At 40.6% G+C, this 243,793-nt stretch overlaps 3 protein-coding genes and 1 pseudogene across 3 annotated transcripts in view; all 4 read left to right on the plus strand.

The window, feature by feature from the left end:
• Pla2r1 (phospholipase A2 receptor 1) overlaps positions 1–51,505 on the plus strand; it is a 137,062-nt gene extending 85,557 nt beyond the window's left edge. Inside the window, 20 exon segments of the mRNA XM_045146940.1 lie at positions 9,675–9,877; positions 13,278–13,423; positions 15,640–15,724; positions 17,663–17,795; positions 18,362–18,397; positions 18,921–19,078; positions 22,378–22,442; positions 22,851–22,954; positions 25,101–25,240; positions 33,088–33,205; positions 33,954–34,087; positions 34,524–34,671; positions 41,465–41,703; positions 42,590–42,758; positions 45,523–45,663; positions 46,268–46,384; positions 47,523–47,699; positions 50,901–50,933; positions 51,028–51,233; positions 51,235–51,505. Of these exon segments, the coding sequence (XP_045002875.1) occupies positions 9,675–9,877; positions 13,278–13,423; positions 15,640–15,724; positions 17,663–17,795; positions 18,362–18,397; positions 18,921–19,078; positions 22,378–22,442; positions 22,851–22,954; positions 25,101–25,240; positions 33,088–33,205; positions 33,954–34,087; positions 34,524–34,671; positions 41,465–41,703; positions 42,590–42,758; positions 45,523–45,663; positions 46,268–46,384; positions 47,523–47,699; positions 50,901–50,933; positions 51,028–51,233; positions 51,235–51,342 (2,660 nt within the window). The 3' untranslated portion in view covers positions 51,343–51,505.
• A 47,712-nt stretch (positions 51,506–99,217) lies between these two features.
• Ly75 (lymphocyte antigen 75) lies at positions 99,218–191,622 on the plus strand. Its single transcript, XM_012952500.2, has 35 exons — positions 99,218–99,344; positions 104,909–105,280; positions 110,906–111,076; positions 112,911–113,075; positions 117,923–118,033; positions 120,523–120,663; positions 123,993–124,184; positions 125,234–125,391; positions 125,848–125,958; positions 127,355–127,443; positions 127,580–127,749; positions 130,625–130,824; positions 132,572–132,714; positions 136,263–136,344; positions 138,535–138,603; positions 139,755–139,869; positions 140,355–140,390; positions 141,058–141,233; positions 142,346–142,410; positions 142,686–142,765; positions 143,659–143,798; positions 145,597–145,702; positions 146,010–146,170; positions 155,564–155,693; positions 157,463–157,689; positions 159,664–159,829; positions 161,696–161,863; positions 164,565–164,681; positions 170,990–171,184; positions 175,531–175,757; positions 178,087–178,255; positions 181,995–182,144; positions 185,963–186,085; positions 188,289–188,456; positions 191,161–191,622. The coding sequence occupies exons 1-35, from the start codon at positions 99,263–99,265 to the stop codon at positions 191,337–191,339; spliced, it is 5,154 nt and encodes a 1,717-aa protein (XP_012807954.2). The 5' UTR covers positions 99,218–99,262; the 3' UTR covers positions 191,340–191,622.
• LOC123460321 lies at positions 154,728–154,925 on the plus strand (annotated as a pseudogene).
• An 8,138-nt stretch (positions 191,623–199,760) lies between the features above and the next one.
• On the plus strand, positions 199,761–243,398 carry Cd302 (CD302 molecule). The gene is made up of 6 exons (XM_045148290.1): positions 199,761–199,843; positions 222,535–222,645; positions 229,392–229,508; positions 230,813–230,983; positions 238,293–238,319; positions 243,111–243,398. Exons 1-6 carry the CDS (start codon positions 199,777–199,779, stop codon positions 243,311–243,313), a joined length of 696 nt encoding a protein of 231 aa, XP_045004225.1. The 5' UTR covers positions 199,761–199,776; the 3' UTR covers positions 243,314–243,398.
• The last annotated feature ends 395 nt before the right edge of the window (positions 243,399–243,793 follow it).

The raw sequence follows: 243,793 nt of genomic DNA on the forward strand, positions 1-243,793 counted from the left end.
CAGACGAAGTTTTTGGTTTTTAATGTTAACTTCCTTGGGGCATATTTAGATGTCTGAAATGTGGAAATGGAGCAGAGCTCCCTGTCATTCATAAGTTTCTGCTGTAATTTATTTGAGTGGCACTGCTCTTGCTCTTTTCCCTGAAGCAAGAATAATGCCGTGACGCTCAGTTTGGCTGCTCATGCTGATTGACATTGAGTAAATTGTCTCTGAATAAGATGAAAATGTAAATCGTTTCTGAAGAAAATAGCAATATAAAAGCCCCTGTGTTTCTTTTTTTCTGTTAAATTGCAGCTTGTAGAAACACCACCCTAAATCACATTTTCTTTCCTGCCTGTCACAAAAGAATCCATTAGCTTGGGCCCCATGTCAGAGTCTTAATCCAGCATAAACTAACTATTTGAATTGGCCACTGAACGGGAAGCCTGCAGCTTTTTTTATAAAGTCAGCCAAGACCATCCTTCTAGCACACCCACAAAATATGCAACCCATGGTGAAATCACAGTTCTCTCATTTTTTCCCAACTCTGTATTATGTTTATGAAATAGTATAATGAGCCACCAAGTACCAGCAATTATCAAATCATGGCCAATTTTGTTTCAGCTATACCCCCAGCCCCGTCACATTTTATCTCAAACAAATCCCAGACATCATAGTTTCATCTACAAATATTGTAGTGTTAGTTCTAAAAAAAAAAAAAAAAAAAATGACTGCTTTGTTAACAACATAATGCAATGATCACATTTCAAAGTAATTAACTACTATTGTATAACACCACAAATTTTCCATTAATCATCTATGAAAATTATAACTACTACATAGTATATATTTTTTAATTTTTTGTTTATTTTTATTGATTTATTTGTGAGTGACAGAGAGGAGGCAGAGAGAAAGAGCGAGAGAGCGAGAGAGAGAATGGTCACGCCAGGGCTTCCAGCCGCTGAAAACGAACTCCAGACACGTGTGCCCCCCACTTCTACATCTGGCTAATGTGGGTCCTGGGGAATTGAACCTCAAACCAGATATCTTAGGCTTCACAGGCAACCACTTAACCACCAAGCCATCTCTCCAGCCCTACATAGTAGATTTAAAATTTATTTAAATAAGGATCCAAACAACATTTTTATATTTTAACTGGTTAATAGGTCTCCTAGAGTCTATTTGAATGCCTAGGATTCCTACTTCCTCACCCCTATCTTTTATTTTTCTCAAAATTTATTCATTGATGCAAATGAATGGTTCATCTTGTAACTGGTTCTTTTTCTGAAGATTAGACTTTGTTGATTGCCTCCCCACAACATTGTTTAATGTGTTAATCTATCTTCTTTACTTTAGATAAAAATCAACATTTCTACCCTTAAAAAGTTAGAGTTAGAGCCCTGATAAAAATTGAGTTTTATTTCATTTTTTTAGAGAAACTCATTCTTAGATAGTTGTATTTTCTGTCTAAAATGACAGAATGTCTAATTTTCTCTCTTTCTTGTGATATAAGCAGTTTTTCATGATCAATGTGTGCAGGCCCATTGATTCATAGACTGCCTCCCGCCCCCACCCAGTAATGAGTGAACTCAGAGCTTTGTCATGCTAGACAAGAGCTCTACCACCAAACTACATCCTCAGGCCTATTAGGGGTTCCTTAATTTATGGCTGGAATAATTCTGTAAACAAGTAACTCCCTAAAATTGATACTTTTGTTACTTTTATGATACTGTTTTATAGGAAAGCCAGAAAAGATAATACCTTCTCTTTCCTTATTTCCAAAATGATTATTTCTTCATTAGTATCCCCCAACAGTGAATAATTAGAGGTTTGGGGTTCCTTCGGCATTACTGTGAAGCAACTTTAAAAAAAATATTTTATTTTATTTTATTTTATATGAGAGAGATAGAGAAAGAGGCAGAAAGGAGCATGCCAGGGCCTCTAACCACTGCAAATCAACTGCAGATGTATGCATAACCTTGTGCATCTGGCTTACATGGGTACTGGGGAATCGAACCTGGGTTAGGCTCCACAGGCAAGCACCTTAACTGCTAAGCCTTTTCTCCAGCCCATTAAATAACCTTTTAAACCAATTTGGTATATTTCCATCCATTGCAATTCTCCTTTAGAATGCTCAAGTTGCCCCCTGTGTGACTGGCATACCTTCAAGGACTATCTCCCAAGCACCACTGCCGTGACATCAGCACTCTTTCTCATGGTCCTTGTCCTGTCTACTATGGCAGGATGGCAACTTCTGCTCCAGACATACAATCTTCCATTTCATTAAGGAATCCTGGCATTTTGTGGTAGTTTTTTGTTTGTTTGTTTTTTTGTTTTTTTCATATAATCTGGGCCTAATGGGTTCCCAGCCTTTGGTTCTTGTTTCTGCACAGTGCCTGTGCACATATCCAAGAAGTGGATGTGTGTGTGTATAAAGATGAAATACTTTTTGAGTTCAGACTGATGCTTTCCATTTGAATTCAAGACTACCAAGTTTTTACTTAATCTGCTTTTTTTTTTCAATAAGTAGAACCTTTGTATGGACATATCATGTGTTGGTACCATCGTTTCTCGCCTCCCTGACCCCATTTCACTGAGGGCCCTCCTCTGTGGAATTGCTGGGATTCACCATGGGATTATAGGTTATGAGTTGTGAGAGCAGCAGTCAGTCATTGTTGGGGGTAGATATTGCCTCTGGATATTCCCTCCCACCCTGTGGCTTTTACAATCTTTTTACCTCCTCAGCAAAATTCCCTGAGCCACTGTGGGTGTGTCTTAAGACTAGTTTAATGTTGAGCTCTTCATAGCTTCTGGATTTCTGCTTTGGTACATTCTGAGCATCCTCGGTATTTGTCTCCATCACCCTGGTGCAGGTTGCCAGGCTCACTGTGGAAGCAGGACTCTCGCTCATCTCACCAGTTCCTCTGTGGTTTCACCTGGGCCCTAATTGATGTGTGAGGGGTGGTTCATCTCCTGCCAGAGAGTTAGCTGTCTTTTCTTATCTTGTTGGTAGAATTTGGTTGCCTTCAGTTCTCGCTGTCTTCTAAAAGGAAAAACATATTCTCCAACAGAGAGTGAAATCAGCTTAGGTTACAGGGGATAGGCACTGTTAATTTAGAGAGATTTTGATGGTTCTAGCCTCTCTTTAGGCAAAAGACTACTGGGAGCTTCTCACTGGAGTCCATAATCTTGGTTTCCATAGGATTCTGCCTTAGTTCCCAGTTCCAGTTACGGATTATTTTCCACTGTGTAGATCTCTTTGTCACTCAACCAGTGGCATCTTACAAAGCTAAAAAGCTTTTGTACAGACAAACATACCAAAAACAGAGCCAACAGACTACACACAGAATGGGAGGAAATCATCACCAGCTATACTACTGACATAAGCCTAATATTTACAAACAACTCAAAAACATTAAGCAATAAAAATAATCAAATAATCTATTCAAAAAATAGGGCAGAGAACTATATAAAGACTTCTCAATGGAATAAATATAACTGACTAATACTCACCTAAGAAAATGTTCAACACCCTTAATTATCAGGGAAATGCAAATTAAAACAATGATGAGATCCCTTCTTATTGCAGTCAGGATGGCAATCATTAAAAAATCAAATGACAATAAATGTTGGCAAGGATGTGGGAAAAGAGGAACCCTCATTCACTGCTGGTGAGAGTGCAAACTTGCACAACCACTATGGAAATCAATAAGGAGACTCCTGAAAAAGATGAAAATGACTCCGCTATCCCTCTAGTAGGGATCTACCCTAAAGGTTCCTCTCTTCAATGCAGAGAAATTTGCTGAAACATGTTCATAGCTGCTCAATTCATAACAGCTAAGAACTGGAATCAACCCAGATGCCCATCATTTGAAGAATGGACAGTTGGCCTTTTTTAAAAAACCTAATCATTATTTTCTTTCTCTCATGCCAAAATTCTCTATTCTCAGAACATCAGGACATTATGTCTTTTTTATGAGAGAGACAGGGAAAGAATTGGCATGCCCAGGCCTCTAGCCATTGCAATCAAACTCCAAAGGCATGTGCCACCTTGAGCATCTGGCTTACGTGGGTTCTGGGGAGTCAAACCTGGGCCCCTAGGCTTCTCCGGCAAATACCTTAACCACTAAGCCATCTCTCCAGCCTAATGTTTTATTTATTTTTTTAAGAATTATTTTATTTATTTATTTATTAGAGACTGAGAGGGAGGAGAGAGAGAGAGAGGTAGTGTTTTATTTTTAAAATAACAGCAAAAGAACTCCATAGTCCTTGGTATTTTGAGAGACATAAATATTAAAGTAAAATAAGAAACGTGGTTTTAATTCACATCAACCATGGCTACAGATTAAAGAAATACATGATAACTTAGCTTCTCATGCAGAGAGACACTAATGCATAGAAAGTTAAATGTTCTTTCTACTCAAATGTTGCATGAGTGGGGACTGCTGTTTGGGAAAACAAATGGAGAGTCTACCCTTATTAAGTTTGCACAAAAGTTTTTCTACTGTATGTCAAACATCATAGGTGTCCCACCAGGGAAAAGAACACTTGCATCACTGTTTTGCAGCTGTCCATAATTTTAGTTCAGTACCAAATTCTTTCCTGAACTATGTATGGAAGAGGCATGTTTCTCTCATAGGACAACTGCAGAACACATGCACCACAATTTTCCCAAGTCAATAGAAATCCACCATGTGAAGACAACTGGGTCCCAGCAGAGGAAGTCAGTTTTGTTTTTGTTTTTGTTTTTGTTTTATTCCTTAAAAGTGAGGACAAAGAAGTCTATCAGGTCAACACACACAGCTAGTCCAGTTTAAGGCTCCTCCATGTTCTGAAATGAACCTACATAAGGAGGACATCCTAAGCCTTGTTTCTGAGCACCCCCTGAACATGTCCATATCACTTCATCATATTAGTAACTCCCTTACAAGGTAAAACTGACAGTAGCTGTTCAAGGAAATTCTGTGTTCTTGTAAGGAAGAGAGACATGACTAGAAGAGTGGGAAAGAGCTCTGTGGAAGAGGAGCTTAATTTCAGAATCCATTGCCTCAGAAACTGTTGGTTGAATGCCACACATTCTGTCTTGACATTGTCTCAAAGTCAGACTTAGACTAATCTAAGTCTCCATGAAGCTCACTTTCCCTGTCCCACAAGTTTCCCTCCTTTCTGAGGAAAAGAAGGACAAGGAAGAGGGAAGATGAGAACAACAGAGAACTTGTGAGGTGAGGATGTGAAACAGTTGCTGTGGAAACGAAGGAAATAACAGGCAGACTCAAGTAGAATAACTGTTAGAGACACTGAGGCCCAGCACATTTTTCTCCTTCTCTGAGTATACAAATAGGTTTGATCAGTTGGTGTACATAAAAGGATCTGACCAAACAGGTCAAAAGTTGTGGCTTTCCCAGCTTATTTTTTTTAATATTTTTATTTATTTATTTGAGAGAGATAGAGAGAGATACAGAGAAAGAGGCTGATATAGAGAGTAAATGGCTTCACCAAGGTCTCTAGCCACTGCAAATTAACTCTGGATGCATGCGCCACCTTGGGCATCTGGATTACATGGGTCCTGGGGAATCAAACCTGATCCTTTGGCTTCACAGACAAGCACCTTAACCACTAAGCCATCTTTCAGCCCCCGGCTGATTTTACTTACAGTAATTAGTTTCATTTAACAAAAGCATCTAGAATAGTTAATTCAAATTTCTTAATTACAGAAAGTTTTCCCTCTATGTTTGAGAAGATAGTAAAGAGGAAGGGGGCTAGAGAGATGGCTTAGTGGTTAAGGCGCTTGCCTGCAAATCCTAAGGACCCATGTTTGACTCTCCAGGTCCCATGTAAGCCAGATGCACAAAGTGATACAAATGCAAGGTCACACATGCACACAAGGGGTCACATGTGTCTGGAGTTCAATTTCAGTGGCTGGAGGCCCTGGCACACCAATTTTCTCTCTCTTTCTCTTTCTCTCATTCACTGTCTCTCTCTCAATAGAAAAAAAAAGGCCAGTCTGTTGGGCTTGCCTCAATAAAAAGGAAGATGGGGGTGCAGGCAGGACAGTAAGGAGAATCCACTGAAATATGCAGTTCAGCACTGAGGAGAAAGGATGGCAGTGTCTCTTCTCTAGTGGGAACTGAGTTATTCAATGGAAGAATAATTTCTCTGGGAGAACGCCTATGCCTGCTCTTTCCCCTACCTCTCCTTCACTCTTTGACTTGGCATGTCTCCCCATGGATGCGCTTATAAATTCAGTTTATCTCTCCCTTAGCCTGGCATCCCTTTATTACACCACTTTACTGCTTCTTTGAGGCTGAGACTCTAAAATTTGGGTCAAATGATACATTAAGTTAACCGCTTTAAAATACCAATAACGTCCCTGCAGCGCCTTTCACGTTCATGGTGGGTCACAAGCAGCTCCTTTCTCACTAATGAAGATGAGGTGAATATCCTGGGCATCTAAAACTGTGGCTAGTTAATCACTGTCTGCTGTGGGAAGCAAGACAAAATGCAAGACCCACAGAAAAGTATATTACATTTTAAACTTGCTGATTCAAACCTTTATCAAATTCTTGAACATGCAGGCAGAAGTTCTGTCATGGAATCCCAGCATAGGTAATGAAAATGACCAGGAGAAGCGTAGGGGTATGTGTAGCTCTATTATTTTGTAGATTGCTGTTTGAGACATTATTTTATTCGATCTTTGCGAAAACTCCTGAAATGAAAGAAATATTATTTATATATTTTCAATAAGATACTATGATTCATTAACCTGTTCAAGTGTCAATTAGTAAATGCTTATGCTGGGACTGAGCACCTCAGACTTCAGGCTCCTAATTAGAAGTTCTTTCTAGGTTTCTCACCTATGCCCTGAAGTAAATAGTAGTTTGGTTGAGGGGGGCTCAAAGAAAGGACAAGGGGGTCAGGCAAGATGTGCATGCTTTCCTTCCTCTTTCAACCAGCGTAGCTCTCCAGGTTTAGTTGAGGCACCTGTGTGGATCTCCAGAGACCAGATCCATGGCAGAAAGTAAGCAGCCTCTCCTCTACTCTTCACAATCCAGCCAGGTGGTGAACTGCCTTCAAAACAATGCTTAGCAAACCTGCAACATTTCAGTGAAGAGAGTCACATACTAAGAAATCTGACTGCTGTTGTATATTGCCCACCTCAGTCTGCTATCGTTACCATTCTGGGCCATGGAGAGATCTGATGGCCTTTGTATGAACCAACACTCTTCTTGTTCTACTTAAGACACAATCAGCATGTTGCCTTTTTTACAGCCGTTTAGTTTCCCCTTTGTGGCTCTCCATGATGCATCAGCTTACGAATATACACAGGGATGGCACCAGCTACCCAGTAGGATTTTTGAAAATGAAGCCAGGCTGGAGAGATGGCTTAGCAGTTAAAGCACTTGCCTGCAATGCCTAAGGACCCATGTTGGATTCTCGAGATCCCATGTAAGCCAGATGCACAAAGGTGAGACAAGTGCAAGGTTGCACATGCCCACTAGATGGCACAAGCAACTGGAGTTAGATTGCAGTGGCTGAGGTTCTGGGGCACTAATTCATCATCTCTCTCTCTCTCTCTCTCTCTCTCTCTCTCTCTCTCTCTCTTGCTTTCTCTAAAAAAAGAAGCTTTTTTTTTTCTGAATGAAAATTAAGCAAGAAAAATTCCTAATAGAAAATGACTACATTTTTTGTTTATTATTTAGTTATTTGAGAGTGACAGAGAAAGAGGGAGAGAATGGGCACACAAGGGCTTCCAGCCATGGCAAACAAATTTAAGACTCTTGCACCCCCTTGTGCATCTGGCTAACGTGGGTCCTGGGGAATCAAGCCTCAAACCGGGGTCCTTAGGCTTCACAGACAAGCACTTAACCACTAAGCCATCTCTCCAGCATGAAAGTGACTACATTTTTTAAATATTTATGTATTTATTTGAAAGAGAATATGAATGGTCATACCAGGGCTTCTTGCCACTGCAAACAAACTTCAGACACATGTACCACTTTATGCCTCTGGATTTATATGGGCACTGAAGCATCGAACCCACACCATCTGACTTTGCAAGCAACCACTTTTAACTGCTGAGCCATCTCTCCAGCCCTACCCATGCTTTGAAGCACTTTTAGATCCAAAATTATCTCTCACATTTTCAGGTGTTGCCTCCACTACCCTGTTTTTCTTACAAGCCCCCCCTTGCAGACTCTGTTCTCCTTTTTCATCTTTCAAAATTCATGTCAAACGCCACTTCCCACAATTCTTTACTGATATATACCACCAGGCACCCTCTATCATTCTTCTGAAGTCTCCCCCCAAGCTTTTGAGTCACTCTTTTCTGTCGCATTACACATATTAGGTCTATTGCAATTAATTGTTTCCTCATTTTTGACTCACACTAATCTAAGGGCAGCATACTGTTTGTTTTTTGTCCTTTCTCTCTACAACTTAATATATACTACAGCCAGGCATGTTGTAGATGCATACTTTTTATAATTGTTGAACATAAATTTAGTTCATTGAGTGGCTAGCCTAGACTCAAAGGTGTGTATGTGGGAGGGCTCATTCTTAGTCAATTTTTAAAATAGAATTGTTTTCTACTTTTTCATTGAAAATTGAAGTATATATTTTCAACCATCTAATGAGTTGTATGGATTTTTCACAAACTTAACATCTTAACTTGCAAATTGTGGCTATAGATCAGGTATGGTGGTACACACCTGTAATCTTAGCATGTAAGAGGCAAAATAAGATCCCAAATTTGGAACCATTCTGGGCTAAGGAAAAACACCTCATCTCCAATAAAAATTAAAAATCTACTTGTTTCTATGGAAAATGTATTTCATTTCCAATATACAAAAAAAAAAAAATTGAGCTGGGCATGGTGACACATTCCTTTAATCCCAGCACTTGGGAGGCAAAGGTAGGAGGTTGGCCATGAGTCTGAGCCCACCCTGAGACTACATAGTGAATGCCAGGTCAGCCTGGGCTACAGTGAGACCCTCCCTCAAAAAACCAAAGAGAGAAAGATAGAGAGAGAAAAGCTTTGTCCACAACTGAAGAGTTGTCATCTTTCTCAATGTTTCACATAAAACTATGACATCTCCGTATTTTGCTTCTCATGTAAAAGCTGGTTCATTAACCCAGTATCTGCCCCTGCATCTGCCTGCCCCTTGAGCATTTTTCCCATACCAATTTTCTCATTCTCTCCATTCTCTCATCGATGGCTTACTTACAGTTTGAGTCTGCATTGCATTTCTTTTCATCTACCTTGAACCCATTACTTATGTGACTATTTCCCCAAGTGTCTCTGGGACTCAGGGGTTGAGCAATGTGCATGTTCTATTACTGATTGTTCACAGTGGGATTTCCAAGCACAACATTGAGCTCGGGGTGGGGGGTGCATTCCAGCTCCATGAAGGGGCAGCACCTAGCTTCTCATCATGTGCCATCTGAGCTCAAAGCAGACAATGTCGAAATTTCAGGCTTCGCTGCCTCTTTTCTCTCCTGTTCCCGTCTTCTCTGCTATTCTCTAGAGATGAAGAGAAGTGAGATAATCATGGCAATAGAGCATCCTTTTCTGTCCTTATTGTTCTCCTCTGGTACTTCATTATGATTTGCCAGTCACTCAACGCCCTGACGGGCTGTCTTCAGAGCCCAGGATGTTTTAATCGGTGAAGGCTGAAGGGCTTGTATTCTGCTTTCAGGCTTCGGTGGTGGCTGCGTTGCCATGCGAGGAAGAAGTCCACTTGGCCGCTGGGAAGTGAAGGACTGCCAAAGCTTTAAGGCCATGTCTGTGTGCAAGCAGCCAGTGGAACAGTGGGAGAAGACAGAGCATGCAGAGAGGTGGCCATTTCACCCCTGTTATTTGGACTGGGAGTCAGAGCCCGGCCTGGCCAGTTGCTTCAAGGTGATGCTGAGGCTCCCCAGGGCAATCTCAACAATGCTAACATCACTTCCATTTGATCCACTTATCCCAAATTACCTCATTTTCTACAACAGAGTCTTGCATACAATGTATATGTATCCATTTGTATTTCCTATCTCTTTCCTTATATGTATAGGTCTTTTTAGGTCAAAATTGGCATATAAACCCACTGACATTGAAGGCTTCCTCCTGAAGTCTGATGTCTATTAGGCAGAATTGTCATGTACTAGCATTAATCCCAAGGAGAGGAGCTCTGTGCCCTGGTTATCAATCCCTACAGAAGCAGTCTACACACCTCACCAGTCTCCCGTGATCTTCACAGCTCTGGCAGGAGATTTTGCACAAACTCAGCTGCCAGAGTTTGAGTCCAGCCTGGCAGTACATACCCACAAGCCAGGCATAGCAACTTCTGCATTCAGAAGTGGGCCCCAAGAAGCAGTAGAAGCCTAGCATCCTGGTGAACCTGTCCCCCAAATCCCAGGAAAGCTGCCCAGATGGCACACATCCCATTTCCCACCACGGCTCAGAGACTCCAAAAGCACTCCTCTCTAGCATTGCAGAACTTCTTGTTCTAGGAGGGGCAAGGACAGTTTCTCTTCACCTCCTAATGGTACATTATTAGTACATTCTGATCAGAATTGCAATCAGAAGAGTAATAAGTAGGGCTCTCCTGTAATACTGAAGCATCAGTCTTTGATGTTTTTTTGTTTTGTTTAGTTTTTTTGTGTTTTTTTTTTTGGGGGGGTGGGGTTTGAGGTAGGATCTCACTCTAGCTCAGGCTGACCTGGAATTCACTATATAATCTCAGGGTATCCTGGAACTCATGGTGATCCTCCTACCTCTGCTTCCCAAGTGCTGGGATTAAAGGCATTTGCCACCACACCCAGCAGTTTTTATTGCCAAGCATTTACCAAATACAAGAGGACAATATATTGTTTGTAAGCCCTTGAATAAAATTCTTATTATTAAATAATAACAATTATTCCACTAAAGGTAGATTTTGAAACCTGCCAGAACCCAAAAAGCAAAGAAATTAATACATCTGGCTAACATGCTTTTATTTGATATATGTAAATATGAATATATGTCTACATATATATGTATGTATGTTCTTGGAGAAAGAAGTGTTTTGGATTTAGGATTTTACAATATTTACATCTACAGAATGAGGTACTTTGGGTTGGGACTTAAGTATAAATACAAAATCATTCGTGGTTCAGGTACATCATACATAAAAAGAAAGCCTTAAGGTAATTTTATACAGCTGTTTTGTTGTTTTTTATGGCAGGTGCTGAGATAAAAGGTGTGAATCACAATATCCATGTATTTTAATGTTATATTTTTATTTATTTATTTGTGAGACAAAGAGGGAGAGAGAGAGAATGGGCATGCCAGGGCCTCCAACCACTGCATACGAATTGCAGACACATGCGCCACCTTGTACATCTCACTTATGTGGGTCCTAGGAAATTGAACCTGGGTACTTTGGCTTTGCAGGCAAGTGCCTTAACCACTAAGCATCTCTCCAGCCCTATTATACTGTATTTTAAATAATTTTGTGCATGAGAGAGTCTGTATATTTAGAACTTTCAGGAAAAAAAGATGTTACTATCACAAAAAATTCAAATTTTGAAGTATTTCATAATTTTAATTTTCGGGTTAAAAATTGCAATATACATGTGAAATATATATATACACACACATACATATATATGAAATCCTTGAAGAAATATCTCTTTGCCAATCAGCACTAGCTACTAGAATTAAAACAATTTCTACAATATACTTATCAGAAACATATGTTTTAAAATATGGCTGTTTATGTTTGGTAGTTTTGTCTTGGATTATTTTACAGAGAGAGATTCTCCAAATCGAAAGAGAAAGTTCTTCTCCATCAGCTGAGTGCAGGGAGAGCTGGTTGGTGACAAAATGCATTCTACAGGTCCTGCAGTTCATAGATAGCAGAAAATACCAATGAGTACATTCCACTGAAACATGCACAAGTCAAATCCTACATGAAACTCATAGAAGAAAAGGTCCAGACATGACCTCACACAGCAATCAGTTAAACTTTAGAAATGAGTAAACTGAGGCCAGTGTGATAAAGTGATTTGCCCAAGACCACATTTTTTTTATTGACAGTTGGAAGACATCCCGGGTTTGGGAACTTCAGTGCTTTTTCTACTATATATCATCCTGATGTGTCAACAAATGGATTGTATGCTTGGTGTGTGTGGTGGTAGGATTTATGAATTTAGAGTGATTCAGGAAGATGTTCCCAAAGGAGGCAAGTTCTGACATATAATTTAGAAGATGGAAAGGCTGTGCTGTGGTCCACAGGACTTGGAAAGACATTCATTCCGTTCTCAGCAAATCAGAACCTAGTGGAAGCTGGCCGCAAAGTGTACCTGCAGCATCAGCTGGTCAGGCATAGAGCAAGGCTGTTCCAAAAGATATTCAGAGGCTTAGGAGCAGGAGCTCTGGGTCCTCCATGACCCACCTTGGTCTCAAGACAAAGCATTTAACCCATTTTTTTCCTGTCTCCATGAAGACAGTTAGCAAACAGCAGAGAAATTAGGTACACACCACAGCAGCTACCACTTCAGCTACGATCTAAGATGCAAAGGCCCTAGAAATGTACCCTCCCTAGGCCTTGTTTATCATTGTTGCGATGGGTCCACCAAACTCATGATCAGTTCACTAATTCAGAAGTGTCAAGGGCTGGAGAGATGGCTTAGCAGTTAAGGCACTTGCCTGCAAAGCCAAATGACCCTGGCGTGCCCATTCTCTCTCTCTCTCTCTCTCTCTCTCTCTCTCTCTCTCTCTCTCTCTCTCTCATCTGTCTCTCCCTCTTACTCTCTCTCAAATAAATAAATAAATTAAATAAAGTATTAAAATGTTAAAAAGCAAGCTTCTGGGATAGACATTCATGGATTCTGGAAGCAACAAATCCTAGGTCTAATCCTAGCTTTGCCAGTTTGTAGGTGTGTGACCTGACAGTCTCAACCACTCTTAACTAACTCTCCACATCTCTTGATAAACAATTATTAAGAGAAAATATATGCCAGTCATTCAGTGACAAATGTCTTCAAGACTTTGGTAGATTCTTCACATGATTTCTTGTGAGGGTAAAATGAGGTAATTGTTTTATAATAATTATGCACATCCTGGTTCTCTAGACCAAACTTGCAATGAAGAACAAGGAAGGGCTGGGGGATGACTCACCGGGAGCATGTGTTTCACATGCAGGGAGCTCCAGGTGCAGTCCCTGACACACACAAGAAAAAGACAATGAAAATGATATTACTATTGGTTTTGTAAGCAGAATTGAGTAGTCGAACCTTATCCATAATAGTGTTAACTGTTCTCTCTTCCTGTGCAGGTATTTCATAGTGAAAAAGTCCTGAAGAAAAGAGCGTGGAGAGAAGCTGAAGCATTTTGTGAAGAATTTGGAGCTCATCTTGCAAGCTTTGCTCACATTGAGGAAGAAAATTTTGTGAATAAGCTTCTACATTCAAAATTTAATTGGTAAATTTAATTAATTTTGAAAATTTACAGTTGGATATTGGCTCACAGTAGAAGCTTCTTTTTTGTGGTTTTTCAAAGTAGGGTCTCACTCTGGTCCAGGCTGACCTGGAATTAACTCTATTCTCGGTGTGGCCTCAAACTCACAGCGATCCTCCTACCTCTACCTCCCAAGTGCTGGGATTAAAGGCGTGCACCACCACACCCAGCTAGAAGCTTCTTATGGTTATCCCAAATACTTGCTTAAAATGCCAGGATTTGTATTTGACATATCAGCTAGTCATAAGTTGTGAGAGTAACTAACATACATATAGTTTTATGTTTGTGACCCATGTGTGTCCCAAACAACAAAAAACAAAGGAATGGTTGCTTTGATATTTGAAAGTTTTTCTATGTACTTGAAGTTTTTAGAGCTTTGCCTCCCCCCGCCCTCCAGGAAAAGAAAAAAACTAGTCTGGTGGCTTTCAAAGTGTTGTCTGGGGATCCTGAGGGTTCTGGAACCCTAGGAGCAGAAGGTCACATGTGGGCAGAACTCCAACTCTACTTGCTCAATCTCCCCAAAACAATTCCATACAGTTCTGCTGTTGAGGGTTTTCTATATGCAAGGAGTCATTTCCCCATTTGCTTGAAGGTCAAATACACTGATGCTATTTCTGTTTACATAAGTGCTCACATGTGGAGTTGCTAGTACAATTTTGTGCCAGGCATCTATCAAATTATTAATCTTTAGCATCTCATCATAAAAGTTGTATAATGTATGGTTTATATATTACCCAGGCTACCCAGGGAATACAGCCAAACCTACATACATATGAATTCATTTAAAAGGGCTGGGAGATTGCTCAGCAATTAAAGGTGTTTGCTTGCAAAGCATGCCCAGCCCAGGGTTCAATTCTTCAGTATACAGGTATACAAAGTAGCACATGTGTCTAGAGTTTGTTTGCAAAAGCAAGAAGTCCTGGTGTAGCTATAGTCAGTCTCTGTCTCTCTGTCTTTTTGTCTCCATCTCATACACGCACAAGCAAATAAATATATATTTAAAAATTAGATGTTTAAGAAACTGTTGCAGAGAAAATAAGTATTAGTTTGTCTCCCTTGAGGCAGTAGAGCAAGAAAAAGAAAGTACTGGAAGCACTGAGCCAAGAAATGAAACATTCTTAGCACAGAGAATGAGGTGGACTTCTAGCATCTGCCATGGCTTGACCTTGTGGGGGTCACCTTTGATGTCATAAACTCTTAAATGGTTAAATGTAAAGTGTCATCGCGACAGGGGGCAGCAGGTGCCACAGATGTCTCAGAGTCTCTACCTTTCACATGACTTTGATTGGTGTCATTCAGAGCAGCTCAAATATCCGAGAAGTAATATTGCCAGTATGGCACAGCTCCCTCGCTTCTCCGCACTAAGCAAAACAAAGCATCTGTCATGACTTCTGAATCTTTTAAATCTTTAATTCTTCAAAATTATTCTCAGAAAATTCTCTGAGTGAGAGGGTTCATTGTACAATTAGGCTCTAGTGCTTGATTTATTGAGTACTCTGCTGGTTGACATATTTGTGCTCTGCCTAATAGGAGGGATGATGATTCTCTGTGGAGCTTCTTGCCAAGTTGAAACCAGTGGTGACTGCTCAAGTTAATCTACCATGGCCCAGGCTGATTTACTGCAGAATTATTTATGTTAGGAACTGGAAAAAAAAATCCCTGAGCCTTCTGTGTACTTTTTATTAAATGGGATGACTAACTTTCAGAAGCTGCATGAACATTTGATAAAAAAAAGGCAACAGGTCCAGGCGTAAGAAAGCAGCTCAGAAAGTGTAGGAAAGTAGTAAGTCGGTAGTAAGGCAGCCAAAGTCCTCTAGGAAAATGATGTTCCAGAATTTCTTACCAATGAGTTTTCATACATTCTTAACCTGATGAGAAGGCATCCCCATTCCTGATTTTAAAGCCCTACATTTTCAAAATGGGTCAATGTACCCCCACTGCACAAGACCCATGAACAAACCACACAATAGGATGTGAATCGAAACCATATGGTTTAGTTGATTTGGGAGTGTGATTTTTACATGCAAAATAATGTTTGGTCTATTTCTGTTGTCTTGATCAATCCTGACAGTAGCACCAGCTGTTTCCTGCACACATAAATAATTTACAATGTTGTGGAACCTTTTATTTAATGTTGAGTTTGACAGGAAAGGCAAAGTCTTTGTTTCTTCTCTGCCTAGGACAGAAGGAAGGCGGTTCTGGGTTGGATTTAATAAGAGGAACCCGCTGAATGCTGGCTCTTGGGAGTGGTCTGATGGAACTCCTGTAAGTCTTTCCAAAGTCAAGACAAGTGACCCTGGACCAACTTGGTAAACCAAAGAGAAGTACTGACCTCAGCTCCCTTAGTAAAGGTGTTCTAGGCCTTGGCCAAGGGAGTGACTGGACATCCTGGGACGATCAGAGTTTTCTAAAGCCCTATAGTAGCTCATCCTGAAAAAAAAAAAAAATTCCAAAAATCCCCCCAAACCATCTCCCATGTGAAAAGTCATCTTGCAGAGCAGCAGCTGTTCTTTGAAGCAGTACCAGGCTTCCCACCCTGCCGCTCCTTTCCTGCTCAGTGTGAGCGCGGGACCCTTTGCCACAGCACAGTGGAAAGGACACTGTTTTGGAGAATAATTTTTACTTAACCTTCCTGTAACAGGACAAAGATGGCACAGCCTTAGAAATAAATTTATCATGGCCAAAGTAATGAGCTCCAGAAAGAAAAGGAAAATCTTGCTGTTCATCCCATTCCACACTTGAAAACCTCTGTGAAGGAAAGAGCTCATACATTGTTTCCCCAGATGCATTGAGGAATTCTCACATTGTAATCAAGGCAGCAGGGGAAAACCTGAAGCAATAGCCAGACTGAATTAGGCACATACGAAACCAAATGATTTAATTTCACCAATGATAAGAGGCTTGTAAGAGCCTGTAGTATTTAAGGCAACTGCTATCTTCATAATGAGTCTTCATAATGTCCCATGCACTGGGATGAATGAGCTTCTATATGACCTCATTTCATCCTTCCAGTATCTCACAGCAGTGGGCAATAGAATGATTAATAACAGTCTGCCTAATATATTACAAAGGACAGCCAGGATTTGCATACAGGTTATCTGACGCCAAATCCACAATGCTATGACATCTCCCAGTTTGTAAAATGCTACCAGCCAAATTTGAAATTATAAAGAACTGAGAAAAACATATTCAAAAGATAGGGTTCAAATTTGTAGCCAAAAACAAAAAGTTTAGTTCTTCAAATGGGAATAAAAACAAGAGTAATGAAATGGTAGTTTGTAAATAATACTGATAACATTTTCCATTCCAACACTGCTTCTTTAAAAAGGGCGTCAGGAGCAAAGAGTAGAAAGAGAACTCAACAATCACTCAGCTGTTCCCACTGAGTTTACTATGAAGAAACTAAGGCCCAAGAATGGAAGAGACATGAAAGACTTATACATATCACTTGCAAAGCAAAACGTGATACATAGAAGTTGTAATACTTCATTTCGTTTTACTAAATCAGATTCATTAATAAGAGAAAAGGAATAGACAATTCAATTCTCTAAGGTTTTTGAACTCCATTAGACAAAATGAATCTTAATTCTCTAAAACTAAGGATGTGCATATTTGATGTATTGTTGCATAGATGTATCCATATTTGTGCAATTCAAGTGGTTTCAAAGTACCATCTTATTTTCCACATTTTTACACCCTATTCTCTTAGGTAATCACTAAATAGTGAAAAGGTTAAATTTTATTGAAAACACCTGTTAAGAGGAATAATGCGAGCTCATAAGGAGTATTGGTTAGTTTCTGGTTAAAAAAGCTAGCTGTGTCTTAGAATTTAGTCATTAAAGGTTAAAAGCTTGGCATCTATGCCAAAAAATTGTCATCAAAAGTATTAAGCAGATTGGCACACCTAGGGCTACAATAATTTAGCCTGTAAGAAAATGGTGCAAGTTCAGCACAAAGCTTGCACCTGAGTTCTTCTGAGAAAAAAAGTATGACATCTTTTTAAGAAAAAGAATATTTAAGAAAAAAGCATGAATAACGAAAAAGGCTAAACCTGTTCTTGACAAGTATGGACCCACCTTTAGCTGAATGACGTCCAGATGTTTCTGAAGCTTCCTGTCATGGTTGTGTTCATGGATAACTTGTGGGTTTCTGAATTTCTGGGGCATATAATCCTTGAGGAATAATGAATTTCATCTACTGCAGGTTGTCTCTTCGTTTTTAGACAACACTTATTTTGGAGAAGATGCAAGAAACTGTGCTATTTATAAGGCAAACAAGACATTGCTCCCTTCACACTGTGGGGCCAAACATGAATGGATATGCAAAATTCCAAGAGGTATAAGATCTTTACTATTTGTTTAAGTTTTTACTAATATGCAGTACTTTCCCAAAGTATTGGAGAGATTCCAAATCTAAGCATCAGCACCTGAACCACAATGCCAACAACCTGCCTGATGGACCGAACTGCACTAGTTTAGTCAAGAGTGTACCCCAGGTGTACCCCAGGGAAATGAAGACAGACAGCACAGGGCGGGATGCCAAGTCACTCATGAGGAATGGAGGTAACCCGCTGACATTGGGGAATAAGTACAAGGCGACAGAAATGTCACCCTGACATAACAAGCACACAGAATTACTTGCACATGACTTTGCACATGACAGTGTGCAACACACAGCAGCCCACCCTCCAGCCAGTGTTCATGTCCTTTCTTTAATCAGAAACCTCTTGAGTCTCTTCATATATAAGAACTTACCACAGAGTCTGAGCAGCACAAAGTTCCTATTGATAGATGATTTTCTTTTTTAAGGTAAAGTACTTTGTAGTGTGGCTTGAGCCGAAGTAGTTCAAACACTATACCTGTGATGAAGGATCAGTCAAGGTGGTTTGCTTTCATTTTGCAGATGTGAGGCCCAAGATTCCCCCTTGGTACCAGTATGGTAAGAACTAACCCAGCAATTCTCAAACTTCGAGCTGTATGCAATGTGGGGATTTATATATCATTACCGTATTTTCATATGCCTCCCATTTTGTTCTTATATATCAATCTAGAGCTTTTGGTTCAAATTGATAAGTTACTAACTAATGATCAAATTAATACATGTAGCTGTTAAATACAATTGAAGTTAACATCATAACTATATTTTCATGACACATTATTGTGAAATACATATATATTGCTGACCTTTGAAAGCTAGTAAGGAATTCTTACAAGAAAATAAGCAAATTGCATATTTGTTTTTGTTTATGCTCATGTATGGCTATGTATGTGTTCAGATATATTTATGCCCATTTCTTTTAAAATGTCAATTGACCAAATTACAATTGGTGAGTCATATCATATACTGTTTCCCTATTTATGTCTCATTGTGTATCTCATTACTTTTGGCATGGTGAGCACCATTGGATTTTTTTGTTTGGTTGGTTGGTTTGGTTTTTCTTTCTTTTATTTTTTTATTTCAGATGCACCCTGGCTCTTTTATCAGAATGCGGAGTACCTCTTCCATACCCATGCCTCGGAATGGCCCACCTTTGAGTTTGTCTGTGGCTGGCTGCGCAGTGATTTTCTCACAGTTCATTCTCCACAGGAGCAAGAATTCATTCACAGCAAAATCAGAGTGGTACTTGAATACAATTTGCCTCACAAAACTCAAACTTCAGCACCTTCTTCTCTCCTGGGGTGGGGGTATGGAATTTGACAGCATGCGTTCATTTTACTTATAGTAAGTCAAAGATTGTTTTTCTTCCTGTTCCAGAGCTTAATAGAGCACAAAGGAAAAACAGGCTTACTATGTTCTCAGTCATTTTACTTCTCACCATTCTCTTCTGGCAACAATGTTAAGTAAACCCATTACTGTTCTGTGAGATTTATTCAGTCACTCTCTGGGATCCTTTTCATAAGGGTGTTAATACCATTCGTAAGGACTCCATCTTGATCAAACCACTTTCCAGAGGCTCCCACCTCCTAATATGTCACCTGGTAGGTTAGGATTTCTTGTCAATTTGAAGAAGACATAAATATTCAGTCTATAGTGAGGTCCAAGAAGAAAAGGTATCAACTTAAAAGAACATTGTAGAATGCTAAGCAATTCATCTTTCTACCTATGATGGACATGTTTTGTTGTTGATAGTGATAGTGGTATTTACCATCAACATTTCACAAGTATGAAATCTCATACCTAAGAATGTCCTAGTAAAGTAGGTCAATCTACGAGAAATTTTTCTGGGATGAGGTGCTGAATTTGTAAAGGCACACCCATACTAAAAAGGAAGAACTGGATTGAGTAATTACTTTTTCAATGGTATATTTTCTGTTTGTCTTATTTTTATGTATTTATTTGAGAGCAACAGATAGAGAGAGAAAGAAGCAGATAGATAGAGAGAGAATGGGCACTCCAGGGCCTCCAGCCACTGCAAACAATCTCCAGATGCATGTACCACCTTGTGCATCAGGCTTACTTAGGTCCTGGAGAATCAAGCCTCAAACCGGGGTCTTCAGGCTTCACAGGCAAGTGCTTAACCACTAAGCCATCTCTCCAGCCCTCAGTGGTATATTTTTACATAGCTCCTATATGAACATTAATAACTACATGTGTGAAAACAAATTTATTTATTTATAATATAGAACTTATTATGGACCAGAAGGATAGAAAGTTTTAAAACTCTAAAGCAAAAATGAAAGAAAGAAAAAGAAAGAGAACAAAAAGGAAGGAAGGAAGAAAAAAAGAAAGGAAGAAGAAAAACATATAAATGTCAGTCTTTTCCTTTTCTTAATAGAAGACCACATGGCATGTTTAGAATATTTTGAATATGTCATTTTTTACCACTGTTGATAAACAAATAATTATGGAAAAGTTAAAGCTATAAGCATATGGGAGTCATTTGATGTGTCTAGCCAATCTGACCTCTTGGCTACAATTTTTATCTTGTGGTACACAATATTTGCATACCCAGATGGAAAATTTGCCATTATTTTTAAGTTTTAAGTTTTGCATATATATATACACACATATACATATACATATACATATATATGCACGTACACATTAGTTCTCCAAAATCTGGCTTTTTAAACCATTAAAATAAATTATTTGGGCCACTTTTTGGTGGAAATATTTTAAAAGATGTTAAATTGTTCTTTATTATATAATTGTGTATATTTATATTGATTTGGATGTTTTAAATATCTTTGGAAAGTATTCTTCCCATACAATGTTAATTGAAATGGCTATTTGAATATAGCAAAACTAATGTTGTAAGAGACATGGTCATATCACGTTTCTTTTGACAAATAACTATTTTTTTGAGGAAGTGTCTCACTGTAGCCTAGGCTGACCTAGAACTCACCCTGTAGCCCAGGCTGACCTTGAACTCATGATGGTCCTCCTACCTCCTGGGTACTAGGATTAAAGGCATGAGCCACCATGCCCAGCACATTTCTTTTTAAAAATCCTATTAATTAGTTTTATATCATTGGCACCTTGTTTCTAAGCTAAAATTTGAAACTTCATTTTCCATATTGGGCTTTTTAGGCTGGATATATTCCAGTGGTCCTGTGAGGTTCTGTGCCATATCACAGTAAGTTGTGATGTGTTATGAGGGAGATTACCACACCATAATAGACATGATAGCAAACCTGCCACTTACGATGCAGTAGTTAAAGTTTCTCTCCAGAGGTCCTTAATTGGGAAAGTGAATAATCAAGTCATGATTTACACTATTGCTGTGCATGAGACCTTTCTAGATGGAATTGTGGTTCTCCCACTGTGTTCACCTCCAGTCTCAAAAGAGCCATTCCACAGTCTGCCAATGGGCATCTAAATTCAGGATGTGAGAACGTGTTCATGAAATAACACCTCAGGGATCCAAAGTTAGGGTTGCTCCATCTTTCATTATTCTCAAATGGCTGGCATGGCAGACAGCCATGCTGTGTAAAGCGTTAAAAAAATGCTTTGTTTATAAGTTAGAATTCTAGCAAGTTATGAGGTTCTGTTGTATGATGACCTCCAAATTCAAATGGAAAAAGAAAACATTTCTTAAAATTTATTCCCAAGTCTTCACTAAAAGAAATGAGAGTGCAAACTTAAATACATAATGCCTTCATATTAACAGGTCATTAGCATATGAAAATTAATTTTCATTTTAACACACACACATCATAAAGTATATACTACATGAGAATCTCAGAGAAACCCTTGCTGCCTCTTTCTCTTTTCCAGTGAAAGAAGGAACTCCAGTTTCCTGGGTCATAAGTCCAATATTCCATATGCCAACATTTGTATTGTGTGCACCTGCACACCTGTGGTATTTCAGTATTACACTCTATTATGCTTAGACTGAATGATTAATATTGCTATTGAATTAATAAAATATATTTTAAGGATAAGTTTCTAGTTGTCAGATATTAGAATTCTATAGTATTCTTTTGTCCTATGTTGGGTCTCTCTATTTGAGTGGTAACCCTAAAGCTTAACAGACTAATACCTAAATTCAAAATCTTCATTCTCCTAATGCCTTTCTACCTTGTTTGTCAAATAGATGTGACATCTGCAGTGAGCTTCCATAAATCACTGAGAGAAAAAGCAATTAATTATAGTCAGAAAAATGCTCTGTCTTCTCTTTTACTTTAGACTATGTCAAATCACTTTTACAGAATGAAAAATTTTACTTTTTAACTTATGCAAAAATGAAAATTACTTTTAATATTTCATTTTTCTTTCAAAATGAGTAAAGAATATTTTAGAATAACGAAGTTTAGGCTTTTCCTTAATGTTAGGCTTTAGTTACTCTTCCTTAGATAATTGGGTTAAATCCCAAAGAATCAAAAGCTATTAGCAGCATCTCCATTGGTCTTAATAGTGGGGAAAAAAACCAAAAGATAATAAATGCTGACATTTTCTTTCTTCCTTCCTTTTAACAGCTATCAAAGTATGGTGTGAAATGGTGGATAGGACTTCAAGAAAGAAATGCCGATGGTGAAATTCAGTATGAATCTTAATTAATTTGCATTTAATTTTGTTTGACAACCTTTATGTGAAAAATGATAGGCTAGATCTTAGTCATCAGTTTGTTGGAGAACCTTTGAATTTTATCTTTCACTTATGTATCTTCCTTTCTCTGGCCAAAGAAGAAGAGTTTTTTTAAGTATATGTCCACAGAACTTCCACCTGTCTATTCCATAAATCTATTCATCACCTCCAAAAGCTTCCTCCTACCCTATTTATTTTTGCGATTAGCACAGAACCTAAAACTTACTCTTTTAGAAAATATACATGAGTGCTTTCCTAAATTTAGTAAGCTATGATACCTTCAATCCATACCCTAGTTTTCCAAGAGTGGTTTTGGATCCTAAGCCTGCAAAATGAGAACTTTACCTTTGAAATTTCCCTACAGCTGGAGTGATGGATCACCAGTGATATATCAGAACTGGGACAAAGAAAGAGAAAGATCTATGAATAATCAGAGCCAGAGATGCAGTTTTATTTCTTCCATAACAGGTGATTTTATTGATTCATGTTTGGTTGATAACACAACATTCCTGGAGACTGAGATCTCCCATGAAGCTTAAGCCATCATCAGTTCGGTGGTTGTTTCTGCTTTCAAGTGACAGTTTGTATCTCTGCCAGCCTTAGGGCTGATGGATGGCCACTCCTGTTGAGTCCATGCTTGCATGCTCCTGAAATCAGTTACATCTAGATTAGTCCTTTCTCATGAGCTAACAGCACCAAAATGAGGCCCACTGACACTTAAAAATATGCCTTGAGAAACGTTGCACATTAATCTTTTGTTTGTTTGTTTGTTTTTTGTTTTTCAAGGTAAGGTCTCGCTCTGGCCCAGGCTGACCTAGAATTCACTATGTAGTTTCAGAGTGGCCTCAAACTCACTGAGATCCTCCTACCTCTGTCTCCTAAGGGCTAGGACTAATGGTATGCACCAACATACCTGGCTAATCTAAATCTTGATAGGTACTTATATATCCAAATGTAAACAAAATAAAGGTTCCTTGTCCCTATCAAACAATTAAGACTTATACAAGAAAATATGCCAATACTGGGAATGAAGTGGGAATAGAATATTTCAAATATACACAAATTATCAATGTCAATGATGAAAAAGAAAATGTACACAACTGTATTGATAATTCAAATAAATTACAAAAGAAAATGTGAATCATTAGATAATTATATGCAAGGCAAATATATATCTTTATTGTGCATATCATCATTTTAATAATATGTATATTTTCTGTGCATATGTATTCAGCAAATACTATTCTCTATGAGATTTCAGTGTGAAAGCATTTTTCATCTTTCCTTTTTCCAATTATAAGTTTGCTGCGTAGATCTTTATCTAACCTGTAGCCCAGGTGAGAAGGGAAATAAACATGAAAGTGGGGGATAAACATGAAAAGCAATGCTGGGTTAGCAGTGCCTCTGCAGAGTTAGGGAGGATACTGTGTGCTTAATCAGCTGGCTTTTGCCAGCAGGTGTCACAAGAGCCTACAGAAAGGGCTGCTTTGTGAGGCTGGAAGAATAGCAACTGATCTGCATTGAAAACAGCAGCCTATCCCCTCCTTCCAAGGCAATGTTTTTTGACTCACATTTCTGATAGGAGAAATTGAACTTGCCCTTGCAATTTGCATGTATTCTGCTCTGTCTGAAATGTATGACTTGAATGCTAATGAAATGCATCCTATAACCCTTGCTCTGAAAATATAGCTCTTCTGAATTAAAATTTAAAAAATCAGTTGGCAGGAGGCTAAGGAACTCAGGACATATCTTACTGAGGGCATGTTTGTATGTCTTATTCAAGGCTCAAAACTAAGAAATACTCTTTACTTAAAAGTTCCAGATTTAATTATTTTTTAAATTATTTATATAGGCTGATTGATTACCTGTTATCCAAAAGGCTGAGGATTAGAAGTATTTAAAATGTTGGCCATTTGGGGGATTTTGGGAAATGTGCATAAGCTTTACAAGTATAGCATCCTTAATTTAAAAATGCCTGAAACCTGCAATGCTTTAAAATATGGCACTTTCTAAGTATCATGTCAACACTCAAGTTTTGGACTCCAGATGTCAGGAATAGAGAAATCCAAGCTGTATTTTCTAAAGAACTACACAGAAAAATAATCACCTATCACTCTAGGACCTTTTCTTCTCTGTATATTGAAGTAGACTTTGATTTTGTGTGCCACTTTGTGCATCTGGCTTTACATGGTTACTGGGGAATTGAACCCAAGCTGTCGGGCATTGCAAGCAAGTGCCTTAACCACTGAGCTATCTCCCAGTCTAAAGTAGACTGTTTTAAAACAAAAATATTACTCTGTAAAGTACCATTTTGCTACCCAAGTCAAGTATTCTCAGGGTTTTTTTGTCAGTTCTGTGTTTCAAAGACAGATTTATTTAGCTACTTTTTTGTGTGCAAAGTTTTTACACTCTTACATTGGAATTGCTCAGTTGGCACCTTGCCCAGTTAGCTGCTGTCACTAGGGAACTCTATAATTAGTAGTTAAGTTTAGTTCCGTTACTAGATTTAAAAAATAAATTATGAGATGGCATAGCAGTCATAAAAAGCAATCCATAGAGAATGCCTGTGGAAAGCCGCCATTGCTCGGCCGGCGCTGACCCACTTTCTCCCCAGGACTGTGGGGAAGTGAAGAGTGCTCGGCGCCCATGCCTGCCATCTGTAAGCGAAGAAACATCTGGGTTGTTGAAAAGGAAGCAGATATACCAAAACAGCACGGAACATGCCCGAAAGGATGGCTCTATTTTAACTATAAGGTAAATTTGTTCTCATAAAGTTGCTTTTGTTTCTTTTTGTTATAGATATTCATCTAGGAAATAATTTTTTTAAAAAAGATAGTCTTCAGGAAACATAACTTATCCTAGGACTGGGAATATCTTTGTCACAACTTTCAAAAGACTGGAGTTTTTCATTTAGGAACAAACCTTTAACACTCCTCATTTGTATACATCCACTGTGCTGTATGGTCCTCTAGGAGTCTGTGTGTGTGTGTGTGTGTGTGTGTGTGTGTGTGTGTGTCTGTCTGTCTGTCTGTCTGTCTGTGTGTCTGTGTGTCTAAGCCCTGTTTCTCAGAGGGCCCACAGCTGTTTCCTCCTTCTGTGTCCTCCTGCCCAGAATCAGCAAAGAGCTCTGCCCACTGTGAACTGTCAAACTAATAACGGTTTAGTCAATGTCATCTTGAGCCTCATAAAGTTGACGCTTCTTTACAGAATTGAATCCAAGAGAAAAAGATTGCCAGTGGGGATATTGTAAACCAGATTTATTATTTCTGATGCTGCCTTCAATTAAGGCCTAGTCTTACTCTGCACTCCTTATGTTTTGTAATAAAACAACTTTATAGGCCTGAGGTGGAAGTAATTAAAATGCATCCCAAATTATAATTGTTTAACTCTGAGAGAATTAAAAAGCTGAAAGTGTCATAATTCCATATGCTAATATGAAACTGCTCTTCCATGGGGGATGGCCAGTCTTGAGTCTGTGCTTGGTTCCACTGGAAGGCCTGCTCTCCTTTACAATCTCGCTCTCATTGTTTACTTTTCCGTGATGCTTCTTGGGTTCTGTATGAGTAGCCTGTATATGTGCTAAAAAATTTTTAATTAATTATGGCAAAATGCCCACACTCTAGAATTTACTATCTTAGCCACTTTTAGTATCTGGTTCACTCATGTTAAGTACCTCCCCATCGTCACATACCGCATGTGCAGATCCTTTTCTTCTGGCACAGATGAAATTCTACACTCATGTAATACAATGTTCCTATTCGCCCCCTCCCCCCCACCCCACCCCACCCCGCACCCTGACTCCTGGGAACCACCATTGTAATTCATGTCTCTCTGAACTTGAATACGTTAGGAGCCTCGTGTATATAGAACCATGAAGTATTTACCCTCTTATGACTGGTTCACCTCTCGGAAGGGAAGTCCTTAAAGAGTGGCCATGTTGTCCTGTGAAGCACAGATAGGGGTTAGGAGCAAGGTGGCTTTCTCCTGATAGATAGTTAGCCAGGGACTGGTCCACAGAAACATGGAAGCTAACATGCCTGCCCTGGCAGGACTAAAACTTGCATGGGAGCCAGGCTTACCCAGACCACCAAGCCAGAACTCCCAGGCCAAGAAGAAGGGGGAGGAAAGGGGTCATTCCTTCACCATCTTGGGATTATCTACAGGGGCCCCTTTTCCCTTTCTGCTTGCCTAGCCAAGGAAACCATCTAACTTAAGCAGTGTTTCTACTTTTCTGTCCTTGAATCTGGTGGTTTGCCCCTTTCTCATCATCACAATGGAAGTACTGTAACAGTTAGGTTCCCATCCCCCCCCCCCCCACCTTTCTGCAGCCCCTGGTAACCCTTATTCTAACTCTATGAATGTGCTTAATATTTCACATAGGTGACTTGTGCAATATGTGTCCTTGTGTCTGACTTATGTCATTTAGCCTGATGTTTTAGTGACCCAAAATCATTCCACTGCATGTCACATAAATAAACCACATTTTCTTTTTCTTCATTTATCTGTGGATAGAGAATTTGTTATTTACACCTTTTGTGGATTGTGAATAATGCTACAGTGTTCATTGATGTGTAAATTTCAGAGTCCCCGTCTTCACTTCTTTTAGAGATATGCCCAGGAGTAGAATTGCTAGATCACATGATAATTCTTATTTAGCTTTTGGAGGAACAAATGGTTTTCTACAGCGTAAACCATCTTGCAGTCTTGCCAGGAGTATACAGCTTTCAATTTCTTCACATTCTTGCCAACATTCATTTCTATCTGTCTTTCTTTTTTTATAACCATCTTAGTACATATGAAGGGAACAAACAAGGGGCTTTATCTTGAACCAGGAGCAGAGAAACAGAGGGAGAGATGGGGGTCCCACAGTCCTTTTGGAGAGCACACCTCCAATTACCTAAGGGTCTCTCTCTTGGCCCTCACTCTTTTTTTTTTTAATCTAATTTTATATTATTTTTTGTCAATATTTTAAAACATGATCCATGATTATAAAAACATATCCCATGGTAATACCCTCCCTCCCCCCATTTTCCCCTTTGAAATTCCATTCTCCATCATACCCCCTCCCCATCTCAATCAGTCTCTCTTTTATTTTGATGTCATGGTCTTTTCCTCCTCTTATGATGGTCTTGTATAGGTAGTGTCAGGCACTATGAGGTCATGGATATCCAGGCCATTTTATGTCTGGAGGGAGCACATTGTAAGGAGTCCTACCCTTCCTTTGGCTCTTACATTCTTTCCACCACCTCTTCTGCATTAGATCCTGAGCCGTGGAGGGTGTGATCGAGATGTTTCTCGGTACTTTAGTCACTTGTTTCCAGCACCATGATACCTTCTGAGTCATCCCAAAGTCACTGCCATCTGAAAAGATAAGATTCTCTACCCAAAGTGAGAGTAGCATTAATATAAGGGTATGAAATTAAGAGAAGTGCTTCCTATCTGGGCCCTCATTCTCAAAGGTCTGTAGCTCCTCCCAGTACAGCCACCCCTGGAGAGCAAGCCTGCACATAAGACCTCTGGGGACCACACACCGATGTTCAAGCTTCACTTATAAATTACCTACATTAAGAGACAGAAAAAACAATACAGTAGATGATAACAGTGTGTAATATATACGAGCTCTCTCTCCCTCCATCCCTCCTACTTCTTCTCCATAGTTTTTACTGTCTTTGCCTGTGATTTAATTGACTGTCGGTAAAAGTGAAACCATGGTTAGTGTAAATGGGTTTAGCAGACTTTTCTGCAAGCTGACCGTGGAGATTGACAGGCAGGAGGAACGGCAAGCCAAGATGGACAGTTTCCCCAACTATCAAAGCAAGTTAAGAAAGAAAAACTGGGAGATAAAAATGATGGGCCTGCATTTCTCAGTTCTGAATGAATTTCAGTGTTTGTCATTTTAAAACATTCAATTGGCAAGGCAATCATCTTTTAAAGTTTTAAAAAGTAAGATGGCCAGAAATTAAGCATACTTTCCAAAGTCTCATGAGTTTTTTTTTTTCTTCTCCATGTTTGATAATGTAGTCTAATGATATAAAACAAGTTTAACAGCCAGGCATGGTGGTGCACGCCTTTAATCCCAGCATTCGGGAGGCAGATGTGGGTAGATCGCCATGAGTTCGAGGCCATCCTGAGACTCCATAGTGAATTCCAGGTCAGCCTGTGCTAGGGCAAGACCCTATCTCAAGAAAATGAGAGAGAGAGAGAGAGAGAGAGAGAGAGAGAGAGAGAGGAAGAGGAGGAGGAGGAGGAGGCGGTGGCAGCAGCAGCTTAACAAGGAATTACTTGAGGAAAAACAAGTCAGGAGAGCTCAATCAGACAGACAGACAGAAGACAGACAGATAGTGTATCTCTTGGGATTTTTCTCCCACTTTGTATTCCAGAGCTGGACAGTGAAGAATGGGTCCTTCATAACATTTAGATTGGGATTAGCCAGTGTTTGATTTTATAGAGTATAGTTTTTCCTCAAAAAATACTCTCTCCTGGCCAGGCATCATGGACAGACCCTGTCAACATGAAAACTAAAATGGATTTTTTTTTTCAAGTTTGTAGCCCTTTACTCGTTCATTTAACTATACTGGATACTGGGGATTTAAAAATAGACTCTTTTGGAACATACAGACTAGGGAGAGAAAATATTAGTAAATAAACTTGAAAAATAATTGTATAATCTGAAACCATAATCTATATAATAAAGAAAGGTATACAGACTTATAAGAGTGGATAACAGAAGGACCTGACTTAGTGTCTGTCAGAAGATAAGACTTCACTGAAAGTACTAGGAGTTATGAGGGAGGCTGAGGCAGGAGGGTTATGAGCTCAAGACTAGCCAGTGCTACATAGCCAGTTTGAGACCAGCCTATGCAGCATGAAACATTATCTCAAAAAAAAAAAAAGTACAGGGAACAAAATGTGCTAGTTTTTTGGTGAGGGAAAACATAGCATTTAAAAAACTAAGGTAAGCATAGAGAAGTACAATAGTGAACGGTAGGATCAAAGCAGGCAAGGGTGAAAGGATGTGAATGTTTCTGCACTTAACCTAAAACTGATAGGAAATCCCTGAATGGTTTTTACTTAAAAAGAGACATGAGCAAAGACAAATTTATAAAGCATCACTTTATTTGCAGTGCAAAGGATCCACTGGAGGAGGGAAGGGTGAGGAAGGTGAGAGAAGTCAGATAGACCACGCAGAAGCCAAAGCAATAGGTTGGTAGCATGGGTAAAGACGGCACAGTCATAGAGATGGGCAAGGGGTGTTTTGGTAAAATGGGATGTCCAAATGGAGATGCTAAAGCAGGGATGGATGGGAGGGTGAGGAAGCCTCCCAAGTTTCAGGCATAAATACCTGTACCACTTCATATCAGTAGAAACACAGGAAAGATACAAAATACCACGGACTCCATTGCCAAATGTTGAGCTAGGAATGATTTTGAGGGGGTGGGGGAAGGACTTGTATATTTAAAACTCACTTAGAAATAGGACTTTGCTAATTCTCAATTATGATCAGAGATGTCCATCACATTTGGCAAGTAGTTAGTAGGAAAACAATTTAAAATTAAGGATGCCATATCTTGCCTCTTTGCTTCAGTCGTTAATGACAACATTTCAGAGAGCATTAGTAAATGCGTTGTATTTTTAGAACAATGAGCGTGTGGTAATAGGAGGCCACACTTCCCCTGTTGCACTAGTGAATCATGGCTGGGGGGCAGGGGGTGCGGGGGGGGGGGGGGAGGAATGTGTAGGGCAGTGAGAGGAGTGTTTCTTCAGAGAGGCATTGAGCAACCTGAACCAGGAGGTTCATTAGTGTGACTATCTGAACACAAGGTAAATTCACATTAAATGATAAGACTTCTTAATAATTAGTATGTGCCGCTCTTTGGAATTTGCAATTAAAAAAGAAAAAGGAGGCAGAATGAAAAGAAAGATAAAAGGTTTCTATAAAATTAAACTCCTTTAACGTCCACTCCATTTCTTTGTGAAGCAAACAAGGAACAGGGGACCAGAAGAATTGGAAATGCACTTCCTCTCTTGATTGGTAACCCATCCTTTGGCTACATCAAGGCTTCTGGTTTGCATCCTAAAAGCAGTAGAAAATCCCTGAAGGGCTTAAACAGTATGACGAGATCAGGACTGGGTTTGAGAAGAATGACCCTGGCACTGAGAACATATGGATTGGATGATTCCGTGTTGTGGGGACATGCACTGCAGTGGTTACCAGCATCTTTGGTCTCTACTGCTAATGCCAGTAGTGATCTTCCCTGTTTTAGTTCTGACTAAAAATGTCTCCATAATGTCAAAATATCCCAAGGGACAAAATTGTTTTCTATAAGAACTGTTAGCCTAAATCTAGAGTTCCTGAGAATGTCATTTTGTAATTGAACACAATGAGTTCACTTCTTGGTAAAGGCTAACCCAAAAAAATAAAAAATAAAAAAATAAAAAACCCACAGCTGAGAAAGTTCTGTTGCCTGCATCAAGTGAAAGAGTCCTGAGGTTATCGCCAAAGCAATGCTCTCTCCGAGGAATGAAAACATACGACTTTTATTGGAGAGTCTATATATACTCATTTAGGAAAGCACTTTTAGGAGTGGGAAGAGACTCAGTGTGAGCATGTTCAGGTTAAAGTCAATGCTGAAAAAGGAGAGAGCATGGGCTCATTCCTGAGCATGCTCAGTTAAGAATCATAATGATGGAGAACACAAACATTTTTGGTTCAGTATTATAATGAGTCATATTTATTCTGAATGTAGAAAAGAATGAGGTAGAGTGCCTCCATAATCTTGGTAATTTTGACCAGTTTTCTTTTTTTTTCCTAGTTTCTCCAAAAAGTTTCAGACAAAGAACAATGGAAAAAATACTTTTAGGGTATTTAGAGGTTTGCCTTATAGATACCTGCCTTGCTTGATAGTTCAAAAGCTAACTGTTTTAGGGCCTATGGCATTTTTTTTTATTCTTATTTATTAGGGACCTGCTCTGGTATGATGCTCAAAGAGGACTTGATGTTCAGACTTAGTCTCTGCTTTTATGGAGGTTGTGATGGTGGGAGGAAGTGTGAACTGATAAATTAGAAAATGAAGAATGATGGGGCTAGAGAGATGGCTTAGCGGTTAAGCGCTTGCCTGTGAAGCCTGAGGACCCCGGTTCGAGGCTCAGTTCCCCAGGTCCCACGTTAGCCAGATGCACAAGGGGGCACACACGTCTGGAGTTCATTTGCAGAGGCTGGAAGCCCTGGCGCGCCCATTCTCTCTCTCTCCCTCAATCTGTCCTTCTCTCTGTGTCTGTTGCTCTCAAATAAATAAATTTAAAAAAGAAAAGAATTATGGATAATGCCATTCCAAAATAAGATAGGGAAGGAGGTCATCTTTAATGTTTATTTCTACCATAACCTGGAATTGCTCTGTAACTGTAATTTTCTCTGAGCACAATTTTAAGATCTGACCTACAATGACTGGGATTGGCTGTGTTCACCAAAAACAGAACAGATGGAACATCCCTTGCATAAAATCTCTTCTGACCTCTCTGGAACCAGGGTGAACAGTTACAGCCCTTCTAGCTAGTCTCTCTCCCTCCTAAATCCACTTGGTCCTGCTATGTTTATATCTTGTTAAGCTTTGGGGGTTAGACTAGATCAATCCTTTCTAGTATTTATCCCTGCTTATCTCATCTTAAAGCAAGGAAGCCTGGGTAATGACTTGGCATGGTCTTCTTTATATTAACAATCAGCTTCCATTGCCAAAGTGTATGGCCTTTCTTTTGGAGTTCTATTTAAACATTGATGTCCCACCTTCTCCTTTGGCTTCAATTTCCCCGGATTCCTCAGTTCTGCTCTCAATTCTCCTCCCAGTAGACTCCCACTTTTCTTTTCGGGCTTTTCCTGTTGTACTTACTGATTAAACGGCTGACTCAACATCTAGTGAATTAAATTTTGATTTTTAAAATTTTTTTTATTTATTTTAGAGAGAGAGAGAAAGAAGCAGATAGAGAGAAAAAGAGAATGGGCATGCCAGGGCCTCCTGCCATTGCAAACGAACTCCAGATGCATGTGCCCCCGTATGCATCTGGCTTACGTGGGTCCTGGGGTGTCAAACCTGGCTCTTTAGGCTTTGTAGGCAAATGCCTTAACCACTAAGCCATTTTCCCAGCCCTTAAATTCGGATTTAATGGAAATTGTCTGATTTCCCAGTGTCCCTTTCTCAGTTCAATTGAGCAAGAGTACTTACAGACAAATTCAAGCTAAGCTTCTTACTGCCACACCCAGATTTGTTTTTGAGATTAAATCCACCTATAAACTTTGTAAGCAGCCTGACTCCTTTGTAGAAAAAGTACCATTTCCCATGAGCAGAACTCTGCTCTGACATCCCACATGACAAAACATGCCCTTACTAATGTTCTGTCTGATGTGAAGTGCAGACAAGTAATTCATTCTCCCCCAGAGCTGCTCCTCTGCTGGCTATAGTAACGCCATTGGAGCAGTTGAAAAATATGAGTTCTTTTTGCTCAGGAAAACCATAGTTTTCAAAGCTGACTTTCAGTGCCTTTGGGAAATTTTTAGTTCACTTAGAAAAATGTAGAAATGAACCCTTTGTTCTGATGTTCTTCCACAGTGCTTTCTGGTGAGGATCCCCAAAGACCCAGGCAACATGAAGAACTGGACAAGTGCCCGAGATTTCTGCTCTGAAAGAGGGGGGACACTGGTCACCATCGAAAGTGAAGTAGAGCAAGGTAGAGTCCCAGTGCTCAACCAGGACAGCATAGTCATTTTCATTCAAGTTTCAATTGAAGTATACAAAAAACAAGCTACCATTTTTTTTCCAATCAGCATTTAAAATATTATATTGTTTTAAAATATTTCTATTTCTATTTCTAAAATATTTCTATTTCTAGAATATTTAAAAGACTCTAAAATATTATGTGATGACACATAAAATTACAGTTGAGCTCTCAGGTTTTATGTCATAACATCTATAAACGTCAGTATGCTGCATGGTCCATAGTTGCTGTTCTGGAGGCTTTAGTTTTCATAGTAGCAGTGGAAAGAATAATGAGTCATTGACCTGTTCTTCAAATGATTAAAATATTCTCAAATAGCCAACTGTCATTTCATGGTATGATCTTTTAGGATATAGTTAGATTCATCTGTACATTTATTTTTATTTGATACCTAGACAACTATATACTTCAGTTTAAATATAGTGTCTTAAATCCCATTTTGTTTAAAAAGATATTAAGTGAGCACTGAAAGTTGTTTTGTTAATGATCTGATGAAATCTCAGAATACCCAGTTAACTTCTGTCAATTTAAACTGACGGGAATGGACGAAGCTGCATTATCCAAATGAGAACACAGTAACAACGTGCTGCAATCAATTCACAGAGAAGCTCGTGTCATCTAAGTGTGATCATGTCGTAAACAGAAATCAATGATCTAAATGGTGTTAAATTAGCTAATGTATTCCTGTTTTTTTTTTCAGCTTTCATTACTATGAATCTTTTTGGCCATTCCATTAATGTGTGGATAGGGTTACAAAGTGATGATTATGAAAAATGGCTAAGTGGAAAGCCTGTGGTGTATTCTAACTGGTCTCCATCTGATATAACAATGAATGTAAGTTTTAAGATGTTTGTGCCACCACAAATTGAAGATTAAATGCAGAGTATTGTGCTTATCAGTAAGCTCTCTAACCACTGAGCTAAGAGATTTAAGCTTCGGAAGTCATTTGAGGAAGAAGTTTCATTTGGGACTTATTAACTAAAGCTTTTTTTCTATGTTTTGTAGTGATAAAGTTATATTAGTTTAGTAGTGGTATATTAATTTTTAATAATATAATGTCACATAATTTTCATGAGTACCATAAACATAATTACTTTACTCATCACCATGTTTATCTTGGAGGCCATAAAGAGATTTCTGAACGGGTTTATTACATGTAAATAAGAGAATACTGGTGTTTTAATTTTAAAATACTATGTCCTGAATTAGAAGTACAATGTTGCAATAACATTAAGTCACTATATTTTATAATATACATGTTCCTTTAAAGATTCCAAGTTATAACATCACTAAAGTTCAACAACACATTCCTCTCTGTGCTCTGCTGTCAAGTAATCCTAATTTTCATTTTACTGGAAAATGGTACTTTGACGACTGTGGAAAAGAAGGCTATGGGTTTGTTTGTGAAAAAATGCAGGGTAAGAAATATCTTGGATTTTATTCCTTTCATTTCCTTTCTTTCCATCATCTTCCATATTTGTTTTGCAAAGCTATATACCCAACAGTTTTGCCGCCAGCAATGTGAGGCTCAGGCTTTTTGTCTTTTAGCATATTTAGTCACTTAATCTCTGATTCCCTAAGATTATGCCCTTCTCCTGGGTTCTGAACACCACAGAAGTCCTGGCTGATGACCAAGTTTATGCATCTACTCTAGTACCATTCAATAGCTGTCCTCCTTTGTTCTGGGATTATGTGTCTGTATTAGTCCATTTGCCAATACTGCGATGAAATTATCAGGTTAACTGACAAACATTATCTTTTGGCCACAGTTCTGATCAGAAGTCAAAGGTCCACATCTAGGGATGTCTGTCTCCTGCCAGACTTCAAAGGTGGCATAGGGAGGGAAAAGTCAGGGAAGGCACATGTATTCTCTCTCTTTCCCCCACCCCTTTTCTTTTTTCTTTTAAAGGTACCAGGAGAGCCGGGTGTGGTGGTGCATGCCTTTAATCCCAGCACTAGGGAGGCAGAGGTAGGAGGATCACCAAGAGTTCAAGGCCACCCTAAGACTACATAGCTAATTCCAGGCCAGCCTGGACCAGAGTGAGACCCTACCTTGAAAAAAAACAAACAAACAAACAAACAAACACAAAAAAGGTACCAGGAGTAGTCACAGGCTCTCCACCCTCATAACCTTGTCTTTTCATTCTCACCTCCCAAAGGCCCCACTTCTAAGCCTCATAATAAGATTGTTTCAGCCTTCTTACTACTTCATAATGGAGATTAAATTTCAACACATTACCTTTTAGGGACACATTCAAATAGATCAAACCATAGAAGAGTCCATTGAGGCAGTTCTTTAAGTCACCCAAACAATGATGGAGAAGAATCAGGAGCCAGTCTTGGTGGCTCATACCTATAATGCCTGTACTTAGGAGCATGAGGCAGGAGAATCTTTAAAAAGTTTGGGGCCAGCCTGGACTATGTGGTGAAATGCTGTCTTAAAAACAAAACAAATAAATCATGGTAGTAAACTAATTCATATTGATTCCTTTGTTGGAGCCCCCAAAATGGTGGGTGTCTTTGGCTAAATATGACATGTAACATGTTTCTAAATATGGTCAGTAAAACACCCCAATGATTTCTGGTGCTAGTCAGCTTCCCATCACTATAGCAAAATACCTGCAATGATCAACTTATGAAGAGAGAAGGTTTATCGTGGCTTACAACTGCATAGGTTCCAGTCCATGATTGATTAGATCCATGTGGCAAAGCAGAACATCACAAGGGGGACACATAGCACAACAAAGCCACTCCCACAGTTCCCTTCAGGTACCTGTGCTCAGTGACCTAGAGACCTCCCACGAGGCCTTGCCTCTTCAAGATTCCTCCGGATCCCAAGGGCACCAATCTAGAGAACAAGATTTTTAATACATGGACAAAGGGGACACTTAAGATCCTAACTAGAGTCTAGGGAGATGTCTCAGTTGATAAAGCATTTGCCATGTGGAATGGAGTTCAAATCTTCAAAACCCAAGGAATATGGGCATGGTAGCTCATGTGTTATCCCAGAAACAAGGAATTCTCCTGGGCAAGCAGACTAGCTAAACCAGCCCAATCAGCAAGCCCTGGATTCAGTGAAAGACTAACCTCATTAAAGAAAAGACAGTAATTGAGAAAGGCATCCAATGTCAACCTCTGACCTACACACACACACACACACACACACACACAAACAAATGCACCTGCATACACGTGTACACATGCATATACACAACACCATCACAGCCAGGCAGTGGGGTCAATAATCAGTATGAATATCCTGTGAAGGACCTGAGTCATAAAATTTTTTTCAAAAAGAAGCACTCTTGTTTGCCCTGAATTTAGTGTAGCTCTGCATCATACTCTGGGTGGGCCACAGTTAGCGTCTGGGGCCATGTGTCATTCCAGGTCGCCTGGAATGTGTGTGCTTACTAGGAAGATGAACCCTGCTGAGTGTTGTATACCTGTGAGCTCTTTGATGGTGCACTCTGTAAGGTTCAGGAGCGACCAAGACCATGGAGACCACTCTGAGGCAAAGATGGAAGCTTTTATTGGGGGGTGGGGAGGACATGAGCAACTGACTCTCAAGAGCGGAGCAGTCAACTCTGAGATGACGTACAGTGGGCTATATAGAGTCCTTCAGTTGGGGAAGGTGAGGAAGGGAAAAGAGCTCCTTTGTTCTCTACATTTCAAATAACTAAAGTGTGAGACCAGAACAGTAACCAGGTGTCCTGAGAGATGAGGGGGGCAGGATACCTAGACCTGGGGTATTGTTAGGCAAGGAAGGGATGATGGCTAGGTGGTTTCTTGAGGACTGTGGATGACCCACTTCCTTATGTCTCTGTCACCCTCCTGCTGTAACTCCAGTGTGTCCTTACCTGACACTCTCATCCCTTCCTCAGCAGTGCAGTGCTGGAGTAGCTCCACCTGAGCTTCTGGATGATCACTTAAGCATAATAATCCAGAGCTGAAAAGAAGATACTAGATCTGTAATAGGAATAGAAATGTGGGATGGGAAGAGTCTTGGAAGAGAAACCATGCCAGCATGCTATGCCCTGGGACATGCATGACATACCTTGTGTTTCTGAGCATTGGCCATCAAATCCTCAGGATGTCTCTACAAAATAGGTCAAGGTCTCCATATTTATGATAAGGAACTTGAAGCTTAGGAAAGCAGCTGTCTCAGTTACTTAGTACTTCTAATACGGTGATGTTAACTCCTTCTGGAATTTCACATACTGGTCGCTGTCCTTGGCATTTGGGGACTAGCAACATACATGGTCTTTCGGGGGCACTGCAGAGCAGTGATAAACACGGGCCTGGAGTGTCTGCCCCCATGGGCTCCCGTCCCACCCCTATCAGTAAACTTCAGTCCAGGGGCTTATCTTCTGTGAACCTTGACTTCAACATCTATAAAATGAGCTAATAACTATTTTGCGTGCTGTATGCATAGATAATGCTTAGCATATTCCCAACAGATGTTTAAAAGCTGATACTTTAAAAATTATTTCTACTGAGAAATATTATGAAATCTGGGAATTGAACCTAGGATCTCATGCATACTAGACAAGTGCTCTACCACTAAACTATATTCCCTACCCCTCTTGTAGTCAGATTTTTTTAATGAAGAATTTTTTCCCTCTGAAAAATATTTATCTTTACAAATTCTTTTATCTAATGTATGTACATATGTTTGGGCACATGTATATGTACAGGCCAGAAGACAACCTCAGTACCACCCTCAGGTGCAGCCTGCTTCTTTGGAGACAGGGTCTCTCACTGACCTAAAGGTCACAATTAGGCTAGACTAACTGGCCATAGAGCTCCAGGGTACTCTTGTGTCTGCTTTCCCAGTGCTGGAGTTATAGGCAAACACCGCCATGTCTGGTATTTTACATGGGTTCTCAGGATTGAACCAAAGTCCTCACACTTGCAAGCTGTCTTCAGCCCGCTCAACAAATTCTCGTAGTTATAACAAATTCCCACACCCCATTCCTCTTCCATATTTGCTATGCTTGGTACTGGGCTTGAAACAGAAGTTGTCTGAAAGAAGAGTGATGTATGGATAGAAGGAAAAACAAGGGCAAAGTCAAGTCCCCAGAGTTGGTTTCTGTTACATCTTTCTTGGTCAGGATAATGAGTGATGGAATCATGCAGCTCAAAATCACGGATGTTTTATTTTGAAACTTGATAGAATTAATTGCACAGGCAGAAATTTCTATATGAAAAATAATGGTATAACTTGTGAGGGAGGGGCATTTGGGTGATATAAACAAAGAATTCTGGTTACTCTAATTATACTATTATTTTGAAAGAGTATTTTGGTATTTATACTGATTTTGTACAGCACCTGGACACATAGGCTGGCAAACAGACTTTGAGCAAAGAATAATCTGGTAACAGATGTGCAACCCACCACAAGTTAAGTAATCAATTTCACCCGTTTTTTTTTTTGTTTTGTTTTGTTTTTTTTGCAATATTTGCTTGCTTGCTATATTGAGGTAACAGTTTCAGACAAAAGTCAACTTCCCACTTTGCCATTTTTACTGAGGGGACTATGAGGAAAAGGGAAGAGAGCAGCAACAAACACCAATTATTGAGTGCTTGATGTGTCCCAGATGCAACAGTATGTGTCCTGTGTGGGGATCTCAGTGAAGTCTTCCCATGTGCTTCTGAGGAAGGCCTTATCAGTTTCTCATAGACCAGAATTCTGACCTTCAGAGAGATTAATATGCCCAAGGTCTCTTAGTCACTTAACAAGAATGGGACAAAGTCTTCTGGCATATTCACACAACTTCAGGCTCCTTTCTAAAGTCAAACTACTTACTAACTTGGGTTTTTAAGCCTAACACACAGAGAAGGATTTGTCTTCATGTTTTGGTTTTTCTAAACTCACTTATCTTAACCAGATACTATTATATGGTATAAAAATGCATGTAGAGATAACATCTATTTAAATCAACACTGGTCTGCCTTTCATGTCTAGCAGCTATTCACGAACAGCTAAATGTCAATGATCATGTGTCAGAAACCCTTGTCTTTTAACTTATAAAACAACTCTGACAGTGGACATAGTACTAATAACTGTTTATAGGACCTGTGTGTCATTGTAGCACTTAATTAACTTGAGGTGTTTTTTGTTTTTGTTTTCTGAGGTAGGATCTCACTCTAGCTCAGGCTGACCTGGAATTCACTATGTAGCCTCAGAGTGGCCTTGAACTCATAGCAATCCTCCTACCTCTGCCTCCCAAGTGCTAGGATTAAAGGTGTGCAACACCATGCCTGGCTTTTAACTTGAGTTCTAAGTCTTTTTCAGAACTTATACACTAAATATGGCTATCATCCAATCTCAAAAGTGTGATCAAGTATCTCAAGTAACAATATGGACTTGTCCCAATAAGTTTGCACTGCAGTCCATCACTACATAATATGAGCTAATATTCTCTTCCTCACTATGAAGTTCTGCCAGGGCAGTGGACTCAGCAGAGTGTGGCTACTGGAGGGAAACCTATGTAAGAAGATTACTAGCAACTTAACACAAAGGCAGTCAGTTTGACTCAGGATGATCACAATTAAAAACCCTTCTAGAAATCATTTAACTTGTATTTGTATCTTTGAAAAAACCCATTCATTAAATTTCCCAAGTGTTCTTCAGTGTTTTGCACACTTTCAAGTAGTATCTTCATTTTGTTTTTGTTTTTTTCTCAATTTTTATTAACATTTTCCATGATTATAAAAATTATCCCATGGTAATATCCTCCCTCCCACCCCCACTTTCCCCTCTAAAATTCCATTCTCCATCATATCCCCTCCCCATCTCAATCAGTCTCTCTTTTACTTTGATGTCATGATCTTTTCCTCCTCTTATGATGGTCTTGTGTAGGTAGTGTCAGGCACTGTGAGGTCATGGATATCCAGGCCATTTTATGTCTGGAGGGAGCACATTGTAAGGAGTCCTACCCTTCCTTTGGCTCTTACATTCTTTCCACCACCTCTTCTGCATTAGACCCTGAGCCTTGGAGGGTGTGATTGAGATGTTACTCAGTACTCCAGTCACTTCTTTCCAGCACTATGATGCCTTCTGAGTCATCCCAAGGTCACTGCCATCTGAAAAGATAAGATTCTCTACCCAAAGTGAGAGTAGCATTAATATAAGGGTATAAATATTAAGAGAAGTGCTTACTGGGCAATTTGATAAGCATAGTATATACATTTTTCCAGACATCAGCAGATGTTACACCCCTAGGGCTCATGACTACCCCTGTTTTAAGTTTTCAGTATCAGGGATGTGTTTGCCCCCGCCCCCCCATTGGAGCGGGCCTCCAGTCCAATTGGAGAACAGTTGGTTTCCACCATGACAGACATGCCACTATTGCACCCGTTGACTCATTTGGCCTGGCTGGCCAATTATAAGGCTTGCAGTGCCCACTGTTGAGTATCTTTACTGGTGGTATCTCTTTCTCCCATTGAACTACATGTAGAATGGCTTCTTCCAGCTTTCTGTCCGCTGGTTTACATGGAGGAGGTTATCAGCTCAGTTCCAGCAGGATTTCTCAGTGGCCTTGCAGCCCAAGTATGTGGAGTCTTCAGCAATAGGGTCTTACCATCTGTTCCTGGTGGGAAACCAAGGGCCTTGGCAATGGCCTATAATGTTCTGAGGGCATCAGGGACCTCCCTGGCCAACAATTCAATGGAGGTATCCCATCCCTGTCACTGAAAATTTTCTAACAACAATCTATGGCTCCTGAGTGTTCCATTGTCTGAAACCAGAGGATTCCATATGATTTATTTGCATCCTCTTAGATTTTGATTAGCCCTCCCTCCACCTTTCCTTTACTCAATCTCTTCATTTTGTATCTTCATTTTGAAATAGACAATTCCCAGATTGGAGAGATGGCTTAGCAATTAAGCACTTGCCTGTGAAGGCTGAGCACCCATGTTCAATTCTCCAGAACCCATGTAAGCCAGACGCACAAAAGTGAGTCAAGCACAAGGTCACAAATGCCTTCTAGGTGGCACAAGCATCTAGGAGTTCGATTGAGGTGGCTGAGGCCCTAGTGTGTCAATTCTCTCTCTCTCTCTGTCTCTCTCTCTCTTTCTAAAATAAGAATTAAAAAATTATAAAAAATAGACAATTATGAAAGAAAAGCTGTGGTTACCATGGACTTGGTGATGAGGATACAGACTAAGTTTTGCCTCTCCTTTTTCATGGTTTTGTTGTTCTTGTTCTAGATACTTATGGACACCATGTGAATTCATCTGAAATGTATCCAGTCCCCAATATCTTAGAATATGGAAACAGAACATACAAAATAATTCATGCTAATATGACTTGGTATGCGGCAGTAAAAACCTGTCTCCTACATGGAGCAGAGCTGGTCAGCATCACAGACCAATATCAGCAGTCTTTCCTCACTGTCATCCTCAGCCAGCTGGGACATGCCCACTGGATTGGACTGGTCACCTCAGATGTATGTATTTACGTCTGGTGGAGCTTCTTTGCATAATTAAATCTACCTCCTTACTGGTGCTGCCTATGAATATAGCACAGGAAAAGAAGCAATTTCCTAGAAACAACAGTCAACGGAATATTCAAATAATTGGGTTATACCAAAACTACTGACTAGCTTTGGGAGTAGCCTGTGACCTCCCTCCAGAAGTATACATCTTTTGAGCAAAAACACTCACTTGCCTGGTTTATGGACATGATGACTCACAGGTTCATTGAAATTTTCCAAGCACCCCATCCCCCAGCCCAGTTCTTCCTCAACTGTGCACTGGAACACACACCCAAGTAGTGCACCTGAGTACTTCCTTGGTTTTCAAGAATCCTCATGAAAAGTGATTCATGCCTCCTGCCTAGAAACTTGATTATTAATGAATCACTACCTCTTCAAATGTAACTATGAGGTTTTTTTTCTTGTTGTTGTCCACTAGAAATGTCACTTTCAGAAAAAGATATTTGGAGATTTTTTTTTTGTTTATTTTTTGGATTTTTAAATAAAAGTATTAGCTGGGCATGGAGGTGCATGCCTTTAATCCCAGCACTCCGGAGGCAGAGGTAGGAGGATTGCCATGAGTTCAAGGCCACCCTGAGACTCCATAGTGAATTCCAGGTCAGCCTGGGCTAGAGTGAAACCCTACCTTGAAAAGACAAAACAAACAAACAAAAAAATTATAAAAGTATTAAACACTGAAAGTAGTGAAAGAGAAGATCTATTTTTAGGACCAACTTCTAGTTCTTCTGAAAAAATAAAATTATAGGAATCCAAGCAGGAAGGACAGTGTGCTCAGGTAGCATTGGGTGGTACCACCAGCAGCCTCAGCAGGGAATTGATGGTTCCATTTCCCACACAGGATGGACCTAATTTTGACTGGTCAGATGGCACCAAATCCACTTTCACTTATTGGAAAGATGAGGAGTCACCCTTCCTTGGTGACTGTGTTTTTGCTGACACTGATGGGCGCTGGCATGGCACAGCCTGTGAATCATTTCTGCAAGGTGCCGTGTGTCGTGTTCCCACTGGTAGGTCCAATTCTGTCCAACTCAAAACATGTATGCTATGCTCCTACTCTATGCATGTCTGTGCTCAGCATGGACTGTGAGCATGAATAGTAAAATGTCTCTGGCCTCAGAAAGCCTCTAGCCTCCTGGTATTTGACATAAAGACAAATAAATTTTGCCAAGCATAGCTACCAGATGGGATGAGAGTGGGAGCACATATTGGGGGGTTGTTAAGAAAAGAATGCATATATATATATATATATATATATATATATATATATATATATATATATATATATATATATGCAGGACTGGAGAGATGCCTTAGTGGTTCAGCACTTGCTTGTGAAGCCTAAGGACCCCGGATCGAGGCTTGATTCCCCAGGACCCACGTTAGCCAGGTGCACAAGGGGGCGCATGCATCTGGAGTTCGTTTGTAGTGGCTGGAAGCCCTGGCATGTCCATTCTCTCTCTCTTTCTTCCTGCCTCTTTCTCCGTCTGTCTGTTGTTCTCAAATAAATAAATAAAAATAAACAAATAAAAAAGAATGCATCACATCTGTATTAGTCAGGGTTCTCTAGAGGAACAGAACCAATAGAATAAATTGTATTAAACAGGAATTTACTGGATTAGTTTACAACAGTCCAACAATAGCAGTTTGCAGGCCTGAGCGGGAAGGAACCCAGCAGCTGCTCAGTCCACGAGGCTGGATGCCTCAGCAGTCCCAATCTATCACTGAAGGCCTCAGGCGTCCTGGAGAGCAGCAGGTCTTCAGTCTGCTGGAAGGCAGCAAGTAGCACAGGCAGCCAGGTGGGAGGAAGGGATTCCAATCTCCCAGAGCGTCCTTAGATAAAGCCTCCCCTCCCCCTCCCTCCAAGAGGGGCCACCCACTTGGCAGGAAGGACTTCCTCCTTCAGTTAATCCTTCCTAGAAGCCACCTCAGAGACCCACCAAAGAGGAATGTTTGTGGATTCCTAATCAGACCAAGTTGACAACAAAACATAGCCATTACAATAAATTTAGAGAAGGGCATAAAGGTTTCTTGAAGGACACAGCAGTGCAGATGGAATCTGCAGAACAGATAGGATTAGTAGCAGTTAATAGGACATGCAGTCGCAGTCTAAGGAGAAAAGCTTAGGTCAGACACACAGTGATGGCGTGATTGGACATGTGTAAGGCAAAACTGTTTGTCAAAACTTGACAGCCTCATGGGTTTAGATAAGGAGGCATAGGTGAGAAAGCAGACTGGAGGTGGCCAGGAGCTTGTGTAGAGAATATGAACTGGAGATTCATGCTTAAAACAAAGGCAAGTAGTATTCTTAAGTGATGATGATGGTGGTGGCGATGCTATTGGTAGCTGACCCTACACTTTTCATAATATCCTATTCATACCAAGTTCAGCTGGCCTAATCCCTTTATTGAAGATGAAACTTGACTGAAATCATTAAATGGATTCTTGAGGATCTCAGCTGTCCATCAGCAGTGCTTCAAGAAGAAACAGGGTGACCTTCTGGTGTGACATTTATCCCATTGTACCAGGTTTCTTTTCCCTTATTGCTATAGTCTGCACAAAGAATTCACTACATGATCTCCTTTTAAATCGCTCATTTCAGGGGTTGGGAAGATAGCTAGCCCAGTGGTTAAAAGTGCTTGCTTACAAAGTCCACTGGCCTGGGTTCAATTCCCAAGCCATCCCTAGAAGCCAGATGCAAAAAGTGGTGCAAGTGCCTGGTGTTTCCTCACTCACAGACACCCCACTCCCAATCCGTGTGAGCACGCGCATTTGCCCCCCCACACATAAATAAATCAATAAACATCTCTTTGTGTACAAATTTATTATTTATGTCTGGGTACTGTAACAAATAGCACACACACTGTGTAAGTATTGGCCAAAACAATTCATTAGATATAAATATATATATATATATATATATATATATATATATATATATATATATATATATATACACACACATATGTAAACATAAGAAATGTATACATACACGCAGGAAAAGCAAAACCCCATAAACACCTCTAAAACACCATAAAAGTTTCATTCTCCATTAGAGAACAATGTATTTATTAAGTACTTAAGAAATGCCAGGCACTAACATATTTAGACTGCTCAAGTTGTAAAAAGATATCGCTGTTAAGTCCCTGTTACAAATGAGGAAATTGAAGTATCTAGTGACGTACTTAAGACCACGCAGGGCCAGGCCGTCAGCATGAATGTGTCTGACTCCTAAGCTTGCAGCAAAGAACCTTCACACCTTCCTCACTGGTCTTATGTTGGGTACCTTATGGGTTTTTTTAAGTGCTATTTTGTCTCATAAGCTTATTAACAATAGGACTTTATAAATCTGTTACCCTCAGCACTCCAAGAACACATTGTGTATATGTTTGGATACTTCCCCCCCCCCCAGCATCATTAAGCCTCTACTTTATCACAGCCTCCAGATGTCCAAGCTTTAGTTGTAGATTGCCACGGGCACTCAAAGTAAACCTACAAAGCTATGCTGTCATATATCCTGCTATGTCTAGGTAAAGATTATTTCTGCCCCAAATGTTAGAATTTAACACTAGTTTGTAGTCATTTACATCAAATTCACTCTTTCAGGGTATTACCCTGAAAATCTTATTACATGTATTAATTTTAGTCTGTCATGGAATGTGATAAAATGTTCCTCTCAATATACGAGCCCAATCACCCACCTGAAATCATAGCTGGGTTTTTTTTGTTGTTTTTTTTTTTTTGTTGTTGTTGTTTGTTTGTTTGTTTTTCTAGAAACCAAGCCATTTGAGCGCCCAGTGCTGTGCTCTGAAACATCTATTCCCTGGATAAAATTTGAAAGCAATTGCTACAGTTTTTCTACAGTTCTAGACAGTAGGACTTTTGAGGCTGCTCATGAATTTTGCAAAAAGGAAGGTAATTCTCTTGTGATGGTAAAATGCTTCCCGTACTCCTCCTAGACATTTCCCTAAACAATGTGCTTTCTGGCCTCGCTAGCTTATTAGTAACTTTAGGAGCAACAATAACTACTGAAAAAGTAAATACTATTAAATTTGCTTATGTGGAGGTGGCTATTATAGGCAATTCAATGTCCAGGGCAAACTGTGAAAACCCAAGATGATGTCTCAGCAAACAGTACTTTCCCAAGATAATGTTCGCTTTGAAGCCATGTGCATCATGAATTTATAATGGTCTGTAAAATTAATCATCTACATTTTAAAATTCTGAAAGCAAGCTTGTACCTTTTAATAAATTGTGGCTTGCTTTCAAAGTTTTATTCAAAAATCACTTCTTAGTAGTAGAAATTTGGGGCTGGAGCTTAGTGATAAGAGCACTTTTCTAGCATATGTAAGCCTTTTAGGGTTCTAGCTTTAGCACCAGAAAGAAAGGAAAAACGTATTGCATAATGGAAATTTTTACTTTTGGAAGCCTGGGCTGCACAAGCAGTGATGTAGAATCTCTAAGCTGTAGCAATGTGTCAACATGGATACTTGTCCCCTTGCTGCTTTCTCTTTTACAGGATCTGATCTGTTAACAATCCAGGACGAGGCTGAGAATGCATTTCTCCTGGACGAGCTTTCTGCTTTTGGTTCTTCTGTCCAGATGGTTTGGTTGAATGCTCAGTTCGATAGTAGCAGTAAGTGACTTGGGTGGAGAGGAGGCGAGGCCGTAAATAAACACACAGTTGTTAAGACTAATGACAATGGCATCTGTGAGCCAGAAAACACTTCTCTGAAACGTTTGCTGTGAAAAATAACATGAATCCTAAAACCATCTTTTTTCTCCAAAAACAACATAATTGCCCCTTTCTATGTCTTGCATCTTTTTAAATAAGTTCAAAATATCAGAAAATAAAAACAAAAAGTTTACCTTTTATACTTGCTATGAAGACACTTGGCTCCACCTCAGTGTGCAAATTTAGTTGTAGAAAAGCCATATTGACTTGAAAAAAACATCCCATGTTCTTAAATGTTGTAAAAGCACAACAGAGTTATGGAAATGTTTCAATGATAAATTGTGCTATTAGAATTCTTACTTGCTACTCATAAACACCAGAGTTTGTAATAAAATGGAAGCCTAGTGTTCTTTCTTCGTGTAATTGATGTTTATTGAATGGTACTTGTAAGGAAAATCATTTTAATTGGCATGGAGCGCTTGCTTCAGTGGTATACCAAAGTGGGTGGTGAGCCCACCCTTGCCAGGAGTGTTTTAATCACTGACATTGTTTAGAATCTCTAGCAGATGGTGATAATAAAAGGCAGACTGACTTTTAGTTAGTTTTATTGTTAGTTTTAAATTCTTTTCTGTCAGTGCACCGCACCACACACCTTATTGACTATACATGGGTTGAACTTTCCCACTGACCCTACTGCCTTATAATAATGGCTTGCTATTTAAAGCTCACTGTGCAATTCCCTTAGCAACTGAGCCACTTTGTCATAATGTAGATGTAAGGCTTTCAAAGGATTCCTTTTACATTATTAATTTTGTTTACTAACAATTTCTTTAAGTCAGTTAGAAATGTATGGACTATTTCAAACAGGATATCCTACTAGACTAGAACATTAGAACTAAAATAAACAGAGGGCTGCCTGCAAGACAACTCTAGTTAACACCTGCCTTTTGATGTTTTGTTCACGGATGTACTTATGGAAGCAAATGCCTCACAGGCCTGAGTCTCATCAAGTGGAGGAGTTTCTTTGATGGTTTATCCCAGGCTTCCTAAGTTTGATAAATATTTGCATAATTCATAATGTCAGCATTTTTGTCCACAGATGAAACCATAAGGTGGTTTGATGGAACACCCACTGATCAGGCAAACTGGGGCCTTCGGAAGCCAGACCTGGACCACCTCAAGTCCCACCCATGCGTGGTTCTGAGAATCCCCATAGGAGTGTGGCAGTTATCCCCATGTCAAGACAAAAAGGGATTCATATGTAAAATGGAGGCAGGTGGGTGAAAGGAGAGAAAAGTTCTTCATCTGACTCTTCCCTAGCTAATGATAAGCCAGCACTTTAATATTTGGAGTTTGAATCCAGGTATTCTAGAAGGTACTCTGGCATTACATCTTGTGCTACAAATAAGTCAGAACTCTTCAGCTCCTCTTTCTTCTCTAGTGAGGAAAAATTATCATTACAGGCAAAGTCAAATACCCATATGACTTTCCTGTGTTTTCCTGGCTATTACTCTCATAGCAAAAAAACAAACAAACAAAAAAAAAAACCCTGTTTATCCCAAGCAAATAGATGCAGAAAGAAAAGCAGAAACATCCATCCCAGAAGTGCTGAGCATAATGGTCAGGTTGGTCCATGGCCTCAGAACATATGATCTATTAACTTGGTATTATTTTTATGTGGATAAGCATGTGATTATCTCGTGTAAGTGCAGTGCTCACAAAATCACTTGTAACTTTAGTTTAACTTCCACTTGAGCAACCTATTTAGTTAATAGTGATGATAAACAATTTCAAAAATCTAAGCCAGGGCAAACAGCAGAGGTTCCTAACATAGTATATTAGGGTCATGAACAGTGGGAAACTATTTGTAATCCCAAATTTCTAGATGCAGCCTTATCGAGAAGGAAGAGCTACTCTGGCTCTGGAGTGCTATGAAAGCTTCAGGGAGAGAAGGTTCTGGGATCTAAATGAGGAAGAGAATTTTAGGAGCTGGAACAAAGAAGGAAATGCACTTTACACCAAAGATCAGGGTGGCTAACCAAAGGCAGGCATGTAGAATATGTATAGCTTGAGTAGAGGGCTCAGCTTAGAAATAAAACTTGCTGGTGAAGCAGAATCCACTCAGAGATGTGGAGCTGAGCTTCCTGCGCAGCCTGATGCCCTGGGTGTTCTGTGGACCCCTGCAGTGGAGCGGTACTCACTCAACACAAGAACAGCATTTGCAATTTTAGAGATGGGACCAATAAGAGGAGAAATGGGGAGAATCATTGGGCCCCAGTGACTGATCAGACACAGGCAGTGGAGGGAACTGTAGGTGTGGATACCAGTGTGTAAGCTCCAACAATGTGCAGTGCATCACCTCTGCAGGAAATTGGCTGAGAAATAAAACAAATAGTGTTCCCCTGATATGACTGTCATTAAAACACCAGAGAGGGGGAACCTCCTTTTGTCTATATGGGACTTTAAAGCATCTTGTAATAATACATGTCACCCCTTCCATTGTTCACAGCCACTTTCCAAGGTAGGGGAACAGTTCCATCATACCCAGCTTAAGTGCTTATCCAAACTCATTGAGCACCACACTTTTCTTTTTTTTTTTTTTTTTTTTTTTTGGTTTTGTGAGGTAGGGTCTCACTCTGGTCCAGGCTGACCTGGAATTAACTCTGTCATCTCAGGGTGGCCTTGAACTCATGGCAATCCTCCTACCTCTGCCTCCCGAGTGCTGGGATTAAAGGTGTGCGCCACCACGCCCGGCTTTTCTTTCTTTTTCATTTTCCTCCTCCACCTCTCCTTTTCCTTGTTTTTTTGAGATAAGGTCTCATAGCAATCCTCCTGCTTCAGCCTCACAAGTGCCAGGATTACAAGTATGCTCTACCATGCCCTGGAATACTCTAGACTTTCGAAGTTTTTCTTCTATGCCTCCCACTGCTATTTATCCTAATAATAAATCTTTTCACAATCTTCCATTCAAAATTGTCTACACACACACACACACACACACACACACACACACACACACGTTTTCAATAACAATGCAAAATCACATGACTTATTTTGAGATTACCAAATGAAGGATCTCCAGTGTGGTTTTGCTCTGTGGGGCCAGTCAGTGTAAATGGAGCACAAAGGTGTTTCCCACACTCACAGCTCCATTCGCTCATTTTCTCTAGGTCATTTTCTCTACAGCTTTCTCTGGATGTCTACTTAAGTCAAAAATTGCAGAATTTAGGGCCGGAGAGATGGCTTAGCGGTTAAGCGCTTGCCTTTGAAGCCTAAGGACCCTGGTTCAAGGCTTGATCCTCCAGGACCCTCGTTAGCCAGATGCACAAGGGGGTGGGTGCACGCGTCTGGAGTTCGTTTGCAGTGGCTGGAGGCCCTGGCGTGCCCGTTCTCTCTCTCTATCTGCCTCTTTCTCTCTCTGTCTGTCGCTCTCAAATAAATAAGTAAAATTTTTAAAAATATTTGTAGAATTTAAACCTTGAGATAGTCTTCTCCAAAGAAATGTTTTTACAGAAAAAAAGTCCTAACATAGTAACCATGTCACTTTTTTAAAAAAAAATCACTTGTTTGTTTATTTAGTTCCTTAAAGGGAGAGAAAGAGTATGGGTGGGCACTCCAGGGTCTCCCTTATGCAGTCAGGAAGTCTGTGGGTACTGAGGAATCAAACCTGGGCTGTCAGGCTCTGCAAGCAAGTGCCTTTAGCCACTGGACTATCTCCCCAGCCCCCACTCCATGTTACTTTTGAGTGGAGGTGCTGTTTATTCATTTCCTAAGACTCTTGGGATTAACACAAGTGAAAAAAAGCTGACAACAAAATCCTTGCATATAGACAGACAGCTGCTCATTGCTGGGTGCCCTCCCCATCAGATCCCAACAAAATAGTGACTTCCTGACAGCAGGGACCATATTTTACATGTATTTCTAACTTCCTTTTTTTCAGGGGTAGGGTCTCACTCTAGCCCAGGCTGACCTGAAATTCGCTATGTAGTCTCAGGGTGGCCTCGAACTCACAGCGATCCTCCCACTTCTGCCTCTCAAGTGCTGGAAGTAAAGGTGTGTGCCACGACACCCGGCTGTACATGTATTTCTTTTGGGATTCGATGCAGAAACTAGATAGGAATTTTTTGACTTACATTAACACATAAACAAGAGAAGTAGTGATGTGGCTGTGGTCACCCAATACTGCTCACTATAAATCAAGGACCACCAGGCTTCTCTTGCAAAGGGCCAGATAGCAAATATGTTGGTCCTTGGTCCTGGGGGTTATATGTTTCCTGTCACACTGGTGCTGCTTCAGTAAAATAGCTACAGCCAACCCAGAAGTGAATGAATATACTGAGTTCCAATAATACTGTATTAAGAACAGGTGGCCAAATTTGATCTATGGACCATAGTTTGCTGATGCTTTTGATAGGTAATGATATAACTTTGCTGAATTAAAAGAAATATTTCATTTCCTTTTTTAATTTGAATTTAGATGTTCCCATTGAAAAGGAGCACGAAGGGAAAGGTAGGTTTGGAACATTCTGATTCTTAGAAATCATAACATAGAAAGTGACACTGTGACAGGACCTACATTCTCCTTTCTTTCACCTTTTTTTCAGGACCAAGTCACAGCATTGTTCCTCTCGCAGTGGCACTGACATTGATAATAATCCTGGCCATCTTCATACTTTCTTTCTGGATATATAAGCAGAATAATGGCTTCTTCCATAGACTCACAGGATTTGAGAATCCTTACTATCCTACAACTAACTTCAGCACCGTACATTTAGAAGAAAACATTCTCATTTCAGATCTTGAGAAGAATAAATAATGAAAGTGAAGTCAGAAAATGTGCAGCTATGAAGAGAATCACAGGATACTGTAAAGGGAGTCTTGTCTGTACGTCCCATCACCAAGATGCCTTTATAATGTGAACTGTGCACAGCTTTAATTATTCCTAAGCGATTTTGAATTGTAGCCAAATCGTGAGGTTTGATTTATTTATTTCCCTAAACTGTGACCAATTCTTAAAAGGGACCATGTTATTATTCTGAAAGATAGAACCTATTAAAAGAAATCTCCTATTGAAAATTCAAACCAATGTGAATAACAGCATTGCCATTAATAAGTTCTTAGTAACATGTGGGGGAGGCAGATTTTAAATCTACTCTGTTGTGTATACAAACATTCACATGCAATTCATTTAAGAGAAAGATGAAACCAAAAAACGTAACTGAGAAGAAAATACTTTTAAGTAGTTTCCTCTTTGTTTCTATTTAATCATTTTTTAGTGCCAGTGTGGGCAAGAACTAATTTCTAAATTTGAAACTCACAGGTTCTGGGCTCTCAGCTAACACTTAGGATGATATGAATTTTTAGCAGGCCTGACTTCCCAAGCTAAAAGAAAAGAAGCACTAACTACCCTTTTGAAATATGAAGGTCTTGGGGAGCAGTACACTTCCATGAGCAACCACACCATTAAAATGGAGCCCAAGCCTTCAGTTGCTAAGTGATTACCATGTTTCATATTTTTAAATATCTTCTAGGCAAGTTTAAGGGAATACATAGAGATTTGAATACTCATGGACGTTATTAAAAGCTAAAGATATAAAATAACATTTAACATTCTAACAATCAGAAGATATAAAATACATGTAATTTGGATTTAAGGAGAAAAAACTTACAACTTGAATTACAGTCTCATTAGAACCAGACCAGAGGATATGTTGAGAAAACCTAAAGAAAATTGCTCTGCAGTAGTAAGTTATTATTTCAGTGACTTAGGTGTTCTTTCTCTTGTTTATGCATGTGTATGATGTGCATGTACATATGCATATTTGCATGAATGTCAGCACAGGATGTGGCTGTGCATGCATGCGTGTGTGTGTGTGTGCATGTGTGCATGTGCTTGTGAGTGCGTGTGTAGGTCAGAGGCTGACATCAGGTGTCTTTGCCCATTACTTTCCCCCTTAGTTTCAAGCCAGGGTCTTTCACTGAATCCAGAGTTCACCACTTCACCTGGACTGTCCACTCAGCTTGCCCATGGGATCCTTTTCTCTCTGCTTCTTGAGTACTGGGTTTACAGTCCCAGACCACCATGCCAGGCTTTTTGTGTGGGTGTTAGAGATGCAAACTCAGATCCTCATTCATGCACAGCGAACACTTTACTAACTAAGCCATCTCCCCTGCCCTAAGGTGTTCTTTTGAATAAACTATCAAATCTGAGATCCCATTTCTTATCGATAGGACTAGTTGGTTAATGAGGACTGAAATTACGCTATAGTCTGTCAATTGTTAAACAAAAATCACAGGTTTACTATTTCTTCATTAATATCTTATAAAGAAAATGATGACTCCATAGTCAATATTTAAATGTTTGCCTGTTACATAAATGTTTACTCAGTTCCTGTTAAAAAAAGATATGCTCTAGAACTGGGGTACTGGGGTGAGCATGTCAGGTATTTCTCACAGGTATTTCTCACTGTCTAATAAGGGAAGCTGACAGTAACCCAGTAAAGAAGCTCATCCGCAGAAAATAGCCAGTTCCTATGACAATTAAGTAAGACCCTATAATGCAAATGAGGACTCACAGGCCAGCCCAAGAGTGCACATTTAAATCTTTACAACCAGCTGCTTCCGTGCTGGAGACCACTAGTCACAAGGGGGAGCTCCGGGAGAAAGCTTGAATGAATTTCTCCAAGGCAAATTGGGCTCATTAGCAGTACAATATGAAGAACACAGAGTCCTTGTAGCCTGAAACAGTGAATACAGCTTGCAGTGAGTTCAGCTTCCAACCAGAGCTCCTTGCTCCTGCTGTGTAGTTTACACACTGGGACAATCTACTTTCATCATTTTTCTGTCTTTGGACTTCATTGTTAAAATACATTGTTTTGTGGCAGTGTATTTATGACTCAAAAGAATAATTGGCTTGAACTAAATAGATGATATAAAAGCTGAGTTTAATAATCTGTCAAGTGAAATTAAAATTTGATTCTTTTCAGTGGATTTAGTAAAACTGTAATTGATTAGCCTGCTGTCAAAATATATAGTCACACAAGACAATTAGACAAAGTATGTCATTGGGAAAGTGGTTTTCTGAAAGTGCTTGTATTACTTGTCAATGTCTTTTTTAATATTTAGTATCAGACCATATATCCATATAATCTGTTCCCATCATGCACTCTCTTTATTGCTTAAATTTCAGGTACAGAATATACTAAGATATTCTGCTTTATTCTTGTATGTGTACTTTTAAAAACTTTTCCCACTCCTATTTACAATTTGAACTAAATTTTATAGCTATATGAAGAAAAAAGTATCAAGGTCATAAACTTAGTCATAATTAATATGTTCCCTTACAAATCAATCGCTGTACTCAAAAAATTTAATAATATAGATATTTGTATAAAAATAATGTATAATATGATAAATAAATAATATGCAAAAAATATAAATTTCTCCTTGACTAACCTGAGCATCTTTATAGACTCTCACTATTGGAACAGCCTGGATTTTCTAATTAATGATGTCTTGAGTTCTTCAGTTCTCAGTCTTATTCCAAGCTTATTGAACATTCCACCCCTATCAAGCAAGGGTGGATTAGGGGATCTCTTTAGACAAACAATTAGTCTTAGAGTTCTTTTTCCTCCTTGAAATGGCAGTTGGATATTTAATAATTTGTGTGCCCTTCTGATATTGAGAAGAGACAGCCATAGCTATCTGACATCCACTGAGAGCAGGTGTCTGGTCCTATTCCTGGGCATGCTGCTCTGAAGTCTGTGGGTGGCGTGGCTTGTAGGCTCTCTTTGTGAGTTGGCCCTGTCCTAGCTGTCTCTGGCATTATTTTGTTTCCTGACAACTGGTTGACACACCCATTCAGTGCCCTCCCTGGACACTGCCCACCCACCCCACAGCGGTAACACCCTGCCCACCATCATCAGCTACTTCATGAGGCAGGGCAAGGTTGCATGCTAGAGCAAACAATTCCCAAATTTGGGGGTTGGAACAGAGCAAAGGTTTGCGTCTTTCCCACACTGACATGAGCTGGTACTCTGCTTTGTTTACCATTCCTGGGGTGAGACCTCCACCTCTCATGGCTTTCTTAAGACTAAAATGGACATTAACTTGGACTCTCTCATTAACTAAATGTTTTTTTATTGGAAATTTTTATTTTATGTATTTTTGTTTTATTTTCATGCTTGGGATTGAACCTATAGTCTTGCTCATGCTAAGCATGTGCTCTACCACTGAGCTACACCCTTATAACCCACACCCCCCTTGCACCTCTGATGTTTATTTTCTAAGTCAACAACTCATACGCTGAAAGTTCGAAAAGCTTCCCAGGGGATATGTGTTGGGGGAGAGGAGTTACTTCTAAGGATCTCAATTTCTGGAATCTTTTAATTAATTTATTTTGTTATTTATTTGTAAGCAGAGAAAGAGAGAGAGAGAGAGAAAATATGGGCATGCCAAGGCCTCTCGCCACTACAAATGCACTCCAGACACATGTACCACTTTCACATAGGTACTGGGGAATCAAACCATCATGCTTTGCAAGTAAGTACCTTTAAACTGCTGAGCCATCTCTCCAACCAATTTCTGGAACCTTAACCTTCGTATAGTACTCTCTCTTAAAACTGAATTATCTAAGAACTCCCCTGGGTTCAAGGAGTCATGGTGGCTCTTCTCTCCCCCTTCTAGTTGCACAGATGCTTTTCTCAAGAACAAGAAAATCAGCAATGAAAAGCACCTGGCTTTCACTCTAAAACTTACTATGCTGGCTTTCCATGGGAAAGGTAACTTCTTCATGGCACCAAAGGAAAAGGCTCAAAATACTGGCCACAGTGAAGCCCTCATGTCTTTCCATGTGTTCATCAATTTTCTGTTAAGGATGAAGAAACGAGCCAGAAATTAATTGTTCATGTTCATGCTTTGAATTAATACAAGTTTGTTCAGCCTGAGTGCTGACTAGCTTCATCTGAGACCTCACCTATCTCCTGACTCTTGTCAAAGCACACACCTCTAGAGAGAAAACATGGGAAACCAAAACAAGAAAGGTGTGCACGTCACATGGTCCAGATGCAAAGTCTCCATGTTATCCACGTGGGTCTCTGTGTGGTGATGATTAGAATTTACGTGCCTGTTTTAATTAAACAATGCCACAAAGCTTTCTCTAAACATTATCTTCTTGGGCTATGAGTTTGACAATGAGACTACTTCTCAAGTAACACAAATAGCAAGTGGATGTCTGGGCATGATGGAACATGCCTAAAATCCCAGCTAATTAGAAGGCTGAGTCGGCACAGAACAAAGCCAGCCTGGACAATGTGGTAGGACCCTGTTTCAAAACAAAAGCAAATAAGCAAAAAACAAAAAAAGAAAAAAGAAAAAAACAGAAGGACCAGAATCAGAAAAAAAAAAAAAAAAATATATATATATATATATATATATATATACACACATTCATATAATAAGACTTAGCAGAATAGGAATGCCTGTTAAACATAGAAATTTAGATAAAACAGCTTTCTTGAATACCTCTTTTGGTCAGAAAGCAAGTTTTGATTTTTGTACCAACAACAAAGAAAGGGTGAATCAAATTGATGCCTTGCAAATATTTACTCACATAAACAATCTCAGTTTAAATATCTGTATGTTCTACCTCACTCACAATTCTTAGCTCACATTCAAAGAAACTAAAGCTAAATGAACATTAAAAATAGCATTTCAGGGCTGGAGAGATGGCTTAGTGGTTAAGTGCTTGCCTGTGAAGCCTAAGGACCCCAGTTCGAGGCTCGGTTCCCCAGGTCCCGCGTTAGCCAGATGCACAAGGGGGCGCACGCATCTGGAGTTCATTTGCATTGGCTGGAAGCCCTGGCGCGCCCATTCTCTCTCTCTCCCTCCATCTGTCTTTCTCTCTATGTCTGTCGCTCTCAAATAAATAAATAAAAAATGAATTAAAAAAATAGCATTTCAAAGTTATATATGTTTTAGAACTGTAGAACTATAAAGTTTGTATTGATGTTTTCTTTATCTTTTTTTGTTATTTGAGGTAGGGTTTTCTAGTCTAAGCTGACCTGAAACTCACTCTTTAGTCTCAAGCTGGCCTTGAACGCTCAAGGATCCTCTTATCTCTGTCTCCCAAGTGCTGGGATTAAAGGGATGTGGTACCACATCCAGCTTCACTATTGATGTTTTCTAAAGCCTGATAAAATTTTTAGTATCTTGGATTTCTTCTTTTTTAACTTTTTTTTATTAATTAGTTTTGTATTCAGCAAGTACAGTCAGTTTGGTACCTTTATTAGGCTCATCTGTGACCTACCCCCTCCCCATTGGCCCCTCCTTGTTGAGGTATATGGGTCATGCATTGTAGAGTTAGACCACAGTTATGGGTAAGATAAATGTCTCTGTATATCATGACCCAACATGTGGCTCTGACATTCTTTCCCCCCCCCTCTTACACAAAATTTCCCTGAGCCATGTTGGGTTCATTTTTGGTCTGCTTCAGTGATGAGGTGTTGGGGGCCTCTGAGCCTCTGGCTCTCTGATTTGGTAGATGTTGATTTTTCTCTGTGTTGGTCTCCTTCCCCCTTTTGCTGGTGTCCAGTTCATCAGGAAAACAGCACCCTTGCTAGTTTCACCAATTTTTCTGAGTTTCAGCAGGAGCTCTTTTGAGGTATGATGGGGTGGCTCTCTCCTTAGGATCTGCATCTATCTGAAAAAGAGAATCAGATTCTCCAACGGAGAGTAGGTTAGCACCAGGACAAATGAGATAACCCTTACTTTTTTAATAGAGAATTTAATAGGTGTAGGCCCTCTTGTAGCCCATGATTGATGGTAGCTTGATATTGGAGAGTGGGCTTATGTTTGGATATGGTTCTGATTTGTTTCCCAGCTCCAGCTATGGGTACCATACCACTGAGGGGATCAGTTATCCAAATCAAGAGCAGTTGGTTCCCCACCATGGCTGTGTGCCACTATTGCACTTGTGTGGACATTACAACAGGTTATTTGGTGCTAAGTAGGTTAGACCACGAGTTGCTTGGACAGATATTTGTCATTCTCCCCCAGTCACCCATGTAGCAGCTTGTGGCACTAGACGCGCTGACTGTCTGGGGACTCTCTTCTAGCCTCCAATCATGCCATTCCATTTTCCATGTCAACTGCATATGGTGTCTTCAGCAGTAGGGTCTTACCACTAACCTTTGGTGAGTCATCAAGTACTCTGACAGAAATCTGTCTGTCTTTTAGGAAATCTTGTAGATCTCTCTGATCAAAAGGTCATTGTGGATGATAGCCCCATGCTGATACTGGGAGTTACAGGTCAGTGCCCACTAAGAAAATGAGGAAAAAGATAACTAATATACAAGGGTTAGAGAGAAGAGAGAGAGAGAGAGAGAGGGAGAGGGAGGGAGGGAGGGAAGATGTAGAAGATTAAGGTTAGCCTTGATCCTACCCTCTCCAGTGTCTTGTGATTCAGGTGTTCCCTGTAAGGACCTGGTGAAGGTTCAGCCATTTGGTCTGCCTTTTAGGAAGTAGAATTTTATGGTACCATTGTCGTTTGGGTCTAGATTTGTGTTTGCCACCCCTTTGGATTTCTTGCAAAAATTTACATTTGTCATTTTGTCTCTGTGCTTACAATTCAATGTAAAATAACTGAAATTCAGATTTATTAATTATTATGTTAAAAATTGAGGTCTTGCTGAGTGTGGTGGTGCACGCCTTTAATCCCAGAATTTGGGAGGCAGAGATAGGAGGGCCCCTGTGAGTTCAAGGCCAGCTTGTGGCTATAGAGTGAGTTCCAAGTCAACCTGGACTACAGTGAGACTCTATCTTGATAAACTCTCCAAAAACAAATAAATAAATTGAAGTTTTAAAAATTTAGCTATAGGGTTGGAGAGATGGCTTAGCTGTTAAGGCAGTTGCCTGCAAAGCCAAAGGATCTCAGTTCAACTCTCTAGGACCCCTGTAAACCAGATGCACAAGGGGGTGCATGAGTCTGGAGTTTGTTTGCAGTGGCTGGAGGCCCTGGCATGCTGATTCTCTCTCTGTCTCTCTTTCTCAAATAAATAAATAAAATATATTTTTAAAATTCAGCTATAAAATTCAGGTTCAGTAGAGATGTTAGTATTTTAGGCATACTTATAAATAAAGATGTTGAACATTTACTTCATTTCATAAGTCAATCTCATTATTGTTGTCATATTTTTAATGTTTTTAAAGAAAAGTCAACAAATGTGTCTAATCGCGAAGTGCTGGATAATGAAGTAAAGATGCTTATAATTCCTGGTGACAAATTCTAATTGCGTAAAAAACACATAAATGAAACCACAAAATGAGCCCTATGTATATACCAGTGACCTTCTTTACTCAGAGTTAATTAACACAAGCACTTGCTTCTTGCAGAGCACTTTGCTATAATTTTGAACAAATTAAGGGAAAAATCATTCAAGTGCTGTTTCTTTCACACCATGAAGTGAGCATGATGGACCTAAGTTAATGTGTGTGCACTATTACCATCCATTTCTTGTCATAACGAGCTGCAATATTGTATTCTTTTAAAAAGACATCCTGATCTATGCTATTTTTAATTTGTTCCCTGTGCTGTTTATTGATGAAAATTAATTTTCAAAATTAATAAATATTCCTTTCCTTTCCATTTGCCCCATTATGTCTCTTAGTTATATCAGATTCAGTGCTTCCCAAATAGTTTAAATATATACATCTTTACTTTCTTTTTGGTTTTTTTTTTTTTTTTTTTGGTTTTTTCGAGGTAGGGTTTCACTCTAGCCCAGGCTGACCTGGAATTCACTCTGGAGTCTCAGGGTGGCCTTGAACTCATGGCGATCCTCCTACCTCTGCCTCCTGAGTGCTGGGATTAAAGGCATGCGCCTCCATGCCCCGCTCTTTACTTTCTTTTATTTTATTATTATTTATTTGAGAGTGACAGAGAGAGAAAGAGGCAGACAGAAAGCGAGAAAGAGAATGGGCATGCCAGGGCTTCCAACCACTGCAAACAAACTCCAGATGCATGCACCCCCTTGTGCATCTGGCTATCATGGGTCCTGGGGAATCGAGCCTCAAACCAGGGTCCTTGGGCTTCACAGGCAAGCACTTAACTGCTACACCATCTCTCCAGCCCCCATCTTTACTTCATATGACAAATTGGTAAAGGATTATTTTGTTCTCTCCACCCTTTCTGTCCTTTGACTCTATTATTGTTTCTCACTGTGGAAGATCAGATGTCTCCCATAAACTCACGTGTTTGGGATTCGTGGTCCCCAGCTGATAGAACTTTGGGAGGTGAAGCCTTGCTGGATGGAGGAGGTGTGTTGTTGGGGGAAGGTGGAGGGGTGTTATAGCCAGCTCCACCTTACCATAGTTCTGTTCACTTTCTTGATGCTATGGTCCATCTGATGTGGCAGAAGTGATGTCCAGCCTCTGCTCATGACATGCTTTCCCCTGCTGTCATGAAGCTTCCCCTCGAGACTGTCAACTAAAATAACTTTCTCCCCAGCAGCTGCCTTTGGTTGGGTACTTTGTCCCAGCAACAGGAAGGTAACCACAACGCTAATGGAGGTCTGTGACTTAACTGGAGCTCCTAGAGTACCGGCTTAAGAGGCCATGTCCTCAAGAGATTATTGGAGCTTTTTAACTTCCTAGAAGATAGAGCTCCCAAAAGCTGGAAACTCAACTCGTATACGCTGGAATAAGCAACACTCTTGCCAAGTAGATCTTAGAACTGTGGGGTAGGAAGTCGTGAAACAGAAGGCAGAACCAAGAAAGACTCAAGGAAAGGAAGGTAGGGATGTACAGGGAGTGCTGCCACCATGAGCTCCTGATTCAAAATGCACTTCCATGGAGGCTGCAGAGAGCTTGCTTATGACTGATCATGACTTAACACAGGCCGTGTTTACTCAAGCCATCAGCTTTCAGAGTGCTTCAGCAAGGTGCCTCTCATCCCACAGGAAACCCTTTATTCCCATTCTATTCTGGATGAAAACCAAAAACCACCGTCTCCACACACTGACCACCAGTGGAAGCAGCAGTGCCTCTGACCGCAGGGAAGCATGAGAGAGCTCAGTGAAAATGAGATTCACAGGAGAAAAAGTCCCTGGAGCTGATGCTGGATTTTGTGCTCAACTTCCCAAGTCAAGACTAGGAAGAAAAGACAGAGTTAGAAGCCCTAATTGTTTATGTCTTGTTTTAGAAGGTAACCTGTAACTGCATTATTAATGAGGGAGTTAATGTTTCACTTGACTTATAACTTGTACCTGCTACCAACTGGAGTGTTGTGGATCACACCCATTGTATTTATCATATTTTGATTACTCATATTACATTTAAGGCACTCATATCTGACTTAGTCAGGACCTCAGAGAATCATCAAGTATAACAAGAGATCATACAAATTGATAGATAGCTTAGCTATCATATTTCTTTTCTTTCTTTTTTTTCATTTTTAAATAAGATTTATTTAATTTTATTTATTTATTTAAGACAGAGGGAGAGAGAGAATGAGCATGCCAGGGCCTCTAGCCTCTGCAAATGAACTCCAGATGCATGTGCCACCATGTGCATCTGGCTTACATGGGACCTGTAGAATTGAACCTGAGTCCTTAGGCTTCACAGGCATGTGCCTTAACTGCTAAGCCATCTCTCCAGAGGTAGGGTGGCCTCAAACTCACAGCGATCCTGATACCTCTGCCTCCTGAGTGCTAGGATTAAAGGTGTGTGTCACCAACCCCGGCTTACATTTATTTTCTATTCAAACACACACATATATATTCATCACCACTCTTGTGGTGTGGGGACAGTACCATTCATTTTAATGTTCCTTCTAGTTGTCCTTACACATAAGGAATATCTATAAGGTTTAGTTCACACTCTTCAGTTTCAAAATCAGCAGGTGAAAATTTAAAGATGCTTGCAGACCAATCTAAGTGCATAGCCTAAATTTACATACTTTTTCCTCCATATTTGAAATTGTCTACTTATTAACAGTAATTTTAGGGGTTCGCATTTGTTGGGAATTTGTAAGGCTTTTAGTTTAGTTTTTATGAAAAAATTCCTACTTCTGTTTTATAGATTAAATTACATGTAGAATTGCAATGCTTGGCCTATCTGGCCTAAGCAGATTGGGGAACAAATGTAGCCACCTGGTGTTAAGCATATGAATTGGTGGGCACACTGGCAGGGCTAACCTTGGTTCTGTAGAAGCCTCGGGAAGTCAAAAGGGATAGTTAAATCAACTTTTTGGGTAGTTTGTGTTTGAGGCTTACTCCAAACACAGAAAGTGAGACTTTTCCTCAGAACCTAACCCTGAAATCTGCACAGAATGGATGTGACTATAAATAAGCCAGGAGGACAGAGATCAGCTTCCCAAGCGAACTGTCAAGATCATAGTCTGATTAAGCACGCCTGGAGAAGTAAGGCAAGAGAGTGCTGAGGGAGGAAGCAGAGAGGAAACCAATCCCAAGGCAGAAGCAAGCTCAGACAAGACATCCTCAGCAGTCTGAAGGAGTAGAATTTGGACCTCTGAAGGCAAGGCTCCACATGGCATCTAGGATTTTAGGGTTCTAAGGACATCCATTTAGCACCTGTGAAATGGTCTCACAGGTGAGCCAATGCTCTATTTTACATGTGGTACCTAGCTGAATTGTTGCAAGATTAGCATCAGAACTTCATCTCATGATTCCCATTCCAAACTCTTACCAGTGGTACATGTGGCCTTCAGGATGACTGACTTGAGAGCACAGAGTGAAAGGGAGGGAAGAGGACTGGGTCATGACGGAACAGGTTCAGCGAAAGACACTTTGCTATTGGATCGAAAATTCAGAAAAGGTCAGACTCCTCCACACCTAACGCAAATCCTCTGGAAGGCAAGGCAGCTCTAATTCCACTATGCAATCTGTGGTGGTTTCAGTGTGAATGTTTGTCCCCAATAGATTCAGGTGCTTTATTAAGCTTGTGACATGAGTCTCCAGCCACCTAGCTGGTGGAGGTGTCACTTGGGACAGATCCTGGGGTCCATCTCAAAGGGGTGTTTGGGGGTGATCTGATTCCAGCAAAAGGTAGGGGAGATCAGCGTGAGCTCTGGGTGCTTGCTTTTGCTTTTCAGGGTTGCTGGCTGGTTTTCCTCTCTCTGCACAGATTTATGAAAGGGAGTCAGTTTCTTCCACCATGGATAGAACGTCCCCTGGATCTGTAAGCTTGAAATCAATTTCTTCCTCCTATAAACTGTCTGGTTGGATATTCATTCCAGCCACATTGAGCTGACTACAACATAATAGCAATAAGTGTGTGCAGCAGGGAAGGAATAGGGTGATCTCTGAGAGAAGGAAGCCTAAAGCAAAGATGTTCAGGAGTGGGAATCAGGAATCTAGAAGAGACAGCCAGAACACATGACAAACCAATAACAGCAAAATTAACTCATTTACTGGTGAACCTTACAAATGGCAAAACTTCCTCCTATTTCAAGCTTGGATAATAGAAGTGATTGCTTATATTTTGTTCTGTGCTTCTAGAAATACATGCATTCTGATTGAAGGCTGGCGATTTGCATTCCAACCTGGCTACAGTTGTAAAACAACCAGCTCTGAAAGTTACATAAACACGGGGGTAGAGAAAGATCTTTAAAGAGTTTTTTTTAATTGGTAGAGACTAAAAAGTGGACAAATGGGAATTAAAAGTCCACTGAGTTTGATTTTAAGTCTCCCTTTCATCACATAGAAATGCTGCATCTTTCATCATCGGGGTTTTTCAATCCCTCTTCCCATCCTTGGATGCTCCCTCAAGTCTACCTACCATGCTTCTGCACTCTGCTCTGCACCATATTCATAGCCCTTGCATCAATATCATTGCCCTCTAGCTTCAGTAAGGCCCAGGCACTGGGAGGCTAGCAAAGAAGGCTTACTGATGGGGAAAGAAAAAGCCATGGGAATGTGGATCCCTGGTTCCCTCCTGGCCTTCTGCAGCATAGAAGAGGCCACGTTCATCCTCTGAGGCATTCAGTGCCTATCACTTGCTATTGCAGTCAGGTTCACATTGGTGGTAGAAATCATCCAATCAAAATCAGCTTGTGGAGAAAAAATGTTTATTTTGACTTGAGGGGAAGCTCCACAATGGCAGGGAAAACAATAGCATGAGCAGAGGGTGAACATCACCTCCTGGCCAACATCAGGTGGACCATAGCAACAGGAGACTGTGTCAAACCCTGGCAAGAGGAAACTGGCTGTAACACTCAAAACCCGCCTCCAACAATACACTCTCCTGGAGGCATTAGTTCCCAAATCTCCATCAGGTGGGAACCTAGCATTCAGAACACCTAAGTTTATCGGGGTCGCCTGAATCAAACCACCACATTCCACCCCTGGCCCCTGTAAACTGATAACTATCAATGATGTAAAAATGCAATGCATTCAGTCCATCTTCAAAAATCCCCACATTTTTATCAATCCTAATGATAATAAAACATCCCTATAACCCAAGGTGTTTTAAGTGAGCCATAATACCAACCCTCCCCCATAAAAAACCCATAATGGCACAGAATAAAAAATCACACTGCAAAAGATGACACTGGACATAGCAAAAAGAATTCAACCAATACAAGATTTAAACAGAGCAAACATCAAACTCTGTAGTTTCAAATCCAACCAGTCTAGTCAGTTACAAGTCTCCTACTCTGATAATTCTAACCAGCAACAAGTCTCTGAAGTTCTAATTCCTCCTCTCCAACTAGGCTACTCACAGTTCTGGAAAACTTCATCTGGGGCCAGCATCTTTCCTTAGCAGCCATCTCATGGTCCTGGCATCTCCACTGGTTCTCCACTGAAATCCATGGTTCATCCTCATGGCTGAGTCTCCATGCAGGCATCCAACAAATTTGCTTCACAGTGCCCATGGCCATTTCCAAAATCCAAGACTGTGTTGCAAATTTGATGACCGTCTCCTGCATTTCTTATACTCCATAATACCAGGTAGGGTGCCAATTTGTTAATTCAGGGGGGAACAAAGCAAACTTTGAAGAACAGGACACTCCTTGAGCACTCAGTTCCCTTCAAAAGAGTCTACATTTTTCCTATTGCCCCAGTGCAGGTCAGCTGGCCCAATCTCAAAGGTTGTAATCTCCCATATAATTACAGCTGAAGAGGCATAAGTTTCAGCCCAAAGATTTCTTTTCTGTGCCATATCCCTCTACTCACACCAGTCCATTTCTATGCAAAGCAACCCTGAACAAATTCTCAGGGCACAGACTTAACAGCAAGCCTCTCACACAAACTGATTCTAGCCCAGTCCAGGCAAAGCTCTTTCTCACCCTCACAAGCCAAACCTGATAGTCCATAGTTCTTATTGCATTCAGGTCTTTCAACTCTGACCAGAATAGTCCATCAAGCTGTACTTACAGCACTGCAAGGCATCTCTTAGGCTAAAGTTTCAAATCCTTCCACATTCCAATCAGCTCCAAAAAGCCAAAGCCACACAGTCTGGTGTCTAGCAGCAATGACCCCACTCTTAATAACAACATTATCATTGCAGTCAGGTTTGCATTGCTGGCAGAAATCACCTGACCAAGAGCAGCTTGTGGGGGGGAAAATAAGGTTTCTTTTGGCTTACAGACTCAAGGGGAAGCTCCATGATGGCTTCACGAGGGAAAGAAGATGATATGAGCAGAGGGTGAACATCACCTGCTGGCTAGCATAAGGTATACAACTACAACAGAAAGTGTGCCAAACACAGGCAAGAGGAAACTGGTTATAACATATAAGCCTGCCCCCATCAATAAACTGCTTCTAGGAGGTGTTATAGTTCCAAAATCTCCATCAGCTGGGGAGACTAGCATTCAGAGGCCCTGGTGTGCACATTCTCTCCCTCTCCCCCTCCCCTCTCTTTCTAATAAATAAATTAAAAATAAATACAAAACCTCTCTTCAATTACTACTTCCAGTGGGCTTTCTTTTGCTGGACAGCCCTATGACAAGCAAGCTTGTGAACACAAACCATGCTTGGAGGCTAGAATGTTTCACTGTTTAGCAGTCTTTATTCTCCAGTTTTCAATTTCATTTTCTGTAGGAAGCTTTTCAACCCAACAGCATAAAATTCCAATTAAACACATGTTCAGCCCTTCTGGATTCTAAAATCAAGCATGGTAAATCATCTTCCAATAAACCATTCTTGAACTGAAATAAGAATGGACACTGTGCGGGGGCGGGGGCACAGCAAAGGTTATTATAAGTCCAAACTGTTAAATTATACTTTCATGACTGAACACAACTGTAATCCATATTATTATTTTAAATTACACTATAAAAAGCAGTCATTTATCGCCTTTCCAAAACAGTGACAATATATTACCAAATTATCAAGGGTCCTCTAATAGAGCTCTTGAAATTGATTTATAATGCATGAGGTAGCTTCTCCTTGAGATAGATCTACTAAAAGGTACACTTAGTCTTAAACCTAGTGAAATAAAATCTCCCTCTAATCAGCTGCCAGAAAGCTTCCGCTTCGGTGCTTTGTTGATACTGGTGTCAGCAGGACATTAAAAGCTTCAAGCTTTTTATGTTTGATCAAATACCAACATTAGGCTGGAGCAGAAATATTAATTCAGAGTGAAGCTTCAAAAACTTTTACAGTTCTCCTTCATCTTTCTTCTCCCCCACCAAAAAGGTCCCATCAGGAGTCCGGGGGCAAAAGAGAGATGGGCATTTTGTGAGTGTTGGATATCCACAAAACTGCTGGAAAACCAAAGGAGAGAGAAGTACCTAAAATAGACTTGTCTAAAAATGCCAGTCATGGCTAAGGAGGGGAAGAGCCAGTGGTGCTGGGAAATAGGAAGGTGGCCTGCATGTTATCCTTGTGTTCTAATGAGAAATGGAGCCACAGAAGGGTCAGCAGTTTGCCCCAAACTTTCAGCTAGCATTTGTAGATGCTGGGATTATTGGAAATCACATCATAATACTGTTGAAAATCATTCAACAATAAAAAGAAGAAGAAGCCAACAAGGTTAAAGAAAAAAAATCATTTCTTTCTTTCTTTCTTTTCCATTGCTTTGATTCTGGGCCTTATAAAAGTTTTTATTATGCTGCCAGATTCAGAAAAACAATTGAGAGAACAGATTGTATTTTGAGTGTCTCAGAAACCCACAGGAATGCCGGCAGTAAAACAATATTCTCAGGAGACTATTTACATTATTATGTATTAGTATAACTATTTGTACTACCATTTATGCAGTTGTTATAAATGCTAATCTCAGTAATCATTTGCCTAGTTCTCTCTCCCTCTTAAATACACACCCTAATGTAGAACTCTTATGCCCACACAGGACTTTGGATGCTACAGAACCTGGAAAATGCCTAGGATACGATAATACTATTAAGACATGCCAGATCCTAGAGTTTATTTTATAGTTTTTCCTTAACAGAATTATTGGGAAAATAAGTTACAGGTTATTTCTAAGTGAGAACACTGGGGAAATTCATAACTGTCATGAAGAAGCACATGTGAATTGAGGGAAAGGGACAGGTACAAGAGTAACCATTTTGGTTTATTTGAAAAATTGCTTGTCGGGGAGCTGAGGAAGCAGAATTTATTCTCTTTTTAGTGCTCAAGTTCTTTCTACCATAAACCTACCCGGCAATATTTGGCACCATAGGAGTCAGATCAGACAGGAAATGAAACTTACTATGACATCATAGTCAAATATTATTCTTAACAAATTTTAGAATCTAATTGGATTAACCATATTAGGATTCTGGAATAGAATTTTTTCCTGTCATCAATGAACATATCCCTACAACAAATCCACATATCATGTTTTTATTTTTTGTTTATTTATTTGAGAGTGACAGACAGAAAGAAGAAGATATATAGAGAGAAGGGGCACACCATGGCCTCCAGCCACTGCAAACAAACTCCAGATGCGTACGCCCCTTGTGCACCTGGCTAATGTGGGTCCTGGGGAACTGAGCCTTGAACCGGGATCCTTAGGCTTCACAGGCAAGTGCCTGACCGCTAAGCCATCTCTCCAGCCCACACACATGAGTTTTTTATTGTGCCAAAGAAATCTCTTAGGCTGGAGAGATACAAGCATGAGAGCCTGAGGGGGGCCTAAAAGTTCCAGAGTTTGAATCTCCAGAACCTATAAGCAGCTGGGTATGGCCATACATTACTATAACCCCAGGGCCTCAAAGGAGAGCAGAGACCAAGGAATCACCCAGGCTAATGAAGAAACAGTGAGCTCCTGTATCAGTTTAAAAAAAAAAAAAAGATGTGGTTCAAAATGAATGGGTGGAAGAGCAATGGAGCTGTGCACCACAGGTGAGCACATGGGCACTGCAGGGGCACACATACCACACACACATTACCACCACCATGTAAAAACAACAGAAAGAAGAAAGAAAGAAGATGGAAAGCTGTGTTCTAGGCTGGCAATTTTTCCTTGTCACCACTTGACATAGCTTGGAATTTGGGCACAAAACATTTAGCCATAAGTACCTTGTCCCAATTTAAAGACTCTAGTTAGTTCATATTATAGAGTTTCATTTTATGAAGTTTTACAAGCTATTGTAGTTGATACATGACATATTTTTGGCACCTATCATCTCCAAGCACTTTTCCTGACAGGAATCACACTTCCCAGGCTCCCTTGTAGCTGGGAAGCACATATGACCTGACCTCACCAATGAACTGTGCACATTTGAGATTTGTGCTGGGCTGAATAATGGGATCTGATCCCAAGAATCCTTGAATATGACTTTATATGACAATTATTTGGCAAATGTGACTAAGTTAAGGATGCTGAGATAGGATATTATGCAGGTGAGCTCTAGGTGTAATCACAAGTATCCTCTTAAGGGTAGGGCAGAGGGACATTGGCATATACACAGGACAAAGCAATGTGAAGGCAGAGCAGGAAGGGTTTGAAGATGTGGGGCTTGAGGATTATAGAAATGCAGCTATAAGCACATTAAAGCCAGTAGCCACCGGAAGCTAGGCAAGAAGGAATTTTCTCTTAGTACCCTTCCAGGGCCTTTTTTTTCCAGTGCAGTGAAATCTGATTTAGGGCTTTAGATCTCCAGAACTATGAGAGCATACGTTTCTGTTGTTTGAACCACCATGTTTGTGATAATTTCTCACACATTAATAATTAGTACAAACCCAAAGAAGTGGGCCTGCACAGAAGCTGTTCTGGTAAGAATGGCATAAGGCACATGTAGCCTTCACCAGCTGAGGGCTGGGCCTAAAGGCTACTTTCTAGGTTGTGCGGAGCAGCAGTCTCTGCCCAGAGGCTGTGACGTTGAGTGCACTAGTACAATGTGTGACACATGCTGTGAAGTCTATGATTCTCCTAGCAATCCTGTAAGCTATTATGAATTGCTCTTTTGGTTCAACTTGAGTCCCTTATTGGAACTCAGAACTCTGGTCATGCTCTCAATTTTGTTAGCATAACCTTGAACACACTGAGCCATCCTCACCTACAGATCCTATGCAGAGCATCCCCTCCTCCCACATGCTTATCTACAGGAAATCCAACTAAACTGAGAAGTACAGACAACAGGAAAGGAGATGATGTCAGAAGTTTATACAATTCAATGAAAATAAAATAATTTCACAACTGTATTCAATCAAAATATTGATGCACCAAATTCAATTCCTGTTTGTGAAGAGGCGAAAGAGAACTTTAAAAACTGAGCAGTATTATAAGTGTGCCTGGTTGCTGGGTGATGACACCTGCCTGTAATCCCAGCACTCAGAGGTCAAGAACAAAAGCAGAGGGATTGCAATAAATTGAGGCCAACCTGGTCTATACAGTATATTCCAGACCCCTGAAGGCTACATGGGAGATATGTCTAAAATTCAAACAAATTAAAACAAAACAAAGCTCTTGTTGGTAGTAGAAGATCATGTTTCTGTCTAGGGCCTCACTATCCAAGTGTGGCATGCAGGGAACCTTCAATTTCTTAGCTAGAATCAGCCCAGAATGGAGAACTACTGAATCAGAACCTAAATTTAAACAAGATACTTATGCATGTAAAAAGGTGAGAAGAGTTTATAAGGGCAAAGAGGAGGACTTTATGATGTTTGTTATTTGGATTGAACTGCAGGGACTCCAGGTAAAGAAAATGTCCTGAGCAAAAGCACAGAGGTGGGAGAGTATGGACGATGACAAGGGCTCATGCAGGATTTTTTCTAAAATATTTTTTAGGGCTGGAGAGATGGTTTAGCAGTTAAGTGCTTGCCTGTGAAGCCAAAGGACCCCGGTTCGAGGCTCAATTCCCCAGGACCCATGTTAGCCAGATGCACAAGGAGGCGCACACACCTAGAGTTCTTTTGCAGTTGCTGGAGGCCCTGGTGTACCCATTCTCTTTCTCCCTCTCCCTCTCTCTCTCTCTCTCTCTTTCTCTCTCTCTCTCTCTCTCTTTCTCTATTTGCCTCTTTCTCTGTCTGTTGCTCTCAAATAAATAAATAAAAATAAATAAAAAGTTTTTTAATGTATTTTTTATTTTATGAGAGAGAAAATGGGCTCAGCAGGGCCTCCAGCTGCTGCAAACGAACTCTAGATGCACATGCCACCTTGAATATCTGACTTACATGGGTCCTAGGGAATCAAACCTGGGTCCTTTGGTTTTGTGGCCAAGTGCCTTAACCTCTAAGCCATTTCTGCAGTCCTCATGCAGTATTCTTTTTAATCCTTCATATAGAGTCAATGAAAGGGAAGTAAATTAGAATTAGGTTGTGATTGATCCAGTTTGAGAGTTTCCACATTAGCCTGAGGCACTGAATGTACAAGAAAGGGCAGAAAGAGGGTCATAAGCCCAAACCTGTGATTTAGGAAATTTATTCTGACCAAATGGGTCAAGTTGATCCAGCAAAATAGAGGTAGAAACTCCGCTGGGAGCATGTGGCAGTTGTTCAGACCAGAAAAAAGTATTAGCAGTAGGAGGAAAAAGAACCCAGGCTACAGGACAAGAAAAAAATAAGCCAAACATGGCACTGTTTGTTTTAGCAAGGATGCAAGGGATGGAGCACACTGGGATTTTTATAGCATGAGTGGCTAGGCAGGAAGTGAGAGATGATGAGCAAGATGAAAGTTGACAAGGCTTACTCTTGATTGTGATGTCAGAATGTCCTACAGGGGATGTGTGTTTGGCAATGGGAGCTTAAACCAGTCCTTAGGAGACAGGTGGAACCTAGAAAGATCTGGGGGAAATAGGCACAAAAGTAGTGACTCATACCTGCAAAATAGATGGAAGTTTCCAAAGGAGAAATGTGGTGGAGACAAAAAGACAACTAGGAAACAAATGGGAAGAAATACCTTCACTTAGGAGGGAGAAAGAAGAGGAAATGAACCAGCCATCTTGGGAACAAGAGAGGATGGGGACTTGTCACAAAGAGTAACAGCTGGAAACCCAAGCTCAGAAAACAAGAGGAAAATGGATGAGACAGGCAACTGTGAACTGAGAAAGCTCCAGAAAGACCACAGGAGTGGTTTGGTGAAATGGTCGCTCTGGGTGCTGCCTGTAGGGGGCGCTCATCACGACTGACACAGCACCACTGACCTAGGTTGCAGACTTTAACGTTCTTACAACTCTTCTCTGTGCGGGACCTTTAATATTTTAGCTGCAAATATCAATGCAAACAAGTGATTAAGACTAAACAAAATGCACATTATTATAGGAGCTCAGAGATGAAAACAAAAGCTTCCAGGTGCAGGGTTTCAAGAAGGAAGCTAAACCCTAAAGGGCAAGGAGACAGTGTGAACAATGAGCATTTAGAATTTATCAGAGCAAGCAAAAGGTGTAATCTCTCTCAATCTCTCTCCCTCCCTCCCCCCCCCTTCTCTCTCTCTCTCCCTCCCTCCCCCCCCCCACACACATACACACATGGGCTGTGGATGTAGATCAGTGGTAGAGGGTTTGTTTAGTGTGCACAAAGTCCTGGGTTCAATTCTCGGTACCACAAAGGGCAAAAGGAAACTTACAGGCATTTATTTGCATGGGGCTAGCTCCCTTTTCTTTTAGGTTCCTCTATTTGTAATACAGAGCTGTCACTCAAAGCCAAGAAGTTCAGCGCTCACTTTGCATTGCTTCAAGCCTAGGGCACAGGGACCTGGCTTAGGTTTATCAGCTAAGCACATTATCTCAGAGCCTAACAATAGCAGTCACTATGCTAGTCCTATGGTATGATTTTGCCTGCGTCGTAATTACTGCCCAAGTTCTGAGTATCTCAGCAATTCTGCAAGCTGTCTGAAATCCTTTCAGGAAATTTCTCTCCTTTTTAAGTTAGCTAGATTCTTTTTCTGACACTTGCACCCAAACATTCTTTTACCAATGTGATCATAGGAAACTCATACCCCAGCATCATGGAAATAGCCAGGAAATGTTAATCAAGTTTATGTTAAGAAAACAGAAATCTCTCTGAATATGTCAAGAAAATGGCAGTTAACATGGGATATGAGAAGATGGTATCATCTTTGGAAGGTTCTGGGAAGCAAAGCTAATGGAAGCCTCTATAAGAATTCAAGAAGTTTAAAGACACATGGGTTGCAAAATTACCATTATCCAACCAACTGGAAGGGGTCCTTTGCTTTACCCAGCTACCAATCACAAGCAGGCTAGGGGAAGCTTTTCTAGGGTTGGCAGTCCAGGCCTTTGAGTATTTTACAGGCATGACTGGAAGACCCAGAGGCTTATGGTCCAGCCCATGAAAGCTAAGGACCCACTGCACAGAGACTCTGGCTTTAGGCCCTCAGGTTATAAGCTTATTGCTCTGGGCTCTAACACCAAAAGGCCTTGCCATTTGCCAGCCATTCTAATCCTCAGCTCCTAGCATCAGTAATCAGCAAGGGCAGGCTGTGCTGGTGCTAGAGCTCCTGAACAGACACTGGGTGTTAGGATCTCCACCTCCTACAGTAGCTAGAGTTATGGCTCTTGAGCCTAGGGTGCTGGGACTGTGGCTCTTAAGGCTGGGCAGTTCCCAGGAGCTCTTACAGTGAACCAGGGACAGTTCAACGTCCTCAGCTTTTCCCAGCTTTTGTTGTCTTTGCTGTCTCCACTTCCTGCCCTTGTTGCTCTGGAATTCTTCAGCCTCTCTCTTTCTTGAAAGTACTTCTACTACTATCTCCTTCACTGCTCCAACCACCCCACTGCTGGTTCCACTGTCTCTTCATCACATCACTAGCTCAACCACTTCTAATAATAGATATCAAAAGTAGGCAAGAGAAGACTACCTGAGGGCTGAAGAGATGGCTTAGCGGTTAAGCGCTTGCCTGTGAAGCCTAAGGACCCCAGATGGAGGCTCGATTCCCCAGGACCCACGTTAACAAGATGTGCAAGAGGGAGCACACATCTGGAGTTCATTTGCAGTGGCTGGAGGCCCTGGCGTGCCCATTCTCCCCCCCCCTCCTCTCTCTCTCTGTCTCTTTCTCACTCTCTCTCTCCCTCATTCTCTCTGTATGTCTCACTCAAATAGATAATTAAAAAAAAGACTACCTGAGCTTTTGATGAGGGCTTCATGGACCAACACCAGGTGGTAGTGAAGGAGAAATAGGAGAAATCTAGCATTTTTTAGGCAGTTTCAGTTAGAAATTGAGACCCAGAGAGAAGTAGGAGATGCCACCCCAGATGCCAACCCTCCTTGGCACAAATGGAACTCTTGGTAGGAATGGAACTTGCGTCTGATCAAGACTCAGCTACAGCAGCCTGCTGTCCACAACCTAACAATGCTGTGGGCTTCACTACCCAGGTGGGCTGGCCTTGGAGTCTACCCCTGCAAATCTACAAACCATCAGAGTCTTCCCTTTTGCATATCTGGATCTAATGAAAGAATGCATTTCAATCAACTGCAAAGGCTATTCCAGCTCCTCCTCTGCTCTTTCTGGATTCTCTCTTTGCCTGCCTCTCCTCGCTCTGTCCACAGGGTTACACGCAATACAGCCAGCCTGGCTGGCGGAGGGGAGAGCACAATACTGTTTCTTTGCCTAGGGGAACTTTTCTGCTTGCCTCTGCTGTATACTTTGAGGTAACTTCTCACTTTAATTACAGGTATGATTTTCCTCAGATCTCTAAATGTACAACTTGTGTATTTCCCTTACACTCCAGATCCACCACGTGGGTGCTTTCTCTAACTCTGAGCCTATTACCTAGGTAACTTCTTTAGACTTAGTATAGGTATAGGTATAACTTAGTATAGGCATAGACTTAGACATAGGTATAACTGTCTTTACTACTCATCTGAATTTCTTGGTCCCTGCTTTGGTATTTTCCCTCTGCTATTCTTTCTTAAGCTCCCACAATTTGCCCTCTTAACTTCCTTCCACATGGGGAAGCACATTTGGATGCTATGAGTGTTTCTTACAAATTTTCCTATGTATGTACCTAACTTCTATCTTCCACATGCTTGTGGCTCTGCTCCAGTGTTGACTTGAAACCCTCAGCTTCTCTTAAATGGATCTCACAGACTATACTGTGTTTTCCACATGAGTGTGTGTTTCTCACTTCCCATGTGCTTAGGACTCTGCTCCAGCCTTCTTCCTAGATCCCAATTTCCCTTAAATCAACCCCACAAATCATGATTTCTCCCTAAATAAACTTAATAGTTCATAATTTATCCTTCTTGAGTTTATTTTTATTATTCTTATGAGGAGTGTAATGGTTTAATTCAGGTGTTCCCCATAAATTTAGGTGTTCTGAATACTAGGTTCCTAGCTGATGGAGATTTGGGAATTAACACCTCCTGGAGGGAGTGTATTGTTGGGAGCAGGCTTTTGGGTGTTATAGCCAGTTTCCCCATGGCAGTGTTTAGCACACTCTTCTGTTGCTATTGTCCACCTTCCATTGGCCAACGGGTGATATGTCCACCCTTTGCTCATGCCATCAATTTCCCTGCCATCATGAAGCTTCCCCCTTGAGCCTGTAAGCCAAAATAAACCTCTTTTTTCCCACAAGCTGCTTTGGTTCGGTGATTTCTACCAACGATGTGAAGCTGACTGCAACAGGGAGAAAATGATGTGTTTCAGGCTTACAGAATCCAGCAGAAGTTCCATCATGATGGAATGCATTCACAGCAGAGCGGAAAACAAGCCATCACAAGCAAAGCACAGGAAGGGGTCAAACTGGCTCCCTACACATCTAGAAGGGCTAGAGTTCAGATCTACCCCACTCCCAGTGGCATGCCTCCCCCAGCAGTTGCTGCACACTTAAAACAGGGAGGTCAAACTTAATAAAACATCCCTGAGGCTATGAAAGACATACCTTTGCATTCAAACCACCTCATTCTGCCCTTGTTCCCCATAGACTAATGACCATCTTTGAGTTCATTTTTATTAAGTCTATGTTAAAAATAGAATCAGACCCAAAATTGGGGTTCATAAACTTGAACCTCAAAATTTTTCATCATTAGCACAGGAGGGTTTTTCCGGCTCATAAAGAAAGTTGAACAGCTTGGTTGTATAACCATAAGGGAACTGGGTAAGAGCATTTGCAGAAATCACAGCATAGCTCTTCATGCAAATGAAGGATTGTGTTTGTACCAATCACAGGCCTTTTGCTGGAAGTGCTCTCCCTCTGGCTCAAGTGAGAATCATTACAGGGTAAGTAGGATCTTGTTCACCAAGGCTTAGAGAACTTCTTTCTAAGTCCTATGCAGGCTGCATGAAGTGGTCATGACTGCAGCATGTCTTCAGCCATGGTTTCATGGTCCTCAGGGGAGGCATGCTGCAGATTATCTGGTGTTGCCAAGAACAGAGATCCTCAGTAACAGTGTAATCTTTTGGAGCACCTACTGTTCCCTGGGGCCCTGGGGCAGGACTTGAGCACTATAAATGATGTTAAATACTATTGAGTACTGTTAATTGCTATTAGAGTTACTAGTTATGTGTTGAGCTTTCATTATCGTTATTGTAAACATCCTTGTTATACGTTCTGGGAAGAATTGAAACTATTGAAAGCAGGCTGTTTACCATGCCCTTCCCCTATGTCTGTCAGCCTTTAATGGGGAATGTCAGTCAAGCAGTGTTTTTATTGGCAACTGGATGGGCTACCCTCATGGTAGCCTGACTGTTTGCCCATAGTAGCATCTGGGGGGCAGGGGAGTGGATTTTCTTCTACTTTGCAAATGGGTGTGCTCATGAGGGGTAGATGGAGGAGAATACTGAGGAAAACCAGGATACATCAATACATCAAGAATAGTGAGCTCACTGTCCACCATGAGATGGGTCACCTCCACCTCATCTGCCCGGGCCCAGAAGTCATTACTGAGGAAGTGGTGACACGAATATTGCTCTCACAGCCAGCCTGAAAACCTGTTACAAGGAGTTACACTGTGGTCACTCAAACCTCATCAAAACAGAGATCCAGAGGCTACAGGCAAAGTGACACTAAATCAGATCTCTATCTGGCCTGATAAGGCTCAGGAACATTTTGGAAGAGGGGACGGACACAACCTCACATTGGGAGGAAATAGTCTGAGGCATCCCACCCCAGTGCCTAGCGACTGACTGAGGCTTCTTGGTCTCCACAATGAATACCAATAACTCTACCAAAGAAGGCTCTCAGCAGAATTGGAGTGGGGGGGTGAGGAGGTCCAAGAGTACAACCTTTAAAAAAAAAATTTTTTTTTATTGACAACTTCCATAATTATAAAAAACAAATGGTGATAATTCCCTCTCTCCCCCACTTAATCCACTCTGCATCTTATGCCTTCCCCCTCTCAATTAGTCTCTCTTTTATTTTGATGTCACCACCTTTTCCTCCTATTATGAGGGTCTTGTGCAAATAGTACAAGGCACTTCAAGGTCATGGATATCCGGGCCATTTTGTGCCTGTAAAAGTGCATTGTAAGGAGTCCTATCTTTCCTTTGGCTCTTACATTCTTTCTGCCACCTCTTCCACAATGCATCCTAAACCTTGGGAGGTATGATAGACATGTTTCAGTGCAGAACACTCCTCTGTCACTTCTTCTCAACACTATGGTGCCCTTTGAATCATCCCAGAGGTCACTGCTGTCTGAAAAGAGAAGCTTCTCTAACCAAAAGTGAGAATATCTTTAATATATGGGTATGAGCATTAAGAAAAGTGCTTACAGGGCAGTTTAGTGAGCATAATATATGCATTTAGCCAGACACCAGCAGGTGTTACACCCTCGGGTTCATGACTTCCCCCATCATAGGCTTTTGACTAGGTTTTCAGTACCAGGTATGTACTCCCTCCTGTGGAGTAGGCCTCCAGTTCAGTTCGAGGGTGGTTGGTTTTTCCCAAAACAGACATGCCACTATTGCACCTGTTGGCTCATTTGGCCTTACTTGTGTTGATTATCTCCACCAATGACTTCCCTCTCCTATAGGGCTGCATACAGCATAGCTTTTTCCAGCTTTCTGTAAGCTGATCTACACAGAGGAGGTTTTCAGCTCAGTTCTAGCTAGATTTCTCAGTGACCCTGCAGCCCAAGCAATAGGGTCTTGCTATCTATTCATGGTGGGAAACCAAGAGCCTTGGCAATGGTCTTTAATAATTCTGGGGCATCAGGGACCTCCCTAGCCAACAACTCACTGGAAGGTATCCCATTCCTGATACAGAAATTTTTCTAATATAAATCTATGGCTTCTGGGTGAGCCATTGTTTAAAAAACTGGGTTTCCATATGGCTTATTCAACCCTCTTAAATTTTGATTACCGGCCTTCCATACACACTTCCTTTACTCAATCTCTTCCTCTGACCTCATTTCAACCTTTTTTAAAAATAAGAAAATCAACAAAACAAAATTTTAATACAGAAAAGTAAAAAAAAAAAAAAATCAATATAAGTGTTCCTTATTGGAGAATCCTAAACTGAATCTATGCTGGCAAGGGAGTCTGAGAAAGAAAATTTCCAATGTTCAGTCTTACAAGAAATGGAGAGACTAGAAAGATGGTGTTGGGAAAATATAGGATAAATGTTCCCCTTTGAAAACTAAAATGCTTGGACTCAACCTGTTTCTGTCATACAACTTCCTTACTCTCCTACTCCTGTTTCCAGACTAGAAACTTCATTGAGACTTCAGAAGTACAGACTTATCTCACTCTTTTTAGTCTTTCCACTCTTCATAGTGGAAGAGGCAGCCTCCTCCTACTGAAGGCAGAACTTCTACCTGTGCTCCTGACCCTAGGCAATTTTCTTATCACTAATCTCTTGCCTAGTTGCTTCACATTCTCTCCTTTCTTGCCTCATTTCCTTCACCTCTTTATTTTTTTTAAGTGGGTCATAGGTATAAGAGGGGAAAGTTCTTCCTAGAAGGTCGATTGTCATTCTCCATCCCACCATCTATCTTCACATTGGGATAAATTGCATATTATTTAGGGGTTTAACTAGCCCAGGGTTAAATTCTACTAGAAACATTTACTTAGCTGTGTGACACAGAAGAGGTCGTTTAACATGTGCAATTCTCTGATTATCTTCTTAAGTTGGAGATATTCTTAACGTCTGAGGGTGGTATGAAGTAAGTGTGCATCAATACAAACTGTTATTATTTAGACCCAAATCTTTAGAATCTGCTGCCTTTTCTCCACTGTTGAACCTGCCCCCACCATGGCTTCTACTGACTATCTAGCTTATGAAAAAATTTTGCATTTATTTATTTTTTTATGAGAGAGAGATACAGAGTGGATGTGCCAGGGCCTGGAGCCTCTGTAAACAAACTCCAGATGCATGCAGCACCTTGTGCATCTGGCTTATATGGGTCCTGGTGAATCCAACCAAGGTCCTTTGGCTTCTCACACAAACACCTTAACCACTAAGCCATTTTTCCAGCCAAATATAATCATTTTTTAAAATATTTTATTTATTTGAGAGAGAAAGAGAGGAAGAGGTAGATAGAGAGAAAGAGAAAATGGGCATGCTAGGGTCTCTAGCCACTGTAAACAAACTCCAAATGCATGTGCCCCCTTGTACATCTGGCTTATGTGGGTCCTAAGGAATCAAACCAGATCCTTAGGATTTGCAGACAAATGCCTTAAAACCGTTAAGCCATTTCCCCAGATCCAATATAATCATTTTGATCAAGTTAATGTGTATGTGGACCCAATGTCATTATTGGACCCTGATGGACAGACATTAAAGTAAGTAAATAAGCACCTTAGTGTAGGTATTGTAGTTATCCTTTCAAGCTGCGGACAAAACACCCAACCAGAAGCAGCTTATGGGGGGAAAGGATTTATATCAGGCTTATAGAGAGAAAGTTCATCATGTTGGAGAAAGCATGGCAGAGCAGAGAACCAGCTCATATCTTCATATGTTAGCAACAGCAAGAGTGAGCTAGCTAGTAAACACTCAATAAGCCTAGACTAATAGACCTCAAAGCTGGCCTCCAGTAACATAGCTCATCCAGCAAGGCTCCACCTCCCAAAGACTCCACTAATTAGAGACTGAATGTGAGACTCAATCACAAACACATGAGGCTATGGGAGACATTTCATCTTCCAATCACCATGGTGGGTAAAATACATTTATGACTAAATTTTCAAGAAATTAATTACTAGTACTTGCTATATGAATTGAAAAATATATGCATATAGTTCATAAGTAAATGTACATATATGTTTTTATCATAAAATTATATTGATTGGGTACACAATTTTAAAAGGTTTGGAACCACTGATTTTAAGCTATGTCTCTACAAGTAACAGTCTCTCAGGGTTTTTGTTCTTCAATCAGACATTTCCCTCTTGGCTGCCCTCATGCTTCCTCTTTACTTTGTCTTTTCTTCACATGTTAGTGTCCCTCAGTTTCTTTATAACTGACACATTCCTGCAACTTTAATACTTGTACACAGATAGTACTTTAATCCCTGTCTCCAAGACAGTTCTCTCCTTAGTGCTAGACTGAAAGGATTAGTGATTTTTTTTTCTTCACATCTATAAGATGATTACCTCAAATTCATCAAATTTAAAAACAAGTTGATTTCCCCTTAAATTTCTCTCTCCTTATCACAGTAAATGGCACCAGCAGTTTCCAGTTGCTCTTTTCAGAGGCCTGGAATTTTCTTTTCAATTCCCACCTTACATTTCCACACACTGTGAGACTTCCCAGTAGTTTTCCAGTGTCGCCTGCACTCCTTCGCCACTGTCACTCTTCTAATTTAGGTGCTGGCTGAAACAGAAAATATGGCTCCATCCACAATGTAAAATTTAAATGAAAAAATAATTTGCATCATTAGTTTATCATGCTAGAGTTACCAAGAGCCTCAAAATGGTCCAAAACAAAGACATCTGCTGTTAGGGAATATGTGCCAGAACTCAATACAATATTGTCTTAAGCCTATAATTACCTGGAATGCTGAATTGATTTTTTTATCCTATAATTTGGTGTCTAGTGACTTAAGTATCTAACTGTTAGAGAAAATCCCATTACTACTTGGCAAATGATTTCAGACTGGATTGATTAGCCATGAAATGAATTCAAGTGGCTTGCACAGTTTAAATATGCACTTAATAGTTTAAATATGAGATAACATTGACAGCTTTCCAAATAGTGCTGATATTCTCATGAGCAACTCACTAGCATACATCAGTATGATTCTTACACATTAGCATTTTGCCATCCTGTTTTTTTTTTTTTCTTTCCACTTGTATCTTGTCTGTATTGTTAAATTCTTCATGTGAGACCTCCCAGCAACAATAGACTATGGAAAATACAAGTGGAACTGCAATCCATGCTTCCAATATTTGCCATTTAAATAGAGACAAGTTTAGCTAGAAGGCACAACAAATCCCAGGAGCACAGCAGACAATTCGAAGAGACATGCAAAGAATTTCACGGATATACTTAGGTAGTTATTAAGATGAAGTTTCTTTAGGATAATGTGGGAGGGTCTAATTGTACCATAAATAACAATTGTGTCCCTAGCTCCTTCTATAGCAGCTAATTATATTCTACATCCTCATATATGATCTTGGTAATCATTTGCCTTCTTTCTGTCCCGTTGTCACTACCATAGTTAACACGATCATCATCTCTTTCCTGACTCCTATTAGGAATCTCCGAATAGCTCTTGTAGTCTTTCAGACTCTAAGCCCCCCCACCACCACCACTACCAAAATCATCTTTTTAAAATGTAAATCTGATTTTCTTTTTGCCAAAGCTCTTTGGTATTCTGTAGTGCACAAAAGTGAAGTTCATGCTTCTTCCTGTTGCACGCAGGCTCTTTCCTGACACGATTCTCCCTCAATTCCCAGCATCACTGCAGCTGCTCCTGCACAGGCAGTGTCCACTATCAGAGGCAAGGCACTCACAGCTCCCAGGTGCACTACCCTGCATGGGGCCTGTGGGATTTGTCCTATGTAATCCTCACTACGCAAAGTCCCTTTACCTTTTACAGCAGCCTCCCTCATACCCAGTGTTAATGTGCCACTCCACGGCCTCTACTTTGGAAGATTTTCCATGCCATACCCGAGCCAAGTTAACCATGTCCCTTTAACCTGTGACCTGGTTTTAACTATCTCTATTGTAATCCTACAAAATCATACTAGACCAAGTCCTACCAAACAATAAATGTTTCCTCTCATGTCCATTTTCCTTAAGCCTGAAGAGAGGGACCATGTCTTGACTATTTCTTGTAACTCTAATACCAAACCTCAGCATCTGGCAATCATATTCACAAAGATCAGACAATGTTATATGGCTGTGTCTCAGGTACTACTTCCTTCATTTAATTCTCACAATAACTTTAAAATAGGTATTATTGCTGGAGAGATTGCTCAGTGGTTAAGGTGTTTGCCTGCAAAGCCAAAGGTTTGATTCCCCAAGACCCATTTAAGCCAGATGCACAGGGTGGCACATGTGTCTGAAGTTCATTTGCAGTGGCTAAAGGCCCTGGCTCACCCATTCTCTCTCTCTATCTGCCTCTTCCCCTTTCTCTCTCTCTCAGTCTCAAAATAAGTAAATAAAATATTAAAAAGAGAAGAGCAAGACACAATAGATGTTTGGTAAAAATGAGTATTATTTTTAAAAAGTAATGTAGTCATATCAATGATTCTCCTGAGAGCTCCCAAATACAATGACAACTAGAAGCTGATGTCTTGGTGTGGGTAAGGTACACAAAATGACATGAAGATGGCTATTTGGTTTGGAGGTGCTACATTATATGCCATTCTAAAGCTCTATTTATACTGGGCTTCAAGACTGATTGCTTTGTTTTTGTTGTTTATAATCATATGCTATACTGGCTTTGTAAATCATGCCCGCAGTTTCATCTATGCCTACCCATTGTATCCATTGGTAGTTGGCGTGTGCCCTACTTGTGTATTTTCTTAAAATCTCAAACACAGAAATAAGGTAACACAGGGTGGTGAGAAATGAGACCATGCTGCTGAATGACACCAGGCATATGGGTGTGCACACATTTTAACATTTTACTGGGCTGGAGAGATGGCTTAGCAGTTAAGGCACTTACTGGCAAAGTCAAAGGACCCAGGTTTGATTCCCTAGTACCCATAGAAAGCCAGATACACAAGAGGACCTGGTGCACCCATTTTTCTCTCTGTGTCTCTCACTCTCCCCCAGTCTCTTTATCTCTCTCTCAAATAAATAAATAAATATTTTTTAAAAAACAAACACAATTTATTGATAATTTTCATATTCATATATGTAGATAACATATTTTGATCATAATTTCCTCTCATTACCTTCTCTTGTCCTCTTCCCCAACTCCCTCTCACTGAACCCCTTCTTTCTAATTCATCCCTCTTCTACTTTGATGTCTTAATTTTTTTGCCCACCTCCACCAACCACGACAGAATATCGATGGGCTCGATATTGTGCAGCTCTTTGCACACACACTTTTACTTCAATTCTTTTTAATTCCCACTGCCTGTTCTGGCTTCTAGATCTTGTGATTTCTTGCTAACTCTCTGGGTATTTCCTACTCAAAATCCCTGAGAGAGGATCCAATTGATTACAATGATCATGATAATTCCTACAGAGCAGCTAGGCTTGTAAAGCCCAGTGGCAGGGCTCACGCAGGTCCCTTCTGTCATTTTGAGGTCTGTGTACTTCACCTCTGTCAAATCACTTTTCCTGGGAAGACACAGAAATGCCTACTCACCACAGAGGGACATCACCAAACCAAACAAGTGGATTCCATCCAAGTTCAGCTCGGTGAACCAAAGAGTTTTGAGGGGTACTTACAGGAACTGTGGGTGACTCCTGAGCAGTTGTGGTGAGAAGCTGCACCCTAGCATGAGTATGACTCAGGAAATCTGCTTCTCTGGAGTCCTAACCCTAGTCAAGTTCGAGTTCTATCTCATCTACACCCTAGTCCTCCCCCTCCTCAAGACCCCATCAGCTGGAGCAGGATTAGATATGCACATTGAGAAGGAGAGCAGGAGGGAGTAAGTGGCTGGAATCTTAGATGAAGTGTGATGATCCTCCCTCCTCCTTCCAAGGAGTGATAATAGGTGTGATAGTTTGAATCTATGTCCCCCAATAGACTCATGTGTTATTGCTATAGGGAAGAGGTGTCACCGAGGGCGGATCTGATTCCTAGCCTAAAGGCATGCAGAGTGCAGGAGCTCTAGCTGGGGTTTCCCTGCTGTTGGCCTGGAGTGGGCTTGCTGATGGTGCTGGTGGTGGTTTTTCTCTCTGTGGATTTGGTAAAAGAGGCCAGCTTCTTCTTCCATTACAGAACTGCCCCTGGATCTGTAAGCCTGAAATAAACCCATCCTCCTATAAACTGTGTCTGGTTTGGAGGTTCACCCAGCAGCATGGAGCTGATGATGACAATAGGCCTGAGCCTGTGAGGGTCTCCTGTGCTGCTTCAATTTCAAGGCAGCAGTGGCCATGTCGTGTCTGAAGGAGAGAGTTCCACAGCTTTATCATGCTTTCAGTCCCAACACTTAGGACCTGTGTCTGTTTGTCAGAGAGCTCCACTTGGGTTGCATGAAGCCAGGCACTCATGCAGAATAAGTCATGTCTGGAAATTAACATCCTCCCAGCTTGCCGTTAGCCAGTAAGGCAAGTATAGAAGTATATATGCACACCAGTCCCCTAATGACATTATCTCTACCCTTCTAGAATTGAGACAAAGTTGCCTTCTATGGAACTTTGCTTGGTACTTAACCCTTGCTTGTATTCTTTCTCGTCTATGCCCCCACTACCTTGCTAGTTTGTTTCTAGGATTACTTCCTACCTCCAGTCCTAGGAAAGAAATATGAACTCCCTAGATTTTGTTTGAGAGAACTTCCACACAAATCTTCATCCCAATATCTGCTTCGGTGGAACATATTTCAGAAGAGACTATTACATGCTATGTAAGCCTGAAATAAATCCCATCCCTCCCATTAACACTGTCTGTTTTGAGGTTCATCCCAGCAATGTAAAAACTGACTTACAACACATGCCTGCCTTAAAACTGGCTGTCTTTGACACAGGTACCAATCTCTGATCTGGTCACCTGTGATCTGAGTCACAGGGTCATGTGGACTAAGACATCATAACCTGTTGCATTAATAACCATTATTATTGTTGTATATACTCTTTTTTTAAAATATTTTTTGTTCATTTTTTATTTATTTATTTGAGAGCAACAGACACAGAGAGAAAGACAGAGAGAGGGAGAGAGAGAGAATGGGCGCGCCAGGGCTTCCAGCCTCTGCAAACGAACTCCAGACGCGTTCGCCCCCTTGTGCATCTGGCTAACGTGGGACCTGGGGAACTGAGCCTCGAACCGGGGTCCTTAGGCTTCACAGGCAAGCGCTTAACTGCTAAGCCATCTCTCCAGCCCATAATCTCTCTTATTACTGACAGCAACTTAATGGAGAAGGATTTACTTTGGCTTACAGTTTAATGGCACAGTATATCACGGTGAGGAAGGCATGAAGCAGTTGTCACATTGTACCTGCAGCCAGAAAGCAGAGTGATAATTGTTCCTGCTTAACCAGCATTCTCCTTTTTATACAGTCCAGAACCCCAAGTCCATGGGGTAATTCTTCCTACATTTAAGGTCAATCTTCCCACTTCAACTAACCTAATTAAAAAAAAAAAATTCCTCACAGACATGCTTAGAAATTTGTTTCCATGGTGATTCTAAATCCTGTCATGTTGGTGACTAAGATTGACCATCACCCCTATGCAAACCCTTTATCAATGGCTTTGGCTGTGGGCCATGGCAGCTTCTTAAAGTATAAGGCACAAGCCAAGAACCAGAGTTCTATCCAGAAAATGAGCCCATATTCATTTAGATAATACCTGCTGGACATAAGTAGCATATGGTGATAGCAAGTGAGAGCAACATGGGAACCATGAAAGCCAAACTGAGGAAGCTAAAGTGTTCTCTGTACCCACTATGGAAGGGACTATGCGTTGTTTGTAACCGTGAAGCTGTACTTTAAAATATAAAAGACATAGACATAAGAAAAAAACCCATGAGTATAGCTCAGGAGGGAAAATACAGATATGTATATGTGCAGATAAATACACTCCCCCAAAGATAGATATGGACTCCGAAAGTCAACTTCTCACGGGAAGCAATATGAGGTCAGATCACATTTAAAACCTTAACAGTGTCTCTCTAGTTTTCCATTAACTCCCAGAGGGAGTCTGACAATCCATGGGCTATTATAAGGTGGCAAAAGTACTCTGATTTTTTTCTTATATTCTGCTTTTAATTTTTAAATTGTTAAGTATCTGCATTCACCCTACAAACTGTATAAAGTAACCTGATGAGTTATTTATGGTTAACTTATTTTCCCACAAGAATAACCAAACACGTTACATTTAATAGCCACGTAACTCCCACACAGATGTTATAATGCGCTAGTGACACGATCAAACAGCCAACCCATAAAAGGAATCACAAAACACACAGGCTTCTTTGAAGGAACTAAGATCAGAAAAATCTTTAACCATTGTATCCAAACTCATTGTGGCAACTTCACATAGCACAGTGCTCCAAACCCTCTGCCCAGAAGGAAAATAAACACCCAATACCTATAAATGGAAAAAGTGAAGGAAGGTTTCACTTTTTTTTGGGGGGGGGCAGGGGCATTTTGAGGTAGGGTCTTACTGTAGCCCAGGCTGACCTGGAATTCACTCTGTAGCTCAGGTTGGCCTTAAACTCACAGCAATCCTCCTACCTCTGCCTCAGAGTGCTGGGGTTACAGGTGTGTGTCACCATGCCCAGCTTCACTTTTTATTCTTAAATTATTATCCTTTGTTGCATGATAGTTTTCTCTTCCTTTTATTAATACAAATTGTGCCAGGCAGCAGAGAATTAAAACCTAAGATTTGGGGTTTGAGAGATGGCTTAGCGATTAAGGCACTTGCAAGCAAAGCTGAGGACTCGGGGTCAATTCCCCAGTACCCATGTAAAGCCAGATGCACAAGGTGACACATACATCTGGAGTTCCTTTGCAGTGGCTGAAGTCCCTGACATGCCTGTTCTCTTTCTCTCACTCTCTCTTTCTCTCTCTCTCTCTCTTTCTCCCTCAAATAATAATTAAATAAATATTTTTTAAAAACTTGAGATGGCTCAGTGGTTATGACACTTGCCTGTAAAGCCAAAGGACCCTGGTTCAATTCTCCAATACTCATGTAAACCAGATATACAAAGTAGCACATGTGTCTGGAGTTCCCACCCAGTGGCTAAAGGCCCTGGTGTGCCCATTCTCTCTCTCTCTAAAAATAATTAAGGAAAGAAAGAAAATTTAAACATTTTTAAGCTACAATTTGATGCCAGCTATCTTTGGAAATGATAAGCGTTGCACATGACTCTATGGCAAAAGAAACTCCATGGGGCATCCTTATTCTAACTGATGAAATCAGGGCTGCTTCATGGAAAAGGTCTGTCTAGTTTAACCTTTAGGGGAACATCCCATTTCCAAAAGATAAAGGCTTACTACAGTGATTACTACTTTTCTCTACCACAAATTAAGGTAGTCCTTGCATATCTGAGCATCTTTCTGTTTTAGAGCTTATCATTTAACTGTCTTAGAAGAAGAAAGCCTGACCGGGACTTTTCTTACAAAAGGGAGTAATTAACTTCTGAAAAGTCTCTCCAAGCAATCTTATCTCCATTATCACTGTTACTATTAAAATTCAGACTTCAGTTATGGTTTCCCTAGATCGTTCCAAGATCAATTTCTCTATCAGTCTTCAATCAAGTCACTACCATTCTGAGGCCAATATTACCCCAACAAGGCTCTCATTAAGCCACTCCTTCCACTCAAAGACAGTTAATGAGACCCACACAACTGCCAAATCAGACACATATCCCTCAGCTGAACATTCAGACAGATGCAAAAGATGAGCAGATTGGAGCAAAAGCAATACCACGTTCACAAAGACACAAAAGCCACCATCATTAAGATGCTATCTCCCTCCAAATTAGTCTTTAAATTAAATGCAGTTCCAGTGAAAAGGAAAACCAGTGTAATTTGTGCAACTTGATGCACTGATTCTAACATTCATAAACAAGAACAAGGGGGCAAGAATAGCCAAGATAATTTCCAAGAGGAAAAAATACAGATGCAATATCTCAACCTACCAGATTTGTTCCAAAGATATAACGTCTACAATAATTTGGCTATTATGGTGAAAAGCTGGGAAGTTTTTTATTGAAGCTACATACAGAGTATAAATATTGTCCCACAAATTAAGGATGAGTACCCATTACCTAGGTGGCACTATCAGATAATATGAAAAGGATGAAGTTGAGATAGTTAACTTAATATGTATAGTGGACACTGTCTTGTTGCTGGGACAAAACACCCAACCAGAAGCAGCTTATGAGAGAAAATGGTTTATTTCAGGCTTACAGCTTTGAGGGGGAGTTTCATCATGGCAGAGAAAAGTATAACAGACCTTACATCTTCATACAGCGGTGAAGAGAGAGCTGGCAGCAACTTTACATGTGTTCCTCCAGGCTTTTGGCCATTCACTGTGGTACATTCTGTTGTCACACCACAATCATGGTGAAGCACATAAAGGCTGGTAAAAATTAAGGTGGCTCCAGGTAAAAGGCTCCTCCCCAAAGGGAAATGGAAGATGATAGTGACAATGAAGAAATGCCAGAAGAGAGCATTTCAAAAGAGATACCCTGTCGGTTTTGACTGGATATTCATATAAGATCTTTACAGAGATGAGTGATAGATAGATCTCCCCCTTATCTGTAAGTTTTGAATTTGTAATTTCATCCCATTCATGCTATGTACAAAACCAATTTTTTCTACAAATAGGTTTTTTTTTTTTTGTATTGGGAGTTGTAAAATAATGGTTTATCATGATTTTTTTACTTCAGTGACTTCAGAACAAATTAGAAGTCCTAAACTCTAGGGCTGGAGAGATGGTATAGTGGTTAAAGGCACTTTCTTGCAAAGCCCAATAGCCTGGTTTTGATTCCCCAGTACCCACATAAAGCCAGATGTACAAAGTGCCTCGTGTGTTTGGAGTTCATTAGCAGTGGCAGGAGGCCCTGGCGTGCCCATTTATTCTCTCTCTCTCTCTCAAATAGAAAAATAAATAAAATGCTTTTTTTTTTAACGTTCTAAACTCTGGAGGAGAAAGAGAAAGATACCAACCAGTCCCTCTAAACCCTATTTGGCTTCTATTCAAACTGTAATAGCTAAACAAAACTTTTCTAAAATAATTGGGATGTGCAAACATTGAGTGGATATTTAACAAGATTGTGGAATTATTGTCAATGTTTTTAGGTGAATCATGTATTATGGTTATATTTTTAGGGGCTGTGTGTGTGTGTTGCTGGAGACTGAACCTGAGACTTCATGCTTGCTAAGTCCTCTAGTACTGAACTATACCTCAAGTCCAGGAGTCCTTATCTTTTAGCCAATACGTACTATATATTTACAGATGAAATCTTTTTTTAAAAAAGTTTAAGTTTATTTTAAATAATTTATCTATTTTGACAGAGAAAGTGGGGGAGAGAGAGAGAGAATGGGTGCACCAGGGCCTCCAGCCACTGAAAATAAACTCCAGACATGCGCCCCCTTGTGCATCTGGCTAACATGGGTCCTGGGGAATCAAACCTCGGTCCTTTGGCTTTGCAGGCAAAGGCCTTAACCACTAAGCAATCCCTTCAGCCCTGAAATCTTTGACATCTGACATTTGATTCAGACTAATCTGTGAGGAGCAAACATGAGTGGAAATAGAGATGAAACAAAATTGGCCTATATTGTAACTGCTGAAAGAGGGTTATAGGAATAGCAAATTCATAAAACTATGATCTCTGCATTTGGTGTAAAACTAAAATTATGTGGTAAAAAAAAATAATTTTAAAACATACTCATGTCATCCTCTGGCTCATGAAGAGTAAGATATTAAAAATACTAGAAAGCAAGTCAGAGAGATGGCTCAGTGTTTACTATATGTCCCAAAGTTGTCTGTCTTACAAGGTTGGTCCTCAATGATAGGGTTTATAAAGTGGAACCTTTAAGAAGTGTGTCTTTTAAAAAAAGAAAAAAAGAACAAGTGTTTCCTACTGAAATGTCATTAAATCATTGAAGCATTGCCATAAATAAGGGATTCAAGTCATTTTTAGGGGACCCCGAATGGTTCTTACAAGACAGTTGTTGAAAAGAACAAGATTTGCCCTTCCCTGGTCTCTTTGGCTTCCTATTTACCCAAGTGATATCATGTTCTAACATATGTTCTTACCATGGTACCACCAACCATGTGACATATGTGACATGGCCAGGGGGGCACATGCCAAAGATGCTGGCCCAATGCCCTTGAACCTCCAAAACTGTGATCTAAATCAATCTCTCTCTCTCTCTCTCTCTCTCTCTCACCTTATTCAGCCCCAGAAACTGATAAATACAGTCATGAAGAGAAAAAGGTTTGGACTTCATGGAGGTGTCAATGACATGACCAAAAAGGAGGGGGGCAGCTAGAGAGATGGCTCAGTGCTTAAGACCCTTACCTCAAAACCTAACCCCCCAGGTTCAATTCCCCAGTACCAACATAAAGCCAGATGCTCAAAGAGGCACTTGCACCTGGAAATTGTTTGCTGTGGCTGGTGACCCTGGCATGCCTATTCTGTCTTCTTTCTACCTCTGTCTGCTTGCAAATAAAAAATAAAGAGTGACATTGTAAATATACTTCTGTGATATCATAATATACTTCTCAGTGCTAAAATTTCTTTGGATTCTCACTTCAAAAAATGTTGTTTTTTTTGTTTAAAAAAAAATCAGGGTTTCAGCATTGGTAAACTTTCCCTGATCTAATAGGTTAGGTGGTCCTGGTCCTTGTCACTTTGTCACTTAGAGGAGCACATCAAACTGTGATTTCCAAATATAAAATTTCAGACTCACTTTTTCTTTTGCTAAAGCTGAGAAAGTATTTGTTTTAAAGTACAAGCCTGATCATTTTCCCTGAGGAAGAAAAACACCTGGGACTTACATTTATCATCCTAATTGTTGTTTTCTTGAGACACATCTTTACAATGAGTTTAGTTAATTCTGAGGGAAATGCTTTCCATTGCATACATAAAAAGCAAACCCATCACCCCACTTCTTAGCTCTTTGCCAAAACATAATGAATATGTGTCCCTGTCAAAGCCAAAAGTTGTCCCTGCAACACAGTTTTTCAATCCAGGAAAACATCTGTGCCACTGAAATTGTTCTTTATTCTCCCTGGCATGCACATATAATGGAAATGTTCCCTAAAGAGTTCCCACCATACATGAGATAATATCCTCTCTCCCAAAACACATTATTCATACTTGCAACACACTTCTACCAATGTAGTACCACCAGCCTCTTGATCTGTGGCCCATCCTCGGATGCCCAGATTTCACTTCGGTTCCCATCAGAAGCCAGTAGCTAGCTTAAGGTACTCTCATACATATTTTGGTCTCTTCCTGTAAGCCCAGGAATCCCATATCTCGCTCCTAATGCTTCTCATCTCCACAATGGTCACTGAACTTGCTGTGTCTCACTTTTCCAGTCTACAAAGGTAAAGATCCACAGACTCCATGATCTTTATGTGCTCTGCAGTCCTAAATCCCCTGGTGTTTCTACACAGGTTAAGCTAATTAGCTAACAGATTTACTGCATCCACTCCTTATGCATTCTCTTAGGTCTGTGTTCTGTAGATATCATAGCAGGTCATTCCTTCATCAGCAAATTCTGCAGCTGAAATCCTATTGGAGGAAGTTTGGTTTAATTTTTGCTATATTTTCAGGTGTTTGAGTTACACTCTTACATTTGAGGTCCACCTACATCTTGATTATAGCCCTCCAGAGTTTAGTTATGAGCAGAAATAAAAGCAAATCTTTATTATCATGGTGTAGTGGGAATTGCTTAAAATTTATTTTTAGTCCAAGCCCTATCTAATCCTCCTGAGTCCTCTTTACCACACCTGGGACTGTCTGTAGGCACCATCATTACTGCAGTTTTGTTGCAGCCCACACTGGCTCTCCCTATGACATGACTCCTTATGCAGTTTTACATGCTTCGTGTGGAGTGTTTCTTGTTTGCATGTCAATTTTGGATGCTATCTCAAGGTACAGTTCTTCCCTACATTGAACCAGTATTATCAGGGTCCAGTAAACCTCAACAACAACAAAAACAAAAATCCATGCTAGATAGCTCAAAGAAATTTAATATAGGGTTATAGAAGTGTAGGAACAGCTTAAAATATGTGTTACTGAAACTCTCCAGAAAGTACCAGCTACAAAAAGCTATTGCCATCCGTGTAGCCTAAGGGACAGAGAAGGTGTGATAGGAGCCAAAGCTACCCTGTGCGAGCTTGTTGCTTGGAGAAAGGGTCATCCAAAGGAACTGGAGGCATGGCAGGGGGGTTTGGATGAGAACTGGACCACAAAAAAATGCAACTCCCAGGCAGGTATTGGACCCACAAAAGAGACATGGTCTCTTTTCAACATGTTCTCAAAGCAGAGGTGTAATAAACACCCTGACTTCTTATCCTTTCCGACTCCTAACTCATGTAACAAAGTCCCATTGGCTGAACCTAACCTTTAAGCAATAGGCAAAGGAGTCTATGAAGCTCAGGGTAGCCCCTAGAGATTCTAACAGGGAGGGGCAGGAAATGGATCTTACAGAAAACAAGCAAACAACTTGTACAAGAATGGGAAAAGGAATTACAAATAACCAATAACATGGAAAATATGTTCAATCTCATTAGTAATCAAAGAAATATAATTTTAAGCTGCAGAAAAGTTTAAATGTCAAATATTGATGATGGTGTTCAAGAATGGGAATGTTTGCCCACATTGGTAGAAATGCAAATTGAAAAGTACAGTGTTTTTATATAAGGTTGATGCTAAACATATCCTGACCTCCAGGAATACAACTCCTAGGAACATAACTCAGGAAACTGTAGCATTGTGCCCCAGAATACAGCCACAAAAGTGTCCACAGAAGTAACCCTGAGGGCAGCAAAAGTGGAACACTATTCAAATGTACATTAGACAATGGGTGACATGTATTTTATTCTTATAAAGTAATTTTTGTTCTTATAAAAGAATGAACACCATCACAGATGAATGTAACAGTTACAATTTTGAGTAAAACAAGACAAATGCAAAAAAAAACCCAACCTTTATAAATTGATTTTATTTACATAAACGTCAAAGACATGCAAAATTACATATACTGTGTGGTAGTTTGAATGTTGTATCCCCTGATAACTCAGATGTTTTTATTAAAACTTGGTTTTCCAGTCTCCTGGCTCAAAGAGGTGTGACTGTAGGTGATCCTGGGGTGCAGCCCTAAGGTGTTACTAGGGACAGATCTTAATTCCAGCCCAAGGTATGCAGAGTGTACTGTGCCTGGGTCCATGTGGTTTGATGTTTGTTTGTTTGTTTGTGCTGCTAGCTGGCTGGTGGTATTTTTTCTCTTTGTGAAAGAGGGCCAGCCTTTTTCACCATCATGGAACTTACCCTGTCTTGCAGTCAGGATCGCATTGCTGGCAGAAATCACCCGACCAAGAGCACCTTGTGGGAGAAAGGGTTTATTTTGGCTTACAGACTCGAGAAGCTCCATAATGGCAGGGGAAAACGATGGCATGAGTAAAGAGTGGACGTTACTTCCTTGACATCAGGTGGGCAATAGCAACAGGAGAGTGTGCCAAAAACCTCCAATGGGAAACTGACTATAAGACCTGTAAGACCATGCCCAACAATACACTGCCTCCAGGAGGCTTTAATTCCCAAATTGCCATCAGCTGGGGACCTAGCATTCAGAACACCTAAGTTTATGGCAGACACTTGAATTAAATCACCACGTTCTGCCCCTGGCCCCCATAAACTGATAACTGTACATGATGTAAAATATAATGTATTCATCCAACTTTAAAAGTCCCCATAGTTTTTAAACAACAATCCCAATGATATTCAAATACTCTAATAGTCCAAAATCTTTCAACTGAGCCATAATACCAAAAAAAGAAATGAACCAGTAATGGCACAGAATAAAATATTCACACTGCAAAAGATGGCATTGGGCATAGCAAAGAAATATTCAACCAATAAAGGATTTAAAATGGGCAAGTATCAAACTCTGTGGCTCCAAGTCCAACAGCTCTAGACAGTGACAAGTTTCCAAGTTTGATAATTCTAACCAGCAACAAGTCTCTGGAGTTCCAATTCCACCCCTCCAGCTAGGCTACTTACAGTCCTGGAAAACTTCATCAGAGCCAGCAGCTTTCCTTAGCAACCATCTTGTGGTCCCGGCATATCCACTGGGTTCCACTGCAACCCATGGTTCATTCTCATGGCTTCAGTGGGTCTCCATGCAGGCATCCAGCAAACCTGCTTCACACTGTCCATGGCCATTTCCAAAACACAAGACTGTGTTGCAAATTCAACGACCCTCTCTTTCCAGCATTTCTTATACTCCATAATACAACTGGGGTTCCAATTTGTTAATCCAGCAGGGAATAAATCAGAATTTGAAGAACAGGACATTCCTTCAGCATTCAGGCTCCTTCAAAAAGACTGCATTCTTTCTGTTGTCTCAATGCAAGCTGGCTAGCCCAATCTCAAAGGTTGTACACTCATACAATTGCAGCTGAACAGACAGTAATTTCAGCCCAAAGATTTCTTTCTGTGCCATATCCCTCTGATCACACCAGTCCTTTTCTACACAATGCAACCCTACACCAATTCTCAGGACACAGGTATAACAGCAAGCCTCTCACACAAACTGCTTCTAGATCAGTCCTGGATAAGTTCTTTCTCACCATCATAAGCCAAACCTCACAGTCCACAGTTCTTACTGCATTCAGGTCTTTCAACTCAGACCAGAATAGTCCATCAAGCTATACTTACAGCATTGCAAGGCATCTCTTGGGCTAAGGTTTCAAATCCATCCACATTCCTCTTGAAAATCAGCTCCAAAAGGCCAAAGCCACACTGTCAAGAGTCTAGCAGCAATCCAACTCCTCTGGTACCAACTTTACTGTTGCAGTCAGGTTTGAATTGCTGGCAGAAATCACCTGACCAAGAGCATCTTGTGGGGAAAAAGGTTTATTTTGGCTTACTCAAGGAGAAGCTCCATAATGGCAGGGGAAAACGGTGGCATGAGCAGAGAGTGGATGTCACCTCTTTACCAACATCACATGGACAACAGCAACAGGAGAGTGTGCCAAGGATAGGGGAAACTGGCTATAATACCCATATACCCACCCCCAACAAGACACTGCCTTCTGCAGGCTTTAATTCCCGAATTGCTACCAGCTGAGGACTTAGCATTCAGAACACCAAAGTTTATGGAGGACACCTGAATCAAACCACCACACTCTGGATCTATAAGCCTGAAATAAATCCATTTCCTCCCATAAACTGCATCTGGTTTGGAGGTTCATCCCAGCAGCATGGAGCTGACCATGACATAATACTGCTTAAGGGATGAATCATCAATGGAAAAACAATAGTCTGGGGTATAGGTCAGGCTTTGAGCCTGAGTGTGTAGCCCCAGCCTCAATTCTCGTCTTGAAAAGAAAATAAAAGTTCTGATTAATAACTCAGAGAAGTGGTTGCTTCTATGTGGAAATAAGGTGGATATGGTGTGGGGAAAAGCTCAAAGAATAGATACTCTGATTATTTTTTTGGAAGGATATATTTTATTATTAAAAGCATGACTTTAGAGGCCCCAAGAGTTCATTTCTACCCCTCCTAATTGTTAATGGGCATATTATTTTATTATACTTAATTAAATATTATGTTACACACCCATGTTAGTTCTTTAGTGAGAAGTCCACCATGGTATCTTCACTTGTGGCTATTAACCGTGGCCCAGTTATTGATCCTCTCTCTCTCTTTCTGTTGCCTTAGTTTGCATAGCTATAAAATGAGGGCAGTGGGAGTGTCTGCTTTATAGGAGGATTACTAAGCAAGAGAGTACATGAGAAACAATTAGCACACTGCCTGAAACCCAGTAATCTGCAGATACCAGTTTCTTTATACCACTGCCTCAGCTTGAAGCATCCTTCCAACTGTCTCTGCCTACTCAATGCTGTCATCCCAGGATATCTACTCCAATGTCTGAAATCTCTCTTTCCACCACAGCCTGTTTCTCGTTTAAATGCCTAGCTATCCACTTGCTCACACCATTTATGAGGCATCTGCCACATGCTCATTCATCCATTCATCCAGCAAACCATACCAAGTGCTCAGAACAGAGAAGCCAATCAAGGAGAAATAGTTATTGCCTTCATGGAGCTTGCATTCTTGAGGGAGGAGGCAAGATGGGATGGGGAGGGAAGGAGAAGGAGAGCAAGAGAACATAATTGTCTAATCCAACTGTGATAGATGCTATCAGGAAAATGAGTGGGAGAACTTGAAGACCTGCCACAGAGAAGATTATATAGTATAGGAAGATAGATTCCTCAGAGAAAATGAGTTTAGGAGTGACCTACTACTGTCAACACTGAAAATATTTATTGAGGTTTTGTAACCTATGTAGAGTATCAGTGCACATATCTCTAAAAAAGCAAATGAAAGCAGGCAGTCATGCATGCTAAATGCCAAGTGAGCTGAATGTACACTGTTACACAGACACTCAGAGAGGTAATGGCTTAGTGGTTAAGGCACTTGCCTGTGAAGCCTAAGGACCTCAGTTTGATTCCCCAGAACCCACACAAGCCAGATGCACATGGTGGTACATGCGCCTGGAGTTTGTTTTCAGTTGCTAGAGGTCTTGGTGCACCCATTCTCTTCCCTCTCCCTCTCCCCTGCTCTCTCTCATAAATAAATTAAGATTTGAATTCTGAGAAGAAACTTAAAGAAAGTATAGAAATAAGACAGGTAATGGGAAAAGAAGTCCTTTAAGCCTGGAGTGGGGCTGCACTGCACACCTGTAGTCCTAGCACTTGGCAACCTGAGGATGAAGATGGGGAGCTCTAGATGAAGCTGGGCTAAACAGTAAGACCCCCATATCCAACAAAATTAGATTAATTTTAAAATTGACATTCTGGATATGAGTCTGGGCAGACACAGGACAAAGCAAAACGGGTTCAGACAGGTAGGTAGAAACTCAGAATGACATAGGAAGAGTAGAAGAAGGAGGAACTTATTTTATCTTAGATGAGGTTTCCTTTCTGGGATCATTGTCTTCTTTGAGACTGCCATGAAAGCCTTGAACTCCTCCTGCTCAAAAACAAAAGTGTCAGGCTGGAGAGATTGCTTAGTGGTTAAGGCACTTGCCTGCAAAGCCAAAGGACCTCGGTTCAATTCCTCAGGACCCAGGTAAGCCAGATGCACAAGAGGGGTGCATGCATCTGGAGTTCATTTACAGGGCTGGAAGCCCTGGTGCACCTATTCTCTCTTTCCCTATTTCTGTATCTATCTGTCTTTCAAATAAGTAAATAAATAAATAATAAAATGTTTTTTAAAGTGTATGGAAGTTTACAATTTCAGTGATCCACAGCCTCCCCAAACTACCAGTAATGAAAGGAACTGAGTACAAAGTGTCATGTTCCTTGTCAGAGAGGATAACTATTGGCAGCGGGGTCTACTGACAAATGAGGCAATGAAACTAAGAACCCAGATGCACCCAGGCTAAAGTGGTGGCTGTAGGAACTCACTCATTAATTAAGGCAAAATGCAGAAAGCACTTACTTTATAAGAGGCCTTGTGCTCAGTATTGGAAATATAAAGATAGCTACTGCTTTCAAGGAGCTCCAAGACAGACAGAATCAGAAAGGGACATAGGCGATCATATCCATGCCAGGTTCTCTTGCTCAGACTTCTTGCTATCTGTTCCTTACAGAAGAAAGTTACCACTCACAAAGCAGCACAACCTGCTGTTCAGCTGTCCCTTCTTTCCACCTCCATTCTGTGGCTCCTTCCTCCATGCTATGCCTGGTCAAATTCCTAGCTATGCTTCAAATCCCAGTTAACATATTGCCTTCCTTGAGGCTTTGTAGGATCTCTCTGTACATTTTGCATTGTTACTGTATGGGATGGGCTTCTGTCTCCCCAACAACTCCCTAAGGAGAAGGACAGGGATGTTGTTTGTGCTGGTTTGAATCAGATGGCCCCCATAAACTCATGGATGCTGAATGCTTGGCACTCACTGGTGACAATTTGGGGGGTGGAGCCTTGCTAGAGGAGGTGTGTTGATCATGTCTGGCTTAAGGGTGTTCTAGCCAGCTCCCCCTTGCCAGAGTTGGTTCACTCTTCTGATGCTGTTTTCACCTGCTGTAGCAAAGGAGATGTCCAACTTTTGCTCATGCCATGCTTTTTCCTGCCATCATGAACCTTCTCCTCTAGACTTTAAGCCGAAATAAAAAACTTTCCTTCCATCAGCTGCTTTTGGTGGGGCACTTTATCCCAGCAATGAGAAGACAACTGTAACATTGTGTGTCTCAGGAAGTGTTCGATTCCTTTGACGTAAGTGCTCATTGTAACTAGTAACTGCAAAGGCCATAGCCTGGGAAGAGGACAGAGCCAAGGTAGATATAAAGCCATCTAAAAAGACTGAACCAAAGTCAACCCAGACTTATCATCATGATAACACCCTCCTTTGGGGAAGAGATGGAAAACATCCCAAGTACACTTTCTTTTTTTTTAGATTTTTATTTTTATTTATTTATTTGAGAACGACAGACAGAGAAAGAGATAGATAGAGAGAGAGAGGGAGAGAATGGGCAAGCCAGGGCCTACAGCCACTGCAAATGAACTCCAGACGCGTGCGCCCCCTTGTGCATCTGGCTAATGTGGGTCCTGGGGAATCGAGCCTCAAACCCGGGTCCTTAGGCTTCACAGGCAAGCGCTTAACTGCTATGCCATCTCTCCAGCCCCCAAATACACTTTCTATGCTCAGTGTATTAATCAGGGTTCTCTAGAGGAATAGAATCAATAGAATAAATATGTATAATAAAGGGAACTTGTTAGGTTGATTTTCAGGATAAGGGCTAGCAGTCCAATTATGGCTATCCACAAGCTGGAGACTCTGAGAACCAGTAGCTGCTCAGTCCATGAGGCTGGACCCCTCAGCAGTCTCAAACTGGCACTGAAGGCCTGGAGGAATCCTGGAGAGCCGCCGGTCTTCAGTCCATGCTGGGAGGCGGATGTAGCTGGGTTCTCAGGTCTGGGAAGGATAGCAGCAACAAGGTAGATGCACACACCAGCATGTAGCCGCATGCATGCAGCCAGGCAAAGGGCATGTAGTCTCAGGAAATAGGGGTACAGACAGATTAGATATAGGTACAGATGATATAGATATATAGCCTTTGACAAGAAAGGCTGCCCACTCTGGAGGAAGGTCTTTCTCTGTAAAACCTTCCTGGAAATGCCCTCACAGATCTTCCCAAAAGGCTTGTCTCTTACTGGATTCCTAATCTGATGGAGTTTACAATAGAAATTAGCCATCATAACCAGTCTGTATGGGTTTAAAGATATAGAACATCACATTCAGGCAACTTGGGTCATTCAGAATTTGGCCTATTTGTGATAGTATTGTCTAAGGGAGAAGGTCATTGGAACTTGAGCTTCAAATTCTGGGTGCAGACTTCAAAGTTCAGCTGGATTACTGAAACTATTAAGAAAAAAAAAAAAAAGCTTATTTGCGGGCTGGAGAGATGGCTTAGCGGTTAAGGCACATGCCTATGTAGCCCAAGGACCCAGGTTTGATTCTCCAGGTCCCACGTAAGCCAGATGCACATGGTGGCGCATGTGTCTGGAGTTCGTTTGCAGTGGCTATAGGCCCTGGCACGCCCATCCTCACTCTCTCTGCCTCCCCCACCCCTCTCTATCTCTAATAAATAAATAATTTTTTAAAAAAGCTTATTTGTAAAGGCCAAATGGTTACAAAGCATTGAAAGTAGTACAGTCACTGAAATAACTTTTGCGTTTAACTGTTTGACAATTGAAGGTCAAACTCAAGCATGTCATTATCACACCTTTGTTCACTACAAAATGCTCAAGATATTGGCACGGACAGTTTAATTCTTTGGCTTGGCTACAGACGCCACACAAGTGTGCGCACTTCCCCAGGCTGGAGCAGGAAGAGATGTGGAGACCTCTCCAGGCCAGCCGAGGACTGAAGTCGAGCCTACTGCCGTGCCCGGGGCAGAGGGCAAGGTCCTGAGCTGATCATCCACACTCACCAGGGGAACGTCAGTTCCTGGTAACTGCAGCATCTCCAAACTTTGAGGATGAAGAGGCGGGCCAGAAGCCCAGTGGTTTCCCCACCTGCCTCTCAGGTGTTGGAAACGCCCTCCCGGGAATCCTGCACCCGAATACCCTGGAGACGCAGGTCTGATTGGCCGAGGGCGGCAGGGGCGGGGCCTGCGCGCCCAGGAGGTCAGGGGCAAGGGCGCTTTGAGGCGGGCCGGGCTCGCCCCGCAGAAGCAGACGCGGAGGGAGCGCAGCCGAGGACCCGGGGCCACCGCCTGGAGGGCTCGGGATGGGGACGTGCTGGGCGACCCCTCGGAGGCTGCTCCTGCTGCTCGGCTGCTTCGGGTTGGCCGAGCCTTCCGACCGGTCAGGTAACCCGCGGGGGCCTCGGCGCTGCGGCTCCGAGGACTGTCCTCCTCCCTGGTCAGGTCTCGGTCGCCTGGCCCACGGGTCTGGTGCGGGTCGTGGGTGCCGAAGGGGAGGTCTGGCGGAAGGCAGAGACGGCGCTCCCCAGCCCTCGGGGTGCGGCGGGCGTGGGCAGCGCCGTCGGGGAGCACCCAGGAACCTGGGTCCGCCCCACAGGAGGTCTTTGCCGAGAGGCTCCTCCGCCTCCTGCTCGTCGACTGTCCTACAAAATGTGGCTTCCCTGGGGTCCTTCTCGACCCGCTATAGCTCCTCGGTCGCCTTGGCCCCTTGCCTCCCACGCCCCAAGGTTTCCCAACGATGCTGATCTCCCTGCGGTCACCGTGCGAGAAAAAAGGAAGTCAGCCAGGTTAAGCCATCGTATCCAAAAGTGCCATTTTGACCAGGAGTCTATCGTGATGCCCTCCCCTTCCACCTTGAGCAGGAACCCCTTCTCATTTGATGACTAGCACCACATTTCCCACTCCTGCCTCTACCCAGGCCCATAGCCCACGCACAAGCGCAGGTCGCTTGTCTGGGGACACACAGTCGGTCCGCGTGGGCCAGAGGCCCTATGCTAATGCTCCTGGTGGTGCCATCCCCATCAGCTCACTTAGCAATAAGCAAATTTTGCTTTTACTTTCTTTTTGCCTCAGCAGAAGGTGTGCCCAGGACTTTGTTACTTGGTCGGGCTGCCTCACGGGCAATGTCTTCGCAAGTCCTACCCACCATTTCCGTTCCTGGCCTATATGAGAAAGGAAAAAGGAAAAGGAAAAGGAAAAGAGGGAGGGTCAAGGCAGTGTTTAAAAGAAAAAGAACAAAACAACTAAATTGAGGCTAAGCTTAGGTACTGTCTGCTAGAGACTGTTCAGAGCAATAGAAGGGGTTTCTGGGAGTATGAGCGCATCTTGCTGTCTGCACCAAGTACCTTTCTTAGAACCTGCGCTGATTCCTGTCCATTCTCCTTTGACCCTGCGCGCTGGGAACCATCAAAAGAGACATCAATGGTAAAATCTTTTCTTGCAGTGAGAATTCAGTCCTGCCTGCCCCACATCCAAGAAGAAACAAATCTCACTGCCACAGCTAACCACAGGGGAATCACAACTGACTTCCCAATCTCTCCTCTTTTGGTTTCCTTCCACTCCTGCTTTAGTCCTGTTTCCTTTCCTCTGCAAATTTCAAGATTTTTCTTAATTCCTGCAGTGTCTGCTCTGTCTTAGTGACCCAAAGCGAAGAGCACCAGGTTTAAGTCTACTCTCCCCGCACTAGGTCCCCACGTGTATTTCCCTGCATCTTTCTTCCCTTCTAGCAGCTGCCCTGGGCGGCTTTCTCCTTCAGACTAGGCCCCTGGCCTTATTAGGGGAAGCACTGGAGTTTTGATCTCCAGCCATTTGGGTAGCTTGTTTGGCAGTGGGTCAGCTTCAGGATGCTGCACCTAGTCACGGCATGCACCTAGTCACAAGGACTCAGGCCTGGGCAGGTGGTCTTGGTCACCCAAGTGCTCTTGGGGAGATAAGGAGTGCCTAGCTTTCTTGCTGCTTTCTTTCCTTGAAGAGCTTGCAGTAATGTGATCCTACCGGGACTTCTGTGATTCTCCGCAACCCACAACAGCCACTCTGAACTTTTTTTTCTGATGCTTTGTATACCCAGATATCACTTCAGAACCTGTTTTTGCGCTAACAAGCCCGGAGTTCTCATTCTTTCCTTCTGCACCTGTACATTCTGCATATTTGGCAGAGATCACGAAGTTCCCTGAAAACTACCAGTGCCGCCACCATCTATTTTCGTCCTTCTTTCTACCTTCCCACACGACTTCCTTTTCCATCACTGTATGATTGTAACACATCCATATTCAGCTTCTCCTGTGGAATGCGTAGAGCTCCTTGGTCTAGGACCTAAAAGGCAAGCCTTCCTTACTGCTCAGAAAATCAGGAAACATCGAAAGAGATGGATTTCCTTTGATGTAAAAATATTAAAAGTCCACTTTCAATTTATGATGATGCTATTTAGCCATTTTCCCTCAAACACTGCTAAAGCAGTTATATTAAATAGAGTCTACAAAAAGTTCTCCAAAGATAAGTCTTCGTCTTCAACCTGTACTTTTTAGATTTGTCCCAAATTTGTATTTTGACATAAATATTAAGACTTCTAAGAAGACTGATATAAAGTTGTAAAGTGAACAAAGTCCAATATAAAACTGCCACACACACACACAAAAAAAGAATTCAGTTTTAGGCTGGAAGGCCCTAGGTTTTATCCCTAATACTGCATTAAAAAAAGACCTACTTAAAACATTTTTAGAGTAGAATGTATTTTTAAAGTATAACACGTTTTTAAAATAGTTTACCTACCCTTCCATAACAAATTTTCTAAATAAGGAATTGCATTTAGTTGTTCAGTTTTTCTTGCCACTCATAAACCTACCATCCCATAATGTTACAAAACCTAGGCAGGTTGAAGAGTTTCTACTAGGGAGAAAGAATGATAGGGAAAAAATATGAGGAGTGAAGCAAACTCTTCCTAGCTAACATATTGTATATTACTGTTTATGCATACATTATAAATGAAAAATGATACATTTCCTTGAATCATATTAATAATGGACACTTGTGCTAAAGAACATATTAGTCTAAGTGTCAGACATTGATATTGATTGCATACTTGGTTCAAGCACAGGTTTAGTCCAAGGCAAGTACCTGCATTCAGAGATGTTGCTATTTCTTATTACTTTACACTTTACTCAGTCTAGTTCCCACCAGGTAGTTGAGTTCACAGATGTCCCAGAAGTAACACAAGTATACAAGATGTGAAAGAATAAAATTTTCTTTCTTCCAAAGAGTGTTCACAAACAGGACTGTTGCTTAACTAACTGCATGTGCCCATTACAAGTGAAATTAGAATGACTTCAAATGTTACTAGCAGTGGTATGTCCTAACAAACTTGTGCGCATCTGTTCGGAGTAATATGCAATGACTTTAGCCAAGGCTAATAAAACCTCCAGGGTTAGACACATTGCTCCTGGTAGAAGCTTAGGATGCTAGCACTGGCAGTGAATGACATATACTCCACTCTGATGTTTAGAGATATGAAGATCTGGGGAGATTAAGTGGCTTCTGCAAGCTCTCCCAAATAACTGGTAACAGGTCTTCAATCTAGGATGCTCAATACATTGTTCACTGCTCTTTCCACAACTGTATGAGCTGTACCCACCCCAGTGAATTCTATAAAGGAAATGAAATATGGAGAAGTCCAAATTGCAAGATAATGCAAAGCTGCTGCTATCACCACCACCTGTTCGGGGTCAAAGGTTACAGTGCAGTGTCCAGGAAAGAGCAGTGTCTGTGGTGGCCATGTCTCCTTCAGAAGCACATTTCATGCTCCTGCTATAATTCCTGATTCCTTGGAATACAAGATTTATTTTGGAGAAGTGAGAGGGAATAGTTTGGAAAAGAGGTGGATCGTAGATTTGAGAGCACATTGGAAAAAGTGGAGGTGGTGGTTGTCTCATCAGACAGTATATCTTCCTTTGTGGCTAGCTGACTGACTATCCCCCTTCCTGTGACCCTGAAAGAAAGACTGGTGGAAGCATGTCAAAGAAGGAAGAGTGAGGGAGATGTAGCTATACCAAGCTACCTAGCTATACCCTATGCAGTGTTTTAAAACGCAAATTTAAAAGCAGAAATAGCTTGCAACTTTAAAGGGTCTTTTTTGTTTATTTGTTTGTTTGTTTGTTTCCTCTCATTTGTCTTGCTGCTGCTGTTATTTAAGATGACGAGAATTCCACCTAAAGTTCACATTAAAATCAGATGTCATTTATTATTATAATTTACATGATGAAATTTCCCTTCAAGTCTTCAGTTCCTGGTATGAGAATTTTTAGCTCTAAATCCTGCAAAAGTTTTCAGTGTCAGAAAACGATATGGCTGTGTGGCTGACATCAACATGAAAATACATTTTGGGAGACAAAATTTTTCAGGCCTTTCTACTGAACTATGGTTCATTGACCATGATTGTTTAAGCGTGCCTAAAATAGTCTAGCTTTGCCTAAAATAGTCTAGTTTTACTCTCAACAACATGGTGATATATGATGTAACTTTTCAGTTTTTCTTTGCAAAAGAACTGACCCATTTGTTAAACTAGAATTTGCTGTAACAGTGAACCCTGCTCCTCAAACTCAGGTGTTCAAGAAACTGCATGATTTTCATAAAGTCAGTTGAAATTTGGTCCTGAGTTTTCATTCCACCAATTAGGCAGAACTTCTATTTCTGCCATTGTTGGGTTCTCTTCTAGCCCTTGAGGAGTGCCAGGAGGTCTCACCTTTAATCTTCAGCTTTTGGTTACTACTTCACAGTTTCCCATTAACCAGGCGTGTTACATCCTGAATGTATGTGGTAGCTCGGTCACTTCTGGAGTTCAGGGTCTGGTCTACCTCACACAGTGAATCCCCAGCTTCTCCCTAGGTCTTCTCAGCCTCCTGGAGGTGCGGCAGCAGAGCTGATCACAGATGTCCTCTCCTCAGATCCCAGATCACTATTTATTTCCTCCATTTCACTATTATTCCACCTTTGTCTTCTCAGAAGTCTTTCCATCTCAGCTGATGCACCTGAATGAGTCAGGTTTCCCACCTCCCAACCCCCACCCCCCCCACTCCCTCACCACCCCCACACCCCCACAAAAATAAAAGGTTCAGAGGACGTGGTCCTTAGACAGAATCTCCTTTTGTATGGCCACAGTAATTTGCTCCAAGGCAAAGGAACACAGTGGACTTATTTCACACTTGGATGGAGTGGGAGCAGAGCATTGACTTCTCACGATGATTCAGCCTATCATGACAGCAGGACAGAATTGGGAACCCAAGTAGGCTCAGGGTATTTTTCATTAACCACAGACCACCTAGGTATGATGAAAACTAAGGAGCTTCTTTATCATTTTAAGCACGTTAGCAAATGATTCAGTGGTTAAAAGCAAACACTAGCATTTTATTTATATACTTATTTATTTGAGAGAGATAGAAAGAGGCAAAGAGAGAGAGAGAATGGGTGAGCAGGGCCTCTTGCCATTGCAATTGTACTCCAGATGCATGCGCTACTTGGTGCATCTAGCTTATGTAGATACTGGGAGATTGAATCCAGGTCATTAGGCTTCACAGGCAAGTGCCTTAACTGTTGAGCCATCTCTCCAACCCCTCTAAGTGCTTTACATGGATTAACTCATTTATCTTCACAACCACCACAGGAAGGAGGTAGTGTTACAAATGAGAAAACTGAATCACAAAGGTAAATAATGAGTGCTGATCTCATGTCCAATATACACAATACAAGCCAAGGCAGACAACTTCCAGAGCCCGCACACTGTGCTATCTCTTCTGGCCATCATTGTCCTCTACCTTTTGTAGGCCATTAGACATCAATGAGCCCTAAGGGTGAGAACGGTACAGTGGTACTCAGACTGCCATCAGCAATAGGGAGCGAGACACATCAGCTGCACAAGCAGAATCTTAAAATGTCTTCCTTCACTGCCTGTCTTGACCCAGGTAACGAGCCATTCACCATCCTCCATGAGAACACAGGCAAGTGCATCAAGCCTCTGTCTGACTGGATCGTAGCCCAGGACTGTGGCGAAACTGGAGACATGCTGTGGAAGTGGGTGTCCCAGCACCGGCTCTTTCATTTGCAATCCCAGAAGTGCCTTGGCCTAGATATCACCAAAGCCACAGATTCCTTGCGGATGTTCCGCTGTGACGCCAACACCATGCTGTGGTGGAAATGTGAGGGTCACTCTCTGTATGGTGCTGCCCAGTACAGGCTGGCTGTGAAGAATGGGTATGCCGTGGCCAGTAGAAATACGACTGATGTCTGGAAGAAGGGAGACTCCAAGGAAAGCCTGTGTGACCAGCCTTACCATGGTAGGTATTGGGCAGGAACTCTGACCTACTGCTATACTGCTTGCTAAATATGGCCTTGGATATGCAGAACTGAATATCAATAAAATTATATAGTGGTAAGGACAATGAGGAAGCACTGGGCAGTTACATCTGTGAGGTAGGTGGTCTTTGCCCCACCCTTTTGTAGGTGGGGCTAGGAGAGGGTAAGTGCCTAATCAGGGTCACAGGGCTGTCTTGTGATAGATCTGTGATTTGATGTGTCCAATGCCTAGCAGATCTATATGCTGTGGTACCATTTTGAATTCTAGAAAAAAGAAAATGTTAGATTAATAGGAAATCCTTCATATAGATTAATAGACAAATGACCCTACAATACTGATCTCATCCTGTTTTGAAAGGAAAAAACAAAGTTTTCTTCTTTGCTTAGGGATTAATGTGAACATTTTTTTTCAAGTCTCATGTGGGGTTTATTTTCATCTTTGGCATGGGTATTCCATGTGGTTGTTTATGATTCAGCATTTTAAAAGTGAACTTTTTCTCAGTTATTTCCAAAAATAAGGTTATGAATATTGTCATGCCTCTTCTGTGTGTGTAAACTTGGCAGTGAATTGCCAAGTTTAAAAAAAGAGTATATGTTTTTTTAAACCACTAAATATAATTAGCTGTAAATGTAATTATATTGCTCTTCATTGCATGAAATGTTGAGCACACGCTCTCTCTCTCCCTCTCTCTCTCTCTCTCTGTGTGTGCGCGTGCGCGCGCATGCATGTATAGAATTAACTATGTCCTTTTAGCTTACTCTTGTCTTTCTCTAAAAACTTACATTAACTTTCCAGATGTTTTTCCTCTTCCCTTTAAAACTCATTTAAGCTAAATCTGGCCATAGACTTGAGAGCACAACTTCATTCCCATTCTTCCCATTATCTGCACAGACTTTTCTGCTCAAAACCTCTTTCTAATTTCTAGGTAAGATCCAGAAAAAAAAATTTGTTAAGGAAAAAATATGAGATATTTACAGATGGGGTTTTTCTTCTTCAATCCTAAATTTTGAGCCAGTGAACAAATTGGTTTCTGCTAGCCACCTTCCTCAGAAACTTGAGCTATTGCTTGGACATAAAGCAGTTGCCTTCTAGATACCACCTAACCACACTTTGTTGGGTTTTGTGCTGTGGAGCCCTCATAACATGGGAACTAATTAAAAACATGGACCCTAACAAAATGGCTTTGAAACTAGCTTTAGCTTGTTTCATGGTGTTTGTTCAGGCATCAGCAAGGATCATTTTCCTGGCAGAGCTTTTTTGCTTCTCCTGCCCCCAATTCTTTTGAAAGTGTAGTAATCTTAAATGCCCTCAGCCCTCAAAGTGTTTTTTTTTCTTTTCAGTATAACTTGTTCTCTCTTTAGCTTGTTTCATTTATGCACTTAAAATATCTGCAGGCTTCTCACAGCTGCCAAAGTCATCAGTGCCACAACAGAAAAGGGGGCGAAGAAGCCACCAGAGCACTGACCCAGAGAGCTGGATGGAGCTGTCAGCATTACAGACAGGCAGGGGTATTTCCTCCCTTTTCCATACAGAATCTTTGAAATGGTGCATTTTTAAGGCACATATAGTTCAAACTAATCGCGATGTGCTCCAGGATTTAATGTGCACAAAAGCTAAGGCTCCAGCTGCCACTCCTGTCTGTTCCCGTCCTGGTGACATGCACCACCCATTTCTACATGTCAGAAGTCTGCAGGTCCCCTTGAGTTTCCCTACTTTCCTCTCATACCACTCAAATTTAACCAAATATTAAATTCTGCCAACTCTTAAGGAAAGGAAGATACCCATCCCGCCCCCCCCCCAACAAGTAAAGTTCAATGTTGCTGAGCCTTGTTATAAAAAATTAGGATTATAGCACTTGCCTGTGAATCCTGAAGACCCTGGTTCGAGGCTCGATTCCCCAGGACCCACGTTAGCCAGATGCACAAGGGGGTGCACATGTCTGGAGTTCGTTTGCAGTGGCTGGAGACCCTGGTGCAGCCATTCTTTCTCTCTATCTGCCTCTTTCTGTCTCTGTTGCTCTCAAATAAATAAATAAAAATAAACAAATAATAAATAATTAGGATTCTTTTCTCACAATATTGTATATTTATCTCTCCTTTGGCTTTCGTAGTCAAAACATTTTACTTCTAATATATGGAAACTTAACCATTGTGTCCTGAGTTGCCTTATCCTCTGACACCCACCCTGAGTCATGTTCATCCCAGAGAACACTTTTTAAAAATATTTTTATTTATTTATGAGCAAGCAGAGAATGATAGCAAGGAGAGAGAATGGGTGTGCCAGGGCTTGCAGCTACTGCAAATAAACTCCAGATGCATGCGTCACTTTGTGTGTCTGGCTTTATGTGGACACCAGAGAATTGAACCCATGTCATTAGGCTTTGCAGGCAAGCACCTTAACTGCTGAGCCATCTCTCCAGCCCTCAGAGAAAACTTTAAAAACTGTATTTATTTACAGGGAAGGGTGACACCAGGGTCACTTGCTGCTGAAAATAAACACCAGACTCATGTACCCCATTTTGCATCAGGCTTTACAGGTGTTATAGTCAGCTCCACGTTGCTAGGATGAATATTCAGGCCTGACCCAGTTTATAGGAGGGTTTATTTCAGCTCACAGATCTAAGATGAGGTTCTATCAGAAGAATCTGCTTCCCATTCATAAATCAACTCAGAGAGACACCATCAAACAGCCAGTATATAGCAAAAGTGGCAAGCAAAAAACAAGCAGCAAGTAGCGGAGACCTCAGCAAAGCTCAGAGGGTTGTCACCTACCGTTGGCCTGTGTAGTAATCAGCCTCAGGTTGCTGGGATGAACCTCCAGACCAGGCACAGTTATGGAGGAAGGGATTTATTGAAGCCCACAGATTCAGGGGAAGCAATATCATGGCAGAAGAAGCTGGCCCCTTTCACAGGTCCAAGCAGAGAGCAATACACCAGAAACACCACAAGCAAGCACACACCGGGAACCCCAGGCAGAGCTCAAGCACCCTGCATATTTTTAGGCTAAATTTCAGATCCGCCCCCAGTAATACCTGAGGGCTGGACCTCAGGATCTGTACCAAGTGAAATCTCCTCCAGCCAGGTAGGTGGTGACAAGCCTTAATAAAACACCTGAGTCCATTGAGAGACATACATGCAAAGTACCACAACATGGATCCTGGGGAATCGATCCTGTGCTGGCAGGCTTTGCAGACAAATATGCTTAACAACTGAGCTATCTTCCCAGCCCTCAAAGAAGGCTTTGATTGTGTAAATTTTATGAATGAACTGCTTGTGAGTAGCACCTACATATATGCATTTATTAGCATGTGATAGCTTCACCTGTCTAGTGCTTTTAAGATTTTGAATGTTTGGTGACATTCAGAGGAATGGATGGTGGGCGGGGTGTGTCTTGTCACATTGTTGAAGAAATTCCTTTTCTCTGTAGGCACTTCATCTCATACATTTATGCCTCAGACATCCTAAACTACAGGATGATAGAAACACCCTAAATTCACACATTCAGAAAAGGTTCTCAGGAGAGCCTGTCTTGCTGAGGAAACCCATTGTATTCAGGAGGTCTGGTAACATAAAGGATGTGTAGAAAGAAAACTCTTAGTGAACAGCTAGCATCAGTTAGCTTCCTGCATCCATTAGAGTTGTTTTCTTAGCCCTCTTCAAAACAGTGTGTGACAGGGAGAGCTTTTAATGGCAGCCAGCTTTGAGCTATGACTTGTAACTTGAAACTTGCAAAGGGACCTAATGGTATAAAGTAGTTCTTGTGTGTCAGGAGCCAATCAGAAGGTTGTTCTCATCCCTGTGGGTAACACTGAGCCACCAAATGTCTCGCTTAACTCCTCAGAAATGGGGATTTCACTCTAATAACTTGCCTACTGTTCTCACAGGTTTATGGTAAAGAGATAGTGAAAGAAATGTATTGGAGGGCTGGAGAGATGGCTTAGCGGTTAAGCGCTTGCCTGTGAAGCCTAAGGACCCCAGTTCGAGGCTCGTTCCCCAGGTCCCACATTGGCCAGATGCACAAGGGGGCGCACGCATCTGGAGTTCGTTTACAGTGGCTGGAAGCCCTGGCGCGCCCATTCTCTCTCTCTCCTTCTCTCTGTCTTTCTCTCTGTGTCTGTCACTCTCAAATAAATAAATAAAAAATGAACAAAAAATATTTTAAAAAAACAGAATAAAAAAAAAGAAATGTATTGGAAAGCACTTTGTATTACAGAAATAACAGATCTTGGGGGGGAAATCGATGATCCCAGCGGTCCCAGTCATTGGGAACAGGGACTGTACACTTAGTGTTAGAACAGGGAAGGGAAGTCAGTCATGCGCTGTTGGAAGTTTTGGGCTTGGTCAAACTCTAAACTCATGTAATGTGCAGGATCCTTACAAAAAGAGGCTAACATATTCTTTAACAGAATTACTCTGTTCAGTGCCATTCATTGGACATAGGAAAACAATGTCGAAAATCCTGGAAAGAATGGGGCAGAGAAGAGCATCCTGATGATTCCTACTTCCCATGTGTGGGTGCATAACACCTCCCACACTGTGAATTCTGTCTCCCACTTCAGTGAGACCAGTGCCTGATGATGTTAAAGGGAGACTCAAATACTGTCTTAAGCACACTTTTAAGCGGGTCTCTGAGGAATTTTATGGACACTAATAGCCTGGTAAAGGTTAATGAGATTTGATGGTTGTGCTTTCCTTGATGACTGTGCTATCATCATCTGATAATAACCAGGGTTCTAAACAAATTGAAGATATGGAAGAAAAACGGTAACAGGGTTCGCTGTTCTATTAAAACACTTTTTCAAGAGAACTATTATTAACATAAGTGTTGAGTACTTCCTCTGTCATTTCAGGCATATGTTTTTTTTTTTTATTACTTCTGTGGGTATCAGGGAAAATGATCAAGATGGAAAGCTAGAGCTGTTACCTTACTGGCCACCAGCTGGTCCCCTGACTGCCCTGCTAAAGCAAGTCTCCTTTCCTAACCTGAATTACCACATCCTTGAACTCTCTAAGAATCTACTCAGGAATCCAGCAGCTCTTCCTCTCACTTCTTCACCTCATTCTCTCAGTTCTTTTGGGCAGTGGGGAAGTTTGTCCATCTTTCTAACTCTACACATAATCCCACAGTCCACATATGCCTTCAGTGAATGCCAAGGTATTTCTCTGGTCCACACTTACTGAAGAAAATGGAAGTGAATTGAATGCCAGTCAAGGTCCTTTCTCTGTGGAAAAATCTCTGCCATGCACAGTGAAGTCAGTCTTTTTGTACTTGACCAACAGGATCTTATAGTGCTTCTTCACATGACTACAAAAGAAAGCTTACATTAGTTATCTCACCAAATACTCATGAATAACCCTTGAGGTGAATACTGTTTTCGATTTGAAAAACACAGAACCTAAGCTTGCCTACAGGCACACAGGGGACCTGAAGTCCTGACGTGAGCAGTCGGCACCCATGCTCCTTCCACACTGTGTAGGCTGCTCAGATATGGTGAGCGAATATATGAAATAAACACTGCTTTGAAAATTATTTTATAAATTAGCTAGACAAAGGTGAATGTTCAGTCTTTAACTCTTTTTTTCTCTACATTCTCCTCAACCCACAGAGGTGTATACCAGAGATGGGAACTCCTATGGGAGACCTTGTGAGTTTCCATTCTTAGTTGATGGGACGTGGCATCATGATTGCATTCTTGATGAAGATCATAGTGAGCCATGGTGTGCTACCACGTTAAATTATGCATATGATCAAAAGTGGGGCATCTGTTTAAAAGCAGGTATGTATGGGGATAACTCAAAAGTGTTTTCAGCTAACACCATCCTAGATGAGGAATGCATGCCTGCAAGAAGGGAGAGGAATAAAGTGTAACGTGTCTTTTCTTCGGGAAGCAGGTCCAGATGACAGCCAGGACAGTTGCATCAGGGAAGACAAAGGAGGTAGCAGCCCAGGTTGATGTGCTGACCTGTCAGGGTCATGACAGTGTTCATGTGAGGCCTGGTGGAGAAGGCAGTCTTCTTAATCCACATTCTACAATGCTTACCCACTCTGCCTTACAGGCGTCTATGTGTCCTGGTGCTTCCTTTGGGTGGGCATTTGTTAATACATTCATGTGCCTACCAGAGTTCTTTTTATTGGGTTTTTGTTTGTTTGCTGGTGAGGCAGGGTCTCACTGTAGCCCAGGCTGACCTGAAACTTGCTCTGTAGCCCCAGGCTAGCTTCAATCTCACAGCGATCCTCCTGCCTCAGCCTCCCAAAGTGCTAGGATTAAAGGTGTGTGCCAGTACACTGGGACAGAGTTACATTTTATGGAAGAAGTAAGGCTGAGCTGTCAAACCTGAACAGAGCTAACCCATAAAGGTGGTGGTATGGAGCAAATACACTGCCAGTCCATTGGAGGCTTCTGGAATTCTAAGCAGAGGCTTTCCCAGGTAATAAAGAGCATGGCTGCTGGCTTGCCCTATTTTTATTTCTCCACGTGTCATGAAATCTGTTGCTATTTAGGCCATAGAAAAGTGGCTCAAAAGGCAAAGTATGCCATTCAGAAGCTGCAGAAAAAGTTATTGCTCTGGTTACAGCTCTGCCACCAATGCTGACAGGTCTTTGTCCCCCTCTGTGGAATATGAATGAATATATTTGTGTGTGTGTATATATATATATATTTCCAAGGTAAGGTCTCACTCTAGCTCAGGCTGACCTGGAATTCACTATGTAGTCTCAGGGTGGCCTAGAACTCACGGCAATTCTCCTACCTCTGCCTACCGATTGCTGTGATTAAAGGCATGCGCCACACCAGGCTTTTTCTTGAGTATATTTTTGTGTTTTGTTCTGTTTTATGAGTCAGAGTCTCAGTCTAGCTCGGGCTGACCTAGAACTCACTCTAGCTCAGGCTGGCCTTGAACTCATGAAGATTCTCCTGCTTATGTGTTGGGAGTGAAGGCATGAACAACACCCCAGTTCTGAGCACATTTTTGAGCTAGTTGTCTTAAGTCCTATATAACTCATTCAGGACACAGTTGGAAGGTTCTTTATCTGAAATTATACATACTCATATCTGTAAAGAATATACTATGTTTATTCTATATTGCACAGTCATGCACATACAAGTAGATATAAACATATACAACATTATGTGTTATACTCAATCACCTACTAAATTGAGGTGCACTATGGACTATAATCTGTATCTTAGCCATTTAAGCAGCATGTCTGTGCACAGACACACATAAAGTAGGGGTTTTGTAGGCAGCAGGCAAACCCTCTTTGCCATGTTCAAGTGGGCTTGTTGTCACTGGCTTTGTGTTCCACATATGTACGCATTGAGACTCCTATCCTCAGACAGAGAACACACAGGGACATGGGTGAACCATGGCTTATAGTTGACAGGGGATGGAGGAGAACTGGAAGTTTCCATCGGTTTGAGTCATCTGGTGTTCTGGGACTTGGGTTTCATTATGTACTCAACAGAACAAAATGTGGTCTAAACAAGCAATGACAGTCCATTTTGGCACATCCTGAGTATGCAGATTGAATTACCATCCTGTAAGCATTCTAAGTAATAGAAAACATTGTGCTCTTACTTTATGATCGCTAATTTATCTCTTTATCAACAGAAAATGGCTGTGAAAGTAATTGGGAAAAGAATGAGCAGATTGGAAGTTGCTACCAATTTAATACTCAGGCAGCTCTTTCTTGGAAAGAAGCTTATGTCTCCTGTCAGAATCAAGGAGCTGACTTACTGAGCATCAACAGTGCTGCTGAATTAGCTTATCTCACAGGTGGGCCTAACTGGTATGTGGCAGAGCAACCTGCCCAAACTGTAAGGGTGCTTTCTTCTACAACTTTGTACATACAGGTTTTCTTTTTATCATCTGCACCGACTTAGTTTCTTGTTTCTTATTTTTTTTATTTATTTATGATTGATTTGAGTGAGAGAGGCAGGTAGAGAGAGAAAATGGGCACACCAGGGCTTCTGGCCACTGTAAATGAACTCCAGACGCATGTGCCACCTTGTGCATGTGGGTTTATGTGGGAACTGAGGAATGGAACCCAGGTCCTTAGGCTTTGCCGGCAGGCATCTTAGCCACTGAATCATCTCTCCAGCCCTGTTTTTATTTTTGTTATGAATCCATGGAGCTTAAGGGTGATAAATAGGCCTGTCTGTGGTAATTAGGTTCCCACATCTCTGGCTTTCCCAAAACCTGTCATCAACCACTTCACTCTAAAGCTAGAAATGAGTACCCCCACAGCCCCAGGGCAGGAAGAGCAAATTGCCCTTGTCCTGAGGGTCATTCACTTAGTCACCTTGATGAGTGTCCCAAAGCTGGGCTACTTCTGAGTTGGAGCCTTTACTTGCCTGTAGACTTTTTATGTAATAAATCTTCTCTGGCTCATTCCAGATGCATAATTGGTGTGGGGCCTGCAGTCTCTCACTGTGACAAGAGGAATAGAGAAAGTATACAGTCAGGCCTTAACGGGTTTCTGAGCCAGTTAGAAATATCTACAGGGGCTGGGGAGATGGCTCAGTGGTTAAAGGTACTTGCTTGCAAAGCCTACTGGCCCAGATTCAATTATGTAGTATTCACATAAAGCCAGATGCACAAAAAGGCATATGTGTCTGAGTTGGATTAAAGTCTTGGCACACCCATAGTCTGTCTATGTCTGTCTCTCTCAAAAAAATAAAGAAAGAAAGTTAAAGGGCCAGAGCGATGGCTCAGCAGTTAAAGGCACTTGCTTGCAAAGCCGAACAGCTCAGATTTGATTCCCTAGTACCCATGTAAAGCCAAACACACAAAGTGGCACATTCATCTGGAATTTGTTTGCAATGGCAAGAGGCCCTGGTATGTCCATTCCCTCTTTCTCCCTCTCTGCTTGCAAATAAATAAATAAGAAGTCTCTGCTTCAAAATCTATTAGATATCTGCATAATAGAAGGGAAAATGATGACATCAAAATAGAAGAGAGAGTAGTTGGAAAGAAGGAATTCAGTGGAGGGGGACTCACGAAGGGAGAAAGGGGATGATGGGAGGGCGATTTTGATTATGATATACTGTCTTTATGTCTGGTAGTCGTCAGTAAAATGTTCAAAAATGTTTATAGAACAGGAGAAAATATCTGTTAGCTACATATCTGACACCAGACTAAATTTGTAATTTGTAAGAAACTAAACTCAAAACAAAAATAAAACCAGAGATGGATAGGTGGCTTAGTGGTTAAGGCACTTGCCTGTGAAGCCTAAAGACCCATGTTCGACTCTCCAGATCCCATCTTAGCCAGATACACAAAGGTAAGGCAAGCACAAGGACACATATACCCATTAGGAGGCACAAGTATCTGGAGTTTGATTGCAATGGCTGAGCCCATGGCATGCCAGTTCTGTCTCTCATCTTTCTCTCTCATTATCTCTCTCATTCTCTCCAAATAAAATAAAATAAAATGAAAATATAACTAAATAATTTGATTAAACAGTGTTTGAAGATATAGGTAGTCCTCAGAACAGAAATATAACTGAATAGCACTTTATTTTTTATTTATATATATATTTTTAAATTTTGTTTGTTTATTTATTTGAGAACAACAGACAGAGCGAGAAAGAGGCAGAGAAAGAAAGAGAGAGAATGGGCGCGCCAGGGCCTCCGGCCACTGCAAACGAACTCCAGACGCGTGCGCCCCCTTGTGCATCCAGCTAACATGGGCCCTGGGGAATCGAGCCTTGAACCGGGGTCCTTAGGCTTCACACAGGCAAGCGCTTAACCGCTAAGCCATCTCTCCAGCCCCTGAACAGCACTTTAAATACTAACCATCAGAGACATAAAACCCAAAACCACAATGAGATATCACTTCTTAGCTGTTTCCTATGTATGCCAGAGGAATAGAGTGGCAACATGTGTCTGGAGTTCGTTTGTGGGGCCTAGAGGCCCGGGTGTGTCCATTCTCTCTCTATCTGCATTCTTCTCTCTCTCTAATAAATAAATAAATAACATAACTCCAGATTGTTTATGCCATTTAAAATATCTCTGCCCTTTCTATTTGCCCATCCAGAATAGTTGGAATTTATTCACTTCTCATTGAGGAAAAAATACATTAGAGCTGGGTGTGGCAGTGCACACCTTTCATCCCAGCCCTCAGGAGACAGAGGTAGGAGGATCGCTGTGAGTTTGAGGCCACCCTGAGACTACATAGTGAATTCCAGGTCAGCCTGGGCTACAGCGAGATCCTACATTGAAAAAAAAAAAAAAAATTAGAAACATATGTGTTCCCCAATATGGTCACAGTTTTTTAATTTGGTGTGTGTGTGTGTGTGTGTTTAATATGTGTGCTATGAGCATTATGTGTGGTACACGCATTTGTGTTTGGTTACAGTTTTTCAATTCTGTAATTCCAATGAAGTCATCAATATAAATCACAAAGAGAACACAGTAGTGAAGCAAATCAGAAACATCAGCTTCAAAAGGTCACATGATATAAATGTGGACTTGAGTATGCAGTTATTCATGAGAGGGAGGGATCACTTCCTGGTGGGGGACACCTGAAAAGCCTTCCTAGAAGAGAGGATATGGCTTGCAGGACAGCAGGACTGGGTCACCAGTGGTGGGGGCACCGGTGCAGGAGGGCAGAAATGAAAACAAACGAATGCCAAATATCAGCGGGTGTGGTTGAGTGAGGATGTGTGATTATGTATATCTGCATGCACACTGTATGTGTATAGACTGGGATTTACATAGAGAAAACCATATTCCCACTAGATAAGGCCTCCTCAAGGAGAGTATGCCTTGGTTTACAGATCTCTTTAGAAATGCTGGGAAATCAGTTGCTTTTATTAATGAGGAAAACTGCATTAGATTCAGGCTCCAAAGTGGTTCCTCAGCAGTGCTCATGCCCTTGCAGGTATGAGGTTAAAGGAAAGAATGTATCCACCCCGTCCCCAGCGTTCTTCTCAAGGCTTCTCCCCAATACCCGTCTTCTCTTTACTTAGTAGAGCATCCTTGCTGTCGACATCCTTGAGAAAGGAAAGGCTTCTCATGGCCATACTTACAAACATATCTGTATCTGGACTGCCATGCCCTCACCCCCGCTTCTCAGAGTTTCTTCTTCACCTAAACTCCTTCTTTGTGTCTGCCCAGGTTGCTCCTTCCTTTATACTCCCATCCCTATCACTGTACTGACTCCGTGCCTTGCTATAAACCTGTGGAAATGTCTACCGTTAAAGATACACTAATTGCTGGGTCCTGAAAGCGTGTCTCCTTACTCGACCGCACTCCGTTACGGATCCTTCCTAACCTCCGTCTTCTAGCAGTGCGGCGGGCCAGTCACTGAGCTTTGGTCCCCAGCATCCTCTCCCCAGGCGCCTGCCACCCTTGCCGTGTAGTCTGCTTGCTGCTCTCCGCCCCTTTCCTCTTCACTGTTGCTCTTTCCCCTCTGCTGGGGAAAGCACTCTGCTTCTGGTTTTGGTTCCAGAAAAGTCCTGTTTTAGGTATTTCAACTCTAAAGTCTGCATGAGGCAAAGATTAGCTGTAGTCAAAATTGTCTTTGAAAGGCCCTTACATGGAAGATACAGTTTTCTCCATGAAAACCCTATAATTTATCTACATAGTGTGTGATAGATGAATGCAATATCATACATATTCCCCTGGGAGTAATTAAGAAACCGTTATTGCCTCTGCAAATATTTCAACAAGTTTATAAAGTTTCCACACTGCTGGTTTTTCCTGTTTGTCAGCATTCTTTGTCTCTTTTTGTTGTGTGTTTGTTTGAGGTAGTGTCTCACTCTAGCTGAGGCTGACCTGGAACTCCTGTGTAGCCCCAGGCTGGCCTACTCAAACTTCCTTCCAAATGCCGGGACTAAAGGTGTGCACCACCACATCAGACACAGTCTTTGTCTTTCATAGACCCTTTTGTAAATTGCTTTGTCTCTTCTACCAGGGTTTCAGTTAATCTTTCAGATTCTTTCTTTATGATGTTCATAATGTCATCCCAGCCTCTTGACCTCCTGGACAGTGGTAAGCATTTAAACTGTCAGTCTGGAATATGATCAGATCTTCAAAATCTAAACATACAATGGAAACTGCTTTTTTTTAAATAAATATTTTCTTTTAAAAATATTTTATTATTTATTTATTAGAGACAGACAGAGGGAGAGAAAGAGAGAGAGAATGGGCACGCCAGGGCCTCTAGGCACTGCAAACAAACTCCAGAAGCATGTGCCACCATGTGCATCTGGTTTATGCGGGACCTGGAGAATTGGACCTAGGTCCTTTGACTTCACAGGCAAGTACCTTAAATGCTAAGCCATCTCTCCAGCCTGGAAACTGCTTTTGATAACTTTTGGAAATCAGTACCAGAGAGTTAAAAATAGATAGTGAAACAGCTGTTCTGAGAAAATTCTTGCCTTAAAAGAAAGGAAACTGGACAAGTTAATGGGACAAGAAAAATTGAATAAACTTAAAAGCCTTTGGTTTTCTCAAAATTATGAGATCTTCTATCAGCATTGTCTGCCTAGACCGCTTTGTACTGAAATTCCTGCTGACAATCAGATTTCCTGGCTTGTTTAGCTGTTAATAGAAACCTAGTCTGATTTAGATAATCACTTAATTTGGACACTTTGAAAATTTAAGTGATTCTTACAGGAAAAGAAGGCATTGCTGCAACTGTCTGGACTGGATTAAATCAACTGTACTCTGCTAGAGGCTGGGAATGGTCAGACCACATGCCATTAAAGTTTCTCAACTGGGATCCAGGTAAATGCCCCTCTCCCAGCCCGTCTGAACAGAGGCGGAGCTTCAGAAAATAGGAGCTATCCAATCTTTGGAAGTCTGTGAAAGCTTCAAATACTGACAAATTTTTGTTACTTCTCAGAATTTTTGCCAAAGCCACTCTTAACTATGATACTTTTAAGTCAAGCCATATCACAGAACTGAGCACCTTTCCTGACCTTTAAGACAATCCTACATTTATAGGTAAGAGCAGAATGAGGCCAGGTGTGATGGCACATGCCTTCAAGCCTAGCACTCCAGAGGTAGTAGGCAGGTGGAAGCTTGCCTCTAATGTAGAAATAACCCTCCTTTACAAATTCTCATACTCTCCCCACTGCAGGGCCCTTTTATCAACCACATAAGGCTGTATTTTATTACTCAAATGAATACCTCCATGAAAATTTTGTAGTGACCAAAACAAATACCATCCTACTTAAGCCAAAAGCTTCTCCACAAAAGAAAGGATGAGGAACCTTGTGAAGAAAAAAATCTGACCAATGCCAAACCTAAATGTTAACATTAATCTTAGTATAAAAGTATCCTGCACACATATGGGGAAAAGGAGTTAAGTGCTATAAAATAAGAGTATCTTTTTGTTGTTGTTGTTACTTTTTATTTACTTATTTGAGAGCGACAGACAGCGAGAGAAAGAGGCAGATAGAGAGAGAGAATGGGCGTGCCAGGGCCTCCGGCCACTGCAAATGCAATGCAAACTCCAGATGCATGCGCTCCCTTGTGCATCTGGCTGACGTGGGTCCTGGGGAATGGAGCCTCAAACCGGGGTCCTTAGGCTTCATAGGCAAGTGCTTAACGGCTAAGCCATCTCTCCAGCCCAAGAGTATCATTTTTGTTAACTAAATGTTTTTATTAGCCAGGCGTGGTGGCGCACGCCTTTAATCCCAGCACTTGGGAGGCAGAGGTAGGAGGATCGCTGTGAGTTCGAGGCCACCCTGAGACTCTATAGTGAATTCCAGGTCAGCCTGGGCTATACAGTAAGACCCTACCTCGAAAAACCAAAAAAAAAAAAAAATGTTTTTATTAATAAACAAATGCTCAGTTATCTCCACAAGTGGAATCTCTAAGGCTAATTTAATTGTTTTCTCCATTGTGGCGCTGGAGACTAAACCCAAGGCCTTGAATATGCTAGGCAAGAGCTCTACCACTGAGCGACAGCCCCAGGCTTTCTTTAATTCAATCTTTTAGCCCTTAAAAGAATCATAAAGTTTCATCATGAATATTTCTGGCTTTTCTTTATTTCTTTTTTTTCTTCAAGGTAGGGTCTCACTGTAGCTCAGACTGACCTGGAATTCACTATGTAGTCTCAGGGTGGCCTTGATCTCACAACAATCCTCCTTCTTCTGCCTCCTGAGTGCTTGGGTTAAAGGTGTGCGCCACCATGCCCAGTCATAAATATTTCTTATAGAGTAGAATATTACAAGCTATTGGCCAAAAAGATATATGCTATGAAAATTATTTGAAACCAGAGGTTTCTTTGTTGTTTCTGTGTTTTAAATTAGTTATAATGGATCAGAATGTTTTTCCTTGTATCTCTCATTTTAGAAGACTTAGATACAAGCACATTCCTATCCATTGAGGCTTACAGCATTTCAATTTTGTTGAAAGCTTTATCTCTACTGTGAGATTGAAATGAGGTGTTAGGGGGTTCAGGAAATGTCCTTGAATGCCAAATCCTGGGTTTGTATTTGCATTTAACTAAAACAGTTGGCAAATCAGCTGAGAAAGATAATTATTAAATTATTTATTGAGGGAAGTGCAAAACCAAGGGAAGGAAAATGAATACACCCACATGACCTGAGAGTCATGAGAGAGGACAGAAAAGAAAGAACAAAGATCTGTTGCAATGTGGAGAGCACCAGAGGTAAAGAGCCTATGTGGGAAGTATGGGTTAGGGGTTTTCCCTCGTTTTGGCCCAGCTGGGCTGAGATGAAGGGAAACTCACCAGAAGCTGGAGGTTCAAAAGGGCAGCCCAGAGAGTCTGCCTCCCCCACCACAAGTGTATTTATAACCTTACGGTGGCGGGCCCTGCCTTCTGGCTTAGGTGAGCCAGAGACACAGCTGATTTGTCTGGGCCAGAAGCTGGCTCAGAAAGAGGCTAGCCAAGTTCTGCAAGCTGAACTTGATCAACTATGTTAGACTAGATTTAAATCCTAGGAAACATCTCCCTCCTAGGAGGGTCCCAGGTCGTTCATGGAAGAACAGATCTCTTTTGGCAAAAGACAAGGAGTTAGATTACCCTTTGCTCACTAGCAAAGCGGAGACTGCAAGGAGAGGCCCAAAGACATTTTTGCTTCTTACTTTCAAGGGCCCAGTTACCCTAACCTGCCTAACAAAGCTAACTGACTCCCTCTCATGTTCCCATAAAGGCAGAAATTATGAGTATGAATTATTTTTTCTAACCACTGCCCTGGCCTTCACCTCTTCTTTCTTAATCTTTGAAAATCTTGCGTTTGAAGACACGCCCAGAGCACCCGTGATAGGTGGATCAAGCTGTGCCAGGATGGACACTGCCTCGGGTCTCTGGCAGAGCACTTCCTGTGAAGCCCAACTACCCTACATCTGCAAGAAACCATTAACACTCTCCTTGGAGTTCACAGGTAGCGTTTTATGACTCAGTAAGTCTGTTTCAGATACCCATCTCTACCTTTCCTTCACCTGACACTTCCAATACAGAAAAGTTTTTGAGTTTTGACCCTTTTGTTATTTGTTATCAACTACCTGTCAATAAGTCTTGGGTTAAGGCAATGAAGAGCATCAAGTACTATATACATATCTATATATATGTCTATATCTATACATATATATATGTTCTTTCCATCTCAGATATATATATATATATATTTTTTTTAATTTTTTATTTATTTATTTGAGAGCGACAGACACAGAGAGAAAGACAGGTAGAGGGAGAGAGAGAGAATGGGCGCGCCAGGGCTTCCAGCCACTGCAAATGAACTCCAGACGCATGCGCCCCCTTGTGCATCTGGCTAACGTGGGACCTGGGGAACCGAGCCTTGAACCGGGGTCCTTAGGCTTCACAGGCAAGCGCTTAACTGCTAAGCCATCTCTCCAGCCCAAGTTTTTTAAATTAATAAATCTTGTCTTTCACTTACTCAAGAATTACATGCATACAAACCAAAATGTTGTATCAGATATATTTTTAATAATATGACTTCTCATATGAGAAGTCTTGAAAAGAATATGCATCTAAATGTTTATAAAATATGCATATCATTTTTGGTAATATTATTTTTGATAGGAAATACATGACTACCTACTCCTTTGGAACAGTGGTTCTCTAAACCTTATGGCTGAGACCACATACATCAACATCACGTTTGCTTGTTAGAAATGCAGATTCCAAGGTCTGCCTCAGATCTACTGAGTCTGACAGTGGAGGGGTGGGGCCCAGTAATCTGTGCTTTAAGAAGCCCTCTGGGGAGGCTGGAGAGGTTGCTTAGTGGTTAAAGTACTTGCCTGTGAAGACTAAGGACTCAGGTTCAATTCCTCAGTACCCATGTAAGCCAGATGTACAAGGCAGCATATGCGTCTGGAGTTCATTTACAGTGGCAAAAGGCCCTGGTGTGCTCGCTCTTGGACTCACTCTCTCCCTCCCTCTCTCTCTCTCTCTCTCTCTCTCTCTCTGTCTCCCTCCCCCCCCCCTTTCTCTTGCTCCAAAAAATAAAGTAATTAATTTTAAAAAAAGAAGCCCTCCATGTGGCCCTGGGATGCATCCCTCAGGTTTAAGAGCCAGTAGAGATGGGTCTTAGGTATTGCACATCTATGACAAATCAAAAACCTGGATACAGAACAAAATATGTTTAAGGGGTAGGTTTTTCAGGAGAATGACTGTTTTTGATTTGAGGAATATTCTGCAAGAATGGAGAAGTGCCCAGATTGTCTGTCTTCATGGAAAGAGAAAAGCAGACAAGCAGGAATCGTGACTTTAAATGTCCTTCTTTAAGGAATTAAGGGGAAAGAGTTAAATTCAACAAAATTTTTTAACATTTAAAAAGGGGCATAGAGCAATTTTAAAAATAGTTATATAGAATAAATCATGTAGGGAAATATTTTAAGATAATAGAGGGAAATGAACATTTATCTTCCAAGTTAATGCAAACCAAATGCCATCCATATAATAGAAAGTATAATAGAAACACTGGTACAAATGAGAAGGAACTATAGCTGGTGATGGATTAAGTAAATATCTTGAAGTAGCAATTATTAAGTAAATCATGATGTTTCCAGAAGACTGGATAATATACACTTAATATAACTGTACCAGCATGAAAATAAAAAGAGCAGAACAAAATTATATGCCTACTTATTGTTTTAATTCTATAAAATATGTATTCATAGAAACAAAGACTAGAGTATGAAAATGATTGTTTTAAGTTCAATTACATGTGATTTTCCCTCTGTTCCTTTATCATAATTGAGCCATCTAATAGTAATAATGAATACTATTGGGAGCCATGAAGATAATTGAGTTATATTGCAAATATGAGAGATTAATTGAACCTGAATTTTGTCTTTTAGTTTTAAAAAAATCTGTCTAGCTGGGCATGGTGGCACATGCCTTTAATCCCAGCACTGGGGAGGCAGAGGTAGGAAGATCGCCATGAGTTCAAGGCCACCCTGAGACAGCATAGTGAATTCCAGGTCAGCCTGAGCTAGAGCAAGACCCTACCTTGGGAAAAAAAAAAAACAAAACTCTGCCTATATTTTAAGATGACTTTATTTGTTTGTAATACATGTTCCCAGAGATCCTGGTTTAGTTAAGTCTGAATAACCAACATCACTTTAGGTTGATTGACAAGAGTAGAAGAATTCTCCCCACAGTCCCTGGAAAGATTAGACCTATCCTTGTGAGCTTCATCATGGTTGAAACTATGACTCATTAGTCCATGAGAATGATAAATCTAGCAGAGGGGATGAAAACAATCTAAAGATGCCCTTTGCTCTTTCCCTCCATTGCTGCCAGCTTTGGAGTATGGAGTGTACGGATATCTTAGCCTAGTCCTTAAATCTCTGCCTGTCCCTTAATCAACAATATGCATTAATGTACATCCCCCTATTAATCTGATCCCAAAAGAAAAAAAAAGGTTTGCTATTCTAATCTTCTCAAATGTAGAGGCTGGAGGGGGGCCTATCAAATTCCAGACCCAAGAAAAGATTTGTCAGTATCTGGTTTACCCCACCTCCATCTTCTGTCCACTAGGACCAAGGGCAGTCCCTTCCTCCATTGTGTCTGTGTCCCTTAAATCGCCTTGTCCAGCTATGCACCATGTATGTATCACATTATGGTCACATCATTATTGGAATCTCTCCAAGAATGCCTAGGAAGCCATGTGTACACTAAGCACAGCATAAATTCATACCACTCTAGTATTAGACATGACATTGCCCAGTTTTCCAGAAGAGATCAAGAAGGAAAAATTTGGGCTGGAGAGATGGCCTAGTGGTTAAGGCACTTTCCTGCAAAGCCTAAGGACCCAGATTCAATTCCTCAGTACCCACGTAACCCACCACAAGGTGGTGCATGCGTCCGGAATTTATTTGGCACACCAATTCTCTCTCTCTCTCTCTCTCTCTCAAATAAATAAAATATTTTTTAAGAAAGAAAAATTTGCAGTGTTGTTGATTCAAACTGGATATAATTGGGCTGGAGAGATGGCTTAGCCGTTAAGTGCTTGCTTGAAGCCTAAGGACCCCGGTTTGAGGCTTGGTTCCCCAGAATTCACATTAGCCAGATGCACAAGGGGGCGCACATGTCTGGAGTTCGTTTGCAGTGGCTAGAAGCCCTGGCATGCCCATTCTCTCCCTCTCTCTCTCTCCTTCTCTCTTTCTCTCTCTCTCAAATAAATAAGAATGAACAAAACAATGGATATAATCTTTATTGAAATATAAATTGCTACCTTCTCCCCAGATGTTTGGACATATTCAGATACCCACTGTGATGCAGGCTGGTTGCCTAATAATAGATTTTGCTATTTGCTGGCAAATGAAAGTGGTTCTTGGGACGAAGCACATTCGAAATGCCAAACCTTCAGTGGTGACCTTATCAGCATCCATTCCTTAGCAGATGTGGAGGTGGTTGTCACGAAGCTCCATGGTGGGGGTAAGTTTTTAAAAATATCCTCTCTTAGAGCTTAAGACATTTCAGAATATCCCTGTCTTTAGACTCTTTATGGGCATATAAAGCATACAGTCTGTTTCTACAGATAGCACTGCCCACAGGGTTTTCAGCTATGATGGAGTTATTCTATAGCCTGCACTGTCCAGTGCAGTAGCCACTGGCTACATATGGCTCTTGTGCTTCTGAAATGCAACTAGGGAAACAAAGGGACTAAATTATTGCTTTTGCATAATTGAAATGTCATTACATTTGAGTTTCAATAGCCACTTATGCCTATTGGCCACTAATATGAACGTGATCTCCTTCCCATAAACATAATAAATTTTATGTAAATTTTTCCAAAAACTTAATGAAAATTAATTCACTTCTGTAATTATTTGTAACCTAAACTGATAAACAACTAGACCTGCTGTGCTCTTCCTAGGATTCTTTAATATAGGAACTAATAGTGGGTACCTGCTCTATGCTGGCACAGGCCAGCAGAGTTATTCCAGGGCAGCAGTGAACATATTTCTATTCTAATTAAAATATTTGTGATTGTGTCTATAGTTTCATTCATACCTATAAAGCAAAACTTATCTACAACATATAGGAACACACAGCCAACAGACCCTGGAGCAGCAGTTTTTCCTGTGTACGCTGCTTCCCTGAGTGACATTAAAAGGCTCAGTGGGCTAGAGAGATGGCTCAGAGCCTAACGACCCAGGTTCGATTCCCAGTACCCACATAAAGCCAGATGTACAAGGTGAAGCATACATCTATAGTTCAGTTGTGGTGTCTGGCCCCACTGTGCCCATTCTCTGTGTCTCTCTTCTCTCCAACTCTCTGTGCTTGAAAATAAGTAAATAAAAATAATTTTTAAAAAGGCTTTGTTACTCAACCTGCTCTGCTTTGTCAACATTTTTAGTAAGCAAACCTAAGAATACCACAAAGGCTCTTGAAACCTTTTATCAGCATGTAAAAATCAGTAACATACATATTGAAGAATGTCATGGAGCCAAAACCAAACAAATAAAACATTTTTCTTTTAGATGTCAAAGAAGAAATATGGACAGGCCTTAAGAACATAAATATTCCAACTTTGTTTCAGTGGTCAGATGGGACGGAAGTTACTCTGACATACTGGAATGACAATGAGCCACATGTTCCCTACAATAAGACTCCCAACTGTGTTTCCTATTTAGGAAAGGTAGGACACCTCCTGTAGTTTATTTATAGTCTTTTTGTTGTACTTAATAATAATATTAATATTACAATAGTTAATATGTTTGTGTGCCAACTGAGAAAGGATAAGCATCTTATAGATTGTCTTTCTGATAGCTACTTGGAGAATAAAAGGTAAATGAAAGAGGCTCTTTAGAACTCAGGTTCTTCTTCCGAACTGGTTCTAGTGACCTGCTACGTCTCGGGATCCTCGTCTCCATCTTTCTGCCATCAGGGTGATATTTGGCAGGTATCCAGCTGAATCTAAAATGTCTCAGCTTTGTATGTGCAGATTGTTTTGAATTACTCATACTTTCTTCAAAAAGCTTTTGAATATTTTAATCTTACATAAAAATTTTAAAATATGCTGATTCAATTTTAAAATATCTGGCCAGTACTTACCTCAGTGAGCAAACATTTTTTTAAATCTCTTTTTAAAAAGCTAGGTCAATGGAAAGTCCAGTCATGTGAAGAGAAACTCAGATATGTATGTAAGAAAAAGGGAGAGAAAATGAATGATACAAGGTCTGATAAGATGTGTCCTTCAGATGAGGTATGTAAAATCTCTTTGTGAATATTCTCAAGCCCAATCATACTTCCTTGAATAGAGATGGTAGTTGAAATTTAAACAATTCAGACTTAGAACATAAAAGAAATTACGTCTATTCATTTACATTAGAACAGGAAGAAGGCAGAGAATCATAGTGTATTGGTGTTCTTACAGAAGGAAAAAGACTTGCCTATTCATGAATTTTTATAAATACATAAATGATTACTATTCTCAATGCTGATACTTTTGTTTTCTCCAATAACATTACTCCTATTCAAAAATAATTCATTCAATAACTGTAATATGTTTATGGTGAGACAGGTGCAAAGAGAATTATGCCACACCTCCCCTCTGACACAGGCTGAGTTGTATAGAGGTTATCTATAAAATGCACCCCTCAATATGTCCTCACTTTCCACAAGTTTTGAGGTATTATTGATATAGGATTTGGGTTCAGGGAGGGATTTAATTCCATAAAGATGCAGATCTCAGGTCTGTGGACCCCAACTTTTGGGTCCTTATCCAAGTTAGCAAAGAATTGAAAATACAGACTCAGATAGGGGTAAATTATGAATTACGAGATTTATTTTAGGAGAGTTAGGGTCCAGAGGGAAGGATAGCAAAAAGGCCCAAGCCAAAAGAAGATTCTCCCCCTTTCCACCAGGCTAAGAATGGGGAGGGGTGACAAAGAAATTCTCCCTCACATAGAAATAGAGAAGAGTCTGGGTGCACGCACGTGTGCACACAGAGAGAGAGAGAGAGAGAGTGTGCAAAGTAAAGTATAAAAGCTCAAACCAAAGTACCCCTCACATAGGAGGTCAGGAAGACTAAGAGATAGTAAAAGACTTGGAGATTGAAGACAGATCATGCATGTAGCAGAGCAGGGAAGTACTCCAAAACAAGGCAGGAAAGTGCTCAAACAAAAAAATATCCTCCCCTTTCCCAGCCCGGGAGGGAAGCTTACCAAAGCAAGGACCAGGAGAGTCAGGACCAGGAGAATGAAGGAGACCAAGAAAATTTTACACACATGGTTAGGCTCTTGTGGGCCGGACATTCAATTAGGATGAGCCCCATCTTCAGACTCAAGTGTGTAAGGGAGAGACCAGATTGGTTGGGGGGCATAAGAGGCTGACTAAGGAGGGATCAGGCCACAGGTGTGCTGAGCTGAGGAAGAAGTTGTTTCTGGGAATTGCTTGCAGATACCTTGGATGAGAGGGGACCTAGTCCTGCCAAGGCAGGCAAGGTGACATCTATGTTCTCCTTGGGCCTCTGTCTTTGGCTGACTACGTACAAAAAGCTGCCTTACTTCTGTCCTCCATTATTACAGTTGCAGAAAATTGCTTTTTGGAAGGGTCATTATCAAGTTTGAAAAATTGATGATAGTTCTCTTCTGACTTAGGGCTGGAAGAGACACGGAGAAACCTGTTACAAGATTTACGAGGAGGAAGTACCTTTCGGAACGAACTGCAATCTGACCATCACTAGCAGGTGTGACCATCAACATATATGTACTTGTAAACTGTTAACTGAATGCTTCTAAACAGTTTCCCTAAGAAAAGCATATATCTTTAAAATAATTCAACAATTGTGAGACATTTGCAATTTGGTTCAATTTTTTTTTAAGATTTGAACAGGAATACCTGAATGATATGATGAAAAAGTATGATAAGTCTCTTCGGAAATACTTCTGGACTGGCCTGAGAGATATAGATTCCCATGGACAGTACAGCTGGGCAACTTCTGGTGGATTCAAGCAGGCTGTGACCTATTCCAATTGGTATTTTCTTGAACCAGGTGAGTGTGTGAGCCTGTAAAATAGTGGAACCTCTGACCTTGCTTTGCAGCATAGCTGACAGGCAGGAGCTAGTGTAGCGCTGAGTCAAATGCTTCCAGGTTATACCAGAGTCTTGCACTTGGGCTTACCCCACTCTGCCAGGCATGTTTCTGCTCTGGGTTTTGTAGGAAGAAGGTGGTAGCTGAAGGGGGTGTGGCATCTCGGCCAGAGGGAGGGAGAAAAGCAGCAGAGAGTTTTTACAAGAGGCTACTGCTGAGCTCTGTGCCATGTCTACCTGTTGTCCCAGGTATCTGGCAGTTACCTCTGGATGAGAATGACAGTTCGTGATCTCTCAAAAAGGTCGTGTTTGTTTTAAGGTAGAAGATGCCTGGGGGCTTTCCCCATGCTTGGGCTATAATAACTGTTCTAAAAGCTGATTCACAGGGTGAAGGGATGGCTTAGCAGTTAAGGTGCTTGCCTGCAAAGTCAAAGCACCCAGGTTTGATTCCCCAGGTCCCACATAAGCCAGATGCACAAGGGGGCACATGCATCTGGCGTGCATTTGCAGTGGCTGGAGGCCCTGGTGTGCCTGTTCTCTTTCTCTCTCAATCTCTCTCTCTCTCTCTCTCTTTCTCAAATAAATAAATACTGATAATTTTTTTAAAGCTGATCAGGAAAGATGTTTACACTGATTCAAGCTGGTTGTGATGACAGAATTGGGTTAGATCAGGAGGAGAAAAGAGGAGAAATAAAAAGGCACAGGGTTATTTTTTTTTCCCTCACAAAAGCCATGTGAAGTCCACAGTTTAAAGTGGCAAGTATGCAGATATTATTGAGTTCTGCATGGATTCCTGTTGAACATAGAAGCATGAGGGGTAACCTACCTCCAAAGATGGCAAAAAAGAAGGGGAATCAAGACTCTTGTTATGCTAGTCCATTTCATGTTATGACTTATTTTAGCTTTAAGGGATTTGAAGGTGCATGGGGGAAGCCAATGGCAGGATACTAATGGTAATGTGAGAAAAGTCCACTTACATATTCTAAGAAATATTGTTCAATGTGTTTGAAGACTAAGTAGTAGAACAGGTAGTGGTCAAACAGGAAGATGACTCAGTGGATAACATACTTACCTCATAAACCTGAGTACCTAAGTCCCCAGAACCTGTGTAAAGCCAGATATACAAAGCAGCATATGTGTCTGGAGTTGGTTTGCAGCAGCAAGAGGCCCTGGTGTGTGCCCATTCATTCTCTCTCTCTCCCCTCCACCTCTCTCTCTTGCAATTAAATAAGAAAATATTTTTTTAGAAAATTGGGCTTATAGTACAATGGCAGAGTGCCTGCTTAATGTGCATGAGGACCTGGATTCAATCTCCAACATCAAAAAATAAAGTTAAAACAATTTCTTTTTTTTTGTTTGTTTTTGTTTTTTTCCAGGTAGGGTCTCACTCTGGTCCAGGCTGACCTGGAATTAACTCTGTCATCTCAGGGTGGCCTTGAACTCATGGCACTCCTCCTACCTCTGCCTCCCAAGTGCTGGGATTAAAGGCATGCGCCACCATGCCCAGCTTAAAACAATTTCTTCAGTAAACAGTACAGACAGCTGTCTTAGATAAAGCACCACATTCTTAGTGAGTGAGTTGGAGAGGTTTTCAGGACGTTATCTCGCAGCCATACCCTCAACTCAGGCATATCCCATACATCCCTGGATAGCTGTGAGTGAGGACCCCAGTGCATTTGTAGTCCACATCATGTCATGTTGTCTCGAGGCTGGACACCCCTGCCTGAGTGTAGTCAGAAAGAGTCTTCAGCCAACTCTAGTTATTGTGGGTAAAGTGTGACTAGGCAGTCAGACAGGAAAGAAACAGCACACACATCCAGGGTGCCATGGCGCCATTCTCCTGGGTTCCTTGTTCTTCTATATAGGTGTTCGTGACATCATACAGCTTCCCCACGGGGCAGGTTAGAGGTCGTCCTCGTGGCTTTGAGTGTGTGTGACTGCGCGCTCTGCCCCGTAGGCAGTGTGATGCCATGCTGGCAGAAGCAGCTCACGGCCTCCGCCACATCGAGCTGAGCTCCAGTCCCAGCTGTACCTGTCACTAGCCTGAGCATCATAGGCAGGCCGCTAAGTCTCTGTTTGAAAATGAATTTGATACTACCAACTAGCTCTTAATGTTATGAACAAGTCAAATCAAGACTGTCATAAGATAAATAGTAAGCAAATATATATGCCCACATATCTCTTTCTACCTTTATTGGCCCAGGCCTTTCTTTGGATCTGATCCTGGGCGGGTTTGGTTTTGAAGGTTACTAAATTGCTTGTGAAGCTACCTTGAACTGCTGTCCTGAGAAGCATAGTGGTTTGGGGCACTGCCCTGGAAGCAGACTGCTTGAGTTTCAGTCCAGGGTCAACTGTGTTATTAACAGTGTGACCTTGAATAAGTCACTTAGTCTTCGTTGTATCTTAGTTCTGACAGTAGAATCCATGTTATAGATTTCTTGTGAGGATCAATTAACGTCTTCATTGAACCTCAGTTCTGACAGTAGAACCCATGTTATAGACTTGTTTAAGGATTGATTAACATAATCCCTGTAGGGACTTTGTTCCCTCCTGCTTCTCATGGGCAGGAACATTCTGTACTTTCCCCTCTTTCTTCCCTAACCTAATAAAATCTCTCTAAACCATAAAAAAAAAAAAAATCCGTTAGAATAGCAGTGGCAGTAATACCCATCATCATGGTTATAAACAAAGTCTTTCTTTCCTCGCTCTCCCCCATTGGTTTTCCTAGTCTGTTTCCCCAGATTGGCCCTAATGAAGAATAGAAACAAACAAGAAATGGTTCCACTTTGAAAGTTTGAGATTTTAATTTTTAATTAAAATTTCCAATTCAACCCCAGCGTCTCCAGGCGGGTGCGTGGCTATGTCTACTGGGAAGTCTCTTGGCAAGTGGGAGGTGAAGGACTGCAGGAGCTTCCGAGCTCTTTCAATTTGCAAGAGAATAAGCACTCCCCAGGAGCCTGAGAAAGCAGCCCCCAGGCCTGAAGACCCCTGTCCTGAAGGCTGGCATACATTCCCCACCAGTCTTTCTTGTTATAAGGTAAGGTAGCATTCTCATTCCGTCCTTCCGTGGAGCTGTTCTTCCAAGCTAGTTCATGTTGTAAGAATTATGTTCCTCCTATGGACATGTGTGGCCCAGCAGAGTCCTTGGGAAAGCATAGTGCAACTCTGGTGTCACACAGCACAGCTGGTATCCTACTCACATCCTACCCAAAAGAGCTAGGCCTTAGAAAATGGGCTCTCGGGCTGGAGAGATGGCTTAGCGGTTAAACGCTTGCCTGTGAAGCCTAAGGACCCCGGTTCAAGGCTCGGTTCCCCAGGTCCCACGTTAGCCAGATGCATAAGGGGTTGCACGCATCTGGAGTTCATTTGCAGTGGCTAGAAGCCCTGGCGCACCCATTCTCTCTCTCTCCCTCTATCTGTCTTTCTCCCTGTGTCTGTCACTCTCAAATAAATAAATAAAAATGAACAAGAAAATGGGCTCTCCCCCAGGCCTCTTTGAGATTTTTTGGGGAAGCTGTGGTATGCCATGCTGACCCCATGCTTAGGAGCCTCATAGTCCTTCAGCTCTCTCTGTCAAATTTAAAAAGCCACTTCTTATGTAAGAAATAATAATTTTGGATCTGTGTACTCAGCTAGACCCACAAAGAAAACTATTCAGTGCCACTCCAAAACTCAGTGATAAATACAATTAGCTTCACTTTCCTATTTCACTGATCTAGTGTGAATGTGTCCAGCTGGGTTTGCTCCAGGCTATGACCTAAGGCTTATTGGCCTTCCTCTAGGGTTCTGGTCAAGAGCTGTAGCTGTCAATAGCTTGCTTTTCTCTTAGCAAATGACTGGAGCCTGACAAGGCAAACCCAACCACACAGTCACACTTCCGGCCTCGGCTCTACCCCTGATGACACCCTGTCAATTACGGCATATTGCACGCCAAGGTACACAGAAGTGGGCTCCACCCAGGAGCCATGGCTAACACAGGGGCTCATATGACAGGGAACTGAAAAGTCAGGACCAACAGTCGGCCTTCTATGGTTTCACCTTCTCTTTCGGCTCCTCTTCTTCAGTGTACCTGTGGCTGGTTCCTTTGGCCTAAAAAGCTAATCATCACAAATTGAAGAAACATTTCAAAATGCCCCAGTTTGCTTTGAAGCCTTCTGTCAATGTTCACACACCAGTACTGACTGCTCTGTTTATTCTTCACTTAAAAATAGCCCTGATCTCCCCGCAAGCTCCATGTCTAATGCTCAGAATTATATTGTTGGCATATTTATTCACAGAAGTCTACTTCCGGAGCACACATCTGCATCCTTTGTGGCCTTGACTCCGAGTTCATTGTATCGGTCAGGGTCTGAGGCATCCATGAGACTGTGGAATCTTGTTGGAACAGTTCTCCAGCCTCGCTGAGGAAGCCAGGCACCTGGCTGGAGAGGGCACCAGTGCAGGCCTTTCACTGGTGCACTGAGCGGGACCTGTCAGTGTGTGTGCATTTAGTATGCTTTTAGCACGCCTGTAAAAATTGGTTTTCAAAAGCCGGGCGTGGTGGCGCACGCCTTTAATCCCAGCACTCAGGAGGCAGAGGTAGGACGATCACCATGAGTTCGAGGCCATCCTGAGACTCCTTCTTGAATTTCAGGTCAGCGTAGGCTAGAGTGAGACCCTACCTCAAAAAAAAAAAAAAAAAAAGTAGGTTTTCAAGTGCCCATATGTTTGACTGTAATTGGTTTTAAAACTATGAATACTCTATAATTATTCCAGAAAAGCAATCAACACTGTATTTTGTTAAGGTTTTCCACATAGAAAGAATTGTGAGAAAGAGGAACTGGGAAGAAGCTGAAAGATTCTGCCAAGCACTTGGAGCACACCTACCGAGCTTCAGTCAGATAAATGAAATTCAGGAATTTCTTCACTTGTTACAGAACCAGTTCAGGTAATCATTTTATTACCTGAATGAGAGCGTATGTGCTGAACTTGATGCCTTCTTGGTCTGCAGGTTGATATGTGTCATCTAAAAGGCCAGGAAGTCCTTAGCAGAGAGACAGGATGGGCGCACCAGGGCAGCTAACCACTGCAACCAAACTCCATACTCTGCTTTGTGCACCTGGCTTTACATGGGGTACTGGAGAATCAAACCAGGGTCAGTATACCTTGCAGGCAAGCACTTTAACCACTGAGTCATCTCTCTAGCCCTAAGATAAATATTTTTAAAAATATATTTGTGGGCTGGAGAGATGGCTCAGCAGTTAAAGGTGCTTGCTTTCAAAGCCTGATTGCCTGGGTTCAAGTCCCCAGTTCCTAGGTAAGGCCATATGTGAGTGGCGCATGAGTCTGAAGTTTGTTTGTCGTGGCAGAGGACCCTGTCACTCATATTTTCTCTCTCTCCCTCTCCCTCTCATAAGTAAAAATATTTAAATATGTATTTGGATTATTTATTTGCGTGTGTATATATTGTGTGCATATGTGAGAGAGAGGGACAGAGAAAACAAGAAAGACAGTTGGCACACCAGGACCACTTGCTGCTGTAAATGAATTCCAGACACATGCCACTTTGTACATCTGGCTTTACTTGGGTACAGAGGAATGGAACCCAGTCTGGTGGACTTTAAAAACAAGTACCTTTAACAACTGGGCCATGTCCCCAGACTATAATAAATGAATATTTTAATTATATTTTAAACTTTGTTTACAAATAGAAACTGGAATGTAGGAAGATAAAGTTATTAAAATATACAAAACTCTAATTAACTTCTCATTTTATCTGGAAATCATATAAAATTTTAATATGTAGATGTAGTAGAATTTTTAAAATATATTTATTAACCAAATGTTTAATGTATTAAACATTTGGTTAATAAATATATTTTTGTATTTATTATAAAATATAATGGGGCAAGACCTATATACAGAATGACAAAAATGTAAAATAAAAGAGCCCGAAACAAGTTAGGACAAGTCCATTTATCAATTTTGACTAAGTTCAATTCTATGTTACTGAAAGAGACTTAAAATAGACCTTGTCAATTAACTGTACAGCCCAAAGAATATGTTCTTTCTTGGGAAGAAGGGAACATGAAGTATTACACATAAGGTCTTTCAACAAAAGTCCTTCCCTTTAAAAATTAAGATAACTGGCAGCAAGGTACCAGGGACATTTCCCACTATGCTTGGCATCAAGTTATCAAAATTTCCTGACCCAGTACCTGGACCAGTTTGGGACCAAGCCATAGTTACTATTTATAAAGATACAGGCTACTGGTTTCACAAGATTCCAATACCTTTCCACAAAGGGTGAGAATCTGAGTATTTTAGCTACTCCCCATGTCTTGAGTAATTTTGGTTTTGCTAATGACACCCTATTTCCATGATCATGCTGATTCACAAGCTTCTGATTTTACTGGTAAACCTGTTGAAAAAAATGGAAATTATCTCATATCCTAATTTTAGTGAAAATTTAGTGGAAATCTTTTCCATTTTCTTCCATTCATATACATAGGTTTTATACAATTTATTGTCTGAAGAGTGTACTATGTTCAATATTTTCTAACCACAAAAATGCATATTGCATTGCATTTTGAAAAGAGAAAAGCTTAGAAAAAAACTTCCCCATAATCCCTTCTCCCAGAGAAGCCATATTTTATTTGGACTTTCATTCCAGCAGCCAGCATGTGGCCATATTAAACAGACTGTGTGTCTGCTTAGTAAGTGCTCCATTAATAAAGCAATTGTTGGCCCTCACTGTGCTTAGAAAGAGAGCATATTTTAAAACCAAAATTACAACCGAGGTTTAAAGGAAAGGAAGGAAGCAGACTCATTTGTTTAGAAAATGATTTCAGAGTTTACTCCTTGAATGTTTTAGCTTTTATTACAGGAATTGACCTTCTCAGCAAGAAGTCCATTGCCCACCCAAAATTCTACATTCCATGCCAAGGAGTTAAGTCAGATGACTGTTCTCTTTGTCACAGTCTAAGTTCTCATCTCTATTCGTATTTCAGTGAAAAAGGATTCTTGGTGCACCAACCAACTCATTAAGGCTCTAAGATCTTTGCAAGTCTTAATGGGCAGCCCAACGGGCAAAACCACTGTACAACAAAAGTAGTCCTAGGATTAGAAAAGAAAGCCTTGTTGCAGTCATTGTCTGCCACTGTGTACACTCCCTCCTGTGAAGGGCCATCAATGAATTTAGACATAAATCCAGGCTTTGCAGACTAACAGCCTTTATCAAATACTATGTATTGGGAGTTATGGCTGAGATACTGTTTTCCTTAGCATGTGCATACAACAGGAAATTGGATTGATAACAGGAATTTAACATACTTCCACGTACTTGCCTTTTATGAAATACCTCCTTAACTTAATAGCTTTAAAACTACATATATATATATGTAGTTTTATATATATATATAAAATAGTGTGTGGAGTGAAAAACATTACAACAAAAAGGTTGATCAATGTGACTTGATTCCCCAGATGTAATCAGGTATGTATTTTCTCTCCAGTTTTCTGAAATCTACATTAGAAGTTTGCAGTGAATTACATGATTTCCAAGTTATTCTTCCCTTTATGTGGTTATAACTAAAGAAAGTTGAACTGGGAACAAGTTATAATTCAGGAATTACTTTCTGACTATATGCAAGTAACTACTGTTTTCTGTATTCAGGATACTAAGGGAATCCTTGAAGTAAAACTGAAAATGAAACTTGGAAGTTCAGCCTCAGAAAGTAGTGGAGATTAGAAATACTTCATATATTTATGCAAACTCTTTTTTTAAGTAACTGTTCTCTGAATGAACAACATAATAGTTATGAGTTAAATACAATCACTGAGGTGACTAATTGTATTTCTCTAGCTTGTTTCTTTGTTACTGGGAATTACTTGAATATTTACTTACTTTAAACTTAATGGGCAGTAGGAATTAATTTTATTTTACTTCTTAAAGTTTGTTTAATAAAAATTTAGCTAAACAGTTTGTCCTGCATTATAAAGAAAATAAATTTGACATTGTTATAGACAAGCACTTTTTGTTTTCAATGCTGGGAATCGAACTCAGGGCTCTGTACATGGCAGGCAAGCGCTCCCCCACTGAGCTGCATCCCCACCACTAGGAAACACTATAAACGCAGTTATTGTTATTGACTTATCTGAAACCATGAAAATATTTTCTAATATGGAGCACTGCAGTAAGCATTTGGAATTGTCCCATGTTTTACTTCTAAAGGCCACAGCAGAATAGTTTTTGCCTTCATACTAAAATAACTTACAATTTAGTTTTAAACGATCCTTTTTCTACAGCTGTTCCACATTAAGAATTCAGTTTCATTTCTTGAATAGCTTGGCGCTGTGATTTGCATTGTGCCAAGTCTCCTGAGTAAGCTTACATGTCACTTTGAACAGGTGAATGCTAAATGTTTTTTACCAGGTGCTATCCTCAAATTCTAATAATGCTACCTGTTTTTGGTTATTTGTTTGCTTTTTACATAGTGGCCAGCGTTGGTTGTGGATAGGTTTAAATAAAAGAAGCCCAGATTTACAAGGGTCCTGGCAATGGAGTGATCAAACACCAGTAAGTTAAAATTCTTGTTGGGGTAAACATGGGAGGAGGTTTGTTTCAACAGCAAGTAAGTTGATTTTTCACCTGTCATGGTGGTGGCAGGCTTTTAATGCCAGCACTAGGGAGGCAGAGGTAGGAGAACTGCCATGAGTTCGAGGCTACCCTGAGACTACATAGTGAATTTTAGGTCTGACCGAGCTATGGCAAGACCCTACCTTAAAAAAACAAACAAACAACAAAAAAGAGAAAGACAGGAAATACATCCACACATTTACAGCCAAATGCTTTTTAACAAAAGATCCAAAAACACACAATGAGGAAAGGAATAATAAATAAATAGTGCTGGGAAAACTGAACACCCACATGCAGAAGGGTGAAAACAGATTCTTTTTTTAAGCACATATGTACATGTGTGTGTGCCAAGATCTCTTGCCACTACAAAGGAACGTCAGATGTTTGTGCCACTTTTTATGTCTGGTGTGAGTGCAGAATTGAACCCAGGCCAGCAGGCTTTGCATGAAGTGCCTTTTAACTGCTGAGCCATCTCCCGAGCCCCTGAAGTTAGATTCTCTTACATTACATATAATACTGTACTCAACAAAGATTAAAGGCATAAATATAAGACCTCACATTGTGAAGCTGCAAGAAGCAAAGAGGAGGGGACTCTCCATGGCTCCATGACTTGGCCTGGGCAGTAAGTATTTGGCTATGACCACAAAAGCACCAACAATGAAAGCAAAAATAGACAAATAGGACCACAACACTCTTAAGAAGTTTCTGCCCATCAATTCGATTCCCTAGTACCTATATAAAGCCAGTTGCACAGAGTGGCACATGCAGCCGGAGTTCATATGCAGTGGTAAGAGGCCCTGGCATGCACATACTATCTATGTGTCTGCCTATATGTCTCTCTTGGTTTGCCTATGTCTATCTCAAATAAATGCATAAAAATATTTTTAAAGTATGTGTAGCTTCTCTGTATAGAGACAAAAAGTATTAACAATGCATATATACAAATATAGCACTAATCTTACATGGTACAAATGATTTTTTTCAAAACTTTTCTTTATACTACTTTTTTCTTATCTTTAAAAGGAAAGTTTTTTATTTTTTATTTTTTGAGGCAAGCCCAACAGACTGACCTTTTTTTTTTAATGTGCATGCATGCATGTGAGAGAGAATTGGTGCAACAGGGCCTCCAGCCACTGCAATTGAACTCCAGATGTATGTGCCCCCTTGTGCGCATGTGTGACCTTGCACGTTTGCATCACTGTTCATTTGGCTTATGTGAGAACTAGAGAGTTGAATGTGAGTCCTTAGCTTTGCAGACAAGTGCCTTAAATGCTAAGCCATCTCTCCAGCCCAAAAGATATTTTTTTATCATTGAAAAACATTAATTATGTAAAGAAAAAAGTTTCTGTATTGGAAGAAATTGTTTGTATTGGGTAACCTAAAAAAGTTCCATAAGTGTTGTTTCAAATATCTACATTATCCCAGAAAGAGGGTTTCTATGGCATAAGTGTAAACTTTTCTGATCTTCTGTATTTGTACCACATTGCTTCTGTGTCAGTTCATTTTGTATTCTTTTTAAATGTAAGGGTTCTGAATTCTTTTTCAGATTGGTGTATATCTGAGATCAGTTTATCAAATAACCAGCATTTTAACACATGCAAAAACAAGTCTTTTGCAAGCTATTTGTTCTGATGCATGCCATTAACCTGCAGTTCTGAAACTGCGGCTCCTTCTGTGTGGAAACATAGGACATTAGGACACTTTCTAAGTTCTCTCATGATTTAGCAATCTAATTTTTAAAAAGAGAGAGAAGTGGGCTAGAGAGATGGCTTAGTGGTTAAGCACTTGCCTGTGAAGCCTAAGGACCCCAGTTCGAGGCTCGATTCCCCAGGACCCACATTAGCCAGATGCACAAGGGGCGCACACGTCTGGAGTTTGTTTGCAGTGGCTGGACACCCTGACGTGCTCATTCTCTCCCTCTCTCACTCCCTCTCTCTCTCTCTCTCTCTCTCTCTCTCTGTCACTCTCAAATAAATAAATAAATAATGAACAAAAGTTTTTTTAAAAAAGAAGTGAGAAAATTTTCTTTCATGGCAGATGAACATGTTTGAGCTATTATCGTTGCTTAAATTACATGTCAATTGCAAACATTTGTGCATCAAAGTTCTCAAGATTCTCTTGTATTTTCAGGTGTCTACTTTTCTTATAGAAAATGAGTTTCAGCAAGATTATGATGTGAGAGACTGTGCTGCTGTCAAGGTCAGTAGAACAGTGGGAGACCACATGCCAGGGCAGAGGGCATTTATTGTGTCTGAGGCCCTGGGTTCTGTCCTCAATATCTCTGTCTCTCTATCTCTCTCCCCCTCCCCCCTCTCCATTGCACTTAGGCAATACATTCATTTTGTTTATGGAGTGTAATGTTGGGTGCAATTGGAAGTTAATACATTCTCAAACAGCTTAACTTATATTTCATTTAAAAAGATACAGTTAGGCTGGAGATAAATGGCTCAGTACTGTTAAAGGCATTTGCTTGCAAAGCATGATTGCTCAGGTTCAATTCCACAGTACCCACAAAAAGCTAGATGCACAAAGTGGTACATGCATCTGGATTTCATTTGCAGGGGCATGAGGTCCTGGTGCACTCATTTTCTCTCTTTCTCTTTCTCTCTCTGTCTTCTTAAAAATAAATAATAAATTTTTGAAAAATAAGATAAAACTAAGATGCAAGAAAGACAGCCTTATTATTATTATGTAGTAAGCGTCATGGGAGTGAGCTGAAGAAGGCTTATAAAACCTAGAGAGGAAGTCATCTGACCTGCTTACAGAAAGAGGAGAGGTAAGACCTGACCTGGGTCTCTTGTGGATAGGTAGAGATTGTGTAGGTGGGAGCAGGTAAGACTTTCTAGTGGGCACAAGAAGTGGGAGTAGGGCTGGAGAGATGGCTTAGCGGTTAAGCACTTGCTTGTGAAGCCTAAGGACCCCGGTTCGAGGCTCGGTTCCCCAGGACCCACGTTAGCCAGATGCACAAGGGGGCACACGCGTCTGGAGTTCGTTTGCAGTAGCTGGAGGCCCTGGCGTGCCCATTCTCTTCCTTCCTCCCTCCCTCCCTCCCTCCCTCCCTCCCTCCTTCCCTCCCTCTTTCTTTCTCTGTCTGTTGCTCTCAAAGTAATATATAAAAAAGTCTTTTTAAGTAGGATGAACAAAACTTTGGACATAAGCATGGCCTTCTGTTTTCTTTATCAATTCCTCAAATACTGTTTTTCACACTACTACTGTTTAAATATTTCGTTTGATCACATGTTTCTCCATCTTATAAAAATCTTGGGTCCTAGAGCTAAAGCGGAGGTAAGAGCGCAATGCATCAGGGCTGCACCAGCTTCAGAATGTTCTTCAGTCTTCTTTCTCCTCAGATAATGTACAAGCCATGGCGAAGAGGCTGGCTTTTGCATGACAATGGAGAATTTATCCATTTGAGGCCCTTTGCTTGTGATGCAGCCCTTGAATGGGTGTGCCAGATTCCAAAGGGTAAGCAATCCTTATTCCTTTTCACAACCTTCTCTGGTTAGCATTGTGAATGGTGGTACAAGTATCTCTGGCAGCCTTTTAGCCTACAACTGAATGCCAATGTTACTTTTTATTTATTTGTATTGTATTGTACATGATTACATAAAGCTGTTTTCATCCGAGTACATAATATACTTTAAGCATATCCTCCATACCCCCTACGCTCCATTTTTCTACCTAGTCCCCTCCTAATTGTCCCCTTTTTTCTCCCTCATAGTTTCAGGGATTTTTGTTTGTTTGTTTGTTTGTTTTGTTTTGTTTTTTTGAGGCAGGGTCTCACTTAGCTTTGGCTGACCTGGAATTCACTATGTAGTCTCAGGGTGCCTTCAAACTCACGGTGATCCTCCCCTCTCTGCCTTCCAAGTAGCATTAAAGGCTCTGCTTGCAGTATGCCATACCTTATCATACAATTCTAAATGTAAACCACCTCTTTCTTCCTTATGCAGGCAGCACCCCCAAAATACCAGACTGGTACAATCCAGGTGAGTACAGCAAACCAACATTTAGTCAAAGCAGCTTTTATCTTTTTGGCTAATATAGATAGCTAATTATGAAGTGCCAATTTCTTCTCTCTTACATCTTCGGTGAGATAAGATGTCTCCGGAAGCATAGGTGGGTGGGTGATAGGGATGAGGCAAGGAGGATGGGGTTTCCCTCTCTGCGAGGACAGAAGAGAGCGTTCGCTGGTTCTGCAGACTTCAGTGTCTTGCCGCCGCCACTATAGTCAGGCTTCTGTTACTGTTACCAAACAACTGAGGACATAAGTCTAAGGTGAGAACAGATTTGTCTCAGTTCAAAATGTTGGTGGTTTTGGACAATGGTCTGGTGTTCCTGAGACTTTTTGACCTTTAGCAAGGTAAGACATGCTGTGGCAGGAAGCAGGTAACAAAGAGCTCACCTTCATGGGGACTGGAAAGTGAAAGAGAGACAAAGAAGACACCAGCGTCTCAGTATCTGCAAGGACCCTCCTTTCCTATATACGAACATGTCTAAGTAGGCCCCCCATCTCCAGATGCCGCCACTTCCCAGTAACCATCAGCCAGGAACCCATGGGCGGTAGCAGTGACTACTTGTGACGAGTTTTGAACAGTAGCCCATGACAGGGTATGGTGCGGGAGTCACAGTTATAACTCTGCTGTTCTTCTTCAGAGCGCGCTGGAATTCATGGGCCTCCAGTTATAATCGAAGGAAGTGAATACTGGTTTGTTGCTGAGCCTCACTTAAACTTCGAAGAAGCCGTCCTGTACTGTGCTAGCAATCACAGCTTTCTTGCCACCATAACATCGTTTACAGGACTAAAAGCCATCAAAAACAAAATAGCAAATGTAATTTAAACACACCCATTTTAAATATTTCTATTTTTACATTTATTCCATTAAAGTGTTTCTAAATGCTAAATCTTAGTCAGACAAATCCCAACATTTTGGAAGTCGGAGTCAGGAGAGTCACAAGTTCAAGGTCAGTCTGAGCTACTTAGCAAGACTGTCTCAAGAAATATACTAGAGAAAGAGAGAGTTAAATCTTAAAGAAAGATTTACCTCACAACAGCCAAGTTCATGTTGAATGGAAGTTCAATACAATTATTTGTTTTGAAATACACACAATTAGGGCTGGAGGGATGGCTTAGCAGTTAAGGCATTTGTCTGCAAAGCCAAAGGACCCAGGTTTGATTCCCCAGGACCCACGTTACCCAGATGAAAAAGGGGTGCATGTGTCTAGAGCTCGTTTGCAGTAGCTGGAGGCCCTGGCGCACCCATTCTCTCCCTCTTTCCCTGTCAAATAAATAAATAAATAAATATAAAATATAAAGTAAAATATACACAATTAATAGTAAATACCAATTTGTGAGATGAACATCAATAAGTAATATAGATACTGCAGGTTCCTTGTCATGTTTTTACTTAAATTTAACTTTATACCTAGGTTTCTGTTTCTACTACTAACAATAAGTAAGTTTGCAAAATAGCTCTGAGGAAGAAAAACAATATATTCAAAACTTTGAAATTAGCCAGGTGTGGTGTGGTGGTGCACGTCTTTAATCCAGCACTTGGGAGGAGGCTGAGCTAGGAAGATCACTGTAAGTTTGAGAGTGTATAGGGTGAGTTCCAGGTCTCAAAAAAAGTGAGAGCCTGCCTCAAACATATTGAAATGAATTTCAATAAGTCATTATACCCAACTAATACTTTATCCCAAAGAATTTATGACTATAATTTTTGCAATCATTTTCTGTACCCAAAACAAGGTTTGTGGATATACAAAGTCAATTGTGTCAAATTACTTTTGGTGAAAAGCCCTGGTTAATGTAATTGTCTGAGACAAAATAATTAAATATCTGGAAATGTTTGTAGCTTATGGTTATAATAAAATTTAGTATTTAAATCAAACTCTCCCGCAAAAATTTTCACGTATAAGGATGTGTATTTGGTTTGTTTTTCAGATATCTGGTGAGGAACAGAAGTGGTGGGTGAGAACTAATGAGGAGCCAATTGATCATTTTATGTAGTACGTAACAGCTTTTATATTGACTTTGTAAATTTTTCATTCAAAAGAAGCAGGTCCCAATTCCCCTTAACTAAGTGAATAACTTTTTCTAAAAGGTTTTAAACATTAATCTATAACATGACTAAGTTAGAGAAACCAAGTTATTTTGCATGTTGATATCAAGAGAAAAGTAGTATAAAACAATGTCATTGAAATTAAATTCAGAATTCAAGTAACTTACAGTAAAAATAGCAGAGAACATACACTGTGAGTTGTCCCATCTTATTTGCTTGCAGTTCCCGACATCCATGGCGCCACTTCCGTGTGAAATTTGGAGAGGAATGCTTCCACATGTCTGCCAAGACGTGGCTTATTGGTAAAACTAATTCCAATTCTTCAATGATGATTATGTAATATATGAACTTGAGCTTCAGTTACAACCTTAATCTTGTTTTTCTTTAAAAACAAAACTTTATTATTTAGTTAGTTATTTATTTGTGTGTGTGTATGTGTGTACACACCAGGGCCTCTTGCCACTGCAAACAAATACCAGACACATGCACCTCTTTTCTCATCAGGTTTCCTTGGTTGACTTGGGAATTGAACCCTGGGCCAACAGGTTTTGCAAGCAAGTGCTTTTAACCACTGAGCCATCTCCCCAGCCCTTGTTTTTTCTTTGGATTAAATGTGTCTGGTATCTCATCCTATGCTGACTTACTATTAATGACAATAGTTCGAATTCCAAATTCAGGCAAAGGCTGTCTTCAATGTGGATATTTTCACTGACTTTCTCCTAAAGCAATGGCTTCAAAATAAGCTTATAACTTTCATAAGTGATAAACATATAAATATATGAAGGTGAATGGAAAGTAGCTTTATGTCCTTATATCATTAAACTTCCCTTTCTGCTCTCTCCCTATTTCTTGTTTTCACTCTTTGGATGTAGTCATTATGCCAAACATTTGCATTTTAAGGCAATACTTGTTACTATAACCTACTGATATGAATAATAATAGAAACCATAAATGACTACTGCACAACTGGAATATATTGTCACTGTTGAGAAACATTGATTCAAAGAGCCTTTCTTAAGGGAAGGGATGGACTTCACTGGAAGAATGTGTGCTTAACATACATAGGGCCCTGGGTTCATTTCCTAGCACCAAAAATAATACAATAAAATAAAGAGCCTTTCTTTGCTAGTAGTATTTTAGAAAATGTGCTGAATGAACCATTGTTATAATTGCAATCTTGACCTTCATCTTTCAGACTTAAGTAAGCGAGCTGACTGCAGTACTAAGCTGCCCTTTATCTGTGAGAAATATAATGTATCTTCATTAGAGAAATATAGTCCAGATCCTGCAGCTAAAGTACAATGCTCTGGAAAGTGGATTTCTTTTCAGAACAAGGTAACAGAATTGCTACACTGTGTGAACAGTGGTTGTGTGGGTGCCTGTTGCATGACCTGAGCCAGACAGGCAGGCAATCAGACACTTGCCTGAGATGTCCTCAGCCTAAGCCAGGATGCTCCTGACCCTTTCTGTGGTCAGAAACATGGGATAAAAGCCAGATCCAGGGCTGGAGAGGAGACTTGGTGGGGAAGTGTGCTTCCTGTGCAAGCATGAGGGCCTGAGGAGGCCTGAGACGGGTTCCACTCTCCTGATCCCATGCAAATAGATGGGCTTGGCCATGTGTGTCTATAGCCCCAGTCCTGTGGGGAGTAAAGACCAGGGAATCACTGGAGCTCACAAATGGCAAGCACCGTAATCAGTAATACACACCATTACAAGGAAAACCAGGCAGGGGGCCACCTAATGTTCTCCACTAGCTGCAGGCAAGCTCATGGGGACACCACAGGCCAAATGCACCATATCAGCACATACATGTCCATAACCACACACACCACACATAGTATGCATATGCAAAAAAAAAAAAAAAAGCCAGGTGTGGTGGCACACATCTTTAAGCCTAGCACTCAGGAGGCAGAGGTAGGAGGATCGCCATGAGTTCAAGGCCACCCTGAGACTACACAGTGAATCTCAGGTCAGTATGGGCTAGAGTGAGACCCTATATCAAATGACCCCCCACCCCCAAAAAAAGCCAGCTCTAAAGTTGGCCACGACTACATGTCCTTCAAAGTGAAATATCTCTATTATGTTATTCCCTATTCCTAAATTGTTCACATTGAACTGTCAGTGACCAGCAATCACTGAATAGTCACCACCAACCCTATGGCATGAGGAACTTGACTCCATTTCTGGCTGCTGTTTTCTACAAGGAGAAAATCCAAATTCATCAGCACCTCCCAAGCTACTCTTGAGAGGCTCCATATACATTACAAAATAGTAGTCATTGATTTTGCTCCAAAGGGGAGTTTTATGATGAAGTCAGTTTTGGAAATGCTGTGTCCTGTGTTCCTCTCTGAGATGCACAGACCATGTTGGAATATGATGTATTGGTTAGGAAAGTGGGCTGCTAAAAAGAAATTGCCACTGACTATCAAAGCCTCTATTCTCAGGGATAGAGAGATGGCTGGGCAGTTAAGGCTCTTGCCTAAAACATCTATTGTCTCACATAAAAGGAGTTCAAAGGTAAGCAAAGTGGACTGGTTGAAAACTCCTTGAAGTCAAAACCTGACTCCTTGATTCCTGCTCTGTAGTCCTCAATGTAACGCTCCTCTCCTCAAACTCAGGGTGGCTTCTCTGGGGCCTTTTCTAGAAACCACCAAATGACTTTGATTATACTTCATTGGCCAATCCAGTCTGCAAAATGACAAAAAACATTGTGGGTGATTCAGGGAATGCTCTTTGAGGCCCTCCACAGTGATCATCATATCAGAAAGGAAAAGGAATAAATACATTTGACAGAGAAGGCATCTGTAGTAAACCTAGGCATGAATTCTGACTTCTGAGTAGGTTTTCTGTGTGTTATTCCGGGACTGACCCTAGGGCTAAGCAGTATATACTTCTAGTCCCATTTTGACTTGAAAAAAAAAAAAAAAAAAAACTTTTCATTCTTCAAGGTACTGTTTGAAAACATTTTTCAGATGTTTATATGGAACATATAGATCTGAAATCTTATGGTACTGCTTTGTAAATGTCCACATCTCAGAGACTAAATTAGCAGCCCTGAATTAGATGAGACATTAACCTACTGTGTGGCTTTCACGTGTCTAGAATCTTATGTTTCATAAATCTTTGTTTACAGTGCTTTTTAAAGATCAAATCCAAGTCTCTTACATTTTCTCAAGCAAGTAGCACCTGTCATTCCTATGGCGGAACCCTTCCTTCAGTGTTGAGCCAGCGTGAGCAAGGTACCAGACTAACTGGGGACATACGTCCTTTGGTTATTTCTTGCAGGATTGGAAGTTGAACTCCTTGCAAGTGCTCTCTCCACTGAGCTACTCACACCCATAGCTGTCAAACATGTTCTGTTCTGATCTGTGAGCCAAGTCATTTTTGGGAGGCTGTGGGGAAATAACATAAAATAGTCTTGTTGAACAATTTTTCCCACCAAGCAAGTGAGAGGCTATTCATGTAAGGTGTTCGTAGAAACTCTAGTACATGACAGCCTCCAATTTCAATAAATCAAATGCTTTTCTAAAATCATCTTTTTTACAGATTTTATTACATCCTTGCTTCCAGAAACGGAAGCTAGTGTGTGGATTGGCCTGCGCTGGACTGCCTATGAAAGGATAAACAAATGGACAGATGGCAGAGAGTTGACATACAGCAACTTTCACCCTTTGCTGCTGGGTCGGAGGCTGAGTATACCAATAAATGTGAGTTGTATTTAAATTGACCATCTACACGGTGATGAGGAATACCCGTGTCTCCCATAAATTACTCGTTTAAGAATTATTGAGTTAAGAACTAGGGCTGGGGGGATGGATCAGTAGGTAAAAGTGATTGCTCAGCGAGTGTGAGGACCTGAGTTAGGATCCTCAGTAACTGTATACCAAAGGCCAGCCACAGCAGTGTGAGACTATAATCCCCATGCTAAGGAAGTGGAGACAGGACAGCTGGCTAGCTAGCCTAGCCCTACCGGTGAGGTCTAGTTTCAGCAAAAGACCTGGTCTCAAAGCATAGAGTGGAGAGCTACTGAGGAAGACTCCTGACATTAAACTCTGGCCTCCATATACATGCACATACGTAGTGAGTTCATTTATATATGCACCCCCACACACATGCACACACACATGCACACTACACACACATACACAAACAATGGCCTAGGGTCTAGGGATGTGCTTCAATAGTAGAGTACTCACCTAGCATGCTTGAAGCCCTGGGTTCAGTGACACACATTGTAATCTCAGCACTGGAGAGGAAGAGGCTAGAGAATCAGAAGTTCATGGTCATCCTCTGTGACATACCAGGTTCAGGGCCAATGTACAATTCTGCACATGCACTAAAACCTGTTGGCTGTACAATGCATAATGGGTGGGTTGTGTCTTTTGTGAGTCACAGCTCTGTAAAGCTACTGCAGGAACAACAGAAGACACTCCATCTCCTCAGCCTTCGGGGGCATAGCCTGGGTGGTCACAGTAGCATCATTCTCTAGCACTAATTTCACAATCTTGTAAGACTGTCCAGAAATGTAAACAGAAACAAAGATAATGCCTTGTTTAATATTTAGGGTATATAGGCTCTCAGCCTCAGTTTCTCAAGACAAAAGGACAAAATTGGTGATTAGTGACCATGTTTCTTCTAGCCAGTACTCATGTTAATGGGAAATAAGGGATGAGAAAAAGGCAATACACACACACACACACACACACACACACACACACACACACACATAACATTTCCAGATGTAGTGGTGCACACCTTTAATCCTAGCACTCAGGAGGCTGAGGTAGGAGAAGCACCGTGAGTTTAAGGCCAGCCTCAGACTACACAGTGAATTCCAGGTCAGCCTGGGCTAGAGAAAGACCCAACCTCCAAAAACCAAATATACATATGTGTGTGTGTGTGTGTGAGAGAGAGAGAGAGAGAGAGAGAGAGAGTGTGTACATACCAGGGTCTATTGCCACTACAAATAAGTTCCAGACACATACTCCACCTTGCATCCAGCTTTATGTGGGTGCTGGGGAATGCAGTACCAGGGAAATCAAACTGTCGTTAGCAAGCTTTAATCACTGAACCATCTCCCCAGTCCCACAAAGGCATTATATTGGCAGTAGTTACACTTACACCATGTTATTGCTACATACTACTTCTGTCTTATCAAAAGGATAAAGATTAGGCTGGAGAGATGGGTTAGCAGTTAAGCACTTGCCTGTGAAGCCTAAGGACCCCGGTTCAAGGCTCGATTCCCCAGGACCCACGTTTACCAGATGCTCAAGGGGGTGCACATGTCTGGAGTTCATTTACGGTGGCTAGAAACCCTGGTGAGTCCATTTGCTCTCTCTCTCTCGATCTCTCTTTCTCTCTCACTCTCTCTCATAAATAAATAGAAACAAGATATTTTTGAAAAGAGAGAGAGATGTTGGCCAGGATGCACTGTATTCATTTCAATACCTACTGAATGAGTTTCAAACCACATTTGAGCCTTGATTAGGGAACAAACAAATATCAGTATTTAGATAAAAACATATATATATCAGTATTTCATCACCTTTTCTTCTACAGCTTCTGTGTATGCTTGTTCCATAATAAAGATGAAATCACAATATAAATGTAATATGCTCTGCTTTCCTCAAGATAGAATTATATCATAAATGGTAGTACTAGTTGCTTTCCCATTGGTGTTAACAAACACCTGAGCAGAAGCAACTTAAGGAAAAGGCTTATTCTAGTTTACAGTTTTTGTTTTTTTTTTTAAATATATTTTTTGTTCATTTTTTATTTATTCATTTGAGAGTGACAGACACAGGGAGAAAGACAGATAGAGGGAGAGAGAGAAGATGGGCGCGCCAGGGCTTCCAGCCTCTGCAAACGAACTCCAGACACGTGCACCCCCTTGTGCATCTGGCTAACGTGGGACCTGGGGAACCGAGCCTCGAACTGGGGTCCTTAGGCTTCATAGGCAAGCGCTTAACCACTAAGCCATCTCTCCAGCCCTAGTTTACAGTTTTGAGGAGACATTTTATGTGGAGAAGGCATGGCGGCTGGGTAATAAAGCAGAGCTGCTTACATGCACAGGTAGGAAGAAAAGGGCAAACAGAAAGTGGGACCGGCCCTGAAACCCCAAGCCCACCCCCAGCGATTCACTTCCTCCAATAAGGCTCCGCCTCCAAACGTTCCACATCCTTCCCAAATATGCTACCTGCTGAGGACCAAGTGATCAAACACATGAGCATGTGGGAGTATTTTACATCTAAACTCAATAGTACTTACATATGCTAGATGCTCTTAAATACTTACTTTAGATTTGGTATTTTTTTTAATTTTTTCTTTATTTATTTGAGAAAGAGAGAGAAATAGGCAGGGAGAAAGAGAGAATGGGCATGCCAGGGCCTCCAGCCACTGCAAACAAACTCCAGATGCATGGGGCTCCCTTGTGCATCTGGCTTACATGGGTCCTGGGGAATCAAATCTGGGTCCTTTGGCAAGCATCTTAGCCACTAAGCCATTTCTCTAGCCCAAATACTTACTTTATAATCATTTTATTTTATTAGTTCTTGAAAGAATTATCAGTTTTCTATGAATGTGTTGAAATGATTGGTTGTTTCCAATTGTTCCAAACACACATAGTACTGCAAAAAAAAAAAAAAAAAACTTTGCTCATAAACTTCTCTTATATTTCAGATTTTCCTTCAGATTGTAGAAAAATTGGGTTACCAAGTTGCTTGCCACAAAAATTTGTGAATGTGTACTCCTGTACTCTATATATTTTTAAAAAATATTTTTAAATATATATATTTTTTTTATTTGACAGAGAAAGAGAGAGAATGGGCATGCCAGGGCCTCCAGCCACTGCAAACAAACTCCAGACACACGTGCTCCCTTGTGCATCTGGCTAACGTGGGTCCTGGGGAATTGAACCAAGGTCTTTTGGCTTTACAGGAAAATGCCTTAACTGCTAAGCCATCCCTCCAGCCCTAAAAAATATTACATTACAGTTTATTTGTAAGGAGAGAGAGAATGGGCACACTGGGGCCTCTTGCCACTGCAAATTAACTCCAGATGCATGTGCCACTTTTTGAATGTAGCTTTACATGGGTACTGAGGAACTGAGCCCAGATCATTAGGCATTGCAAACAAGTGCCTTTAATTGCTAAGACACCTCTCTAAGCCATGTCTTCTATATATTTTGATTGTGCGTATAAGCATTAATAATTTCTGGCATTTAATGTGCACAATGACTGTGAGATAGGTATGTTATTTCTGTCCCATCTTAGAAATGCAGAAACAGGCAGGGCTGGAGAGATGGTTCAGCAGTTAAGGCATTGCCTGCAAAGCCTAATGACCTGAGTCCGATTCCCCAGTGCCCACATAAACCAGATGCACAAAGCATCACACACATCTGGAGTTCACTTGCAGTGGCTACAGGTCCTGGAGTGCCCACTCCCCCCACTTTCTCCCTCTTTCTCTACATATATATGTATATATTTGCAAAGGGAAATAAATACATTTTTAAAAAAGAAATGCAATGGGCTGGAAAAATGGCTTAGCAGTTAAGGTGCTTGCCTGTGAAGCCCAAGGACCCATGTTTGATTCTCCAGGTACCACATAAGCCAGGTGACAAAGTGACACAAGCACGCAAGGCTGCACACGCACACAAGGTGGCACACACGTCTGGAGTTTCATTAGAACGGCTGGAGGCACTGGTGTGCCAGTTCTCTCTCTCTCTCTCTCTCTCTCTCTCTCATTCTCTCTCATAAAAAAAAATACAACAACAAAATAAAAGAAACGCAGAAGCAGACACAGAGAGTCTTATAATTTGGCAGAAATCACACAGCATATGTGAGCACAATCAGGATTTAAATCCAGCTACAAGAATCTAGAAAATTCATATTCATAGCCTCTCTGAGCATTAGCATTTTAAACGTTTTGCTAATTTAATAAACAATATCACCTTTTCATTGATATTTCTCTGATGTCTAATGCAAACAAATTTCCATAAGTTAAATAACTTGTATTTCGAGTGTGAATGTTCTTATTCTTTGTAAATGTATATATCTGCAAGGGATTCATGGACCCTCCTCTTAAAACTCACACTTGCCTCCTCCTCACTGAAAAGGTCAACCTGGACCACGAGCTTCTCTTTGATGCTTGTGGACAGAAGTTGTCTTGTCTTCTGGTAAGGGTGGCCCTGAAGGCATGCACATGGGCATGTGGCTCTGAAGGGTTCTGGAGGCAAAAAAAAAAAAAAAAAAAAAAAAAAAACCTGACCCTGGGGAAGCCTAGTTGCGGTGAGGGGGGGGAGCTGCTCTGAACAGTAAGCAGCTATCTGAGCTGGAACTCCAGCTCTCCTTCTATAATTAAGGAGGGACCAAGTGGAATGACGTTGAGACCCCAGTATAACCTTGGGACGGCTGAAATTCCCATGGGACCCATGGCCTCAGACATGCTAGGCAAATGTTCTATACCTGACTCCCCACCCATCACTGGAGGATTCTAGTCAGGTTCACTACTACTAACATGGATCCTTGCCCTTGGGTCTCACTGTGTATCCCAGGCTGGCCTTGAACTTGTCATCTTCATGTTTCAGCCTCCTGAGTACCTGGGAGGGCAGGCCTGAACAACCAGACCTTGTTCTTGATGCCCTGCCATTTTCAATAACATCTATCCAGCTCTTCCCAGATGACCACATACTATTTGAGGCCTCATGGAAAACCTTGCTCATGATGTGGCTTCTTAGACTTTGGCTCCTCACCAATTTGGGACATGAGTTTTAGGATCTCTTCTAATCAAGAGAGAAACTGAGGCTGGAGAGAGCTAAATCATGTACCTGACGGAAGGAGTAGCAGGATAGGACCTGGCCCCTTAGGGTCCAGGAGAGTATCTGCTTCCAGCTACCAGAGCTGCCAGAAGTAGGAACTACACTGGGGCCAGAATGAAGGGGACTGATGACCCCTGGAACTATGGGGACTTTGTGGAGCTTAAGACGGCTCAGTGACATAAAGATAGGATCAGAGAGCTGAGCCAGGCCTTGTGCACTTGGGGTATCCTCCGTCGCCAGTGGTAGCAGGTCCCACTTAGGACCTACTTGCGTTTTCCATTACTTATGTTACTGCAGGACAGTCAAAATTTCCAGGTCCCCAAGCTGGGAACTTTGCAGAGATTCTGTTTTAACCAGAGCCTTCTTTGTGGCCTCTATGACCAGCAGCCACATTTTCCAGGTCCCACAGCCTTGGGAAGTACCTACTGCTTATGAAATGGATCCCCCATTAAATGGTTATTCTTTCCACTCTTGCTTCATGATACTGAGAGATAAGTTGGTCTAGGCCATTGTCAAGGAGTTGTCCCAGGTGTCCAAGATGCAAGAGGGAACAAAGCTTGGGACACTCTTGGAAGTGCCTCTGTAGGCCCAGAAGTCTGCCTCAAAGCCTCTGATGATGTTACAGAAGAAGTAGGCGCCACCCCCACCAGGCTCTACCTGCCTTCTCCCACACCCCCATAGGTGGAAGCACTGACAGGATGCAGACCCGTCCTCAAAACCTGAACAGAAACATCACTGTCCTTGGTCACCAGCCTGTCTGTGGGTGGGGAGGGAACATCTCCTCACCCAAAGTTATCAATAGCCCAGTGAGGCTTAGAAAGGATGGCTTGAGCATATTTCAGGTGTTGACCCAGCTTCTAGGGTCAAAAGTAGGCTTCCACTGGGCTCTCTGCTCCACTGCAACAGTCCCCCATGTACACTTACTGCAGGCCACTGCCACAGGACACCACCTCCATGGTCAGTCCAAGGGCCTGCAGTATAGCTAGCTGTCACCATGTTCCATTCAGACATCCCAAGCTAATCTGGTCATTCTGGTCCCCAGTCCTGCCTCCATCCATTCTGCAAACAACTAGCTTTGTTCTCGCCTCTCAGCCTGACTCCCATCAGCATCTCTGTCTCTATACTGACCTGTCCGTCCTTCTCCATCTCAGTACCCATGAGGGTCCTGGAGACTGCAGCCCTCCCCTCCTCCACCTTGTCTTCTCAGTTTTCTTCTCATCCTTCAATTCCTGCTTCACTAAAGTGTTTGTCTAGAATCCTCCGGTGAGGGGCTGGGAGTGTGACTGAGTAATAGAGCACTTGCCTAGAATCTCTCAGTGAGACATTGTGGTCATGGCTCAGTATTAGAGAGCTTGCCTAGAATCTATCAGTGAAAGGCTGGGGGTGTGGCTCAGCCTGCTTAGAATCCCCAAGTAAGGGGCTGGGGCATGGTAGATTATTTGTGCAAGGCACTGGGTTCCATGCCCAACACAAGAAAACAAAAAAAGAATGAGAAAAAAGAAAAGATTCTGTTGTCCACTGTGAGCCTTAATACTCAAGACCTTCATTGTACTAATGGGGAAGCTGAGGCCCAGAATTACATGCATGAGCCACCACTCCTGGATAAATGGTTGGATTTTGACCAACATTAGTGGTCAGGACTATGAACCCATTTGAGCGCCAACCTCCAGGCTGGCGGCTTCTCCACCTGGTCCCCTTCAGATCAGATTATTATTATTTTACTATTCACTGACTTAGAGATGTTAACATTTTATTTGGGAAATTTTCTTTTTTCTTTTTACTTTTTTATTTTAGAGAAAGAGAAGAAAGAGAGAATTGGCATGCCAGGGCCTCTGCTACTGCAGTCAAATTCTAGATGCTTGTGCCACCTAGTGGGCATATGCAACCTTGTGCTTGCCTCACCTTTGTGCGGCTGTCTACCTTGAGATCTGGAGAGTAGAACATGTGTCCTTAGGCTATGCAGATGAGTGCCTTAACCACTAAGCTATCTCTCCAGCCCTTGGGAAGTTTCCCATCTCTGATCATAGTATTTATTTTTCTACTGTATTATCAGATTTTCTTCTTATCATGTTAGCATCATAGAATGAAGTGTGTAGGTTTCTGTTTGTTCTGTCTTGACTCCAGCTAGGTATTATCTGTCCCCTAAAGTATGGAGCAATTATGTACAAAATGTTTGAATCCTTTTAAGGGAGTATTTTCCAGTCATAGAAGGATTTGGTTTAGCAGTTAAAGACCCAAAATTCAAAGGGTTGGCAGTCCAAGTCAGCCATTGACCACGTTTCCAGAAATTTGTTTAGCTTGTCCTAAACTTCGGTTTCCCACCTGTGAATTCCAGTGCTGTCATACGTGTGTCATAGGGTCATCATGAGGATTGCATAAGAGTAATTCAAAGTTTTAGCACAGTACGCATACTTTTCTTTCACTAGCCACAATAATTAATTTTCAGATTTCTCCAAAGTTACTGACACATTTGGGAGCTGTGACTCCCCTTATGATTAGAGTAGTCTAAGAAAGTTGTCAGTATCAATTACAAGCTTATTAGCATAAACTTGTTTATGGTATTTTTAAATATCCCTGTCATATTATTATTGTACAAAATAAAACCAGGTATCTCTCGTTTTTGTTTTTTTTTCCTCTCTTCTCCACCCTCTAGTCCTATTGCTTGACATAGACTTCCTCACACTATTTCAGTCTTTCCTCGCTCCAACTTTTCTTGGAGTTATGGTTCTGTACATTTTCCAATCTCTTACACTGAATTTTTCATTTCCTTAAAAAATGAATAATAAAGCTGGGTGTGGTGGCACATACCTTTAATCCCAGCACTCAGGAGGAGAGGTAGGCGGATCGCCAAGAGTTCAAGGCCACTGAGAATACATAGTGAAGTCCAGGTCAGCCTGGAATGAATGAAACCCTACCTCACCCCAGCCCCAAAAAGAATAATAATGTACAGTTTCCTCACATTTTACCCACATCCCCTTTTCGATATCTCTCATTATTTCCTATAATTAATTATTTCAACTTTGGTTTAAGATTTATTGAACAACTTAATATGACATTGTGTTGTTGTTGTTTTTAAACTGTCATTACTGGTATAAGCTTACTTTGCTTAGCTTTTAAGTATGATATATAAACAATATGCTTTGAAAAAATTCATGTTTAGTAATATAAAATTAAATTTTGGTGCTTTTGTTTTAATATAAACATTTGATGGTGAGTAATATAGGAGTAAAATGTCAAGGTGAACTTTGTGTTACATGGTACATTTTGTCATTATAAAAAATAAATTGGCTGTGTGTGTTGGTGTACACCTTTAATCCCAGCACTCAGAAGGCTGAGGTAGGAGGATCACTGTGAGTTTGAGGCCAGCCTGAGAATACATAGTGAATTCCAGGTCATCCTGGGCTAGAGTGAAACCCTACCTCGAAAAACAAAAATAAGAAGGTAAATTGAAGACTTGACTTTTAGGGATCATTTTTATAGTTCATTTCTAGAGAAGTTTCTCTGATTTGGTCAAGTACTGGAAACCACAAGGAGAAGGCATATTGTTCTCTCTTGGTGTTGCTTTTCTGAAACTTTTATTTGCCATTTATGATCATTCTTCCTCTTCCTTGGGGAGAGTTAGAGGGAGAACACGCAGTCGGAAGGGAGGAATAAAGTAAATTTACATTACCTGCACAAGACATGCAAAGTAAGTGGGGAAAAAATGATGACATCAAAATAGAAGAGACTATTGGGAAGAAGTGATTCAGTGGTGGGGGGGGGCATTCAGGAGAGGGAAAAGGAAGAGGATTATGATCATAGTATATTGTCTATGTGCATGAAGGCTGTCAATAAAGAGTTAAAATGTAAATTGACTTAGTCATTTTTTAATTGGCATACAAAGAAATAGGTTTTGTTGTGATATTTTTTAGTCATCATGTTTTGCTTACTTGAATTATTAAGACTGCCATTGCTTAGTAATACTATAGTTCTTTGCTTATTTCTAATAATTTTTCTTTGTTTATAAATATATTTACAAATATTACTACTCTTATTTTTTAATTTGTAAAGCTAATTGCCCAGGAATTTCCTGGTACATTCCTTCATGGACTTATTTATTTATTTATTGCTTTCTCGAGGTAGGGTCTTACTCTAGCCTAGGCGGACCTGGAATTCACTAGGTAATCACAGGGTGGCCTCAAACTTACAGCAATCCTCCTATCAATTTAGGATCTAGAATTTTCTTGCAAGTCCCTTCAGATTATGAGTTTTATGCTTGCATGTAAATATTTGCCTTTTTGTTTAGCTTTTCGAGGAAGAGTCCCACTACCACTGTGCTGTGATACTCAACCTCCAAAAGTCACCTCTTACAGGAACATGGAATTTTACTTCCTGCTCAGAGCGCCACTCTCTGTTTCTCTGTCAGAAATATTCAGGTATCAACTGTCATCTAGATAACTATAGTATTTATTCTATTAAGATGTATGGGAACAAAGATATGTGAGATTTGTTTTGACAAAAATATAAATTTATAATCATAACTTAATATTTTGGCATAAGTAAATTCATATTGACACACTGAGGCAGATTATCTCATGTGTAATGGGTTTTTTTTAAAAAACCATTTTCATACATTAATTTTAAAGTTACATAGATCATGGAATATGTTAATAGTAATTAATAGTTAACAGTAGTTGATTTTGTTCTTTCTGCTCTGATATATTAGAGATTTTAAGGGTTGTTTTGTTTTGTTTTTTGGAGGTAGCATCTCTCTCTAGCCCAGTGTGAAAGGGAACTCACTCTGTAGTTCCAGGCTGGCCTCAAACTCACAGCAATCCTCCTACCTCTGTCTCTCTAGTGCTGGGATTAAAGGCATGTGCCACCATGCCCTGCAATTTTAAGGTTTTAAAAAATATCTTATTTTATTTATTAAAGAGAGATAGAGTGAGCCTGTGAGGGCCTCCTGTCACTGCAAATGAACTCCAGATGCATGTGCCCCCTTGTGCCTCTGGCTAACATGGGTCCTGGGGAATCAAGCCTCGAATCGGGGTCCTTAAGCTTCACAGGCAAGCGCTTAACCACTAAGCCATCTCTCCAGCCCTCAGACTTTAGTTTTTATCTTGAGGAAATAACAAGAGAAAACAAAAATTTTTTGGCCTAGCACCTAACTATATAAGCACTTTATTAAAAAAAATAAAGATATGAAGCTTAAAATATGGAACAGTCCGTCCTTTCCAAAAACCCAGATAAAAATAAAATATGTATTTAACAATAGAATTTACCATATACTTATATGAAAACTTTAAAATTTAATTGAAGATATATGTACAGAGGCTGGGGAGATGGCCCAGCAGTTAGAGGAGCTTGCTCGCAAGCTTGCCTGCCTGAGTTTGAGTCTTCAGCACTCACATAAAGCTGGACACAATGTGGCACGTGTTTGTCATGCCAATATGCCTATGGAGAATCCTGAGGCTGGGGGCCAGGCCCACCTGCAATGGCAAAAACAAGGACAACCATGTCTCAAGCAAGGTAGGAAGAGATAACAAAGTCTCCAAGGTGCTCCTCAGACCCACACGTGTGCCATGACATGCACATGTACACACACGCAATGCCATCTCTATCTGTATCTATATCTGTATGCTGTATTGTTTTAATTTTACTACAGTGAGTTTTGAATACTTATTTTTAAAATTAGCACATGATGAGAATCATAGTAGATATTTCTTGTTCTTTGGTCAAACTTTGCTTGCTAAATCATCTTTACTCATTGGTCCCACACTTTGGTAAATTCCTTATTCTGATAAAGAAATGTAAGGCACATTTTCCCAGGTAGCTCTCCTAAATGAAAGTTTTGTAAGGGGACACTTTTAATACCATTCTTGGCAAAGCAGTTCAGGCACAGAAGGTATTTGGCAGCAACATGAAATAGTAATTTCATTGAAATCAGCTTTTATTTACCATTTTCTCCTTCCCAAATCAGGGTAACTAAACAAAACTGCTCTGACTTTGGGAAGCACATGTTGGAGGTCTTATGTTTTACCACAGGCAAATAGCAAGACATGCCTAAATTTCCCATCCAACGTCAAAATAAATAAGCAAACCTTATTTAAAGGACACTTGTAAGGAGTGAAACTAAAAAAGAAACTTCTTTGACTTGCAGAGTAGGTGTAAGAGGTTGTCATTGTCATTTTCTTTTCTTATCTAGAAATTACAGAGAAGCAGCCCTTGCGGAGCACGGCTGAGACCGTGAAGTACCTGAATAGCCTGTACAGAATAATCTCCAAGAACCTGACTTGGCATGGCGCCCTAAAGGAGTGTCTGGAAGCGAACATGCGGCTGGTGAGCATCTCTGGCCCGTACCAGCAGGCCTTCCTCGCTGTGCAGGCCGCCCTGCACAACTCTTCCTTCTGGATTGGACTCTCCAGTCAAGATGTAAGTTTTCAGTCCCAACTGCCAGGACTGGGCAGCAGAATGGGAGGGGTTTTTGTTTTTGGTTTTGTTTTTGTTTTTGATCACATATCTTGTAAACCCAAACAAGCTGAAGTTCTAAAAAACCTTATCCAGTGAATTTCATGACTATTCTTTTTATGTCAGTTTCTTTCTACAAGTGAAAGATGCAGTGCTTTATTGTTGGGATGAACAAAAGGTTGCAGGGGACATAAATGAGTTAACACTTCTTATTATTCTAATTAGCTGAGCTGGAACCAGAAGCTGTCATGTCTCCTCAACCCCCAAAAGAAGATGAGAAGAAGGGAAGAATTTTAAAACCCAGCGGGGTTGGGTGTGTGGAAGCGCTACAGATCATATTGACTAGAGTTTTAAATCACTTTCAGAGTTAGCAGAGAGAAGTTAAGCCACTCTAAAGAGGAATTAGAATAGTGTTTCACATCCTGAGTCCTGTTCCTGGTTACAGGGCTTAGGTGCCTCTCACTTCATAGCCTTTCAAAGAACACCAGTCTCCCAGTAAGCCTAGGAGTTTGGGGGGGTTTGTCTTAGAATAGATGACTGAACAGATTTCCCTTGTGATGCTAAAAAGAGTTTATTCCTTTGAAAAAGCCAGGTTTAAAATGATATTTAGAATTTACTGAGGAGATGTTTATAGTCTTGATCATGAGATTTCATATTCATTAGAGACAGAGTGGGAGGATTTGTCTGTAGTAGAATGGAAGTTCCAAAGCCCAGGACAGAGGCCAGTGGGGAGCCCAGCACAGCAAAGGGATGCATGACTGTGAATCATAATGGTGCATGTCTCCACCGGCCAAGTGTGAGGTCTCCCAAGGGCTTAGGGGTTGACTGGTAGAGCACTTGCCTAGCACCAATGATGCCCCAGGTTTAATCGGCAACTACCAAATTCTAAAAGTAAAAAGGTAGTTCAGAATGGAGCAGTTGGTAGTGTTGAGGTTTGACCATGTTTCACATTTTGGTTTCACTAAGGAGCCCATTTGTGGCCTCAGAAAACCTTAGCTCCATGGCTCAGTTAGACCAGTGCTGATTTTATTTTTTATTTCTTTGGATTTTAGAGGTAGGGTCTCACTGTAGCCCAGGCTGGCCTGGAATTCACTATGTAGTCTCAGTGTGGCCTCAAAACTCATGGCGATCCTCCTACCTTTGCCTCCCGAGTGCTAGGATTAAAGTCGTGTGCCACCACACCACACCAGCCCAGTGTTGATTTTAGAAGATCTGGTGTTCTGGTAGCATTGTGGGGAAGCTCAGCTAGGCCTAAGTCCACAAGACATCCCCAGGTAGTCAGGCCTTGCCAATACATAGACAGATATTTACAGACTTTACATATGAGGGAATACTGTAAATGGTGAAGCTTCACTCCAGAGACCAGCATGAAAACAGCCATGTGAGATGCACAGGTTTTGAGGGATTAAGAGGAAGGGAACTAATATTTCTATAGCTTTGTGTGCCAGGTCACACACAGGTTATGTTTTACACCTAACATTATTGTGTCATGTCCATTTGATAGATGAGGAGCCAGAAATACGGAGAGATAGGCTCACAAATCAAAAGCCAGTAGGTATCTGAACTGGGATTCAGAGCCAGATGTTTCTTTGCACTCTGTGCTTACAGTGGCCCTCACTCCATTTCAGCATGATGGTGAGGACCATAAACTCTAGGAAAGGATGGCCTGTGTGGTCTGTGTGATTGTCTGCATGTTTCACACCCTCATTTTCCTCATCAGAGAAGTGGAGATAAGGATAGTACCTCTCTCAGAATTAAATCAGTCAATATTCATAAAGCATTTAGAGCAGTGCCTAACACATCAGTAAGTATGCTTATATAAGTGTATATTATATATAAGATATAATTAATATTTATTTGATTAACCTCATGGGTCAAAATAATACCAAAGGGATCAGGTGATTATTGCCACTTGAAATAGATTTCTGCTGCTCATAGGATGAACTCAACTTTGGCTGGTCAGATGGAAAGCGTCTTCATTTTAGTCACTGGGCTGAAAACACTGAGCAGCTGGAAGACTGTGTGATCTTAGATACCGATGGCTTCTGGAAAACAGCTGATTGCAATGACATCCAACCAGGTGCTATTTGCTACTACCCAGGAAGTATGTGAAGTTCCAATCTTTTAATTCTTAAAATATCTGACACATGAATAGTATAATTTGGGCAGAGTAGTTTCACTAAATTTTATTTTGGAATTATGAACTATATATTGTAAAATACATATAAATGTAATTTATATTCTTATACAATGTATTTAAAATTTAAATACAATTTGGAATATATATATGTATAAATATAATTTATAATATATATGTGAATGCAAATAAATTATAAAATATATATTATAAACATGTGCCTTTTTCAACAAAATTTGGTGCCAAAACAATTGTGCACAGGGCTGGTGCTTGTCACTGAAGCACAAGGGCCTGAGTTCATCCAGATCCAATGGTGCATGCCTGTAATCCTAGCACTGAGGGGATAGAGACTGAGAATTCCTGAGACTGACTGGGTAACTATAGCCAAATCAGCGAGCTTCCCTTTCAGTCAGAGACTCTGTCTTGCAAAATAGGGTGGAGAACAGTTGAGGAAGACACTTGACATTGACCTCTGGACTCCATGTGTATGTACACACACACACACATGCCCATATGAACATACATACACAAGCCAAACACACAAAAATTCGGCTAAGGATGGACACACTAGCGCACACCTGCAATCCAAGTGCTCAGGAGACAGCAAAAGCATGCCAAGATCTCAGCCAACCTGGGCTGCATATCAAATCCTCACCTCAATAGCAAAGATTTAGTTGGTTGCAAGTAACAGCAGCAAGCTCAAGCTAGCTTAAGCCAAAAGGGCTTTCTTAAGAAAGCCACTCCCTCTCTCCACCCCCACCAGCAAGCAGAGAGTAGAGCCTCTTGGGAAATGGGCATCCAACACTCCCTGACTTGGGTCATTTCTGTTTCTCTCTGCTCTGTACTCTGCTCCTTAGGTGCATTCTGCTTTCTCCGCACGTAGCGGAACATGGAGGCTATGCAACTTTCACCTATGCCTATAACTGGAGATGAGTTAATGATTTCTGAATTCCCCTTTTCAAATCTGATGGACTCAGCCTAAGTCTGTAGGCAATTTCCAGCCCAGGAGGGAGTTCACATTTGTGAGCTTCTGGTACCAAGAACATGCTATTCTGAGACAACGGCATTCAGTGTGCTGCGAGAGCGATGCTGAATGCTCTCTATTACATAGTATATCATTTTGACTCACTTTGGTTACAACATATCTATATTTGAATTTTCTGTAATACATGGCCTTTTCAAATAAAGTTGATGTCATAGAGGCCATATATTAAATGATATTTCTGTCTGATTTTGTTAAAGTAATAACTTAGAGTATCAACTATTTCTTAAATTGTTCCTCTAAATTTAGAGGTATAAACCAGGCGTGGTGGCACATGCCTTTAATCCCAGCACTTGGGAGGCAGAGGTAGGAAGATGGCCATGAGTTTGAGGCCACCCTGAGACTACAGAGTGAATTCCAGGTCAGCCTGGACCAGAGTAAAACCCTACCTTGAAAAACTAAAAAAAAAAAAAAAATAGAGATATAAGCAGGCAGAAACTTGAAAATGAATCCTCAGAATTACAGTGAGATATCTATTATTAATTAATATGTTTGTATAGTTCCTTAGAGGGGGGCCCTTGTGCTTGACATTTAATAATACAGGAAGAAAGAAACTGCATGTAACCTAAAAACACCTCATTTTTTACATTCTTCTACTCCACAGCAGGGGTAAGAAAATTATGTCAAGTAATTTCCTCCTTAAGAAAGCCAGCTTGCTTTATGCTGTATTTGAGTAAAAACCACGTTTCCGCACTTCCTGAGTATTTCCTACAAATCAAGTCTAATGATTATGAACAGGATTTAACATTTCCATCTGAAATTAGAATGCTCACCGTTAATTCTTTTTCTAGATGACACTGAAAAAGAGGTCAAGCCATTTGACAGTGTCAAATGTCCATCTCCTGTCTTAAACACTCCATGGATACCATTTCAGAACTCTTGCTACAATTTTATGGTAACAAAGAGCAGACATGCGACAACCACACAGGATGAACTTCACTCCAGATGCCAGAGGCTGCGTAAGGATGTGGTACTATTGTTGTATATTATGTCCTGCTTATGCCTATGCTAAATGCATGTTTTAAATATTTCCAATTAGTGCTGGCAACAGAAACACAAAAATAACTCATTTCTACATTATCAGTGACAATGTATTAAAATTGTATTTAGTTCAAATCAAAAATGTAAGAATAACCTCCTTACTTGACACTTTGAGAATGAATCTATCTGTATATTTGCAAACAAAATGGCTTCTTCTGGAAAGTGAATAGAAATGACATTAGAGAGCAGAGAACAGATATGAAGCTAGCTAGCCAGAGAGGACTGAAATAGGTTTGTTTGAGTGGCAAAAGCTTAGACACAATACAAAGCAGTGCCAGGCTTGAAAGCAACTCCTATCTCATGCTTTTCACCTTCAAGACTCAGAGAAATTTCCACTGAAACATACTGAAGGTCTCTGACGTTTGAATGATGGACTTGAAGGAACTGTGAACTTTATAGGAAATTCCTATGGAGAATATCACATCATTGTTTCTCAAAGTGTGTTTTGTCTTAAAAGCACTAGTATTGAGACTGCAAAAAAAAAAAGATTAAGGAACACTAGGCTGCACATCTCCCATTAGTGAGTTGGGCGTGGTGGCACATGCCTTTAATCCCAGCACTCAGGAGACAGAAGTAGGAGGATTGCCAAGAGTTCAAGGCCACCCTGAGACTACAGAGTGAATTCCAGGTCAGCCTGAGCTAGAGTGAGACCCTACCTCAAAAAAGAAAAAAATAAATTATCAAAAGGACAATGATATCATGATATGCATTAATTCCATTTGTTACACTGTGCACAAAAGCCTTCTTTACAAGGGAGTGGTGTAAGTATTTATACCATTTTGCTTACTGTATTTAGTAGACTTAACTGTTTAATAGCTATAAGTTGTGATGTAAAGAAATGTGACAATATTAAGGTAGGTGTTTTCTGAATGTCCAGTTGCAACCTATAAGCACTGTCGACAGACAACACAGGAGAGAATAAACTTAGCTGTGCAAAAGGGTATTTTTGGTTTTTGTAACCTCAGAGTTTACAGTTCAGTGCGAAAGGTGTTACAGCTGACTGTCTATGCTCCTCTCAGGGTTTTGTTACGTGCTGAGGTCTGATCATTTGTGTCTGACTCATGAATGATTTAATTGTGACAAATTTGGGTCAGCACAAATTGGAAGGTTATTTTTCCACATGTGATGCATATTTATATTTGGACACTAGATGTCCAGTTCTCTCAAATAAGAAGTGGGACCAGTTTTGAATAAACCAAAACAAAACTATATAGCATTAAAAGAAAAAGAAATTATCAAAATGAACTAGTTAAACCAGTGTTTCCAAACATTTTACTTACATATTGCTTTTCTGGGAAATCATAGTGTTATTTCCTCAGAAACACACTTTGGAAAATAACAAACTTCCTTTAATCCTAATATAACAGTGATTTCTAAGAAAAAGGAAGATCTGTTAGATAACCCATTAAGAAGCTTTATTTAGCTGGATGTGGTAATACAAACCTTTAGTTCCAGCCCTGGGAAGGCTGAGTAGGAAGACTACAATGAATTTGAGGCTAGCCTGAGGCTACAGAGTGAGTTCCAGGTCTAGGCTAGAGTTAGACCCTTCCTCTGAAAAAAATATATAAAAAATAAAAAGTTTTACTTATCACAGGGTAGTTGGTACCTTCAGTACCTTCTCTTTTTTTTTGGGGGGGGGGTTTGAGGTAGGGTCTCACTCTGGTCCAGGCTGACCTGGAATTAACTCTATAGTGTCATGGTGGCCTCGAACTCTCGGCGATCCTCCTACCTCTGCCTCCCGAGTGCTGGGATTAAAGGCGTGTGCCACCACGCCCGGCTCAACCTTCGTACCTTCTCATTCCTGAAACAAAACATCAGATCAGAAAAAACTGCAGGAAGGAAAATGTTTATTTCCAGTTTACAGTTTTGAAGGGAAGTTTCATCAGAGCAGGGAAAACATGCAAGAGCAGACAGCAGGGCCTCACACATGCTCATCAGCAGGGAGGAAAGAGTGAGAGTAAGCTAAGCGTGGCAAGTCAGGCTGGGCTATTACACCCCAAGGCCCACTCCCAGCAACACATCTTCCCCAGTAAGGCTCCACCTTCCAAATGTTCCACCAATTGGGAATTTAGTATGAAGTCTAATCACAAGTACATGAGACTATGGGGGACATCTTACATTCTAACCATCATAGTAGTCTTTGACTAGTATCTCATTGATAGGTGGCACTGTGCCACATAAATGAGCTTTAAATGAGGGAAAAATGAAATTAATTGATGTCTTAAGTTTACACTTAGCTACTAGATTTTCACTATGCTGTAGGACTAAATTTAACACTAAAATGTTCAAATACTTCTTAACCTATCATTTGTGGTGAGATGGTTTTAATTTTCATATCTTTCTAACATTCCAATACCATTTAAGTTTTTTATTATTATTATTACTATGGACATACTTTGTATGGATACATTATGTGTCAGTACCATCCCTTCCCTTGTCCCTGCCCTCTTTTCACTGGGGGTCCTCCTCAGTGGGGTTTCTGGTATTCCCCATGGGGTTGTGGATTATTTATTTAGGTGTTAAAGAATATTGAACTGGAAAATAAAGCCTTATAAATCTGTCAAGCAAAATAAAGTATGCTGCAGAAAGTTATTTAAATTGCTGTTTTTCATTTAACAGATTCAAAATCACACATTCTGAGTATTCGTGATGAAAAGGAGAATAGCTTTGTTCTTGAGCAGCTTCTATACTTCAATTATATGGCTTCGTGGGTCATGTTAGGGATAACTTATGAAAGTAAGTGGTAACTGCTACTTTTCTCTTGATTAGTGTTCCATTATAATCCATTAAGCCATAAAATATAGTTATTCAAAAATTGACATGCCAAAGTATATTATGTATTCCACATAACATATAGTTCCACTATGATTTTTGTGTCTCCACTCTACCATTAGTACACCCTTGTCACCAAGTTTGAGTTCAATGGTAGAAAATAATATCCTGTCTCCAACTCTTTTTCTTTTTTTTTTAATTAAGTAGGAATTTGTATTGACATATCATGTGTTGATAGCATCATTTCTCCCTTCCCTGCCCCCATCCCACTGAGGGCTCCCTCAGTGAGATGGCTGGTGTTCACCATGCGGTTCTGGGTTATGAGTTGTGAGAGCGGCAGTCAGTCATTGGAGGTGCAATGCCTCTGGATATTTCCTCCCACCCTGTGGCTCTTACAATCTTTCCATCCCTTCTTCTGTAAACTTCCCTGAGCCATGGTGGGTGTGTTTTAAATCTACTTTAGTGTTGAGCTCTCAGCACCTTCTGGATTTCTGTCTTGGTAGGTTTTGAGTAACATCAGTGTCTGTTTCCATCACCCTGGTTCTGGTTGTTAGGCATGGAAGCAGCACTCTTTTTTTTTTTTTTTAATTTTTATTTATTTATTTGAGAGCGACAGACACAGAGAGAAAGACAGATAGAGGGAGAGAGAGAGAATGGGCGCGCCAGGGCTTCCAGCCTCTGCAAACGAACTCCAGACGCGTGTGCCCCCTTGTGCATCTGGCTAACATGGGACCTGGGGAACCGAGCCTCGAACCGGGGTCCTTAGGCTTCACAGGCAAGCGCTTAACCGCTAAGCCATCTCTCCAGCCCGGAAGCAGCACTCTTGCTCATCTCACCAATTCCTCTCTGGTTTCACCTGGGCCCTAGCTGATGTGTGAGGGGTGGTTCATCTCCTGCCAAGGAGTCAGCTATCTTTTCTTGTCTTCTTGATATATTTTGGTTGTCCTTGGTTCTTGCTGCCTTCTGAAAAGGAAAAACAGATTCTCCAACAGAGATCAAGATCAGCATAGGTTTAAGGGGATAAGTATTATTAATTTAGAGATATTTTTATGGACATAACCTCTCTTTTGGCCAAAAATTAGTGGGAGCTTCTCATTGGAGTCCATAAGCTTGGTCTCCATAGGATTCTGACATGGTTTCCAGTTCCAGCTATGAGTTCCTTTCCACTGCAGATCTCTTAGCCAACCAGAAAGCCATTGGCTACCCACCTAAACTGGGTGCCACCATTGCCCAAGTGTGTACATCTTGTCAGGCTAGTTGCTTCCATATACCATTGTCCCCTGCTTGCTCACAATATTGTTGGCCACTTTCCCCTAGAAGTTCATATAGCACTTTCCAGCACTATATGGGCTAACTACCTAAGAACTGGTTTTCTTCAAGATCCCCGCCAGGTCTCTCAATATTCTGTGTCAGTAGTAATTGGTGTCTTTAGCAATAGGGTCTTACCTTTTACCTCAAGGAAGTAACTAAGTGAATTGGCAGAAGCCTGTCTTGTTTTGTGGACTTCTAGCAACTCATTAATAATTTAAAATGACTACAGGGTTGGAGAGATGGCTTAGCGGTTAAGGCACCTGTCTGCTACACCTAAGAACCCAGGTTTGATTCTCCAGGTCCCACTTAAGCCAGATGCACGTAGTGGCACATGTGTCTGGAGTTTGTTTTCAGCGGCTAAAGGTCCTGGTGTGCCCATTCTCTCTCTCTCTCTCTCTTCTTCTCTCTGTCTCTAATAAATAAATAAATAAAAGTAAACATTTTTTAAAAATGACTAAATTCTCATGTAAATCCCCAATTTGTGTATTCACTATCTATGGGGAAAGAAGAAAAACATAATTAGATGTCAATTGATGTTGAACCTTTGAGTTTATAGCATTAGCTATATATATAGCAAATAAAAATGATACTATGACAGTAGAATAGGATCTTTAACTTTTGGACTAAATACCACATCTCCAAAATATAATGGATATGAAAATTTCTAAATACTATGTCTAATATCAGGGAAACAATATCAATTTTAAAACATAACCAGAGGTGTCCTAAAAACCATAGATATCTTGAAATTGAAAAAGGAAACCTGTCTGTGGGCATAGAGACTAAAAACTAATCATTTGTCCTAAAAGCGTGTTACTGAGGGATACAGGAAGATGAACCAGAAGTAGGAAGAAAAGATAAATTATTCAACTCTGTTCATTTTTTAAATGGTCTTGTTTTTTGTTATTTAACCTAATTCTTAGGCTTGTTCATGGTTTTCTTAAATGTTTATTGTCTGCTGATGAGTTAAACTATCAACAAGAGAAATATGTGCTGCCAGTTGAGGACAAGCTCCTCATAGTGGGACTTATCTTTTTGTCAATAGCACTGGGCTGTTCCTAAATTTAAGAACAGGAGGAAATGGAGAGACACTAGGTTGAAAGGTCGTGTCTGATCATTTTGGCTTGTTGGAGGTCAAAATCGGGACATAGAGATTTGTTACACACCTTGGTAATGGAATACATGGGACATGAAAGCAGAAAGGGGACTATAGAGCTGGTAGAAGGAGATCTACAATAGTCAGACTGGGTAATGGGGGACCCATGCAGGAGGTGAATAAAATTGCCATAATGAAATCCATTACTTTTTATACTAACATTAAAATATGGAAAAAGTATAAAATAAATGTAAATGAATTATACTCTGATGTACTTTGTAGTTATCAGAAACAACTTAAAATGTATTCTATATTCTATAAAAATCATTTTTAGATCTGAAGCCTTTTATTAAGTTATCTTAATTTCTTTCATAAAATGTATAAGTAACAAAAATTTTACTAAAATATATAAACATCAAAAGGATGTACAGAAAGAGGTATTAAGCAAATAGCAGTTTAAATCTAGTTCTTGTTGAATACATATATGCCCCTGTTCTTAGTATAAGGATTCAAAAATACTTAAAGAATTTTTAATTATATAAAGCCCTTATGCTAATAGTGTTGGCTTATAAAACCAACTGACTTTGCAATGGTGAGACCATGAATAGAAATCATTAAAACAGTATGGTAACTGAGAGATAATTCAAGCTTAGTGAAAAATGTGGCCTGCTCCTATAGCAACATTAGAAATACACCATTATGTGTTACATTAGCCAGAAAACTGATATTTTGCATAAGGAAAGTGGAATTAGGAAGCAGAAGTTAAAATAAAACACTAAGCAAGAACCAAAATGCACAGATTTCCAATGTGTCCCTTGTATGGCAGCATGTTGAAGTGCGTTGTATTGGGAGGTGGTAATCAGTGAAAAGTAGAAATAACCAGGAAAAGCATGAGTATGTGTAGATAACAATAGCATCACTCTTTAGTCCAAGTTATAACTTTAATAATGACAGCTGTTTCTTCAAACTTGTTATGGATACATTCCTATCCACACTACTGAGCCACTGGAGGTATAATAGCTCTCAGTGTCATAGAGTTATACAACCACCACTACCCCATCAAGAAACATTGCCTTTCCTTCCCTATCTTAGCTACTTTTCCCATTGCTGTGACAGAATACGTGACAAAAGCAACTTAAGGAAGAAAGAGTTTACAGTTTGAGGGCATCATGGGGGGAAGACATGGTGGCAGGAACATGAGGCATCTGGTCATATTACATCCACAATCAGGAAGCAGAGACAGACGAAGGCTGGTACTCAGCATACTTTCTTCCTTTTTAAAAAATTCAGTGCAGGGTCGGGTATGGAGGCATACACTTTTAACCCCAGCACTCAGAAAGCAGAGGTAGGAAGTTCACCATGAGTTTGAGACCAACCTGAGACTACATAGTGAATTCCAGGTCAGCCTGGACTAGAGTTAAATCCTACCTCAAAACAATAACAACAACAACAACAAGAAATTCAGTCCATGCTATAGTGCTGCCTACATTTAGGGTGAGTCTTCTGACCTCAATTAACCAATCTAGAAATTCCTTCACAGATATGCTCAGATATTTGTCTCATGGGTGTTCATAGGTTTCCTGTCAAAACAATATTAACCCTGTCTCCTGTCCCTCAGAAACTATTAATCTGTTTTCTGTCTCTAGATATTCCATATAAATGAGATCATGTAATATGTGATTTTTTTTTATTACTAACTTCTACTTAGCATAAAGGTTTCTAAGTTCTTCAATATTGTAGCATCTTTCCTTTCTATGGCTATTGTTCCATTCCATGGGGTTACTACATTTTATTTATCCATTCAGTATTGGTGGACAAGTTGTTTACACATTTTTGGTTAAGATGAATAATGATTCTCTGAATATTCATGTATAAACATTATTGTGTGAGCACATGTTCCCTTTATTTGACTATATACATGAGTATACAATTGCCAATGGAATTCGAGATCTTTTCTTCAACCCTTTGAAGAATTACAGATGGTTTTCCAAAACATCCACGTAATTTCTATCGCTATCATCCATGTATAAGAGTTCCAGGTCTCTGTATCTATACCAACATTTGTTATCAATACAACCTATGTTGGTTGTTTGTTTTTTGAATTAGGGTTTCACACTAATCCAGGCTGACCTGGAACTCACTTTGTACTCTCAGGATGGCCTCAAACTCATGGCAGTCCTCCTACATCTGCCTCCCAAGTGCTGGGCCACCACGCCTGGCAATACAACCCTTTTTGATGGGCATTCAGGTTGGTTTGAAGTGATATCTCATTGAAGTTTTGTTGTACTTTACTGATGGCTAATGATATTAGACATTTATGGTGTTTATTGGGTATTTATACATCATCTTATCTTCAGAGAAATCTCTATTCTGTTTTTTTGTCTGTGTTCCAACTGAATTATTTATCTTCTTATTGTTATCATAAACACTCATTAGATATACTAAATATCAATTTTTAAAGAATTTTTACTTTATTTATTTATTTGAGAGAGAGAGAGAAAGAGGCAGAGAGAGGGAGAGAGAGGATGGGTGCACCAGGGCCTCCAGCTACTGCAAACGAACTCCAGATGCATGCGCCCTCTTGTGCATCTGGCTTATGTGGATCCTGGGGAATGAAACCAAGGTCATTGGCTTTGCAGGCAAACGCCTTAACCGATAAGCCATCTCTCCCCTAAATATCCATTTTTATCAGATAAATGATTTTTTTAGGTATTTTTCCCAACACTTTTCTAGCAGGACTAAAGTTCTTCACTTTGATGAGGTATGACTTACTTTTTCTTTTGCTATTTGAATATATGTAAGAAGGCTTTGTCTTCTCCACAACGTCATAATGACTTACTATATGTTTTCTTACAAGGGTTCTACATTTTTTGCTCTTATATCTAGGTGTGTGGTCTACTTCGAGCTGATGTGTGTATATGGAAACAGCAAGTGGCTCACATTCATGTCTTTGCATGTGTATATCCAGTTGTTCAATCCTATTTGTTGAGAAAATTATTCTCTACACATTGAACTACTTACAGCTTTCTTAAGATAAATCATAAGTGTACACTATTGTGCATGGCTTATGTAAGAGAAAAGATTTCTATCACTAATATGTAAAATATCTAGGATATACTAAGTTCATTTCCATTGCAATTTAAAAATATATGTAAGGAGCTGGGTGTGGTGGCGCATGCCTTTAATCCCAGCACTTGGGAGGCAAAGGTAAGAGGATCGCCATGAGTTCAAGGCCACCCTAAGACTACATAGTGAATTCCAGGTCAGCCTGAGCTAGAGCGAGACATAACCTCTAAAAAACAAAAAACAAAAATATATATGTATAATATAATATATATGTTAATATATATTAATAAATATACTAATTATTATATATATGTGTGTATGTGTGTGTGTAAGGAACTGGGTAGGGTGGCACATGCCTTTAATCTCAGCACTTAGGAGGCAGAGATAGGAGGATCACTGTGAGTTCAAGGCCAATCTGGGACTACAGATTGAGTTCCAAGTCAGCCTGGGCTAGAGTGAGACCCTACCTTGAAAAACCAAAGAAAAAAGAAGAAAAGAAAAGACAGAAAAAGTATATGTATAGAGAGTGGATATTTAATGAAAAATAACAAAATATTAAGTTATTAAGGTTATATATTTGAGAGAGAAGAATGGGCTCACCAGGGTCTCCTGCCACTGCAAATGAACTCCAGATGCACGTCACACTTTGTGCATCTGGCTCTATACAGGTACTGGGGAATCAAAAACTGGGCCATCAGGCTTTGCAAGCAAGTACCTTTAACCAATAAGTGTCTCTCCAACCCATTAGACATAATTTTGATTCAATCTCTAATCATCAAAACATATGTTTCCCCTCTAGATAATTCTTTGTTGTGGTTTGATAAGACTGCACTATCATATACACACTGGAGAGCTGGCAGACCAACTGTGAAAAATAGCAAATTTTTGGCTGGTTTGAGTACTGATGGCTTCTGGGATATCCAACCCTTTAATGTTATTGAAGAAACACTTTATTTTCATCAGCACAGCATTTTTGCTTGTAAAATTGAGATGGGTAAGTATGTGAAGATATAGTTGCTATTCCAAAGAAAAAGAGTGCGGCCATTAGCTCCACTCGTGAGGACCACAGCGCATAGTGTGCTTGGAGTGCTTCCCGCACAGTCAGCCTGCATGAGCTGCTGCAGAAGTTACAGAAGATGGCAACATCCTGGCTCCTGGTGTCCCGGGCTCTACCTTTGGGAGGAAGATGTAGCTAGAGGGACAGCAGTAATTTCTTTCATACATGTAGGTTAATCTCAGATTACCTGGAACAGAAAAGTGAGTTCAATGAAAACAAGGAATGCCTTTAGGAGGAGAAAACACTTGGTTGGGCCATAAATGGTGATAGAATTTTTATAAAGAAAAAATAGGTTTCCATAGAGTTTTGACGCTTTAGATAAAAAGAGTATCTCTAGGCCGGGCATGGTGGCGCCCACCTGTAGTCCCAGCACTCAGGAGGCAGAGGTAGAAGGATCACTGTGAGTTCAAGGCCACCCTGAGACTACATAGTGAATTCCAGGTCAGCCTGAGCTAGAGTGAGACCCTACCTCGAAAACCAAAAAAAAAAAAAGAGTATCTCTCAACTTCGCCTAGTCCTTAGATAAACCTATTTTGAAATGTAAATTGTGTCTAATTTTTTTCACAGTCTAAAAACTATCATGACTGGTGCTCTGCTTTAAGCTCTCTGTTGATGCCTATCACACTGTCACCCTAGTGGGCCACCTCCCTTCATAGGGCTGCAGAGAAATGTCCCATCAACCTTTTGTGTCAGTGGTGTCCATGGCTTCATGGTTATCATTTACTCAAAACTTTTGAGACTTTAGCTGCCAGTGGTTTTCTAGTTTCTAGGCATCTTCCAGCCCTTGTCTCCCCCACCCCTAGACCGATCTCTTCATTGGCCCCTGGGTGCCCATTTTCATATTTGTATCTTTTTAAATATTTTATTTATTTATTTGCAAGCAGAATGATAGAGAGAGTATGGGTGTGCTAGGGCCTCTGGCCACTACAAACGAATTCCAGAAGCATGTTCCATCTTGTGCATATAGCTTTATGTGGGTACTGAGGAATTGAACTAGGGTCCTTAGGCTTTGCAGGCAAGTGCCTTAACTGCTGAGCCATCTCTTCAGCCCCATATTTGTATCTTTACTTGATTTCCTCTTACCAAAAAATCTTTCCATTTTTAATTTACATTTTAATAAAATGTTCAGTTTAGAATAGCCTTGGATTTGCAGAAAGATATGCAGATAGTACCAAGAGTTCCCGTGTGAGCGCCTTTTCCAATTGTTGACATTTTCCATTAGTGTGATTCAGTTATCACAATTAACAAACCAATACTGATGCATTCTCATTAACCAAAGCCCTTCCCTTAGTTTTTAAAAAAATATTTATTCATTTATATGCAAGCAAAGAGTTAGAATAGAAACAGAGAGAATGAACACACCAGATCCTTCAGCCACTGCAAATGAACTCTAGATAAATGTGCTACTTTGTACAGCTGGCTTTACATAGGAAAGGGGAAATTGGACCCAGGTTGTTAGGCTTTGCAGGTAAGTACCTTAACCACTGAGCAATCTCTCCAGCCCCATCCCTTAATTTTTATCCCATCCAGGATCCTGCATTAGATTCAGCCATGATACTTTTGGCTGTGATGGAGTTTTTAGACTTTTCTTGTTTCTGGTGATTTTGACAGTTTTGAGGAACTCTGGCCATATATTTTCTAGAATAGTCCTCAGTTCAGGTTGTAGGATGTTTTAAACTGTAATTTGGAGTTTGGGAGATTTTCATCAGAGCACAAGATGCGATATGCTATCACATGTCTTATCACTGTTGATTTTAACATTAATCTGTTGGATCGAGGTTGTGTTTGTTAGGTTTTGTAAAGTGACTTTTTGTCTCCCTCTTCATGCTGCACAATTGGTAAAGAACTTACTATGCTCCACTCACACTTATGGGTGGAGTGTACTTTCCTGAGGTGGGAGAATCTGTATAATTATTTGGACTTCTATATAGGAGATTTTCCCATCTCTCTCACTTTAAAATATAGCCAGTCATCTATTTATAGTTATTGTGCTTTTGTTGTTTGATTGCTTCTTATTATTCTGTTTTTATTTTATTTTATTTTTATTGTTTCATTTTTTTGGAGGTAGGGTCTTGCTGTAACCCAGGCTGACCTGGAATTTACTATGTAGTCTCAAGGTGGCTTTGAACTCACAGCAGTCCTCCAATCTCTGCCTCCCAAGTGCTGGGATTAAAGGTGTGCACCACCACGCCTGGCTCCTACTTCTTATGTTCAATGTCACTTAACCTGATCCTACAGTGAACTTATAGCCATTAATTTTATATGTTGGATTTTTATCCAACATATTACTTTACTTAATGTTTTACTTTTTTAGCCCAGTGTCCCTTTGAAGTTCCCTCACCATCATGGTTTTGGTGTTTGCTTATTTTCAACATGTCTTTACTTTGTAGATACCTACCATATTTCTCTTTACTCTCAATTGTCCCAACACTGCAGACTTGGTTTCTCAAGCAGTCTTCCTGACTCTTCTAATGCAGATACATGATCCTCTATTACAATCATTGTCATATACTCCAGTGGTTAACAGTTTCCCCATCTTTTTAGACACCACTGTTTTTGTCCCCAGATACTTGCTTCTTAAATAAAGACCACATGCATGTAAACAGAAGCAAGGTGGATATTAGGGGAAAGAGAAGGGTTGGGGATAGGGGAAAGAGATACGAATCAAGAAAAAGCCAGAATGGTACACAAATTACTGTATGACAACTAAAAAAAAATTAAATAGTTATGAATATAAACTACAACAAAGATACAACTTAAATGCAAATAAAATTTCAAACTTAAAAATAGACCATATTGATGCTTTTTTTAAAAAATCAGCATGAGGGCTGGAGAGATGGCCTAGCTATTAAGGTGCTTGCCTACAAAGCCAAAGGACCCAGGTTGATTCTCCAGTACCCACATAAAGCCAGATGCACAAGGTGACACATGTGTCTGGAGTTTGTTTGCAGCAGTTAGAGGCCCTGGCCTGCCCATTCTCTCCCTCCCTCCCTCTCCCCCCCTTCTCTCTCTCTCTCTCAAATAAAAATAAAAACAAATATTTTAAAAATCAACATGATAGGCCTAGAAAGATGGCTCAGCAGTTAAGGTGTTTGCCTGTAAAGCGTGATAACCCTGGTTTAAGTCCCCAGTACCCACATAAAGCCAGGTGCACAAAGTCGTATGTGTATCTGGAGTTTATTTGCAGCATTTAGAGGCCCTGGCACACCCATTCTCTCTCTCTCTCTCTCTCTCTCTCTCTCCTTGAAAATAAATAAATAAAAATTTTTTTTTAAGGGCTGGAGAGATGGCGTAGCGGTTAGGTGCTTGCCTGTGAAGCCTAAGGACCCCGGTTCGAGGCTCGGTTCCCCAGGTCCCACGTTAGCCAGATGCACAAGGGGGCGCACGCGTCTGGAGTTCGTTTGCAGAGGCTGGAAGCCCTGGCGCGCCCATTCTCTCTCTCTCGCTCTATCTGTCTTTCTCTCTGTGTCTGTCGCTCTCAAATAAATAAATAATTTTAAAAAAATATATTTTTTAAAACATCAACAAGATGGCTGAGCATAGTGACACATGCCTTTAATACCAGAACTTGGGAGGCACAAGTAGGAGGATAGCCCTGAGTTCAAGGCCACTCTGTGACTACATAGTGAATTCCAGGTCAGCCTGGGCTAGAGCAAGACCCTACCTTGAAAAACCAAAAATAATTTTAAAAAAATCAACAAGACCACTATAATATTTAAGAGCCTTATATGTGCTGTGGAAATGAAAAGAAAAGCATTTAGTCTCCTTGCAAATAAGACACTCATTTAACATTTGAAATGACTGCATGACATTTTATATAATATATATATATGTATATATATGTATTTTATATTATATATATATATATGTGTGTGTGTGTGTGTTGTAGTCAGGTTTGCACTGCTGGCAGAAATCACCTGACCAAGAGCAGCTTGTGGGAAAAAAGGTTTATTTTGGCTTATAGACTCGAGGGGAAGCTCTATGATGGCAGGGGAAAACGACATGAGCAGAGGGTGGATATCACCCCCTCACCAACATCAGGTGGACCACAGCAATAGGAAAGTGTGCCAAATATTTGCAAAGGGAAACTGGCCATGACACCCATACACCTGCCCCCCAAAATACACTGCCTCCAGGAGGCATTAATTCCCAAATCTTCATCAGCTGGGAACCTAGCATTCACAACACCTAAGTTTATGGGGGACACCTGAATCAAACCATCACAATATGTATATGAAGTAATTTAGGTTTAATTACTAACATTTTTATTTTAAATATTATAGTTGACTATAAGGAAGACTATAATACCACACTGCCACAGTTTATTCCATTTGAAGATCACATTTATAATGTTATTCAGAAAAAGGTCACATGGTATGAAGCACTAAACATGTGTTCTCAAAGTGGAGGATATTTGGCAAGTGTTCACAACCAAAGTGGGCAGCTCTTTCTGGAAGATATCGCAAAACGTGATGGATTTCCACTGTGGGTTGGGCTCTCAAGCCATGATGTAAGTCTTCCTTTGTTTTCTAGAAATTATCCAAACCTGTCACTTTGATAATTGAAAGTTTAAAGCATAAAAGCTGCTTGTTGGGTGCTGGTGGTGTTGTGTCGTGATCAAAGGATCAGACCTAGGGCCTTATGCATGCTAGGCAAGGGGTCTTCAACTGAGCCACATACCTAGGCTCTGAAGCCTGTATGGAACTAACCAACTGGAAAATGTGTAAAAAGGAAATAGCGTAGAATCAAAAAGAAACTGAATTCCAATACGAGTGACACATCTTCCATTTATTTTTTTTTTAAGTTTTTATTAGCATTTTCCATGATTATAAAAAAATCCCATGGTAATTCCCTCCCTCCCCCCCCCCCACACTTTCCATTGTCCATCATATTACCTCCTCATCACAATCATTGTATTTACATATATACAATATCAACCTATTAAGTACCCTCCTCCCTTCCTTTCTCTTCCCTTTATGTCTCCTTTTTAACTTACTGGCCTCTGCTACTAAGTATTTTCATTCTCACACAGAAGCCCAATCATCTGTAGGTAGGATCCACATATGAGAGAGAACATGTGGCACTTGGCTTTCTGGGCCTGGGTTACCTCACTTAGTATAATCCTTTCCAGGTCCATCCATTTTTCTGCAAATTTCATAACTTCATTTTTCTTTGCCACTGAGTAGAACTCCATTGTATAAATGTGCCACATCTTCATTATCCACTCATCAGTTGAGGGACATTTAGGCTGGTTCCATTTCCCAGCTATTATAAATTGAGCAGCAATAAACATAGTTGAGGACATATTTCTAAGGAAATGAGATGAGTCCTCTGGATATATGCCTAGGAGTGCTATAGCTGGGTCATATGGTAGATCAATCTTTAGCTGTTTTAGGAACCTCCACACTGATTTCCAGAATGGCTGGATCAGATTGCATTCCCACCAGCAGTGTAGAAGGGTTCCTGTTTTTCCACATCCCCGCCAACATTTATGATCATTTGTATTCCTGATGGTGGCCAATTTGACAGGAGTGAGATGGTATCTCAATGTAGTTTTAATCTGCATTTCCCTGATGGCTAGTGACATGGAACATTTTTTTAGACGTCTTCCATTTATGAGCTAGATGATCACAAACAATTGTTTAACCTTTGCAATCCTATTTCTTCATGGATAAAGTCAGATTTTTTTATTTGGTTTTTTGAGGTAGGGTCTTGCTATAGCCCCAGCTGGACCTGGAATTCACTATGTAGTCTTACGTTGGCCTCAAACTCACAGAGATCCTCCTACCTCTGCCTCCCAAGTGCTGGGATTAAAGGTATGCACCACCACTCCTGGCTAAAATCAGATTTTAACTCAAAAATAGATATAATTGCCAACCCAAAATCTAAATACAGTTAGAACTTATAAAATGAATACTTTCATTCTGTTTTTCCTCTAGAAATTAGGACTATTTAAGACTAACCTGCTAATATTTGTCTATATATGCATTTATAATAATGTCTGGTGTACAGAAGTATATCAGGTGAGAACTAGATGCCTCATTTTAATTATTATTTAAATATTTTTAAGAATATTTAGAACAAAGTGAGGAAAATCAAAGAAAGAAAAGATATGAGTAATATTATCAACTCAAGGAAAAACCCAAAAGTAGTCTTTTCATGTCTAGTTTGCTGGGTGGTATTTTCTTTACTTGACCCCTGCTGCTTGATGACCTCTATAATGTAGAAAATGCATCCAGAGGCTGGAGAAATGGCTTAGTGGTTAAGGTGTTTGCCTGTGAAGCCAAAGGACCCAGGTTCAATTTCCCAGGACCCACATAAACCAGGTGTGCAAGGGGCACATGCATCTGGAGTTCTTTGCAGTGGCTAGAGGCCTGGAATGTCCATTATCTCTCTGTCTCTCTCTCTCTTCTCTCTGTCTTTCTCTCTCCTTGCAAATAAATAAATAAAAATTAAAAAAAAAAATAACGTAAGATGCATCCAGGCAGACAAACCACAAAACTAGAGAGTGTAGAAAACAATATTCAGAGCAATATAGGGGATGGGATTATAAATCTGTAATTGTTACATAAATTCATCCTTTAAGCAAATAAATCCAGAAACAGAACATAGTAACTTTGTCTCTAAATTTAAAGTTCTACGTAAATTCAGCCACAGCAAATGTCCCAACTGAATGCATCAGGAATAAACCTCTGATTTTACAGGTAGGTCTAGCCCTACAATGTTTATAAGCGCTTAACTGGCTCTCCATTGCGTGAGTGAGATATGTGTGCTACTATTCATGTCCTGCCTGGACTCCTGCATCTGAGCCTGGGCTATCTGCGTCGTTTTCCAACCAGGGCCATGAATCAAGTTTTGAATGGTCTGATGGCAGTGCGTTTGACTACATTCCGTGGAAAGACCAACACTCTCCAGGAAATTGTGTGATCTTAGACCCAGAAGGAATCTGGAAACATGCAAAGTGCACCTCTATTCAGGATGGTGCCATTTGTTCGAAGCCTACAAAAGGTAAGATAGTTTTCAGTGTCTGTTTACTAAGATAATATGTAACTTATGTAGATGATCAAATACTCAACGGACATTTGTTTTGTTTTGTTTTGTTTGTCAAGGTAGGGTCTCACTCTGGTCCAGGCTGACCTGGAATTAATTCTGTAGTCTCAGGGTGGCCTCGAACTCACAGTGATCCTCCTACCTCTGCCTCCCGAGTGCTGGAATTAAAGGTATACACCACCATGCCTGGCTTCTTCAATGAACATTTTGTACACTTTAAATAAGGCATATCCATGAATTCTTTAGAAATAATTTCAAAATGTAGAGAATATTGATACATCCTCTCTCAGAATTTATTTTCAAAGATCTTCAGTCCTTCTATCTCTATTTATGTTTCACTTTAGAACCTGAGAGTTCTGATTTCACATAGCAATATTTGTCAAAGGCTGAGGGGCTCCTTTAAAGGTATAATAAAATACAGTAAAAGCTGACTTCTCAGTTGTTAGGCATGGCGGAGGGGGCTGCTGTTTTTGGAAAATGGTTGGAATATGTAAGATACTATAAAGCATGAAGAAATGAAAAGAAATGTTCCTCAGAAAAATAGACTTTACAGGATGGAGAACCCAAAAACAATCTAGCAATTTCACTTCTGGGCATATATACTCAAAAGAATTTTAAAAAGGGAACTCAAACTGGCATTTTTACAACCATGTTTATAGCAAAATAATCAATAATAGCCAAAAGATAGAAAGAACCCAAATATCTAACAACAGATGAGTGGTAAGTAGGATGTGGTGCATATGTGCATGTGTGTATGTGTGCATATGGACATTCACACAGCGAAAAACTATTAAGCCTTAAACAGGAAGGAAATAGAAATTCTGATGTGCCACAATGTAGCTGAACCTTGAAATCAACATGAGAGGGAAATAAGCTGGTGACAAAAGGACAACTCCTTTATGATTCTACATGTATGAGGTGCCTAGAGTTCTCAAGTTCATAGAAACAGAAAGTATGATGGTGACTGTCAGGGTCTAGAGGGGTGGGGCTTGGAGTTAATGCTTATGGGTACTGAGTTCCAGTTTTACAAGATGTGGACATTCTGAAGATGGATAGTAGCCATGGTTGTACAGTAACGTGACTGTAGTGAATGCCACCAAACTGCACAAGTAAAAAAGGTGAAAGTGGGCTGGGGAGATGGCTTAGCGGTTAAGCGCTTGCCTGTGAAGCCTAAGGACCCCGTTCGAGGCTCGGTTCCCCAGGTCCCACGTTAGCCAGATGCACAAGGGGGCGCACGCGTCTGGAGTTCGTTTGCAGAGGCTGGAAGCCCTGGCGCGCCCATTCTCTCTCTTCCTCTATCTGCCTTTCTCTCTGTGTTTGTCGCTCTCAAATAAATAAATAAAATAAAAAATTTTTTTAAAAATTTAAAAAAAGGTGAAAGTGATTTTAGGTGTGGTGTTGCACACTTATAATTCTAGCACTTGGAAGAAGGACCATGAGTTCAAGGCCAGTCTGGGCTACAGAGAGAGTTCTAGGGTAGCTTTAAGCTACCTTGTCTCAAAAATGAAACAGAGCCAGAAACAAAGACAAAAAAAATCATTGATATGATTAATTGTATGGGATGTGTATTCTACCGCTAACAGATTTGGATCTTCCTAAACAGGAATGTAGCAGGGTCTGGAATGCTGCCCTTTGTTAGAGTGCTTGCCTAGCATTTGTGGGCTCGGGGTTCAATTTCCAGCATCATACTATGACAAAAACAGCATAACAAACTTACTACTGTGCAAGCCCTTAAAGAAAAAGCCCAAAAGTGGAAGCAGGACTTCTTGAAGGACAGGAAGGAAGAAGAATGTGTGCAACAGAAGGCAGCCCATTACAGGCAGTTTTAGAAACAGACTGTGAAGATAAGGTACCGCCATATGTTCCAAGTGTGAGGCAGTTTTAAGGAGAGTCCTGCAAAGCCATGGTGACCAGTGGGTGAGCGTGCTTTGCATCGAATGAAGCAACATAGTTAAGCCCAGAACAACAGTGGAGTAGACTGCAATATTCCTTTGGCTTACAGCTATTTTCGCAAGGTGGTAGAAGCAACAACTTGCTGGCAACACCTCCTTCCACTAGTAGCATTAGTGAGGCGATATCAGATTTTCATTAATTTAATAGATGGATTTGGAAAGTGAGTTTTGATCTACAGCAGGGGAAACTTACCCAAGACTCCCAACTGTTGACCTGAAGGGAGACCCAAACTGGGAGTCTTGAGAGCATGAAAGAGACAATGGCTGGTCAAGTAACTGAAGTTTGAAAGGGTCGATCCTGGTTTCTAACAGAAGATAGACAAGCAAAAGGTCATCCCAAAGCAGTCAGCCTGCCTCCCTCCCTCTCTCTCTCTCTCTCTCTCTCTCTCTCTCTTGACTGAGTGCACTGCAAGGGGGCAGCCCAGTACAGTACAGTCCCCCAGTCTTTTTGTTGTTGTTGTTAATTTATTTATTTGAGAGCAACAGACAGAGAAAGAGGGAGAGAGAGAAAGAAAATGGGCACGCCAAGGCTTCCAGCCACTGCAAACGAACTCCAGATGCGTGCGCCCCCTTGTGCATCAGGCTAACGTGGGTCCTGGGGAATCAAGCCTCAAACAGGGCCCTTAGGCTTCACAGGCAAGCACTTAACCGCTAAGCCATCTCTCCAGCCCTCTCCAGTCTTTTGAAGGAAATGACAGTGCCCATTTCTCTGGACTCACAGAAACCACAGATAGGACAGATTCTGCCAAACTAAGACCTGCAGAAAACACCAGGAAGAGCTTAAATGAGCGCAGGACAGGGACCGATCTCTGTCAGGGTTCAAGCCGGAAGTTTGACTTAGATAAGCAAACCTGTATCTCATCTATGGGATGCTGACAATTTATTTTCTAAATCTATGTTCTTGGAATGGATTAGTAACAGTCACCAGGGCCCAGACTCCACTGCAGAGGCTTCTAGCATTACTCAGCACAATTCGTTCTCAAACAATTGAAATGAAAACCAGAGAAAATGTTAAGATATACCTGCTGTTTTTGGTTTGAGAGATTTTACTCTAATGATAGATTACACTTCATAAAACAAATTGCCAAGTTTTTCCTTGTGAGTATAACTTTAAAAATAGTTCTTTTTTAAAAAAAAAAAAATTATTTATTTATTTATTTGAGAGAGAGAGAGAGAGAAAGAGGCAGATAGAGAAAGAGAGAGAATGGGTGCACCAGGGCCCTCAGCCACTGTAAACAAACTCCAGACGTATGCGCTACCTTGTGCATTGGGCTTCCGTGGGTAGTGGGGAATTGAACCTGGGTCCTTAGGCTTCACAGGCAAGATAAGCCATGTCTAGCCCTGAAATAGTTCTTTATATAGCTAAATAAACTTCAGTTTACATTATCAAAATAAGAGGGAATCCAAAGAAAGGAAGAATCTGAATTATAATTTCAGAGCAGTTGCAGGCCTACCAAGGCCTGCATTTCTTCCTTTCCCAGTCTCTCTTTCTTGTTGTTTCTACCTGGGTTCAAGGCCATTTTAGAAGGCAAGGACTTCCCTTCTCTATCATCTAAGTATTCAAAGTGACATTCCAAAAAGTGGACTGTACTGCGTATTCCTAGAGCCTGTGCTGTGGATTTCTCTGGTGTGCGTTGAAGTTGCTTACTCCTTATTCGTAAGTTTCAAGTAGGGGTATTTAATGAGATTAGAAAAAGCAATCTCTTTTCTCTGGATCTTCACAGTTTGTCTGACATTTTTCACAGCTGAAGAATTGTTACCTCATGCACACTCATCAAGATGTCCAGTGGCAGAAGGGAATCGCTCTCAGTGGACCCAGTATGGAGATCACTGCTATTTAGCTGACCATGCATTGCACAGTTTCTTAGAGGCCAAAAAATTATGTCTAGAACTTGGTGAGTTAAAATTCATCCATTTTATTTGACTAAATAATTTTAATTCTTAAAATTTTTTCTTAAGGAAATAATGTGAAATATATATTGACTACACCTTAGAAAATGTGTGTGTGTGAATTGTGTTGTCATGTATTATGCACATGTGTGTAAGGATGTATGCAAGCTAGGGCCAGAGGAGAACTTCCGGTGCCTTTCTCTATACTCATCACATAGTTGCTTGAGATGAGGTCTCTCCCTCAGCCTGGAACTTCCATTTATCAGTTAGCCCTAGTGATTCTGTGGCCTCTTCCCTTTGTGGACTTGGGTAACAGACATGTGGCCAAACCTAGCTCTTTTGTTTTAAAATGGGTTGTGGAAGCCAGGCATGATGGTGCACGCCTTTAATCCCAACACTCGGGAGGCAGAGGTAGGAGGATTGCTGTGAGTTCAAGGCCACCCCGAGACTACATAGTGAATTCCAGGTCAGCCTGAGCTAGAGTGAGACCCTACCTCGAAAAACAAAAATAAATAAATAAATAAAATAGAATAAAATGGGTTGTGGAAAATTTTAACTTGGGCAGTCTCAGGCCCTCCCAGACCTTCATGCTTAAATGGCAAGTTCTCTTAGCCACTAAGCTATCACCCCAGCCCTTGAAAAATATTTTAAAAATATTTGCCATTTTACAATAACATTATAATCCATTTGTTCATTGGCAAAGAAATAGTAAACATCTTGTGATATAAGAGCTCAGTAGAAAACTGGAATAGTCATTGTAGCAGACAGATTCAGGTTCACTGAGATGAACTTCCAGACCAGGCACAGTTATGGTGGAAGGGATATTTATTGAAGCCTACAGATCCAGAGGAAGTTCCATAAGTGGCATAAGAAGCTGGCCTGCCTTCACAGGACCAAGCAAAGAGAGAGAAGTACAAGCCAAAAGCCACACAGCACAGCACACTTCAGGAACTCCAGCTAGGCACACTTTGCATATCTTTAGATTGAAATCTGAAACCCACCACCACACCTTAAGATCCACCCAGTGATACTGCCTCCAGCCAGGTGGCTACAGAATACAAACAAATAGACAACTGAATATATTGGGGGTCATCTATTCTACTCAAACCACCACAGTCATGAAAAATGGTCAGTATAACAATAAACAGGGAGCTGGCTCAGGAGCAAAAGGTGTTTGTTTGCAAAGCCTGCCAACCCCAGTTTGATACCCCAGGGTACCCATGTAAAACCAGACACACAAAGTGTCAGGTGCATCTGGAGTTTATTTGCAGCAGCAAGAGGCCCTGGCATGCTCATATCTTCTCTCTCTCTTTCTCTCATATATATATTTAAATATATGTATATGTGTGTGTGTGTGTGTGTGTGTATGCATGTATGTGTGTGTGTATATATATATACATACATACATATATATATATATATATATATATATATATATATATATATATATATATATATGGCGAGAGAGAGAGAGAGAAAGTGTATTGAAAGTAAAGTGGGAAGAAGTAAATAAAAATATTAAGCAAAAGTGATGACAAATGGACCGATTAAAAAATATAAGCAGATATGCTTAGATGAAAGGGTTAAGTGGCAAGTTTTTATGAAGTTGTTTAAGTAATCAGTTACTAATTGATTAATTAATAAGTTGAGCCTGAAGAGGGAAATAAAGTCAGTGAATCCTCATCCATCCATTCTGAATAGGATTGTCCCACATTCTCAGAACACCAATACAGGATAGGATGTCAGTCTTCAATTTAGCCATTTTAGAAAAGGCAGTAATGATTGACTCTCTCTCAAGATGGATCCAGTCACAGCTGTCAGTCAAAATGTAAAATGACTTCTCAGGAAACCACCTGAGTATTCAGGATCAAAACTACTTATCTGCATCCCTGATTGGCATTGTAGCCCAGCAGATGGCACTTAGCTCGTTTATTTCACTAACTGTTGTGCAAACATTTGGCTTATTAAAATGTGTTCAAGTTACTGCTTGACTATATAGTGGGAACTTCAGTGTGTTATACACACATATATATACACTGAAAACATGTATACAGTATATACTTATGAGATGAGTGTTTATATACATATATATATACACACACACACATATGTGTATAAGTCTATGCTTCCTAAGGGAGAAAACAAAAGGATTTACAATAAATATAGTATGTAGGCCACTAAGGCAGCTAAGCTGTTGAAGCAGGCAGGCAGTATGGGTTCCAGTCTCAATCTCACAGGACTAGCTAAGTGATGTTGTACATGGTTGGATTTTTTTTGTTTGTTTGTTTGTTGGGTTTGGGGGGGATGTTTTTTGAGATAGAGTCTCATCTACCTCAGGCTAACCTGAAATTCACTATGTAGCCTCAGGGTGGCCTCAAACTCATGGTGATCCTCCTACCTCTGCCTCCCAAGTGCTGGGATTAAAGGTGTGTGCCACCACACCCAGAGACGTTTTATAATTGTTTCTTTCCTCATCTGAACAGTGGGAATGAAAGCGATCCTTTAAGGTTTGGTACATTTTGTTGTAGGAATGAAGGATGTGAAATAAAGTATGTAAATGTAGCACAGGGCCCTTCAAATCGTGAACTCTTGAAATCATTCTTAGTGGAACTGAAGAGATGGCTCAGTGATTATAGGCACTTGTTTACAAAGCCTACGAGACTGGGTTCAATTCCATAGTACCCATGTAAAACCAGATGCACAACGTAATGCATGTTTCTGGAGTTGCAGTGGTAAGAGGCCCTAGCATGCCCATTCTCTCTCTTTGTCTCTCTGCTTGCAAATAAATTTTTTAAAGTATTTTTAAAAATCATTCTTCATGTACACAAGATGGACACTTTCTTTTTTGTTTTTAGTTTTTTGAGGTAGGTTTCACTGTAGCCTAAGATGACCTGGATTTCACTATGTAGTCTCAGGCTGGCCTTGAACTCATGGTGATCCTCCTACCTCTACCTCCCCAGTGCTAAGATTAAAGGCATGCATCACAACACCCAACTTGACATTAACCTTTTAATCTTATAACTGGATGGCTAGATGACCTGAACAACTTACTTATTAATCTCCTAGTGTCTCAGCATCCCCATCTGTCCGATAGTGACAATTCCTTTGGTATTATCTGCCAGGCTGTATGTATTAAGGAAGGAAACATATAAAACACACACACACCATGGTATTCTATAAAGAGCCACAGGTTTTCCTTTCAGAATGGATTTCCTAGCTAGTTATTATTTATTTCTATCCCTTACCTGACGATGATGACACTATTTTCTCTGTGGGCTTAGGTCACCTATCAAGCTTTAAAGTTACTAATTTTTTATCCTATACTATTTTTAAGAATTTACAATGATTGCGACCAACCACATTTCTGTATACGGTACCATTCAAGTTCCTTCATATCATAGCCTGTTTTTAATTCCATCTTAGCAGAAGCAAGTGTAAAGCTGGCTAATACAAAACTTCTTTTTTGAGGAGACATTACTCAAAATATATCACAATCTCTAATTATTGCAACTGGCTGATTGAACACAAAGGTCTCATTGGTTAGGCATTCCAAAACCAAAAACCATTGCGAGCTAGATACTTTAAAGAAATATGAAATTTCTAAATGCAAATTTTCAATTTAGAAGTATTTTTAACTTTTTTGGACGCTATTATTATTATTTATAACTTCTGAAATAAATACCAAAGTTTTCGAGACTGAATAAAGCTTGAATTTTTCAATGTTCTTTTTCATGGTAGAGTTTCCCTCAAATGGCTAGCTCACAATAAATCATTTGCCAACTTACATTGAGCTAATTATGTATGATTTCCTTGCACTCAACAGATCACTCTGCAACTATTGTCACCATAGCAGATGAAAATGAGAATAAATTTGTGAGCAGATTGATAAGAAACAATAATAATATTACCATGAGAGTTTGGCTTGGATTATCCCAACATCCTGTCGGTAAGTGACTGTGTGTGCACTGTGCAGAGCCACTGGAAGTCAGGCACAGTGATATGTGCATATAATTCTAACACTCTGAAGGCTGAGGCAGGAGGACTGCCATGAGTTTGAGGCCAGCTTATGCTATATACCAAAACTCTGTTTCAAAACACACACACAGAGCCAGGGTGTGTGTGGGGGGGGGGGGGTAGCAGTTCAAATGTTTCTTAATGGTGAGAAAGTTATGTTGGGTGAGTGTTCTGGATCCTTAAATTTTGTGTAAACATGTAACCTATTGGTAAAGGTAGAAATTACTAATAAAATAGCAAGTCACCTGGAATTGTCTAGAGACTAATTCCTAAGATCCTTGGGTCAACAACAGTAATGTCTGTATCCTTAGTCCCCACAAGGAAACCATGATTTATCTCCTTTGGTGTACTATTACTTTTCATTGGATTTTGTAGCTTATAGCTATTATTGGGGAAATTATCATTCTTTTTCAGATATTTTTATCATAGATCAAAATTAAGTCTTAATAGTGTATTTTAATAGAGAATTGATTTAAAGAGAATTTATAGAAGAATTTTTTAAATAAAGTCTTATATATACAGGGAGGTGGGAAGACAGTTCAGTCAGTGAAGAGCTTGCCTCACAATCATGAGGACTTGAGTTTGATCCCCAGAAGCCATGTGAACTACCACGCATGGTGGCACATGCTTGTCATCTCAGCACTGGGGAGGCAGATGCTGGGGGCTTAATTGATAAGCTGAAGACCAATAAAAGTCTGTTTCAAAAATAAAAAAGTACATTGCATTCTAGAGTAACAACACTTGAAGTTGTCCTTTGGCCCCCCCCCACACACAAGTACACACATATTTAAAAAGGGGGGTGGGAGTAATAAGCCACATGTGGTGGCACACACCATTAGCCCAAGCCTTGGGAAGGCAGAGGTAGGAAGATCATTGTGAGTTTGAGGCTAGACTGGGACTACAGAGTGAGTTCCAGGTCAGCCTGGGCTGGAGTGAGACCCTACCTCGAAAAAAAATAAAAATAAAAATGGAATAATACAATATTTGGGTGAACTTTGACTTGGTAATGAATTAAGAGTAAACATTTGAAATCCCGTTTCAAACGTTATGCCAAATTTGATTTTTATAATAATTGAAATAAATATGAACTGTAAAACATTAAGTAATTAAAAAAAAAAACTGAGTGGATCCAAACTTTTAAATGAATAGTAAAGATGGTTTACACTCTCACCACAAGGTGGTGCCACCTCTTCTGGAAAACAATAATGGAGTCGTTGGGGGTGGGGGTGGGGTCCCTGAACTCTCCTGGGCCCTTCTTCCTTTTCCTCCATCACCATATCCTTAATGATAGGAGCTTTCTTAAAGAATGTAGGATGAAGATCCCAGAAATTTGTTTCTCATGCAATATATGTACAAGCATCCTCTATCTTAATGCTACCATGATCTCCATCAGTGTCCAATAAAAGTTTCTATTAAGGGGGTGGAGAAATGGCCTAGCGGTTAAGGCATTTGCCTGCAAAGCCAAAGGATCCTGGTTCAATTCTCCAGGACACACAAAAGCCAGATGCACAAGGGGACACATGCATCTGGAGTTCATCTGCAGAGGCTGGAGGCCCTGGAATGCCCATTCTCAACAACCATCCCCCACCTCTTTCTCTCCGTCTCAAATAAATAATAATAATAAAAGTTTCTATTAAGATAAAAACATTCAGGCTGGAGAGATGGTTTAGTGGTTAAGTGCTTGCCTGTGAAGCCTAAGGACCCCAGTTCGAGGCTTGATTCCCCAGGACCCACATTAGCCAGATGCACAAGGGGTCGCATGCATCTGGAGTTCATTTGCAGGGGCTGGAAGCCCTGGCACACCCATTCTCTCCCTCTCTCTCTCTCTCTCTCTCTCCCTCCTTCTCTCTGTCGCTGTCAAATAAATAAATAAAAATAAAGTTAAATGTTAAAAAAAAGAAAAATATTCCATCTGGAGTGTCTAGTGTAATCACTAGCTACATCAAATGTGGTTAGTGCAGCAAAAAGACTGATTTTTAAAATTGTGTTTCTTTTCAATGAACTATATTCTTAAACCATGACCATCATATAGGGCAGTGCCACTCTAGGTAAATGAGTTACTTGAGCCACATGCTTTTTTTTAAACTTGGTAATCCATAGGAATGAATATAATTGCATATAATGTATTTCGTCAGATCAGTCTTGGAGTTGGATTGATGGATCAGCTGTGACATTTGTCAAGTGGGAAAATAAAAGTAAGAATGATGATGGAAAATGTAGCATTTTAATAGCTTCAAATGAAACCTGGAAAAAAGTTGAATGTTCACATGGCTATGGAAGAGTTGTCTGCAAAACTCCTCTGGGTAAGGCTGTTACCTGTACTTAAGGAAGTGTCCAGGAGAATAGGCCAGGAAATAAAAAACATAACCCAACCCTGGTCAGTTTTTTAACTTGGTCCTGAAGTATTTCTAAATACATTCCCGAATTTCCTCATTAAATCATAGGGGTTTCTACCTAAATATATATATTACATAAGACTTTATTGTACAATATATCTAGAACTCCTGCATGAAACTATTAAATTTTATATCATTCTTTCCTAAGAAAAATAGAAGCTGCCAGAAAATTTAGGAGGTAATTTCTATGAAAGGTTTCTTAAGATATATTTTATTCTATAGTTTCAGTATGTAAGAAATTAAAGGTGTGTTTCTGCAGCTAGCTTGTTCTCTTTCTCCCTGTTTTCATAAAACTCATGATGAACTTTTTAAAAATATTTTATTTATTCATTGATTTGGGAGAGAGGAAAGGGAGGGAGAGAGAGAGAGAGAAAGCATGGATGCATCAGGGGCCCCAGCCACTGCAAACAAACTGCAAATGCATGCCCCACTTTATGCACCTGGCTTACATGGGTACTGGGGAATCAAACCTGGGTACTTAGGCTTTGCAGGCAAGCACCTTAACTGCTAAGCCATCCCTCCAACTCCATGATGAATTCTTTAAACAATCTAAAAATAAATGTAACTGGGCTGAGATGGTTTGGTGGCTAAGACACTTGCCTGTGAAGCTTAAGGACCTATATTCAATTCCCCAGTACCCACATAAGCCAGATGCACAAGGTGGAGCATGTGTCTGGAGTTCGTTTGCAGTGGCTAGAGGTCCTGGCATGCCCCTTCTACCTCTCTCTCTGTGTCAAATAAGTAAATATTTTTTATTGCAATAAAATAAAAAGAAAGATTTTCAAAAAATCGATGTAACTACTTGAAATGTTCTGAATATCTATAGCAAACCATAATTGAACTTCTATTTTGTCATGAAGTGATATATAAAACAACCATAAAAATATCATTGAGCTTCATGTGTACAAAAAGACCTCTACACTTTTTCCATTAACATTTTGAAACAACTATCATAGAAACCAGGCTCATGTCTTTAATCCCTGCACTTGGAAGACTGAGATTAAAAAAAAAAAACTGCAATGAGTTCAAGGTCAACCTGCTTCATAGAGTGAGTTCCAGGTCAGCCTGGGCTACAGTGAGACTGTACCTCAAAATAAATAAAATACATAGACCTCAAAATAAGATAAAATAAATAAATAAATAAAATAGGCATATAAATATTAAAGATAACACTCCCATTGCAGTAAATGGTCTCTGTGTATGATGGTTTGCATGCTGGGATGCACCTGTGAATAAGTTACTGGCTATCACAGAGCTTACAACGTGGTGGAGGAAGATGGATTATTAAAGCAGGCCAGGTTTTGAAGGAGAGGAAACAAATTGTGAGATAGACCAGGTGGGTGGGGGATCTAGAGAAGATTGTAAGGATGGGGAGGCTGCAGCAAGCCCAGAGAGGTCAGCCCAGCTCCAGGAACAGACACAGCACAAGGACCAGCTGAGACAAGGCTGATGGCTGAAGGAACCTGCAGAAGTTCAGGGAAGAACTAAAAGGAAGGCAGGTTTGGGCATTTCTGGTCTGGAAGCAAGAGTCAAGGAATGCTGGCTCCATCTGAGTGCATGGGAAGCAACTGCAAGATTGGGTAGGGAGGGTTAGTGTGACATAAATGAAGGTTCTGATGCTGGGCGTGGTGGCGCACGCCTTTAATCCCAGCACTTGGGAGGCAGAGGTAGGAGGATTGCCATGAGTTCAAGGCCACCCTGAGACTAGAGTGAATTCCAGGTCAGCTTGTGCTAGAGCAAGACCCTACCTCGAAAAACCAAAAACAAAAAAATAAAGAAAGAAAGAAGGTTCTGTTTTGACTATTCAATGTTATTGATAGGGAAATGTCTACTCTACAGTGTAGCACATGGGAGAGATGTGGCAGTCACTATAGTGATGGCATTTGAAATCCTGAGCCAAGGGCTAAGGAGATAGTGGGTGATAGAGTGTTTGCGTAGCATGTGCAAGGCCCTGAATTCCGCCTTCGTTGTGTCAGAGGAAGATGGGGCATACTAGAAAGCCATGGGACAGAATGATCCTTCTGGATAGCAGGCAGAGAAGAGGCATCTGGTAGCATTTGAAGTTGAGAGTTATGGACTAAATGAATCATCCTAGAGGCTTAACTCATTTAAAAGCAAATAATATTTTGGCCCTAATAAGTCAAAACATAAAAACTCATAGCTTTGATCGATTTGCTCTTGAAGTAGGATAATATAAAGAGCAATGCTTCTAACAGAAATGTGGTTAGAGAAAGTGAAGAAAATGAAAGTGCCTTGATTTCTTTGGGAGAAAGTTCCCATAGCAATGAAGAGGATTTGAACGAAAAGTCACCCACTTCAATTTGAAAAGAAAGAAGAAAAAAAGAAAGTTAGTTTTGTGTTTGATAAGTTTAGACTTTATGTTGAAGCTATGATGCAATCAGATATTTATTGTCTTTAATTTGTACATACCTTATATATCTGACCAACTTGCTGAGTAAAGTCAACAGTAATAGTCATTATTGGGTTGGCTCAGTGGTGGAGGGCTTGCCTAGCAGTCACAAAGCCCTGAGTCCAATTTCCAGCACTGAAGATGATGGTGGTGGTCACTGTGGCATTCTCTTCTCCAATATCACTGCTGTCCTGATTGCAGGCCCGGATTACAGAGGCATAGCTATCGTGTTCGCCATGCTAAGCATCTTAGCGCTCATCAGCGGGCTGATATGGTTCCTGGTACAAAGAAACCGTTTCCGCTGGGCAGGCTTCTCATCGGTTCGGTATGAACATGGAGTGAATGAAGACGAGATTATGCTTCCTCCTTTGTACGACTAAACTCTTCGAAAAGTTTGTTAATTTGCACTATCTTTGAAGGAAAAAAGAAGAGCCACTTAAAATTTCCCCACCGTCAGTATTTACTCTGTTCCAAAGTAGAAGTCTTATGCACTTTAGACAGTTAGTTGCTATGCTCGTAGGTACAATTAATGGCCCATTATCTGCCATATGGATAACTCTAACTGATAGAATAGAGAATTTGAAGCTAGCACAGAAGTTCCAAGTGTTTACGGGTTAATACATTTAACTAATGTGAAGCTTCTGTGTAAGAATGTGGTTGCTAACTAGATATCTATATCTTTTTTTTTTTTTTTTTTGAGGCAAATCCAACAGACTGGCTTCTCTATGAGAAACATAAAAGAGACAGGGAGAGAGAAAGAGAAAGAGAGAGAGAGAATTGGTGTGCCAGGGACTCCAGCCACTGTATTTGAACTCCAGTGCACCACGTTGTGCACATGAGCAACCTTGTACATGCATCACCTTGTGCAACTGGCTAACATGGGGTCTGGGGAGTAGAACGTGGGTCCTTAGGCTTTGCAGGGAAGTGCCTTAGCTGCTAAGCCGTCTCTCCAGCCCAAGATATCTATACATCTTAGTAGCACTTTGAACAAAACATAATATTTGGTTGTACATATACCTTTATAATTTTAAAAGCATCTGGCCAAATGCAAAATTAGTACCTAAAGGCAAACATTCAAATATAAAGGAGACCAACATTATTTCAGAATAGCCATTTATAGCATTTAGGAAAAAAAAAAAGGTTAAATCCTTTTTTTTTTTTTTTTTTTTTTTTTTTACACAGCAAAATGGCACTTTCTGATAAGGTGTTTCTTATAGGATTCCAAAGATATTTCATACCAATATTATTTAAGTGAAGTTTTTTTTCTGTTTATAATTACCCATGATACAATGGTTTTTAAGGAAAACTTAGAACTTAATGCTTCTAAAGTGTGAACTTATTGTCAAATTGATTAGGTGATTTTTATCTGTATTTTGTGTGTGCTGACTGACTTTTGTTTTTCAAAAAGACTTAATTAGAGACTTAAGAATTTGCAAATTATATATTTCACATAACATGTCAACTTTTAAAGAACAATTTATTATTTTATTGTCTTTTATAAGATATAAACAGAAAAGGGACCATGAAAGGCATTGTTTGTATAACCTGACATTTATTTTAAAAAAATAGAGTTTTCCAGTGCAACTCTAAACTTAGTGATTACTAAAATATTTAAAATTTTAACTGATTAAAGAAGCAATATTTTTAGATGTTATTTTCATTTTAACACCTAGAATATATTCTTAGTAGTAGCTTCCACAAGACATGGTGAATGTTTTACTCAGTCTTTAAGTTATATTTGTACTTTTGAATATTTTTGTATGAGATCAATAGATTTATTTTGTTTGAAGTGTTTATTATATCATTAAAAAGTTGTAAACAATTTTCAAAAATAGTTTTAATGTAGTCTAAAAGTTCTTATAAAATATTTGTATTGAAATAGCTTTTATATCTTAACCCTTTTGAACTGTGATCTGTATAATTTTAGAGTTTCCCCAAAGAACAAAATTGATGTGACAAGCACAGCTATATGTAATGGTGATTCCCCATTAAAGTTTCCTTATCTTTTAAAGTGTTGATCCTTGAACAAAAGCATCTCTGCCTTATGTTTTATTGTGTTATATGTCTAGCATGAAGGGCAACCAAGTGTCCAGTGATTATAAGCTGAAGTATTAAATATCTAATAAGCATCTTTAGCCTCCTTTTCAGATTTCCCTTGCTCAGTGTGTTTCAGCATCACATTTGACAAGGGAATCCATCTATGTTCCAACTATTTCTTATTCTTTCTATAAAAACAATATTTATTTATTTATTTGACAGTGGCACACAGAGAGAGAAAGAGGCAGATAGCCAGAGAATGGGCACGCCAGGGTCTCCAGCCACTGCAAACGAATTCCAGATGCATGGGCCACCTTGTGCATCTGGCTTACGTGGGTCCTGGGGAATACGAGCCTCAAACCGGGGTCCTCAGGCTTCACAGGCAAGCGCTTAACCACTAAGCCATCTCTCCAGCCCCTATTTCTTATTCTTCATGCTCTCTTTGGGAACTCTTTCTGCCCACTCCCTGTGAGTTCAAGTATGTAATGCCAGGTTTATATTTCCAACTATCCACTGAATGATTTGTGTCAAAGTCCTTCTCACCATGTGCAGAACTACCCCATAATGGTTTTCCTTCCTAGTTTTCAGTTCCAGACATCTCAAGAATTTAAGGCAATCTGCCGGGTATAGTGGTGCACACCTTTAATCCCAGTACTTGGGAGGTAGAGGTAGGAGGATCGCTGTGAGTTTGAGGCCACCCTGAGACTACATAGTGAATTCCAAGTCAGCCTGGGCTAGAATGAGACTCTACCTCGGGGGAAAAAAAAAAAAAAAAAAGACCATTCCATGTTTTCCTGGCTAACCCAGACATAATATAAAGTCTGATAAAATTCATCTCTTGCCTGGCATGGTGGTGCACGCCTTTAATCCCAGCACTCAGGAGGCAGAGGTAGGAGGATCACTATGACTTTGAGTCCACCCTGAGACTATATAATGAATTCCAGGTCAGCCTGGGCTAGAGCAAGACTCTACCTTGAAAAAAAACTCAATTTGTAAAGTCAACAAACCAAAAAGTTCAAGTCAATAGACCCAATGGTGGGGGCTGGAAAGATGGCTTAGCAATTAAAGGTGTTTGCAAAGCCTGAAGCCCAGGTTCAATTCCCAAACTCCCCCAAATAAGCAGGATGCAAAAAAGTGGTACGAGTATCAGGTGTTGGTTTGCCAGCTTCAAGAGGCCCTGGCATGCATGTGCATGGGCACACACACACAAATAAATGAAAATATTAAAAACAAACCCAATGATAAAACATAGGGGACAGATTAGAAGTGACACCAATAATCACCTTTTCTTTCTCCCCTCCCAAGTCTGTGGGCAAGATATTTTCATTACCTGGGAATTCTCCCTGGGAAAAGATTACTGTATACTTGGTAAGCCATAATCCAGACCCTTCTGCTGAAATTCTTACAGAGAAAGCCTGAAATCCTGATTCCTTCATTGTAGGCTCATGCCACCTTAAAACCCTCCTGGAAAAGCAAAGACTTAATTATTATTAGTTAGTTCAATAACATTATCTTGCTTAAGAAAATAAATTTGAATTACTTAAGGGATTTTAGGGCTGGAGAGATGGCTTAGCAGTTAATCCACTTACCTATGAAGCCTAAGGACCCCAATTCCATTTCCCAGTACCCACATAAACCAGATGCACAAGGTGGTACATGCATTGGGACTTCATTTGCAGTAGCTGGAGGCCCCCATCCCATAACACCCATAAGCCCACCCCCAACAATACACTGCCTCCAGGAAGCTTCAATTCCAAAATTGCCATCCACTGGGGACCTAGCATGCAGAACACCTAAGTTTATGGGGGAACACCTGAATCAAACCACCACACATGGGTACTAGAGAATTGAGCCCGGGCTTTCAGGCTTTTCAAGCAAGTACATTTAACTGCTGAGCCATCTTTCCAGTTGTTTTCAAGGTAGGGTCTCACTCTAGCTCAGGCTGACATGGAACTTACTCTGTAGCCCCAGGCTAGTGTCAAACTCATGGTTCTTCTACAAATCCCTCCTGAGTGCTGGGTTTACAGGCATGTACCATGCACCACCAGCATCCTTGTTCCTCTGATTATTTTTAATTGAGTTACTTGGTTTTTGTTGTTGAATTTAGTTGGATTTTCTATGCCAATGACATGAGGCTTACCCAAGTGTCTTGGTTGAATCTGGTTTGCATTGTCTGACTCCAGAGACTCTCCTGGGTCAAGTTGTTATGGGAAACTGAGTCACACAGACATGGCACCAGAGATAGAATGGAGAATCAGAAAACTTTTTATGTTGACATGAACTGAGGGGAATAAGTTTCAAAGCCTATGTACTGAGCTCCGATGGCTCAAAGATTTTGTAGACAAGTATAACAGGCAGTCAGACATCATGTTGAATTTTTTTATATTATTAGTGAGTTACAAGTTTTTAAGGTTACATGATTTTGGGGCACAAACAGAAAATTCCTTAGCAATCAATCAATGATAAGAAAGTACAAGCGTAAAGCCGGGTGTGGTGGCACACACCTTTAATTCCAGTCCTCAGGAGGCAGAGGTAGGAGGAAAGACTCAAGTCAGAAAATTTTAGTGCCAAGGGTGGAATTCTTTCCAGGGAATTGTTGGTTGGAGAAGCTCCTGATGCCCCCAAAACATCACAGATTATTGTCAAAGCTTTTGGTTGCCCACCAGAACCAGACGGTAAGACCCTACTGCTGACTATACCACTGTGCTTGCTGATGTTGGTGGTGCTGGTTTTTCAGCAGTGTCACTTTGCTTAGATTTATAAAAGTGAGCCAGATTCTCCTGCCATTGATGGTGTTCCCTTAAAATTGTAACACAAGGAAGCCCACATACCCCTAGGGAATTGGGTCCATACCCATCAGCCAAGAGATATCATATAGATTCATCACACTAGAGGAATGAGGACAGTATCCTCAGGTGATTGTGACAGCTTACAGGTTATTAAACACCCAGAGATTCCCCTCAGGGTCAAGCTCTGGAAGAGATCTGCCCCTTCTGAGAAGAGTAGAGCACTGCCATAGTCACCCACAAGCTGACTAGTCTAAGCACGGCAGAACCTTGTGGAGTGTACATCCCTGCTCCAGTCACAATCCTGAAAGCTGACTGGTCCAGGCATGGCAAAAGCCTGAAGACTTCAACATGGGATACTGGGGGAAATGGACACGATGTCATTACTTATTTTTGCTGGGCCTGATTGGGAAAAAAAATCTCTTATAATAGCTTGTGCCCTATTTAGCATCATAAATCAGAGATAGTCAGGCACCTGGTTTCTTCCATTTGCTGTCTCCCTCCTGATCCTCATCATGGTCCTTTTGTTTGGCCTTTTTATTTGCAATATGATAGCCAAATTAGATTCCAAATACTCTTCCAGGGGTATCAAAGGGTTAACATCTATGATGATACCAGAATAGGTGATGTCTCTTGGTAGTGTTTACAAAAGACATCAAGAGGGGAGAACATGGTAGAAGAAAGTTAACAAAGAAACCAGGCCCAGGGCTGGAGGGATGGCTTGGTGGTTAAGGCGTTTGCCTGCAAAGCCAAAGGACTTTGGTTTGATTCCCCAGTACCCATGTAATCCAGATGCACAAGGGGACGCACACATCTGGAGTTCGTTTGCAGTGGCTGGAGGCCCTGGTGCACCCATTCTCTCTCCCCCTCTCTCTGGCTCTCTCTCTCTCTCTCTCTAATAAATAAAAATAAAGTTAAAAAAAAAAAAAAAGAAACCAGGCCCAGATGGTACTCTAAAACAGTTTCTGCTGTACAGCCCTCCCTATCTACGCAGGTGCACCCTGCTTATATGATTTCTGGTGCAGCCATAGACACAAACACCCCTAAACAAATAGCTTTTTGTTTACATTTGTACTTTCCTATCTCCTTTCTTTTTTTTATTTTTATTTTTCAAGGTAGGGTCTCACTCTAGCTCAGGCTGACCTGAAATTCACTATGTAGTCTCAGGGTGATCTTGAACTCATGATGATCCTCCCACCTCTGCCTCCCAAGTACTGGGATTAAAGACGTGTGCCATCACACCTGGCATTACATTTGTACTTTCTTATCACTGATTGGTTGCTAAAGAATTTTCTGTTTGTGCCCCCAAATCATGTAACCTTAGGAACTTGTAACCCACCAATAGTATAAAGAATTTGAGGGCTGAAGAGATGGCTTAGTGGTTAAGTGCTTGCCTGTGAAGCCTAAGGACCCTAATTCAAGGCTCGTTTCCCCAAGACCCACGTTAGCCAGATGCACAAGGGGACGCACATGTCTGGAGTTCATCTTCAGTGGCTGGAGGCCCTGGCATGCCCATTCCCCCCCCCCCACCTCTGTATCTGCCTCTTTCTCTCTGTGTCACTTTCAAATAAATAAATAAAAATAAACACAATTAAAAAAAGAATTCGAGATGATGTCAGAATGCCTATTCCATCTGTTTATAAAACCTGTGAACTATCAGAGCTCAGTACTCAGGCATTGGAAGTTATTCCCCTGAGTCCACATCAACATGAATAAATTTTCTGATTCTCCATTCTGTTTCTGGTGCCATCTCTGTGTGACTCAGTTTCCTGTAACACCACAGAGTTGGGCTACAGGACTCTCAAAAATTAAGCTGGAGCTGAGCAGGGAGCCTCCTCCCTGTTAACTAGCTGTCATGACACTGTAAAGAGATGTGTAACTTGTTGGAGGAAAAAAGTCATCAGTGGTCTTAGCCAACAGTAGATCCGGCAAGTTTTCCAACTGGCCAGCCAGTCTAAATGTACCAACTGGTGTAATGGTGGCATGTCTGTTATGGGAGAAACCAACTGCTCTCTTATTGGATTTGAGGCCTTCTCCAGGGGAGGGAATTCATGCCTGGTACAGAAAAACTTAACCAAAATCTTATGGCAGAGGAGGTCATAAGCCATGTGGGTGGAGGGACTACTACTGTTGTCAGGCTAAATGGACATATTATGTGACCAAATGCCCTCTAAGTACTTATGAGCATATATTAATGCTACTGTCACTTTTAGCTAGAGAAGTTCTCCTTTCAGATGGTAGTGACACTGACTCAAACTTATCAAAATGCTCAGAAGTCACAGTGCAAGTTTTCAGCACTAAGATATGTCTATCATACCCTCGAAGATCCAGGGACCATTGAAGAGATGGTGAGATGGTAGAAAGAATGTAGGAGCCCAAAGAAGAATACTATCATCCAGTGGCTAATGCTACCTACATTAGACCTGCAAAATAGGAGTGGAAAAAAAATGATGATATCAAAATAGAAGACAGACTAGTTGGAAAGAAGGAGGGACACAGTGGACAGGATATATCTGAAGGGAAAAAAGGGATGGGATTATGATCATGTTATATTGTCTATACCTATGAAAGTTGTCAATAAAGTCAAATAAAAAATAAAAACACAATTAAAAAATGAAAGTCCTGGCATGGTGGCGCATACCTTTCATCCCAGCACTCAGGAGGCAGAGGTAGGAGGATCACCATGATTTGGAAGCCAGCCTGGGACTACAGGATGAATTCCAGGTCAGGTGGGGCTAGAGTGAGACAAGCTCTCTGATCACTTGGGAACTTCCAGCGGTGGGAGAGGTTTTTTTTCCCTAGGCTCAGCAGGGAGGGCTCCCTAGCCCTTACTCTCAGCATGGGTTCTTTATCCCCTCCTGCTCCCCACATGGCAGGAGCTCCTTGAACTTTCTTTTTTCTTTCCACACTTTTCCCCCCAGATCCATATTTGGTCACATTGACTCCTGAGCTACCTGTGGCCCACCTGAGCTTTTGGACTCCATGTGATGCACTTCTTCCCACTTTATTTCCTCTTACCTCCCAGCCTTCCCCTGTCCACAATCCTTTGAAAAATCTGAATGTGGTATTTTAAAAATAAAAAATTAATTAATTAATAAAATTTAATTAAAAGACTCTTGAATCACCTAGTAATCCTAGTACTGAGAATGTGGAGGTAGGGATGATCATAAATTAAGTCCAACTCAGACTGCATAGCAAGCCCTTATCACAAACAGACTGACTATTGATGCAGTAACTGGTGACAGAAAAGTTGACATGTTTCACTGCTAGAAGCCTGTGAAAAGGAGGCCATAATCATTTCATCTGAAGGAAAAAGCTGCAAGGCACCACCTTAACCAAATGATCAACGTGAACATCAATGAAAGACAAGATTGTGTCTCCTGAGCAGACTCCCTTCTAAAAAGGCATAAAGTGATTCTATCAGGAGAAATCATCTACAGATTGAACTGAGGGACGTTCTACAAAATGACCAACACTCCTTCAATGGGTTTTGATGATGAACTCTTACGGCGTAGCAGAGGTCTATTCTAGATTTATGGAATGAAGGAGACATGACTCCTCAATGCACTCTTTGATCCTGGATTGGATCCTAGAACAGAGAAAAAACTTAGCAAGAGGGACAATGGCCAAGTGTGGTAAATGCTGTGGATTAGTCAATAGCATTATGCCAGTGGTCATTTCCTGGCTTTGATCTTTGTACTGGGGTTACACAGGATGTTAACATGTGGGGAAGCTGGCTGAAGATTTACGGAAATTCTCTGTACTACTTCTGCAATATTTTCGAAAGTCTGATGTTATTTCAGCCCAAATGAAAACTTTGCAAATATTGAGAGAGAGAATCCCTTTCTGGGGATCTGGGCCGTGGGGTCATCGCTAGCTGTGACCCGGGGTTCCCCTCCCTCCCCAGGGCTGGCGATGGGAGGGCTCGGCAGAAGCGCCGCCCCGGCCCGCCGCCGCCCGCATCCCGCGGCTCCGGACGCCCGCCGCCGCAGTCATGACCCGGGCGGCGCTGCCCTCGCTCCTGCTGCCGCTGCTGAGCCTGGCCACCGCCGCCGTCGCGGGTAAGCTGCCCCCGCCGCGCGCGCGCGCGGGTCGCCGGGGAACCGCGAGTTCGAGTCCCCGTCTCGGCGCTGCGGGCGCCGATGCTCCACGCCCATCCTCCCCAGCGGACCAGAGGGGCTCCATCCCGGCCCTCTATTCGCCACCCTGCTCACCCTCGACCCGTGGACCCCGCTCATCTCGCGCCTTCCTTCCTGGTCCAGTAGGTCGAGAGAGCGCCCCCCAGAAAGGGAGATGGCTGCGGATGCAAGAGCGCCCCCTCTCCCACTGTGCATTCTCAGCGCAGACCCACTGGGCCCGGAGGGACCCCAGCCCGCTGTTTGGCTAGAGAGCAGAGGAGCATAGAATGCCCTATGGACGTATTGGAGGGTCGTTGGGGACCGTCAGCGAGATTTCCCCAGCTGGGGCGCAGCGGGAGGGGGTGCTGGGCCTGGGGGCGGGGCAGGCCCTCTCCTGCAAGCTGCGTCGTTCATCCATTGGTTGGCGTTCAAGTTGTTCAAACAGGAAAACAGTTCAGCCAAATAACCCTTGGATCCGAGAGGGATGTGTACAGGCGAAGTTTGGATTCCACTGAAAACTTGTGATTAAAATTAAAAAAAAAAAAAAGGCAAAAGCCTATGGCCTGCTGTCGTGCAAGGAACATCTGGAAATTACACGTGATCAGTCATTTCCAGAGTGACTCCCGAGGAAAACAGCCCCTATGAATGTGTTTTTTGTTCTGTAAACACGTTTTTTCAGGGAGGCAGGCATGTCAAAAATATGGTGGGGACCCCCTGGGAAAGATTTCCTTCCAAAGACACTGTGGATTGAGCAATTCCAAGAGCAAAATAAACAAGAACTAAGTGAATACTTGTGGGCTTGAATTACAGGATTGTGCAAGAAACTTCACCCCTTGAATTTCACTGCCTCTTTTTTTTTTTTTTTGTCTTAGTAAGTTCCTATTTGAAGCCTGCTGACGGGACTATCTTAAGGGCCCTGGGTACTGGAGGCACAGCATGGGGCACAGTAAGCAGCTCAGGACCGGTTCCAAACTCAAAGCTCCTTTCCTGAAAGTTGGGGCTCTAGACCTGCCCGTGAGGCGAATTATACCATCTGCTGCCATCTGAGTAGCAGCGGCAAGCTGTGCAGATTCCTCACTCCGCTTTACGCAGCACACTAATTTTGAGAGACAGGCTGAACTAGAGGGCCCGTGAAGAATGGGCTGATTCTGGGTCCTCCTTAAGCACCCCCTCACTTGCTGAGCCCCCTGTACTCCCTTAGCCCATTCCACCTACCCACCCCATGCTTTCGCGCTTCAGCCTCAGTCTAGTCAACCAACACACTCTTGGCAGACACGGAAAGGAGATCCATTTCGAGATTGTTCTGAGAAGCTGTTTTGACCAACAAGAGAGAACAAACGTCTATGGAAGGGTTCATTGCTTTGCTTTTCCTAAGTCCACTGTGGTTAAATAAGCTTTCCAGGAGCCGTTGCAGAAGAGAATGGGGGATAAATTCTCGCTGCTAATCCTCTTCTCTCGGTCGGTCGGTCGGGAGGCTTTAACGATTAATTTGGAAGTAGCATGAGCTTTGCCCTTGATTTCTACCCAGCGTCTCTACACTTCAGTAAGGCCGTGATAACACTTCATAGGGCTGTTGTGAGAGTCTGGTACCTATCACAGGCATGGTACTTCCTGGTCTCTTTCCCTTTGCTTGTGTCATAAAAAATATAGGGCAATTACTGCAACCAGAGAACACCCTAAGAGTACTGCTGTTTGTGGGCTGTTCATGTTTACTGAGCATATTTTTGCATACATGATGAGAGAGCTTGTCAAAGTTACCACAGAATTAGCTGAATACCAAGGGATTATCAAAAAAAACTGATAGTAGTGCATAAAGTATAAATTCAATGTTGAAGTGGAAATGCTGTTACTGTTTTCTACTGTTTTGAAGTTTATTAGTAAAAGTGGACTTACATTGAGTTATCAGCTCAAAAATCACAATGGAAGCTGGGCAAGGTGGTGACTGCCTTTAATGCCAGCACTAGGGAAGCAGAGGTAGGAGGATCGCTGTGAATTCAAGGCCATCCTGAGACTAAATAGTGAATTCCAGGTTAGCATGGGATAGAGTGAGACCTCTACCTCAAAAAAAATAAAATAAAATAAACAAACAAACAAAAAAATCACAATGGACAAAATATTCTGTAAAATCCTGAGCAAAAGCCAGGCATGGTGCACATACCTTTAATCTCAGCACTGGGAAGGCAGAGAGGTAGGAGGATTGCCATGAGCTCGAGGCCTCCCTGAGACTACTTAGTGAATTCCAGGTCAGCCTGGGCTAGAGTGAGACCCTGCCTCAAAAAAACAAAAACTAATAAACAAACAAGTTTCTGAGCAAGGTGCCATAATATCCCTTTAACAAGATCCCATGTAGTGGTATGTTTTGCTCACAGTGGCTGTGTCTGTGATTATTGTGATCTCCATGAGAGAGTGTAAGCGTGTACAGAAAAGTCCTCATTTCGTGGTCAGCATGTGGGTGAGAATCTAGGCGTTACCATATCCTATAGGCCTTAGATGGAGGATCCCTGTCTTCCTCCTTATGTCCTCACTTACCACCTTCCTGCCACTCACTGTGTTTATCCGTATTGACCTTCTGGAAACTCCAATGCCCTCTTTCCTTCAACACAGAGTACTTAAGTACCCCCTTGTTGGCATGCCCCCCTTCCCATACCATTCCAATCTTCACTAATATGTCTAGTGCCTTCCCTGAACACCCCCCCACGCTGTCATATCCCCATGCTTTGTTTTCAAAGCCCTTCTGAGTGTGCATTGTTCATTCATCTGTCTTCTTGCTTTGTACTGCATAGTAGGAGGAATTCCACTGTCTTGTGGGCTTTTATTTTTGTTGGGTCTTTGAACTTCGTTTTATAAAAATGGATGAAAATGTGAGTGATTTTAAAAGTAGAGAGGAGGCAGAGCATGGTGGCACACACCTTTAATCCTAGCACTCAGGAGGCAGAGGTAGGAGGATTGCTGTGAGTTCGAGGCCACCCTGAGACTATATAGTTAATTCCAGGTCAGCCTAGAGACCCTACCTCAAAAAAAAAAAAAAAAAAAAAAAAAAGCAGAGAGGATATCTGCATTACAGTTCGTTTTAGATTGTATTATTTCTGCTTGAGCTCATCACTGAATTCAAAGAATTTATTTTTGGGTTTATTTATTTATTTATTTTTCCGAGTTAGGGTCTCACTCTGGCTCAGGCTGACTGGAATTAACTATGTAGTCTCAGGGTGGCCTTGAACTCACGGCAATCCTCCGACCTCTGCCTCCTGAGTGCTGGGATTAAAGGCATGCACCACCACACCTGGCAAATTCAAAGAATTTAAATCCTCAATCTGTTTATCCCACTTTTTCTAACTATCATGGGTAGAGTACTAATGTTCCAGGGGAAATTATCTTAGATTAAATACAAGAATATTTTTGTAAGTTTAAAATGTTAATGTTTATTTTTTTCAACAAAAAATGAAAATATTATTGGGTTTTACTTTACAATTCCTTTGATTTTTTGATCAGCTTTTAAGAATTTGCTGGTGGATTACCATGGGATTTTTTTTTTATAATCATGGAAAATGTTAATAAAAATTTTTTTAAAACTTACAAAATTTCTAATAGATTAGAAACAAGAATATGTAGCCAAAGGGCTTATAGCATGTCTGAATAAAGATTATCTTGATGGTAGTTACTTTTAGAGAGAAAAACAAAGACTAAAAATTACACATCTGGGGCTGGAGAGGTTGCTTAGCAGTTAAGCACTTGCCTGTGAAGCCTAAGGACCCTGGTTCGAGGCTCAGTTCCCCAGGACCCACATTAGCCAGATGCACAAGGGGGTGCACGTGTCTGGAGTTCCTTTGCAGTGGCTGGTGGCCCTGGCACACCCATTCTTTCCCTCTCTCTTTCTCTCTGTCTATCGTTCTCGAATAAATGAATAAATAAAAATAAACAACAAAAAAAAAAGAATTTGCTGGTGGGACTGAGGATATAGCTCAGTGAATAAAGTGTGTGCCATGCAAGCATGAAGACCTGCGTTTATATCCCTAGAAGCCATGTAAAATGCCTGTCATGGTGGTACATGCCTGCAATCACAGTACAGAGAAAACAGAGTTTTATTAGACTGGACTGGTGCAGAATTTACTCAGCCAAACAAATTCGTCCGTTGTTTTTGAATTCAGCCTTACTAAAACTTTCGGAAGAGGCAGAATGCAGCCCGATTTTTATTTATTTATTTATTGCCAGAATGTAACATTAATGGCCTTTAGCCCAGGTCCTTATAGAGCCTGTCACAGTCAATTTCACATTGCTGGGAGGTAGCTAAGCACATTAGTCCATACAAATTTAACCTTGATCAAACTTTTTGGGCGTGAGCAACAGAAGGCAGCCAGCCCATATGCCAGTAGCCCAGTTCCAGCCAAGTTTTCTGTTGACTTTCTTTCACCTTAGAAAGTTCATAAGCCAAGCCTCCAAATATAATTCTCTCTGCTTCAAATTCTCATCAGAATAGCCCATAACATTTGGCTCACCACTCTGGAAGGCATCTTCAGTTGCAAGAACAAAGTCCATGCCCATTCTTACAAAACAGAAGTCCCAAAAGACTGAAATCCACATGGTCAGTTTTATTGCACAGCAACGACCCACTCTCTGGTGCCAGTTCTGTCATGGTCAGTTTTACATTGCTAGCATGAACCTTCAGACCAGACACAGTTATAGGAGAAAGAAGGGATTTATTGAAGCTTACAGATCCTGGGGAAATTCCATAATGATAGAAGAAGCTGGCCCCCTTTCACAGGTCCATTCAGACAGAAACACCACCAGCAGCACCACAAACAAGCACATGCCAAGAACCCCAGGCAGAGCTCAACACTCTCATATCTTTACAATGGAATTCCAGATCCACCCCCACACCTTAGGGCTGGACTGTAGGATCCACCCACAGTGACCCCTCTTCCAGCCAAGCAGCTGGAAATCCAAGAAGCTTTAATAAAACTCTTGAATCAACTGGGGGACATCCATCCAAACTACCACAGAACCCTATTCCTCTCTGAACCTGAGGTGTCTGTACTTTTCTTGGCAGTCTAGTCTTCCATAACCCGGCTAGAATCACTGTTAAGCTCTGCTTATAACATTCTAGGATTACTGGAGCCTATTGCTCCAAACTCTTTCATATTTCTTCCATAAACCAGTTCAGAAAGCTTAAGAAATAACCAATTCTCAGTACTGATGTTAGTTGTTACTTTTCTCACTACAGTGATAAAGCACCTGTCAAGAGAAACTTAGTGGAGGGAGGTTTATTTGGGCCTACAGTCTGATAAGATGGTCCATTATGCAGGGACAACGTGGTGGCAGGAGCACCAAGCTCCTAATCACTGATATATCAACAGACCAGGAAACATAGGAAAGAAAGAGGGCCTGGGCTATAAACCTTAAGCCCTTCCCACATATCCACTACTTTCAGCCAGCCCACCACCTCCCAAAAGTTCTACAACCTCCAAGACTTCCAACAGTTGAGTAACCAAGTATTCAAAACACAAGGGACTGTGGGGATTGTTTCACATTTAAACCATGATACATAAGGAAGCCCCAGAACTCCTGTGAAGAATTCCATCTGGTGATAAACTGAAATCTCCTACCACAGCCCATATCAACTCACCATCAATAGAAGTGTGGCTTTTTCCTAATCATCCAGCTGTAGTTCAGTATAAGGATGGCTGCAGCCCTAACAACATCTAGGCTACAACTGCATTAGAATAATCAGCCAGAATCACCCATCTAAGCTGCTTCCAAGTTCCTAACCAAGAACAACGTGTGAGATGTTTCTTATTTAAGCTGCTCATTTGTTACATAACAATAGATTGCTAGCACACCACCTAACCTATTATTTTACTTCTGCTGCTTTTGTATCTCCACCTCAACTAGAATGTAAGCTGTTAGGAGGGCAGGAACATGTTCTGTTTTTGTTCACTGTGGCATCCAAGTACCTAGTCTGACTTTTCACAAAACCCTTTTCAGATGAGTACTATTTTCATCCCTATTTTAAAAATAAAGGAAAGTGAGGCAGAGGAAAGTTTAAGTAATAAGCCCAAATCCTGTTGTGGGAGCCAGACATCTGAATCAAACCACCATAATAATGAACTACTAAATGTGGCAGCAAGAGGCTAAGGAAAGCTTACATCTCACATTTAGATAATTTTATATAAAACAATCTATTAGTTTGGTCCAGTTTGAGTGAGGAGCCCTATCATAGAGGAGAATAAATTTATATCTTTTTTTTTAAATTTTTTTTTAAATTAATTAATTTATTTATTTATTTGAGAGCGACAGACACAGAGAGAAAGACAGATAGAGGGAGAGAGAGAGAATGAGCGCGCCAGGGCTTCCAGCCTCTGCAAACGAACTCCAGACGCGTGCACCCCCTTGTGCATCTGGCTAACGTGGGACCTGGGGAACCGAGCCTCGAACCGGGGTCCTTAGGCTTCACAGGCAAGCGCTTAACTACTAAGCCATCTCTCCAGCCCTAAATTTATATCTTAGAGACAGGTATAGGTTTATCTTGAAGGTAGCATAGCTATGAGAATTTTAACTTAGAGTAACAGGTGTCTTAGCTGCTCACAAAGATGTCAGATCATGTACAGAAAAAGTTAATAAGTTGACTATTTTAAAAGGCTAATATCACCCAAAACAATTTCGGCTCTGAACTAGTAACATGTACTTCTTTACAATTGCTGCAGTCCATTGCTGAAGTTCTAGCAACAGTGATGTGGCTTCTGAGAGCTTCAGTTTTTGGTTTCTCATCTTTCAACCCTCGCTTTGTGTTTTGCCTACATGACTTGTCCCACATGGCTAGGGGGCTTTCTTCTAGAGTCTGTTGTAGTTGATGCTGAGCAGGCAAGGAGGCAACTCTTCAGAACAGTGATACATGTCAGAGCCATTATGAAAGAAGCTCCTAGATCATGCAAAATCTATTAGCCATTATGATCTGGTCATATACATCTCTATATGAATTTTTTGTATGTGACATGACATTTACAAGTGACACATGAGTATTATATTTAAGAATGAAATTAGCAACATAGGCAGTAGGTAAGGATACAAGGAATGTTTGTCTGTAGAAGTAAGAAAGAAAGCATTCTTAACTTAGATAAGAAGAGTTAACCAAAATTTCTGGAAACAAACATTCGATTTAGGTAAGGTGGAGGTGAGAAGCATAAGAAACTAGTTTTGGGGACTGGAGAGATGGTTCAGTGGTTAAAGGGGCTTGCTTGCAAAGCCTACTGCCATGGGTATGATTCCCCAGTACCCCACTTAAATCCCACAAAGTGGCCCACAAGTCCTCAGTTCATTTGCAGTGGCAGGACATTCTGGAGCATCCATTCTCTCTCTCTCCCTTTCAAATAAATAAATAAATAATATTTTTAAAAAAAGAAACTAGTTTTGAAGTAATATTTGAAATATTTTGAGCCAGGAATGGTGGCGCACGCCTTTAATCCCAGCACTCGGGAGGCAGAGGTAGGAGGACTGCCATGAGTTCAAGGCCACCCTGAGATGACAGAGTTAATTCCAGGTCATCCTGGACCAGAGTGAGACCCTACCTCCAAAAACAAACAAACAAAAAAAAAAAGAAATATTTTGAACAGTTTGAAATTGAAATATGATAGAAATTAAGAAATCAATTTTGAAGTTTACCTATCAGGTTTAAAAGTTTTCTGTAAGAAGACTTCCGGTTAAGATGGCAGCATAGGCCCCACGCCAAAGCAGCCTAGGGGGGAAAAAAACAAAAAAAACTCAGCAAAATACACACTTTTACTAAAAAGTGAGGTGTATAGGAAATTGAAACGGCAGTGGAGAAGAAGAAGAGATTCAGAGCATCCAGAGCCCGCACAGGCTGGCAAAAGTGGCCCCAGCAGGTCTGCCGACCATAGCAGTGGCAGCGCATCAGAAAGCTGCCAGACTCAGCTCGAGCTGCAGGAAAAGCCAGGTGAGGGAAGCTTCCACTCACACCAGAGCTCTCCACAAACACTAGAAACATGAAAGGAGAGCGGCAATGCACAACAGAGGAGCAGATCACAAGGTAGAAGCCATGTGGAACAGCGAGAGAACTAGAGCAGCTGTGGCTCCCTCCCCTCTCCCACTGCCTGTGCCCAGCTCCAGCGAACAGAGCAGCGGTCCCGGGACCTGGCCACATCAAGTTGAGACGACAGCGGGACCCAAGCAGGAGCAGAGTCCGGCAGGAACATCAGCAACTCCTGCCCTGGCAACAGCAGCTCCAGCGGCAGCAGCAACAGATCCAGCAGCAGCAGCAGCTTCAGCGGTAGCAGCGGCGGTCCCAGCAGTGGCAGCCACAGCAGCAGCAGCTTCAGCAGCAGCAGTAGTGGTTCCAGCAGCTGGGGTGCTGATCTGCAGGGCCACAGTTGCCAGGCTCAGTTTGCTCCACAGGAAAAGCCAGTGCCCAGCTCTACAAATCAGAACAGCAGCCCAACGACCCAGCCACCAACTTGACTGAGACCAAAACCATCCAAAAAGGTAACTGGGATTGTACCAGGGAAGGGTCTCACTTGGTCACAAGCTGACTTGCATCCCTCAACAGACCAGAAATCTTAACCTCTTTGTTGATAGAGGATCTGGTTGTTATAATAAATACTCTTGCATAAATACTCAGTGCTGTTTTTGATTGAATGTGTACAGTTTTTAGTTAAAGTTTAGAATCTACCTGTATTTTATTCCACTCAGCCTACTTGAATACTCCCATAGCAGGGACACTCAACCCCTTTGTAGATACTCTGAGAGTCTTAAAGGCTACACCTAACACCTTAAGCTCCTACCCTGAAGATATATAACATCAAATCAATTGATACAGCTAAGAATACCCAGCTAGATAGAAAATCCACGCATTAACTTAATCCAAGGTGCAAAAATATATACATTATAACACAAGAAACACTAAAAAGCAAGACAATATAAATGCATCAGAAATGACCTCCAGTGAGAATGAGTTAGAGGAAATGACTGAGAAAGATTTCAAAAGAATGATTGTAAGAATGATTGTAAATATGTTCAAAGAAGTCACAGAACAAATCAAAGGAATCAAAGAGGAAATCAAAGGAATCAAAGAAATGAAAGAAGACACAGGACACCAATTTATTAAAATAAAGAAAGCAATACAAGACATAAATAAGGAAATAGAAATAATAAAGAAAAACCAGTCAGAATTACTAGCAATGAAGAACACAGTTAATGAAATTAAAAACTCTGTAGAAAATCTCACCAGTAGAATGGATGAAGGAGAGGACAGAATATCTAAGGTAGAAGACCAGGTGGCAGATCTAATACAGTCCAACAAAGAGAAAGACAAATTTATAGAAAAGTATGAGTGGGAATTTCAAGATATTTGGGACACTATGAAAAGATCAAATATAAGAATTCAGGGCCTAGTAGAAAGAGAAGAATTCCACTCCAAAGGCATAGTAGGTGTCTTCAACAAAATCATAGAAGAAAACTTCCCCCAAATTGGGAAAGAGGTGCCAATGCAGATACAGGAAGCCTTTAGAACCCCAGCCAGACAAAATCTGGAAAGAAGCTCTCCTTGCCATATTATAATCAAACTACCAAACACACACACCAAGGAAAAAATACTGAAAGCAGTTAAAGAGAAAAATCAAGTTACCTACAAAGGCAAGCCCATAAGGATTACAGATTATTCAACACAAACTTTAAAAGACAGAAGGGCTTGGAGTGAATTATTCCAAGTTCTGAAAGATAACAACTGTCAACCAAGGTTACTTTATCCTGCAAAGCTATCCATTCAAATAGACGGAGAAATAAGGACATTCTATGACAAAAGCAGGTTAAAGGAGTCTTTGAAGACAAAACCAGCTCTACAGAAAATACTTGATAGAATCCTCCATGCTGAAGTAAAGGAAAAGCACACATATAAGGAACCTGGAAAAAACAAGCCAATACTCAAATACTAGTTAACACAAGAGAGCAAAGGTAGAACTGGAACCACAAAAAAAAAAAAAAAAAAAAGGCAAACATAAATACACACCTTTCAATAATATCTCTTAATATCAGCGGCCTCAATGCCCCAACCAAAAGACATAGGTTTGTAGACTGGGTTAAAAAGCAGGATCCTACAATTGGTTGTCTCCAAGAAACTCACCTTTCTACAAAGGATAGACATACCAAAACCAGGCAAAGATAGAACAAAAAAAGAAAATTACAGACCAATCTCCCTCATGAGTATAGATGCAAAAATTCTCAATAAAATATGGGCAAACAGAATACAAGAATATATCAAAAAGATCATTCACCCTGACCAAGTAGGCTTTATCCCAGAGATGCAGGGATGGTTCAACATACACAAATCTATAAATGTAATACATTATATAAATGGGTTGAAGGACAAAAATCACATGATCATCTCATTAGACGCAGAGAAAGCATTTGACAAAATCCAACATCCCTTCATGATAGAAGTCCTACAGAGACTGGGAATAGAAGGAACATATCTCAATATAATAAAGGCTATTTATGACAAGCCTACAGCCAATATATTACTAAATGGGGAGAAACTGGAAGCTTTTCCACTAAAATCAGGAACAAGACAAGGGTGTCCACTGTCCCCATTTTTATTTAATATAGTTTTGGAAGTTTTAGCCATAGCAATAAAGTAAGAGACACACATAAAAGGGATACAACTTGGAAAGGAAGAGATCACGTTTTCATTATTTGCCGATGACATGATTCTATACATAAAGGACCCTAAAGACTCTACTAGCAAACTGTTATAGCTGGCCAGAACCTACAGCAATGTAGCAGGATACAAAATAAATACACAGAAATCAGTAACCTTCATATATGCTAACAACAAACACACAGAGGATGAAATCAGAGAATCACTCCCATTCACAATTGTATAAAAAAAAAATAAAGTACCTTGGAATAAACCTAACCAAGGAAGTAAAGAATCTCTACAATGAGAACTTTAAAACACTCATGTGAGAAATTTCAGTAGACACTAGAAAGTGGAGAAACATCCCTTGTTCCTGGATTGGAAGAATTAGTATTGTGAAAATGGCAATCTTACCTAAAGCAATCTACACATTTAATGCAATCTCTATCAAAATTCCAAAGGTATTCTTCATGGAAATAGAAAAACAATCCAAAAATTCATTTGGAATCACAAAAAACCTTGAATATCTAAAATAATACTGAGCAACAAAAATAAGGCTGGTGGTATCACCATACCTGATTTTAACCTATACTACAGAGCCATAGTAACAAAAACAGCATGGTACTGGCACAAAAACAGACATGTAGATTAGTGGAACAGAATAGAGGACCCAGATGTAAGCCCAAGTAGCTATAGCCACCTGATATTCGATAAAAATGCCAAAAATACTCATTGGAGAAAAGACAGCCTCTTCAGCAAGTGGTGTTGGGAAAACTGGATATATATCTGTAGAAGGATGAAAATAGATTCTTCTTTCTCTCCATGCACAAGAATTAAATCCAAATGGATTAAAGACCTTCACATCAGACCTGAAACTCTGAAACTGCTAGAGGGGAAAGTAGGGGAAACCCTTCAACATACTGGTCTTGGCAAAGACTTTCTGAATACAATCCTAATTGCTCAAGCAGTAAAACCACAGATTAATCACTGGGACCTCATGAAATTACAAAGATTTTGCACTGCAAAGGACACAGTGAAAAAAGCAAAGAGGCAACCTACAGAATGGGAAAAAAATCTTCGCCAGCTATATATCTGATAGAGGATTAATATCTAGGATATACCAAGAACTCAGAAAGCTAAATAATAAGGAATCAAACAAGCCATTCAAAAAATGGGCTATGGAGCTAAATAGAGCATTCTCAAAGGAAGAAATAAGAATGGCACATAAGCATCTAAAAAAATGTTCTACGTCACTAGTCATCAGGGAAATGCAGATTATAACTACATTGAGATTCCATCTCACTCCTGTCAGATTGGCTACCATCATGAAAACAAATGATCATAAATGTTGGTGGGGATGTGGAAAAAGAGGAACCCTCCTACACTGCTGGTGGGAATGCAATCTGGTCCAGCCATTGTGGAAATCAGTGTGGAGGTTCCTAAAAGAGCTAAAGATTGATCTTCCATATGACCCAGCTATAGCACTCCTAGGCATATATCCTAAGGACTTATCCCATTTCCTTAGAACTACAAGTTCAACCATGTTTATTGCTGCTCAATTTATAATAGCTGGGAAATGGAACCAGCCTAGATGTCCATCAACAGATGAGTGGATAATGAAGATGTGGCACATTTATACAATGGAGTTCTACTCAGGGGTAAAGAAAAATGAAGTTATGAAATTTGCAGTAAAATGGATGGATCTGGAAAGGATTATACTAAATGAGGTAACCCAGGCCTAGAAAACCAAGCACCACATGTTCTCCCTCATATGTGGATCCTAGCTACAGATGATTGGGCTTCTGCATGAGAAGGGAAATACTTAGTATCAGAGGCCAGTAAGTTAAGAAGGAGATATAAAGGGAAGAGAAAGGAAGGGAGGAGGGTACTTAATAGGTTGGTATTGTATGTATGTAATGATTGAGATGGGGAGGTAATATTATGGAGAATGGAATTTCTAAGGGGAAAGTGTGGGGCAGGGGGAGGGAAGGTATTACCACGGGATATTTTTTATAATCATGAAAAATGTTAATAAAAATTGTGAAAAGAAAAAAAAGTTTTCTATAAAACAAACAAACAAAAAAAGAAGCTGGGTGTGGTGGCACATGCCTTTAATCCTGGCACTCAGGAGGCAGAGGTTGGGGGATCACCATGAGTTCGAGGCCACCCTGAAACTACATAGTGAGTTCCAGGTCAGACTTGTCCAGAGTGAGACCCTACCTCACAAAACAAAAAAATAAAAATAAAAAACAAAACAAAAGTTTTCTATAAGTCTTTAATATATATGGCAAATAGTTTTTACTTATTTGGTATGGAGATCACAAAGGTCTTAACTTTAGAAAAACTAACTGAAAATGGCTTAAGCTGGAAAAGCTAAAAGTTTTATTTATCTTGATAATTTATTATCAGTTCTTTATTTTATAGGCACCATAAAATTTTATATAAATATGCCCAGTTTTTAATCTATTAGAATAAGTTTATAGCAAACAAATAAAAGTTGACCCTATGGGAAAACATATAAGAGCAGAATTTTTGTTTGGTTTGGTTTTGGTTTTTTGAGGTAGGGTCTCACTCTAGCCCAGGCTGACCTGGAATTCCCTATGTAGTCTCAGGCTGGCATTGAACTCATAGCAATCCTCCTACCTCTGCCACGTGAGTGCTGAGATTAAAGGCATGTGCCACCACGCCCCGGCAAGAGCAGAATTTAAAAAAATATTTTTATTTATTAATTAGCAAGGAGAGAAGGAAGAGAGAGAGAGGAAGAGAGAGAGTATGGGCACACACCCGGCAAGAGCAGAATTTTAAAAAATATTTTTAAACATTTTCTTTTTTTCTTTTTTTTAAATTTATTTATTTGAGAGCGACAGACACAGAGAGAAAGACAGATAGAGGCAGAGAGAGAGAATGGGCGCGCCAGGGCTTCCAGCCTCTGCAAACGAACTCCAGACGCGTGCGCCCCCTTGTGCATCTGGCTAACTTGGGACCTGGGGAACCGAGCCTTGAACCGGGGTCCTTAGGCTTCACAGGCAAGCGCTTAACCGCTAAGCCATCTCTCCAGCCCAAAAAAAATATTTTTATTTATTAATTAGCAAGGAGAGAAGGAAGAGAGAGAGAGGAAGAGAGAGAGTATGGGCACACAAGGGCCTCTAGCCACTGCGAGCAAACTCCATGCCATCTTGTACATTTGGTCATTAGGCCCTGTAGGCAAGTACCTTAACCGCTGAGCCATCTCTCTAGCACTAAGAACAGAATATTGAAGAAAACCATTATCATATACAGATATTTTACCAAACAAAATAAATGCTTTATAAGATGGACAACATATAAACTTAGCATTTAGATATAATTTAATTATTTTTGAGCACAAGAAGTAAAAGTAGAGTAATATCTAAGATGTATTGTGGTAGCAGAATCAGACATTTTGTAAACATTTTAAGAGTAGAATTCTATTTAAGAAGACTTGAATTTTGACTTTAGAAATTTAATAATATCTAATAATATGCTCATGTTATATTCTGTTTAACTTTTTTTTATTAAGTTGAAACTTTGTATGGACACATCATGTATTGGTACCATCAGTTCCCTTCTCCCTGCCCCCATTCCACTGAGGTCCCTCTTCAGTGAGATTGTTGGCATTAGCCATGGGGCTTTGGGTTATGAGTTGTGAGAGGAGCAGTCAGTCATTGTAGGATGGGGGCCAATGTCTCTAGATATTTCTTCCCTTTTTTTTTTTTTTTGGCTCTTACAATCTTTTGCACCCTCTTCTGCAAAATTCCCAGAGCCATAGTGGTTGTGTTTCAAGTCTTCTTCAGTGTGGAACTGCCAGAAGCTTCTGGATTTCTGCTTTGATGCATTTTGAGTATCTTCAGTGTCTATTTCCATCACCCTGGCTATGGTTGTCAGACTCACCTTGGAAGCAGCAATCTTGCTCATCTTACCAAATCCTCTATAGTTTCACCTGGGTCCTGGCTGATGTGTGAGAGGTTGTTTATCTCCCTGGTTTTCACTTTCTTCTGAAAAAGAAAAACAGGTTTTCCAGTGGAGATTGAGGTCAGCATAGGTTAAATGGAATAAGCATTGTTAATTAAGAGAGATTTTGATGGATCTAGCCTCTCTTTTGGCCAAAGACTAGGAGGAACTTCTTATTGGAGTCCACTTGGTCTCCACAGGATTCTGACTCAGCTTCCTCTTCCAGCTATGGGTTCCTTTCCACTGAACAGATCTCTTTGCTAATCTGTAAACCATTGGTTACCTACCTAATCTGGGTGCCACCATTGCATAGGTGTGTGCATCTTGTCAGGCTGGTTGCTTTCATATAGCAGTGTATCCTGCTAGCATACAACATTGTTAGTCGTTTTCCCCCAGCAGCTCATGGAGTGCTTTTTAGCACCATATGGGCAGGGCATCTGGGAACTGGTTTCCTTCCAGATTACAGCCAGATCTCTTGATGTTCTATTTTGGTAGCATGTGGTATATTCAGAAATAGGATCTTACTTTTTATCTCACGTGGGTAATCAAGTGCTTTGATAGAAGTCTGTCATGTTTTGGGGACCTTGTAGTTCTCTCCAATCAATAGCTCAGTGTGGATTGTAACCACTTTTTGGTACTGGAAATTGTAAGCCAGAGTCAAATGTTTTGGGGTTAGGCTTCATCCCATCCTCTCCAGGACCCTTCTGACCAAATGATCCCCTCATACTTCTATTGAAGGTTGTAATCTTCTAGTTGGATATCTAGGAGGAAGGTTTCTATGGTACCAATTCCTTTTGGGTTTAGTTTTGTATGTATCTCCCCCTACCCTCCCATTTTACTTCCCTGAAACACTTCCATCACTATTATCTGTCCCTCAAGCTGGCTGTCAGGTATTCCTGCAACTCAATCTGTTCTAGGTTAAGAACCAAATATGAGGGAGAACATGTGATATTTGTCTTTCTGTGCTTGTGTAAGTTCACTTGGTATGATCTGTTCCAAGTCTGTCCATTCTCCTACAATTTCATTATGTCATTTTTTCTTACTGCTAAGTAGAATTCCATTGTGTATATGTACCACATTTATATCATCCAATCGTCAACTGAAGGGCATCAGGATTGATTCCAGTTCATAGTTATTGTGAATTTAGCAGAAACAAACATGGTTGAGCAAATATCTCTGCAGTGAAGAGTGGAGCCTTTAGGGTACATGCCCAGTGGAGGAATGATTGGGTGAGTTGATAGCTTTATTTCTATCTTTTTCAGGAGTCTCCATATTGATTTCCATAGTGGTTGTACAAGTTTGCACTCCCATCAGCAGTGAATAAGGTTCCTCTTTCCCCACATCCTCGCCAACATTTATTGTCAGTTGATTTTTTTAATGATTGTAATCCTGACTGGAGTAAAGTGGAATCTCATAGTTAATTTGCATTTCCCTGATAGTTAAGGATATTGAACAGTTTCTTAAGTGAGTTTTTGCCATTTGTATTTTTTGAATTGATAATTCCCTATTCAGTTCATCCCATTTTTTGAGTGGATTGTTTGATTATTTTTTTCCTTAATTTTTGAGTTCCTTCTGTTTAACTTTAAACTATCATTAGAACACATTCTATATTTCTATTAAGGACCAGACCTCTGGTCACAAGGCAGTGGCTCTTTCCCTTTCAATGCTACCAGGGACAATAGAAGTTGAGTTTGTATTTTAATGACATCCAAGTCTAAAGTCTATCTATACATCTATCATTCCCCTTTTTTAAAAGTGGAGACCCCAAGTTCTGTCAGGAGATGGATGCCAGTTTGAATCTGACTTGTCCAATCTGAAGTGGGACAGAGAGTTTCTTTTGGGGTATTGAGATCTCTATTCTTGTTGACTTTTAGGCCTTGAAGAATAGTCAAAAGAGGACCCAGGTACATGGAACTAGACTTGTATAGGATACTCTAAGATGAATTGATGGAACTGTAAAGGTGTCCCAATTTTTCTGAGTGTCCAGAAGGTCCTTTACATCAATATTGTGCCCTTGACTTTTATCTCACACTTAGATAAAGCTTAAACAAGTAAACAAAACTAGCTAAAATGTATTTTTAATACATTTATAATTTAATACTAATTTAATAACATAATTTAATTTATAATATAATACATTTATAAATAAAATGTATTGTTAATGACTCAGTTTTTCCAGTAGTCAAAGTTTAACATGGTAGGAAACCTATATATACCTGAATTTTAATCTTTGTTGTTGTTGTTGTTTTTTTTTTTTTTTAGAGGTAGGGTCTCACTGTAGCCCAGGCTGACCTGGAATTCACTATGTAGTCTCAGGGTGACCTCAAATTCATGACAATCCTCTTACCTCTGCCTCCCAAGTGCTAGGATCAAAGGTATATACCCCCACATCTGGCTGAATTTTAATCTTGATATGAGACATGGCAATATAAAAAATTTACCAAATTACTATAAAGAGTTAAATCTGAATTATATAAACAATTAAGGTGAGAGAAAATACAGAGACCCTCCTTATCATGTTAACCCATTTTATCACAAGCAACTTAAACCATTTTAATGTTTCAGTTCTACAGCCTTTTTACAATCGACCTTAACCTTCTACTTTTTTGGAACAATCTGTTATCTTACAAATCTTTTCTGATCCAAAAATATGTCCCTTTCTCTTAACCTTCTTAACTAAAAACACACTTTATAATTCTAATTTTGATGATTCCTTTTGTTACCCTTCTTATTATAAAATTTAGAAATTAACTTTAAAACCCAAGAAGCTGTGACTTAACAGAAAGCATGTATATTGTATCTTAACAGGTATAAATATAGACAAAGCAGATCAACATTTCTGTGTTTTGTCAGTTAACCCAAATTAATCACTTCTTTGAAGATCTAAGTCTTAATAAATATTCAGAAGGCAATGTTATAAATAGGATTAAACTTTGGCATTCAAATATGTCTATTGCTATAGTAAGCATGGACAAGCATAAATCCAAAAGTACAGAGGTTAATCATTTTAAATATATTGGGAACCTGATTTTAGCAATTTGATATCATCTTAAAATCTATCTATGAACATCAGGACACTTAGTGGCCACAATGGACATAGCCATCCCTGACTGCTCCTCAATACTAGTCAAAGTTAATAGAACTGCCCATCAACTCCTTGCCTTCAAGGAGGGTATACAGGCCCCTCTCTCATGTTCAAGTCTTCTCTTGAAAGGCTGAGGTAGGAGGATCACAGTGAATTAAAGGCAATCCTGAGACTATTCCAGGTCAGCCTGGGCTAGAGCGAGACCCTACGTTGAAAAACAAAACAAAACAAAAAAGTCCCTTTTAAATTCAAAATGCAAGCAGCTGTTGCCTTATCTTTAAGATTACTTAATACTTTAAAGAAAATAATCAGGATAACAATTTGACTTTAGAACTGAAAAAATGATATATTTAAAAGCTACAAAATCCATTTGGTTTTTGTAATAGTCTTTGTGTCTAAGAGTACAAATATATAGTCTATATTGTTGATATGGTAACATTGGCTCATAAGTGGACACTCATACAAAATTAAAAATATCAAATTAACTTAAGTCCTCATCAAGTTAAAATATAGCTAAAATCTTAAGAAAAAGGATGTCTCTTTTTAGTCATGTTTCAGGTTCTTTGTCATGTCTAACATTGGCTAGCCACTGTCATGATGTCATGTTTCATGTATACTGTCTTTATTTGTAACTAAATTTATGGCCATTAAGAATTCTGATGTTTGGAGGCAGAGGTAGGAGGATCACAGTGAGTTCAAGGCCACCCTGAGACTACAGAGTTAATTCCAGATCAGCCTGGACCAGAGTGAGACCCTACCTCAAAAACCAAAAAAAGAAAAAAAAAAAAAGAATTCTGATGTTTATGGTTCTGGCAGCTTTTTGCCAGAGGCGTTTATCTAGCAGAGAGGGTGGAGGGAGGGGGATAAGGTAGCAGAGGAAGTAAACGCCTTTCATCTGAGATAGCCCATCAGGTACCAGCTAGGATCTGGCTCCCCAGGGTTATAAGTCAACAGACTTATGGTAGTTTTGTGAACTCCGGGCAGGCTCCTTGGCATTCAGCAGTAATGTGTTGAATTTCTGAAAGCTTCAAGAAACAGATTTGCTATCTCCTTCAGTGCTGTGGAACACTGTCTTTCAGACATGGTAAGGCACTGCATTCATGACCCACAGTGATTGTCATCACCTGCATAAGACCTACATAACATTGCACCCATCAGTATTTCATCGTAGATGGGAGAGAAGGAATATCAGGCCCCCTAGTCTTCTCTGAGTTATTGGTAGCTAATGGTTGTGAGGGAAGAGCAAGCCATTTTCTTCAGTGGTCTAGCCACTGGTAAGTTGCATATGCTCTGGTATAGAACTCTCATCCATGATCATGCAACCAACCCTGCTTAAACTAAGTGACACACACATACACACACACGAAAAAGAAAGACATTAAACTAGAATGAAGACTTGTGATACTGGAATTTGGGGGTTCCTCTGCCAATGTACCAACATATACCAATGCACCAATAATTTAGGGGTGTTCCTTGATGCTTATCTTATGAATTCAAATAACTAAATTCACAGACCAGAGGATAAAGTTCCAGAAGATTTTATTAAACTTAGAGCTTTAAGGGGAAAGAGCTTAAAGTGAAAGGGAACTTACAGGAAGGAAGGAAGATATAACTCTTGTGCAGGGAGGCAAGATAGGGTTTAAGAAGCCTACCTGGAGACTCAGGTTGGTTTTTATTTATGAGCCCATGAATGGGTGGCTGGTTTAACTCCTGATGCTAGGAGTCTGTGGTCAGAGATTTTGTAATTCTCTAGGAAGGGAGTGGAAGGACTCTTTAAAAGAGCAGAGATAAGGAAAGGATATATGCTTCTGATGTTTTTGACCTGTAATAAAGTGAAATGATGTGGATTTTCCCTTATAGGCCCAAGGACAGTTCCCAAGTTTAGCAAAGTGAAAGGTATTCACTTTGGGATTTCTTTCACCCTAAGCTGGCTAGCCAATATCTATCTCCTATGCTACACTCATTGGTGGGGGCTGGAGAGATTTCCCAGTGGTTACAGGTGCTTGTTTGGAAAGTCTGAAGGCCTGAGAGCCCTGGTTCAGTCCCCCTGTAATCACACAAAGCAAGATGCACAAAGTGGCAGGAGCTCATGGTATAACCATACTCACTGTCTTTTTGTCTGCCTCTTTTACTCTGTCTCTCAAATAAATAAATAAAAATATTTTTAAAACAAATAGAGCTAGAGAGATGGCTTAGTGTTAAAGTGCTTGCCCTCAAAGCCAAAGGACCCAGGTTCAATTCCCCAGGACCCACGTAAGCCAGATGCACAAGGTGGTGCATGTGTCTGGAGTTTGTAGCAGCTAGAGGCCCTGGTGCACCAATTCTCTCTCTATCTACCTCCTCCTCTCTCTCTCTCTCTCAAATAAATAATTTTTAAAAACCAGATAACTAGTTAGAAAGGAATTCAGTGGGAGGGAGATGGGGCATGGGGCAAAAGAAAGTAATCAGAAATGATGATAATCCAAATACACTTTATGCCTGTATAAAATTGTCAGTAACTAAAATTTAAGGGCTTCTGGATCAGGACCCCTCCGGGCTTGGGAGCTCTTGTACTTCACTTTTACTTCTTGTTTTACTTTCTCTTTTTTTCTAATATATCCTTACTTAACTTAAAAATAAATAAAACTTAAAAGGTACATAGGTAAGATCTTACTGATTTCATATAAACCTAAGGGAATATGTAAACAACATTTTGTGCTCTCATATTTACTAGCATTAAATAAAGTTCTTCTTTTTTCCTATTTTGGTCAATGGAACTTTCAAGCTCTTATAGGCCAACTTACATTTCTTTATGATGCTAACTAATGACATTCTAGAGCCTCAGCTTAAATACATCTTCATAATGAGCAAAAAGAGACCAATGTAGAGATGGAAATGTCTCTACTATAGCAGTAGCAGAAAAGACATGGCCCAATGGTTAAGACACTTGCCTACAAAGCCTAAGGATCTTGTTTTGATTTCCTAGTACCCCCGTAAAGCCAGATGCACAAAATGGCACATGCATCTGGAGTTCATTTTCAGTGGCTAGGGGCTCTGGCATGCCCATTCTCTCTCTCTTTGTCTCTCTCTCTCTCTCTCTCTCTTTTCCATAAGTAAATAAATACTACTTTTAAAAAAAAAGAATCTGTCTTGGCAAGATATTAAATTAAGAACATTCCTAAGAATACCAATCTCAGGAGGTGTGGTGACACATACTTATAATCCCAGCACTTGGGAGGCAGAGACAGGAGACCATAAATTCAAGGGCAGCCTTGAACATATAGTGAGATCCTGTCTCAAAAAAGCAAAGGGGGCTGGAGCAAAAAAAAAGGGGGCTGGAACAGCAATCTTGTTTGCCTATGTAATACTAAATTTGTCTGAATATTCTGAATCTTGATATTTGTTCTCTGTTCTTGAAGGTATAATTGAATAAAAGAACTGTGTAAAACTCAATATATTACAAAGATATGTTTGAAAAAGAAATCTTTAGTTCTTACTGGTTGATATCCCTGTTAGTTTGTTGGCTTGGTAACAATGCTATAATGCATATGTTCTGAATTGCTATTTAGTACAAGGTTATAAGTCAAAAGACTTTTGACTTGTAACCTTGTGACTTGTAACCTTGTACTCTGAAGTCAAAAAAGAATCATTGACATATTTCTTTTCTTTCACATGGAAAGTGAAGAGAAACAAATTCCTTTTACATTTTAATTTTTTTCTTTTTTAAAAAAATTTTAATTGACAACATAATTATAGACAACAAACCATGATAATTCCCTCACCCTCACTTTCCCCTTCACAGCTCCACTCTCCATCATATCCGCTCCCCCTCATTTAGTCTTTCTATTATTTTGATATTATTATCTTTTCCTCCTATTATGATGGTCTTGTGTTGGCAGTGTCAGGCATTGTGAGGTCATGGATATCCAGGCCATCTTGTGTCTGGAAGAATGCATTGTAAGGAGTCCTATCCTTCCTTTGGCTTATATTCTTTTGGCCACCACTTTCCTGAGCCTTGGAAGTTGTGATAAAGATGTTTCAGTACAGAGCATTCCCCTGTAACTTCTTCTCAGCACTATGGTGCCTTTGAGTCATCCAAGAGATCACTGCCATCAGAAAAGAGAAATTTCTCTAACCAAAAGTGAGAGTAGCATTAATATAGTAGCATAATATTAATTTTATATATGAACATTAAGAGAAGTGCTTACTGGGCAGTTTGTGAGCATAATATATGTATTTAGCCAGATACCAGCAGGCATTACACCCTTAGGGCTCATGACCTCCCCCATCATGGGTTTTCAGTATCAGGCATGTATGTATTCCCTCCCATGGAGCAGGCCTCCAGTCCCATTAGAGAGCAGTTAGTTTCCCCCATAACAGTCACGACACTATTTTATCTGTTGGCTCATTTGGCCTGGCTAGCCAAACTTAAGGCTTGTGGTGTTTAATATTTTATCTCCACTGATGATTTCTGTCTCCTGTAAGGCTGCATGTAGCATAGGTTTTTTTTCAGCTTTCAGCCAGCTGGCCTACATGGAGGAGGTTTTCAGCTGAGCACCAGCAAGAGTTCTCAGTAAACTTGCAGTATGTGGAGACTTAAACAAAAGGGCCTTTCCATCTACTCCTGGTGGGAAATTAAAAGCCTTGGAAATGGCTTGTAATATTCTGGGGGCATCAGGGACCTCCCTGGCCAACAACTCACAGGTATCCCATCCCTGGCACCGAAATTTTTCTAGTAACAATCAATATCTCCTGGGTGTCCAAAAAAGTAGGTTTCCATATGGCTTATTCATACCCTCTTTCAATAACCCACCCTCCCCTCTTTATTTACTCAAACATTTAAAAATTTTAACAAAGATTTTGCAAGGGAAAATGGCTATATGTGTATATATAAAATTTTAATATCAAATATTCTTATCTTCAGGAACTCATGTTAACAGTATTTTCCTTTCTGCAAAATAGACTGTCCTTCATCCACCTGGGTTCAGTTCCAAGACAGCTGCTACATTTTTCTACAAGAAGCCCTCAAAGTGGAAAGCATAGAAGATATGAGAAATCAGTGTATTCGCCAAGGTAAGTAGCTTAAAAGTTAATAAATTAGTGATCATTTATGTCTTTTTAAAACATATTATGTATTTATTTTTATTTGAGAGAGAGGCAGATGCTGCAAACAAATGAGCTCCAGATGCATGTGCCATCTTGTGCATCTGGCTTACATGGGTACTGGGGAATTGAACCTGGGTCCTTAGGCTTTGCAGGCAAGCACCTTAACCACTAAGCCATTTCTTCAGCCCCATTAATACATTTTGAAAATGATTTTGTCCTATGTTACTTCTTAAATATTTATTTGAGAGGGATGGAGGGATAGAGAGAGAGAGAGAGAGAGAAGAAAGGAGAGAGACACATAGAGAATGGGCAGCCTCCTGCCACTGCAAATGAACTCTAGATTCATGTGCTACTTTGTGCATCTGGCTTTACCTGGGCACTGTGGAACTGGACCCAGGCCATCAGACTTTGCAAGCAATTTTCTTAACCACTGACACATCTCCCCAGCTCCCTATCTTACTTGGAACTGTGTTCTTAGAATTCATTACCATTTTTATTCGATAGCACACAAGACATAGTGGAATTGAATGTGCTCTTCATCCCTAAGTTGGAAGATAGTTTCTGGACAATAATAAATAATTAGGGATGAAGAGCACATCTTTATTAAGAAAAGAAATTAAATTCAGTTATTTGTTCAGGATCACAAGGTTCATAACAGCAAGCAGAGGCAAGATTGAGACATAGGTCTGGGCGTTGTGCTTACTTTCATGTTTGCTCCTGCCCTGTCTCTGTGTCTCCCCGCCCCCACACTCGGGACTATCTATGCTACCATCTTCAAAGGCAGCTTTCAACAATTCCTTCCTTCCCTTTCCACTTACACATGAATTCTGTTTGCTTTACTCATGATCCTCAGCTGTTCTGTGCAGCTTTCTTGAGCAATTAAATGTAATTCATGTGGCATCTTGGGACATCTGAGGCCCAGACCATAAAGAACTAGTAGATTTTCTGGAAGCTAAGAGAGGAAAGTGATACAGGGCTGGACAGATGGCTTAGTGGTTAAGGTACTTACCTGTGAAAACTAAGGACCCATGTTCAACTCTCCAGATCCCACGTAAGCCCAAGCTGACACAAGCATGCAAGGTTGCACATGTGCACAAATTGGTGAATGTGTCTGGTGTATGTATGCAGTAGCTGGAGGCCCTAGTACACCAATTCTCTCTCATTCTCACTCTGTCTCATTTAAAAAAAAAAAAAAAGAGCTGGGCGTGGTGGCACACGCCTTTAATCCCAGCATTCAGGAGGCAGAGGTAGGAGGATTGCCATGAATTCAAGGCCACCCTGAGATGACAGAGTTAATTCCAGGTCAGCCTGGACCAGAGTGAGACCCTACCTCAAAGAAAAAAAAAAAAGAGAGAGAGAGAGAAAGAGAGAGAGAGAGAGAGAGAGAGAGAGAGAAAGTAAATACAAGGAAGACGGAGTAATGAGCTGCATCAAATGCTTCTGATGGTTCAGCAAGATGGGATCACGAACTGATGCCTGGATGTAGTAATATGGATGTCATTTTTCATTTAGACAGGAAAAGTTCTGTGTATGGAGCAAAATCCTAATTCAAGTAGATATAAGAGGGAAAAAAAAATAGGAAGAAAGGCTGGGGGAAAATGAGTACAAAAAGGTCATCTTTAGCTAAAAATCCAAGAGCATCAGAGACACAACTGAAGGATGATAATATGTAGCAAGAACAGTTTTTTTCTTTTTGTCCTTTTTTACCTTTTTTTTTTCAAGGTAGGGTCTCACCTAGCCCAGGCTGACATGCAACTCACTCTATAATTCCAGGCTGGACTTAAAACTCACAGCAATCCTCCTACCTTTGCTTCCCAAATGCTGGATTAATGAGTGTACCACCACTCCCAGCTAAGAAGGGTTTTTTAAGATGGTAGAAATAATATCAACTGAGAAGGCATGGTGGTTAGAATCAGATGTTCCTCATAAACTCATGTGTTCTGTTTGAACTCCAGCTGGTTGCAATTTGAGAGGTGGAGCCTGGCTAGAGGACATGCCACTGGGGGCGGACCTTGAGGTTTATTAAAACCTGGCACCGGGATGGAGAGATGGCTTAGCAGTTAAGGCACTTGATTGCAAAGCCAAAGGAGGGCATGCCAAGCCCTCCAGCGAGATGCATGTACTACTTTGTGCATCTGGCTTTATGTAGATACTGCAGAATCAAACCCAGGTCGTTAGGTTAAAGTGCTTTAACCACTGAGCCATCTATCCAGACCTGTAGTTTTTAATTAGATTGAAGTACCACATTGTTTTACTTGTTTTTAAAACATAGCTTAGGCTGGCCTTGACTTCATGATCCTGCTAACTCAGCCCTCTGGGCACTGACATTAGTGGCATGTGCCAGGACTACCTGACCACATAGAATTTAAACATATTTATTTCCCTTTGGGATATTCTTAACTGCTAAGTGGAGTTGAACATTGGCTCTTAGAAAAAATAATTCCAACATACCAGTATGGTTTTATTTCAAGACTACTGAATAAAATAATAAAATAATGACCTTACATGATTTTTGAAATGAGGTTTCTCCTACAACTATTTTTGACATCTCTTTCTTTCTTTCTTTTTGCATTTTATGGAGAGTGAGAAAGAGATAGGAAGAGTGAGAGAGAATTGGCATGCCAGGGCCTCAGCCACTGCAATTGAACTCCAGATGCTTGCATCAGCTAGTGGGCATGTGCAACCTTGCGTTTGCCTCATCTTTGTGTATCTGACTTATACGGGATCTAGAGAGTCGAACCTGGGTCCTTAGGCTTCACAGGCAAGCGCCTTAACTGCTAAGCCACCTCTCCAGCCCTGATACCTATTTCTTTATTGAGATGAAGTCTCACTATACACTCTAGCGTGGTTTGAAACTCACTACATAGTTCAGGTTCATGTCCAACTTTCTTCAACTCATCCTCTTGCCTCTTGATCCCAAGTGCTGAGATTGCTGGCATGTGCCATATTTGGATATTAACCCCCAAGGAACTTAATAGTTATACTTTGACATCAATATAGATTTCAATAATACAAATTATATTGGAGGCTGAAAGACTGTTGCTATATTACTAGTTCATTGTCCAGCCTTTATATTTCTCAAACACTTAAGCAAAATTATTGTACAGAAGATGAATACTTGACTCACTTGCTCTGTGAATCAATAAAACTGTGATTATTTCTTTTCTTTTTTATTCTTTTAGAAAGAGAGGCAGAGACAGAATTGATGTGCTAGGGCCTTGGCCACTGAAATTAAACTCCAGACACTTGCACCACATAGTGGGCATGTGCAACCTTGCACATGCATCATCTTTGTCTGTCTGGCTTACGTGGAATCTAAAGAGTTAGAACATGGGTCCTTAGGCTTTGCAGGCAAGCACCTTATCTGCTAAGCCATCTCTCCAGCCCAAACTGTGGTTATTTCTTTTAGCAAAATTATTTTAAAACACCAAGCAACTTTGTGGCCCTATTGTCATTGCTTGTTTAGAAGCCATTGGCTCATGCTGAAGTAGAGTACTTTGTTTTAGGTGTTTATAAAGTTTGTCTTGTGTGTAAGTAATGTCTTTTTTCCTAATTAAAAAGTTACAAATTTAAGCTGGGCATGGTGGCGCATGCCTTTAATCCTAGCATTCAGGAGGCAGAGGTAGGAGGATTGATGTGAGTTCAAGGCCACCCTGAGACTACATAGTGAATTCCAGGTCAACCCAGGCTACAAGACCCTACTTACTTTGGAAAAAAAAAAAAAAAAAATAACCAAGAAAAACGTTTACAAATTTAGGGACTGGGGATGCAGCTCTGTGTTAGAGTAATAACTTAATCATGTGGAAAGCCCTATGTTTCACCCCTTCAAATAGTCACCTGCCTCTCCCTCAAATATATAGTCTCCCTGATAGACATACCCAATTAATAGATGAATTAAAAACCCAATTAATACATGAATCAAAAACCTAACTAAATTTAGCTATCATTCTTATTTTTGGCTACAGTAGTGTTGCTTAGAATAGTATTTGGAAAAAATACTTGGCCACACACAAATCATATCTTAAATTTATCATCAGGGTACAGACTATATTTACAATATCCCCAGAGCTTTGTGCTAAGGTACTATACTTTGTTAATATTCATTTAGGAAAATAATTGTGAATAACAGAGGTAAGTGTCACAGAGATAAAATTGATTTTGCAACATTCACTTTTACTATATAACACAAATCCATGGTAACAAATGTTTTCAGTCCTGCTTTTGTGACATATAAGCCATATTATTAGCCATAAACAGAGTTCAAAGTCTCAAAATACATCTAAGTAGGTCATGTTGCTGGTAATACATTGCAAAAAGAAATTCTTTTGCCTTAGAACATACATTCTTTGGGGATTTCTACTTTCATTTAAGAAAATGAAAGTATGTGTTATTTGCCTGACACAATAATTTAAGTCTACACAGTAGTTAATTAAATGACAATGTTAAAAATCATGGGCTGGTGGGCTGGAGAAATGGCTTAGTGATTAAGTGCTTGCCTGTGAAGCCTAAGGACCCTGGTTCAAGGTTCGATTACATAGGACCCACGTAAGCCAGATGCACAAGGTGGCGCATGCATCTAGAGTTTGTTTGCGATGGCTGAGGCTTGGTGTGCCCATTCTCTCTCTCTCTCTCTCTCCCTCTCTCTCTCTCTGTCTGTGTATCACTCTCAAATAAATAAAAATAACAACAAAACAAATCATGGGCTGGAGAGATGGCTCAGTGGTTAAAGGCAGTTGCTTGCAAAGCCTCACAGCCTGGGTTTGATATCCTAGTGCCCACATAAAGCCAGATGTACCAAGTGGTTCATGCATCTGGAGTTTGTTTGCAGTGACAAGAAGGCATTTTCTCTCTTAAATAAATACAATATTTTTAAAAATTATAAAAGTCCCACTGGATATAAGAAGGTCAGAGAAAAGGAGAAAAACATGCATTTCTGGATACATAAGCCTAAACTGTGACCTACTTAAATATTTCTGTTGAGGATTTTGGAATTTTGGTCATATGTCATCAGTAACTACTAGAGGAAAGCAGATTAAAAGTCTATATGACATGTAACAGATAGGAGGTGATATTAGTTGGAGCTGATAAAAAAGCCATCACAGTTCTATTATTACTTTTTTTTAAATGAGAGAACTGACTCAGATTTTCAGGAAACCTTGCTCAATACTGGATTTAGACTAAAGAATTAAGGATACTAAAGGTCAGCTTTACTTCTTCTTTTAAAAGTCTCTTCTTGGGGCTGGAAGCATGGCTTAGCAGTAAAAGGCACTTGCTTGTAACCCTTGCTGGACTGAGTTCAGTTCTCACCAATACCTACATAAAACCAGGCACAATGTGGTGCATGTGTTTGTGATCTCAGTACACCTATGACATTGGGATGCGGAGCAAGGAGAATCCAAAGCTTCCAGGCCAGCTAGTCTAGCATTCATTCACAGTAGCAAGAGACCTTGTCTCAAGGTGAGAGAAGTGCACAGACACCTCCAGGCCTTCCTCTGTGCCCGTACACACATATTCACAATATACACAAAAACTTAAGCATGCAATCCCTGTGAGGTAATCATTAACATTTTGGTAACTATGGTTTTAGCGTGACATTGGCTATTTTTTCCAATTTGCCAGTGTCATAAACAGTGTGCAGTGATTGTGCCTGTGAAAGTGGTTTGTGTACTGATGAGCATGAGGTTAATGATTATGCCTATTTGAGTGAGGAGCCAGTGATGGCTTCAGCATATACTTTTAAGAGTTACTGGACCAAAGATATATACTCAGTTTAGGGCTTCTGATAACATCTTACTAAATTCTCACAAAAGATTCTAGTATTTTTCTTTTTTTACTCAGATTTGTTATCCTTCCACACTGAAGGCCAGAACGGCTTAATCTGCAAATTTGAAAGTTTGATTATTTTCACTATAATCCTTTTACTAGCATTTTTTTCCCCCACATTTACTTCTTGTGATGGCAAATTGTGTTTCTGGCAGTCTGAGATGAATTTTTTTCCCCTATGGAAGTTTTTAACCTTTTCATTTTATATTAATGATAGAGAGTTAAAGTCTGTTCAGCGTCTGAGTTTCCTGTTTAATATGATCTGTTTTGACTTTTGCATTATAGGGATCTTTCCCCCTGTAAGGTTGTTCTTTCTTTCTTCCTTCCTCTCTCCCTCTTTCTTTCTTTTGCAAAGAGGCCTATTAAAATAGATACAGATAGATACAAAGGGACTGGAGAGATGGCTTAGCAGTTAAGGTGCTTGCCCATGAAGCCTAAGGACCCAGGTTCAATTCTCCCAGTAAGCCAGATGCACATGGTGGCGCATGCATCTGGAGGTCGTTTCCAGTAGCTAGAGGCCCTGGTGTGCCCATTGTCACTCTCTCTCTGCATCTGTCTCTCTCCCTCTCTATCTGTCTCTAATAAATAAATAAAAATAAAATCTTAAAAAAAATAAAAAAGATACAAAGCTGGGTATGGTGGCACACACCTTTAATCCCAGCACTTGGGAGGCAGAGGTACGTAGATCACTTTGAGTTCAAGGCCATCTTGAGGCTATATAATGAATTCCAGGTGAGCCTGGACTAGAGTGAGCCCCATCTCAAAATAAATAAATAATTGAATATATAAATGTAAAGATACAAACCCATAATGTACTACTCACACTTTTTATATACCTTGTGATTTTCATTGACTTGAGGTTGCTTTCTTTCTCTTTAACATAATTCCAGGGGCAGACATGATAAGCATACACAATGAGGAAGAAAATGCTTTTATACTAGATACTTTGAAAAAACAATGGAATGGCCCAGATGATATTCTGCTAGGCATGTTTTATGACACAGATGGTAAGTAATGTTTACCTTGTGAGACATGAGAATGTTGATTTTATTAATTCTGGTAAAACTCATGGTTTTTTAATTTTACAATTCTCTGAACAATGTTGATGTCTCCAGGTAGGTCCTGCATTTTCAGTGTGTTCCTAGGATTTGGAGCATAGCACCCCCCCGCCCCGAATAACTCCAAATGTTTCACAAATGAGATATACACTTGAGGGCTGGAGAGATGGTTTAACAGTTAAGGCACTTGCCTGCAAAGCCAAGGGACCCAGGTTTGATTCCCCAGGGCCCATGTAAGCCAGATGCACAAGGTGGTCCATGTATCTGGAGTTCATTTGCACCAGCTGAAGGCCCTGGTGTGCCCATTTTCTCTCTGTATCTGCCTCTTTCTCTCTCTCTCTCTCAAACAAATACAATAAAATAAAGTTTGAAAAAGAGTTAAAAGAAAGAGAGACATACTTGAACCACTTATCTAGATTAAAATGTGGCTTTAGGTTTAGTATTTTATTAAGTATGTCACATAAGTATGTGTTAGTGCCTGATGTTAACAGAGTAAGAATAAATTGTCCTTAGTGGACTATGTAATAGAAATGTATTTTTCATCTAGAAAAATAGAAAGTATATATACATATATGTAAATATTTCAAATGATGTGAATGATAAAAGTTACTGTTTTAACTACCCATGAAAAAATATTTTACCTAGCCGGGCGTGGTGGCGCACACCTTTAATCCCAGCACTCAGGAGGCAGAGGTAGGAGGATCGCCGTGAGTTCGAGGCCACCCTGAGACGACATAGTGAATTCCAGGTCGGCCTGGGCTACAGTGAGACCCTACCTCGAAAAACCAAATATATATATATTTTTTTCCTTTTTAAAATTTTTGTTTATTTGAGAGCAAAGGACAGAGAAAGAGGCAAAGAGAGAGAGAATGGGCACACCAGGCCTTCCAGCCACTGCAAACAAACTCCAGATGTGTGCGCCCCCTTGCGCATCTGGCTTACATGGGTCCTGGGGAATCAAGCCTTGAACCAGGGTCCTTAGGCTTCATAGGCAAGCGCTTAACTGCTAAGCCATCTTTCCAGCCAGCCCCCCAAAACATATTTTTCTTTTCAAAACTGGCACTTTTTCCAGAATCTCTTAACACTGATACCTTATGGTGATTTGAATGCACACAGGGTACAGTCCTAACACAACCAGAAAGTTAGACTGTTACCTACCTTAGTAGCGCCCCACCTTTGATCATAAATTTTTTCTTCGGGTTTGATACTTCATTAAACTGTCATGATGTTGACAACGTTCCTTTAATTGACAGATGCTAGCTTCAAGTGGTTTGATAATTCAAACATGACATTTGACAAGTGGGCAGACCAGGATGGTGAAGACCTAGTTGACACCTGTGGTTTTCTGTACACCAAGACAGGAGAATGGAAAAAAGGAAACTGTGAAGTTTTTTCAGTGGAAGGAACACTTTGTAAAGCAGCAAGTAAGTATGATTGTCTGTTTTCATTCTAAGAGGTGTGGGGAAAATAAGAGCTGGCTTTCAAATATTTTTCTTTGACATTGGTATGCCTCATAAATTGTTAGGTGGTGTGCTCAAAAATCTCCTGGAAGTAGGTAATTCTCTTACATTTCAAAGCTAGAGCCACATCATGTGAAATAGACATAATATAATTCTATTTGCATAGTTTTAGAGTTCCCAAGAGGCAAATTTCTTCTGTTTTTCCAAAGAATTACCATATCCTCTTCTCATGTGATTTCAGTAGAAATGGTAAAGAATAACCATGTATAATTCTAAAATGTTAACATATTGCTTTATGAGGATTTATGTATTTATTTATTTTCAAGCAGAGAGAGACATACAGAAAAGAGAGAGAGAGAAGGGAAGACAGAGAGAGAGATCAAGAATAGGCATGCCAGGGACTCTAGCCACTGCAGATGAATTCCGGATGCATGCACCACTTTATGCATCTGGCTTCACATGAGTATTGGGAAATAAAACCTGGGTTGTTGGGCTTTTCAGGCAAGTGTCATAACCACTGAGCAATCTCTGCAGCCCACTGTATAAGGATTTAGATTCTCTACAGGAAATCATTTTTTGTTTAGGTAAACAAAAAGATTATTTCATAGTGAAAACTTTATCATAATTCATGTTATTCTGGACTGAATTATAGTTTCTGTGATCTATCAAAATTAATTTTAATGAAAAAAATATGATATTCAATAATATTTTTATGTTGCTAAACTGCATAGAATGTCCTAAATTTCTGGAGAGTGAATATTATCTCAAAGAAAGAAATAAAATCTCAAAGTACAAATTGCAGATGCTTGAAAAATGACACAAGCATTTTCTTATTGGACATCCTTCATAGTCTTTCTTTCAACTATAAACCAAAATGATAAATCTGACTCTTATTACTCCCCCTCTTTTAAAAATTTTTGTTATTTTTATTTATTTATTTATTTTTGGTTTTTCAAGGTAGGGTCTCACTCTGGCCCAGACTGACCTGGAATTCACTATGGAGTCTCAGGGTGGCCTTGAACTCACGGCGATCCTCCTACCTCTGCCTCCCGAGTGCTGGGATTAAAGGTGTGCGCCACCACGCCCGGCAAAAATTTTTGTATTTTTATTTGAGAGTGACAGACAGAGAAATAGGCAGAGAAAGAGAGAACGAGTGCATCAGGGCCTCCAGCCACTGAAAGCAAACTCCAGATGCATGTGCCACTTTGTGTATCTGGTTTATATGGGTACTGGGGAATCAAGCCTTGAACTGGGGTCCTTGGGCTTCACAGGCAAGTGTTTAACTGCTAAGCCATCTCTCCAGCCCTTATTTCCCCCTCTTAACATCTAAAATTACACTTAAAAACTTGCCATAGCAAGGTCCTTGACTGCAATTAACTTTATAGTGAAAATATTAGTGTTTGTCATAGTTCAACAGTAGTAGTATCCAACTTCAAATATTTGATTGTTTATAACTTGACTCATGTTTTGTGCTTCAAGGCATTGTTGTATAAAAATAAGTTATTAACTAAACAATAATTTTAAAACACCAGCTGAGCAAGTCCATACCTCTTTGATTTTATATTTGTTTTGTTTCCTTTTTTTTTTTTTTTAGGTAGAGTTTCACTCTAACCCAGGGTGACCTGGAATTCATGTTGTAGACTCAGGGTGGCCTCAAAATCATGGCAATCCTCCTACCTCTGCCTGCCAAGTGCTAAGATTAAAGGCATATGCCACCACACCCAACTTTACATTTGTCTTCTATTGTCTTTCCAATAAGATCCTATATTTTTCCTCACCATAGATATATATTTCTCAATCTTCCCTATTCTTTGTACAGCACCCAGGCTAATGCATTTTATCTGCCCGGATATCTGAATTTTTTTGACTTTTTAAAAATATTTTATTTATTTGAGAGAAAGAGGCAGAGAGAGAGAGAGAGAGAGAGAGAGAGAGAGAGAGGGAGGGTGGGAGAGAATGGGTGTGTCAGGACCTCCAGATGCTGCAAACGAAAGGACTCCAGATGCATATATCACCTTGTGCATCTGACTTCTGTGGATCTTGAGGAATTGAACCTGGGTCCTTCAGCTTTGCAGCCAAGTGCCTTAACCACTAAGCCATTTCTTCAGCCATATTTTTTGACTTTTTATTGACAATTTCCATATATATACATAAATACCATGATCATAATCCTTCCTATTACCACTTCCTTTTCCTCACCCAAATCCCCCCTCCTCTGAATCCCTTTTTCTTTCCAACTAATCTCTCTTCTATTCTGATGTCATCATTTTTCCTTCCTTTCATGAAAGTATTCGGTATCTGGTAGACAGTATTGTAAGCACTCCTCTTCCTTTGGCTCTTGCATTATGTATGCCACCTCTTCTGCAATGGTCACTGAGCACTGCAGGGTGGGATAAGATATCTCGGTCCTGAACACTAAAACTTTCATTTCTTCTTTGCACTATGGTGACTTTTTGTATTTTTTGTTTTTGTTTTTCTTTCTCACTGTGGTGGCTTTTAAGTCACCCCAGTGGTCTCCACCATCTAAAAAGAGAAGCTTCTTTAACCAAAAGTGACAATAGCATTAATATATGGGCATAAGCATAAGTTTTTGGAAGATAGTTTGTGGGATTAATGTATTCATTTAGACAAACAACAGTAATAGTTTCCCTACTAGGACATATGACCTTCCCAGCCATAAACTTTTCACTAAATTTTCAGTACCAGGCAGGAATCCCCTTCAATTGAGCAGGCCTAAGTTCAATCATAGAACAGTTGGTGTCCCCTAAAACAGACATGCCACCATTGTACCAATTGGTATATTTGGCCTGGTTGGCCAGCTATAAAGCTTGCAAAGTCCACTGCTGGTTAAGACTATTGATGACTTTTCTCCCCCAGTAGGCTACATAGCTCTTTCCATATCCACCTCAGCTCCAGCTTAATTTTTCAGTGACCTGCAGCCCAATATGTGGGGTCTTTAGCACTAGGGTCTTGCTATTTAGTTCTGGTTGGCAACCAAGAACCTTAGCAATAGCCTGTAATGTTTGGGGTTATCAGGGTCTCTCTGGCCAACAACTCACTGTAAAGTGTTCCAACCTTGGCACCGAAATTTTTCTGATAACAATCTATGGCTTCTGGGCACAACATTATCCACCTCCACAGGATGCTTCTTCCCAAACTTTCTCCTTGTTTTTTATTTATCTTATTTTGTTGGTTTTTCGAGATAGGGTCTCACTGTAGCCCAGGCTGACCTGGAATTCACTATGGAGTCTCAGGGTGGCCTCAAACTCATGGTGATCCTCCTATCTCTGCCTCCCGAGTGCTGGGATTAAAGGCGTGCGCCACCACGCCCAGCTCCTTGTTTTTTATTTTTAAAGTTTTTTATTTTATTTCATATTTATTTGAGAAAGAGAGAGCTAGAGAGAGAATGGGCATGCCAGAGCCTCCAGCCACTATAAATAAACTCTGATGAATGTGCCACTTTGTGCATCTGGCTAAAGTGGGTCCTGGGGAATCAAACTTTGTTCCTTTAGCTTTGCAGACAAGCACATTAACCACTAAGCCATCTCTCCATCCCCCCTTTTGTTTTAACATATATGTTATTAGCTATCAAAGTAGTTTTCCATATGGCTGATTCAAAATATCTTAATTTTTTTTTTTTTTTTTTGAGAGAGAGCAAGTGAGCAAGAGAGAATTGGCATGCTAGGGCCTCAGCCACTGATACTGAATTCCAGATGCTTGTGCCACCTAGTGCGCATGTGCGACCTTGCACTTAATCGCCTTTGTGCATCTGGCTTAATTTTTTGTTTGTTTGTTTTTTTGAGGTAGGGTCTGACCTGGAATTAACTACGTAGTCTCAGATTGCCCTTGAACAATCGGTGATCCTCCTACCTCTACCTCTCAGGTGATGGGATTAAAGGCCTGTGCCACCACGCCCAGCTCTCACCACACCCTCTTCTCCCATCCCCTCCCCTGATCCTACTTAGACCATCTTCCCCCCCACCCGACCCAAATACCTGCTCTTCTACTTACAGATCCACTATACTCTCCTGATAGTCTCTCTTCCCTTCGTGTTAGCCACTTTCTTGTTGTTTTTTTTTTTTTAAGCTTTATTTTCATTTATTAGAGACAGAGAGAGGGAGAGAGAGAGGGAGTGATAATGGGTGTGCCAGGGCATCTAGCCACTGCAAATGAACTCCAGATGCATGTGCCACCATGTGCATCTGGCTTTCGGGGGACCTGGAGAATCAAATCTGGGTCCTTAGTCTTCACTGGCATGCGCCTTAACCACTAAGCTATCTCTCCAGCCTGTTAGCCACTTTCTAGCTTCCTGTCCTCTAGTACTGACTTTTACTCCAACTTGCATACAAATCTAAATGTTTTAAGTTAGGATCTACATATGAAAGTGAACATGTAGCATTTGTCTTTCTGAGCCTGGGTTACCTTGCTTAGTATAACCTTTTCCAGATACATCCACTTCCCTAAAAATTTCATTTTTCTTTACAGCAGACTAAAACTCCATTGTGTAAATAAAAGACATCTCCATTATCCATTCATCAGTTTAAGGGCCTGTAGGCTGGTTCCACTTTCTAGCTGTTGTGAATTGGGCAGCAATAAACATGGATGAGCAAATATTTAATGTAGTAATGAGTAGAGTCCTTAAGGTATATACCAAGGACTGGTATAACTGATTCATATGGCAAATCTTCTTTTAGCTCTCTTAGGAACCTCCATACCAATTTCCACAATGGTTGTACCAGTTTTCCACCAACAATGGAGAAGTGTTCCTCTTTCTCCACACCCTTGCCAGAATTTACTATCATTAGATTTCCTGATGATAGCTATTCTGACAGGAGTGAGATGAAATCTCAAAGCAGTTTTAATTTGCATTTCCCTGATGACTAAGAATGTAGAACATATTTTTGGCTGTTTATTGGTCTGTATTTCTTTTGAGCACTCTCTATTAAGTTCTATAGCCCATTTTATGAGTGAGTTGCTTGATTTCTTTTTATTTCTTACTATTTATTTATTTATTTATTTTAGTTGCTTGTATGTCCTCGATATTAGTCCTCTGTCAGATGTATAGCTGGCAAGGAGTTTCTGCCATTCCATAGGCTGCTTCTTTGCTCTATTCAGTGTCCAAAATCAAAATACAAAATCTTATTGATTTCATCAGTTTCTAGTGTAGTTATTTTACTCCCTGAGTGACTGGGGTTCTATTCAGAAAGCTGTTGCATATGCTAATACATTACAGTGTTCCCCTACTTTCTCCTTGTTGGAATGCTCTAAGTCTGCCATTTTGTCATCAAGGTCCAATACTCAGCCCTCTCTTTTATCCATTCTATTGGTGAGACTTACTGCTGAGTTTGACTTAGTTTTTAATGTCTAGTATTTAAGATTATTTTTCCAACATTTCTATTTCCTAACTCCTAGTTTGTGCTGACCTTCTTATTTGACTAAGTTGATCTCTTGTCTTTTTTGGGGATTCCTTCAGTTTGTTTTCTTCAACTCCTTTTTTATTTCTTTGAGCATATTTATTCTTTTGAATTTTGTCATATCATCTAATTCATTCTCACTGGAGACCAATACTGTTGGATTTATAATCTGGAAGGAGGAATTATATGGTCTTGAGTTGTGTTTATTATTGTGCACATACTTTGCATCTCGATTTATTTCAATGTTTGTTTCCTACTTATCAACTGTATTCTTGGATGTGTAGGTTGGAGGTTGTATCTTTAGGGCTCAAGGTGAAAGATGTGGCTTCTATATTAATCCCAGAGTGATGGCATGAGTGTCCCAAGTTATTGGGTATGCCAGGTATGCAAATACCTTAGTAGCTAATTAACAACAATGTTCCTTTTGGCTTCACGAATTGCTGGTAGGTAAATGAACAAGACTGGTAGAAGTGGGCTAGGATTTTGGTTACTTTGAGGTGGGAGCAGTGGTTTGAATTAGTGAGGACTAGTATTAGCTTTGACAAAGGATGGGGGTGGCACAATATCTGGGAGAGGGAATTTGGGGGTACTGTTAGTTTCCAGACCTTAGAGGTTATTTTTTCTATGAAGATTGAAGCTATGGAGAAGAGGAGATAAGGAGCAGAGTATGTAAGAAAAAGAAGTTGCAAAGAGGGAAAATGAACAAGTTGTGCTTAGAATCCAAGAGTGGTATGATTCCAATAATAGGCTGGGTGGAGACAAACACAGAACAAATCTAAAATGCAACTGAGCAATGTAAAGTCAAATAAAACTAACATGGAGTATTTGGGCATGAATGGGGATTAAAATAAGCAAACTAACAAAATCAAAAGCCCTAAGCTGGACAGGTGTGGTGAATCTCTCCCTTAATCTTGTCAACTGGGAGGCTAAGATTTCTGGGCTGAAATAGGAGTTCAGTGCGAACCTGGGCCAGTAAGACCATACCCCCAAGAAAGAAAGAAGCAGGGAGGGGAAGGCCCTATAAGCTAAGAAATACCAAAAGTAACTCCAACACACAACTTATTTAAAAAGAGGGACATAAAGCCAGGCATGGTGGAACACGCCTTTAATCCCAGCACTTGAGAGGCATTAAGTAGGAGGATCGCCATGAGTTCAAGGCCACCCTGAGACTATGCAGTGAATTCCAGGTCAGTCTGGACTAGAGAGACCCTACCTTAAAGAGAGAGAGAAAAAAAAAAAAAAAAAAAGGATGTAGACAAAGTACATCAATCAGATCTAACACATCAATATTTTTGTGCTAGGGTTTGAATTCTTTCCCTCCCTGGTATTCTTTTATCAATGTGCCCTGATATGGAAGGTGTAATTAGCACTCCCAGTACAAGCCTATATACCTGACTTTGGGGCATGAATCACCCCAGTGTAAAAATAGTACAGCTACCTCTTGAGGTGACTTTCTATTTCAACTATATGGAGTATGAAGCTGTTTCCCGCTTGGTGCACTGTGGGCTCATCTCAGCTGGTTAGGATGCTCTGGTTTTAGAAAGCTAAAGGAGCTGGGGAGATGGCTCTGTGGTTTAAGACGCTTGCAAAGCTTGGGGACCTGGTTTAATTCCTCAGGGCCCATGTAAAGCCAGCTGCACAAAGTGGCATGTATATTGAGTTCATTTGCAACAGCAAGAAGCCTTGGTGCACTCATACTTTCTCTCTCAAATAAAAATCTAAATCAAAACAGGCAAGAGATGACTTACGTGGTAAAAATAGGTATTAACCTAACCTAAAGTATTCCAGTTAACAACTGTGTTTAAAGTCAATGTTATACTAAAATATACTTACATTTAAATTTTTCTTTTGCATTTTAGTCCCATACAACAAGAAATATTTATCAGGTAAGTAACATTCTGATATTAAATTTTTTCACATATTAAAAATATTCCAAAATTCTGACAAAGTGTTACTGTAAACTTCAAAATTTATGTATCATAAAGTAGAACTTCTAAAAGAATGTAGGTCTCTCAGCTCACAAGAAGACTAGATGTTAAAATTTTATGGGCTGGAGGGATGGCTTAGTGGTTAAGGCATTTGCCTGCAAAGCCAAACGACCCAGGTTCAAATCCCCAGGACCCACGTTAGCCAGATGCACAAGTGGGCATACACATCTGGAGTTCGTTTACAGTGGCAGAAGGCCCTGGTGCACCCATTCACTCTCTCTCCCCCACTTTTCTCTATCAAATAAATAAATAAAAATATTAACAAAATTTAAAAAAGCAATGCAATGGAATAAACATTTTTAGCACTGTTTATAGGCCTCCATCATATTTTTTGTGGGCTATGACTGCTTTTTGTTTAAGTTTGCCTTCATGGTTGTTAATTATAATACTTAAAGCATGCAACTTATATTGGACTCAATACATTTTTTTTTTCTAAAATGGGTTGGGAGCAGGCTAGGGGCTGAAGGGAATAGCTCAGTCAGTAAAGTGCTTGCTGAATTTCATCCTCAGAAGCCATATAAAGCCGGGCAATATAATGTATGCAGGTAATTCCAGGATTTGGTTGGAGATAAAGACGATCGTTGGGACTCACCAACCAACCTAAATAGAGTATCATAGGTGGTGGGTGATGTTCCTCAAGATGACACCCAATGTTATCCCCTGCCTCTACATGCATGTGCCTGCACACACGCACACTTAACAAGGGTGGGTAATACATAGTCAAAACTATATAAGGCTAACACTGCCTCCATCCATCCTTCTGTATCATTATCCTTATTACGCACTATTTTACTCGCTATCTTCATATTTACTTTTGAGGACTATTAGTTGTTTTGCCCCTGTAAGTCCGTAATACAAATGTAGAGCTCTTTTCATCTAATTACCTGTATCTAAAGCCACTTTCCTTTTTACATCTGAATACTCTACCTTGGGACCAATGTGAATGAAGCTGCTTATAAACTTTCTCATCGCACTTTTCAATTTGGATCCGTATCCTTGAGTTATTTTATAAAGTGGGATGTGTTATGGGATAGCTATGTTTAGTTTTATTAGAAACTATAATTTTGGGGGGTATCTTTTGTGAAATGCATGGACATGTCCTTTGCCTTCATATTTTTAAACTGAGCTGTCCTTACTGGCAGATTATTAAAAGGTTAAATTTTGGATGAGTTCTTTATATCTAAAATTTGTTTCATGAACAGTTTATTTTGGGTTGCCATCACACTAATTCTAATTCTGGTTCTAATTCTTCTGCAGAAAAACAATGCTGCATTTTAAAAGAACCACATCACAGCCACTAGCTGGCTACTATTAACAAGGGAGGGATGAAGGGGAGAGACAAGTTAGCAAGGTTATGCTGAAACTGCAGACCTTAAGCACTATTGTGGATATGTAAAGATGGTACAAGTACAGTTTCACGGCAGTTTCTTAAAACAATTTAAAATATCACCACAATGTGATACAGCAGTTCTACTGCACTTATATCAGGATTGGCAGTAACTCAAGTGCCAATCAACATGAAAATGTAAAATTTGTACTCAATAAATTATTCACCTTAAAAATTCTAACACATCCTGTAAACTGCACACACCTAGAAGACATTAGATTGATACAAGTCAACTACAGACATATGTGAACAATGATCTCATTTACATACTTAAAATAGTTTTCACAAGTCTGTAACTCTATTGTCAGAGCTGGGATTGGGGAATGGGAGCTATTTATACATGGATGATAGTAATCAAGTAGCACAATTGAAATGCACTTCATGTTAACAAGTTGTACACGTTTTGTTACATGCGTTTTTTTTTTTTTAAATCAAAAGCCCTGTCAGTGTATTAAGAGGTTGAAGATTAGTGGGGTTATGTATTTTTTCATACTCCATGTATTATGAACGTGTTAGCTATGTATACTTACACTTTGGAAAAAACTACAAGGATACAACTGGGCTGAAACTGGTGGAGAAAAGAGCAAGTCTATCATGAATCTCAAAACCATGCAAGGAATAGTTGGAAAAGATCTGACATCTGGTCTTTAGATTCCAGGGGAAGTGCATCCTGACTTCACCTGCAAACATACTTTTATCTAAAGCTGTTTATCTTAAGTTATTTAATACCACGTGCCAGGCTTTCTTGTTATACTCTGAAGAGAGCACAGAACAAAAAAGGTGTCACTCTCAAGCTTACATTCTAGTGGGAAGTCCAAAACAAAAATGTCATGTCACAGCCAGGTGTGGTGGCGCACGCCTTTAATCCTAGCACTCGGGAAGCAGAGGTAGGAGGATCGCCTAGAGTTTGAGGCCACCCTGAGACTACATAGTGAATTCCAGGTCAGCCTGAGCCAGAGTAAGACCCTACCTCAAAAAAACCAAAAAAAAAAAAAAAAAAAAAAAAAAGAGGCATGGCACATAGTGACAGACTTGGGATGATGGGAGAGGCAGAATAAAGATGAATGGAAGCGGGGCTGGAGAGATGGCTTTAGCGGTTAGGCGCTTGCCTGTGAAGCCTAAGGACCCCGGTTCGAGGCTCGGTTCCCCAGGTCCCACGTTAGCCAGATGCACAAGGGGGCGCACGCGTCTGGAGTTCGTTTGCAGAGGCTGGAAGCCCTGGCGCGCCCATTCTCTCTCTTCCTCTATCTGCCTTTCTCTCTGTGTCTGTCGCTCTCAAATAAAAAAAAAAAAAAAAAAAAAAAAAAGATGAATGGAAGCTGCAGGGAGATGGGAGGTTTTATGGATGCTGTTCAAGTAGGTGGACAGGGTAGGCCTCAATAATACAGCTGTACTAAGCAGAATGAAGATCTGAAAAATGCCTCACATTACAACAGGCTTATTCTCACTTAGTAGGACCACTGGACTGAAGGAGACAAGCTAAGTACAGCAGAAATGTTAACAGGGAGTTTCCCATTCAAACAAAAGCAAGCTGAAATGCCATGGGAACAATGCAGTGAAGGATACACTACAATGTAGACATGAAATGTGTCCTCATGGACCGAGTCAGGGCAATATACTTGGGACAGCATATTAATTCCTTCCTTGTTGTGACAAAATATCTGACAACAAGCAACTTAAGGGAGGAGATTGCAGTTCAATAGTCCACACGGTGCAAAGACATGGCAGCAGGAACTTGATGTGTGGGTCACATTCAGTGCAGTGAGAGAGCAATGAACAATGTTGCTCAGCTTGCTTTCTCTTCTTAGTTCAGAATCCCAGCCTATGATGGATGTACCCAGCTGAATTAATATAATCTAAAACTCTTACCACAGACATGCCCAGTTGTCCCTTAAATGGTTCTCATCTTCTCAAACTGACATTAAATAACAGTGTTCAAGTTTAATAACTTTGTTTTTTTTTTTAAAAAAAAGAATACCACTTGATTTCAGAATTCTTGCTTTTTGACTTCCTTTTTTTTTGGGGGGGGGGCACATGTAGCCCAGGTTGGCCTTTAAATACTGATTCCCCAATCTCGGTGCTGAAATTACAGGGCTGCACACCACTTTACTGGACTGGCCTTTAAAATTTAGTAACTTAACTATCAGCACACCCTGAGACCTTATGATTTATTCCATTCATGAGTATATTTAAAAATAAACTTGCAAAACATAATCCTGAGGGCTGGAGAGATGCCTCAGCAGTTAAAATGCTTGTCTGCAAAATCTAACAACCTGAGTTCAATTCCCCAGTACCCACTTAAGCTAGATGCATCGAGTGGCATATGCATCTGGAGTTCGTTTGCAGTAGCTGGAGGCCCTGGCACACCCATACTGACTTGACTCTCTGCCTGCAAATAAAGACTTAAAAGAAAGGCCTGGTGCTGGAGAGGTGGTTTGGTGGTTAAGGCACTTGTCTACAGAGCCTAAGGACTTAGGTTTAATTCCCCAGTACCCATGTAAGCCAGATGCACAAGGCAATGCATATCTGGAGTTCATTTACAGTGGCTGGAAGGCCTTGGCATGCCCTTCTCTCTCAAAGAAAAATAACAATCCTAAATTTTCATTCTCCTTAATTCTTTATTATACAATTACCTTCCCACAAATCAACTTTGTTAAACTGAACTGGGGCTGAGGAAGAGAGCTTGGCAGTTACTGTGTTTGCCTGCAAAACCTAATGACCCAAGTCCAATTCTCCGGCACCCATTTAGAGCCAGATGCACAAAGTGGCGCATGTGTCTGGAGAACATTTAGAATGGCTAGAGGCATGCCCATTCTGTCAGACGTGTTGGTGCATGTCTTTTAATCCCAGCACTCAGGAAGCTGAGGTAGGAGGATCACTGAGTCTGCGGCCAGCCTTGTGACTATGCAGTGAAATTCAGGACACCCTGGGCTAAAATGAGACCCTTCTTCAACAAAGCACAAAAGCCAAAAAACCATTAGACCTCATCTGATGTGAGAAATATATTTAAATACTACTTATTCCTGAGGCGAACAGGGGTCTAAGTTTGTAAAATCTTGGTTCAGAACAGGAAAGCCAAAGACATGAACAGGATTGTGGGGAACTTGAAGGGCAGGAAACTGAAACATTTACTTAGAACATTAATTTAGCCATTTCCATACAAAGAAACAGAATCTTAAGAATAACTTTTCATATGTTCTGTTGGGAAATTTTAAATATTAAGATATGACTGCACAACAGTCATGTCCTAGAGTGCAACAGTTGCAACTTACTATGACTTTCTACCATGTATGTCTTTTCAGATAACCACATTGTAATATCAGCTTTGGTGATCGCCAGCACAGTAATTCTTGCAGTTTTGGGAGCAGTTATTTGGTTCCTCTACAGAAGAAACTCTGACTTGGGTTTCACCACAGTGTTTTCAACTGCACCTCAATCACCGGATAATGATGACTGTGTTTTAGTAGTTGCTGAAGAAAATGAGTATGCTGTTCAACTTGACTAAATGTCTGATAATACTAGATAGAACTAAATACGTTCACACTGACTGCTCTGTAAGTTTTAATATAAAATGTGACATCAAAAATTAATGTTTTTATGGTGTTCCTTATTTATTTACCAGTATTTTTGTGTACTCACCATTGTGACAAGTTAACCTTTTGGTTTATTTTAAAAACAGGTTTTAGAACAGGAACAATCTTATATCAAACCTAAGGGTTTTAGCCACTTCTTCAAATGCAGAAACTCTCCTTTGAAGGAAACCTCAAAATCCAAGAAATAAAGCTGCTAGAATTAAAGTCCAGCCAACTTGTCTCATCTACTATGTATTTTCACTTCCATTTAGTTGAACCACTTTAATTTGTAATTTACTGACCTATGCCTGTACTGCTAAAATATGAGTAGCAACCTTAATATTCAACTACTGTGTGGTATACACATGCATATGCAGATGTGCACACCCCAGAGAAAACTATTAGGTGCCCTT

This window comes from Jaculus jaculus, chromosome 4, assembly GCF_020740685.1.
Source record: "Jaculus jaculus isolate mJacJac1 chromosome 4, mJacJac1.mat.Y.cur, whole genome shotgun sequence".
In the NCBI taxonomy this organism is placed as follows: domain Eukaryota; kingdom Metazoa; phylum Chordata; class Mammalia; order Rodentia; family Dipodidae; genus Jaculus; species Jaculus jaculus.

Bases quoted from the DNA above. Each gene is read 5' to 3' on its own strand.
- Ly75 (XM_012952500.2), top strand. From the start codon at position 99,263: ATGGGGACGTGCTGGGCGACCCCTCGGAGGCTGCTCCTGCTGCTCGGC. The intron at 127,750-130,624 runs GTGAGTGTGTGA...ATTCAACCCCAG, and splicing joins TTGGTATTTTCTTGAACCAG to CGTCTCCAGGCGGGTGCGTG. The intron at 161,864-164,564 runs GTAAGGATGTGG...TTCATTTAACAG, and splicing joins CTCCAGATGCCAGAGGCTGC to ATTCAAAATCACACATTCTG.
- Cd302 (XM_045148290.1), top strand. From the start codon at position 199,777: ATGACCCGGGCGGCGCTGCCCTCGCTCCTGCTGCCGCTGCTGAGCCTG. The intron at 222,646-229,391 runs GTAAGTAGCTTA...ACATAATTCCAG, and splicing joins AAATCAGTGTATTCGCCAAG to GGGCAGACATGATAAGCATA. The intron at 229,509-230,812 runs GTAAGTAATGTT...TTTAATTGACAG, and splicing joins CATGTTTTATGACACAGATG to ATGCTAGCTTCAAGTGGTTT.